The sequence below is a fragment of the Strongylocentrotus purpuratus genome, unplaced genomic scaffold (genome assembly GCF_000002235.5).
Source record: "Strongylocentrotus purpuratus isolate Spur 01 unplaced genomic scaffold, Spur_5.0 spur5_scaffold_11, whole genome shotgun sequence".
Lineage (NCBI taxonomy): Eukaryota > Metazoa > Echinodermata > Echinoidea > Camarodonta > Strongylocentrotidae > Strongylocentrotus > Strongylocentrotus purpuratus.
Window position 1 is genome coordinate 32,167,766 of NW_022145596.1, and position 237,132 is coordinate 32,404,897.

Consider the following 237,132-nt stretch of genomic DNA (forward strand, 5'->3'; position numbering starts at 1 on the left):
TTGACTGATGACGTCATTTTGGAGCCATTTTGTAAAATTTTCGGAAAATCAACTCATGATCATATCTTCATAACCAAAAGCTATTTCTCATTCATATTCATCATGATCAAGGTCAATATCCGTCCGGTCAATTTCAGGTCAAGTAACGCGCGCGCGTGCGTACGTCCGTGCATCAATGCGCGCGCAAAATTTCAAAATGCTCAAAATCGTCACAAAATAATTTTGCATACGTTTAAGCCCATTCTAAGCATTTTATAAAAAATCGCGCACACGCACCTGCGTGCGCGTTTTTGCACATAAAACTATTGCACAACATAGAATCGCCATTTTTTTCCTTTCATAATTTTCCACATATTTTTACAAAAAAATTGATACCATGTTTATCTCTTTATGACTATTACTGACGGAATGATCGACCGTTCAAGATAAATTTCCATGCGCGCGAGCTCTTGTAATACAAAGCATAATATGGGCAAAAACATGCCTATGCAAAATCCATTGTAGCTCTTTAGGATGCAAGGTGACCCCAATTTTGTTTCATATTTTGATGGAGCATGAATCGGAGATATGATTTCATGTCTCATTTGACCTTCAATTAACTCATGACATCATCATATTGGCCTCCAAACTCAAAATTTCAATTTGCATATTATGACGTCAGCATATTTTTGGAAAATTGATTGTATCTTTGTAAAAATTAATCGATTTTTTTCAAAATTTTGATATGATCTAGCTGAGACAATTCTCTACAAATCCAGTTGTTTTTATCCTTCATTTTGACAAAGGCATCATGGCGTATTTCTGCGATTAAAGGAGGCATGTCAATTTTTTACATTTTGCATGTATTCTCTATGGGACATGACTTTTTCTCAAAACTCGATTCTACATTCCCGTTTTCGCGAGCAATATCTACGTCGTTTTGGCTTCGTTTATGCTGAACTTCGAGTATTTTGTAGCTGCAACAATAAGCTATCTCAAATGTGCCCTTTATTTTGTCTCAATTTTTTGTTGGATCAGCCCACCTATACTTGTTCCAAACAAGTATTACAAATCTAGTATCTTTTTCTTATTTCTAACCACTTTTTTGTAAGCACAATTACTTGAAAATGGCTCAATCAAATGCCTCAAATTTGGCACACATATGTATAGGCATATGTACAAAGCACAATAACGTTTTCAACAATGACCTTGACTGATGACGTCATTTTGGAGCCATTTTGTAAAATTTTCGGAAAATCAACTCATGATCATATCTTCATAACCAAAAGCTATTTCTCATTCATATTCATCATGATCAAGGTCAATATCCGTCTGGTCAATTTCAGGTCAAGTAACGCGCGCGCGTGCGTACGTCCGTGCATCAATGCGCGCGCAAAATTTCAAAATGCTCAAAATCGTCTCAAAATAATTTTGCATACGTTTAAGCCCATTCTAAGCATTTTATAAAAATTCGCGCACACGCACCTGCGTGCGCGTTTTTGCACATAAAACTATTGCACAACATAGAATCGCCATTTTTTTTTCTTTCATAATTTTCCACATATTTTTACAAAAAAATTGATACCATGTTTATCTCTTTATGACTATTACTGACGGAATGATCGACCGTTCAAGATAAATTTCCATGCGCGCGAGCTCTTGTAATACAAAGCATAATATGGGCAAAAACATGCCTATGCAAAATCCATTGTAGCTCTTTAGGATGCAAGGTGACCCCAATTTTGTTTCATATTTTGATGGAGCATGAATCGGAGATATGATTTCATGTCTCATTTGACCTTCAATTAACTCATGACATCATCATATTGGCCTCCAAACTCAAAATTTCAATTTGCATATTATGACGTCAGCATATTTTTGGAAAATTGATTGTATCTTTGTAAAAATTAATCGATTTTTTTCAAAATTTTGATATGACCTAGCTGAGACAATTCTCTACAAATCCAGTTGTTTTTATCCTTCATTTTGACAAAGGCATCATGGCGTATTTCTGCGATTAAAGGAGGCATGTCAATTTTTCACATTTTGCGTGTATTCTCTATGGGACATGACTTTTTCTCAAAACTTGATTCTACATTCCCGTCTTTCGCGAGCAATATCTACGTCGTTTTAGCTTCATTTACGCTGAACTTTGAGTATGTTGTAGCTGAGACAAAAAGCTATCTCAAATGTACCCTTCATTTTGTCTCAATTTTTTGTTGGATCAGCCCACCTATACTTGTTCCAAACAAGTATTACAAATCTAGTTATAATTGTGATTAAGTTATGTTAAAAAATCGATATTTCTCGGTTTCTTTTTTTCTAAGACGCACTGTATATATCTGTATATGTAGATTTCATGTCAACAATGTGTCCTATGAAAATTATGTTTTTTTAAATGGGGTTTAACCATACATATCAAAATGTGATAATAAATTTATGAAACTTTAATTTTGGTCAAAGCACAAATACATTTTTGTCAACATTTTCTATTTCTAAATTGTCTCCATGCTATGGGCAGTAACTCCTCCTGAGAATTTCAGTGGTGAAGTTCATATTAAGAATCGATTAATTATCCAGTATACTCTTTCCGGAACAAACACTAATAAATATATTTTAGCCAATTTATTTTAGAAAAAAGGCCTTGTGTCAAAGTATACGCATCTTGATAAGACTGAATTGATAACATGTTGATTGAGCCAACAATACAAAATACTTATCATGCACTAACACAAATAGTGGAAATTAAAGAGCATTAATGCCTAAAATTGAAATTTATCAAATGAAGTTACATTTCAAAATGTATTACCTGGTGGCAGCAAATATCTCATCAAACTTTCCTTTGAGAGTCTTCCCCTCACTGAGAGGCCTGAAGAAGAAGAAGTGAGAAATTTAAAAGAAATAAATCGTCAGAAGTAAGAAATCATGTCTTATTCGTTATTTCAGATAAAATACTTCAAGCTTTTAAATGTAGAAAGTATGGATACCTCCTTGATTTGACATAATTTTATTTTTGCTTTTATTTTGTGTTGGTATTTTTTTTATTTTTTTATTTCTTTATCTTCGTTTGAAACTTTTATTTATCAAGTAATTTGTACAGACATCATGATAACAATAATCATAAAAATCACTGCTCAATAATTACAAAAGGTAAAAACAGAAGAAAAACGTCAAACAATACAGAAATAGCGGGTAACACTTTCTTTTCTACCGTGTATATGATAGGATTATAATCAAAATACTTCTACCACAGGGGATCATTTGTTATAGTGCATTCCTTCAATCTTCTTCTGTTTTGCAATGTTAAGTTCTATGTATTTGGTGTTACTGATAAATGACGATAGCCCACTTAAACATGGTTTTGCGTTCTTGCATTTTTTGGCAAAGCTGTGACGAGTAGTCGGATGCCCGAGTACCCGCACGGTTCACAACTACTCGAGTACGATTTCTCATACTACGAATATTCGGCCGCAAAAAAAAAAAAAAAAAAAAAAATTGTCCAGGCCTACGCTTACCCATGCCAGGGAGAACGGCGACCGCTGACATGGTTCGGTTGGTAAAAATGTTTCCCAACTCAAGCACTTTCAAACTCACCACTCAGAAACTGGATCCAAATGTCTGGATTTCTGTTTGGACTCGGAGGAAAATGGATTATTCTGCCATCTTTGCTTTTTAAAACAGCATTGTTTACTGTTATTATTATTACTAAATTGGCGCCTTTAACTTCAACTCCAAATATAATTGCATGCGTTTTGGGATACTGCATGCTCCTGTGGTATGGTGGTGGCAAAAAAAAATATTTTTTTTTAAATAAATAAATTTAAAATTTTTTTAAAAAATTAAAAAACATGGCGTCCGAATATTTGAGTATTCCCTTGTAAGCCTGGGAGCCTACTCGGGTACCTCATTACACTGTTGTGCACAGCCTAAATTAAATAAATTAAATATATATATCTGAAAGATTAGCAACAAGTGATTTAGTAGCATCATATTGGGCCTTTTCCAATCTTTTATGAATCCAAACATAATTCTTTTCTTACTGAGATCTTCAAATTTAACTTTAAATTTTGGGCCAATATTATCAACAAATTCCTGTCTAAGCTTAGAAGCAACATCACAGTCATAAAATATATGAACAGGGGGGTGTTTCATAAAGAGTTTGTAAAGTTACGCTTGACTTTACGAACGACTTGTATATGAAGTGCCGGATAGGATGCCCAAAGTTTTTTCTGACATTTCCAATGACCTCAATTAAATTATGGCAAAAAGTATACTTTGCATTAAAATGGTTGTTATAATAAGAATTTTAATCTACATCTGCATAGTTCAACTTAATAAATAATAATCAATAATGACTGAGCATCCCATTTGGCTTTTCATATACAAGTCGTTCTTAAAGTCATGCGTAACTTTAAGAACAGCTTTATGAAACGCCCCCAAGGTGTTTCTAAAGTTGAATTACAAAAGGTACAAATCTCTGACTCAGCTAATTTCATCTTATACATGTGACAGTTTGAATTGGAAAACTCTCATTTTTACTTCAATTGTGCACTTGAAACAAAAACATGTTATGTCATCAGCATAAGCTGTGTATTTTATTTCCTTTCCCCCCACTTCAAAACCCACAATATTGCCATTATTTCTTACTCTATTCAAATATACTTCCAATCCCAAAATGAAAAACAGGGGTGCAAGAGGATCACTCTGTCTTACTCCTCTGCTAACTTTGAAATAACCTGTAGTGAAACAGCTACCGATATCTTTATATAGAATTTTAACCCACTGAATATGTGAGGGCCCAAAGTTATAGGCTTCCAAACATTGGAAAATAAATGAATGGCTCAATGAATCAAATGCCTTGGTGGGATCCATTGCCATTATTATACCTTGTAAATCCTCTTTTTCTGCATAGAACATGAGATCTGATATTAATTGAATTCTTTCTCCAATATATCTCTCTTTAACAAAAGCAGTCTGTTGACTGTTGATCAAATTTTCTATCACTTTAGATATCCTTTTTGCCAAACATGTAATTAGAAAGGATTTTTGCGTCAACTTTAATCGGAGTGATTGGTCACCAGTTACCAAGTTTAAGTTTGTCCTTGTTGGGCTTAGGAATTAATTTTATTACCCCTTGCCTTCGTGAAACTGACATACACTTGTCATTGTATGAAGCATTAAAAGAATCAATCATATATTTTGAAACCAAAGGCCAAAAAACCTCATAAAACTCTACTGTGAGGCCATCATTCCTGGTGTTTTATTATCATTCCTGGTGTTTTATTTTTTGCCATTTTGATCAGTTCCTCTTTTGCCTCATTGCATGATATAAAACCTTCACACGAGGCCGTTTCTGATTCTGTTTACTGTTCAAGTTTACTTTGACAAATAAATTCCATACAATCCTCTTGATTTATACAAATACAAATACAACCACCTCCATAGCAGCTGGGATATACAAGAGATTCGCTGGAAAAATAACAATGCTTTAATGACGTCACTATATGGACCAATTCTGCCCAAGCAGACGACATCCCATAAAGAATGAACATAATTGCAACGCTATTATTTATCAAATTATAACGAGTTCAGTGTATATAAATGTAATGGAATGTCAAACCATTCAAAAAGGGATATGACCTGATTCTGATAACTAAAATCTTTTGTTGGTAAATACACAGGATAGGGGTTAATTAACAATCAAAGAAACCCGACTTTCAAATTAAAAAACCCCCGGAATGATATTAAGGACGGCATTTGTTCCCTCTTGAAACGCCGAACATACCCCGGTGTTTGCAGCTGAATATACAATGGAGTCTTATTTTGTTTACAAGCGACAGATTCCTTTATTTTTGTATCGCTGCATTTGTCATCAAAATAAAACCATGTGCGGGGTATAGAGTGAGGCAATAGATTATACATTTGGCCTGACGGTAGTGAAGTAAGAGAAAGAACTCAAGAACGATGAAAACACAGGCACTGAAATGTGTGAGATGCCATGGGACACCTTCTGCTTGTGCAAATCATGTCCATACTGTGATCTCACACATCTCAGCAGCGTACGGAGAGCTCTTCAGGTGCTATGCCGGGCTGTATTTAAGCGATTTTTAATTTATAATAATCATTACTTTGAATGTTTCCAAGCATTGAATTTTGATAACCTTGTCGATTCAAAGTTTCAACTTTGCAATAATGAAAATAACGTTAGTTTTTAAAATCAACAAATATCTACTTCAAAAAACTCTACATGCACCCTGTCATTGTTGGGTGTGAAGAACTCCCCTGACGGGGGTTGTACTTTTTTAACTTCAAGATCTCACGAGAAATAAACTACACTCTTAAACAATCAGGTTATATAATCAATAACAATGATTTATCAAAGATAATCAACACAAATCATCACGGGTCGTATAATCGGTCGTGTACACATAATAATCATATGTTTCCGGAGGGAAAAACGCCCTCAGACGGCAAATAATATACATAAAAATAACAATGATCATAGTAAACGGAATCGTCTCGAGGGAACACCCCGGAAGTATAATCTCTGTCACGTTCAAAATTGAATACAACAACATAATCAAGCATAAAAAACAACAAATGTCAATCATCAAAATCAAATACAAGAAGGATCGTTAATTAGTTCAGCAAAGCATTCAATGAAAACAAACGATCAAACCAAATCAGCATTACCGAGGTCAGGCGATGACGATGCTGATGATGGCGACGAAACGATTACGAAGACGTAGACGGAGATGATGACGAAGACAGCGACGATGATGAAGACGATGACGATGGTCTTGTTAATGAAGGTGATGCGATGATGGTCATGAAGATAATGTCAATGATGTGGTGATGACGAAGACGCATTTAACAGCGCGATCAGTAGCACACCGGATGACGGTGAGGTGATGACGATGGCATTCATCGTGTCAGCACAACACAATGGATGATAGCAGTCAAAAAGATAAGGAGTCGTTGATGATGAGATGAGGTGATGACGATGGTGTTCATCGTGTCAACACAACAAAACAGATGATGACAAGGTGGTGACGATGGCGTTCATCGTGTCACTATGACGAAGCTGATGATGGTGAGGTGGTGACGATGGTGTTCATCGTGTCACTACAACGAAAAGTGTCAGTGGAAAAGACAAATCCTAGTATGTGCTAGTAAAAGCAATACAAGTCTCTCCACAAATGAAATATAAAAAGAGTCAAATGATGAACAAGCCACCCGGAAGAGGTCCGGGGACAAAGTCGTCGAGTCCACGTTGGACGAAAATTCGACCGGCACAGTAAATTAAAACACAGTAACGATCGACCTGTGTGTGCCGATAAAATTAATCCCTCTGATTTCCACATGGAAATGTCAGAAAAAGCCCTAATCGCTGGTGTAGCCAATTGGTTTAAACAAGCGCACATAATTAATATGCACGTATACACACTGTACATTACAATGACAAATTTACATAACGATAGAATATATTAACAAACCAGACAGAACCGGTTGGGACATGTCTGAAAAGCCAGACAGCGGACTACGCAAGGGAAATTAATTCTCCCTAGCCACCATCTTGGGAAAAAAGCAATTTGTATTAAACATGTGCAAATCAAAGCATAAGACGTTAGTCACTATAAGTATTACGCTAAGACTACGCGGGGGCATGACGTATCCGCGAGCCTTTGTATTCTATCGTTTTTTTAATGAGATTGCCGACCGAATTTGCTGCAGCTATCTCCTCCTGAACCCTCCCCTTTGGGTACCGGTGCCCGGTGCCATCGTCCGCGGGAGAGTCTACTCTGTGTTATTGGCTATACTCCGCCCGAGGCCCTCCTCCGTGTCGACGTCCAGGGCAAAAACAGACGGGATATGCATAATGCATGATATGCGTGACAACAGAGATACCTCATGCATATTCAAAATAACATCCGTATGAAAGAGACACACAACAGATGACCATCAACTCGCCTAATAAGGCGTAGCAAATTTATGTTGCAACGGGTCGGCTTACACCCTAGTAAAGCATCTTGCTATAGGATATGCTTTGTAGTAGCTGCACAAGCCAGGGAGATACACAGGGCTTCCCGTCGACGTCCAAACTTAGAGACCTATTTCCATCATTATTGCTGAGATTTTTATATAGTTTTCGTGAATGGAGGTATGAAATCAAAGCTTATTTTGTGATTATTACGGCCATATTTACTGAATTTTTATTATCATTTTCTAAAGGAAAGTTTTCACTAGAAAATAATTGGACTGACAGTTCAGTCGCAAGCTGCCTTCAGTCAAAACACATACAGTACACACAGTGCTGCTGCTGCTGTCGGCAGGAAAAACATGCATCACCATGCACCATTCCTACACGTTACATGCAGGCTCCAAGAAACGTTTTTCAAAGTGGGGGGGGGGGGGGGAGATCAGTTAAATCGCAGCGGGTTGAGTGTATATAGGCAGGGGCGTAAATCCCGGGGGGATGGGGGGGCTGCATCCCCCCCTGGCTTGAAGTAGGGGGGATGGCCTGTACAATCATCCTCCCCTGATATTACCCAAAAAAAAGAGAAAAAAAAGGAAGAAGAAGAAGAAAAAAAATGTGATTGTTTCAATTTCAGCATAATGCATGAGAAATGAGTTATTTTTTATGTATATATAACTGTATAGCCTACACGTATACAGTATGTCACTATCATTAAGAATAGTTGCGCGACGTGCGCGAACAAGCAGTTCATAAACTTCAGAATAATTTTTCGTTATTTTGCAAGGTATTATTATAGCCCAGACGTAAAGTGCGCCAGCGCGCGAGCGCTTAAAAAGTGCAATCATGTAGTAGATGCCCGGCTCCCCCTCCCCCACTTAGTGTTATTTAGGGTACGCGTACGCTCGTTCCCTCCCTTTGAAAGCATCCCCCCCCCCCACCCTATCTCAGGACTGCCAACATTTCTGAATCCCCCTTTCGCCGGCTTTTCGCTGGCTTTTCCTACCTTGGAGACCCCCTCTCCCCCCCCCAAAAAAAAAAAAAAAAAAAAAATCTGGAACACTGCTAAATGTACCACACCCCCCCCCCCCCACACACACAATTTCAGGTGAGCTCTAGTCGATCGAGGGGGACTGGGGGCCAATGCTTTTACTTTTCAAAATGAAATAATCCTGAATGAGCTTTTAAAGCTAGCAGGAATTTTAGGAATTTTATCCTGGGATTTGATCAATTTTTCTATGATATTCAAGATATTTTATGACCTCCTTTTTACATTTCTCAGGAGTCCATAGAGTGAGAGAAAAAAACCCACCCCCTTTTTAAAGAAATTAAGAGTCGAGAATGGTACAACGAATCGTCTTCTTTCTCTAATGATTTAATGAAACGTAAAAGCTTCTGCGCTTCGCGCGGGCGGGGGAAGGGAAAAACTGAATTCAGATGAGGATTAAAAGTCGAGAACGGTACAACGAATCGTCTTCTTTCTCTAATGATTTAATGAAACGTAAAAGCTTCCACGCTTCGCGCGGGAGGGGGGGGGGGGAAGGGAAAAACTAAATTCAAATGAGGATTAAAAGTCGAGAACGGTACAACGAATCGTCTTCTTTCTCTAATTCTTTAATGAAACGTAAAAGCTTAGGCGCTTCGCGTGGGAGAGGAGGGGGAACTGAATTCAGACGAGGATTAAGAGTCGAGAACGGAACAACGAATCGTCTTCTTTCTCTAATTTAATGAAACGTAAAAGCTTCCGCGCTTTGCGCGGGAGTAGAGGGGGGAACTGAATTCAGACGAGGATAAGGAGTCGAGAACGGAACAACAAATCGTCTTCTTTCTCTAATGATTTTATGAAACGTAAAAGCTTCCGCGCTTCGCGCGGGAGGAGGGGGGGACTGAATTCAGACGAGGATTAAGATTTGAGAACGGTACAACGAATCGTCTTCTTTCCCCAATGATTTTATGAAACGTAAAAGCTTCCGCGCTTTGCGCGGGAGTGGAGGGGGGAACTGAATTCAGACGAGGATAAAGAGTCGAGAACGGAACAACGAATCGTCTTCTTTCTCTAAAGATTTTATGAAACGTAAAAGCTTCCGCGTTCGCGCAGGAGGGGGGAAGGGATAGACTGAATTCAGATGAGGATTAAAAGTCGAGAACGGTACAACGAATCGTCTTCTTTCCCTAATGAATTAATGAAACGTAAAAGCTTCCGCGCTTCGCGCAGGAGGGGGGAAGGGATAGACTGAATTCAGATGAGGATTAAAAGTCGAGAACGGTACAACGAATCGTCTTCTTTCCCTAATGAATTAATGAAACGTAAAAGCTTCCGCGCTTCGTGCGGGAGTGGAGGGGGAACTGAATTCAGACGAGGATTAAGAGTCGAGAACGGAACAATGAATCGTCTTCTTTCTCTAAAAATTTAATGAAACGTACAATCTTCCGCACTTCGCGCGGAGGGGGGGGGAACTGAATTCAGACGAGGATTATTTTCGAGAACGGTACAACGAATCGTCTTCTTTCTCTAATATTGTTTGTTGTTTGTTCGTTTGTGTGTGTGTGCGTGTGTGCGTGTGCGTGTGCGTTTGTGTGTGTGTGTGTTGTGTGTGTTTATGCGTGCGCGATCGCGCGCGCTGGCGTAAATTAGTGTGGGCGTGTGCTCGGGCGAGTATGTGATGGCTATCGCCGATCATCCCCCCCACTCCACGGTACGGATTTACGCCCCTGTATATAGGCGTGTGGTCCACGGGTTTCAAGGGGCCATAAACCCCTGAAAGCTCAGGGGTTCTAGGCATTTAATTAGGGTCAGATGAGCATATTTTGATACTTTATTTGTGACACTGGCAGGTCACTAATTGGCTTGGGGTCCATACGTAGATTTGCGTAGTGTTGCGTACCAACTACGCCGGCCTATATGCTGAGGGACGCAAAGGGTTACGCAAGATGGACGCAAACAATTCAACATGTTTAATTTTTTCGCGTACTTTCGGCGTAGAAACTTGACACAGAAAGTATGCCTTTTTACGCAACACTGCGCTACTGTACGCCATGCCTACAGTGCGCTACCATACGCCAGATCGACAAAGCAGTAAAAGCTTTCCACACAGTAAGCAACCATAAGCAAACCTGTACGCCACCCTACGCATAACCTACGCAGGGACTACCAGTAGAGTTGTATTTTTTTTTTCATGAATGGCAAATAAAGTTCTTGGTGGTTTTAATTTAGAGAGTCTCTATACATCTATTTATACCCCTCGCCCCCCTCTAGAATCCCACAGATTTCCGCGGGTCCTGCTAGTATACATATAAAAGTTTAAAATCATGACTTTTGGTCACTACAGGTGCATAAATATTAACTATAACAAAGATTTTCTTGTATATTTCAACTTTGATACATAAAAAGCATCCTACTTTATCTTTGACCGAATCAATAAGTTTAATGTCCGAAGTTCTTCTCAATATTATACACATGCACTCCTATGCTCATGGATGTTCAGAGGCTGAATATTATGTTTGATCTGATTTGATTTCTCCACAAGATTTCGTCCTTTTCGGTGGAATGTGTTTCCTGTAATAGAATTACATCCTTTTTTAACTTTAACAGGAAATTGAAGTATCGCTTCCTGGTCTTGAAGTCCCTAATCCATTTATGTTATGCGTCATTAATTTAAAATCTATTATCCATCATGTAAGCATCAAATGTTGGTCCCACTATTTCAAACAAAAAACATAAACAGTTACAATAGAAAAAAATGCACAAAAAAGGTGTGCATGAGGTTGTTCCATCAGCCTCTTTTATCATACATGTAGCTCAAGCGATGCATCGCGTTGTGAAACTAGATGGAAGTTCGACTGCACGCAGTCGAAAATGATGCCTACGTCATAGAGCAATTTTACAAACCAAAACAGAAGCAATTTTTCAAATTCAAGTTCGATTTTAATCCATTAACAGGTTCTCAGAATATTGTGATTACTAGCTATTTCTCATATACTTGTATGGCCCTTTGACCTTTGACCTCATGACCCCAAAATGTACTCAGTTCATTGGCTCTGCAAGATACATACATTGAGCTAACAAGATCAAGAGCTATTTTTGCATACATAATGAGCCCTGTGACCTTTGACCTTTGATCTCGTAACCCCAAAATCTAATCAATTCATTGGCTCTGCAAGATACATACATAACCTAAGTAGGGCAGGAATCCATCAATCACTTCTTGAGATAACGAGATCACAGGCTATTTTTGCATATATAATGAGCCCTGTGATCTTTGACCTTGTGACCCCAAAATCTAATTAATTCATTGGCTGTGCAAGTTGCATAAATGACCAAAGTTTGGTAGGAATCCACCAGTCGGTTCTTGAGATAACACGATCATGAGAACGGGACGTACGTACGGACAACCCGATAACATAAATGATCCCTCCTTGTTCAACAAACTTAATCAAAAGTGTCTTTTGTTGCTTTATCATCTTGCTCTTTCCTTCATTGTTGCTTTAATTCTGTCTCTTTTTACTGAGGGTGTCTTTAACTTTCAACCTTTCTTATACTCCAATTCCTTCTGTGTTTGCTTGTCGCGGTAGAAGAGCCTTGCTGGATATTTGAAGTAAGCCCTTCCGTGCTCTTCCTTTAGCCTCTGTCTGGCATGTGACATCTTCTTGCGCAGGTCTCTTATCTCCTTAGGTAGCATTTCATCAATGAATATGGGATTCTCCTTATTCTCATAGACAAATGATTTGTTTTTTAGTAGTTTTCGGCACTTGCAAGTACGGCACTTCTTGTGGTATAACAATTGAACGCAACCATTATTGGGCGAGGAGCCCCTCTTTTAGATGACCACCAGTGCGATGTGCCCTCTCTATATGCAGGTCTGCCCCTGCAGATCCAGATGTGACTCTGCAAAAGGACTGGATCAGCCCTTCACAATTTTCTTTCTCACAGCCCTCAGGGAAGCCAAAGTATATACAGCTGAGCATCTCATTTCTCTAGCTGCAAGACTAACAAAACATTCCTTCATTCTTTGATTTTCTTTCTCAAGCACTTGAGCTCTTGTGTTGGTATTAGATTGTTGCTTTGTATTACTCGTTCGTAATCCTTTAATCATTCTGAGATGCATTGAACCACTTGATTGGTTCACCAGAGCTCTCAGTGAGAGATGTTTGGTAATGCTAATGTTCACATTTTGCAACAAATAGATATATACCAAAATAAATCATCACATTGAACCAATCAATTGCAGTTCCTTTGCAGTGATTGTTTTTCTATTTGAGGTGCTATAACACAAGTTCTGACGAGCATTGTATCTTCTATACCTATGTATGTGATTTTCAATGTTTTCAAAACAGATATATGGTGCCTACAAATGCTGTGAATTGTCTTCATCATCACCTTGCATCAGCTGCTGTTAAATTTCACATAAATCTATGCCTGTCTGTTTTAATAATAACATACTGGTAGTTACATTAAAATAGCACTTAATAATGTTTTTATGAGCAACAAAGTTCTTCAAGTCATTAGATTTTGAGCCACAAAACACATGTGAACACTATTTCCCTTTTTTTCCCAATGGGTGATGAGACATTTTTTTCTGCAACAATTGCTACAACCAAAGCTATAGGGGTACGGTTAGGGTTAGGGTTAAAATTGAGTTTACAATAACGTTTAGGGTTAGGGTTAGGATTAGTGTTGGTTTTAGTGTTGGATCCTGGCTTCATTTGAAGTTAGTTAGTGTAGGAAATTGCCATGGAGCAAATGCTGCCGGATCAGGTGACCTATGACCTCTCTATCATCTCTTTTGTACTAATAATAATAATAACAATACTCAGCCTTTATATTGCCCGAATTACAATTATGTCTCTAAGCGCTTCCAAATTTTGAGATTATTGTCACGGCTTTAGCTGTGCTGCCACTACAACGTTCTAGCATTTCAAGGAATTCATTCCTGCTAGGTACCCATTTACGTCACCTGAGTTGAGTGTGGCAAATGTAGATCAATGTCTTGCCAAAGGACAATAGTGCCGCAGCAAGACTCAAACCACGGACCTTGTGATCAACAGTCCGGCGCTGAACCACTTGACCACGACACCTCTACGAAGAGTGGCAAAATAGAGAGATTTGTCCCCTTAAATGGGATTTGAACCATATAATTTGTGACTAATCCAAGGGACCACAATTAGTGGAAGAAAGATAATCTTACCAGTTAGCGTCTTCCTGATGGCAGAAGATGACATTGCTAAGAACTTGTTTGGACACACCAAGACTCTCCACCATCTAGACAAATATCATCAAAATAATGGTGTCATAATGATGTCTTTTACATGAATTAAATCAACCCATGTTATAACAAAACAATCAAATCCTTCACTGCTTTGCAAAAGGAAAACCACCAAAAACAATCCCCCAAACCAAACTGGAATGAAGAAGAAGAAGAGGAAGAGGGAGAAGAAGAAGGAGAACAAGAACAAGAAGAAGAACAAGAAGAAGAACAAGGAAGAAAAAGAAAAAGAAGAAGGAGAAATAAGATGATGAAGAAAAATAGGAAGAAGAAAGAGGAATGAATGGAAGACAAAGAAGAAGACAAAGAAGGAGGAGGCGGCTGAGGAGGAGGAAGTGGACGAAGAAAACCCCCAGTGTGTATCAACTTACATGGAAAGACATACAGACACAAAATTCTGATAGCATCCATCATCACAAACAATTACAGTATCATAAAGATGGATGGAGAAATATGAATATTCTTACCGCTCGATCTATTTCTGCACATTTCAAACCGTTGCTGGGTTTCTGGAAATGTAGAAATGATATACAAGGGGAAACAATTAATGCTGAATTTGTCTATAATATGATCTGATGCAAATGAATAGCTCTAACAATGAGTATATTCCTTGGGTAACAGTAAAAGCAATCAATTAATGGACAGTACCATCTCACTATCTGTACCCTTCCTAAGTTATTTTCATGAAATGACTTGTAATCTTATACATGAACATAAAGAATAGAATGGCATTACAAGAGAAATTACACAAGATATATGTTCATTGCAACATACATACAAACTTTCAATAGAATAAATCTACACAGAAAAGTGATGTATGTATAAGCCTTTGCTTCACGTATTGAAAACAAATCTCAAGAAATCTACTATCATCCAAATAGATGTTGCTTTGCTATGCAATTCTTCAATATGTTTCTATACATATATTATTAAATATCTTACCTCTCCAAAGTTTTCCACTCTCTCAATAGTTCCTTCCAAAGACTTGAATTCAATTCTTTTTTCCTACAATCAAAGAGGGGAAATGGCATACCGGTATGAGGCCTATAAGGCGTTTAAAGGTAAAGATCAGTTTGGGAAACGCCCCCCCCCCCTCTCAAAAAATGAAATGGAAGCTCTGATTACCAATCATGTGAAAGAATATGTTTTGACTAATACGTAATTATACAAATTTTGCCGAGAAACTGCCTACTGATAGATATCGTGCAAGTGTCGCACACCTGTCGCGTAGTCCTATATACATCTTTATGTGTACAGTGCTTGTAACTTTACCAAAACTGGGCCAAATTTCTTATCATTTTGATGATTCCAGAACCTTGCAGTACACACCAATATGCTAGATGATCAACCTTTTCTGATCCATTCCACGTCTCTTTCACAATGCAATCGCATGACCATGACTGGTCTTTATCTTTAAAAAAAAGATGTTGTATTGCCCTATGCGACCGACCCAAAAATCTCGAAATCTAAAAATTTAACCGATTTTTAGGGAAAAAATGTTTAATGAATACAAAATTATGTATTAAAGCATTAAAAACTGAGAAATATCAGCCCAAAGAGGGAGAACGAAAGAAGGGAAAAAAAAAATCTGACCGACTGACCCATGTTTTGGCACCTGAAGGGCAATACATCAATTTTTTTTTAGGCCTAATGAATTACTTTTAGGGCATTAAATAGAACTTCATGATATGTAGATTCCAAATATATTGAGAAGAAACACATAATTTCCAGTGCACTTCATTTATGAAGCAATTACTACTTGATATCAACCTTTAAAACTGTCAGCATAGGCTTAATTAAACAGTTGTTTCAGCAAGACATTAAGTGGGATGCATGAACCCATCAATATATCCTCAGTACAAATGTCATAAGTTTTCAATGCATTTGCCAATTCGTAAATACTGTCTAATACGCATGGAAAGATAAAGATGATTTGTTCAAAAATATAAAACCAATCGAGACAAATGCTGGATACATGGAAGTATTAATTCAAGAAGGCAAACAAAAGGTATTCACGAAGCACCTCTATCACTTTGGCAGTGATTATTCTAAAATGTAAGAAGTGGGAGTTCTAAATGTTTAACAGATCTGTGGATATTTGTGGTCATTTGTATCATTTGAATCTGCAAACTAGTCTTTTACAAAGTGATATGGCTCTGACCTTTTTAGTAGCTAACATACTTCTGGTAACAACGACATCCTTCCCCGCCTTGTCTTTGAAACACAACTTGACCTGTGCTTTGACCTCTGTCTCATGAGCCACCTGATCATGTGATAAAAAATGACAGAGAAATAATAAAAAGCTAGGGTATAGCAACCAGGCATTCTTTAGAATCTTACACCTAATTAAGGAAGAAAAAAAGTTCAAATTTTCAGTTAATCTAAATAATACTAGAAAATAACACATAATAAATTGGCCTACAATACATGCATCTAATATGGCCTCTAAAGTTACAGACAGTTTTAGGTTTTCAACAATATTATCATGCCTGGCTGCAGGAGCTCTTTGTTGAATATGTGCAGCTTGAATACCTGCAGGCTGCATCTATGTGTATCACAATGATATATATGTGCAATCACAGTACATAGACATTTGTTTCAATATCACTTAATCAAAAATCATTATTATCAACAAAGGAAGAACATGTAATAGTATATACAGTTGTATAGATACTACAAAAAAGTATATAACAGTAGAAAAGAGAAAAGGCACAGGTCATGATTTATTAATAATAAATAATGCAGGGCTAATACTTCATATTATCAAATGTTAGACTACTACATGTAGGCTACAAAATTTTAGACTGGTTATCAGCAATACACCAGGCTTTGAATGACTGAAAAGCTGAAAAAACTCTCTAAAGATATCTTTCTCTCTTGAAATTGTTTTTCTATTATAAGCATTGTACATTTTGTAAAAATATATTTGTCTAATATTACGGTAAACACAAATAGGATCCAACTGAGAGAAAATACTTACACACAGCCTATGACAGTCAACACAGCCATTTTTTTTTTTACATCAAAAGAGCAACGATTCATGTAAGTTTAGATCCAATCTTTTTTTCAATTCAAAATATAGTCAAAGCTTAGAATCTAGACATTTAATAACCTATAATATTTTTAAGCAAATCATGAGCTCAGGTACGAGAATGATATTTTTAAAAGAAAATTGCTATGGTTTATTCTGGATTGTTTATCTTGCAGTAGATTGGTTGTTTGAACCAGTAAAATCAAAACAAATGCACAAAAACTTACTGGGCATCATCTTCAATAATAACCACAGCTCCCATTTGCACATCTTGACCTGTGTTAAGCACATGGTGTCGGGCCTACTTACCCTGATTTCCTTATCTGTCTACTCAGCCACTATACATTTTTTTAAACAAAATTGTTTGGCACATGTCATTTATTTGTAATCTTAAACATTCTGTGTACATGTAAGTTTCGTTGGATTATGTGAGAATTTATTTTCTATATTTACCAAAACTCAAGTTTATCTTTGAATAAGTGAACCTTTTTCTAATAGAAGTGTAATACTTTACCTTAGGGTCATGTATGAAAGGTGCTCCCTTTGCGCCTGGAGGGAATTCACCTGAACAGATGTATTTCAGGCATTCAATAATCGTCTGTCAAGATTGATAAGAATAGTTTATTTCATCATTACTTGCAATTACCTCATTAAATAATAATAACAGACCCAAGCTCATTATAATAATCATTATCACCTGTAGTATTAACTACTCTGATGTTGCATTAGTTTTAATAGAAGCAGAGCAAAGAGAGGAACAGGTCAGTGAGAGTTTGAGCAAAATCTGATTAGAAAATAAGAAAGTGTTTGAAGCTGCAATCAATCAAACACAAATTAGCAACTCTTTGAGGTACATGTATCTTGCGAGGCCCCTTCCCATTTGTTTTGTACTAAAAATATTCAGAACTTTCTATTTTCCCTAAATAAAAAATTCTGTACATGCATGCACCCTAAATAGTATTACTGAAAATATTTTTTCATACAACCCCTGTATGAAACAAATCTACTCCTTCATCAACAACTAAAAAAAAAAGATGAAATTTTCTGTACAGAGCAAATCAGAAAGGACCTTGCAAGATACGTCACATTGTTGCCAATTTGTGTTTCATTGATGACAATTAACTTCAAAAATTCATAACTTTCCTATTTTTAATCGGATATGGCTCAAACTTTCACTAATTTCTTTCTCTTGTTTTTCTGCTTTTACCAATAGCAGCTAATTATTAGGTTGGACTTCACCCTAAATGCTAAGTCCACTCCAAAAATAATTTGGTTTTAATAGATGCAGAAAAAAAGAGAAACAGAGCAATTTTGTTTTTAGTCAAATCGGAACTAATAAGGAAGTTATGAATTTTTGAAAAAGTATATAAAACTAAGGAACAATGGAAATCACTAATGCCCGCATCACACTGTCCCGAAGTTGACATAAGATGGACACATGATGAAGGTAACTTGAACTTCGCACAAAGATGGCCCCAAACTTGGTCAACAGCCAACCAACAGCCGAAGCAAGTACGATGCCTACAGCTTCCGATGGCACCCTAACCACACACGAAGGCAACACGATGATGTAAATTTGTAATAAGAAGTGTACCCACAGGCCACACGAAGGCCACACAATGGCTACATGACGTTGTATTATTAAAGAGTATTATGCATCTGAACTAGGTCATGAAGGCGTCACATGATCTCCGATGGTATGAAACCTTCAGCCGACGGTGGGAATTTTAATTGCTGATTGGAGATTAATGATGCTCAGAGCAGGGGCGTCGGAGCGACTTCCAAAGTGGGGGACGAGACCAACAAAAAAAGGGCACCTACAAAGGGAAATATACAATTTGTTAGACATTGGTATATACATGTACATTATGATTACATTTAAAATGGGATGCTTTCCATATTTGTTTCTCTTTATACATAATACAAGATATTGTTTAAGCATCATACTTTGCAGTTGGGTGTGATGGTCTGAATATTTACATGTGAGCGAGGACAATCTTAAAGATTTGTGAGGTCGCAGTGCGACAAATTACATCTTATAAAGAGAACTAAAACCAATCCTGAAGGGGTTTTACTCACATTCTCATAACAGAAGACTGAAAAGACCTTTGATGAGTGACATAGTTATGTCATCTATAAATGCGAGTGGAGTAGCGAGCGAGCTTTGGGGAAAATTGCCCCTAGTTACTTTAAATTAGAGGCACGTTTAAAAGGGAAGAAAAGGGGACACTTATCGAAAGGGATAAGCCACCTATTAGAAAAAGAAAAGAAACACGTTTTAAAGTACAAAGGGTAATTATCAGAGGTGAAAATGGGGCACTTCTTATACCTGAAAAGAGACACTCACCAGGGATTTAAAAAAGCACTTGTGAGAATGGTTGGTGGGCATTTGTCAACAAAAATGGGACACCCATCAAATATTGATAGGGGCATTCATAAGAGTTGAAAAGGGGCATTTGTGAAAAGGGGATATGTCCCTTATTAGAAAGGAAAAGGGGCACGTATCATTGTTAAAAAGGAAATTATCAGAGGTGTAAAGGGGCACTTATCGCACCTGAAAAGAGGCACTGACCAGATATGAAAAGAGACACATTTGATAGGTGAAAAGGGGGCATTTATGAGAAGGGGTAGGAGCTCTCTTTTAATGGGGGCACTTATCACAAAAAAGGGGGCACTTATTAGATTGGAAAAGGAGCACACATGAAAATAAAAGGTGCGCTTATCGGAGTTAAAAATGGGTAGTTATTAAAAGGGGAAGAGGCACTTTCTACAAAGGGCACTTGTCAAAGTTAAAGAGGCACCTCTCAATAGGGTAATTATCAGAGGTGAAGGGGGGCACTTACTAGAGATTAAAAAGGGCACTTCTGAGAATAAAAAATGGACACATAATTATTGCAAAGGAAATGGGGACTTGTCGAAGGAAAAGAGGCATGTGTCAAAATAAAAATGGCACTTATCATATGGAGAAAAGTAATAGGGGCACTTTTTAAGGTAAAATGGGACTTTTTCCCTGGTAAAAAGGGGCACTTCTTACTAAGTTATAGGGGCACTTTTCCTATGTAAGAAGGGGCACTTTGGGGGTACTGGAAAAAGCCTGTGGCTCTGAGGCTGGCTTTTTTTATGGAAAACGCTTGAGCTACTTAAATTTGGCTGTTTCCGCCGACACCGTGATCCCATCGCGATGTCATCGTGCTATAATACGATGGCTACACGATGGCATTGCGAAGGCTTCACGTAGTTGTGTTGCCTTCCGAAGACAATTAGGCAGCTTCTTTTTTCCTTCGTATTGTCTTCGTGAGGCAATGAATGCCCGATGGCAACATAGACACACGAATGCAACATGAAAATGAACGTTCGTAAGGTCTTCGGGCAATTTTTTGGTACGCCAAAGATTTTGCCAACGCTCACGAAGTTGCTGCCGGAGCCTGAAAAATCCATCGGCGGTCATACGATTGCTTCAGATGCCCTCACGAATGGCCTGATATGTTCTCCCGTAGTATGGTGGTGGCAAAAATTAAAAATTTTAAAAATTAAAAAAAATTTCCCCCAAAAACATGGCGTCCGAATATCCGAGTATTCGTCTGTAAGCATGGGAGTGTACTCCAGTATCTCATTACACGGTTATGCACAGCCTTAATTTTTATCCCATTAATTTCCCTTTTTATCCCCCAAAACATGATTTCCCCATGCCTTTGCCCAGGTTACAGGTATATGATTTATATCATATTGCATGCATGACATTTCACAAAATCTTTTATGCATTTTAAAGAATCGATACTATTTTCTGAATATATCATGTAGCCTATATGGGCCCACCAGGGGACACCCTCCAACCTCAAGATTTTGATTCTGAGACAAAATAAATCTTATCAAAAATATATGGAAAGTGACAACCATACAAGTAAAGCCGTGGAGGTTATGTGCAAAAAACTGCTTTCTGTTAAACAAAAATATGAATTTGCGAAGAAGCCTTGAATAGAGACGATTCACATTGTGCAGCTTAATGGCCGCTCGCATGTAACGCTATCATGTCACACACTTGTACTCCCGTACGTATACGTTCGATTTGAGAGCGTGCGTAGGCGCCGGTGTGCATTATCGATATTAGTAGGGGCTTTTCGTTTGTGTGGACGAGGACCGCGTCAGACACCCGTCCTGTTCACTACCTTAGAACCCTTTTTGTTTTTAGTCGACACCCGTTCTCTACACGATGACGTAATGCCCCCCGAACGCGCTTATTCAATTTCTCGTTCTTTCACTTCTTATGTTATTCTTCGTTTATTAATCTATTATTTTCTCTCTCTATTTTCCTTATGTCATTCTTTGTTTTTCCTTCTTTCATCTTCTCTTCTATCTTTCCATTGTCTATTTTCTATCATTTTCTCTTTCTGTCTTTCCTAATGTTATTGTTTGTTGTTATTATTCTATCATATTTTATTTCTATCTTTCCTCATATTATTCTTTGTTTCTTCCTTCTATCACCTTTTCTTATTCTTTGTTTTTTATCGTTTACTTTTCTTCCTACCATTATTTATGTTATTCTTTGTTTTTCTATTATTCATCTTCTCTTCTATCTTTCCATTTTCTTCTATTTTGTATCACTTTCTCTTTCTGTCTTTCCCTATGTTATTCTTTGTTTCTTTCTCCTATCATCTTCTCTTATGTTATTCTTTGTTTTTTAGCATTCTATCACTTTCTCTTTCTGTTTTTCCCTATGTTTTTCTTTGTTTCTTTCTTCTATAACCTTCTCTTTCTGTCTTTTCTTATGTTATTTTTTGTTTCTTCCTTCTTTCATCTTCTCTTATGTTTTTCTTTGTTTTTATCATTCTATCACTATCTCTTTTTGTCTGTCCTAATGTTATTCTATGTTTCTTCCTTCCATCACCTTTTTGAATTCTTTTTTTATCAGACTTTACTTTTCTTCCTTCTATTATTTATGTTATTCTTTGTTTTTCTATCATTCATCTTCTCTTCTATTTTTCATCATTTTCTCTTTTTGTCTTTCCTTATGTTATCCTCTGTTTTTCTATCATTCATCTTTTCTTCTATCTATCAGTTTTCTTCTATTTTGTATCACTTTCTCTTTCTGTCTTTCCTCATGTTATTCTGATTCTTCCTTATAACCTTCTTTTTCTGTCTTTCCTTACGTTATTCTTTTTTTTCTACCTTCTTTCACCTAGCTTCTTTTATGTTATTTTGTTATTTTTTGTTATCATTCTATCAACTTTCTCTTTCTGTCTTTCCTTATGTTTATCCTTTGTTTCTTCCCTCTATCATTTTCTCTTTCTGTCTTTCCTTATGTTTTCCTTTATTTCTTCCTTCTATCATCTTCTCTTATGTTATTCCTTGTTTTTATCATTCTATTACTTTCTCTTTCTATCTTTCCTTATGTAATTCTTTGTTTCTTCCTTCTATCATCTTCTCTTATGTTATTCCTTGTTTTTATCATTCTATTACTTTCTCTTTCTATCTTTCATTATGTAATTCTTTGTTTCTTCCTTCTATCGCCTTCTCTTATGTTATTCTTTGTTTTTATCATTCTGTCACTCCCTCTTTCTGTCATTCCTTATGTTTTTCTTTGTTTTTATCATTCTATCACTTTCTTCTTTCTCTCTTTCTTCATGTTATTCTTTGTTTTGTCATTCTATCACCTTCTCTTATTTTATTCTCTGTTATTGTCATTCTGTCACTTTCTCTCTTTCCTTATGTTATTCTTTGTTTCTTCCTTCTATCACTTTTTCTTATGTTATTCTTTGTTTTTTTGTTATCATTCTATCACTTTCTCTTTCTGTTTTTACTTTCTGATTAACGCTGCGATGTAGCAAGATGACGTCATTTAGACGACGGGGCACTAGTTTTCTGACGAACCTCAAATCATTGATAAACGATTCACAAATTTGGCCCGACGACGCCAGATGACCCGATCGACGCATGCGCAAATCGCCGAAATTACATCACATCTTTGACGTCGACTATGTGGACATGAAAAACAAAAAACCCTAATAAAATGCATTTTTCTAGGGATATCTGTCCAACTGACGTCACTGCCAATTATCCCGTCACACCTGCCCACCCATCATCACCACAGCCACAGGGCCAAGTGACCATACAAATTTTACAAATATAATACCGTTTTTCCTGCTCCATTTTGTCCCATGATGATGGTTAGAGGGTGGAAGAACTGGATGACTTGACGGTCACCATCATCTTGTCCAAAACCTCTGATTCCTTGAATGCTCAATTCCTCAACAGACGCCATAATTCTGACAAATCGACTTCCTTCGTTCGCATGCACCGTGAAGACCAACCCGTGGAGCAAACATCATCCACGTATTTTGCATTGCGCGGGTATACGTTTTTTATGCTTTTAAGCTTAATCTATTTTCAGACTCTGGCGCTCTAATTTTTTACTTAAAATAAAAGAATAATCAATTAAATGTAATATCATTAGACTTTATATTCCTATTCAAATATTTCAATAATTAAATAATTATCTTTAAAAAGATATCACAAAATAAAATTAGATTTTACCATTTCAACATTTCTTGTTGTCATCAATCGCATCTTGATAGAGACTGTACGAGATTGGGGGGAATCCCCACCACTAGCATGATCTCTACGGGAAAAAAAAACCAATACTTCAAGCGGCGTGAAGTTGGTTGGAGGGGGTGGATATTCGATATTCATATTCAAAATTGGTGGGATATAATATGATATTCGTGATTCAATTAGTCTGATGGCATTACCGGGGCAAATGATAAATGTGGATTTGATTATAACAGCTAATTGGGTTCAAGGTTTCAAGATTATTTGTCTTTCTTCCAACATGAATGTAATACAATTTAATAAATGTATAACATGTGACAGATTTCATTAAAGGAACATTTATAAGGAACAAGTTCATATAGTGCAACAATAGTGAAATTAAATAGAAAGATGAGGAGACCTTATAAGAAAAGCTTCACTTGTAAAAGTCAGGTCCCTCAAAGCAATATCATTTTGTTTTAACCAGCCTGGTTATAAAATATACATGTTGTAGAAAATTAATACAAAAAATGTTCGTCAAAAGTGCTTGAGTACAAAAACAAATAACACCGTAAACATGTTTTAACCGAATAATGAAAAAGGGTGGGGAGAAGAGACTATGTACAAAAGGATGATAAGAGTGATAAAAACATGGGATATAGAAATGGAAAGAGGGATGGGAGAGGGAGGGAGAGAGAGAGAGAGAGAGAGAGAGAAAGAGGGGGAAGAGAAGGACTTATTTTCACTGAAAGTATGTCCCTCCTCTCTGAAGATTTCAGACAAAATGTAGCTCAATATTTATTGTTTCTTCTATATTTTAAATGGAACAAGGTAGATGAGAATGGGTTCCTCTGTCAACTCATTTAAGAGATTGTTTAAACAATTCTTTTTTATGTAAATGTGTTCATGTTTATTCAGGACCTCATGGAATACCACTACTTATTGGTGAACGGGCTACCCTGCAGATTAGAAAGAAATAATAACAAATAAATCAAGCATTACCAAAATGCGACATGATTACGTGATTGTTGATGATCCTGGTAATATCTTTGATGTATATTATTCTTTAATCAGTGAAAATCTTGCTCAAAATATTCCTGCCGAGTCTGAAAAGCAATTTGCTAATTTTGTTTTAAGTACTCCGGAACCTGATTCTATCTTTTTTTACCCCACTCATAAAAGTGAGGTTTTAGATAATAGTCTTGATAATAAGAAAAGATAATGTATTCTCGGACTGTTTCTTTTTTAAAGAATAATAATATTTTTTTCATAATTTGGTTTCAGAGAAAAATAAAGCACTACTCATGCTTTATTGTCATTTGTTGATGAGGTGGCACATGCTATTGATACACCTTTACACTACGGTGGGCATATTCCTGAACTTCTCCAAGGCCTTCGACACGATCAACAACAATATGTTACTTCATCAAGGCCTTGGAGTGGATCCGAAGCTACCTTTCCAATATAAAAATATATAATGTTTCCTTGAATAATGTTTAACTCAGAATTTCATAATATTAATTGCGGCGTCCTCTAAGGTAGCATATTGGATCCACTCTCATTTATTCTTTATATAAATGATTTCTGTAAATTGTCTGATTTTATTGTCATTCATACTATTTGTCGATGATACTAAAATAAGCCGCATCACCCCACCCTTGTAATACATGCAGTGGCGGATCCAGGGGGGGGGGGCCCGGGGGGCCCGGGCCCCCCCCCCCCCCTTGAGAAAAAAATCATGTAAAATCACGTGATTTTTACCTTTTTTTGGGGTTGGGCCCCCCCCCTGGCGCTCAAGGGGGGGGTGCAAATTGAAATTTTTTTGAGGATCAAAAAAAAAAAAAAAATGTGCTCACTACCCCCCCCCCCCCCCCCCCCCCCCCCCCCCCCCCCCCCCCCCCCACTGAGCGAATTTTTGGCCGGCGCGTTTTTCAAATTTTCGGAAGCAAAAAAAAAAAAAAAAAAAAAAAAAAAATTGTAATCTGTACCCCCCCCCCCCCCCCCCCCCCCCCACTGAGCGACTATTCGGCCGGCGCGATTTGAAAATTTTCGGGAGCAAAAAAAAAAAAAAAGTTGGGCCCCCTCCCCTAAGAAATCCTGGATCCGCGCCTGAATACATGCAGGCCCCGCTCAATGTTTTTCAAAGTGGGCGGGGGGGGGGGGCTAAAGTGTTAACGATCAGGTAGAGTGTAGCATAAGTTGACGTGGGGTCTAGGGGCAAAGCCCTGGTCGGGGGTTCAAGATGTGGAGCTCCTGGAAGCTCAGGCGGTATGGTCATTTAATTACGGTCAGATAAGCATATTTTGATCCATTATTCGTGACACTGGCAGGTCACTAATTGACGTGGGGTCAAGGGGACTGAGCCCCCTGAAACTCAGGGGTTTTAGGCATTTAATCACGGTCAGGTGAGCATTTTGATACCTTATTTATGACACTAGCAGGACACTAATTGGCGTGGGGTCCAGGGGGCGGAGCCCCCAGAAGCTCAGGGATTTTTATGCATTGCAGTAAATTACCGTCAGATGATCATCTAGGGGCCCGACTTAGGGCCCTTGGTTGGGTCCAGCGGGCAGAGCCCCGGAAGCTCTGGGTTTTTAGGCATTTAATCACGGTCAGATGAGCATATTTTGATACCTCATTATGTTGTGACACTGGCAGGTCACTATTCTTTCTTTCTTCCTCTCTCTTCCTATTTCTCTTTAAGATACTTTTTCAAATGGGAGGGGGAGCTCGAGGCCCCCGAGCCCCGCCGTTCCGTGGCCCCTGACATGTTGGCCTCTCAATAAGCATATGTTTTGCCTGACTGTAAATTTAGGAATTTGTCATTTTCCAACAAAGGCATAAAAATGTTTAATGTACTCAAAAAGTGAGGAAAAATCTCGGAAAATTATGTCATATCAGCATTATTTGTTAACCACCGGTATGGAATTAGAAATAAACCACGTTTAAATTTCATTTCCCCCAATCTCCCTCCCCTATCAGTACACCAGTGCCCCCCCCCCCCCCGATCTACATCTTGTTGGCGGGAAAAATCACAACTGATCTCCCCTACCTTTCTTCTTTCTCTTTTATTTCTTTCCCTTTCTCTCCTCCTTCCCTTTCCCTTCTTTTCCTTCTCTCTCTCTCTCTCTCTCTCTCTCTCTCTCTCTCTCTCTCTCTCTTTTTGCGGGGGGGGGGGGGCAAGGCCCGTTCGCCCCCCCCCCGGATTCGCGCCTGGCCACGATCCAGTGTGCCAGCAGCGCGCATAATTATCGTTGATTGCCCGCAAGAAGGCCAAAAGACTATAATGTAAATGGTAAAAATGGCTTTCTTACATGCATCCGATACAATTACTGTCCACGGTACATCTGCAGACCCCCTACCCCCCCCCCGGCCTCCAGTCTCATGTTAATCCAGGTTTTTTTTAAATTTATTTAAAAAAATGTTAATCCAGGTTGATAAAGGGCTCAATATATTATATACAAGCCCTACATCAAGATTTGATAAGGTTTTGTTTCATGGTATGATAATTGTGACGATAACAATAGTCACATGAATTTGTATTATAAGCAAGAATCTCCAGACCCCAAAACTAACTAAAATGAATGAAAATGTGCTAAAGAGTGATCTTACCCCCCCCCCCCCCCACCTACTGAACGAAATATCGGTCGGCATAATATTCCTATTTCTGGGACAAAAAAAAAAATGTGCTCTTGTATATGTGACTTCCCCGCCCCTACTAAACGAAATGTCGGTCGGCATAATTTTCCAATTTCTGGGACAAAAAAAATAATATGTACTCTTACCCGCCCCCCCCCTCCTTTTGGCTTCAAAAGGGTCCCAATTGGCCAAAATGATGGGGTTCAAATTTTCAGACCCCTCCTTCACTTCCTGGGGGGGGGGTGGTCCAAAATGGCTTATATAAAGCGCAAAAGCGAAATTTGGTGTCTTCGGGAAAATTTGAACCCCATCAATTTTTGATAGCTTGGACCCCAGTGAATCCAAAAATGCAACAAACAAAAAAAAAGTCCTACGAGATCTGTTTCAGTGCCGACATACCGTACCACATATCCCAACAATTTTAAACTGCTGATTTCTTTTGCTGATATTTCCGGAAGGTGAAACTTCGAGAAAATTTGCCAGCCGACCAATTATTGTATACGTAATGGTGACCAGCATTGACGTAGTGGGGGGGGGGGGGGTTGAAGGGAGTGGCGATTTCCCCCTCCCTCCTCCGCAAGAGCCGAAGCTTCGACGTTTTATTAAATTATCAGAGAACGAAGACGATTCGTTGTCAGTGGCGGATGCAGGAATTTCTTACGGGGGGGGGGGGCACAAAATGGCAAGGGGTGAAATCAGTATCGTACGCAGGATTTTTTCATGAGGGGGAGTTAAATTTTTTAAATCGGGCCGAAAATTTCGCAACGACTCAGCCGGCCGCTGAATAAGCGGGGGGGGGGGGGGGGGGGGGGGGGGGGGGGGGGGGGGGGAGGGGGGGGGGGGGGGAGGGAGGGGGGGGGGGTAAGAGCACATTCGTTTTTTGTTTTTTGTTTGCTCCCGAAAATTTGAAAATTGCGCCGGCCGCAAATTCGCTCAGTGGAGGGAGGGGGGAGTGAGCCATTTTTTTTTTGGGGGGGCGGGGACACGTGCCCCCTGTGCCCCCCGCCCCTGGATCCGCCCCTGGTTCTCGAAAATAATCCTCGTCTGAATTCAGTTCCCCCCCCCCCCTCCATGCAGCGCGGAAGATGTTACGTTTCATTAAATCATTAGAGAAATGAAGACGATTCCTTGTACCGTTCTCGAAAATAATCCTCGTCTGAATTCAGTTATCCTGAAAATTCTAAACCGCTGATTTCTTTTGCTGATATTTCAGGAAGGTGAAACTTCGAGAAAATTTGCCAGCCGACCAACTTTAGACATCTCGCCGACTTCAAATTACTGCATTGATATAGTACTAGAGGATCGAGCAAGAATACCGACACAGCTGACCCGACACAGCAACATATATACAGGGGCGGATCCAGCCGGCGGCAGGGGGGGGGGGGGCAATTCGTGAGAAAATATTTAGCGGCGAAACAGCCGGCCGATAATTCGCATAGTGGGAGTGGGAGGGGGGGGGGGTAGTGAGCTCTAATTTATTTATTTTTTGCTCCCGAAAATTTGAAAATCGTGCCAGCCGATAATTCGCTCAGCCCCCCCCCCCCCCCCCCCAGGATCCACCACTGGTGTCCAACAATTTTTCACAAAATAATTAAAATTTCTTTTGTGCAAAATGTATGACTCTGGAGAGTCTTTGCATTTTAGAGTACCTAGATAAGATAATATGATTTCCATAATAGTACTCTTATTATCTTAACCTGTTTATTCACTCTTTCAATTCAATGGACTTGAATATCTCTTATACTATAATTACTTTTACCTCATTTATCTCAAATCTGTTTTTTTTTTAAGAGCACCTAAAAAGATTGTAAAACAAAGATGTTTTATTACTATTATCATGATGAAGTTTTTATCGTTATGCACGTAATCAAGAAACTAAGGAAACCTGTTTACGATTCTATTCCATATGGTGTTTTAATTATTATGATCAGAAAAAATTGATTGCCGTGCACTAATAAAAACCCCAAGGTCACCTGTTTACGATTCAATTCCATATGGCGTTTTAATTATTATGATAATCAGAAAGGTTTGATTGTCATGCACATAATCAAGAACCCAACGTAACCTGTTTACAATTCTACTATTCCAAACGAAACGGTGTTTTTATTTTAGCTTGTTTTATATGCTAAGGAGTATAATCAATCCATCGGAGTGAAAACATGATTGGAATTAGTACATACAATCCATGATTGTGCAAATCGATATCTGGGGCAGGCAACGTGCGGCCAGATTTTAGCTTTATATATTCAAACAACGTTTTGCGTAACTTTTTAAAGTTTTGTTAACAAAAAAAAACCTATAGACGCACTGTATATATTTGAAATGTTGGTTTATTTTGCAGAAAGAATATCAACAAATTGTTGCTGAGACATGTTAGAAAAATAAATGGTCTAGTGGAAAAAGGAATAGATTACACTTTTCTGCTCATTATTGAATACAGGGAGGGAAAGTCCACCCTGATATTAAGTTAGCTTCATTAGAAGCAGAACAATAATTTGGGTTTTCTGTTGTAAGCAGAAAATCTAAATCTTGTATTCTTTCATCAATTTTCGATTTTAAACGCATTTGTTTTGAAAACCCTTGCAGAAATATGTCTTAAATTAAATCCTCTTTCACATTATAATACAATTTGAGTCAAATTTTGCCATCAAACTTTTGGGGCTCCCAACGCTTAAGAGGCTCTACAGTATTTACATATCTTTCTGGCTCCCTCGACGAGACGACACCACCCAACAACCCCCCCCCCCCCCCCTCTCTCTTTTACTCCCACCCCTCCTTTCTCAGGCTCTTTTCTCCTCTCTTTCGTCCCCCGTTACTTTGTTTACTTTTTCTCTTTTTTCTTTCCTTTTTTTCCCTTTCTCCTTGTTTTCTTTTCTCTTTTTTCCCCTTTCTTTTCCTTCCCCCTTTTTCCCTTTCTTTTCCTTTCTTTCCTTTCTTTTCCTTTTCCTTTTTCTTTTCTTTCCCTTTCCCTCTCGTTTGTTCCCTCCCCCTTTTCTCATTTTTCCAACGGCAGCGCAATTTTACCGACAATATCCTGACAGGTGTGGGGGGGGGTGTTGTACCCCTCTTTAGGGACGCCCCTGCCCCCCCCATGATACAAATGTCATTCGATCACTTGCTGTCTTACAATAAATAGTTGGATATAACATCGTTGGAGTAAAGTAAAGTAAGAAAAGTCAACAGATGGCATTGTTATTTGACGTGAAAATAATGAGAAAGGCAGTAAAATCTACAGATTTTATTAAAAAGGGGACCCCTCCCCCCGCCCCCCGCCCCTGCTCGGTAAAATGACCTCAGGTACTCTACAGAGGAGTGTGATCTAGCGCCAGCTACGGCACATGTGAATAATCTGACAAGCTAGCTCCGTGGCAAATCCAGATCGAGACTGCGCGTCAAGGTGACTAATTTACCGTATTTTCTCTTCTTTGGGGTAATTCTAACATATAAGTGCTTACAGAATGTGTTATTGAAGATGCAATGATAATGCTTACGTAAAAATTAAAAAAAATTGTACTGGTTGTCGGTATTTTCGGCATTTCTACGTATCGATTTGGTTCTGCACTGTAGATCTACCAGTACTTTTTTGACGAAGAGTGACAGTCTGCGCTGCCAACCAAATAAAGCAACGTGTATTGTTGATAGCCGCCGGGAGCTCTGGCGATTCGATGAGCGAGTGTGCCGTGGTCCGCCCCCCGTGGAACACCGATGCGATGCGCGATTGCACCTGATCAGTGCTTGGCTGGATTAACCACTTAAACTTCATTATTAGTGGTATTATATGGCAGATGTGCGCTTTAGGGGGATGTATTATGGCTTAACTTTAGAATACCCCACCAAAACGTAGTATCTCCGTTGGTCGCCAACGCGCCAACGTACCAATTTAGTGTAGTCCCTTCCTTTCGTATTCGTGACCAGTTTCTGAATTTGCTAACGCATCAAGTCGAGCATGGAAATATGGTTATTTGTTATGTTTTAACTCCTTCCTATTACCTCTTACACATCAAAGTATTTTATTTATAGATTGTTAAAGATGTTCTCACCTTAGTTGGAATGTTTTACTCTTTATATTGCTTGAAAATCGTCAAAAAGCAATGTAACAACTGTCGGAAAGTATCAGTAAAGAGTGAAAAAAAATCGGAAACTTATGGTGTCCATTAAATGGCAAACAAAGAAAGGAAATAAGGCGCGTTGGCGCGTTGGCACGTTGGCCCGTCCCTCATTGACAAACTGAATTAAAATATGAAATAAGTAGCCTAAAAGTAATGGGGGGAAAAAAATCAGGAACTTGTGGTGTACTTTAAATGGCAAACAAAGAAAGGAAATAAGGCGCGTTGGCACGTTGGCACGTTGGCCCGTCCCTCATTGCCAAACGAAAATAATATAGGAAATAAGGAGCGTTGGCACGTTGCGTTGGTCCGTCCGTCATCTGGCCATTGACCGAATAAGGAATATAACATTCACATTTGTCTTTCTAGGCACGATGGAGATTTACAATTTTATTTATTTAAAAGTACTTGGGGGAGCTGTTTCAAATTAATGCGATATGAAATTAATGATTGAAATGTCACGTTATTAACTTCATGTTTCAGTGTTAGTACGTTGGCATGATGGCGATTTATGATCCATTGTCAGTACGTTGGCACGCCGCTGGTGATTGAAATTTCATTAATAATTAGAAAACAAAGAGGATTTGTTGTACCATTCTCGACTCTTATTTCTTGTCTGAATTCAGTTTTCCCCCGCCCGCGCGAAGCGCGGAAGCTTTTGCCTTTCATCAATTATTGGAGAAAGAAGACGATTTGATGTACCATTCTTGACTCCTTATTCTTGTCTGAATTCAGTTCCCGCCACTCCCCCCCCCCCCCCCCGCTCTCGCGCGAAGCGCGCAAGCTTGGACCTTTCATTAAATTATTAGAGAAAGAAGACGATTCGTTGTACCATTCTCGACTCTTAATCCTTGTCTGAAGTCAGGTTCCCCCCTCCTGCGTGAAGCGTGGAAGCTTTGGTGTTTCATCAATCGGTTCCCCCCCTCCCCCGCGCAAAGCATGGAAGGTTTTAGCTTTCATTAATTATTAGAGAAAGAACACGATTTGTTGTATCATACAGACTCTTATTTTATGTCCTAATTCAGTTTCCTCCCCCCCCCCCCCCCCCCCCCCCCCCCCTCCCCTCCTGCGCTCGGACATCGTAGGATCGTTGGCAGGCAAAACAATCTCGGCAAAGTTTTGTTCAACACATGCATGTTGGTGAGAGACAACGACCAACGATGTGCTACGCACAGGGTTTGGTGACGTCACACAGTGTGGACATCGTTGGCAGACAACCCAATCCTGGCAAAGTCATCAAAGGAGAGAGGAATGAAGTACAGAACAATAGAAAGAGTCTATAGTCCGAAGACAGATGAGAATTAAAGAGAATTATTATTATTAATATTATCATTATTGATAATATTAAAAAGAAGAATAAGAGAAATGGGAGAAGATGAAGATCGGAGAACAAGTAGGGCCTATAGTGGTCGTGGGTATTGAAAACAAAAGAAAGGGGAATAGATCGAGGAATAATACTACAACAATGATAACAATAAGGGTGCGCATGCGCACATGGTAACGTTAGGTGAATGTAAATCGGCAAAGCAGTGAATTGGCTCAATATAGCATTAAGATTTTTTAATGCCTGATTTATGTCTTAGTTTCAGAGAAAAAAACGTTGGGAGAATTTACTGTTAATCACTGTTAGAGAGTGTTGCACAGTGACACCTTCAAAGAAGACCATAAATATCTTTGTGGTTTAATTGAGAAGATGAAGATCAAAGGAGAAGAAGAAGAAGAAGTGGTCGTGGGTAAAACAAATTGAAAACAAGAAAAGAGGAATAGAGGAATAATATACTATAACCATAATATATCAATAAAAATCCATCTACCACAAAAATCTGTACATTTTGATGTACACCCCCTACTAATTTTTTTTCTTCCCTTTTTTCTCCCTCTCTCTCTTTTTTCCATTTTACCAATATTTTTGTCTCCATATTTGTATTATTATGTATCCATTGAGGGTAGTTATACTATCAAGCTTTGCTTACTTTGTCAACCCTCCTGTATGATGTTTTCGATTAGTTACGGCCAACCTTACTTTGTTTAATCATTTGTCATGTATAAATGTTCAATGATTTGTTTGTTATATATTTGTAAAACTGAAAAAGAAAAAGAAAATCAAGCAATAAAAAATAAACCTGATTGATGTTTCTGATTAGTTACAGCCAACCTTACTTTGTTTCACATATTCTCTTTTGTCATGTATAAAAATGTTTTGTTTGTTATATATTTGTAAAACTGCAAAAGAAGAAGAAAATCAAACAGAAATGGGACCCGGTGTCCTAGGGTTAGGGTTAGGGTGAGAGTTAGGGTAACGCGGAACCCGGTGTCCTATGGTTAGGGTTAGAGTTAGTAACGCAAACTCCAGTGTCCTAGGGTGGCGCGGGACCAGATGTCCTAGGGTGACGCGGGACCAGATGTCCTAGGGTTAGGGTTAGGGTGAGAGTTAGGGTAACGCAAACTCCGGTGTCCTAGGGTGACGCGGGACCCGGTGTCCTAGGGTTAGGGTTAGGGTGAGAGTTAGGGTAACGCAAACTTCGGTGTCCTAGGGTGACGCGGGACCCGGTGTCCTAGGGTTAGGGTTAGGGTAAGAGTTAGGGTAACGCAAACTCCAGTGTCCTAGGGTGACGCGGGACCCGGTGTCCTAGGGTGACGCGGGACCCGGTGTCCTAGGGTTAGGGTTAGGGTGAGAGTTAGGGTAACCAAACTCCGGTGTCCTAGGGTGACGCGGGACCCGGTGTCCTAGGGTTAGGGTTAGGGTGAGAGTTAGGGTAACGCGAACTCCGCAAATTCCAGTGTCCTCGGGTGACGCGGGACCCGGTGTCCTAGGGTTAGGGTGAGAGTTAGAGTTAGGGTAACGCAAACTCCGGTGTCCTAGGGTGACGCGGGACCCGGTGTCCTAGGGTTAGGGTTAGGGTGAGAGTTAGGGTAACGCAAACTCCGGTGTCCTAGGGTGACGCGGGACCCGGTGTCCTAGGGTGATGCGGGACCTGGTGTCCTAGGGTGACGCGGGACCCAGTGTCCTAGGGTGACGCGGGACCCAGTGTCCTAGGGTGACGCGGGACCCGGTGTCCTAGGGTTAGGGTTAGGGTGAGAGTTAGGGTAACGCAAACTCCGGTGTCCTAGGGTGACGCGGGACCCGGTGTCCTAGGGTGACGCGGGACCCGGTGTCCTAGGGTTAGGGTTAGGGTGAGAGTTAGAGTTAGGGTAACGCAAACTCCGGTGTCCTAGGGTGACGCAGGACCCGTTGTCCTAGGGTGACGTGGGACCCGGTGTCCTAAGCTGACGCAGGACCCGTGTCCTAGGGTTAGGGTTAGGGTGAGAGTTAGGGTAACGCAAACTCCGGCGTCCTAGGGTGACGCGGGACCCGGTGTCTTAGGGTGACGCGGGACCCGGTGTCCTAGGGTTAGGGTTAGGGTGAGAGTTAGGGTAACGCAAACTCCGGAGGGTGATGCGGGACCTGGTGTCCTAGGGTTAGGGTTAGGGTGAGAGTTAGAGTTAGGGTAACGCAAATTCCGGTGTCCTCGGGTGACGCGGGACCCGGTGTCCTAGGGTTAGGATTAGGGTGAGAGTTACAGGTAACGCAAACTCCAGTGCCTAGGGTGACGGGGACCTGGTGTCCTTGGGTGTTTAAAACAAAGAATAACTTGTGGAAAGATAGAAATGGAAGATTAAACAAAATAATAATATGGAAAGAAAATTTAAAAGAAGGAGGAAATAAAAAATACCATAAGGAAAGACAGGTGCTAATAAGCAAAATGTAAATGGAAAAGAAAGAGAAATAAAGAATAACATGAGGAAATTAGAAAAAGAAGATAAAAGAAGTTTTAAACAAACAAATACATAAGGAGCGGTGGATATGGAAAACCCGCGCGAAGCGCGTAAGCTTTGACCTTTCAAAAATTATTAGAAAAAAAAGACGATTCATTGTACCATTCTTAACTCTTAATCCTTGTCTGAAATCATTCCCACCCCCCACCCCCCTCTCGCGCGAAGCGCGCAAGCTTTGACGTTTCATTAAATTCATAGAGAAAGAAGACGATTCGTTGTACCATTCTCGACTCTTAATCCTTGTCTGAAATCAGTTTTCCCCTCTCGCGCGAAGCGCGCAAGCTTTGAACTTTACTAGTAGTAGTACTACTACTACTAGGTACTACTACAGATTCTGGAAATGCCTTGTTTCACTATCATTATAAGTATAACTTATCACTCGGTATCAGCAGTCAAGCTTGCAGTTGAAGCATAATCAACAGCGTTAATATTTTGTAAACCAAAATAAATAACAGAGAAAATGGCAAACATATTATGTAAATAACCCACTTACCAAATTAGGAGAGCAGTCATGAGATAATTCGTTCATATGATTGTATATGAAATAGGATGAATATCGCCTGACCTTTATAGTTAACAAAACGTTTTACATTTGGTCGAGTATATAACAGTTTCGATTAGTCATTTAGTGCTTAGGATATTTTACTATTAGACGAATATTTAACTGGTACAAGCGAAACTTTCATTTAAAATTATAACGTTTATAAAAGTATATACACATAATTATGTGTGATGTACGTTGTGTGTATGTTTATCAGAGGCGGCGCTCCCGGGAGGGGGCACAGTGCCCCCCCCCCACTTTATCAAGTTCTCCAAAAGTGCCCCTTTTAAAACAGGAAAAGTGCCCTTTTAACTTTGTAAGAAGTGCCCCTTTTACTTTGAAAAGTGCCCCTATTAATATTTAAAAGTGCCCCTTCCCCTTTCCACCTCTGACATAAAAACCCTCTTCTTTACACGAACCCTTTTCGTTCGACAAGTTCCCATTAAGTGTTCATTTTCCATTCTCATAAGTGCCCTTTATAATCTGTAATAATTTAAGTGCCTCTTTTCAGATACGAGAAGTTCCCCTTTTCACCTCTGATAATTGCCCTATTCAAATCTGATAAGCGCACCTTATATCTTCACATGTGCCCCCTTTCCTTTCTAATAAGCGCCCCCATTTAAAAAAGAGCCCCTTCCCTTTCTCATAAATGCCCTTTTTCATCTGTGAAAACAGTCTCCTTTTTATTTATGAAAACAGTCTCTTTTCATTCTCATAAGCCCTTTTCCAAGACGATGGCGATTTAACTTCAAGTCTCTCAACTATGGCTCGTTGGCACGTTGGCAATATAAATTCAAGTCTCTCAACTCATGTTGGCTCGTTGGCACGTAATTGGCACGTTGGCGATATAAATTCAAGTCTCTCAACTTATGTTGATTCGTTGGCACGTTGGCACGTTGGCGATTTAACTTCAAGTCTCTCAACTCATGTTGGCACGTTGGCACGTTGAGGATATAAATTCAAGTCTCTCAACTCATGTTGGCTCGTTGGCACGTTGGCACGTTGGCGATTTATCTTCAAGTCTCTCAACTCATGTTGGCACGTTGGCGATATAAATTCAAGTCTCTCAACCCATGTTGGCTCGTTGGCACGTTGGCACGTTGGCGATATAAATTCAAGACTCTCAACTCATGTTGGCTCGTACGGCACGTTGGCACGTTGGCGATATAAATTCAAGACTCTCAACTCATATTGGCTCGTTGGCACGTTGGCACGTTGGCACGTTGGCGATATAAATTCAAAAACTCTCAACTCATGTTGGCTCGTTGGCACGTTGGCACGTTGGCGATATAAATTCAAGTCTCTCAACTCATGTTGGCTCGATGGCACGTTGGCACGTTGGCGATATAAATTCAAAACTCTCAACTCATGTTGGCTCGTTGGCACGTTGGCACGTTGGCGATATAAATTCAAGTCTCTCAACTCATGTTGGCTCGTTGGCACGTTGGCACGTTGGCTATATAAATTCAAGTCTCTCAACTCATGTTGGCTCGTTGGCACGTTGGCACGTTGGCGATATAAATTCAGTCTCTCATCTCATGTTGGCTCGTTGGCACGTTGGCGATATAAATTCAGTCTCTCAACTCATGTTGGCCCGTTGGCACGTTGGCGGCACGATTGCGATTTCCATTCAAGACTAGTCTATATCTCGGCACCAAGTTGTAGTACTTTAACAAGTTGAAGCGTTGGGTTGGCGGATCAAAAAAAAACCTTTAGTTCGCATGGTGGGGTATTCTAAAGTTGTTCCTGTATTATTTAATGACAGCTAGCGATCTGGACTTGAGACTAAGTATTGTGTCAAACGCCTGTAGAAATACATCGCAAAAAAATGCACAGTCCTCCGTGAGCTTTGCAGCTTGCTCCTCTAATTGCTCGAGTCAAGTAGCACCATCGTGGCAACAGCGTGTCATGAAATCTTGATTCCAGAAAATTTGACTTTACATAAACTAACACGTGTTTCGTTGTGAAAAGCATGTCATGCTTGTGTCATGACATGACATGTGGGTGTGCCAAACAAGTCTGAAACTTCAAAGTTCAATGAACTTGGAAATAGGAAGAGAGAACAAACGTGCATTTATGATTGGTCCACATTATTGGATGAAATAGTGGCTTGGTGTGTGTATGTGTGGAGTGAATGAGTGAATGAGTTTGCTATACTAATTTCACGATAATACTTTAATTCATGAGACTTCCACTGCTGCCAATGCTACCGTCTTTACGTGTTTAAGGTGTCTGTCATGTTTGTGTAATAGATCTATTCAAAGTATAGCTAGAACCATTTCAACAGATAAGGAAGCTGAAATCCTACAGAAAGATCTTGACCAACTCTGCCTTAGGATAAAACCTGGTAGATGAAATTTGTCCTAAGATTTTAAATATTGTTTACACCTGTACTATATATATATATATATATATATATATATATATATATGATATATAATATACAGTTAGGAATACATTTGATGAAAGTGACTCACATACCTAACTAGGAGCAGAGTTGTTTAAAAACCTAAACTAGAATAAACATGTTGATCATACAACAGCTAAAGGCTTTGTTAAACATAACTTGAACAAGTTTGCAGAAGATATTAAATTGGTAGCATATTGTTCCCTTGTCAGACCATTGTTGAAATATTGTTTACCGTAATTAACGGCGTATAAACCGCACCTTTTTGCCGCCGAAATAAAAATTCATAGTCGGGGGGTGCGGTTTATACACGGTACACCAACAAAAAAAAAATTGATACAAGAGGGCGATTTATACACCGTTAATTACTCGTATACCAAGTTAAGGCAGTGCGTAGAAGGCAAAGTAGTGTTACTTCAATGTTAAAAGATCTTTGTTAGAATACATTTGCTAAAAAAAGGAGGATTGCTAGACTAAGCACCTTCTATAAAGCTCATGAGGGTACCTCTCCATTCCAGTGCTAGACCTGCTTCACCCTGTGGCTCATTTAACCAGAAGATCACGCAAGAAGTCATATTGAAACTAGCTCGAACAAAGATTTCTTCAATTATCCATTCCTTTCTGATTTGACAACACGAGTTTGGCCATTTGACTCTTAAGATTCTCCATAAAAAAACATCTACCTCTGTGTCACAAAGTAGGATTTTTCTACAAAAACTTCAAATTAAGATGTTTCAAGAACTTCATGTCAATGTGGAGTATATTGGTTTGCACTGTATTGGAATTCATTTCATAATTTAAATTGATCAATTTTATTGAGATGATTTTGGGGCGATCTATTCTATACATATTTTGATGGTAAATTTATTTGTGTGTTGTTTCTCTATGGTGGTTTCTTTCCATTTTGAGGGCAACTATCATTTCTAATTCATATATTAATTATACTGATATTATTTACTTAAAAGTGCTAAAAAGAAAAAGTACCATAGCGCTTTCAAAATCTCAGAATTCAATGAGAAACATAAATTAAATAGACTCTTTAAAAAAAACATACCGGTACATCACAATTACATTATTGAGGGAAGAAGTATGTTTTAAGGATATCTTGACATTGACAAGGCAAGCTATTTCTCAGATACACATTGGGATGTTGTTCCATGCTTTCTGTGCTGCCATTTTAAAACGCTTAAATGAGTTTTATCATATCTGACCCTTTAACTATTAGCCCTCTTAATGAAAGATTTGCTAATCAAATCACAGTGGTTTAAATTTACAGTCTATTGTTTGCAAATCTAGCATGTATCAAGGGTCAATATATTGAGCACTATTCAGGGTGCAGGTCAGACAAAGTACACGAGCTTGGTCACTGATCACTAGGCTCGTCTTCATCATCTCGAGATTGCCAAATAGCCCGCTGTTTCTAATTTGGGAAATAATCCTGAAGTTAAAAATCGCGTCTTCATCAGCTCAAGATTCAACCTCGAAACTTGAAACTCGACCTTGAGAAATTAGCTCTAAATACTTTGCTCAGCGTTAGCACATAGTGCGAGTCTTCGGTCTGGTGAAGACGCACTGGACAAATAGCTGGATATTTTGCTAAATAGTGGGATATTTTGCAAACTATCCCGAGATATCTTGGGATGACAATCGCGATCAAATATCCCGCTAATTTTGCTACTTCGGTCTAATGAAGATGCAAATTACATGTAGCTGGATAGTTTGCGATCGGGATAGTTCAAATAGCTGGATTTTTGGCAATCTCGAGATAGTGAAGACAGGCCTACTGGAATTGTCTTTTGTCTTATCAAAGAAGCAATGTAATCTGAGAGATTAGTAGTCTTTAAGTGTCCTCTCCAGGGTCTAAAGTGCGACTGCTGATTAATTATATCACTGTCATATGGTGGTACATGTGTATATGATCTGATGTGAAGTAGGACACTTTTAAATGAGAAAGGGTGGGATCATTTAACCACATTCAGAATCCTCCATTTTACTTTTTTTCGTGATTTCTCTTTTGGTAGGGGCAATGACTCAGTGTCCATAATAATGCTAAAATTGGGAGGTCTTGATGCAGAGTGTTTAGGCTTATATGCACCAGGCACTTGTAAGTTTTGAGCACTGTCATTGCTGTACCTATTTCTGATTGTTTTTTATCAGTTTGTTTACTGGATCAAAGATATCAGGGCAAAATCTCATGAAACAGCTGTACATGTAAATACATGTTGGGTGATATCCCATTGAAACATGTATAGCACACAATTGAATGGGATGGAGGTGAAGTTGTACGGTTCAATCAAACAATTCTTGGCGCTTTCCTAAATATGTTTTAAAGAAGGTAATAAATACAAAGTTTGACTTTTAAATCACTACGGAGTATAGTTTACGCTTTCATATGTGGTGGTTTTTCAAGTGATTACTTGATTTTTATCATTAACTTTTTCTTTTCATACTTTCCTTTATATCCGTGTAGGATAAACGCAGATGGATGTACATGTATGTCATGATTAAAAGGAATGGTATTAGATTGATCCGTTAAGTGCCACACACAGCACCCTCACTGGTTATTCAACAGATTGGTCAGGAATTATCAGGAGACACTACTGGCGACACTACCTGAACCACCTGTTCTAGAAGCTCGGTGAAACACCCCATCTCAAGCCAAGCCAGGAATTCCTGTTAAACAAGCCAAGAAGTCTCCTTTTCAAGCTATTTCAAGCTAAGAAGCTTGTTAGACAAGCAAAGAAGCCTGTTGAACAAGCCCAAAAGCCTGTATATCAAGCCCGAACTACAAACACACTGCACAAGATGGGGAGGAGAGTGAGAACTGTACGAAGGTGTGCAGCGTACCTGCACCTGTTGAGCTGTCTCATGTTTGGTCTATGCTCGTTAGGACTAGCCTATGCACATGATGAGTCTCAGAGCAAAGAACAAAGGCCAGTCCAAGGGGACCAGGCCGCTGCAATGGTCGCTGGTGAATTAAAAGTAAGTACATACATGGGCCCCATCACAAAGAGTTGATATCAATCGCAACTATGTGCATAAGAGATAGGAGACTGCAAACTTGCGATTGTTTTGGTCAATGGGAATGGGATGGGAAAGCCTGCTACCTCTTGAATTATTTTGTAACGTTTGAAGAGTTGAGAATGGCAAGCTGCTAGCCAAGAAGGCAACATTTCTTGCCGAGTATTATTGATGATTACTTTCATAGCAGGATGATAAGATGAACCAAAGCACAGCAGGATATTTGATAGAAGCTTGTCCTTTTTTATGCTTTGGACAAAAATAGTATTTTTTGTTGTTGTAAAGTGCTATTTTAAAATCTATATCGTAAATTTGTTTACCACACTGTATTTTCAACTTTTCACAAAAAAGTGATTCTTGTCATATATATGAAGAATGAAGGTTTCATTTTGTGATTTATTTCTCTGCTTATTGGAAGTAGCATTTTTCAGATGTAAACAAAATAATACTTTTAATTCACCAATATCACTATTAAACTACAGTGTATTATGCCATTTGCTCTTCGTATGTGCTTTCCATACCACTACATTTCACTAACTACCTAGTGTACATATAAAAGTTGATCATTTTATCTCACTTTTTTCCCCTGATCTACAGGACAATGACATCATAGTGAATGAAGATAAAGGAGAAGGTGGTTTGGATAGTCCTGGCGAGAAAGGAAGAATGGACATGACCTTCGTCCATGCATTCGTTGCATCACTGTCTGTCATCATTGTCAGTGAGCTAGGAGATAAAACATTCTTTATCGCAGCCATTATGGCTATGAGACATCCTAGGATCACAATCTTTGCTGGTGCCCTGAGCGCCCTTGCTGTCATGACTGTTCTTTCAGGTGGGTTCATATTGATCAATGCTTTACTAGGGATGTAGAAATTTTAAAGGTAATACAAAGTTTTGGTATGGGGTCATGAATTTGGTTCAAATGAACATATTGGAAGCATATGCGATCCTACAATATTCAGTGATTGTTGTCGCGGTTGAAATCGAGTCTAAAGTTATGAAATTGTAAATAATAAACTGTTTATGTTGAATAGCTCTCTCTCAAGGTCAATATATTGATTAAGCTATAAAACAATGTTTCTTGACTAAAATCGACCGATTAGCTATTCTGGTTTGTAAATTATATGTCACGACTACATACTCTGTGATTTTCATGGTCGCAGCTACCATTGTACGGCCGTAGGTGCAATTTGAAATTTATCAAATTTACCGGGAGCACCGGTAAATTTTTGTATTCAATTTTCTCGAAAGCAGAACTGTTTTAGGGGCCAAATTTTTTAGTGCTCATAATACATCCACATGGGCATCCAAATATATCAAAATTGTAAAGAATCACTATCCACCCAATTTTCAAAATTTACCAAAACTTTGTATTACCTTTAAGCATATCCTTGTAGCTAACTATGAAGCAGGGGGACCTCAGTGGGCCACAGTCAGCCCTACATGTATGTTAGATACAGTCAAACCTGCTTCAGCTGCAACTACAGTCAAACCTGTCTATAGCGACCATCCAAAGGAAACACAAAAAGTGGTCTTTGATGACAGGTTCCTTTAGTACATGTTTCAATGAGAAACCATTCAAGGGGAACCAAAAATGTGGTCTTTGTAGACAGGTGGTCTTTGTAGACAGGTGGTCACTGAAGCAGGTTTGACTGTATATGTATAGAAAGACCACCTCTCTTTTATGACTTCACTTTTTGTTTCCCTTAAAAGTGGTTTCTCATTGAAAGATTTACTAAAGGAACCTGTTAATAAAGACCACTTTTCTTGTCTCCTTTTAGGGGCCTTTATATACAGGTTTTACTCTACAACTATAATGGGTGATGATTGTTGTTGATTGATAGCTTAATAGTGAAGGTTCATGTACTAGCACACTGGCTTGGTTTTGAACCCTTGACCTTCCAGTAAGGCATGACATGACAAGATGATATGAACTTCATAGCTTGAAGTATACCAGCTTAAATTATTTTTCTCTATTGCTATCTGAAAAAAAAAATCAATTTATATTCCTTCACAAAATTTTCAAAAGAACAAGTTCGTCAACACATCCCATTGAAAAGCATGTAAACTTTAATACACATGTATCAATGAGATGCTGTTTAGCTTGTACTTCTGACGGTTTTGTAAAATGCTGCCCTGTACTTCAGACTGAATTTATTCAATTACGAGTCTTTCACATTCATGTTCATTCTTTTATGAATCCACAAACTTGGTTTTGAAACTTTAAGTTGTTACTTGTTCATTTTGTTAATTTCCACTAGCTATGCTTGGTTATGCAATCACCATCATTCCCCGTAAGTACACCTACTACGCTTCTACAGTGCTCTTCTTCATCTTTGGTATACGCATGCTACGAGAGGGGTGGAGCATGTCACCGGACGAGGGACAGGAAGAGTTAGAGGAGGTACAGGCTGATTTAAAACGCAGAGATGAAGAGGTAAGATATGTTTGATTGCCCTCTACTAACTAACCACTACAGATAAATGTACCCTAGTTCTAAATCTAGCATTTCCCCCTTCTTAGGTACTAGCCTGCATATTGACTTTTGAACACTCTCTCACACTTTCATAGTCCGAATTATTCTCTTGGTTTGTAGTTTTGTTTGATATTGTTATTTGATGCTCTTGTTTACAATCTATAAATAGTCTCTGTAGTTGATGATCATTTTTTCTTTCTCAAGTAGTAGGCTAATATACATGGAGTGCATGTTTGCTATTAGTAGTTTCATGTTTCAGTTTCACATTAGATATTCATTTCGCAATCTTTACATTGTATGGCAAATGCATGTTACCAAACTTTTTGGTTTTTATTATTTGTTTGTAGCTTCAAGACCTAAATGGTAATTCTGGCTTAAAACTAATTGATTTTATTAAAGACAAATGAAGGAAACTTCTGAAACACTGTTTGCTAATGACACTTGTTTTGAGGGTTGTACAGTATTACCAGTTTGATGGAAAATTGATGACCTGTAGGTCTTACCTACAATTTTTATTCTCATAAAATTACATAATTGAAATATGTTTGTACATGTGCAAGGTATGAAGGAAGCCCTTTTCAAACATTTATAAAAACTGGATTTGCCTCCTTAACTTTACACTCTCATATTGTCAATTAGACTACAAGGGTGTCAAGGTTATCAATGACCATGACAGTATGTGATGACTAATTTGTTCTAGGACCGGAATTGCCCTTTAAATCTTTAAAGGTTATACAAATTTTATCTTTTTTGTATCATTCATATTTTCACTTTTAATTCTCTTGCATGCAGTAATATTTCTTTGTGTAGATAATTTTAGCTTTAGTTTATATTTAGATGCATGCATGTATTTGGTCTAGCATGATGGCATGGTTTAAAGTGGTCTATAATTGTGTTCAGTTATGTTGAGCATTATTTTCTACTCTCGTGCATGCACAGAAAAGTAAAAGTCAACAAAACCACATAGAAAACCATGTAGAGGTCAACGGTGATGAGGTCAGTAAGTTCAAAGTTCAAAGGTCATCCCATCAACATGAGCACATCATGGCAATCATTGCAGGCAATTGGTTATTCACTCTCAGTCATCAACATAATATACACTTATTTATATTAGGGACTTTACCTAAAATACAATCCAGAAAGTGTTATAATGTATTGTACCTACCACTTTGTGTTTGTAACATCGGCTATATATCTACATGTATGTGGATGTGTTGCGTTGGTCCAAATAATTGCTTTCTATGTTTATGGGTCATTCCCTGGGGTGGGGCAATTTTTGTGACATACCAGAAGTGACAAGCTATGTATCCTTATTCCTATGAGGATCTGGAGATAATATGTGGAGTAAATACAATATGCATGAGACAGTCAGACCTATCTTAAACTTTTAAAGGTAATACAAAGTTTTGGGAAATTTTGAAAATTGGATGGACAGTGATTCTTTACGATTTTGATATATATGGATGCCCTTGTGGATGTATTATAAGCACTAGAAAATTTAGCTCCTAAAACACTTCTGCTTTCGAGAAAAATTGAATATAAAAATTTGCCGGTGCTCGGGGTAAATTTTGATAAATTTTAATTTGCGCCCACGGCCGTACAATGGTAGCTGCGACCATGAAAATCTCAGAACATGTAGTTGTTACATATAATTTCCAAACGGGAATAGCTAATCGGTCGATTTTAGTCAAGAAACATTGTTTTATAGCTCAATTAATATCTTGACCTTGAGAGGGAGGTACGCAACATAAAGAGTTTATTATTTACAATTTCATAACTTTAGACTCGATTTCAACCGCGAAAACGATCCCTGAATACTGTAGGATCGCATATGATTCCAATATGTTCATTTGAACCAAATTCATGACCCCATACCAAAACTTTGTATTACCTTTAATATTTAGGGTTTGTGAGTCATGCACGTTACCAGTATACCTGGCAAGTCCTGCATCTCAAGTTAATGTGGTATTTCCTCCTTCTCATTTACTTCAAATGTGTGATATGTTGTAAATGTATTGTCTGGCTTCAATTAAAAAGGGAAAAAGCTTTAGAAATGGGAATTAAAATTCAATGCAGCCACAGAGCCTGATTTTTAGAAGTGTAGTATATCCTGACGTGGTTATAGCTTTGACTGTAATAAGCAGGCACCACAGTACAACACCTATACTCCCAACGAACCTTCCTTGAAATTGCACAATTTGTATAATCAAATTTATCTCAACCCCCCCCCCCTCCCTCCATCCATTATACCCCAAGTCTGCAAACCATCACCCCCCCTCCCCTTGTTATTTGTAATGTAAAATTTTCAGAAAATCATTGTTCTAATTTGTTTTGTTTTTGTATAAACATACATACCTGTACATGTATCATCCACAATATTTTTGTGGATAGAGTGCATATTCTATAGCTCACAAGTTTATGTATATACATAATAATAATAATAATAATATTTAATTTGTGTATAGTGCTTAATACAAATGTCTCTAAGCGCTTTACAAATATACTATTACCCCGGTCATTGGATTCAGTGCTTGCCCGCACACAATGTGTGCACAATCTCCACTCCCTGGGGAGCCTTCCAGCCAGGCGTTACATGACGCTTAAAAACTGTTTGACCAACAATGACGGTCGCATCCTACCGGGTACCCATTTAACACCTGGGTGGAGAGTAGCAAGTGCAGGTTGATTATCAATATCTTGCCAAAGGATATTAGTGCTGTGTCAGGATTCCAACCCTCGACCTTCGCATCTCCAAGTCAAGCGCCTTAGACCACTCGACCACGACACTCCCTTTATACAGGAGTAAATCTTTTGATAATGAAACAGAATTTGTTTGTCTATGAAATCATAAATCATCTGAAGGTTTAATGTTTGTAATAGTTATAGCTTTCAGTTTCATGTACGTGTACTTTATAAACCTCCACTATATATCCCATATGAAACTCACTATTGTACTTGTATTCACTTAAATGATTTAAACACATCACTCCCCATTATCTGTTTTTAGAATCAGATAAAATTTTGTCTAATTTTTCCTCATAATGGTGTTAGAGAAGAAAATGTTTGTTTATGGTCCATCTTCATGCGCTGACAAATAATGTGTTCATGTCTGTGATTGCATTCCATTGCTTACTGTAATGTTGTCTTCACATGTACACATCTCGCAAAGTGCATGTCTTGTTCGATAGCACTGGGTGTCCCCATAGCACAACATGTTTGTACCTCTGTATTAAAGAATTACATGAATTATTGTTATTAATGTACAGATATGTCAGATTGTGACATGACATTCCTGTCTGTCATTACATACATGTGCATGCACCTTGCTCTCATTTTCATAGAGAGAGAGAGAGAGAAAGAAAAAAAACTTCTGTCAAGAAGGCAAGTTCAATATCTTGTAGTGTATGGATGTATTGATGAGTTAGGGTACATTTTTATCCCCATTGATATGTCAGAGTGGTGAAATTTATGATGTATGGTGATGTGGGAGATAATGATTAATATATATTTCCATGACCTGTATATCATTTAAGACTCAACACATGTATATGTGTCATTCTGTGACAGTTGTAACTTTATCAGTTTGACTTTGACCTGTCTGTTGTAAGCGTGTATGCAGAGCTGCCAACCAGTTTCGTACGATTTTTAGAAGTAAATACGACAGTACGATTTTCTTCAATAAAATATGATTTTCCAAAAAAAAGGATGCAAAATGCCCATTCTGTCCTGTAAAGTATCCTACAAGCATCTTACATCAGCAATTTGGGGATGTTCATTGGTTCATCGGACACACCAGTCATGACAAAATCATGCATATTCAACAAACGATATATTCCGGTATGTACTGTAGGAACTGTGAAAGGCATTGATGCGTGGTATCTCTTTTTTTTAAATCCAATTTTGTCAGTAAAATACAACTTTAGGGATTAAAGAATAGAGTTTTTGAACTCCAGAGGTTGGCAGGTCTGTGTATTCTTATTTTCTTGGAAGAAGAAAAAGAAATGTCTATTTAAATTTTAAAATACAAAATGTGGATGAATAATATACAGATGACATAGTGAGGTCTTTCAAGAAAAGTGTAATGATGTGCTTTATGTTGTTGCCTTTTTGCTTTTAAATATTTAATGTTGATGAATCAGTAACCATTCACTTGTATAATTTGTTTACAGAGGGAAAAGGAGATGAAATCTACTTTGACACAAGACCCAGAATCTGGTATAATAAGAGGAGGATACAGACGGAAAGTCTTTGGTATCTTCTCACCTATCTTATTGGAAGCTTTCACACTTACATTCTTAGCTGAATGGGGAGATAGATCACAAGTGACTACCATTGTATTGGCAGCTAGAGAGGTAAGTGTGAACAGGTCCATCATTCTAAAAGGCTCTTTTCTGATTAGTTGACCAAGAATATGTAAATATGAACTCTCCCTTGTCTTTAAGTAGAGGAGTAGATCTTACTGGCAGCTGTCCTGGTTTTGGATCGAGTTAGCAGATACAATGCAAGTGACTGCTATTGCCATATGCATTTCATGAAGATAATTTATAATTGAAGTTTTTAAACAATTAAGACACTTGATAACTTAACATTTGGGTCTTTTGATTGTACGTGTAATAGAATGTTATAACACCCACATTATTTTACAGGTGTGACCAATTTGTTTACTCATACCAGCAATTATGGAATTTTAATTTATCTTTGTTCAGTTCAATGATGATTATTTTGTTTTTTTTCTCCTCTTCATTTCCTCTTTTTTGCTTTTAAATTGTCATATACATGTACATGTAAGTTGTATGTGTAAAAATGTGCTACAATATAGCAAAGCAAAGTCCGTATGAATCCGAGATTTTCTAGTGAGAAAATATTTAGATCAGATTAATCTCGATGATTTCCAAGAAGATAGAAAATTTGTATTTTAAAATGGTTACCAATGACATGCATAAAATGTTAAGCGAGTTGATTTGGAAATTGGTGAACAATGAAGATTTAGATTTGAAAAACTAATGATCACAGAAGCACATGAACACATATTTACACAGTGCCTGTAATTTATGAGTCATTATTTATAATGTACTCTGAGCTTCAGTAATATGAATCTTTGATATCAAATGGACAGAGAAAAATAAAGACAAAAAAATGTGATAACAAGTTTATAAACATGCATTGTGTCTTATCTCAGATTGAATATTTGCATCCACACTTTGTAGATATATATCACTTGACCTTCTAACATTAATAGATGATAACTATTGTTCTGTTATCTGTCATTCAACCCTATTGCAACAGGCAACCTTGACACAATCAAGAAAATAACTTGTCTAAGATGAAGGATATTTCACTAATTGTAATTGACAGTTTTCATGTCAAGTTCAAGTAATCCTGAATGAACTCGTGGATGATTGACAGCCCTAGGAATAACAAAACATTATTCCTCTCACCCCAAAAGTGTGTTGACCTCATGTGTGTATTTAAATACACTGTTTCCCATTAAGTTGAAAATGATATAATATTACTTGTTTTCATTAAGTGATTTTGACAATATTTATTTCTTTATTTATTTATTATTTATTCGGCACTTTCAAGAAACATAATCATGGTGATTACAAAATTAGAATGACAAAAATTATACAAATACACATTTTTGTAGTAATATTCTGAATGCAAAAGATGGCGGCCAGTGAAAAATAAAGCAAACTTAATGACTGTCACCGTAATGGTCCCTCTGCCCAACCAACTGATGCAATCAGAAGACTGGTAAAATTATGTTTTATTCTCTCTACTCTTTCACTCTCTCTGTGTCTCCCTTTAACTCTCTTGCTCTGCCTCTCTCTCCTTTTCTTGTTCTGTCTCTGTATCTCTCTCTCTCTCTCTCTCCCTCTACTCTTTCCCCCTCCCCCTTTTGATATGCTTTGAATTGATCGTTTAGAGATTCAGTTTCTTTAAGTCATTATTCTTCAAGTTTGTTTGTGTATGTGTTGTCTTTTCAGAATGTTCTTGGCGTAACAATAGGTGGTACATTAGGGCATGCATTCTGTACAGGATTAGCAGTCATTGGTGGTCGGATGGTAGCACAGAGGATATCAGCTAGAACAGGTCAGTATCTATCTTTATGCAAACAACAATCAAATCACAAAATATAAAATATGCTTTCACAAAGAGGTAAACTAAGCCCCTAATAAGTGATGCATCTTAGATTTGTATAGGCCATCTGCAGGCCAAGTTTCTGCATCCGGTCTATATTTGTATTAGGTTTTAATACGTCCTTTAAAGTGGAAAAAGTTTTTTTTTTTTTTAATGAAAAATTAAGGAAGGGACATTCCCTCTTAGAGTTAGGGAGAGGGTAAGGGGAGGGGGGGGGGATATTTTTCCTTTCTTCCCCCCTCCTTCAGTTCACGTTTTTTTCTGTCTTTGAAGAAGACCTAAATTTGTTTGACTAGGGAGCAGCACCCCTAAATTGTCATACTGTTCCAATAAATCCAATGGTACCGGTACAAAGGGTTGGGAACTAGGTCCCTTATTGCGAGCATAAGGTCTGCAGACCTCTTGATGTGGTTTTTCTGCCTTTCTAATGTTATGTTTCTATTCTCTTTTGTCTTTTGTTTCCCCCACAGTAACGTTGACTGGAGGAATGGTGTTCTTAGTGTTTGCTCTATCAGCTCTCTTCTTCTCACCTGATGAATCATGAGTTGCTTTCACTCACTACCCTTCTGTAATTAAAATATTATTTTTTAATAGTTGATTAATGCAACCTGCTTCATACCTTATTCACATGTCAAACTGATTCCAATCTGACCGATTCTTTGCCACTTTGGGTGATGGAGGTTTTGTGGAGTGTGGCATTAGTCTCATTGATAAGACTGGGTATAATACCTCCGCCACTACACCAAACTGACTCCAAGCGGATTCAAAACCTTCAAAGACTTGGCCATTTGTTTTGGGGAAATGTGGTGTTTTGTTTTTGTTTTGTTTTGTTTGTCTGTAGTTGGTCTGTTTGGAATCTTGCTGGTATGAATGGATTATCAGCATCTATAGCTGGTTAAGTCCAGACAGGTCTTTGTTTTTGATTTCATGATTTAATTAGATATTGTTTAAATCATTCTTATCATACGGTAATGATTACATATGGTAAAATACATCAGCATGGATGAGATTTTGTGCATTAATTCTTTGTAAACAAAACCTGAATATACTTTTCAGATACTGCCCTCTGTTCAAATTTCATATCACTTATTTCAGCTCCTTTCTGGCCTAGAACATTGCTTGTATCATCTCACTTGCTATAGGCAGCCAAAGTATGGGATCTTGCACAATGATGTTATGTATGTATTATTGCTAAGGATTCTGGAATATGATTCTGTATTGAAAACAGCATGCTTTACCATGGAGAGTTGAAGTGTTCTATCTGGGACCTGTTTCACAAAGCCTTTTTTCAATGACAAATGACTAAACTTAGCGAAAAATCAGCTGGTAACCAATCAGAAGCAAGGATTTCAGTAGCTTATAACAAAAACTGTCATTTGTCACTGATGACAAGTTTTGTGAAACACCCCCCTGAAGCTATGTCAAGTATATATTAGTATGCAATATGTTGTTTCTTCCACTGAATAAACAACTTCTATGCTTTTTTATGCACGAATGGCTTAGACCATACCGTAGCTGATTGAGAGATGAGTTATGTATGTATGCCCATAAGTCATCTCATGTATATGTGACTATTTCCGTCTAGTTTGCTATGCTAAGCATCTCAAGTGTCATATGATACATGTATGTGTAATAATAATAATAATTATAATAATGGTGGCTACTTTTAAGAGGGCACATGATCATGCCACAATGCTCCTGGCGCTCCATCATTATTACTATTATTGTTATTAGCATTATTATTGCCCTGTGGGAATTTTGCCCAAAATACATAATATTATAACAACTTCAAGGTATTTAAATATCCTTAAAAGATAGATCACTAAAATCATGATATCATTTTCATCTACTTGAAAACAAAGCAGAATAGACATAATATGAAGAATAATGTGAAATCACTAAAAACGGTCAAACCTTGAATAGAAATAAATTTGTAGATTAACATTTGTTAAGGACTGCATGTTGACTATATTTTAAAATGCTATTTGTAAGCCAATGTATTCTGTAATCAATAACTAAATCAGAAAAAAAAAGTATGTATTTATGAAATTGAAAAATCATGCATCTTCTTTTTTATAGATACGACTCCCTTCCCTTTTGGCAAAGAATAATGTGTGCACTTTTTGCCCCATGAATGGAAATACGAAATAATGATTTAATAAGCATTCTTCATACTGGCCTATCTTGTCAATAGTTACAAATCCGAACTGCAAACTAGTGGAAGATAAATTAGCTGGCCTTACATATGAAATATTAGTGTCTTCCCCATGTGATAAGATTGTGTATTAATCTTATTTTAGAGATTAAAAATCCATATTAAAAATCCATAGTGGAAAAAATGAATTGTTACGATTCACATTGAATATGTGATTTATTTGCTGTAATTTAATTAAGTGTCTTCTTGAATAAGTATTTTTCTTTCCTGGGATGTTTAACTAGTTGGATGTAATACAGTCAAACCTGTCTACAGCGACCGTTCAAGGGAAACATGAAAAGTGGTCTTTGTAGACAGGTTCCTTTAGTACATGTTTCAATGAGAAACCATTTTCAAGGGAAACAAAAAAATATGGTCTTTGTATACAGGTGGTCACTAAAGCAGGTTTGACTGTACAAGCATAACTGGACAAGTCAAAGGTATTCCCCACACATTACCAAGTATTGTGGAATATGATTGTATTGTGTCCATAACTTGACTTAAATTTTATCTTCAGTAATGTTTTGTCTGATTCATTCTGTACTCTGTAGTAAGGCTATCAGCTTCATACAATCATCAGGTAGGTACATTGGAATAAAAGATGTGGTCGGTAATGTATAGGTCAATATAGCTTGGACTAGACCTTTTTTTTTTGGAGGGGGGGGGGGGGGGGTTCTAGGATTTACAGTTCTTAAATAGAGAGGTATTCATGTATATGTACAGATAGATGCTGCATTATTTTCCAGCTTTAGAGGGATTGGCGGTTGTTGATGGATGTAGAGAACAGGAAGATTTATTTTGATAAATGTAAGACACGAATTGGTTCAGCTTTTTAAAATCGAAGGTTGTAGATATTCTATTTTTACATGAAGTGGTATAGGAACATGTATATGTGGATGTATTTGTAAGTGTGTGGTAAAAAGCCATGAGGATGCAGCAATGTATGCTGGATTTCAAGGTTGTCTGAAAATTAAGAAAAATGTCATTATTTATGGAGTTATGTACATTTAAACTGGTGAAGGCACAAGATGGAACAGGTTCTATAAATTTGTTCTCAACATACCAAGGCATAATATACACTTATATTAGACGTGTGTAAAATACAGTTTGAGTATGCTTTTCTGGAGTGTACTATGAAGCAAGTTCAAGGTAGATGTACTTGGACTCTTGACTCTTACATTGCGTTCAGACTATCAGAATTCATTGTATATCTATACAAGAATCATATAAGATAAGTAATAAACGGTTTCCTAGTGTGAATGTTGTACAGCAAAACATCGTTTTGGGCATTGTGTCAGAACTTGATAAAGAATCAGCAACCCGTTCTGGTCTGAATGTTATATGATACGAAAATTGTATTACTAGGCGGGGCTCCGCACAAGCGCGTATTGAGATTGGCCAGCTGACTTTGTCAAAAGTAGCTTCTTTATACGTCTCTTTATACGATGTTATCTAGTATGTATGATCCTTTCGCTATACAATGATTCTTTATACAGCGTTTTATTATACAAATTTTGTGTATGAAGTTCGTGATCCATAAAACTGATTTTTTTTTTTTTTTTTTTGTCTGGAATGATTACGTAATTTACGTTGAGTCAAGCTTATATGCAATCCAAATAATCCACATAGATAGCTTGAAGCCAAATTCAGCTCTGATGGCTCTTATTTGATAAGTGTTATATTCTTTTAGGGTATTAACCATTTCCATAACTTGATTATGAATACAATTTAATTTTCATGATCCAGTAATAAATTACTCCCTGTATAAGGAGTGCTCTATTCCTTGTTTGATATTGTAGCAAACACCATTCCTAATATACTGTAACAATACAGGAAAAACAGCATGTTTATAATAAAAGTTATAACAATATGATGTATAGCTAGAAATGTTTTATTGACAAGTTTGTCATCCCTCCATTGTTTGTAATGTAATGAAGATTATAATGTTATGTGTGATATGACATTCTTTTTTCTTCTAAAGTAATTTGTAATATTATGCATATTTCCAGTTTCAATCTGGGCCGTCATTTAAACACCAAAGCGCACAAATTAACTGACCTTACGTATAAACTTGTTCATCGTCTAGAAAGAAAGAAGAAAATTATGGTACATTTACCATGATGTACATTTACTTTTTATGCTTATATGTTTATTTCTATTATTTTTTCTATGGAAGTTCATTTACAGCTACAGTATAGGTTATAAGATGGAGTAAGCCAGCTCTGCTAGATAATCTCTTTCTCTCTCTTTTGCAGTAAAGCACAGCTAAAACTGATATTTATCTCAAGATTATTGCCTAGACTACATGTACAGTGTAGTTGTATGATGATGTCAAATATGGCGAACGTGGTATTGTTTAGTTCCAGTGTGTGTGATGTGGTGTGCTATACAGTCATAGCCAGGAGAGTATTTGATAGAATATCCAGACCCTACTCTAAATTGTCCTATCTATACTATATGTAAATGGTCAAGACACTTTAATTGCTCGAGGGCACTAATAATAAAGTAGTCAGAACTTTACATGTACTATTAATTGGATTGTCCTATTGTTTAGGGTGTAAACTAGTCAGAACTCTAAAATGAATATTGTCATACGGTATAGTTTGGGGGATTGAAATGGTAAAAAAAATTGGTCTCTAGTAAGTTATAAATGTACTGTAAGATTACTACATGTGAGTGACCTTTCACTAGCAGACATGGCAGATATAATATCCATGCTTTGCTACCAGATGAATTGTGCCCATGCACTGTGATAGGTAACTAGAATAACATTCAACAGACCATTTTACAGACTAAGTGAGAATCATAAGGACTCTACTCTTTCTGTGGTTGTAAACTTGTACATGTTGTGTTATTGGGGCTAGATCTTGTCTCTCGTTTGTTTTGTGTATCTAATCTTTTTCTTTTTATCCTTCTCTTGTACAACATGCATGTATTAATTTAGCAAAATCAGAGTTTAAACTTAAGTTTTGGTTTAAGCCTTCTAGTTTCATACTTCTGACTTACAATGGCCCGAATTCACAACGGAGGTTTATGTGCGTCATATGATGTGTTAAAGATCAAGGTTTGTCTTAACCTTGGTCTGAAACGCGTCATATGACGCACATAATCTAGGTTTGTTGACGAACCTCCTTTGTGAATTCAGGCCAGAGAGTTTGTGATTTACAATCAGTCTAAAACGGACATCTTTGCTTGCTTCTTGGTATTATTTTAAAATCAATAAATAAAATGCAATTGAGAATTGGACACTTTGCAAACCACCTGTTTTATTCTAATGATCGGAGTCCATTCCTCCACTGAGGAGAAAATAGAAAGCACCGGTAGCAGAGAATCAGTTTAGTGATATACTGAAAATGTTGTTGATATGTCATAAATTTATTTTGCAAGTATTATATTGCAACCTTTCATGTGTAAGCGCAGATGACATATTTCTCTGTGCAATCTTTATCAAATTCTAGAAGTCTATATATTTTCTATGACAATCGATTCACGAAAATCAAGATAAAACCAATATCTGATTATTTACAGAATATTACCCCTGGATGTTTTGTATTTTAAAGCAATCGTCATATTTTGGTAGAAGAACTTCTTTATTTATATAAAGTTGACTTTGTGATTTATGACTAATGTGTATATACATTTGAAGACGGAAAGAATGATGCAGAAAATAAAATAATCTCTCTAGAATTGTGATTGTAGTGATTCTTTACTTTTGTCTTAAAGATATTTTTATTAACTTGAAGGGCGGCTATTGGAAACATGTATGATAGGTTAAATGCGTACCCAGTATAGGATGAGCGAGTGGCGCTTGTAAAATGGCAACTGGCCAGAATGCTCCCCAGGGAGTGGAGAATATGTGCATACATTGTATGTGGGTAACCCTGAATCCTATGACGGGTAATAATATGGACTGCGCTTAGAAGCAAAGTATTAGGCGCATTATAAAAGTGAGCTATTATTATTAAATGATTGTAAAGAAAAATTAGCAAGCAAGTCATTTGAATGATCATTAGAGTTAGAAAAGATCATAATTGTTTTTATTAGACTATTTGTCTATTTTCCCAAAGCTCTCCCCGACTTGTTTCCCATGGTTTTCCGGTATATTGAAATCAACAAGACAGATAACACAAATGCACACAAAATACATCACCATCTCAAAACAAGTATAACAATGTGACGTAGGTTTAAATTTCTTTTGAGTTTTTATACATTTATTTGAGACCCAAAACAAGAAATTTGTAGTGAGACCAAATCTAAATCGAATTTCAATTCAACTTGATGTTCATAACACTTTCTTTACATACAGGCAAAATATATATACACTGTGAACATATACATCATTGAGTGTTAATACAAGGGTAGATTTCTCTCATAATGAGATTTTTCATATAGAAGTTTTTTAATTCCTCGCTCTTTCTGCATCTTATTTACAATCTACTGAAAATTCTCTGAATGTACAGCGTATGAAAAATAGTCCGCTTAAGCATCATTTCATGAAAACTTCAGTATAAAGAATGATTTGAAGCAAAGTAGGGAAAAATATGGTTATTAATCTCTCCATTCTCCATTACATAAACTATGACCCACCTGTCAATCAAACATGATTGATTTACATCAAGACAAATTCAGATTACACCACCTTGACCATGTACACAGACATAGAAATAATGGAACACAAATCATTCACAAATCAACTAAATATGAAATAAATATTAACCTCAACTTTGAACCAATCCAACATGCAAAGAATGATTATAATCTGGAGCACTGCCCCACACCTTGTTATCCATGTAAGTGATTTAATACCTTAATCGTCTCTACACAAAGACTCTTATCAATATTAATCAATGCGAGATATAATCAAGCTTGATTAGGAAATATTATTCTCTTTCTTTGAATGTGCAACTCGAGCTGGAGCGCTAGCCCATAACCATGCTAAGATTAACAAGAATATCTAATTTTCAAATTACACCCAACAAACTTTGACCTTTAGTAATATCTGCCAAGATCAACATTAAAGTGCTAAAAACATCTCTTTATCCACCTTTACTGTCACAATGAACAGGTGTCTCAAGGACTTCTCATAGGGAAATTGGATCGTGTGGGAACTTTATTCCCAATTCTTGGATAAAAAAAAGTGTTTTGCTATGAGTTTGGAATAAGATAACTACTGGTACCAAACTTGTTGAGAACAAACTAAAAAGCTTAAACCTGAATGTGCAGAGATATATAGAGTACCGAAGTGTGACGACATATTGGCCAAGTTGTCAAGATTGCTAGTTCCAAACAATAGCGTGGTGATCACACCAGCGCCAAACACTGAATTTGCCCTGCACCAGCCCATTGCTTGAAAAAATTCATGGTGAACCTCATGCTGTTATTTAGAACCAGTAACCTAGATAAAGAGCAAATGTGATGTTAGCACTTTGGTACTCTATTGTCATAACCATTACATGTAGCCTTGCACAAAGTCCTGGCATTTCAGTGTTGACTTTTATGATAACTTGGCAATAATAATTTCTCATAAAATTCTTGAAGTCGGAATTTGGGATCATGTAGACTTTTTATAAATTCCACATCAAAAACATAAAATCTCCTTGATAATATAAAATATGAATGATTTGAATCAACATTTTATGCCTTTTGACATAACTTTTACAAAATATTTTCAACGATGTTAACAGCTTTCCATAATTTTTATGTCCAACTTAGGATCTTTGAGAAACACCCCCCTGATCATGCAATAAGTGTGTAGTAATCCATGAATAACTATATGACACTGGGGGTGACTGAAAGTACCAAACCCCAGTAAAGAATGAAAACATAAATGAGAAAAAATATATTCATAATATTTCAGAACTTTCACAGAAAATGACTACTCCTCACGTATTGCAGGCCATAAATGGAGCTCATTAGGGAAACCAGTAAATCATCCTCATACAGTATATCTTACTGTGACACATCTCCAATGTAATGCATTTATTTAAGTGCCTTTTATCACGATATAATATGCATTAGTGTAGAAGCACAGATGTAATACAGATTGTAATATTGATTCTAGCTTTTGCATCGTGGAACCACCATTTTAAAGTAATGTGTCAGCATGATGAGCTCATGCTGCAATCATAATAGACCAGTTCGTAGTTAGCACATGGGTCATATGACCCCAAATATCTTCATATCTTTTAAACATAGATAAATCCAACTTTGCGCCTTTTGGAATAATCACAGCTAAAGTCATGGAAGTGATTCTTTGTTTGCCTCTTCAAAAGATTACTTCCACCTGTGTTTAATAGAAATCATCACAGGTGCATACATGAATAATGATGACATAACTTTTGTGAGCATGTATCCAGTATTCGTCTCAGTGGGTTTTACAATTTTGTTCAAGTGACCTTTATCTGCGCATGCGCAGATCAATCCGCGCACGCCCAGATTGTATCTACGAACTGGTATATTATAAACCTTAGGTCAGTCAGGAATCCCATGACTTTTTCAAGCCGATCACGTTTGATTATCAAGATATTTATGATAGGAATTCAAAATTTCTAAAACTTTTTTCCCAACGGTTTTTATAACACTACAGTCTATTGGGGAGAGTGAGTATGGTCAAACTGGTCACTTAAAGATTCTTACTTTTTTGAAGCACTTTGTGATCAATTTTGGTAGGGCTTCATTATTACACCATATCACAGACACTGATAACACGTAGGGCCATGCATTTCAGATCTGTAAAATTGTAACTATTTTTATCCTGTCTTTTTCCTCTCAAAAAATAATCAAATGACAACTGATGATGGACGTGACTGGAACATTTTAAGAATAAGAATTCTGTGAAAATGTTGATACATTTGTAGTAAAATTCAAATGATTAGGTTCCTAAGAAGAAAGGAACAGTAAATTGCAGCACAGGAAACAAAACACCAAGTAGTACTTCTTATACAAACCGTTCTTACAGGAAATCATATTTAAGTGAATGACACCAACACATACATCACATAGACTCTTTTTAGTTATATCAATTCATTGTATCTATTAAAATTTAACAGACTTTGCAGTGGTATTATGTAAAACAATGCAATGCATGGTCTCCTTTATAAGCCAGTTCGTAAATAGTTTGGAACGCATGACCAAAAAATATCCACAGATCTTTTACACGATGGATACGTCCCACTTGTGCATTTTAGAATACTCACTGCCAAAGTGATGGAGGTGCTTCATGAATAATAATAATAATAATAGTCTGTTCTTGTATAGCTCATAATACTTAGTCTCTATGCGCTTCCACAGAGCTTCAGAAATTATTATCCTTTTGTTGGCCTATTGAGAAGAATACTTTCACCTGTGTATCAGATAAATGTACTGACGGTGCATGGGCATGCTACCAGTATTAGTCTCAAGGATTTTACAATTTGGGAACAAATGAGCTTTATCTGCCCATGCCCTGATAGTATTTACGAACTGGCTTTAATATAAGGATGTCTTATGAAGAAGTAAACACAAGTTGCCGACAATCACATACATTGACAAGATCAAAACAGCAGCTCTTATCGGACTTGGAATTCCTCTGATCCCTAATCAGAAAAAATACAAATATTAGAGATATATTTTTAGAAGAATCCTTGTTGTGTTAAATTCCAAATGAAAAAAAAAACCCAAGATAAAATAGCATTAATGAACCTGACCATTGACATACACTGTATCTGTCTTGGATTACATAAATGGGTCTAGGGTTCACCAAAAAATGTTAATTGAATTTCAAACATTACAAGGAAGTAGACTCCCATTACATGTCACTTTTCATTGTATAAAATCACTGTTAATGCCCCTAATTATAAATGACTGTTATGCTCATTCAATTCCATGTAAAATACTTCAAGCGTAGGTACTGTCAAGTTTGGTTTGAGCTTTGATAGAAGGAGATACGAGTTATAATGCTCTTTGTCTTTGTCATTTTATGTTAAGAATATAGCATGCTGCAACAGAAAATGAAAATACTTCTGGTATTCAGGGGACAGTGTGCAAAAAACTGAACCAGTACTGCTGAATTGTATATGATGGCTTCTTGTTATTATTCTAAGATCAGTGGTTCTAAAACCTCTTTGGCCTAATGATGCCATCAAGTGTTCTGAATAATTACCATAACATCATCAGGGCACGCTACACAAAGATAACCTAACATTTGACCATGTTGTTTGTGTTACAGGGCCCAGGCATTCTTTGTTTGGTAATGAGATGCCACAAGACAATGTTTAACTTTTCGGTTGCTTTCTTCTCTTTCTGCCAGCCGCTTGTTTGCCACATGTGCATTTTTGTACAAAACACTAGGCAGCAATTGACAGGATCGCTTTGTGAAACAGAATTTCTTTGCAAAATCACCAATTTCTAGTCTTGATTAGCTCAGTGACCACCCTTTAAAGCCCCACCGCACTAGTTTGACCAGGAGGGATTAGACCTCCCTGCATGGTCACTGACAAGTGGTTATCTCCTCAAACAAGCCCTCAATTAACATAAGAAAAAGAGGATCATGGGGGACCAGTGGTCACCGATAAGGCATCGTTTGCTATATAGAGGGGAAGTAGCTATAAGTGGTGCAGTGGGGCTTTAACATTGGTATAGATTGATCTTTCACTTGAAATAGTTAAATAATCTCAAAGCCTACGGTTTACCTTTTTAATAATTTTTAAAAATTTGGCACAGGGAGATAAATTGTGTGGCATATAAAGAGTTGATGATTACTAATTACTTCATTTTATTCATGACCCCTTTATGACCCTTGGGTAAATCATCAAATGATCCCAATGGGATTTATAATAGGTGAAGAACCACTGACCTAGAGATGGTTGTGTGTAAATGACTGAAGAGTTGAAAGGTCAAATGTTTGCCATGTCAGAGAGCACTTGCTCTTGAAAGACAGTAGGGCGCTTTCGCAAAGACGGTAACACGAGCGAAAAAACAATCTGCGCATGCGCGAACCAGAATTTTCTCTGTCCTGTTGATTTTCATGACCGTATGCGGCCATGATATAGCGTTCGTTCCCTAAACACGACGAAAGAGCTGTATCACCGTAATTCTCCCGTTTGTCTTTGCGAAAGCGCACTAGTATTTGATAAGAGGGGAATGTATGAACAACTCATAACATAAAGGTAACTTGACATACATGATGTGTCTAAAACTCAATCACTAAACAATAATTATTTGCATGTTGAATGTAATTTATACTTCATCTTTGAAATTGTGTTCTACATGTATCCTGCTACTTTCAGTTTCTCTTCTGATTATATCAAGGAAAATAGACAATGAAAATAAGAGAGAGATTTTCAATCTGGTTCAATCTGGTTCCACCAGGATCTGTCCAGTTTGAACAACTACAGGATAAGAGCTTCTCCAGCTACACAGCACTACACATGATACCATAGCTATGCTAAACACCCTGTACTCAAAACCTTGTCCATCTTCAGAAAGTGAGAAGAGAATAAAGAATAAGAGATGCCATTAAACCATGAATATTTGGTCTTTGGGAGAAGCCTGAGCTGTAAGAGTTATCCCTGAATTAGGCTGGTCTTGTAATTGCCAAATGAATGCTAGAGATTGATTGCTGAATTCAGGAAACGTACAGCTGCATCTCGTATCCGGGAGCTTAGGTTTCGCTTCTTCAACCTCTCCTCCCTCGCAAGGTTAGCGTTGGCTGTTTCTCTGGCAAGAGTAGCATTCTCTTCCTCTCCCCCTTTGTAGGGGGATTCCCTTCCTTGGAGACACATGCTTACCTCCTGGTCCACCGGTTCAAATTGTCTATCACTGTAGCTGCTCTCACTGTCCAGCTCATCATCAATCAGTTTTCTCCTGCTTCTCGTCTCTGGTTTATGAACGGGTTCTTCCTGTTCATCAACAAACTCAAATGGATCGATCTCTGGGGGCTCTTTCTTAGCCGGTCCATTAGACAACGTATGTGATATGATCGGCTTCTTCTTAGGGATACGGTAACTTTTCAGACTAGATCTCGGTGAGGCACTGTTTAAGATACGTTGTCTTAGTTTGGTAGCTTCCTCATCTAACTGTAACTTTTTAGGCGAGACCTTTTGTGGACTGTGAATCTTTATTGATATCTTACTTGGTGAATCCCGAGTGGGAGTCCTAACAATACTGTACACTGGTTGATCACTGGTTTCATCGCTACTCCTCCTTTTCCTGTTTTTCGTCTTCCGATGATGCGAGTCTCGCTTTCGCTTTTTGGACATGCCGTTCTTGCGCATCTCTGCCTCGCGGATGGCTTTCAAAGATATTTTTCGCTTGAGGGACGGTCTATTGGGAGGCTCAGCCTCTGCACTGTGTCTGTGTTCCGTGTCATTACTCGTAACTGAATCCTCAACAGATTTCACATAAGGTCCTTCAGTTTCATCCTCTTTTGATACGCTACACGATGTCTCCGACTGAACGTCCTCCCTCACTTCCTCCCTTCTTGATTTAAGGCATGGAGGTGAAGGAGATGGAGGTGAAAGAGAAGAAGATCTGATGAATGAATTTTCTCTATCTGAATCGTCGGCTATATCCGATTCATCCGCGTCTGCACTCCTGGGTGAACTACATCGATCATTGCTCAAAGAAGACTCTCTACTACGATGCGGGCTCACTAGCCTCAGATTACTAATGTAGTCATTGTGCTTTCTCATAACTTCTTTCGTTCTTTCTTCAACCTGATGATGATTCAAATGTGCAACTGCATCCTCCTCCTCCTCTTCATCATACTCCTTGATCTTTTCATTGATTTGTAATAACAAATCATCATCATCTGGCTCTTCTTCTTCCTTCAAATTACTTTCCTCTTTTGCTTCTTCCTCCTCCTCCTCTGTTTCATCCTCTTCCTCCTCCTCCACTCTCTCTTCGTCTTCATCAATCTTTTCCTTTATCTTTTCATTTATTAATTCTTTTCCAGAATCCTCCTTTTCTTCCTTTACTGTAACCGAGACCTCTTTCACAAGATCCCTTTCCTCCTTCTTTTTAACGTTGTCCTCTTTTCTGTCACCTGACCTTGTCCTTAACCTTCTTTTATTCTTCCAATTCTCCTCCTCCTCCTCCTCTGCTTCCTCTTCTTTTTCTTTTTTCACTTCTTTCTCCTCCTCAACCTCATTCTTCAAAGATTCCTTTAATACTTCAAGATCTTCCTCAACATCTGTGATACTCTCCTCTTCCTCTTTCTTCTCCTCTACCTCCTTCTCTTCTTCTTCTTCTTCCTCCTCCTCCTCCTCTTCCTTCTCTTCTTCCGTCTCCTCCTCCTCCTCCTCCACCTTTTCCTCCAACTTTGCAAACTCCACTTCCCGTTCAACCTCCTCATCTTCCCTTGCTTCAACCTCCTCCTCCTCCTCCTCTTCCTCTGCTTTGACAACATCCTTGGCTTCTGTTACTTCCATTTTCTCATCCTCGCTTTCCTTATCATTGCATTCTTTGTCACTATCTTGTCTCGTTTCTGAATCCTCCCCAGCACTTGATATTGCATCTGTGTCAGCACCATTCTGTGTTTCCGCTGTCCTTTCCGAAGCATCACCCCCGTTCTCCCCCTCCTCGCTTCGATCGTCCGTATCACAGTCTTTGGACAGTCTCTCGTCCGTATCACAGTCTTTCGATGTTGCAGTGTCTGTTAGAGTAGCCTCTGAGTCTGAGACAGGCAAGTGAATGGCAAACTTTCCCACCTTGATGGCCCATTCAAGATCCTCTTCCGAGAAGCTCTCCAGACCAGCTGCATGCATGTCACATTGCTTGCGGAATACGCTTTGACTCAGCACACTCAGCTGACGACTTAACTTCTCACGTCGTTGCACCATGTAACAAAGGTTACGCACCTGACAAAAGACAAAACAAATGTGGAGACTGTTACGATTGTGCAGGGTATTTTATGAAGAACTCAAAATGAAATGCACATTTAATTTCATTTTCATCAAATTTATTTAGTTCTTTTAAGCTCTGACGTATAAATAATAATAATTTCCAAGTAATTGAAGTAAATGGTGAAGTTTAGGGGAACTCCTCGTTTGTTTTGAAATAGCTTTTGTATAAATAAATATAACTTTGATACTATATTATCAACAGCCCTGGAATATCATTCCTCCTGATCTTTCATCATGCCATTTGACTTGCTTGTACAAGTACTGATTAGAAAATTTCTCATGAAAGGCAGGGAAACATTGTAGGAAAACAAAATTATACAAACAATAATGTATGAATAATCAGAACACAAAAATAAAGAAGTATTTTGATTTGGTTTAAGGAAGTGTCTTTGCTTGCCCTTTATTTCACTCTAGTTATCCCGTACCACATTAATGAGTACCACTCTGCTTTATTAGGTCATACAACTACAGTGAAACTCGATTTAGCAAAAATCTGTAGAGTAAGACCACCTATCTAAAAACACCACATTTTCTGTTTCACTTGAGTGGTTTTTCTCAATGAAACATATAATAAAAGAACATGTACATAAAGTCCACCTGCTTACAAGGACCACTTTTCTTATCTCCCTTGATTTGAGCGGTCTTTATAGACAGGTTTCGCTGGGCATGATAACTCACCCTTTCTAGATCTTGTCTAAGATGTACAAACATCTTCATTCTGGCAGTGAGGTTGTACTCTTCATTGGATCCCAAGCTCCCAACCTCTTTGGTAGGTGCTACCAGAGGTCTGTTGTGACCAGACTAAAAGAATAAAAACAGATCAGGTTGCCATGGTTATCACTTTATTTAATATCATATTGGAGATTATTTACTACATATGTGAGAAGAAAAATATTCTTGAATTCTCGACAGTTCATGTAATAGTTTTTCAGTAGGTAATATATTAAATGGTGCTTTTACACACTGCAATTAATTCAAAAGTTAAGTGCATCAATCACCTAAATTAAAATTAAAATTTGATTTCAGCTATAATATATCAAATTAAACTCTAAAAATTAACCTGACATGCTGTGGGTTAAAAATTAAGAAATAAAAAGACAACAAAGAACTTAAACCCATGCACGGAACGGAAGTCAAATCTGCGTTCAATACAGACCCTTTTTAATGCAAGTGTGTATGTGTGTCAACTATTCTACACATAAGTCAACTTTCACGCTAATTTTTAGTATATTCAAAATGCCAATATATCTTTATACAGTTAACATTTAGAGCTCATATCGTGAACATTGTATGATGATGTGGAACACCAAACATACATAGCAAACAACATTTTGGTGATTGGTACATTTTAGGACAAACCATAGATTGTGCAAGGTTGAAAAATTGCTAGCTTAACATAAAATTTCATCCTTACATACATGTGAGGAAATAATTCTAATCATAACTTTGTACAACTTTGATATCAGGATCATTATTTTTTCCAAACCAAAGCAAAAGGTTTGTGACAGTGGTTATCATTCATTTGAAAATCTAATCACAGACAATGAAAAATCATGCTTCATACAGACAGACCTGTTTTAACGACCACCTGTATAGAAAGACCACATATTTTGTTTCCCTCGAAAATGGTTTCTCGTGTCTCCCTTGGGTGGTTTTTCTAGACAGGTTGCCCTGTACATAAAACTGTGAAATAAAGTTACCTTTCTTTTGAGTTTCCAGTATTCATAGACCACGTCAACCGTCTCGACATCATTCTTCATATCAAGAGAAGACACGATGTCCTTTAACTTGGTGTAGCGGTAGAACTCTTCAGTCACTAGCTGAATTCTGAGAGCGATAAACAAACAAAAATCACACATAACGTTTAGTGAAATTAAGTCAAAAACCTAAATTATAATTTGTAGCACATGACTGCCATGATCACCAATCATCTGGGCCCTGTTTCACAAAGCTTGATATCAATAACATGTTACAAGCTACTGTTACAAGCTACTGTTATAAACTTCTGAAATCTAGGCATCTGATTGGCTGAGAGCAAATTTGATATCAATAACAAGTTACAAGCTACTGTTATAAGCTACTGAAATCGTGGCATCTGATTGGCTGAGAGCAAATTTGATATCAATAACAAGTTACAAGCTACTGTTATAAGCTACTGAAATCATGGCATCTGATTGGCTGAGAGCAAATTTGATATCAATAACAAGTTACAAGCTACTGTTATAAGCTACTGAAATCGTGGCATCTGATTGGCTGAGAGCAAACTTGATATCAATATCAAGTTACAAGCTACTGTTATAAGCTACTGAAATCATGGCATGTGATTGGCTGAGAGCAAATTTGATATCAATAACAAGTTACAAGCTACTGTTATAAGCTACTGAAATCGTGGCATCTGATTGGCTCAGAGCAAACTTGATATCAATATCAAGTTACAAGCTACTGTTATAAGCTACTGAAATCATGGCATGTGATTGGCTGAGAGCAAATTTGATATCAATAACAAGTTACAAGCTACTGTTATAAGCTACTGAAATCGTGGCATCTGATTGGCTCAGAGCAAATTTGATATCAATAACAAGCTACAAGCTACTGTTATAAGCTACTGAAATCTAGGCATCTGATTGGCTGAGAGCAAATTTGTCATAGAAAGTTGATGTTTGTTATTGATAACAAGTTTTATGCAATGGGGCCATGGTTACCATTTGTAAGCCTACCTGCAACCCTTTAACTATTAACTAATGGCTTAATCTCCTAAAATTGATTTTATGAAGAAAAAAAAGAAAGAAAAAAAAGAAGAAAGATGTAGATCTGGGTTGCAATGAAGTGAAAAATTTAAAAGGAAAGACCAATTTGACCCCATGACCCAGTATAAAGTTCAAAGGACAAAAGCTGATCATTTGCCTATCAAAACAGGAGACTGTTCGGGTAAATTGTGTATGATAATACATTAAAAAACAATTTAGGCTGTGCAAACTGTCACATATCTCCATCAGAGTCTCGCCAAAGGGAAAAGGGAAAGTATCATTTTGATATCGACAAGCAAAGGTCAAAACATGAGAGTAGACCCATCATTTGTGAAGATTCTGTGATCTTAGAAAAAAAGGAAAATTAACAGAAAAATTGTAAAAACACAATCCAGTAATTAGCTTGTTGAGGGATGTTTTTAATACAAAGAAGGCTACCAATATCACATGAAAAAGGTTTACATCGCATGTTTTATGCATTTTACACTAAATTAATGTTAAAACTTAAAATTGACCAAGGGGGGGGGGGGTGTTTCACAAAGCCTTTTTGAAATGGCAAATGACAAAAATCAGTGACAAATCTGCGGATAACCAATCAGAAAAAATCAAACAAAAACTGTCATTTATCACTGATGACAAGTTTTGTGAAACACCCCCAGTTCTCACTACATACCTTATTGCTCTTTCATTGGCCCTCTCCTCCTGAGTCATCTCCTTGATATCTTTCTTGGGTGTTCCATGGGTCTTATCAGGTGTACCCAGCTTACTCTCTAGTATACCCTCCTCCCTTCTAATCTTGGTGTGCTTCGAGCAGTAGGACTGAAACAAGAATAATACTTGGGTCAGTCAAAAGGCATTCTGAATGATAAATCAAAGGTTCTAGGAAACAGATTTCAGATAACTGTAGTGACAATAAATGAAAGGTAGAATATTAAAACTGAAGATTATTTCTTGCATTTGCCAGAAGAGTTACTGTAAAAGTAGAAATATTTGCGGTACATTAATTTTCACGGATTTCGGCCTAAGATCGGCAAGCGTGAATTTAAGAACTCGCAAAAATATAAGCATAACTTCTTACAGAGATGCCAACTAGTACGGATTTCCCGTAATTTCTACGGGAAATCGGCCGATTACGGGCGGTACGATTTTCATACCATAAATCCCGGATTTTGCCGATTTGTTATCTAGCACACCCCTTTCACAGTGCAGGTGCATACATGTGTGTCTTTGTATATTCTGACTGTGTACGTGTGTGCGTGTGTGCCCAGCAGAGAAAGACAGCTTCGCGAGCGGGGGCCGGGTGAAATACCTCTCTTGGCCGCGCCGCTACCGCGCGGCCAGCGCCAGGCCTCGCTACGCTAGCGCCGTGTACACTGTCGGATTTCTCACAGGCTGTCACAGCGTTCGTCGATTTTCGTCGACAATCTGAACTCATGTTGGTTGGATTTAGATATCAATCATCATGTCTTCCACAACTAAGAAGCGTGGCAAGAAGTTACAGACTTTTAAAGATGAATACAGTAAGAAATGGAAATGCATCGTTCCTTCAAAGAAAAGCCTGAATCATGCTAGGTGCACGATATGTGCATCAGATTTCAACATTGGACATGGCGGGGCAAACGACGTGCAGTGGCATATCAAGACTCAAAAACACCAATCAGTCGTTGGAGCCAGTGGTAGCAACACAACAATGGAGAAATTTCTTGTTTCTGGAGATTCATCAGTGATCAGAGCAAAAGCCCTCATGACAAATTTCTTAATAGAACACAACATAGCTTTCTCTGCAGCTGACCACCTCAGTGACATTTTCAAAACAATGTTTCCCGACAGTAACATTGCAAGGAAATTTTCATGTAAGAGAACTAAGACCACATCTATTGGTCGGACATTGGGCCAAGTAGCTATAGGTGAGTCAAAGTTTCATTATTTTTACTTCGCTACCCATGATTTCCGTAGACCAAACTTTTTTCTTCAAACCTGCCGCATTGATCGGTCTAGGACTAGATCTATATTAACTGAGCCTGCGGCATTCGGGCTGTGTAACAATCTATGTTCGGAGCCTATACTATAGTCTCATCAAGTCAATGCCGATTTCCTAAATTCTTGATTATGTGCAAAACTGAAAACTGAAAAGATATTTGGGCATTTCCATGATAAGTGGGTATATTATCTTTAAAGTCTTGCAGATACATACATGTAGATGTATCAAACAAGTTCTTCAATTTTCGATGATCATAAAATGTGGCAGTGGCACACACAAGGGGGCAGGGATATTAATCAAAAATATTTCTAGTTTTTATTTTTTTTCTTTCAATTTCCTCTCTCTTTTTCTCTCTATTGCTAGTTTATGCACAATTGTTTAGAAATAAAACAAATATTTAGTCACAAAAATCGAACTCCATTTTCATCTACAATTCTGGTGGGGAGTTGCTTGTTTTGTTTGTTTTGTTTTGTTTTACTTTTTTTGGGTGGGGGGGGGGGGTGATGATTTCCCAGACAAAGCCAACATATTATACATATTTTCTTGTATTTTTTTTTTCAACAGAGGATGTTGTGAAGAAGCTTAGAACAAGGCCTTTCTCAATTTCCACCGACGGTAGTAGCGACAGAGGAGCACAGGAACAATTATACCCCATCATTGTCCGTTATTACGACGATGAGCATGTTGTCAGCTCTCTTCTTGAGATATCATCAACTAAGGAACGTTCGACTGGAAAAAACATTTTTCTGTTATTGGACAAAGCACTGAAAGAGTACTCCATCCCTTGGAGTAATGTTATTGGCTACTCGGCTGATAATGCTTCCGTAATGATGGGTCAGGTCTCAGGTGTAGCAGCGTTCATTCAGAAATTTAATCCAGATACCTTCATCAACGGGTGCCTCTGCCACCGCTTGCATCTTGCAGGAGAGAAGGGTGCCAAGGAGCTTGCCTTCTGTCCAGGAGATCTGTTGATCAAGATCTACTACTACTTGGAAAAGTCAAGTAAGCGGAACAAGGAATTCAGAGAAACTCAACGAAGCTTGCATGTGGCTGATCATGTCATCTTGAAGTACATCTGCACAAGGTGAATATGATGTATTTTGGTAATTTTAAAGGTAATCTGGAGTACTGTTCAATGTTATGAATATGTGTAGAATCACAAATTAGGCATGTTCAATACTATTTGACTTTGCCCTACGTCAAAAAAGTACATTGTCCCATATATGCCTTTCTGTGTTAGCTCTAGATTTTGTCATAATGTTCTACTGTTTCCAGAGTCTAATGTGCACCATATATTAAATTTGGGTTGACTGAGAACTTAATTTTGGTTATAGCACAGTGCTGTAAAGTTTGTATTATTCAATAGCTTAAACATATATATGCTTTAAATTTTCATTTAAAATAAGATACAGTGCCATGTAGTTTATGTGAGAAGTTGAATAACTTCAACATAAATACATGTATTATAGAATGTACAATTGTACTTATCAGTTTCCTAAATGTACATGTACATTTAAAATTCATTGTGTATTGAATAACACATTTATTTATGTTAAATGATAAATATAATTATTGTATCATGGCTTAACAGTTTCATCCCTCTTTTTTTGTCTCATTTGTATGTAGATGGTTGAGTTTGGAGGCATCACTTGGGAGATTACTTGAACAGTGGGAACCATTGTTGGTGTACTTCAGAGAAGAAGCACAGACAAGGTGTCCTAGCGCTGCACCAGCCAAGAAGTCAGTAACCAGCACTACCAAGCAGCCATCAAGTAGTGTCAAGTCAACCACCAGTACTACCAAGCAAGCATCAAGTAGTGTCAAGTCAACAACCAGCACTACCAAGCAACCATCAAGTAGTGTCAAGTCAACAACCAGCACTACCAAGCAACCATCAAGTAGTGTCAAGTCAACAACCAGCACTACCAAGCAACCATCAAGTAGTGTCAAGTCAACCACCAGTACTACCAAGCAAGCATCAAGTAGTGTTAAGTCAACCACCAGTACTACCAAGCAGCCATCAAGTAGTGTCAAGTCAACAACCAGCACTACCAAGCAACCATCAAGTAGTATCAAGTCAACCTCTAGTACTACCAAGCAGCCATCAAGTAGTGTCAAGCCAACCTCCAGTACTACAAAACAAGCATCAACTAGTGTCAAGGGTGCTCTTGTTAATACACTTATATTCGCAGGTGAGAAACTTCGTCCACATGTCAAAGCTGGTGAAAATGTCTCCAAGCTAAAGAGGAAGACAGATCATGATCCTGCACCTGTGCCTACAAAGAAATCTGTCAGTAGCACTTCTTCCATTGCTGCCATGTCTGCCAAGAACGTTTTCTTTCCTTCATCAGCAAAGAGCATTCAATCTCGTAAGGAACAAACAAATCTACTGAACACACCTCAACGTCCAAGGTATCTAAGAACAGTGGAGCAACTAAAAATAAGGCTGGGGAGATCTATGATCAACTGAAAAATGATAGGAACAAACTTTACTGTCTCTTTCTGCAGCACACCATTCCCCTTCTTAATACTCTTAACCTACAGCTTCAAAGAGATGAGCCCCAAATCCACTTGCTGCATGACCTTCAGCAGGAACTGCTACGCAATATCTTGATAAGGTTTGTGAAGCCAAGTGTGGTTTCTGCTGCCGCTCAACCTGACAAGTGCAGATACCATCTAACTCAAAACCAGCGAGAAGATGACGAAATGATCATTGGCAGTCAGGTTAGGCTACTACTTCGTGAGATGCCTCCTACTACACGTGATGAGTTTTTCACAACGGTGCGCCGATACTTCATTTCAGTCTGCAATTATATCACAAAGACTTTCCCTCTAAATGATGAAGTGCTGATCAATGCACAAGTGGCAGACATTAGCAAGAGGCAGGAGTCAAAGTTTGCCAGTGTGGCATTCTTTGTGTACAAGTTCCATTACATGGAGGAGTCTATCGATGACCTGGAGATCGAATTTGGTAATTTCCAGGTGGATCCCCTGGAGTCTGTGTCTTTACAGCAGAGATCAGATGAAGCATGGGTTGCAATCTCACAGCTGACTGACAAGTCATCAGGAGAGAACCGTCTGAAGTATGGCAACCTTGCCAAAGTGATGTTGGTTATCCTGTCACTGCCCCATTCGAATGCAGAGGACGAGAGACTCTTTAGCTTAGTCCGGAAGAATGCAACTGAATTCAGACCAAACATCTCAACTGCCGTCCTCTCCGATGTCCTCACTCAGAAGGTATACTCGCAGTCCAAGAACTTTGTCTGTCACAAGATGGTCTTTGATGAAAAGACTTTTGAGAAATGCAAGAAGGCTGCAACAGACTACAACAAAAAACAAAGACATTTTTTGAGGGAATCCATTCAACCTTTCAATATAATTAATCATTGGTAGTTATGTTGAAAATATGAACATGTGCAAGAAGGCTGCAAAAGACTACACATGTAGCAACATAAAGACATTTTGTGATTGTGAGGGAGTTCATCCAACCTTTCAACAGAACACTTTCAATGTGGAGTTGACAGCAACTAATGAGCTTACAGGTGCAAGAAGGCTGCAAAAGACTATAGCATCATATCAGAACATGTGATTGTGAGGGAGTTCATCTAACCTTTCAACAGAACACTTTCAATATGGAGTTGACACCAACTTATGAACTTTTACATGTGCAAGGACGCTGCAAAAGACTATAGTAACATATTAAGACATTTTGTCATGAGTTCATCCAGTCTTTCAGTAGAATACTTTCAATATGGAGTTACATGCACATGTAACACCAACTAATGAACAGGTATGTTACTTTTATTTAACTTGTGCTATCGCGCTTGCCTGCGGGAGCTGCGCTTGCCAGCGTGCAGAAAAATTTGCGTCGCGCAGAAAATTACTAATTTTGTCTCCAAATTACTGATTTTTAGCCTTATGATTACTGATTTGTGCTCTGAAAGGTTGGCATCCCTGTTCTTATGCATGTTTTTAACAGGCTGAATTGCATGCAACACGACTTTAGGAACCAGTGAATATGTTTTGGGGTCGCTCACCGCGAAAAATTAAACAAGAAAATAACAGCGTTCACAGAAATTGCTCCATTACGGTAAATGCTTATAGAACAAATCCTCTTTGATACAATAAAGGATAAAACAACAACCAAAGGTTTTTTTTTTAAAAGATTTCCGACCGCCTGACCCATGTTATGGCACCTAAGGTCTAATGTATCTTACATATTTGTAGATCAATTCCAAAGGTTGGTTAGCTGTATTGGGATGAATAGTTGTAACTTACCCTAAACCTGACATCTGCCTCCTCGTCTAAGTATGTCTTCATCTCTAGACCATTCTCAAAGCCACAGGTCACATGATACGCTATCTTACACGTCTTCACCTTCACAGAGACAACAAACAAACATGATAGAGATAAGTCTAGGCTTCTGGCTTGCATCTCATCCCCATATCACACATACAGTCAAACCTGCTTTAGTGACCACCTATCTACAAAAACCACATTTTTGGTTTCCTTGAAAATGGTTTCTCAATGAAACATGTACTAAAGGAACCTGTATACAAAGGTCACTTTATGTGTTTCCCTTCAGTGTCGCTATAGACAGGTTTGACTGTACATGCCTCCCTCCTCCATCACTCTCCTATAGTCTTCTGTTTTCACGTTTTTACAAATAAGGCCCCCACTTTTTGATCATTCTCCTGCTGCCATTACAATTTCAACTATAAAATAGTATCTGTAAATAAACTGTATCTTTTAGCATTTCATGCTAGGTTTACATTATGTTTACCATGGACAAATATGAATTTGCGTAGTTAAACGGGGTGAATGCAACAAAACGTGACAGTACGTAATAAAATAAAATTGGCAAGACCTAACAAAACTTGAATACAGTTCGGGCAAACATAGTGTAAACCTAGCATTAAATATTTTACAGTGAAAAGAAAAAAGAAAAAAAAGTCTAAACAATCCACACCATCATTTAAATTCAGCATCTGAATATATAAAATGATTATAACAGGAATGTTTATTTTGTCATCATTGTCTTATTGGTTTTTGTCAAAATCTCTGATGGTACTGTGTCATATATCAAAATATAAACATGTGAATCTGAGGATGTTCTCAACATTACTTGCATAGGTAAAACTATTGTTGACTCAAACACACTTACCGAACATTGTATACAAGCACCCGTCCTCTCTCTGCATTGGACACATATAAGGGCCCATCGACTTGCCTACAAAGATAAAGAGAGGGTAATCACCAACTTGGCTCTCAAAAATAAAGATATTCATATAAGAAAGTGCTGATAATCATTGAGAGTGAGATTTGTAATTAATCAATGAATTTATTATTACCAATTATTGGAAAAGAGCTTGAGAATCAAAACTATAATTATCAAATTATTTTTTATGCAATCATTTGGAGCAGGAGAAATTGTAAGCCTTCTGAGCTAACACAAGCATTTTCTTTCGCATTATGAAATTACTCATTTTGATTTACATCTACATATTATATATCATTTCAAAACCTTCTTCCTCTAGTTCTTTGTTTTCCCGTTTACTTCACTGCTCAATTACATATCACGGATTGAAGAATAGCTTTGAACAGAGACATATCAACGCTTTCCAAATTACACTGATCAGAGTAAAATGTTTGTCTTTTATTTTGTAGAATTAATCATCTCTTTCTTTATCAGGTCCCCGAAACCCCAAGGTTTGTGATTCATTGCAATTTTAAATGATTCTGATTGGCTAATGGTCAGCCTTTTGAATGATGTGTGCATGCAACAATGATCTTGATTGGCCATTGTCATTTCACAAGTGATTGCAAACCTTTATTTTACAGGGTCCTGGAATTAGTCTGTAAGAGTGCATACTATGTTGAAAAGCGAGACTTACAGGAATTTGAGATATTTTCGTGATAGGTTCCATCCTCTCTACGCATCCGATGCTGACCTCTGGAACCCATAAAGCACAGCTTACATGAGACCACTTGGTACCGCTCCTGATTGGAAAACAATCATATAAATACTTCCATTTAATCCACATGATGGGCAAAACAACATACTACAAATGTTATTCATCTCTTATCTTCTTCTTTATTTCATTTCATTATTTCCACTTCTCATAAAAAAAAATATAACAATTTACATAAAAAATGTGATTAACACAACAAAACAAAAAAGTAGCATAACAATATTAGAAAGCATTTAGAGCACCTAGAATGTATAATTAAGACTGTGGGGGAGCCAGCAGAGGCCATTGACCTATCAAGGGCTGGTTTATGAATGTGAGAAGCCTTTAATTAACATTTTTTTCAAAGCACACCTGCTGCAAATGTGAACAAAATCAATACAAGCACTTTCACATTTCTTAGCATTTAAAAAAAAATCGCTAGAGGCAAGTACAAGCAACTGCGAAAATCATATACGATTTCTCAAATTTTTTCTTTCAAGGAGAAAGTGGTTATTAAATGCACATCCTTAAAACAACTTCTGTCTAACATAGTAAGAAAACTGATTGACCAAACTGACTGACTTACCTTGTACTTTTCATAGCACCTCCCTTGATCCCACACAGTATACATAGAGGCTGTATCCCTAGAGCACATGTTCTACACATCCAGCTTCCTTCAGGTACATTCACTATGCCATAACATGCCTGGAGAAAGAAATCAAAGGTCATACGATTGACTATTGTATAGATGTTCCAAAGTTATATACAAACAAATTATGATCCCACCACATTTAAATTAATTAGTTCTTCTTTGTTTATTTGCTTGTAAAGTCAAACCTGCTTTAGTGACCACCTGTCCACAAAGACCACATTTTTTGTTTCCCCAAAATGGTTTCTCATTGAAACATGTACTAAAGGAACCTGTCTACAAAGACCACTTTTTGTGTTTCCCTTGGGCGGTCGTTATAGACAGGTTTGACTGTACCATGTTATTGTTTTTATGTATTTTGTCATACTTTATACATGTTTTTTAAATTGAATTGAGGATATTCAAATTCAGCATTCTTGATATATCAAAATCACTGTTAGAGAAATATAAAAGAAGCCATTTACATGAGGTTTAATCTGGAAACGCTTTGTTCAATAGAACTGTTAATAATTTAGTTTTCTGGTAAGTCACACATCTCAAAGAGAAATACCTGCATATCTATTGGTTCATCTCAATGGCTGTGGACATCATCAGAGTTTGTACTTTTTATTGCTATTGATCGCTATATCATAGTATACAATGAGGAAAGTAAGAGAACAAATAGACAGATAGAGAGACAACTGACACACGCTACAGAAACACAATTATTAAGTACAAAAATGATCTTGTTTGAGACATTTCAGAGAAATCCAGCTTACCTGATGTACACAAATGTCACACTTGTCACAGAAAACCATTTCATTGCCTTCTTCACTATCAGGCTATTATGAGAAAGGGGAAAGATGAGAAAAGAAATGAGATTACATGTATATACACCAACTTTGTTTAACACATATAATTTTCTTTGTCTTATTTTTTCATTTTAAGGGGGTGGGGAAGTTGCCATGTGGCAATCTTGTAACCAGAAATAAAATTGAAATGTTAAACATCAAATGAGGAAAGAAATGATGATTGCAAGTACATAGAAATTATTTTAAAAATCATAAAATGAGATAAGAACACAACATAAATTTTAAAAGATATCTGTTGTATAACAGCATAAAAAATGCTTATTGAGCCACCCTGACCTTTGTTTGGTTTTTAAAACATATATTTTGAATTCCTCCATGGTAACATAAATAGCTCATTAAATGAACACTAACAGAATTTAAAAAAAAATTATCCTTTATTATACAACCATGAAGCGTACAGATTTGTATTTAGATCTAAACTTGATTTAAAAGCCATTTTGTAAAGACCATCTGCCTGTAAAGACCACTTTTCTTGTACCCCTTTGGTGGTCTTTATATACAGGTTTTGATGTGTACTTACAGCTCTACACACATCACATATGACGTCTTCATCGTATTCTTTATATGGTCTTTATATACAGGTTTAGATGTGTACTTACAGCTCTACAAACATCACATATGACGTCTTCATCGTATTCAATACCAAGACCTTCCTCTGTCTGCATGGCATGTTCCATGTTATTGTTGCACTGTCACCAAAAAACAAAACAAAACAAAAAACACCAATTATTTCAAATAAATCAATGTATATCTAATGTTTATCTTGTACCACATAGAATCCTCTTTGAAATATAATACAATTTCCTGTCACTTGATAAAATACAGATATTGTCTCTGAACATTAATATTAAGACAGAATTTCTAATTCGAAACATAGATGGCCAATAATTTCTAGCTATAAATGTTGATACCATGCAAGAAGATACGAATGCTGATATTTTAAAATCAGACCATACAAGATAATAATAATAATAATAAAGATAGATTTATTGAGCGCATGATAAACAGCAGTTTCTCTATGCGCTTTACAAAGTAAAAAAATGCTTAATTTGATTTATATGAAAGCTTTACAGCATTAAAATGGTTAATAGTGACCTCGTAAATATTTGTGAATCAATCCATCTTATGAACCTACCTGTATGTCACATTCTTCTATTATTCTCTCCATTGTCAATTCATCAACAGCTTCATCACCTGAAATAGAAAATTAAATAAATCATTTTATATCAATTCTAAGAATTTAACAATAAATTCACTTTTGACTTCAATAATCCTTGAAGATACATATTGTCATATCTGTCTGTAGTTGAACAATCTTATAAGTGAAAACAAGATAACATCCACTTCATTTGCAGAATTTCTGTAAAATGAGGGTACGAAAGGAGAGGAGCTTCACTACATAGAAGATTGTAAGGGAAATAATAACTCCCAGGTTCTTCATCAAGCTATATTTTAGCATTCCACCAGACCCCCCCCCCCCCCCCCTCTATTTGAGTTGTCTTCCAGCTTTGCTGTCAAATCTCTTTTCCCTCTAATTCAAACAAATATTAATTTCAAATAAATTACATCAACAACAGAACATGTCAATTTCTGGGCACTTTCTCAGAGAGGGTCTACAAATCATTTAAGATGTACATGTCTTTGCATTTCCAACAATGCTAGATTGGACATTGATAAACATGTGAGATTGTTTACTGACCCATTTCTTCTCTGGTCTGGTTGATTTGACCGAGCCAATGGACATCCGCTTCATCTAAATCATACTGGCACATAGCATCTTTCTTCTCAGGACCATCAGCATCATCTTCCTTCTCATCCTCTGTATCGTATCCTTTAATATACTTCTTAGTCCTGGAGGAAAGAAATAAAAAATATAAAGATATATTATTATGTTAAGTTGTGAAAAGACCTGGAGGTGTTTCACAACTACTAAGAACAACTTAAGTTGGACTTAACTATGGCAGGCCATTTATGCTACTAGTTGCTCTCAACATTATGATCTTTAGATAAGATTTTTTACTTCAATAATGAATTATCAAAAAAATGTAAACACTCAAGAAAGAAAGATTACCGAGTCCTTTTCAGGACTCCCCAATCCTCCCCCTCTCTAACATGGTGCAACCACAAGCCTACTGTATATCTACATCACCATGCAAGCCGATACTTATAAGCAGCATCTACATGTATAATGTACTTATTTATCATGTCCGTAACCTTTTGGTTATTTACCGTAACGCTGTAACAAAAGCATTAAAACCGGAACAAATATTGCAAAACCGTAACGGTTGGCATCTCTGCCATTCAGTTTTTATTTGCTACCAAACAAATGTTATTACAAGGTTCAGATTTTTCTTTAAAGCGAAATACTATGTGAATCTAAAAGTTTTATAAAATCATAAAAGTAGTTGAAATGTTTGTTGACATTGCTAGAAAGAAAACAAATCCTGCAAGCTTTTGGAAAGATGGTTAAGTTCATAAAGGGAGAATTCAATGTTCATTTCAATATAAATCCTAAGAATTGCATTTGTCTATTTGTAAAAGTACATTAAATCACAGCATAATTTGACGGAACGTAGGAGCTTACAATTTAAAGTCGATATCGTCTGGTTTTCTGATCTCTTTGATATCAGCCATGGGAATAGATTGAGGATTGACTGGAACCTGGACTCCTTTCTCCCATTCTGGTTTCCAATTATCCGTCATAATCATGTATTCATCAGGCTGAAGCTGATAAGAGTCGGGCAGCTTCATGGCGCTAATCAGATCCTTACGGAATACCTGCGGAGTACAAATAAGAGAAGGAGCGTGGTGTTTAATCCATAGCAGTTGAGAGTTTATATGGGGGTGTCGTGGGAGTGTCGTGGTCGAGTGGTTTAAGGCGCTTGACTGGAGATGCGAAGGTCGAGGGTTCGAATCCCGACACGGCACTAATATCCTTTGGCAAGATATTAACCTACACTTGCTACTCTCCACTCAGGTGTTATAATGGGTAGCCGGTAGGATGCGACCGTCATTGTTGGTCAAACAGTTTTTGAGCGTCAAGTAACGCCTGGCTGGAATGCTCCCCAGGGAGTGGAGATTGTGCACACATTGTGTGCGGGCAAGGACTGAATCCAATGACCAGGGTAATAGTGTATCTGTAAAGTGCTTAGAAACTTCTGAGATGTATTAAGCGCTATATAAAAGCTGACTATGGCTGAATATTATATACAGGTCTAGATACGTTCTTAAACATGCGTGCTACAGGTGATTCTCTTGCCCTAGGCTCAAGTTTTAACCTTATTACCTTTCATTCAAATGAAAGTATACTCACAGCTAAAATATCTTTTTCAAGGTACATCTACTTTAATATTTTGGTATTGACTTTATCAAATGGAAAACTCCCCAGACATCATGAAAGCACCAATGATAGTATATAATTTGTGTTTCTAATCCGTTCATTTATAAAGTCTTTAATTCAGCTCTATCGCTCGCAGCTGAAGGTAAGTTGGGCTCGTATTCTACTCAAATTCAAACCAGACGCTGAGTTTAGGCTTTTTACGAAAAATTAGGTTTAAAGATAAAGTTGAGAGAATTGTGAAAGAAACGGTGTGGAATCGATCAGAAAAAGTTGATCATGTAGCATACAAGTATTGGTGTGTACTGCGAGGTTATGGAGTCATCAAAATGATCAGAAATTTGGCCCAGTCTTAGTAAAGTAACAAGCACTGTACACAGAAAGATGTGTACATCAGACTACACAAACATGTGGCATAAAAATCAGGCCTCACTTTTAAGCTGTATTTAGAATATGGAGGCATTTGCAGAGCCATGCTTTTCAGGAAACACTTTTTCACACTTGCATAATAACAATGAAGCTCACAAATAATTTGTTACCTCTCCCCAGAACTCAACCTTCTCTTTAACAAAGAAAGTTAGGTAGTGGTCTAATTTTTCCTGTTCTTAATTGTGATTTCAGTCCCAGAGTCAGGTTTAACATGCGTCAGTGAGAGTATACCAAGACTGTAAGAGACTTACCTCCGCAGGCTGATTGGAGCTACCATGGCTGCTGGAGCCAAACATGGTGAAAGCCTGTCGTCTTCCTCCTCAGCAAGCAGTTCTTATATTTTCTGTTTTCTTCTCACCAAGCAACGATTAGGCAGACCCTGTGAGTGGTTCAAAATGAGTGAAAATTTTATAAAATAACAATTAATCTATTCTAAACCATTAATACACAACACTAAATATACAAAATTTACAAGATTTCCGGTATCGTGGTCGAGTGGATACATCACTGGACTGTGGATCACAAGGTTTGCAGTTTGAGTCCCGGCACTAATGGCAAGACATTGATCTACATTTGCCACACTCAACCCAGGTGATGTAAATGGGTACCTGGCAAGAATTAATTCCTTGAAATGCTAGAGCGCCGTAATGGCAGCCATGCTAAAACCAGAGTAAAAATTAGGAGCGCCAGGAGCGTCAAGTCTGACAGACACAAATGCTATACAAGAACACACTATTATTATTATTGTCAACTTTTTGGAGCTGGATAAAGATCTGAATAGCATGTCGACATTCTCCAACAGAAGAAAGGCTGGTCAATCTTCAGCATAATATTTAGACCCAAGGTCATTTCAGATCGTAAACTGGGCTCCAACCTTGACCATCAGAGTCTGAATTCATTTTCTCCCATCCAGTGCACAAATATCTACATGTAAGACAACAGCACAGATTTTGCATTCAATTTGATATAAAACTTGGCTTGTGCAGGTTGCAAATTGGCTTGAATTTGAATTGTTATCCTTCTACTACATGTAAGTGCAAATTTTATGCCACAAATCATTCTCCAATTAAAGATAAAATCTATTTTTTATATAATAAGAAAAAGAAAAAAAAAAGAAGAAAAAAAAATCAAAAAATCAAAATTAGATTGCCAAGACATACATCTGTAGATCTACATGCAACACACACAAATCAGTAAATCACCCCATTGCACACACAAGACATATAGTCGTTGACAACAACAGAACCACTAAAAATCATGCAAAAACTACTTCTGCCGCCAGAAATGCAATATCAGTGCAAAATAATGAAAGCCTGTGGGCGCTTGTGCCTAGTTGTAAGAAAGAGGGTTGGCAGAAATGAGCTAAAAATATGAGAATTTTCATAGAAAGTCTTAGCAAGCATGACAAGTACAAGACAAGGTATGGCTGTTCATGCAGCGCAAGATAGCGATGTACAGAAATCTAAATGCCCCTTCTGCAATGAGTCAGCACTGAAATACCCACAGCAAGGATATGTTAAGGTGGAACAATATGATTTTGTTATACTTATTACTTATAGTGTCATTTGGTCTTGCCGCTAACCTTCCTGTATGTACATGTGTATTCAATGAATCTTAAAATAACATGCACGCCTAAAGATGAGAAACATAAGGCCAATTACCGATTTAGCTTTCCTAGAAATAACCACCAAACAGAATTAATTGTGATTCGATCCTGTAAGGTGATATTTACTGGTAAATACCAGTATTTCCTGCCCTGGTATTTACCAGTAAATATCACCTAACAAATTTTGACAAACACAGGAGATACTCCAAAAACAATATTTTTAACAATGAAAACCCTTAGGATGTTTAGAATATTCAGCAAGAATCATTATTATATACATGTACATACATACAAATCCTCGAAATAAATGGCTTTCTATGACTTTAAGGCTAGCTAGACATGCATGTTGATGCTATGGAAAGTACAGGTACAGTACCACCTTTGAAATGGGCAATTTGCGCCTTTTTACTCTGGCCGCTATTATAGTAAAGTACACTGTAAGTATCAAATTGGCAATGCAAAAACAGTTTTTTTTTTTGGTACTCTTTGTATTAGAATTTCAGATATACCCAACATCGCAAACCATTGTAAGAGCTCAGCAGTTTTGTTATGTTAATTGCACGTTAGCTCATTATCTTCAGAAACAAAGAAGGAATGCAAATTACTACCACTCCGGTACAAGGTGTGGCACAAGGGGCTCTTCCAAAAGCTGAGAGCCACAAACATTCATCCCATACAACTCAACATGGTCGACTCACTTTACCAAGATCTACACAGCCAGGTCCTATAGGATGGGAAAGTGAGTGTGAGCCGTTCCCTATCTTCCAAGGAGTTAGGCAAGGTGGAGTTCTGTCCCCACTTCTTTATACCAGCTTCATTGATCTCATCAAACTCCTGCGAAGCAAGAACTAGGATGCACCCTGCTAGGTCTTCTTGTACTAGCAGACGATGTAGCTCTCATCAGCTCATCTCCTAGCGAACTGCAAAGTATGCTAGATGCAACTGACAGCTATACAAAAGAATGGAGATACAGAATTAATCCATCTAAAAGCTGTATCATAGTATTCAACAAAGGCAAAAATGCTGCCCAACGACCTTCTTGGCATCTTGGAGAGGACCCAGTGCAGACTGCCCCCAATGAATTCACACCTTGGCATCACAAAATCTAGCACAAGGAGAGACCCAACAGTGGACATGATCTCAAAAGGACTGAAAACATTCTATGCACTTACTGGAGCTGGGGCATACACTGGAGGACTATTTCCACAGCATAGTACTGCTGTATGGAGAGTATACTGCGTTCCTCGCATGCTGTATGGAGCAGCTGTCACAAACCTCACCAAGGGGATGTCTAACAGACTCAACCAGGCACAGCAGCAACTTTTCAAACAGATTCTTGGCCTCCCAAAATCAGCGACTGACGAATCTGTATACCTCCTAACCGGACTCATACATCTGAGTGCACAAGTGGACCTTGAGAAGCTCCTTCTGATAGAACAACTGGTTGATCTCCCCCATGATCGCTTTGAGTACAGAACATTTCTCCATGCTCTATTCAAGCAAACCACTTCCATCAAAGCTTGGCAAACCATCCTCAGTAAATACAAACTGGCAGATCTCCACTCACTCACACTGCAACCAATCCCATAAAGATATTGGAAGAAGCTAGTAAAAGCAGCAGCAGAAGAAGTAGTGAATAACAACACACTTGAGGCAATCCAAGTGAAAACAACACTTTCACTTTGGAAAAATATGAAGACCCTGAACCCCACCCGCAAGTATCCTCGCTACAGCAGCTCAAAATTCCTCCGACAAGGTGTGGTCATTAGGTCACAACTCTTGTTCAGAAAAGATTAGTAACCATCAAAAAGGCCACAATACCTGCCAGCTTTACCATAAAGAAGAGGAAAACACAGTTCACTTTGTGGCGTCATGTACACAGCTGGAGACGCACAGACAAGACTTCCAAAACAAGCCGAGGACTATACACCTGCCAGAAGAGATCTTCTCCCTCTACGACACAACCAAGGGCGAAGCATTCACAAAAGCCACACTGTTACCCAGCTCCCTTCTCAAATATGTGATGAACTGAATACTGCAACACTCATTTTTATCTACAAGATTCATGTAAACCGTATCTCATCTCTTTCTCCTCAATAATTATGAATTGGCCTGCTTAGATCTATATTTACAACATCCTGTTGCTGATCTCCGACGAACGCGGAGGGAGAACCAGAAGAAGAAGGTAACAAAATTTCATATTTTTGGTAAATTCTTGACCGATTTCAGTGCTTTGACCCTTTGTACAAGAAAAAAGAAGAGTCCACTAGATTCTAGGCACTAGCGAACTCCAAAGCCAGTGTGCAATGTTCATCTGCTACTCTGGTGCGGGAAGGGGCGATTAAGAACGCATTTTAGTTTTGTTTACCTCACTCTGCGTGAAGAGGGAGGTAAACAAAACCTAAAATGTGTTCTTAATCGCCAACTTACACTAGTTGATATCAATAACATATTTAATATTATCACCTGGTCTGTATGTAGTTAATTAAGGCTAGATAATGGTGAAAATATTTTTGATTTGTTTGTTTGTGAATTTAGTTTTCCTAATTCAATTCACAATTGCTAAAAAATTCACAAAATCAACGACATTATCATGGATTAATGATCAACTAGCAACTCTCAGCCTCACCTCAAGAAGCAGCCTGATTTAAATACAGTTCATTATAGTGCTTGTTGTCTATCAGCTACATCATGAATGTTATTGCACGACTAGGGTTTATGCACAACACACAGCTCAAGCACTCACCTGCATTACAAGTGTACATGAATATCACATTCATTCATACACACACACGTACACACAGCATTCAAGTTTACAGTGCAGTGTCATGACCTCTGGTATTTTTCTCGTCAACGACAACGGTCTTACAACTCCAGCTAATTCATTTTTAAAAGAATTCTAGAAATTAAATTTGTTTCTTTTCGCCAGGGAATAACATACCTAATGTACTATTTTAACGACACTTAAAATAAATGGATATAATAAAGAAATTCAAGCAAATACAGAAAAAACAATATTGTCGATTTATACTTACAACTTCAAGCCATACTGTTCGTAATAGATTACATTGATGCGCTATTGGCGCCATACGTAGCATGCGTATTGACCTTTTCATGTAGGAGTATGAGAACATTTTACGGACTTAAGGTTTATTTTTCTTAGTTATCTTAATATTCAAATAAATTTGAAAATTATAAATAAATATAAAATTATTTATTTGTTTGATTTAAATCTAAATTAAAATTTCAGGGATGCATTAACTTTTGTTTATCATAAACTTGTGTTGTAATCATTTGCTTACTTTCTCTCGAATTTTGAAGATAGTCGATTGTTCATTTTTGCCAATTTGATAAGTGACTTGAAAGAAAGGATTGTTAATTCTGTTATATGTATTGGCACGTTTGTGGATGTTTTTGTGTTGTATCAATAGGTACTTATAATATTTATATCCCTGTATTTAGCTGATTGAATATTCTTATGGAGCTAGCTTGCATGTTTTGTTTGTTTTCGCTTCCTTTGTTTTGAGAATTTACCCGAAGAGCCGCTTTTGATTCACCGCCCTCATCAAGCCACTCCTTATATTATATGAAACAAGCAACTGTGGATGCATGGATCGAGGGGGGGGGGGGGGGGGGGGGGGGAGGTGGGGAGGTGGCAGTGGCGGATCCAGAGGGGGGGGGGGGGCCGGCCCCCCCTAGGAAAAAAAATGTGTATTTTTAGTTTTGTTAACGTCAATTTTCCCTTTTTTTGGATGGGCCCCCCCCCCCGGCGCTCAAGGCAAGGGGGGGGGGTGCAAATTTTCAAATTTTCGAGGGCCAAAAAAAAAATTAAAAATACCTCACTACCCCTCCCTCCCCTCCCCCCCCCCCCCCCCCCCCACCACTGAACGACTTTTCGGCCGGCGCGATTTTCAAATTTTCGGGACAAAAACAAAAAATAGTGCTCACTCCCCCCCCCCCCCCCCCCCCCCCCCCCCCCCCGAGCGACTTTTTTCGGCTTTTAGACTCCTGAATTTCTTGTATAAAAGACCCCTGGCCAATTAAATAGCAAAAAGAAATAAACATGGAAAGAAAAGTAAGGGACTCCCGTTTCATTTTCAGATCTCAGGAGAGGTTCTAAACCAGGCCTTCTCAACTGGCGGCGCTTGCGGTCAGTCGGAGTGGTGCGCGACTGTTGCAAAAAACTAAAGAAGTTGCAGTCGAAGTTGAGCCCAAATTGTCTGCTAAACAAACAGGAAGAAAGGGGAATTTTCTCGTTTTTTTAAACGATTTTATACGACTTTAAACCTGAGGTCTAGTCTAAACAAAAATACGCTTGCGATGTACCAATTTTTGACTCAAACACTACCATAATCATTTTTAGCTCACTCTTGAGCCGGAGGCTCAAAGCATGGACCTCTAAGTGAGCTATTGCCGCCGTCAACATCCGTCATCCGGAAACCTTCTACATTTTCATCTTCTTTCTAAAAATGCAGGGTCAAATTGTTAAACTTTCGTAATGTAGTAATAGTATTAATGATGGGATAAGCATCGTGATTTTTTCTTAATGTTTCTTTGTCATAACAGTCTTTGCTGGGATGTACATGAAAATGGGTCTGATGACTGAATTTGTGGAAGTTTTGTGCGATCTTTATAACTGATTCCCTGTTTTCTCTCATTCAATCTTAATACTATATGAACTTACTTCCTCAAAACATCAACCAATTCAAAATATCGAAAAATGTTAGAAATTCATATACCAAACCCACATTGTATATCCACAGGACACGTACGAAATACAAGACATATTCATTTGTTAAATATACATGATACGAACAAAGGGAATATAATAGGCTAGCCCAGTATCCGTCTCGACATTTTGTGTGATGAGGTGCCGATATATTATGACGGGCACTGATTTTGACCCCGACATTTTTTTTCTCGCCCTGACGTTTTGTTTGTACCTCTGACATTTTAACCTCTTACATTGTTACCTCTTACATTTTTACCTCGGACTTTTTACCTCGGACTTTTTACCTCGGACATTTTTACCTCGGACTTTTTAACTCGGACTTTTTAACTCGGACTTTTTACCTCTGATATTTTTCCTCGGACATTTTTACCTGGCACCAAAGAAAAATCTGTTGAAGGAAAGAGGCACCTATCATTTTCATAGGGGTATTTATCAGATGTTAAAAGGGCATTTTGAAAAGGGGGAGGGGCTCATAAAAAAAAAGGAAAAGGAGCATTTATCCGAAGGAAATATGATAAAAATGCACGTGTCAAAAAAAAGTGACACTTATGAGAGGTGAAAAGTAGCTCTTAAGATAAAGGGAAGGGGGTTCTATTACGAAGGCAAAAGTGCACTTATTGGAAGGGAAAGGGGGCCTGAGTCGAAGTAAAAAGGGGCAAAAATATCAGAGGTATCGGATTAGAAATAAACCACGTTTGATATTTTGGGGTCAAGAGAGAGCTAGAGAGAGAGAGAGAGAGAGTAATGGCTTTATATCCATTGAAAATATTCATATATGAATATTTTCAATGGATATAAGAATGGACAGAATTTGAAAACATTTTCTGTAATTAAAGCTCATACGAGGATAAGAAAAGTAGTTGCTGATAATAATCAAGTTTGAATTATTGCCATATTAACGCTGAATTCAACACCAAAATGGGCCACGCACTGATCGCTCTAGCTCTATACGTTTTTCGTAGGGCCCCACTCACCCACGCACAATTTATATGAGTAAACTAAATAAGGTTGTTAATTTAAATAATCTCATGAAAATTTCACAAAGTATTTATAATTCGTGATTTAGGGTAACGGAAGCTCATAGTTGTACTGTTAATTTTATTCTTGATCTATTTTAGCAACTGATTAGTTACCCTACCCCGTAGTCCACAAAATTGGCAACGAAAGAGAGGCCCTGCTTTTGAACTTTATTTATTTTGTATTTATTTTGGTTGCTTTCTTCTACCTAGTAAGCCGGAAATAGATAAGGAGTCGAGTGTAGTGAAGTGCGAACACAACGAAAGGATTTTCTGCTTCAAAGCCAGGGAAATTTACTTCAGAAGTTCGGATTGAATTCTGTTACAAGCTAATCTATTTTTTCGGAAAAGGTAAGAAGTAACTCATTTTTCACATTTGATTTTGTTAACTTATATTTCGTTACCATCTTTGCATTAAATTTATCGTTACCGGTTGCTCTTGTCCATCTAATTCTTGGGATCGCGATTCCTTGGGCTCCGCCTTCGGGGAGCTGAGAGCGCAAGCACTTGGCCTTGTTTCGCCTTCGACACCGCCGAGTCCGCCGGTCAGTTTCCTCTTACATGTAGAATGTAGACTGTCAGGCCTATAATCTACTGTCATCAGGGTCATCATTAATTATGCCATGTCACTTTTTGAAATGTTGATGTGGTCAAAATTATGACTTGATTGATCCTGTTGATCATGATTGACTCTTCACGCTTGACTTGAGAATTAGAGGTGTGTAAGAATTTGAAGAACAGAAGAATCAAGAATGTTGTCCACTAAGTTAGACCTAATGATGAGTAGACCTTATGAATAAAAATGTGATTGTGAATAAAATTTGTAATTGTATGTGTTGACTGTGTTTGGAATTTTTGGATCATCGACTACTGTGACTAGATCTATGTCTCTACATAATACATAGACTCTAAGGAAAGTAATCAAGAGAAGAAGCAAAAACATGAAATATGGTTAGGCCTAGGCTAGTATATACAGAAGGAATGCAAGATGATGAGTGAAAATAGAGAATAATAATAATAGTCTTATTATAATGATAATGATGATAATGATGATTAATGAAGATTTTAAGATTAATTCATTAAAGAAGACAATGGATTACAGGGAATGCATCTACAGTCTGCTTTCAACTATTTGATCTCATTTAAACATATGAATTATGATGAAATGCTTGTTATAAATATTTATGTATGATGTTATCTGTAATGTGTGAATAAAGATTTATATCAACAACAACAACAACAAAACCCAAAATAATGATAATAATAAATCATGGGAAAGGGTAGACCGAATTTTCCGTCTCTTTCGTTCGTTAGCCTCTTATTGGGGTAGGGTCGGCTCTCTCTTTAGAGACGGAAGCCGTTTATACACATGTCCTTGCTAACGCCACGGCCAGTTCTGGTCGTAGCGTTTTGCCCCCAAAATCCCCCAAAATGTCATTTTACCTCGAGCATGTTATATTGTAAATTAGGCCTAGGCTATAATAAATCAGTTCCACTTACCAACTTGACTGAAATAATCAGTTTAATAGTCCCTTTTTAGGAAATTATGGGTCAAAATCGGAATCCATGTTGAAAAAGATTTTCAAAATGGATTTCGATTTTGACCCATAATTTCCTAAAAAGGGACTATTAAACTGATTATTTCAGTCAAGTTGGTAAGTGGAACTGATTTATTATAGCCTAGGCCTAATTTACAATATAACATGCTCGAGGTAAAATGACATTTTGGGGGATTTTGGGGGCAAAACGCTACGACCAGGACTGGCCGTGGCGTTAGCAAGGACATGTGTATAAACGGCTTCCGTCTCTAAAGAGAGAGCCGACCCTACCCCAATAAGAGGCTAACGAACGAAAGAGACGGAAAATTCGGTCTAGGGAAAGGGGAGATGAAAGAAAAGGGTACAAATGAAAAAGACAGAAATTTGATTACAGGGGGTATACAGTGTATGGGTATATGAAAAAATAGAATGATATGTGGAAAGAGAGAGAATATAAAGTGAAATCAAGAAAAAAATAAAAGAGAAGAAGAATCAGGAAAACATCAAATAAAATTATACAGATAAGGAGAGAAAACTTCAGTCTGACAGAAATTGGGTAATTATAACAAAGTTTAATAGGGAGAATTGATTGATTGATTGATTTTTATTCGACAAGCTACCAACATACAACAATATACAATAACAGATCAGAAATAAGTCAGCTTGAACAGGATAACCCACGAAAGCTCAATAGCTTATTTCCAATGGGGTCCCTTACAGACATGTATAAAATTAATAACTTAAAATAGTAATAATTATTTACAGACAGATAAGAAAAATAAAAGAATTACTTATTAAAGATAATAATAACAGCATTAAACTGATGATAGAAATGATATACATGTAAGTTCAAGAAGAAAAGGAAAAAGAAGAAGAAAAAGATGCAGAGGAAGAAGAGGAAAATAATGATGAATTTGTAGAATTTCTATAACGTACGAAAACATAAGTAAAAATGAAAAAGTATGAACCGGCAGAAGAATACAAATTTCAATCATATAACATGTCATTTACTTCTCTTATCTGACTGTCAAGTATTAGGTATTCCTTTAATTTCCTCTTAAGTATTAGGTATTCCTTTAATTTCCTCTTAAAATGAGCATAGTTTTCTATTTCCTTTACAGCATTGGGAAGGGAATTCCAATGTTTTATGGCATTGTAATAAAACAAATTTCCAATACTCTTTCTGGTAAGTTAAAGTTGAATCGGCTATTTCTTGTATTATAATCATGTACGTCAGTAACAAGATCGAAGTTGGATCGAATATAATGATTCGACCTAGTATGATATATTTTATGCACGTGATGCAATACGAGTTGTTTTGATCTTTGGTCGACTTCAAGAAAACCAGCTTTAGAAAGTTCGCTGTAGCCAACATGAGTTCTTGGACCAGAACAGTTGATAAATCTCACCATTTTGTTCTGTATAATCTTCAACTTCTTTTGATCTGACTTATTTATGTTACTATACCATGCAGGGTTAGCATAGTCAAATAAAAATTGAATAAGAGCAAAACAGAGTGTACGTCTTGCTTTTAAATCCATACAACTGTGATATCTGTACAAAAAATTCAGACGAGAATTTGCTTTTTTACAATTGATTCTACTACAGATGAAAGAATTTTGAATAGAAAAACAAATGTAAACGTCATTGGAAAGCAAACAAAATAACTTAAAGAAGCATGTACATGTACAGTACATGGATGAAGAAAAGACACCAAAGGGCAATTCTCTAAAAAATAATGTTTACCTTATGACGTACATGAACATGTAAAGTCTTTTGTTCCTTTCTTTTTATCCAAAATTTAGAAAAGGAATATTTGGTTAACAGTGAACAGTTGTGATGTCTACAGTCTCTCAGTGGCCTTGCAAAAACACTGTTTATGGGAAAATGTTCATGAGGGAAGAAAGAGGCTCTCTATGAGTACAGATTGAGAAATGTAAAATAAAAGGGGGGAAAACAGGATATATTAAAGAAGAGGAAAGAGTCCAAGACAGGGGGAAGGAGAAGAGAGGGGGGAGGGGAGGGGAGGGGGAGGAGTGTTGTTTGTTTGTTTATAGTATGTTCATTTTGTTGTTGTGGTTGTTTGTTTTTGTTTTATTTTTAATGAGATGGCTTTGCAGGTTAAAATGTGCCACATTGATAATGCAGACTGCAGAGTAGATCACATGTCTTAAAAAACGTTCAGTCTTTTGTTGAGTGAAATCTAAAATGATTAAAAAATCTAGTCAACTTGCTGGACACACACACTTGACATAAATTGAATTCAATGAATCCATGATGGAGGCAGTTCATCAGCCATTCACCTACTAATCCTGTCATGTTTTATGAATACCTTTCTCACTGGCATGCATGGACAGTACATTGTACTTTTTACATTATTTTCAGGGGGACTTCCAAAAAGTGTCATATTACTGTATAAGACAGAAGCTAGTTTTAATCCATTTCCCCAAGAATTTTGGAAATGTGACACAGATTGTCCTCCACTAAAGACAATTTATACAATTTACTTGTGATTCTGTGTATTGCAAAACTGTAAAGAGTTATTGTTTCCCCTTTTTTAAAATCTAAATTGCTTTGTATGCAAAAAATCTAGACAACAACATTTATTGTAATACACAACAATATATATCTTCCATGAACTATCTCTAGATCTGTGAACCATACCATCAAATGGAACTATCAGTTTAAGAATTTAAGTGAATTGAATAGGTGAACTAAAGCTGATCATCTAAACTGTTATTGACCTGTGATTTTGATGCTTCTTGCAACAAGCAGGAAATGACATTCCTCGGATGCATGGATATAAAGCATTTTACTTTGTTTGCCCCATCATCTATTGTCAATTTTTTAACCACCCCCTCGCCCTCCCCTTTTCCTCCTCTCTCTCTCTCTCTCTCTCTCTCTCTCTGATTTAATTGTTTGATTGTTCTCTCAACATAAAAATAATATCAATTGTAAATTAAAGAATGTTGGGAGAGAACAGGGAGCTGAGAAAATGTTATAGATTTAGTCAAACTTTAAAGTCAAGTCACAAGTGATTGTCACTTCTAATGCAGGACTAAATCATCTAGATTACTGTATAAACTACTACAGGGTAGACCACAAGATTTTTTAAATGTAACTGGACTGATTTCAATTTTGACGGCGACAGGTTTTCAAATCAGCAACAGTTTGAATATCACATAAACAGTTTAATGTTCATTCTCAACCAAAATTATTTATGAAATATTAGTCATAAAATCTATTTGGAAATACTTCCAAAGATTGCTTATATTGCACTTTATGTAGAGCCCTTCAGCAAGCCCTTCACACAGGCCACAAGGGACTTTGTGCTCTGCATACATCAGCCCGCCCATGTTCCAATTGTTTACAGGTGTATGTCAACATCTCGGTAGTTGTTTGTGGATCATACGTACAGTTGTATTGTCTAATAGGCCAGTTTTGTAATGTATGATAATCAAATTGAATGCACAAATCTTTGTTACATGTAAGTACCTCGTTACAAATTATTTAATATACCTGTTACAAATAATATCATTTCAATAGTCAGAATGTTAATTACATACAGTACATGTACATCCATGTTAGACGTACATGTACATGTAGGAAAAGCCATAATGTTTGTCTATTCAGGTACACAAATAATATAATTTAAAGTCTGTTTAAAGTGAGATCTTTTGAAGAGTGAGAAAAGAATGATGATGAATAAGATTAGATTGACTGTGATGGTATTTGAATCAATGAAATGTACACACCTATTTTTAAAACATAAATTAACATAAATAATAGCAAAGCAATAACCATGTTTGCAGTTCGAATTGTTTTAATCAAGTGCACCAAACAGCTAGCGTAGATGTATTTGTTTGCATAACCGCATTGTACATGAACATATGTTGTACTGCTGTGCAGCAGGCTTTAAAGGTGCTATGTCCCTTTTGCAGCCAACCTCAAATGCTGTAGAACTTTGCAGGAATTATGAATATGTCATGTATGTCCTATCTGTGAATTTTTAAACGTTAGCAGTGTCCTCATATTCAAATTATGCAAGGAAACCTGTTTACTTGCTAGACTTCACTGTCAGACACTATTGAGTGACTGACTGGCTTTTTTTCTTCTTTGGTAATAACATACATGAAAAGGGTTGTAAAGGGTACATGAGCATTTGTCTACATCAATAACCCACTTCTTGTGATGGCCATGATTAAACTGATTGAATCTTTGCGCAGCATAAAACGTATGACCATTCGGTACAATTGTCTGAAAATCAAGACTATTACTTTTGGGCTCTATAGCCCTAAAGTCGATTTGACAACTAATGGTCGTTATTTTCCCACTTGAAGACATTTTCAAGCCCCACCCTTTTTAGGGAAGTTCTAAATTAGTATTATCTTTCAAATGCAGTTGGAATTTAACTTTTTCATTTTTTGGGCCTGCAAATGGGACATACTGTAGTACCTTTAAGGAAACTCGGCTACAGGAACTGAATAATACATGTACATGTACAAGTACATGTAGAAGTCAGTCTAGCAACCCACTAGCTACATGTACATGTACCATGTCTAGCATAGAAAGCTAGGGATTACTTAGAAGGGTGATGGGGTGTGGAAATGTAAGCCCCTCTTAAAGTGTTGAGAGCCACAAATTCACCAAAAATTTGATGGCAAAATTTCACTTAAATTGTATCATAATGTGAAAGAGGATGTCATTTAAGACACTTCTGCAAAGTGTTTGGAAGACAAAAATATTGATAAAAGAATACATAATTTGGATTTTTTTTTTTTTTGTATGCAGAAAACCTTAATTTTGTATTCTTTCATCAATATTCGACTTAAAACACATTTGTTTCTGAGAATCCCTGCAGAAATGTGTCTTAAATGACATCCTCTTTCACATTATGATAACATTTAAGTGAAATTTTGCCATCAAATTGTCACAGCTCCTGACACTTTAGAGGGGCTTTAATGGGCCATTTATTTACATTGGGAACATTTCGGTATTTATAGACGCTAACGTTTCAACGAAACATGACAAGGCACAAAATGGAGAAGGAAAACAAAATGAGTTTCCACTGTAGGCAAAATACATGTACATATATTTAGTCATTAATTTACCCATCTATCCAAAGGCTAGTATTGATAATAATAATATTGATTATTTAGGAGCGCTAAAAACACAAACAAAATACCACAGCGCTTTAATTACATAATGTAAAGAAAGAGAAACATGAAATACATAGACTCATAAAAATACAACTGTATGTATTGAAATCACATTAAATTACTGATGAAATAGCTTGAAGAAAAAAAAAATTGGTAGATGAGAGTCTGGATTTAGGAATAAAAAATAGTTTATATTTATCAAGGTTACGGGCTGGTCACTGGTGTGTTTATTTGGAGGGTATCATTAAGATATTCAGGTGCCATATGATTTAGAAATTTGAAGACATACATACCTGTACAAGCAGACCTTAGCAAAAGTGTGTCGTTCTTAAATAATTCATTAATATTGTTTTGTATGCATGTACATTGTACATCCATATTTTCCATGCATACATATCTTCCGGTACTTTGGGGGAAAGCTGCATGAATTGTTTTTTCCTGTTACTTGTGGAACTGCTGTTCCTGTTCCTTGTTATGAATCTGACCATGCGTATTTGTTTATTCTTCCCATTCACAGGTAATCAGTCCACTATCACTCACTGTCTGCTATAAGCTGTCTTCGCTGTCTAGTGGCTGGTGAAGACTCCCAAGATTTCATAGAGAGTGACAATGGCTGGTAAGTGTTTCATTGCACACAATATTACAGGTTACAACTTTGCATGATTATTATGTTCTTTATTAGTGTAGTATAAGCAGGTTAGATAAGTTTTTGAATAAGCAAGTCATCTTGAGTTATTGTGTGAGATAATTTACCTCAATGTATAGTTTGATATCAAAGTAGTAACTTACTACTTTGATAGATTGTATGTAGCATGAAGGGAAATGTGAATATTTGACAATTTTAGCTTCTGAGAATATTTATCTTTGTCTGATGTAAGTTTTACACAGCACAAGTTTATTGAATACATATACTATAGTGTCCCAATGATGTTAATTAACATATATTGACTTGTACACTGTAGTTCATAAATGTACATCTGTACTGTAGTGTACATTATCTTTCATTATTGTTGATTTTTAATAAAGCACATTTATGAGTGCAGAATGTTGGATTAAAGGCAGAGTTTGAGTGAAAGACTACTACATATTATTTGATACTGTCCTAAGCTTTAAAGCATACAAACTTGAATTAAAGAATTATTAATGAATGAAATGATCATGACAACTTGTGCCTATTCTTTAACTTTGATGGAAGTTTCCTCATATTCATTAGCCTAACTCTGAGCTTTATATTAAAACTAAAATCTCAGTACTTCAATTAATCAAATGCAATTAGATCAAAGTGGCATAATAATAACTAATTAAGCTACATGTACATGTACATGTACCATAAACACAAAAAGTAGAATTTCTGTTGTGCAGATGTCATTTGCATTAGCTTTCTTTTCTTTCTTCCTTTCTTTCTTTTTCTATATTTTGTAATGTTTTTATTTCAGTGCATGTTTATAATATATTAGCTTGAAATCAACTATCTTCCTCTCTACCTTACCGTCACATTTAAATTTGCCAGCAAAACAGGAAGTCTGAAATTAGCTTGAAATGCCATGGACATCATGGGGGATGTAGACCTCAGTACATGACTACATGTAGTAGTAGTAGTTATCTATGATCTAGATCACATTCACCTAATTTTTAGCATTGGAGAGACTTTTAGATTTTAGAGTAGAATTTTGAGTTTCTTTACTACCGGGTACTTGGATTTGCAAAAATAGAAAGTATTCACCAGTGAATAGCGTTCATTTGATAGGAAAGATCATTTGGTCAGGAGTATGAAAAAAAAGTTAAATATATAACTGGTCAGGATGTAGATGATAAATTGGACCTGATTGCTGTTAGAAGAGATTAAAACTCATTGATAAGCTGCAAATTTTCAGTCACTCCAGCCAAGTCTAAACTGCTCTTATTTTCATACATGTATGTAGTCAATGTGCTGTTAAACTTGATCTTTATTCTTACCATTTTATGAAGAATATCCATTCAGAAAATAAAATTGCTGAGATTAGCTCTCTCACTGTCAAACATTTTGTGGTTAGCTGTTCAAGTTTTGAAATGTTGATTATTCCATCAAAGGACTTTTCAAATGGATATATTTTGGAAAAAAAAGTAAACCAAGATTCCCTTGTATTTCTGGCAATGATTTGGCTTCAAACATTTATTGTTGCCTTTTCAAGCTTCTAAGAGATGTTTCAAATTGTTCATCTTACTTTGAAAAACAACAATTTAAATTATATAACGTGTACATGTAGTTGGTACTAACTACCAATGCCACTCATATACAGTGTACATGTAAATTCAGAAAATAATTATCGTGAAATTTTTATTCTGATCTTGCATGATCTAACAGCATAATCTCTGATTCAAAGAAATAACTTTAATAGCATGCATGTTAAGATAAAAACTAAATCAACACCAATGATTCTAATGATTGGAAAATTGAAAAAGAATGGGTTATTGTGCATGAAATCAAAATGTTTCATTTCCAAACTCTAACCTTTTTTGTTGCCTCTGTAACCCATAGTGATGCCAGTACTACTATGCTTCCAGGTTGCACTGTCATTCTATCTTCCTCACTTTCTCATTTGAGCAATATCTCAAGAATCAATTAAGGAACAAATTTGGTATCTGTTTACATCTTTACAAGGGTTGAACTTGGTAGACTTTGGGAACATGAGGTCAAAGGCCAAATGCAATTGAGGTCAAATTACTAGATTAATGAAAAGAACACTTTTCCCAGATTAATAATTAGGCAAGCTGAGAGTTTTTGGTCCAAAGATTTGAAAAGAATTCCAAAAGAAATTCATTAAATTTTGTACAATATTGGTATCTTTTAATTGTTAATTCAGATTGTGAGGCTGAAGTGGGCTAGAGGTTGTACATGTACCTCTTCTCTTCTCTTTCCACCTGTTACCTTCCTGGGATGCAGCAAGGCTCACTCTTTGCAACTCATTTATTTACTCACTGCAGGTGCACCACCACCACTGCCTTCATCAAGGCCCAAAGGAGCTTATGTACCACCCCCTGTACCGTTCAATCGTCCTAAAGTTGCGTATGTGCACCCTCTCCCTCCCTCCACACCGGTGACAAGCCAAGAAGATGTTCACATGAAACCTGGCCAACAATCTGCTGTGATAAGCATGGATGAGCGAGATGCAGCCCCAAATAGTTTAGGACAGCAGTTGCAGGCAGCGCTTCAAAATAGGATGATGAATAACTTAAATGATATCTCCAGTAAACCTAAACCACCTAATAAGCCGAGTGGGGTGGAAGCGCCAAGACCAGTTCCATCTCAGAGACCAGATCTTTCACACAAAACGGCACCGCAAACAAACCCCATCCCCAGAAATAGACCAATGAGCTATAGTTCCTTTGGGGACCTATTTGGTGGTAGCACTAACAAACAGCAGCAGCAGCAACAGCAATCTGCTTCACTTTCAAACCAAACCTCTCATACATCATCATCATCATCATCTTCATCATTTAATCAGTTAAGTGGCTTGTTTGGTTCCACATCTTCATCCTCATCCTCCACAGGATCAAACGTAACCCTAACAGCCACTTCAGAGCAGAAAAAGGCTGCTGCTAATTTCTCCTGGAATGTTGCTAAAGATACCTCTAAGAATGTGAGTGCTAAAGATGCCTTCAGTGTAGGAAGTCTGTTTGCATCTTCCTACGCCAACAAGGGTAAAGTCAATGCTAGTCAGGATCAGCAAGCAGCTCTGGGACGTATCTCAGGTCAGGTCGGACAGAGCGCTGCCAAGAATGTCACGGCAGAGGAGATAGGCCATGCTACTAATTTTGCAACCACAAATGCTGTGAACAATGCTACCAGAAAAGCAGAACCAGGCAGTCAGCAAAAATCCTCAATAGATCTAATTGCTCAAATGATGGGAAGTAAAGGAGGAGTACCACCCCAATCACAGAATCCTGCCGCTAGAGCCAGACCAAAGCCGTTGCAGCAGAATGCCCCAGCACAACTGAATCTTGCGTCTGGTCTGCCACCCCCTCCCTCTCCTACACCGCGTCAGAAGGTAGCCCCTCAGTCCCAGAGGGTTGCGCCTCAGCCCCAGAGAGTTGCACCCCAGCCCCAATCAAGCCATAGATCAGCACCAAGAGCTCCACCTTCCAAGACCAAGCCTCAAGGAGGAGGAGGCTCTCTGATTGACTTTGATGCATCAGACCACCTCAAGTCTGGACCACCAGGGTTACCCAAGTCCAAGGCTCAGGGTGGTGCAGGAGGTAGGAGTAAGCCCACTATCATCAGACCCAACGCTGGTAACAGTAGATCTTCATCACCTGCAGTGGAACAGCAACAGAAGAAGAGCAAACCTCCACCAAGGGTGAGATTACATTCAATCTTTTTCTACCACCTGGGCCCGTAATCAATTCAATACTTACTGAAAGTACCAAATTTAAGCTTTTTACTTAGTATTTGGCTTGGATAAATACTTAGCCAATTTTGGTATTAATTTCAAACTTTTGGCTAAGTATTTTACCCTAAATTTAAGACAGGTCTCTACCAGACTTAAGCCAATTATTTGGAGGCCTTGATTGGCATGCATATGGTTTTCTTACGTATTATTATAACTTGCCCACAATTATATTAGCCGCATTTATTGCGACGCGTTAATTGCGTATTACTTTTGATTGACCGTGTGATCATGTCACAATGCTCATCAGTAAGTACATGTATTTTACTTAGATTTTGTCTCAGGTAAGTAAAATCTAAAATGCAATTTGAATACGAGATAAGTAAATTTCTAAGCTTAACCCTTTATTTAGTAAATTTCTTACGTATTCTAAGTATTGAATTGAATACCGGCTCTTGCTCTTTAAGTTCCTTTTTCCATGGGTTGTACCATCTGCATATTTTAATGTACCGCCAATTGCAATTGTCTATCTACATGTACACATCTAAGGTGGTACTGGACAGGACCAATTACACGTTCAGACTTCCGTGGCATCTCAAAATGTCATAAAACATCACAACTGAGGGTGCAGAGTTCAAATCTATCTGGTCATGTGTGCTGTTTTCATTTTTGCAGGATTTCAGTATTTTGATTCCATTCATACAAAAGAATAATAAGAGATTCTTTAATACCTAAAACTATTGTGCAAAAACTTTGGTAATTTTTGCAAATGGTCCAGATTGGCAAAATTTTAATTCTGTGAAATCAATCATCCATGTCATAACTTTTTGCAATTCAGCAAGTTTTTTGCCACAGAAACAGCTGTCTTTAAACGGCTCACAAAAATTTCTTGTTTTGTACATGTAAGGCAATCAGGATATTTTTTATGGAAAGCTACATATTCAAAATTGTTTGCCTGTTTCAATAACATCATTGCAGCATTGCGCATTTCTACCGAATCGTGTACATGTAAATGCATGTATATAAGATCCATGAATCTGAACCTTTGTCCAATGGATATTTGCTTTGCTCACATTTTACATTGTACAACTTTTCATAACACAAACATACATACATGTAGACATCATAGCAAATATAGATATCATAGCATAGATATGTAACATTTTAGATATAATTTACGCAATATACAGTCAAACCTGCTTTAGTGACCACCTGTCTACAAAGACCACATTTTTTGTTTCCCTTGAAAATGGTTTCTCATTGTAACATGTACACTGTACTAGGCACCTGTACACAAAGACCACCTGCCTATAAAACCACCATTCTTGTCTACAGATGGGTTTCACTGTATGAAAGAAAAACAGTAATATAATACTTTTTTCATTGACTTGTAGAGGGAAAAAGTAGTTGTTTGACATGACCCTGGAAAAACAATAGCACTTGTTATTATGGAGTGAACTGATCGTTTGTCCAGATAGAGAAGGAACAAAGCAATTTTAATAGGAAACGTTCAGTACGGCACTCCATTGATCAGTAACGTACTGCTCTTCACACTTTTGTATCTCATAACACACAGATAATTGAGTACATACATGTACATGTATATATGGGATCACTGTTTTCACAGGTACTTTTTTCATCCCCACGTGCCATTCTAGTAGATACAAAAACAAACAAACAAAAATAATGTGCAGTTTACTCCAACATATTTATGTGAATGTGCTGTAATGCAGGAAGAATGTATACCGGTACCTAATCAGGAAGCGCTCCAAGTCCAATCTTGTTTCGTATTTCATTTACTGCAGCCTGTTGGTGGTCCACCTACCAAGAAGATGGCTCCAGCCAGACCCAACGCAGTCCATGGTACCCGCTCAGCTGGCAGTACACCACCTAGACCAAGTGGACTACAACCAAAGAGGAAAGCACCTCCTAGACCTGGTAGTCAGAAAGGTAAAAAATCAGATGCATGTTGTAGATGGTGAACTATAATGCAATTTTTTAAGTTTGTTTAAAAAAAAATAGTAACAGATATTATCAAGATGTTGCTGTTGTTGTTGTAGATGTTGATATTATTTGTTATTGATGATAATTGTGGTGGTGTTAGTAGTGGTGTTGGTAGTGATTAAAGGTAAAGACCAGTATTGGAAACGCCCCAATTTCAAAAAATGAAATGGAAGTTCTTATTACCAATCATGTGAAAGAATATGTTTTGACTAATACATGATGATAACAAATTTGCCGGGAAACCACCTACTAATTCATACATTTGGTAAATTTGTTTCTCTCATGGTCTGTGAGAGATATAGGGTAGTTCCATATACATCTTTCTGTGTATAGTGCTTGTAACTTTACAAAGAAAGGGCCAAATTTCTTATCATTTTGATGATTCCAGAACCTTGCAGATGCTAGATGCTAGATGATCAACCTTTTCTGATCGATTCCACAACGTTTCTTTCACAATGCAATCGCATGACCATAACTGGTCTTTACCTTTAAATAAGAATTATTTTCATGTTCCCGTGTATGGTGTTATTTTCTTTTGCCTAAATTGGCAGCACTGTATGTTGTATAATTGTTTAATAATCTTCCAAATCATACTCTACTTTCTATAAAATGTAATGGATGTGTTACCAGTTTGATTTAACCCCCTTCTGGTTTACCCTAAGCATAAGTATATTGTTCATATGGTTATACTCTTCATGATAAAAGTATGGTGGTTTGAATCTGAAATTAAGAATAGTTGTGTAGAATGAATGCTAGGGATATACTGTACATATGCTGGGGATATACATGTATATAATTATGTTAAATGTGCTAGATTCAATGCATATTAATTGAGATTGTGGGAATACGCTTTGCCACATTTTGAATATCGGTATGCATTATGTATTGAAAAAGGAATAGAACACACTCCGGTGTGTTTTCATTATGCAAAGTTGATTTTACAGAGTCATTGTTGTTTGAGTTATGTTAACCTTTGACCTTTCCTGGTTGTTACTGTAGGTAAGAAGATGGCTCCTAAAGGCCCAGGTGGAGGAGGAGGAGCAGCCAAGAAGTTACCCCCAAGACCAGGACCTGGACATGCTCTTTATAATAAATATATGGTGAGATTTACATTATTGGTTTAACAATGTTGATTATGCATACTGTATATCTACATGTTGATAAAGATAACTATTTCCCAGGTGATATTTCTCTCTGTTTCAATATTATATTTATATAATATTTTACGGCTTTGATTGTGATACAAGAATATATTGTCATAGCAAGAGCAATATATTCTAGTATCGAACAGAAACAAAGCCATATAATATTATTATTATTATCTGTCTCAGGCTGACTAGCGAAAAAACAAATTTTGATTTACCTCGGTAGATATGGCTTTGTTTCTGTGTGATATCGATATCGATAGTAGAAGTTCCTGAATGACTGAGCAATATCAAAAACAATATTGATCAGTCATCCGGATACTGCGCTAAAGATATTAAATACACTATTTTATTGCAACACTTGGAAGCCTTATATAGATAATAACATTTCATATTTATTGGGAATTTTTATTGTGATTTTATCTTACATATTCTTGAAAAAGATTATGCCAATTGTATTTGATGATTAAACTTATAATTATTATAAAAACTGATCCTTATCTAAAAAAAAATATTTAAAAAAAAACATTTTTACAAACCACATAAACATATTTCTTCAACTTAGTGCACTTACTCTCCTTTCCAATGTTATTCGATTGCAATGGCATTTCATTCACAAAGAACATGAAAATGGATCAGAAATTTCTTGTAGATCACTTTGTAATTTTAGCCTGACTTTGCCATTTTGCAAGATGTAAATGAAAATGACATGGTTCCCATTAATTTTCTTCTTCAGAATTTGAATAATAAAATGGAATAAAATTATACAAAGGCATTAATGGTCAAATTTCCCCTAAAATATGGATGCTCAACATTTGTCGGTGGTTTGAAGTGCCCGAAATTTGACAAAAGAGAGCTTGTCTTTTTTCTTTATTTTAAAAATGGGTTCATAAATTGAGAAGTATGGAGGAAATTCACATAAAGATGAAATATGAAAAAGGGCACTCTGATTGAAAACTTGTCTCACAAAATATGTTTTTGTACACATTTTTGTAAACTGTAAAGTTATTTGTAGGCATGCATACTGACAACCTTTGTAACTGTGCTCTTTTTTAGGTTATTTTGGTAACTGTCACTTTGATGTTTGTTCAACTTCATACTGATGACACCCCTTTTGAATCAGTGTGTGAAAATACACATGTATATCCAGCCTATGATGATTTCAAATGTCATCTTAGTTTGCTCAGAGGAAACATGATCAAGATTATTGGGAGCAAACTTGACTATGATCCAAAGATCAAATAGTGTAGTCTTCCTAAACAGACCCTGATATCAGTGCAAAGAAGTGTGGAAAGTTCACTATCAGTTTATAAAACTAAGTGCTCTACTTTTTATCCCAATATATAGTCTGTACATGTCTGAAAGGTTAGACTAGATCATGTAAAGGTCAAGTGTACCTGCAAACTAATTCTAGCTGTACGTGCCCCCCTTTGTAGAGAGATTACTCACGAGATCCTTGAACTGCTGTAGTCAACTAGTCATATTCCCAGAATAACTACAAATGATCAGGAAATCATTCAAAGAGAAGGAAATCATTCAATGACAACTAATCATCACTGTATTATATGTGGTTGTCCTTATGTAACTATTTTCCATACTAGGCTTGATTACAGTTATACATGTACTGACTGCATTCACAGATATACATACATCTACATTAAAGGTAAAGACCAGTTTTGGAAATGCCCCGCTCTCAAAAAATTAAATGGAAGCTCCTATTACCCAATCATGTGAAAGAATATGTTTTGACTATTAAATACGTGATGATACAAATTTTGCTGGGAAACCGCCTACTAATTGATATATTTGGTAAATTATTATATCTATCCGGACTGGGTAGATATAGGATATATACATTGTACATCTTTCTGTGTACAGTGCTTGTAACTTTACCAAGACTGGGCCAAATTTCTTATCATTATGATGATTCCAGAACCTTGCTGTACACACCAATACTTATATGCTAGATGATCAACCTTTTCTGATCTATGCCACAACATTTCTTTCACAATGCAATCGCATAACCAGAACTGGTCTATACCTTTAACAAGAGATATCAAAAGTTAATTTCTTTTCTAATCTGTTATTTCTGTTAGCAATTCTAAAGTAACAAAACTTTCTGTATCTGTTGATTTGAATATGATTACTTTGGAAACAGAAATCAACTCGATTCTATAGTGAAGTGAAGTGAAACAGGAAATAGTAGCTTAGCTAGTTTCATCCAATGTTTCATTTTCTTTTCAAAGAAAAGACTTTTATGTTCTTGATAAATGCAGCATCACATCATCATGGAGAAATATTTCCGAATGACTACAGGAAATTGTGCTTTTAGCTTCAATCATCTTACAGATACATCTCTTTAAAGCCCCTCTAAAGTGTTGGGACCCCAAGATTTGATGGCAAAATTTCACTTAAATTGAATCATAATGTGAAAGGATGTCATCTAAGACACATTTCTGCAAGGATTTTCGAAACAAATGTGTTTGAAGTTGAATGTAGATGAAGGAATAAAAAATTTAAGTTTTCTGCGTACAACAGAACACCCAAATTATGTATTTTTTAACCAATATTTGTCTTCAAACACATTTGGGGGATGGATCTTTGCAGATTAATGCAGAAGTGTGCTTTAAATGACATCATCTTTCACATTTTGATAGAATTTAAGTGAAATTTTGCCATCAAATGTTTGGGGCTCCCAACACTTTTGGTGGATTTGGGGCTCCCAACACTTTAGAGGGGCTTTTAAGTCTGTAAGAATCTATAATTAGAATGTGGTTTTGTATGATACTCAGTAGGGTGCATGAGTCACTCACAATCCCTGATCAGTTGACTATCGACACCTGTTCATTGCAGTAAAGTCAACTTGGTTCAGTCATGATCCTTACATGTCACTTCTCCATGAGCATACTAAGTACACTCATATATATATATATATAAATATTTCGATCATAATTTGTTTTTGTAATGTATGTAGCATATTTTGTATTATTACTTGCATATTTGAATTAACTTCACTGCTTTCTGAAATTTACCAATAAAGGAGAAAGAAACAGAAAAGTCATTTTGATAGTGTTACTCATAGTTTCAGAGTGTATACACTATACATGCAGTATATTGCTCTTAAAAGTTTTGCATCCTAAATCAGCCAAATTATTTGTTCATCCCCATTTACCATTCATTTGGTTCAAAATAACACCAGTGCGGTTTACTGCGTTATACTGTAAACAAGCCTTTACATACACACGTTGTCATGGCGAAGTTAGATTGAACTTGTTTCTTTAAAGGTAAAACAAAGTTTTGGTATGGGGTCATGAATTTGGTTCAAATGAACATATTGGAAGCATACGCGACCCTACAATATTCAGTGATAGTTGTCGCGGTTGAAATCGATTCTACAGTTATGAAATTATAAATAATAAACTCTTTATGTTGTATAGCTCCCTCTCAAGGTCAAGATATTAATTAAGCTATAAAATAATGTTTCTTGACTAAAATCGACCGATTAGCTATTCCCGTTTGGAAATTATATATCACAACTACATATTCTGAAATGTTCATGGTTGCAGCTACCACTGTACGGCCGTATGGCGCTATTTGAAATTTATCACAATTTACCGGGAGCACCGGTAAATTTTTATATTAAATTTTTCTCGAAAGCAGAAGTGTTTTAGGGGCTAAATTTTCTGGTGCTTATATTACATCCACATGGGCATCCAAATATATCAAAATTGAAAAGAATCACCACCATCCAATTTTCAAAAATTCCCCAAACTTTGTATTACCTTTAACTGTTCTTGTTTGTATTAAACCAGGGATCTGAACCTCATGCTGTCGCCACGTTTGATTATCAAGGAGTAGAAGCAGATGAACTCTCTTTCAAGGTAACAAACTTGTTTCAATTGTATGACCAATACATTGCAACAGATAATTATGAATCATTCAGAGTCACAGTCAGTCACAGCTCTGGATTAACAGCCCTGTAAAAGTAAACAAACTTTGTTGACAATGATTTGGGACTCTTCATAGTAATTTTTTGCTTGGTCATGGCATGAAAATATGAACAAATAAAAATTATTGTCTGGATTTTAGAATATTTGAATCTTTCTTGAAGTTTGGGATAAAATTAAATGAAAGATATTCATAGACAGACCCAGGAGGTCATCGGGGGAAGGGGAGGGGTAGACCAAGAGAGGGCAGATCAGTAGGTGAGATTAATCAGAATTAAAAGAAGTGGTTTCTCTGTAGGAAGGAATGAAGTGCATATTGCTGTTAAGATACTGTTCTTAAGATAATTGATGTAGACAGTGTGGTTATTATGTGACTTTTGATTATAAGCTGGTGATAATTGATGGATGTTGTTGTTAATCTTTATAGACTGATGGTGTAATGTTGTTGTTTATCTTTACAGACTGATGATGTCATCATCCTTGTGAAGAGGATTGATGCTGATTGGTTGGTTGGAAAATGCAAAAATAAGGAGGGAATGTTTCCGGTTCAGTTCGTCAAAGTTGTGAAAGATCTCAACGAAATTATGGAGGTATGTGCTTATCTCTCATTTTATCACTTTTCAACTGTTTTTACCATTTTCTTTGGTTCCCAGATATCATTACCTCTGATATTGACGTAACCCCAGAAAATTAGTTCCCTTTTTCCAGCCAGGGAACTTTCAGGGAATTAGAAGGACAACAAATAACAAATACCGGTATCAGGAATTCCTTTTGCCCGAAAAGGAAAATCTTGTCTTTTTGAAGAAAAAAAAAAAATTTGTCTTATGTCCAAACAGTGTATCCACTTAATGTTTGGTCATGAAAGGATTGAAGTTAGTAATGAAAGAAACAAACAAATGTAATAAGTCCTCTGTTCAGAGCTAGAAGCGGGGTGACTCTGTGTTAATATCCTTTTTGCTCCAAACTGAAGAGATTGGAATGATATAATCAAATGAGATGGAGATACTGTCAAATTTGTTTTATGACCACCTCTATGTAAAGCTACCTGCGCATAGTGGCCATGTAATCATTTGCATTTTGTCTCCCTTTAAGAAAGAAATATGTATTGTAGAACCTGTTCATAAAGGCCACCCGTCTACAGTGGTCATTTTCTCAGTTTCTCTTGGATATCCTCAGATAGGCTTGAAATAAAGCAATATAAAGGACAGTGAAGAAAAAACATAGAACAGATATCAAGACCCCTAAACCAGGGAAGTGCAATATCTCCTGTTCATCTCATTTTATGATAATAATAACAAGAATAAAAGACAGTGCTTATAAAACCCTTTCCACCAAAGTCTCTTAAGCGCTATAAGAAAACAAAATGCAATGACAAACAAACATATATTAAACGAAAATTACAAATAAACCTACAAATTACAATACATATGAAATATACATCAATGTGTGCAGAGTATGTAAATCATCAAAAGCAATTTTGAATAAATGTGTCTTAAATGTGTCTTTGCTAGGAGGATTACGACGGTCCCCAAGCCGTAGCAATCTATGGTTTCATAGCGTCTGCAGCTGATGAGATTGGCTTTGAAGAAGGTGATACCATCAAGCTATTAGGAACCGTCGGTACTGTATGGTTTAGAGGAGAAGTGAAAGGAAAGTCTGGTATCTTCCCATCAAATCATGTGGAAGTCATTGTAAGTAACTAGTTTCATTCATTTGTTTCTTTATATCTCTTTCTCTTCTTTTCTTTTTCATTGCCTCTTTATCTCTCATCCAAGTTTTAAGTTTCTTTCAAGTCTATTGTTTCCACTGTATCGAAAGTAACATAATTGATCATAATGTACATGGTAATAATCAATAATCATAACTAAAAATACAATATTGGAACATAATGTACATGATAATAGTTATGACAAAACACACAGTAATGGAATACTCATAAGTACGATAAAGACATTGAAAGGCTAAATAAAGTGGGGATCTAATAAAAAGTAAAGAATGTATTATATAGGTCCCAATTAATTATGGTTGTGTATATAAATTAGGATATCTGAATAAACATAAGGTATTCACAAAAGCATATTACGGGTATACAATGGTTATCGTTAAGTGACGTATTTTACTAAATTACTGAAATAAGGGAAAAGTTCTGTGCTTTCCTCAGCACAACCGAATGTATAGAAAATAAACAAAAGGTACGTAAGAAAAGATGATAAACGAGAAAGGAAAGTAAGAAAAATGCAGGAAGACAAATAAAGCTCTCTCTCTGTTTTCCCCCGTCTCTCTTTGTCACTCTCTCACCCCATTAATTTGTAAATAATTTATTAAAAAGTTCAGTCAAACTGGATACCATATGAAAACAATACTTTAAAAATATATTTGTGTTTTACTTCTCACATGTATTTTTGTGCCATGACTTGTAATACTCGTTTGATGCTGATGCACCAGAACTGGAAATTGAAAATAGTACAAAAATAAACAAATTTTGAATTATCTCTAATTGCCCCCCCCCCCCCCCACAAACACATGAACATTAGAAGTATGAGTTGATTAGATAACAGAATATCTGTATGAAATATAATTGTGGCCCATGGATACCATTGTGAAAATTCCCTTTTTGACCCGCTATTTTCACCCAGGTACCTCTACCAGGCGGCTCTCCTTCCATTGATAGTATCAGGTAAGTAACGAGCATAGACATGTCATTATAACAGGTCTTAATAACATACATCTACATAACATTATAACAGGTCTTAATCATATACATGTATATCATTTACATGTTTTTTTAATGTTTAAATGTTTTTTTCAATTTTTCTTCTTTTGGGATACCATGTTACAAGCATTTTGCTTTTCGATGTTCCTATCCATGATTTTATTTACTGTTTTCAATTGATATACTGTTATTGTTTTCATTTGATGTTGTTTTATGGTTGAATCAATAAATATAAAAAGTACAATACATATCATTATTACGGATCTTAATCATAAAAATGTACATGTACATATCATTATAAAAGTTCTTAATCATATACATGTACATATCATTATAAAAGTTCTTAATCATATACATGTACATATCATTATAACAGTTCTTAATCATATACATGTACATATTATTATAACAGTTCTTAATCATATACATGTACATATCATTATAACAGTTCTTAATCATATACATGTACATATCATTATAACAGTTCTTAATCATATACATGTACATATCATTATAACAGTTCTTAATCATATACATGTACATATCATTATAACAGTTCTTAATCATATACATGTACATATTATTATAACAGTTCTAAATCATATACATTTACATATCATTATAAGGAATCTTAATGAGGATAAAAGTTGGTGATAGTGCAATCATGTCATGTGCACTCTATAAAATGGATCATCACTTAAGATGTCAATTTTGGTTGCATTTTCAAAGACATACATTTAAGAACTTTTCCTTTGATGGTCATTATTTTTATCAGGTTTTCATTTTCATTTCATACATCACATTTAAATTGTGACTTTTTTATATATAGTGTATCCATGAGGAACCAGAGTATCAACATATACACAAAACAGTGCATAATGAAAAACCTGCATAAGACATACACCCATATTTCTCTTGTACATGTATATCTCTTTGTAGCAGTGGTCCTCGCTGTAAAGCCAAGTTTGAGTACACCGGCAGCAGCGCGGATGATCTGACGTTCAGCGAGGGCGCTATAATCAAACTAACAGGCCGAGTAGGTGATGAATGGTATAATGGTGAGCTGAATGGACAATCTGGTATCTTTCCTGCTGCATTCATTGATGTGATAGAAGATCTACCAGCTGCAGTTCGGGCATCACCAACTACAGGTATGACTTCAATACACCCTTTCACGGTTACAAGAGTGTGCATGCGCCGATATGGACGCCATTTTAAATTGCGAGTAAACACTGCAAGTAACTTTTATGTAATGCAGCAAGCAAGGCGCATGTGTCGATATGATTTGAGCGCGTCTGAAAAAAATTGATGATGCAATGTTTACTCGCAAATTAAAATGGTGCCCTTAACTGTGAAGGGGTGTACTGTATGTAGTCAATGTTGTAGCTAGAAATTCAGAACAACAACAAAACAATATTAATGGCTTCTTATATTGTGTATGTTGTGACTCTCCTGGTGCTCCAACAATGTTATCCCGCTCACAGCTGGAGCATGTAGTGCTCTGGCATATCGGGCACCCATATACACCTGGGTGTAGAGTGGCAAATGTGGATTAATGTCTGGCTTAAGGATGTAAGTGCATGGCTAGGATTCAAATCCTCAACCCTCGGATTGAGAGTCGAGTGAACGAACCACTATACCACGACACTTCCGCAATGAATCTGTTGAGTGAAACTAATAATAATAATAATGATAATATATGAGTTTTGTAATGCACCGGATCTACTTGAAATCAACGAGTGAAAATGAGAGGAATATTGTTCATCTAACTGTGATATCTTGAGTGAAGGACTACTCATGAAGTCTGAAACTTTCCCATTAAAACACTTTTTTCTGTTATACTTTCTCTCTCTCTCTCTCTCTCTCCCCCTCTTTGCGTGACAATATTGTTTATGCTACGGTGATATCTTGAATTGAGGATTACTCATGAAGTCTGAAACTTTCCCATTAAAGCACTTCATTCTGTTATACTTTCTCTCCCTCTTTCTTTCTCTTTGCATGACAGGAAATGAAGTTCGTGCACTGTTTGACTTTGATGGTGCGGACAATACCGAGCTCACTTTCAAAGTAAGTTTCACTTTCTAAATCTTCAAGTATGAAAAAATATTCAATGTCATCAGCAGTTAAAGTGTAAGTTTTTCATTAAAATCATCAGCAACAGAAGGACAATTCAAACAGAGTTTGAAGACATATCTATTCTGAAACCCTATTCATTTAATGTTGAACTCACACTGTTACTGCTTGGTAATTTGTATATAATTTAACTTTAACAGTGATTCATGGATGGCATCTCAAAACACTTTGTTTCCAGTGAAAAGGGCACTATATAAAGTGCAAATATTACTATTATTATTCTGAAGAGTATAAAATACCAGCATTATTCAAGTATGATGTGTTTCTCTTTCACAATGAAGATATGAAACTTCTTTTTTCAGAAAGAAAGGAATAGAGAAGGTCAAGATATGCTCAGCAAACTACCTTCGGTTATTGTTAACATTGGAAATTGTTTCTAAAAGAGAAATGTTTTAAAGCCCTACTGCACTACTTATAGCTATTTGCGCCCTCTATATAGCACACAATGCCTAATTGGTGACCATTGGTCCCCCCCAGGGTTCCCTTGTTCTTATGTTAAGTGAGAGCTGATTTGATGTGATAACCACTTGTCAGTGACCATACAGGGAGGTCTAATCCCTCCTTGCCAAACTATTGCAGATAGACTTTAAGATGCGTTTTGAAGGTTTCAACAGTATCACAATTTTCAATATATTCTGACAAGTTATTCCAAAGCTCTGTTTTCATTTTATATTTTATTCTTCTCACCCCAAGGATGGAGATAAGATCACAGTGACTGCTCAGGTAGGTACTGATTGGCTGGAAGGAGAACTCAATGGAAAGAAAGGAAGATTCCCTGCTGCCTTTGCAGACAGAATACCCTCTGGGCTCCCACAAGCTACGGATAGAGAGGTGAGTCTGTTATAAGCTATAGATTTAGGGGTATGGTAGTTATAAGCTACAGACATAGGGCAGTTACAAGCTATTGACTCATTGGTAAGTCAGTCATGATCTTCATTGAGGATGGCATAAATTGGTTATTATCTAATGTACTTTGGTCAACATGTGTATTTCTGAAAGTGATGCAGACGTTCTGGAATTTTGTTTTCTTTATTTGTTCTTGTCAAGGGAATTTCGAATTTCACAACATGGTAATTTTCAAGATTTTTTTTTTTTTTTTTGGGGGGGGGGGGAGGGGGTTTTCTTCAATTTAATTTTTAAAAATCTTTATAGGACTCTAATATGTCACTATGAACATGACTGACAAAGAAAGCGGACAAAATATACAGTTCCTCAGGTAGATAAAGGAACATCCCTTCACTGCTATTATGTAAAAATGTGTAGAACAGGTGTCACATGCATATTCACCTTTTTACATAATAGCAGTGAAGGGATGTTCCTTTGTCTACATGAGGAACTGTATATTTTGTCCGCTTTCTTTGTTCGTCATATTCACAGTGTGTACAGGCCATTCTTGTTCACACAACGATTTTAGATTATTTCCAGTTGACTAATGTATGGGACCAATCATGACAATGACTTTGCATGTCCACCACAGACCTCTGGAGTTGATCCACACTGTGTGGTGTCCTTTGACTTTGAGCCTGCTGGTGAGGATGAGATCAAACTCAAAGCAGGCGAGAAGGTCACCCTCCTGGAGAGGATTGGTGAAGATTGGCTCCGGGGTAAGGTCGACTCACGAGAAGGTATCTTCCCTCGGTCGTTCGTTGATGTCATCATTGATCTCCCGTCTGCTGGAGCTACACCCTCTACTGCTAAGGCTTTACACGACTTTGATGCTGAAGATGCAGATGAACTGAACTTCAAAGTGAGTAAATAATCAGTAATTGTAATAAATATAATAATAATGATATTAGATATGTTTTTTTAGAGCACACGTATCCACCATGCAAGATGCTAAAGGCTATCCAATATTACCCAGCTCTGCTTGCAGTATTCAATGAATTCCTTCCTACTGTTACCTATTTAACACCTGGGTGGAGAGTAGCAAATGTAGGTAAACGTCTTACTAAAGGATATTATTTCTGCGACGGGACTTGAACCATGCACCATGTGATCCATAAGAACAAGAATTAACCTTGTAATAATGTGTTTCCAGTTAATGTATCTTTAATAACCATTACAACTTTCATGCAGGTAATAACAAGTTTTTTTTATGATCTGTTTGTTTCATGCAGGCTGATGATGTGATTACAATCACAGAGCGTGTTAACGATGAATGGCTGATGGGTACGGTTAATGGCAAGTCTGGTCGATTCCCTGCGGCATTCGTTGAACTCTCATCATGATCTGCACGTGAAATTCCATCATCTAGAGATAACTTCCCACTGCACCCTGTTACAATGCAATTAAGGAGATTGCCATTAAGATTGCATGGGTTCATATCCCACCGCTGCGACCACCAATCAAGGAGATGAGATGCCAAGCCTAAAGCCTCGGTCACAAATGCCATTACGAACTGCTACGAATGCCGTACGAACGATTTTCAGACAATGGAAAAACAGGGAGATTAATAAAATACATCGTTCGTATGAACCTTTGTGACCGTAGCTTAAGTTGACTTTAAAGCTCTTTGTTTATGACTCATCGAAGAAGCAGAGTGGCTATCGAAAAATGAAGCATGACAAAGCTGCACAACCACAAACAACTATTTACCCTCAGATGCCACAGGTTGGCACAAAAGATGAACAATTACAAATAACATTATGGCGCAAGGAGAAAAAGGATATAATAACATTTCTGTGAGAGCTGAAAAGTTATATATTTGTAGGTAAAAGGATGTATATTACTGTGTAAATATAAAGTCTACTCGTATGCCTCTCTACAGATGTGTTTGCATGATATATTTGTTTGTATTGGACAGATGTAAGCTGCGTTCAGATATGATGTGATAAACAACGTTGTTTTCTATGATGACATAAGTGTGATACACTTCACGTTTCAATATGTTATAACACAGAGCTCAGTGAATGCATGTAGGATCTTTGTTGCACACAGTTGCTATTCATTTATGCGTTTAAAAAAACACTCTAGTTTACCACTTCATATATGAACCAGCCTTTTTAGTTTTCGTTTTTGAGAGAATATGTGATTCTTGTGAAGCATTTCATGAAATGTAAAGAAATAATTTATCATAGGATTAGCTTAAATATTGTCTGTTTGGAACCAGAAGGGCAATAAGTTATATACTCATAATTATACAGTTAGTGCCCTTTTGGCTATGAACAGACAATAATTTACATGTGTAAAGCGGATGTTCACGATTTATAGATCATTTTAATTAGTTTAGATAAATAATTGAACTCTCTGTCTATTTTGTGGTAAGTTGACAGAAGAAGATGTAAATAGTCTCACAAAATAACAGGTCATTTAATTGTATTAATTAATAATAGTTATAATAATGTATTTATGAAAAGCATTTCTCACATACTTGCTCAAATGCGCTTAAAATTCATATCAATCTCATCGATTTTCACACTCCCTTTAAAGACATTCTGTGGAGGTTTTGAAGGATTGCATGAAGTAACAGATAATAGATTATGATTGAATATTCAAGATGGCACCTATATTGTAGTGCTTCATAGAGAAGGACATTGTGTTTAAAAGCTATGCAAGTATTAGACACATTTATAGTACATGCTTTACTTAAATGTACGTGTTGTATTTTGCACATTTATTTTTGTCTTCTCATTTTCTTAACTGCTATATAAGCCATTACACAGAGGCTCTAAGAAGCCTAATATTTTTCAGAGAATCGTCACAAATATCCTTAAATTTGTACAAATTTCCTCATTTGAAACCCCAAAAACAATACTTTCATTGTGGATTATAATCAACTGATGAAAAAATGCCTTTGATTATTTGCAGAGTAACAGAATATACATCTAAAAGAGAAATACACTTCTAGCTGAAAACTGGCAAAAGAAATTGTTTTTTTTAACATCAGTCCAAGTGCTTTTAATATCTCTAGACTCATTCTCTTGCCTTACATTTGTATAGAATTGAAGTATTGTACAAAACATAGATATATTTTATTACAGAGGTATAGTGCTGTCTGAAGAAGAAAAAAAAAGATATATGTTTTGGTATCAACAGTATGAATAGGAAGTTTCAAACAAATTATCTCTTAACTTTTTCATATTTTTAAACAATTTTTGTTCATGAATATTTAAATCTACTCTGATTGAAAGGAAATTGCCGGCATTTTCACTTTTAAAGATGTAAATTAATCTGTTGTGAAATGATAATAAAAATTATTTTCTTGTTTGCTGCACAGTATATTCTGCACTTGAGCTAGGTATATCCTTCGTCAAATTGCCACTTTGTGTCTTCTGTAACTTATGTTGTCAAATTATAGTTGGTTATTGCACATACATAGTAATACAGTCTGCAGAACACTAGGCAATTATTATGTATGAGATATTTAAATGATTTAAGACACACTTTGTTTCTTTTACAGATATATAATATTATATGCCCATCAAGTATTCAAATTCATGAAACAACTTATTGATATGTGATCTGCACGTTGTTGAAAGATATGACATTTCACAATTTATCTTGTGCTCTAGCAATGACAGAAATTAAAAATTGCAAAGAATTCAACAAAGATATACTAACTGTTACAGATTACAAATATGGTGTCTGCCAAATCGTCTGGTTGAAATATATTATTAGGCTTAGCAATGAGGAACTATTGAGATGGAATCAAATTCATCATTCTAATCAAGAACATGTGTCTTGTCCCAGGTAGAAGTGCATTAATGTGTGTTTTTCTTTTTATTAAATATGATTTTATTGATGTTTGATTGATTGTAAACCCTACCACTGTATGATCAAGAATTCAGAATTTAATTTAAAAACAATTCTGTGAAATGTATCTCCATTATCATAACTCAACATTTTCTTTAAAATCTGTTGATATGTATTACGCTTCTTTATAAGATATCCTCTTTGTGATTTTTCAGGTAAATATTTCAGTATTATAAGTTTAGCTTCCTTCCTTTATAACCATGCTGGGCATGATTTTCCTTTTCTATTTACCATGTAATATCTATTGTGTCCTTGATTATTAATGTTAATATTTTCAGTACATTGTTCTTTCTTGATTTTACAGCCTTGAATAGTTTTTTTGATCGTGCATGATTGTATGGAATCTTTGAGAGCAACAGTTGTTGTTTTTCTGTTATTTTAAAGTACCGTTCTGTAGTACAAAGAAAGCAGTATCACTAAAGTATAATTCAACTTTTTTGTTTATCCAAGAAAAGGTGAAACGAGTAAACAAGAAAATACATTATGTGATGCCTCAATGGCAATGTGCAAGGTGTATATTTATCAGTCACTTTCTTTTGTCTTATCTTCATATTCTTTTTGTATTCTTTGTCAAAATAATTTTCCCCTTTTTTTTTCATCCTGCAGTATGACATGCCCTCTTTGCACTTTGATTTTCTGTTCTATGTATTCTTTGTGTTCTTCATTAGAAGATTTATTCTTTTCTTTTCACTGCATTAACACATACTACAACAGGAATCTTTCTGCTTTTTTAAAAAACATGATGTTGCGTTGCTCCCTAATAAAATATCTGTGTTATCTACGTGTAACTGTGGCATGGCGAACAAGACTCCTTGTGTATTATACATGATGTTTGAATATATATATAATGCAGTGCAACATACAATGCAAACTTGTAGATAATATATGTGTATGAAGAGGGGGTACCTGTGTATATATACTATACAGCTTCAAGAAGAGTATTTTTAAACCCATCTCTGTTCCGTAGTGATGTGATGTTTGTATTTGCATTGAACTCATTCACCCACATGAATGAAATAAAAATGATCAGTCTGTAATTTCTGTATGTCATCAGCTAGTCGTGAATGTGTTAGAGAGTGCATGGCTAAACCATGCTCAGAGTTGATGGCTCACATAGAGCCAATTATAAAGATAGCTTGCTGAGAACCAGAGATCTGTTTCACAAAGCTTTTTCTCAATGACAAAAATCAGTGACAAATCTGCTGATAACCAATCGGACGCAAGGATTTTACTAGCTTATAACAAAAAAACTGTAATTTGTCACTGATGACAAGTTTTGTGAAATGGGGCCTTAACATTCAGTTATACCTTTTGGGTTCTCAGCATGCAATTATCTACTAGAAGCTATGGTGTGCATATGCTCCTGGGTAATATACAGTTGCATGAGTAATATGTTTGATAAAATAGATAATATGTGTGGAAATATTAACTATTTGCTTGCTATGGATCCAAGCCCCAGACTGCCAGTGGTCTGCCTTATTGTTTGGAGTACATGATACATATATACACTGTACATGTGACAAAACAGTTGACTTCAGCAGTCCAGTGTTTGTTCCTTTACTCAACTAAAGCATGTTAAGAGTTAAGTATGCTTTATTAACTAATGGCTAAGGCCTGGATAATACTTGTGGAGTGCCTAGAGTGTCAAGTCTGACGGACATAAGCACTATACAAGAACCCATTATTATTATTTTTATTTTTTTGATGTTGAACTATCTTTCTGTTTTGACTTTGTGTATATTGGTTTATTTATTTACATTTTAATGATTATGGTCAAGAAATGTTTGGTTCTGTCATCTGATTGTCAAACAGAATTGCAAAGGGCTATCTTATATTTTTAATAAACTTCCAGCAATCAAAAAATAACTGATGACACCCTTTGCTTCTTTTAGCTTTCCCATTATTTTATAAATGGACCTAGCTCATACATTCATTAGAATACAATGCATTAAATATATACCCTAAACCAAACAACAGCTAGGCCAAAGCACTTCACAAAGAAATATTTCCCAAAGTGTATAACTTGTTGCATGCTTCCACTTGGTCCTGAGGATGTAATATGCATGGAATTAAATCAAAATGCTCTTTTTTCTGGAGCAAAAAAAGATAGAGAAGTTTGTTTGATGTAAGATACAGCCCTGAAGATGTTTCTGAGATTGTACAATTTCAATTATATATAGTATCATTATTAAATACACTTGAAACATCACAATAATATGTCCTGTGCCTTTCTTTGTTGTTTTATTTTGTTTTATTTTCTTATACAATCTCGGTGGTCATGTATTTAAAAGGAGGGAGAGGGTGGAAAAGAGTTAAGAAGGAGAGAGGAAACCCTTGTACCATTTGTAAGGGAAGATAAATAAGTTACAAACGAGAGGGGCAAGAACATGAATGGTCCCAGGCCTGAATGGTCCAACAATAGATTTACTATTATGATGATGATCATCATGATCATTATTATTATTATTATTATAATCTTCATTATCATTATCATTTTTGTCTCGCCTGCGTAGCAAAAAGCGAGACAAAGGCGCCGCTTTTCCGGTGACGGCGGCGGCGACGGCGACGGCGACGGCGACGGCGTCAACATCAAAAACTTAACCTAAGGTTAAGTTTTTGAATTTTTGATATAATTTATAAAGTATAAGTTCTTAGTCAATGAAACTTTGACTATAGGGTAATCAAGTACCCCCAATCATGTGAGTAGAATTTCAGATCACAAAGTCAAGGTCAAAGGTCATTTCGGGTCAACAGACTTGGACTATGTTGTAGCATCATCATCGAAAACTTAACCTAAGGTTAAGTTTTTGAATTTTTGATATAATTTTGAAAGTATAAGTTCTTAGTCAATGAAAATTAGACTATAGGGTTATCAAGTCTCCCCAATCATGTGAGTAGAATTTCAGGTCACTTCGTTAAGGTCAAAGGTCATTTAAGGTCAACAAACTTAGACTTTGTTGTGGCACCACATAAAGATTTTCAAAATGCTTCTTTTTCGTTATTTTTCAACCGATTTTGATTCTGATTGTTTCATATGATAGGGCTAGGAGGGGGATTTAAAATTTCTACACGGAATTGTGAAATTCATTATCTATGCTAATTTATGCAAATTTATTCGAAATCATATAAAAGGCTTCTTCTCCTTCATTTCTCGACCGATTTTGATTTGGTTTGCTTTATATCGTAGAGCTAATTTTGGTACACTAAACTTCTACACAGAATTTTGAAATTGTTTTCCATTAATTAATTATGCTAATTTATGCAAATTTATTCGAAATCACAAAAAAGGCTTCTTCGCCTTCATTTCTCGACCGATTTTGATTTGGTTTGCCCTATCTGGTAGAGCTAAATTTGGAACACTAAACTTCTACACAGAATTGTGAGATTTTGCTCTATTGATTATTTATGGTACTTTATGCAAATGAAATGAAATTATGTCCCTTCCAGGGCATCAAATTTTTATTTTTTGACCAGTTCAAAAGTGTACCACATAATGTTGTTGCGAGATGCGGATGAGCGCTACGTCATTGACGTTCTGGTTTATCATATTGAATTGCGTTATGCAGGCGAGACCGCCGAGAGCGTTTCCCTTGTTTTATTATTATTGTTATCATTATTATTATTATCATTATCATTATTATTAATATTACTATTATTTTTTTTCTTCATTGTTATTTAGCATCATTATTATTATTATTTTTATGATATTCTCATAACCCAACAATTTACCTAATACAAAATTATCTATGATAGTTTTTATTCATTTTCCTAAGTGCAATCTTCCTGACCATTCTAATTTCGAATTTTGACAAATGTCATTTTATTTGTTTTCTACCGCTTCTGCTAGCTTTCTGCGGCAAGAAAAGAGAAGAGAAATTAGTGCAGCGCCCCTTACGGTATATTTACGTCACCCACTAGCGCTGCTTTCAAATTTGTCGAACTTCGTTGCGGTAAGTGTTCGTATTTTGTCGGTTATGTGGAAAATGCAGATGTGATGGTATAAAATATGATTAATTGGGACATTTTTATAGATTTTTTGAGATGTATAGAAAAACCAATAGACTCTAGAAATCGGCGTGAGAATGAAGATTTTATAGGGTGGATAGCGTCGCAGCCCCATATGCTGAAAATGATGTCCTGTAATATGAAGGGCCATACAATACATGTCTGCTAACATAACAATATATTCCACTTGAAAGTAACAAGATTTTTCAATTGTATTGCACATATAAGTGATCTCATATTATTCCTCATATTGTAGAGAGTAATTTTGCTGAATATTTTGTCGAAATTCGCCCAAAAAGAATGTTATTTTCACAATTAGGAAAGTGGTGTCATTTTGAAATTAGAGTTTGACTTTGTTGATATTGCAAAAACAAACGTTCCCATTTATGCTTACGCACTGTCATTCACTGCCAATTTGGGATGTTTGACATGAAAGATAGCATTTAAACTTAAAGGCTTGTAGATAAGGCCATGTAAAATTGATTTCATGTTGATCGTCCCCGCCCGCTTCCTTTTTGGGGGCCGCCTCCTATTTTTTGTTATTTGTTATTTTTGTTATTTTTTTTTTTTGAAATTTTTTTTGGATTTTTTTTGTTATTTTTTTTTTTTTGAAAGAAAAAAAACATGAAAAACACTGCTAAAATGGCTCTATTTCTGATTTAAAAAAAAAAAAATTGTCGGCGGCCATCTTGAAAAAAAATAGCCTCGACTGTCAGGGAAAATGTACCGAGCGGCCATTTTGAGCGGCCATTTTGAAATATCAAATATCAAATAACATGGTACACCCTCCTCCTCTTTTTCAAAAAATCCGGACGATCAACATGTAATCAATTTTACATGGCCTAAGGAGTACCAAATATATATATATTTTTTTATATTTTTTTTTTAGAGAATGTGAATGACTGTAAAATTGTGATAGAGTAAAGGAGCCGGTTTTCGGCCACTTAAGACAAAATCCTATTTTTTGGACCCTTTACTTCCTATTTATTATCATTTTTTGTTCAAATCATGAAGCAAATATTATTATTATTTAAACAAAACAAGAATCCCAGAAAAAAATCACGAATTGCCATGACAATATTCATTTCAATTTTCACTGTTTCGGAGTCAGTTTTCGGCATAGCGTACCAGTTTTCGGCCGCATGTACAAAGTCAATAGGAAGCGCGCGCACGCGCCGTGCGTTTCCGCGCTGATCTATAACACTAGCGGGCGGAGCAGATATCCCACGCCGGAGCTCGCCAGGCCGAAAACTAGTACTGCGGTGATCGGATATTGGAATCTGAATTGGACAGAGATATCGTGTGTGCGTTGCGGTGTGCGGCTGCATTGATTTAATACATGCGATGAGATACTTTTGAGCTTGCGACTAGCACAAAATTGGGGCTCTAAATCTGAAAAATACTTGAAATAAAGCTCATTTTATGGTACCCATATTTCTTAAAGACACGCGTAAGATACTCGATTTTTCAGATTCGGGTAGCGGGACCGCCGATTACATCGCTAAAATGTGACATTTTAGGATATATTTTTCATTGCAAATGTGGTTCTTCAGTGACACTGGCATAGTATGGTATGTGTGGGATATGTGTTATGCTATTATGCGATGTATTTTAGAGGGATTTTACCTTGCATCCAACCAATCGGCCGAAAACTGGAGCTGGCCGATTACCGGCTCCTTTACTCTAGATCTAGATTCTAGATCTAGATCTAGAGGGAGTTTTCGGCCGTTGGCAGTTTTCTGCCGATTCGTTGGATGCATGGTAAAATCCCTCTTACGCGTGTCTGTAAGGAATATGGGTCCCATAAAATGAGCTGTATTTCAAGTATTTTTCAGATTTAGAGTCAGATTTTGTGATTATCTCAAGCTCAAAAGTTTCTCAATGCATGCATATTATCCTATCAGTCGGATACTATAGCGCCGTATCTCTGTATAGTTTAGAATTCAATTTCTGATCACCGTACCCATAAACGGTATGGATTGGATCTCATACCCCCATTTAGTGCTAATAGTACAAATTGTCAGTCACATCCTGCACATGTACAAAACAAAATGGAAGAAAAATAATGATTATTGCTGAAATACATGTACTTAATTTTAGATGTGAAGCTCCAAAATCATAAAGTTAGCGTAAATGGCAGTAATAAATTAGTTCTGTAACTTCCAGCCAATTCCAAGCTCAAAAGAAAAAAAACAAAGAAAAAACCTCTGATTTTCCTCCTCAGCGTCCTGTTTTGCTAGAGTCTTTGAATCGTCTAGTTTGATCATCAGCAAAACAAAACGGATCGCTACGGTCCATTTCGCCCCCGCAAAAATGTATGGGTTTTACAAAAATAGAGCATGATTCCATTGCATGAAAGTGTTCTATGCTAATAGATTACCATCATCCACCAAGTACCTATTCTAGACCACCAATACTAGGTTTGTAGTACTGTTTACAAAAGTAAACTTCTAAGCATGCAGTAAATTTACTTAAATCTAACTTTGCCACCTTAAATCATCCTATCTTCCAGAATATGACACCAAAAATGAATTGTCTGACTGGTACAAGTTCATCAGAGAAGCTGTACTGAAGTGAATACCAGTATGGAAGACAGAATTGAGGTGAGTTATCTATTTGTTAACTTCAATCAAAATTACCAGCATATGAATTACATGTAAGTAATTCCCAAATAACATTCTGGACTAGAGTGCTTTATTCTGAAGATAACAAGATTTTTTTTTAAAGTGAAATATTTCTTGTAAAAGGAACATAGCTATTTATTGGTAGTTCAGTTTGTGCTCTTTTGATCAAAACCAATTTTAGAAACTTCAAATTGTGGAAAAAATAAATGTTTTAATACAGAAATCAATTAATCCATGATAGGTGAAGACTTATGGATTTGCCACTTGCTATGTAACTATTTCTAAAGTACAACTTAATATCCCCATTTCCATCAGAGAATTAACCTGTCTGGCCTCTCTCAAAAGATACCTTTAAATGTATTCTTCCCTCAGTAATATAATATGATTGACCTTTTTCATGAGTTTTATGTTCCTTTTCACATTGATTCTATTATTTTGTAGGTGCTATTTTACTTTTTACTTTTAGTGTTCCTAATTAATCAATAATATTGTTATTATTATTATTATTATTAAACCATGGTTTCAAACATGACATGATGTTTTCTTTATAGAATTACCAGGTTCTGAACCTGTTGGGTAGAGGAGGGTTTGCCTGCGTGTATCGAGCCAAGACAATCAGCACTGGACAGGAGGTTGCTATCAAAATGGTGAGGAAACAAATGTCTGGAAAAAACCAGGGATGCTAGTTTTCAGGCAATTGCCTGAATTCAGGCCCGGGCGAGTTATTTTCAGACCATAGTTTAGGCTTTTTTGTGTACAAAATAGCTAATTTTAGGTGATTTTCAGGCCCTCTAATCAATTCTAACTGGCATCCCTGAATATACAACATGCACAGTATCCAAAGTCTTATTACCCTACCATAAGCACAACCCATATCAGAGAATGTGTACTACTTGTACATTTTGGCTCCAAATGGCTTAATTTTTTCATTTATAGAATGCACACAATCTCATTTAAAATTTGATACCACAGAAGCTACTTGTAGCCAGTGCTATGATGAGAGAAAAAAAAAGACCCTCAAATATATTTCACAGTGACTATATAGAAATGAGTGACAAGGTCAATGTTGATATTTCTATTTTTTGAGTCACTGATAGGAAGCAGTATAATTACGACATTTTACCTAAAACTTCAAAATTTAGACTGTTTTCTATAAGAGAAATTCCTCTCTAGATACCAAACAAAATATCAAACAAAGAAATTACAGGGCACCCATGCAATATGTAACATTTTACAAAGTTGAGCTAATGTTGATTTTTTTTCTTCTGTTTCTGTTTGCTTGTTTTGTTAGATTGATAAAAAGTTGATGCAATCTAGTGGCATGGCAACCAGAGTAAAGAATGAAGTAGAAATACACTGTCAACTGAAACACCCATCCATCCTTGAGGTATTTATTCATGTGTCAATTTGTGTTTTGCGTGAAGGTTCTCTACGCATGTAGTATGTGTCTCTTGCTATTCCTGTTATCTTTGTATATTATAATGTAAAGGGTCAATGGTAGAGCAATGGTCTTATAACTGGAAGGCGTAAGGTCTTGGGTTCAAAACCAAGTCGATGCACTAGTGCCCTTTGGTGTGGCATTCATCCTCATAACCAAGTCCATTTGGGAGGACTTTAAGCCATCGGTCCCCTGTTTGCTTACTTGCAAGCATACACATGCTTTCCTAGCAGTCAGGTGAAACAAACAATATAAGTTGAATCAGCAGACTCTCACTGAAAGCTCTAAGACACTTGGGTACATTACCTTTCTAAATACATTTCCATTCCTAATTATGACAATTCATGATGAACATACATGTACTGTTGGTATCAATCCTCCTCCTCCCCTCCCCCCCCCCCCCCACCCCCTGAAGAATCAATGCAAAAATAAGCATGTCATAAATCAAAAAGGTATTTGACCCTTCAAAGTTTGAAGTCCAACACCACAACAACGTCATTGACCGTGAGGTAGTTCCATGCTTGCTTGAAGATTCTACATCTATTAAAGTGACTCAGTAACATTGTTGAAAGTTGATCAAAAATTGCATAATTTTTGTTTGAAATGTTACTTTTTATATTCCTTTTACTGTACTAACCCTCTAACATGCAAAAATCCTTAAAACATTCTCAAACCACAAAGATATCTATCGTTTTCTTTGAAGGTGTCACTGTGCAACACCCTCTAATAGTGATTAACAGTAAATTATTCCAACCATTTTTTAATTTTCCCAACCGTTTTCCATGGTAACTTTTTATCACCAGCTTTACAGCTACTTTGAAGATAACAACTATGTGTACCTAGTCTTAGAGCTGGCTCAGAATGGAGAACTCTTACGCTATCTCAAGAAAAAGGCAAGAGTGTTCGGTGAAGAGGAAGGTATGTACCAATATTTTATTCAGTTGATGTGCATTGCTTTTTAGTTTTCTACCTAAAACATAAAACAGATTATATTTATGTGGTGAAATTTGATTCCATGAAGTTTTGTCGTTGTTGTTATGATCAGAAAACTAACAAATATTTGCAATATTCAGATAAGCTTGAGTTCTTCTTTTCCATGATCATAAAATGTTTATTTCTCAGTTCTTTCAAGATTCTCTTCATTTTCACTCGAAAGGACCACCTGGAAAAATATATTAATTTTGAAATTCATGAAAATATATTTCTGTTCTCCTATAAACAGTAAAACTTATAGATCCTAATAAGGGCTCTGGTACTACCTTGCAAGTATGACATCTGAAAGAAAAAGTCTCAATTTGTTGACATATTTCACTTTAGTTTTGTATTATATAGATACCCTCAACCTGAGAAAATAGGCTGGTTAAAAAAAGTTTTCATTTTGCCATTGTCTTATATGAAATAATAGGTATTTGTGACATTGTTTATCATTGTGAACAGCTCGTCAGTTCCTGGAGGAGATTGTGATAGGTCTGCTCTACCTACATTCACACGGCATCCTACATAGGGATCTAACGTTAGCAAACATTCTGCTCACCAGAGATATGCACTGTGTAAGTCAAAGCAACCATCATTCCAAAATATTTTCTTAAGCTTTCTTCCAAGTTGTATAATAAAGAAAATTTGCTCTGTAGAAGAAAAAAAAGATAGAGGTTAATTTTAGGGTCATGTTGTATGTTTCAGTAACTTAGGGGGGGGGGGGTCTAAATCTACTTGAGCCCCTGTTATTATGCCTTCCTATTTAGTGTTGAGGTTGATAGCGTATGCCAAGTATACTTTCCTCATCCGTCCAATCTCTTTTTTCTTTTTCTTTTTTGGGGGGGTGGGGGTGGGCTTTCATAGACAAACAATACTAAATGATATCCATTCTGAAGGCAGGCAATGAAATGCTTAATATTGCATTATCCATTATATGTTATGGGCTTTATCACTTGTAATATTTATCTCTTGTATACGGTACTGGTATTCTGTTTTCTTACAAGTGAATTTGAATAGGATTTTAAGATTGTATGATCTGTATCGAGGCCATCTGATCTATCATTATGTGCATGCTCTTTACCTTAAACCAGTACCATGACATTTAGAAACAGGGATACATTACTTATATTCTGTGCATAACATTATGGCAGGTTTGACTAATTGCATTCTGTTTCAAGTTTCAATATCAAGTGATATCTTTGTAATCCTGCAGAAAATAGCAGACTTTGGATTGGCGGCACAGCTCAAGCTTCCAGAGGAACAGCATTACACGATGTGTGGTACTCCCAACTACATCTCACCTGAGATAGCTACCAGGGGACCACATGGACTCCAGTCTGATGTATGGTCTCTAGGGTGTATGCTCTACACCTTCTTGACCGGTACCCCACCTTTTGATACAGAGGCTGTTAAGACAACACTCAATAAGGTAGAGTAGATAGGTGTTAAGTGTTGTATGGTCTCTAGGGTGTATGCCCTACACCTTCTTGACCGGTACCCCATCGTTCGATACAGAGGCTGTTAAGACAACACTCAATAAGGTAGAGTAGATAGGTGTTAAGTGTTGTATGGTCTCTAGGGTGTATGCCCTACACCTTCTTGACCGGTACCCCACCGTTCGATACAGAGGCTGTCAAGACAACGCTTAATAAGGTTGGTGGATGGATGTCATTTGTGAAGTAAATGGGTGTAAAGTGTGTAATAGTCCAGGGAGTGTTTCACAAAGACTAAGATCAACTTTATGTTGGACTTAACTATGGCTGGTTGCCCTCACCCTTGGTCTCAAACTTATGATCTTTAGATAATATTTTTGTTTTAGATTGCTAAATGTTTCCCTGACAGTCTAGGTATCGAAGGAAGGGTTACAAGTCAGGAAGGTGTCTAGCATGCATGTTATGGGGGGGGGGGGGGGGGGGGGGGGTCACAATGACTAAGATTGACTTTAAGGTTTGGTTGTGTTTTTTTTTTCTCTCTCTCTCTCTCTCTCTCTCTCTCTCTGTCCCTCTGTCTATCTATCTATCTTAATTATGTTTCTATCTTTGTTATCATCAATACTAGGTGATGTTAGCAGAGTACGTCATGCCTACCCATATCTCCATGGAAGCCAAGGACTTGATCAATAAGATGTTAAGAAAGGATCCTACAGAGAGGATTGGTCTATCAACGGTCCTGGATCATCCCTTCATGGACAAGACTCGCTTCAATGGAACCAAGAATAGACCTCTCTCTAAGGTATCCTAATCTCTGGCCTGTATAATTCTCTATCATACTCTCAAATTGGAAATTTTAGGTGAAGCTTATTGTAATGAATAATTAGTTACATATTTGCTTGTGTGTGTGTTTCTGTACACATGTGCTTATTTACTTTTTGTTTATTTGAATCTCATATTCTTTTGGCTACTTGTTATTCCCATACTGTAAGTATCAAGAGTTTAAGAACAATGACTAAAAGACTAAAGACTAAAGACTTAATGACAACCTACCAATAAAGTTCAGGTATGGCCTTCAGTCATGTGGACACATAGTACACAATATTACCAAGATTGGCGGAATGTGTGCAACGAAAATCAGTGAATTAAGATACTAGATTAAAGTTATAATCTTTTCTTTCAAATTTAAAAAAAGAAAATGGATTGTCTTTCTTCTTTACTCAGAGGCCAGTAGAATCATCACTGGACAGTGGTCTTGCTACCATGGCAACCATATCCTCCTCCCACACATCAAACCGTACCTCATCCCGTAGCAGACCGATGAGAGCCCTTCCATTGTCAACACTTACACCGGTCATCTCAGAGGGTGAGGGGTCAAGAGGTCAGGTCAAAGGTCATCATCATGGAGACGGGATTGGGTCAAGTTGGAATCAGTATGACAGGCATCCACCCTCACCACCAGTGAGACAACGAGCCAATCACAGTGCAGCCTTACAGTCAAGAAGTGAGCAAGCAGGAGAAACGCTAGAGTCCAGACCATGGTTTTCAGGTGCTGGTAAGTATCTTTTCTCACTTTTATTATGTCTTTCCTTTATCAGAAGAAGGTGCATTTATTTTGTTATACTTTGCCAAATTGAAAATGCATTAGTTCTTAATCGAGCATTTTTTACCATTGCCATCAGTCTCATCATTTCAGATATATCGTTCTTCTTTTTCTAAAGAAATACTAATAACATTATTGATATTGAAAATTATTCCTCATAAAAACAGTGAATTTATTGTTTTGTACGTTTATCTTTGATTGCACTTGGCTTTCATTTTATAGTTGATATTCTAGAATGAATTTAGTAAGGATAGTTTATTGTTTGAGCTCCACCATTGTAGAGTATTAAAGCTTATTACTGAAGTACGTCAGTAAAGTTGGATATTTTTTCTTTGTTCACAGCTCTAAAGCAGAAGGCATCGAGCTCTCAGGACCTAAGGGTGACCAGCAGTGATAGGACGCAACCTCCTGCATCCTCCCATACATCCCATACATCACAGACCAGAGACTACAACCTATCAACTAAACCTTCCATGAGTGATGGAAACATGAAAGGGTTTGATACGAAGCCTAGAGGGATGTATCAATCTCATGAACAAGACATCCACAGAAGCCACGGACATGTGTATTATGATGATGCTCAGGTGAAAAGAAGCGGGTCCTGGAAATCACAAGAGTTCTTTGGACAGCATGGTTCGATCCTGAGAGAAAAGAGCAGAACAGAGACATCGGGACACTATGACAGAGTGGATGATGCAAAACACAGACTTTTCTCTGAAGCAGATATTGATTCTGATAGGAGACGGGATCTCACAGTGAGAACTGACCATGCAATGGATAAGTGTACAGACAAGAAACAAAGTGCCCAATCCTCTGTAAGTGACCATCCTAGCGTGCATGGTATGCATGCTGCATTACCATCACCAGCATCGTGTGCAGGATTATCCAGTAAGCAGGATGGGGCGCTGCATAAGGACAGCAAGGCTGCAGAAAAGAGTAGCCATAGGCGGAGTCAATCCAAGTCACATGACCTAGACAAAGGTAGTGATTGGACGCAGAGACATACCCGCAAGCATGAAAAGAGGGAAGGAGGAGGAGGAGGAGGGGGTAAGGGGGAGGGTGGAGCTGGTGTTCAGAGCTTAGCTCATTTGACCCCTCCTCTCAATGCTACAAGACTAAGACCGATCAGGCAAAGAACAAGAAATGCAGTGGTAAGGCAATCAAACCAATCAAAGATGTCTGTATGATATTGGATTACTATGAAAATAGACCAGTTCATAGTTATCACATGTGACAAGTGGCCCCAAATATCCAGAGATCTTTTATACATGGAGACGTCCCCCTTTGTGCATTAATAATCACTGCCAAAGTGATAAAGGTGCTGCATGAATACCTTTTGTTTGCCCTCTTGAGATGAATACTTCCACCTGTGTATCAGAAAATGTACCGTCTGTGAATAAATGAGTAACGATTACATATCTTTTGTGAGTACCGTACATGTTCAGTAATCATCTTGGTTTTAAAAGTTTGGTACAAATAACCTTTATCAGCCCATGTTCAGATTGTATCTATGGACCGACTTCTTTAAATGACATACTAATAGTCAAGCTTGTTTAATAGTAGATTAATTAAAGACTGATAATATATCATTAAGTGAATACGAGATGGACATTGCTTGATGATAGTTGTATTCAAGTAGGTTTATTCATAAAGATGGTTCATATCCAGGGAGCTACTGTAGTTTCATGATATTTATTTATGTGATTGTATTTTTCACACCTCACTTTGTACAATTTTTAAGTTCTACCTGTGTTTAATTAGATTATTTGCAATGTCCTTGAGAATATCATGGAGAAGGAAAACCAAGATGATAGTGTACACACTATCCAGTATAAATTGTGTTATACAGTAGGCTTGCGGGTGCACCATGTGAGAGAGAGAGAGAGGGAGGATTGAGAAGTCCTGAAAAGGACTCTCGGCTGACGACGGATAGTCAACCTGTTCGAAACGTCGAGTCACTCCTGCCACTCATCCTCTCCAAGCGCTATAGTTCTCCTTAGAACTATATGCTAAGAAAGATAACCGAGAGTCCTTTTCAGGACTTCTCAATCCTTCCTCTCTCTGTCACATGGTGCACCCGCAAGCCTACTGTACATCTACATCACCATGCAAGCCGATACTTACAAGCAGCATAAATTGTGTTGTATTTTCAAACATGTCGCGTCTTTGAGAGCTCATATTTCTTGATGGCTTTGATTGTTAGGTGAGCATCATGCTTGGAGGAGAGGTGTGTCTTGAGTTCTTGAAGACCAAAGATGGACAGGACAGGGTGGTAGAAGTCTTGAGGATATCACAAGATGGAATGCAGGTAGGTTACCATCAACATCAGTTAAAGTCCCACTGCATTACTTATAGCTACTTGCGCCCTCTATATAGCAAACGATGCCTAATCGGTGCCCATTGGTCCCCCATGATCCCCTTTTTCTTATGTTCATTGAGAGCTGATTTGATGAGATAATCACCTGTCAGTGACCTTGCAGGGAGGTCTAATCCCCCTGGCCAAACTAGTACAGACGGGCTTTAAGACTCTCATACTTATCTTGCAATTCGTGTTTTTACTATTTAGATGGTTTATGATTACCATCTCTACCTCAAAATTAATTTATCGAAGGGAGAAATTATTTTAAAGAAAGAGAGAGAGAGAGAGTAAAGATGATTTGATATGGGAGTCTTTTCCAAATTCATAGTATGATTGCTGTAATCAAGGTATAACTGGTTCACATGATATACAAACTAACTAGCTAAGAACTGGACTAAAATGGACTGGACTAAAACGGTGGAAGTGTCGTGGCCGAGTGGTTTAAGGCGCTTGACTGGAGATGCGAAGGTCGAGGGTTCGAATCCCAACACGGCGCTAATATCCTTTGGTAAGATATTAACCTGCACTTGCTACTCTCCACCCAGGTGTTAAATGGGTACCCGGTAGGATGGGATTGTCATTGTTGGTCAAACAGCTTTTGAGCGTCAAGTAATGCCTAGCTGGAATGCTCCCCAGGGAGTGGAGATTGTGCACACAATGTGTGCGTGCAAGTATTGAATCCGATGACCGGGGTAATAGTATATCTGTAAAGAGCTTAGAGACATTTGTATTCAGCGCTATATAAAAGCGAAATATTATTATTATTATTAAAACAAGACAGTGGTATTACCAAGCATAGTTACCATGATTACAATAATGATGTGTTTGTATTCTCAGGTCACCATCTACCAGCCCAATGGGGGTAAAGGTTTCCCCATCATGGATGACCCTCCATCCCCACCCCAAGACAGTGGTATTACCAAACATAGTTACCATGATCTACCGTCCAAGTACTGGAAGAAATACCAGTATGCGTCAAGATTCATCCAACTCGTCCGGTCTAAGACCCCCAAGGTCACCTTCTATACACCACATGCTAAGTGCATGCTGATGGAGAACGGTCCGACAGCGGACTGTGAGGCTTGCTTCTATGATGGTGAGTGTAGCTATGATTTGTGTATATCTTGAAATTCTTGTTGATTGAATTTTTTAAAGAGTGCTAAATAGTTTCTGCTTTTTGCTTCCTTGATGTAAGTTGCAAGAGACCTCGAGCTAGGAATCCCTCGTGTTAGCCATGCAAAAAAAAAAGGAAGAAATAAAAGGAAACATAGAAAAGAAGAGAAAAATTCCAATATAAAATATATACCTGTATTTTTTTGTAGTTAATAAAATTTTGTATCTTTCTGGTATAAGTAGGATCAATAGAACTAATAATTAATTTAATCTAGTATACAAGACAAATTTAAAGAGAGCTTTCAATATCATGGGAACATGTTCCACTATCAAAATGATATCATCTATTTTTTTCATTAGGAACTAAAATTCATGCCACCTCAGCAGAACTGGATGTTACTGAGAGTAACGGTCAAACGGTCAAGCTTCCCGCTGATCAGAACAGTGACCAGATACCTAGCCATCTCAAACCAATCATCAGTAGCTTCTATACAGTGAGTACAGATATTATCGTATCCGGACACCTACCCCCTGGACATCCATCCCCCGAATAACCACCCCCAGTCAACTACCCCCTAGGGGGTAGTTGACTGGGGGTGGTTATCCGGGGGGGGGGGGGGGGGGGGGTGGATGTCCAGGGGGGAAGTATCCTAGGACCCATATATATATATATTTATATATATATATATTACATTGCAGTCATTCACATTTGGATGTAAATACGTTCTAAATGTGAACAGTAGCTTCGCCAGATATTTGCGCCTAGTTTTGAAATTATGCAACAAACCACTGCATTTGATGTTTATGATGACGTAAGTGTTATTTGAACATTTCTGTATCATTTGACACAGAGCACAGTGGAAGAAATGGATACGTGTAAGCAGGGCTCAAATTAATTTTTGTCAAATTTGACGGGGGGTGCTTTTTAATCTTAAAAAAAAAAAAGAGCCCCCGTGAGCCTTTTCACGGGGGCTCTTTTAGTACTGACGGGGGGTGCTTTTTAATACAAATTTCCATTGAATTGGTGGTACCCATGATACTCCTAAATTCTTTGCTATTTCATCGTTATCAACATTATTTCCCTCTTACAATTTTACATGTTATAACATGCAGCTAATGGTCAGATCTCCTCCCTCTGTATACGAAATTTCTGGTCCAAGCCCGTACAGTCGCCTCTTCGCCAACTGGTTTCCTCTTACTAAATTTAGCTTTCGGTTGATTTACTGGTCGAGGTTCATTATTTGCTGGTCTTTTGGAATCACCAGATTTCAGAGGATTCACGGTATTCACAATGAAAAACTTTTCCATGTTTCGGTCCTTGCCCGATGGCCTCTATCTAGGTCCAGCAGATATGGGGCAGCGTGCACACTAGTATACTCCCGGCGAGCGACCTTTTCAAACCTAATCTAGCCACATATTACCCTGGTCGTAGCCGAGCTGCCAAATAGCGCTCAAGCATATCAGGTACCCATTTACACCTGGGTGGAGAGTGGCAAATGTAGATTAACGTCTTGCCAAAGGACATTAGGGCCGTGACGGGACTTGAACCCCGTACCTTGTGATCTGCAGTCGGGTGACTTATTCACTAGTCCACAACACCTCTACCTTACCCACCCTTTGACTAACTATTTCATATTGGAGCAAGAGTATTAATACTAACCACCATATCACGTCATACATGTTTGTGATAAATTGAAGAAAAAATAGGTAACATTATCATATTCCATTTTAATTTAAGGAATTAAAATTGCATTGGATCAAGTGTTCATTGTTTAGTTCTAAGAATATTTTGTGACACTTTTTGTCATTAAATTGCTTTTGAATGGACCTCAAATGGCTGTGAAATAATCCTTAGATATCATTTCTGCATGTATTGTACGATTGTGATGACCCAAGTAATCATGGTTCAACTGGTATTTTTATTTGTTGATTATAGTGGAGACAGCATTGCGTGGATGTTGAATCTGCTATTGCTAGTCTTGAGTCCAGACATGGCTATGGACCTTTCTTCCCTCTGATTCTCTCAAGGTAAGTAGATGTATCATCACTCAGCATGTATGTGTATGCTATCACTTTAGTTTGTATAGCCAAGTAAAAGATATTAAAATCATTGGATGGTGCTTAAGAATAATGTTACATAGATAAATCGTAACTTAATCTTAAGAGAAATCTGATGAAACAGAAAACGATTCATTGTTTGTAATTTTTAACATAGATTTCTTTTACAACTTGAGAGATTCAGGCCATTAGAAGAAGTACCGTAAAGCGTCATTTTGATTCAAGGAATTATTGAACCAGTGTATTAATCATTGTGTATATTTGTTCATGTATTATTATTTTATGCTTTATAGGAAGCCATTGCAAGAATCCTACCAGCAAGGGAACAAAGTGACAGCATCAAAAAACATTAGAACCTCAGCAGCTACATCTCATACAACCCCTGCCACCACCGCCACCTCCACCAACACGGTGCCACCCTCTACCACTCCCCACCCTGGTGGCCCCACCCAGGCGTGTCCCCAGGGGTCTGTTACCTCCCCCAGTGTAATGGCCGCACCCACAGCCTCTGTGTGTTCCTTTGATGGTACTATATGCAGTGTGGCTAGGAGTGTACAGGGCAAGGATAGGACTAGACACAGGAAAACAGACAAAGGTTTGTGAACACTCTAGCTGCCAAATATTCAATTCAGTTCAATCCAACTTCACAGGTTTTCGTAACCTTCATGGAAAGCCCCGCATATAACCTTTGTAATTTAACTACCACATAAGTCTGTGAATATTGATGTGCATCCCCTCTTTCTTTTCTCTTCTTTTTTCTGTCTTTTCCCCCTTTTACCAATATTTTGTTCCTCCATATTTGTATTATTATGTATCCTTTGAGGGTAGTCATACTATCAAGCTTTGCTTATTTTGTCAACCCTCCTGTTTGATGTTCTCGATTAGTTACACCCAGCCTTACTTTATTCTACATATATTCTTTTGTCATGTGTAAATTTGCAATATTTGTAAAAATTCAAAAGAAAAAAGAAAATCAAACAGAAATAAATAAATCAAATCAAATCAAATCCAATCAAAATTTATTGTTACTGTATACTTTGATTTTTATATTGCAAATAAATTGAATCCCATGTTATTGTAATATTTCCATTGGGGCACGTTGCCGAATTGTAAAAATATTTACATATATTTAACAGTTTAAAATATCAGGATATATCAATGATATCAAGATGTGCATAGATGACATGAAAATTTAAATCAAAATTAAAATAGCATCCTGTTATGTGGCTTTATTTTCATCATCTCAAAGCAAACATTTCTTCCTTTTACTTTCAGGTGGTAGTTCCAAAGAGGCTTGTAAAGTGACATCCCAAGCCTCCTCCCATCCTGAGGGTAAGGATGGAGTACTTAAGAGCGTCTTTGTTCCAAACATTGGATGGGCATCACAGGTAATAGACTCAGATAACAATCTATATTTACATCAGTTTTAAAACTAGTTTTCCATCAGTTTTGAAACAGAAGGATATAATGGTAATTTGTGATTCAAACTTACAGTGCTTAGAAGTATATTTACAGGTATTTAAAGTAAAATTTCAAGAGTCAGTTTTCAATCTTTCTCGCTCTCTCTCTCTCACTCTCTCTCTCTCTCTCTCTCTCTCTCTCACTGTCTCTCACTGTCTCTCTCTCTCTTTCTCTCATATTGATTATTTTGGAGCACTAAAAACTAAATAGTACCAGCCTTTACAAAACTACAGAATGAGAAGAGAAAAATGAAATACATAGACTCATAAAAATAGGTAAATTACATTAACCACATGGAAATAATGATATATTAATATATTATTTTATATTTTATTGGAGTGCATAGTTTGATAATGACCGGTGATGTATTCTTATCTTGTAGATGAGTTCTGGTGAGGTGAGGGTACAGTATAACGATGGTTCAATGATCCTAGTCCATGCTACTACATGCTACTACATATTAATAGTCTGATATTAACCTGTGATGTATTCTTATCTTATAGATGAGTTCTGGGGAGGTGAGAGTACAGTATAACGATGGTTCAATGATCCTCGTCCATGCTACTACATATTAATAGTCTGATATTAACCTGTGATGTATTCTTATCTTATAGATGAGTTCTGGTGAGGTTAGAGTACAGTATAACGATGGTTCAATGATCCTAGTCCATGCTACTACATCTACCATCAAATACATGGACTCACAGGGCAAAGGTCAAAGGTCAGTCTAGCATCCTCTACTATATGTCATCTAAAATCAGTGAAGTATGTGATGGGTACCAAGATGTCAAAAGCAAAAGACGGCATGGAAATATATTCCCTAATCATTGAATTTGGAGAGAATTACACCTAGTTTCAAAGCTTGAGTCAGTTCAACAAATACAATTTACATATTGCTTTCAAAAGTGTGCAAAAGCTTTGATATCTATTGTATGATAATATCATTGTTCTTATATTTTTCATTCTGCTAACAATATTTCAGACAATGTCATGTATAATTCAACCATTAGAGAAGACTAACATGTATGGTGTGGGTACTTTTTTAATATGACCCCAAGAAGAGCTTCATAAAAGTTGTTATGGAAATGACTGCATTATTTCTTAATAGTTGATTATTTCAAATCAACTACTCAGCGGTCCTGTTTGAACAAAGTGCATCACCGTATAACTTGATTCCTATTCAACAATATTTATCGTTCTTCTTAATATAATTAGTCATAAGTTTTAATGTTTCTAGTGTGCTTTTCTGTTTTTTTCCTGCAGCTATGGTAGAAATGCAGTGTTACCCAGTCACATCAGAGAGAAGCTTCTTCACATGCCTCATATCATCCAACTCTTTGTCAATCAAAACAAACCAACATGACATCGGTGATTGCAGCTATGTTACCATAGAGTAATGAACTAGGTATCAATAATATCTCCTGCATGTATGCCATTCAGCACTCCCAACACAAAGTCAGTGTGTTTCTACCGGAGACCCGGGAAGTAACAGTCTTGTCTACCAGGAAAGTAACCCCTATGAGAATGTTACCAATCTGTTTCTACAGAAGTGCAGTTAACAGACTTCAGCTGACTTCAGCAGGTATACTGGATGCCTGGAAAGTGGGCAATACATGCAGTAATGCATTGTGTCATGTGACCTATATGCTAATATTCAAATATGGAAAAGTTCTACAGAACTGAGAAGGAGAGCGCACCTGGGAAAGTCCACCTCTGGAGATGGGAACGGCATTCTGTTAGCACTAGCTTTATGATCATATTATGGTGACTTTCTGCAGAATCCCATACCTAGTAAAGTCCGGAAAAATCTGCACAGTAACAGATTGTAGCAATATTTTGACATTTTTTAGAACCCAGCTGATTGTCCCCTGTTTTATTATTTATATTCCTGAACCTCTCCCCAGTGTCTAGAGGGAAAGTGGGATGGTTAGTTGTTAGGTATGATGGTTTGCAGTTGTTGATCACTTTACTCATTCTCTACCATGCTGTAGGATATTTCAGTTGATATTTGTTTTTCATTAAATAGGAGTGGTATTTTTCTGATTAGCCATCATGCTTTTGTTCACTCCTTTTAATATCTATATATAATTGTTCTTTTAGTGTGCATGCTAGTAGCTCACAGCAATACATGTAGGTGGTTTTAAAAATATATCATGTTATTCAAACATGTTGAATACCCTTTCATTATTTTCTCACAAACCATTGCATGTGAAATACTCTTATCTTATCTTTATACTGCCCGATGTACATCTTTAAAGCTATATCATTTCCTCTTACTAAGTACATGTATTAACATAATGGGATGTTTAAAGAAGTAATTTGTTGCAACCATCATCACATTGCTGTACAAGATATAAAATGCATGTAAAACTGTATGTAAGATAAAGATAGCTTTTTGTCCAAATGTTACAATGCTACAATACATTCACAAGTATTTAGGAGTTAGAAAGAATATTCATTATTGGTATCTTGATGCCAAAAGTTACCCCTTTACCTTCATGCTCCAACTCTCCTTCCTGTAATTCCTCTAATATCTTTGTGTTGATTGTTCAACGATGATTTCTTAATCGATTCGTGTAAATACATTTTAATATTTATGAACATGTACTTTATATTGTATGTATATAGGATGAGGAATGTTGAGAAATGGTATATTCATTCTGCTCGAGAAGTAGATATAATTATCTGTTTAAAAAATATATATTTAGAGTAGAAATAAATACAATATTTGAAATGGGATTAATTGCTTAAAGTTTTGTTTGTTCTGTCTCAGTGTTTTAAATTCCTGGGGGGGGGGGTGTTTCACAAAGATCCTAAGTCGAACTTAACTCTAAGCGGAAATTCAAGTATTTTAGACTTTTGATAAATTCCACATCAAGAACATGAAATCTCCTTGATGATAGAAAATATGCTAACAGTTTAAGTCCAACTTAGAGATAAGTTCAATTAGGATCTTTGTGAAACACCCCCCAGGGGTAGTAATGGAAAGCTTCCAGTCAGAATGCTAGATGACAGCAAAGGATATATGATTCTCCAATGTCTAGTACTAGTGTTACCCTTGAACAATGAAATGGATTAAAAAGGATATTACAAATATACCACTTCTGACACAATGAATAAGTCCAACAAAAACTAATGTTATTATTGAGTGTATATTCACAATTGATTATATATCTGTTGATACAAATCATAAGACAATACAAACAGTACTAGTACATGTACAATGCAATTTATCAATAATTTGACAATGTTGTAAGTAAAATACACTTATTTGACACCAAAACTTTCTAAGAGTTAAAATCTCTTTTTGGCATGACAAGTCCAGTTCAATATTTCACAAATTTGTTTATACAAATACATTTATGTGTAAAGAAGGACTGGTTCCAGTGGCTCTTACCATCAGTTCACATTGATTTTAATCCATTTTATCCCAATTAAAAAATCTATATTTGATCTCTATAATAAACAACAATAAAATAAAAAATAAACTATATTAACAGGCACCATCCTGACTTCAAAGTGCAAGGAGACACACTACATACATTTTGTTTCTTTGTAAGAACGTTAGATAGACCAGAGCTTCTTTCTCATAAAACTTTACACGGTGGTGAATCTACCTTAACTGCAAAATGAAACCATTATTATCTTTGGAAAGTATATATGAGTGGTTGTGAACCTGAGATTTGTGACACCTTTAAGGATGTTCTAGTTGATGGTGGCCCAGTGTTGGGAGTGGGACATCAAGGAAACACAATCATTTAATTTACAATTGCAGTAAATGGGGTCACATTACTGACAAGAGATCATGTGATGAAAAATAATTGAGAAAAAGTTCTGGAAAAAAACTCAGATTAGAGTCATGTTACATTCAAAGAGGCTTTGACAAAAATGAAATTCTTCCACCTTAAGAAAGATACATTAAATTACAAATTGTCCACATTTTTAAATATATATTTTCATTAAAAATATAGTGTAATTTGTCTTCGTTCATCTCCCTGGTTCATCTAATGTACCAGTACACAAAGGCTGCAATCTTGTGAACCAACAATATATCAATATATTCTTGAATGTAAAAAATGAAAGCAGCTGTGGAAAAATCCACATTACCAAGGAAACCACATGTACAGGTCTCATTACATGTATTCAAAGTAGTAACCATATTCCCAGTCCTTGTTTCCTGAGGCCATTGCCTCGGTCATCAGTCGATCCTCCTGCTGCTTCAAGGAGAGGAAACAGTTGATGAACTCATCCCCGAGGGCATCACAGAGAACAGTATCAGCTACAAGAGCACTCAGGGCATCATGGATGTTATTAGGAATTTCAGTTGTGAGTTGAGGTAGTGTCTTCTCGTCCATCACATCACCTTTCACTGGAGGCGGCAGCGGGAGTTTGTTGGCGATACCATCTAAGCCTGCTGCTATGGTTGCTGCCATGACAATGTAAGGGTTACAGCCGCTTCCTGGAAGCCGATTCTCGATGAACGTCCCACGGTCCCCCATGATCCTAACCCGTACAGCTGTACTACAGTTATCATAACCCCACGTTGCGTTGACTGGAGCTTTTTGGTTTGGTTCAAAGCGCTTCACGCAGTTGATGGTCGGACACATCAACACGGCTAGACCTGGAACATGAGATAGAATCCCTGCTACCCAATGACGACCATTCTTTGATAACCCTGTAGGATGCTCCTTGTCAAACAGCATTGGATGCTTCCGTTTCGTATCCCAGATGGAATGAATGAAGTGTCCGCATGACCCGCTACCATCTGTGTATGGTTTTGTCATGAAGCTAGCAATATGAGAATTCCTCAAAGCAATTTCCTTAGTAGAGGTTCGAAATTTAGATGCATTATCAGCTGCTTTTAGTCCAAATGCTGGTTGATAGGCCATCCCAATTTGTCCAGGTCCATGTCCTGTATCCATGTTTAAGATATCAAACCCCACTTGAGGTAGATAATCACAGAGTGGCTCCAGGATGCCTTCCGCTTTAGGCAATCGAACAGTGGCCCCAAAGTTCCTCCCAGAAAAGATCGGTTTCCTCTCTGCTGCGTTCTCCACGTAAAACTCGTATCTGTTTGTGGAAAGCAGTGTGTAACCAACAGCATTGAGCTTTGCAATCTGCAGACGTGCCACGTACCTTGGGTAACCTACGACAGGGAGGCCATCGATCGTAGGATTCATCAACACTCGAGCAGTGGCCTTTGCCCAGGGGACAACTTGAAAGGTTTCCAGATCAGGGAATGCCAGACAGTTGCTGAAGCCGATCTCTTCTCCGTACCCAGTGCCTGTAGCTAGGTTTCCTTGAGGATCAGAGGACATTAAGGTGCTGATGCTAAACTTGACACCGTCAGAAGATCTTCTGGAGAAGGATGCAGCCGGGTAGAGACGGCAGTGAGAGATGCCATAGACATCAGGCATCTCATAGCGAATGGTCGAGATACCATTCTTCTTGATGATTGCTTGAATCTTGTCCACGTCCATAGTTAATCCTGCCATAATACACGTGAATAGAATTTGCATATCTGACATAAATATATTTTGATTATTGTACAGTTTAGCACTTTATAAAAAAAAACATACATTTATAAGAGTAATTTATCTCTACAGTCTTTTGAATGAGTGAACAGATAAAGAGTTAGGGTTGATAAAACCACCTGTAGGATGTACGTTGTTGGCTCTATATTATTTGAAGAAAGAAAACATGTAATCAAGAATAATGAGATAATCATCAAAGAAGGTGAAACAATTAATGTCAAATAAAAAAAAACTGCAACATGAAATATACAAAGCATGAACAGACTGCATTCGAACGAAACTCACGTTTGAGTTTGAGTTTTTTTTCAACATTTCTTTCATATTTCTAATCGGGAATTACTTTACCATATTGTATGAGCCTTTGTTCAGAAAAGTCTACCATTGACTTATGACTATTGTATCTGGTATCGGCACTGTTTAAAAAGTATCCTAACCTTGTAATAAAGCTACTTTATTTTGCAGGAATCATCATACTCCAACTGGGACAATCAGTTTCAATCTGAAAATCAATGTCATAAAAAGAAAATCAATAGTAAACAAGTGTGGTGTGGTAGAGAAAAGAGTATAAAGAGGCAAGGGAGTAGAAGGAAGAGAAGTTGGTGGAGAGGGCCGGAGCAGGCAGAAAAGAAGGATAGAAGGCAGATGGGGAGGAAGGAAAAGAGAAGGAAAAGGAGGTGGAGGAGGAGGTTATGATGAGAACGGGATAAAGAGAGCAGGTGGAAATCGAGGAAGATCGAGGCCGAAGAATCGGAAAATCAAGAAGAGGAAAGATGTGGATTTTTTTAAAAAAGGGATTGGAGGTCAAGTTTTAACGCAGTTCGAATTCCTAATTACAACCCTTCACCCAATACTAATACATATTATATTCTATGAAAATTAACCCATGAGCAGATATCATTGGAGGATGGTATCACAAGAGCAAATATAGGATCGATAAAAATTCCTGGGAATTATAGGATATCCACGCAAACTTAGTTATAGTCGGGACATATTAAAGAGAAATGTTTAAGTGATAGTGCATAACATTAGATGGAGATCGAGAGCGCTGGAAATGGTCTGAGATGTTTGATAACACGTTTCTTCCTTTGGTAGGAAAAAAGGAGGGAGAGAGCTAGATAGGGAGGGAGAGAGCTAGATAGGGAGCGAGAGAGAAAGGGGGAGAGAAACGGGGTAGAGCTAGCCCCAGGCAAAGTCAAAGACACGGAAGAAAGAGGAAGAACGGGGAGTAATAGAGCATGCAGTATTACATGTAGGCCTACCTCCGTATAGGCCCATGCATTATAAGAGCAAGAGTGGAAGTGAGAGAGAAGCTAGTATAAGTGGGAAAGGGAGAGAAAGATGAAGAGAGTAAAAAAGAGAGAGAGAGAGGAAATGGGAGGTATACATAAATCATATAGCTGTAGGAAAAGAAGGACTGCATGAAGCGTGCATGAATGATAAGGATCCCACACCGGTGGGACACAGGAGGGCACTACCCCCCCCCCCCCCCCTAATCGAATGGCCAAAAAAAAAGCGGAGAGAGAGGGGATACATGAAGAAAAGGGACAAAGAATGTAACATAATATGGAGATTAATTGCTCAAAAACGCTCTTCAAATATCATAATACATGAACCAGTAACGTGTGGACAAACACAATGAGTATTAAAGTGAAATCTGTTGTAGGAGGTGCGATTATCGGAAAATGCTTTGGGATGATCCGATCTGCATACTTAATGTAGCGTACAGCAGAGAAGAAAAAGAAATGGAGATAGCAGTTGAAGATAGAAGATATTTTTACGGGAAAAGATCGAGACAGAGCTATATAATTATGTGTCCGTTTCACTTTAAAATACATGTACGATATTTTCAAATACTTTCAAACTCTAAAGGAACAACGGATCGATAGTCCCCATATGATGATATTTGACCACCTCGTTGTCTTTTGTTACCCTTGTTTGCTTTACATCTAACAAGCTTGATAACGCAGAATGATTCGTGGCAAAGAGATGACCGAATATATAATCTTTTATTTCATCTAGTGTATACTGATAATTCAATAACATTTTTGCCAATTAAAAAAATGCGCCCAAAAAATTCACTCGCAATATTTCGGATCCGGATAGTATATTTTCAGGCTTCACGAAGTTCACGGCCTTTGATCGAAAATGTGCAGTACGTCTATGTTTATAGACGGGATGGAAAACAAATCCTCAATTTGATGAATTTGGGATGGAGGCGCGAAACTTTTCAACTTCTAAATACTGGTATCCACCCCCATGACTGAACCCACGCTGCACTATCCCGATTCAAAGAAAGGTTTCCAGTCCCTTAATCAATAAAAGGAAAGAGATTTAAAACGGTGTTGTTATTTCACTCTGAAGAAAAGCATCTCTAACAATAACTATTCCCACTAAATCGTCTGTAAATATTTGTTTAGAATGAACCCCCGTCTTACCATGGCTAATTCCCACTCGATCAAAGTCGCTTTATTCCTATTTTTCCCAAGACTTCCTCTAAATGCAAATCTACGACGTCTATAAATAAAGTACCCATACCCCTTTTATCCTGAGACCATGCATAATCCTATCCAAATTTAATTTCTGTCTTGATCGGATGTTTTGAACTTAATTTTAGCAAAATGTTACATTGTGTAGATTAATCGTGCATGAAAACCAGTAATTTTCTAAACATCGATTATTTACCAATCTTTCTATGTTAAGTCGAATCTGCTTTAGTGACCACCTTTATACAAAGATCACATTTTTTTTGTTTCCCTTGAAAAGTTTTGTCATTGAAATATGTACTATAGACACATGTCTACAAAGACCACCTGCCTATGAAGACCACTTTTCTTGTCTCCCTTAATTGGCCAGGTGGTCTTTATAGACAGGTTTCACTGTACATGTCCTTAACATTATGAAAGAGATTGTTAAAGAATTATTATCCACTTTTTACAGGACTGCCAATCCACCTTTTTATCTACCTTTTGATAGCAATAACAATACATGATTATGCAATGATAAAATATGCATACTGTTTAGCTAAATGCACTACAGTATTCTAACTCCAATCAAAAAATATATATGTAGAAAACGAGTACAAACTTAAGGACTGTCTGTAACTACATGTTGGTCCCCTCAACGTAATTCATGTTAATAAGAATTGTGAATTAAACTAACTCAATCCAAGTCAAAATGATATAAACACACAAATATCATTAATTGAGTAAGCAATCATTTCGCCCGTGCATACATTAACGAATTTGCAACAACGTGTTCTTATCTAGTATACTGTTACTTGTGAAAAACAAAATTCATCCTACCTGGTACCGCGGTCTATCAATCTGAGTTTTCCACTGAGACGTTTCCTTTGTGAAAGAATACACACTGCTTCTTTCTATATTGGTTTTCTAAAAGTCGCGACGGAGCAGAGTACCAATAGTTGAAAGACAACCACAATCGAAAGAAACAATGGAGAGAAAACGGTCTCCCGTCAGGTATAGACAAACAAACTGCAATTGTATAGTATATAGTTTGCCAAGACGGAAGGGAATTCAAGTATATTATCACCGTATATTTTACTCTCACTGCATGCAGATGGCAATGAGAGTGAGTCGTCAGTGATTGTCATGCAAATGAGCTTTATTTAGGGATGAAAGCACTTTTTAGGGTGTGCGATTTGAGATGGATGATATGGACTAGTGGGTAATGATAAAGGTACTGGAATGCATGGAATACAGAGGATTGGACATACCAGTCTTAATACTCACTGTCTGGGTAACCCGCGTGTATCTTTACGATTTCGTTTGAAGTACCGATGACGAACCTAGCTAAGACCAGTGATGTATATCGTATCAAGTATTCTTGACTTGGAATTCTTGTATTTCCAGGTAGAAGAATAAGATGATACAAAGGTAATGTGCTTCCTTCTGTTAGCTTCAAAATTGCCCCGCCCACTCTACCTAATAATTATTGTAGGATACGCCCCCTCGCGGCTAGCAGCAATAATTATGTATCTTGACCATATTACGTTGCACTAGACAGTATCTTTACATTCATGTTAACCAATGAACGTGCTTCCTTATATATCAAATTTATCCGGTTCAGGGTCTTGTAAAATAAATTCGAAAGTTATTGAATAAAGATACATATTGCTAGCAGCAATATGTATCTTGACCATATTACGTTGCACTAGACAGTATCTTTACATTCATGTTAACCAATGAACGTGCTTCCTTATAATCAAATTTATCCGGTTCAGGGTCTTGTAAAATAAATTCGAAAGTTATTGAATAAAGCTTGAAAATATATATTTTTTATTTTTCAATCTGCAGCTAACAAAACACATTTAATTGCCGCATGACAGAGATTTTTGATCCAATTCAGAATTACTGTTAATCTCTAGTATAAAGCAACAACTAAAATTCTTCTAAATTTTGCAATTTATTTTTTATTTATTCATTAATCTATCTATTACATCTAAATATGAATAAATATTATTAACGAATTAATTATAAATTACAAAAAATACTCATCCAAGCGTGAAGCATAGGCAATACTTTGATCGAATATTTGTTTATTATAAGTTTACCCATCAACGTCAGAAAAAAAAAATCATCCAAAACTTTCACTAACTTTCATTCTGGAGGATTTCGATATAGCGAGATGGGGGAGAAAGCTAGAAAGTGATAAAGAAAGAGATAGAATGAAGGGAGGGTGATATTTAGAGGGGGTATATCAAATTTTAAATGGAAAGTAAATAGACAAGTGAGTCCCTGTGAGTGTGGGTGGGTATGAGAGTATTTTTGTGTATGTATTTGTTTTGGTTAAAATATTCCAGAAAGAGTTGTCGATGGGAAACTTCCCTTTTATTATCCGAATATTTCCCGGTACTCATTATGCTTCTCGTTTCCTTTCAGCAGTGTCATTCAGATTAGAATCGTTTCCCTCTTTCATATTTTAAGATGGTTCTCATAAACTTTTTCGAAGAAGCAAAATAGATTAAATCAATAGCGTTTCGTTTAGTCACGTCTTGTTTAATTACATTTTATCTCAAGTACAGTACTCAACGTCTTCGATTAAGCATTATTATTTAAACTACATGGCACTAAATTATTGAATTTCCTTTAAATCGCATTGACCGCATTTGTTTCGATGTTGAATTAAAATGCGGCTTACTCGCGACCAGGAGAGCATCATTTAATCCTATAGTTGATCGACTGAATGCTTTCCTGACTAATGAATCTCTGGCAATGCAGAATCTTTTAATAATTAACCCATTAAAAGTCGTTTTGTAGAATACCCTAGATTCCATCGGCTCTGGTTTGGTCTTTCTCATTCCATCTTGGTATTGGTTGTTGGTTCTTCTCGGTGTGGGGAATTCCCTGGAGCGTCGCCAGCTAGCAAACCGATACATCAGATTCTCTGCTCTCTTTTCGATGCGCAGAATACCTTTGATCATGAATCGCTTAGCGCGGCATTCCTCGGGACTCGCACTTGTATGAGCTATCTCATTCATCTCAAGAACTGCCTCACCTTTCATCATCACCCGACGAAGAAGCTCATCTCCATCACTCAATGGTTTGCAATTCTTAATTCGTTTGTCTCTCATCTCCCCGAAGTGTTTGCTCGCTACACATAGCTCTTGTTCTAAAACTTTCAGCCTTCTGAAGATGTAGGCGCAGAAGAGAGCCGTGTTCTTGAAGAAGTTGATGATGTCCTGATATTGCGATATCATCGACGACGGAGATTGTGCGACGTCACACTCTGATGTCACTGTTCTGATTGGACTTTGATCATCCTGCGAAGTCATATTAAAGAAAGTCGATAAGTTGATGCACCTTGATACAATGCTGGGGCTAGGAAGGTGGCACCTATCCAAAACGCTCCAACTATCGTCATTCAAACAGTCTTGCAACCCGATGATCCTAATCTTACTGAATGCATCCTCTAGCAATACCTTCTTTTTAATCTCACTTTGCCTGTCAGGAAACAAACTCGGCTTGATCAGGTAAAGAAACAGGGAGCAGAACCTGTAAATCACATCTCGGTGATGTTGTGGGGTGATCAAACGAACAATCTTGTGTCGCTTGCTTGCAAACCCTGACTCTGATACCACTTTGTCTCTCTTCTTAGATTGTGTTGATATAAGACAAACCTCTTCTTCTTGGTTCATGTCGTCTTGGTTTAGATCTGACTTGCATTTCGACATGTTCATCTTATAGGCTAGAAAGAGTCTTCGAACCATACTGATCTTGGACTGGAGGATGTCCACCGAGTTGATTAGCATCACTTGACCCCATCGGATGTCATCCAGGGATTCGATTCTCTGACCACGAAGATTAATAGCACATGTCATATCTTCCAAGTCAATAGGTCCATATCTTGCACGGTAAATCGTTTCGACATTTTCTTGGATGGTGGAAAGCTTACCGACCACGCGCATAACCCGACATCGGGCGCTGGGGAAGATCACGTCTTCTACATCATCATCATCGAAGTCATCATCGCTGTCGCTGCTATCGCTCAGGGTTGGAAAGGTTATACATGCAGAAGGTGCCTTCTTGGACCACCAGGTGCGTAGTTTCTGGAGTCTTTCATGTTGCCTGGATGAGGTGTCTTCTGGAACATCGTCAAAGTCTGGAGAGAGCTCCGATGGGAGTGTGAGGCCAGTGAGGGAGTCTTGTTCGCTGAAGAGATGAGAAAAGAATTATAGTCAACATAAAATGTACAATAAGTAACTGTAAATCATTGAAGTCCATTGTGGATGATTGAGATCAATGTCATGGCCATAACTTTATAATAGTATTAAAATGTAATTTACCTGTAATACACATCTTTTATTGAATGAAATCCTTCTTAATGGCTCCTCCCCAAAACGCGCTATTCTAATGAAATAAGAGGAATATTATCCACACAGTCCGAAAGGTTCTTACAATTGAATATTATCTTTTCGGCTAGCGATCGAGATTACACATTTACTTTTTAGATCTCGAAAAGGAAAAAAAAAAATTATATATATATTTTTAAAATTTTTAATATCACTATAACACCATCGATTCTGTTAGTTCTTTGAAACTGAATGTATAACAAATTATTTTAAAAAAGGAGTGCGCGGTTTTTGGTTTAGGAAGCGAAGCGAACTAATTTCGAAAATAGTCACATTTTTACGATGGAAAAATGGTATTTCATGGACAATCTCTATTTGTATGTCACTGGGGGAGCGGGATATGTAAAACAACTCAATGTTATACTCCTCAACGTCCCGTTAGGAACCAAACGATAAGGATGAGGGGTGCGCACTGTAGCTTATTTTAGTCCTTGTTGCTTGAGTCTTGATTGCGGAAAAAGCTGGTTGCTTGCAGTTTGAAGGTGTCGATGTTTAGGTCATTTGGATGTCGGGGGGGGGGGGGTAGTGAGTTCCCGTCCTTGATGGTATACGTGGAATGTAAGAGTGTTTAATTAATGGTGCGGGTGGAGTATTGGATGAAGGAGTTTCCTGAAGTATGTCTGGTGGCTCGTGTAGCTGGATGCTATGGTGGCCCTGAAGGGACATCGCGAATAGACTAAATCGTGAAAAATATGCGATAAAATTCACGATATCGTCAATTTTATCGCATATTTTTCACGAAGAAATTCACGAAATTGACGATATCGTGAACTTTATCGTGAACTTTTCACGATGAAATTGACGATATCGTGAATTTTATCGTGAAAAGTTCACGATATAAAGTTCACGATATCGTCAATTTTATCGTGTACTCTATCGTGTACTCTATCGTGTACTCTATCGTGTACTCTCCTGACGGGCGCTTCGAAACAAAACCAGCCCTAGCTGGGGGAGACAGAGAGAAGGAAAAAAGGGAAAGGGAAAGAGAAGATAAAAGGAAAGAAAGAATAATAAGAAGAAAAGAGGGAAACGGGGGGGGGGGGGGCGAAGGGTCTTGCCTCCTCCTCACTCCCCCCCCCCTCCCCGCCAAAAAATAAATCAGAGAGAGAGAGAGAAGGGAAAGGGAAAGGGAAAGAGAAGATAAAAGGAAAGAAAGAAGAGGAAGAAGAAGAAGAAAAGAGGGAAACGGGGGCGAAGGGCTCTTACATCCCCCCGCCCAAAAAATAAATAAGAGAGAGAGAGAGAGAGAAGGGAAAGGGAAAGAGAATAAAAAAGGAAAGGAAGAAGAATAAGAAGAAAAGAGGGGCTCTTGCCTCCTCCCCCCTCCCGCACCAACAAATAAATAGGAGAGAGAGAGATAGAGAGAAGTGAAAGGGAAAGGGAAAGAAAATATAAAAGGAAAGAAAGAAGAAGAAGACGGAAAGAGGGAAACGGGGGAAGGGCGAAAGGCTCTTACCTCCCCCTCCCCCCTCCCGCCATAAAGGGAAAGAGAAGAAGAAAAGAGGGAAACAGGGGCGAAGGGCTCTTGCCTCCTTTCTTTTCTTTCTTTTCCTTTCTTTCCTATTCTCCCTCTTTTTCGTTTTTCTCTTTCTTTCTTCTCTTTCCCTTTCCTTCTCTCTCTCTCTCTCTTATTTATTTTTTGGCGGGGGGCGGGGGGACGAGGCAAAAGCCCTTTGCCCCCGTTTCCCTCTTTTCTTCTTCTTCCTCTTCTTTCTTTCCTTTTATCTTCTCTTTCCCTTTCCCTTTCCCTTCTCTCTCTCTCTGATTTATTTTTTGGCGGGGGGAGGGGGGGGGGCAAGAGTCCTTCGCCCTTCCCCCGTTTTCCTCTTTTCTTCTTCTTCCTCTTCTTTCTTTCCTTTTATCTTCTCTTTCCCTTTCCCTTTCCCTTCTCTCTCTCTCTCTGATTTATTTTTTGGCGGGGAGGGGGGGGGGGAGTGAGGAGGAGGCAAGAGCCCTTCGCCCCCCCCCCGTTTCCCTCTTTTCTTCTTATTATTCTTTCTTTCCTTTTATCTTCTCTTTCCCTTTCCCTTTTTTCCTTCTCTCTGTCTCCCCCAGCTAGGGCTGGTTTTGTTTCGAAGCGCCCGTCAGGAGAGTACACGATAGAGTACACGATAGAGTACACGATAAAATTGACGATATCGTGAACTTTATATCGTGAACTTTTCACGATAAAATTCACGATATCGTCAATTTCATCGTGAAAAGTTCACGATATCGTCAATTTCGTGAATTTCTTCGTGAAAAATATGCGATAAAATTGACGATATCGTGAATTTTATCCCCGGCCCCCCACTCAGTTTTATTTAGGGTACGCATATGCGTGTTCCAACCGACCCCCCCTTTTCAGCAAAAGTCCGGTGTGTAAAGTCAATACGGCTCGACCTTTTTCTTTTGTATACGAGCCTTTTTCAGCATCCCCCCTTTTCAGCAAAAGTCCGGTGTGTAAAGTCAATACGGCTCGACCTTTTTCTTTTGTTACGAAAAGGACATTTTGGCAACACGCATGCGGTCATTTTGAAACCTGAGTGGGGGGGCCGGGATGCGAATTTTTTTTCCGTACTCGAGAGGGCAAATACCCCATGTGCGCATGCGCGTGGACTTGTGATTTCTCTGCTACTTCCCATACGAAATGTACATGTATTCGCATCTACTGTGCACGATTCGCGTTCTACGAGTAAACGATGGCATAGTAGTCTTCAAACACAGACTCTGATTTGCCAGTTTGACAAAACAATTACGCATATATCGTGCGTAGCAATAGTACTAGTATTCAAGTCTGAGTAGTTGTATGATTCAGACATTTTAGTGCTTACAGAAATGCATCCCAAATTGAATAGCATGGTATAGTAGTCTGCAAGCACAGACGCTAATCGGACAGTTTGACAACATAGTGTCTTGAGTAGTGCTTTATATTCAAATATGTGTAGTTTTATGATTCAGACCCTACTGGTGCGTGTATTGGAAAGGCATCTCAACTTGCAGAGTGGCATAGTAGTCTGCAAGCACAGACGCTAATCTGACAGTTTGACAAAATAGTGTTATTCAAGTCTGAGTAGTTTTATGATTCAGACCCTACTGGTGCGTGTATTGGAAATGCACCTCAACTTATAGAGTGGCATAGTAGTATGCAAGCACAGACTCTCCTTTGACAGTTTGACAGAATAATATAGGCCTATTGTGTATTGAGTAGTGCTTTTATTCAAGTTTTCGTAGTTTTCTGTGTTGTGCCACTGCTCTCTCACTCTCTCTCTCTCTCTCTCTCTCTCTATCTCTCTCTCTTTCTCTCTCTCTAGCTCTCCCTCCAGTATGCTCGCACTCTCTGTATTACTTTTATTTATAATCATGGTCTGCTGAGAGCCAGAGAGAGAGAGAGAGAAAGAGAGAGAGATATGGAGAGAGAGAGAGAGAGAGAGAGAAAGAGTGTGAGAGAGCAGTGGCACAATACATAGGCCTACCATGGGGTCTGGAATCATTAAACTACACAAACTTGCATAAAATCACTACTCATCAATACACAATATATTATTATGTCCTTGCAGACTACTATACTACACTCTACACATTGAGATGCATTTCTAACGCACGCACCAGTAGGGTCTGAATCATACATCTACGCAGACTTGAATAAAGTACTTTTCAGCACACTACTAGTATGTTGTCAAACTGTCAGATTAGCGTCTGTGCTTGCAGACTACTATACCATTCTATACAAGTTGGCGACTTGAATAAAGTACTTCTCAGCACACTACTAGTATGTTGTCAAACTGTCAGATTAGCGTCTGTGCTTGCAGACTACTATACCATTCTATACAAGTTGCAATGTATTTCCATATGCACTACTGGGTCTGAATCATACAACTACACAGACTTGAATAAGCACATCGCGACACATACGCATATTGATTTGTCAAACTGGCAAATCAGAGTCTGTGTTTGAAGACTACTATGCCATCGTTTACTCGTAGAACGCGAATCGTGCACAGTAGATGCGAATACATGTACATTTCGTATGGGAAGTAGCAGAGAAATCACAAGTCCACGCGCATGCGCACATGGGGTATTTGCCCTCTCGAGTACGGAAAAAAAAATTCGCGGCCGGGATTTTATCGCATATTTTTCACGATTTAGTCTATTCGCGATGTCCCTTCAGGGCCACCATAGGATGCAGGTAGTCCGACAAGGCCTTGTACAATATACATACCCTACTTCGAGTAGACAGCAGGTCCGTACAAAGTTTGATATTCATATTCTAATATCACTATTTTTAAGGTGTCCGATAGAATTAAGTCATAAGTGGACATTTGAAGAGTAAAATTCACTGCTGGCTCCTGGGCAGGATGATTTTTCTTTGAATTGAATAACTTATGTGAAATACATTATTTTGTCCTAGCACTTGAACTAAATAAAGCTAAATAATTGATACGCTTTGGCAAATATTACTCATCGAAGTGAGCTATATCGCTGATGATCCCCGCTACAATTCTTCTTTTTTCGACGAAATCTAACCATCTTCTCTTATAAGACTAATGAAAGAGAAACACCCCTCCTAGCAACGTACATAGACAATAGGGAAGATGCAAACTTTTTAAATTGTTTATTGGGTTGGGATAAATTTGAAAGCAATAATAAATATCGAATAACTCACATGTCTTGGTTGCTGTCTTGTGATGTATCTGCCATTTATACAATTATACAATTATGTTTTGTAGCCACATAGTGACGGCACTTTTGATACCCCGGTGACTGTTTTTGATATGATTATGGTATTAATATGAGGATCTAGGAATAGAAGCTAGTTATTGTGACGCGGATGTGTTGCGTTGTGACGTATGCGCGTAACGACCTTTTGCGCTAGTCCATTGATGACGTAACAAAGGTGGATTACAAATTAATTTCAATAATTGATCCTCATTTACAGAAGTACACGTATGAAAAATGTATAATTTCTTTGTTCTACTATAGCATATATGTTTTTTACAGTTGTCTTTCGAGCTCTCAAACATGCATTAAACGAACAGATGATTGCTCAAACAGATACACAGGGGCGCCATTAAAACGAGGGCGGGAGGATGAGGGTGTCGGACTATTTTGTTTTTAATAGTTTGCCAAATTTCATCACAAAGATTTTTTTTTAAATAAATGTACAGACAAAATAAAAGAAGGGTCCTAAATATCAACATCGTCGATACTTTTGAATTTAAAAGGGCAATCCTACCGACTTTGCACTAATTTCATTTGTATGAAGAAAAAAAATAAGATAAACACTTGAACAGTAATAATGAAAGTTTGAAATAAATCGGACCAATAATTTTTAAAAAAGTTTTGAATGTTTGAAATATGAGATCACCAAGTATTTGGCAATTTGGTCGGTGGATTGTGACGCACTCGCGGATTACTATGATGTTAAAAATATCATCAATTTCTGTTTTTTATCTTTAGTACCTTTTCCCTTGAGGCACTTCTCAAATTGTATTATGGATAGCATATTATGGGTCCTATAAAGAGAATAGACCCTCCCGAGTTTTCATTTTTTGAAAACTTGAAATGTTATTGATTTTGTGTGATGGAATAAATGAGAAAGTTGTCCGCCACTATTATCACAGAGACTAATTTGGAGAGCCCATGTCTATAGTGATATCAACTTTCAAGAATTCATAACTTTCTCATTTTTGGGCCGATTTCGAGTCATTCAAACTTTCACCATTCTACTTCTCTGATTTTTTCTGCTTTCCTCTAGAGTAGTTTGCTATCAAGTTTGGATTTCCCTTTAATGATGATGACATTGTTGAATAGGATATGTCCGCCTTGCCCCTCCTAGCTGTGATGTGTCTCTTATTACAAACCTGATGAGCGCTATATGCTGAATCAGGGGAACCACGTATGTTTATTTACATACATCATTTTATTCAATGTTTTCCATTTTTTGAAAAAAGTGAATGAATGCTCTCTCCTTTTCATTACACCATTTAATCGGAATCTACAAATAAAGAGTAGGTAACACATAAAAATGCTGGTCACTAGTGATTAATATGTTTATTAATGCTTTGATTTCTTCATTTAAAATTACATCATCATCATTCATGAATAAACGGAATTCCGTCATTTTCATTTATCCGACAATACATTTTTTCTACTATAAACTAAACAGGACTGCATTTAAAAATCGACGATGTTGTTTTTACAATGAATATAAACAAAGTAGGGATTTTTTTAGAATAAAGAATATTTCATTAAGATAAACACAGGGGTGATAGTGAGCACTAAAAAAAAAAGGTTTTTTGTTTTCCCCTCAACCACGCCCCCCTTGAGAAAAAAAAAGAAAGAAGAGGATTCGCGGGGAAAACATGGCATCTAACGACATTCCCCCTTTTCGAGTAAGAAAATTGGGGGAAAAATAGGGCAAAATAGGGAAGAATAGAGAAAATAAGAGGAAAAGAGGAAAAGCGGGAGAATCAGGATAAAATAGGGAAGAAAAAAATTGGTAAAAAAAAAAAAAAATCTGGATTATTTATTTATTTATTTATTTTTTTTTTTTTTTAATCGGGAAGAAAAAAAATCGGGAAAAAAAAAAAATCGTGTTTTTATCAGGCCTGTAAACACTACATCGTACAGAATAAATGGTGGAAATTCATTGAACTGAGGGTACAAAATCACAGATTGTGGGAACTCAAATCGGAAAAATTGAGCAGTGCTTCCTTTTCAACTAATATTCTTTAAATATTACAATTACAATATTCGATAAGGATTATTTTTCTTTGTACGCCGTAGGGCCAGAGGGAAAGAAATATATATTCCTAATAAAACATGCACAATCACAAACTGAATATACAAGATAACTATGACATAAATTTACTAACTGTGACCAATTTTTTAATTTTTTCTCTTCCTTTTAACCCTTTGGGCCTAGTAAAGGAAAGTGCAAGATGTATACACACAAAAAACGGAATTGCTAATGAAATACCAAATGAAAGATTTACTGTAAAAAGATCAGCAAAACAATTATATTTGATTCTAAAACTATACTGTTGGGTATTTATAAAAGAGAAATTTAATATGCTACATTTTTCATCTATTGTATAATAATCAATAGTACATACACCATTCTAATAATGATGTAAAATCAATTACAGTTATGTTTTGTACCACATTATTCAATGTACTGTTTGAACTGTACTGTATGAGCCTTTAGTACTCCACATAGTGGATTTGGCACTATATAAGTTACATTTATTATTTTTATTATTAGTTTAAATCCTTTTTGCTTTTGACCAAAACCTACAAATTCTGATCATAATGTGATCAGAATTTGTAGGTTTTGGTCATAAGCAAATAATTTATTGTCCGTATAACACACAATGTGGTTTGGTTTCGATCTGAATACTTCTGGAATACAATCAACACAGCACTTGAAAGTGAAAATCCCTTCAATTTAAATATTTTTATCAGCACAATTATATGAATGAACTGATCCTCCCTCTGAAAAATTAAAACAACACACAACAAAACATTACCTAGCGCATGTACATTAAATACAACTATGAGCTAAATATTCAGAAATTTGGCAAAAGTATATAGAAGCGAATATATATAGCTTAATTTTCTTTTTCACACTTGTATATACACATTTATATCAAATACAAATGAACTTCAGGGAACCAAATTATCTCCACATACATCTGTCTGTATCTTGTAAATAAGATTACTTTATTTTTGTCTAGAATGGTTTAAAATTCATTCATACATACAAGAGTTTATGAAAAAAAATGAATATTCTCTTACTATTCCAGGGCTTTAAATGCCTCTGATTTTCACAAATGAATTTTGTTTAACTACAAAATGGGATATTTATTGTAGTTAAAATAAACAAAAAACTTTAAAATCTATGCTCTCAAAAAAGTTCATCAATATAAAGTTGGAGTTTAAGTAAAAAAAATATATTGGTATATAATAATTCAATACTATGTGCTATAAATAAAGGTAATTCTTACGACAAGATTTAATTGGCATTACATTATAAATTATTCTCATCGGACATAAAAATCACAGTGTACAAAATAAAACTGAGATAATTTCAGTACTGTGTAGAATATTCTGCATTTAATACTAATACTACTACTACTAATAATAATAATGGGTTCTTGTATAGCGCTTATATCTGTCAGACTTGACACTCCTGGCGCTCCCGATTATTACCCTGGCTTTAGTATGGCTGCCATTAAGGCGCTCTAGCATTTCAAGGTATTAAATCCTGCCAGGTACCCATTTAAATCACCTGGGTCGAGTGTGACAAATGTAGATCAATGTCTTGCCAAAGGACATTAGTGCCGCGACACTTCTACTATTCGACTCAAATCACCAAAGAGGAAATTGTATCACGTAATACTTCCCTTATCCTCGAACTTGTTGGTTGGTTTGTTTTACCTGACTGCTATTACAGAAAGCACGCATCTGCTTGTAAGTAAGCAACCAGGGGACCGACGGCTTTAAGTCCTCTCCGAGGGACTTGGAAAAAAGGATTAATGCCTTACCAAAGGGCACTAGCGCATCGACTTAGTTTCGAACCAGGACCTCCCGGTTACGAGATCACTACTATACCACTAAGCCATCACGCCTCCATGTATGAGAACTCTGCTTTTCTCTAGACATAATTGCATTTTTTAAATATAAATCAAACAGAATACTGGCACACATCTAAATATAAATCTAAAGGTGGTTTATTTTTAACCCGATACCAGTGATTTACAAATGTTCCCGAAATGACATGATTTCCGCGGTATTTTTCTCACTTTTTTGTAAGTTATACCTTTTTTTTCTTTCTTCTGCCCGAAAAAGTTTTTGCTTGTTAGGCCACTGGCACACACTATAATTAGTTTATTACAATCATCTGGCTTACACAACCTTGTATAGACTAGGAATACATTATCAGCTGATTACATTTAAATATCCACATTCCCAGTATAAAGCATATCTTTGGAATTCATCATTGGCACTTATTTGTAGCTTGAAAATAAATTTGTGACTCAAAAATATTATCAATAGGTTCTATCACACACCCGCTAAATAGATATATTCCTTTCCTACAAATCACATAAAAATACATATATTTTTTAATTTATATAATTCGCTCTATAGCAAAATAACATCTCATACATCTCTAGAACATATGTATCATCTCACATGAGAGAAGATTGAGCAGGAATGCATAGTTTTTGCATACAAGCAAATACATTTGAATGATTTATCATTGCTAATCGTTATAACAAGGTATGTAAAGATCACACACTTAATTGTGCCATGTAGATGCACCATTGCAACTCGCTTAGGATAGCATGCATGTACCTCTTAATAGTACTTGTACAAATGACATTTCTAAAGAGAAAATCAAAGTTATGAACTTGCATTAATTTAATTTTCTTTTAAAAGCTACTAGGGGAAAAATGGGAAAACAAGGAAAACTTTCAGGCTGAACTTTTCCCCCAAAAGAAATTCATATCTTTTAAGATTGCATGAAGCCTCACACCAATATCTTTTGTCTTTCATTGTTTTCTTCATTCCTTTGGCAAATACAGCAAAAGAAAATAAATTGACAGCAGTTATCTACAACTTTCTCTTTGGGGTAATAATTTTTTCAATCTAAATCAATGTGAATCTACTTCATATCAACCAAAGGCCAAGTAAATGCAATGAAGAAGTACTTTGAATGTCACATCTGAACTATTAACTTTGGACTTTTTTAAGCTTTCTAAGTTCAAGTACAACATACAAAAATACCTTTTTAATGATCTACAAATCCCCTTTGATATTAGAAATAAAAAAGTTTCAGAATACTAGTACCACCCCTAGGACCATTTTTTTTTGGCTACATGAAGCTAGTTAGACAAGATCAAGTGACTTAGACTTGAGAGACTTAGGACGGGACATACTACCATCTTCATCATCATCAGAGGTGTCCTTGTCCTCAGGTGACCTAGGGCCATGATTTGCATGGTACCATGCACCATCACCTGCGCCTTCATTACTGGACAATTCTCCTGGTAATGACAGATCAATGTTAAGGACTTCAGTTGATAGGGATGCAGATGATTGATTGACAGGATTACTAGTCCCTTGGAGTTGCTCATCATCTAAGGGTGTATTTGCACTGGTTGGGGCGGTTGTCTCTGCTTCAGGTGCAGGTGCTGCAGATTCCTCAGCTATTTCGCTGAGAACACAAAAATTGACCAAAAAATATTTATAAGTATCAGATATTATGGAACAATGATGCATGAAAGTGAGTCATCTCAATTCATGTGGGTCTATTTGGTCTATTTATTTCAGATGAATATAAAACTGACTTTTTAAAATAATTTTTCTTCTTCAAATTACACACATGCTTATGTGATTTTACACAAAAACAAAAACAGGCTTCATAAAAAAAATAAAAACATGATAACCCTGGTAGATTTTCATATGCAAAAAGTATATTTTTTTGCTATTTTCTATCGTAATTCCCAAAAGACGAGACTATTTTACTTTCTTAGAAATCAAAAATGGACCCCAGAAAAAATATTTTCAGACTAAGGATTTGAAACAAAAGGAAGATGGAAAATTTATTCAGAGTTAAAGATAGAAATAAAAAATCAAACAAAATCTGTGCTTTAAAAAAAAAAAAACTTTATTTGACTAGGGAATAAATATATACCCTACTACCTGGATGTCATATACTGTAATTCATGCACAAGTAGCACAGGCAAAAAGTCTGAAAATAGGTTTAATGGAGGTGTATGTCTCTAACATGAATCTCTCATGCTGGTTTTCACAATGTCACCTCTTGATATTACCCACACATACCAGGGGGACACATGCATGATGTCTTCCATATGAAGACAAATATATGTGTGGGGGAAGATATGTGAGATGACTGACTTTATATGTTTGATAAACATCAAGTACATTTAAATCAACTACAAGGAAAATAACCTACCCTTGTATCTCACTTTGTGACGATCGCACAGAACTTTCTTCATCTGTAAAAGACACAAACAAAAATTGAAATAGAAAACATTCTTTGTCTCAATAAATATGACTATTGTGTAAATATTTTATTTAAAAAAATGAAACTTAAATACATTGCATGTGAAAGTGACTTTCCTTTTTATGTCAGTAGAGCAACAATTTTTTAACATCAGCAACTCCAGCAAAAATAATCACACTTCTGAAACAATTACAAATTGATGTGAATTTTTGTACATCAGGATTTAGGCATCTGTAGATTTTGCAACTGATCTGCGTGTCATCTTTGACAATAAACAAAGTTTTTCACTTCACCTGTCATAAAGACTGGGACAAAGTCTGATTGGATATATAATAAAGTTAATTTAATATTAGACTCCATCAAAGATTTTAAAATATGGTCTTAAACTCTTTAAGATTAAAAAGAATTCAGTAATTACTTTTCTATTTTGCCGCTTGCTTTCTTTCTTTTATCTACAGCTCAAAAATAATTCACTTCATGTAAAAGAACAACTTCCACATCTGGGCTGATGAAAAATATGGTTAATGATGTAAGATAGAGGCCCACTTATGCAGAGCTAGGGTAGCAATGATTTCAGGCAGGCAGGAACACAGCTATGAATTTAATCCTAGCCGTTTTAATAGTAAGACGGTGAGTTACTTGCCATTGGTAGGTGTCATACTGTCGTTTTGGGGCAAATCTTCATATGCTGCATTTGGGAAAGTGGCAGTTTTACTGGGCAATTCATTTTCAGAAGCTGAATCTATGAAAAAAGAATGGAGAAAAATGAAACAAATGTCAATAAGTTCCAAAAATAATAATTCTTAAAACACATCAATTAGCAAGTTTATGGATTAAAGTCCTACACTTTCTGAATACCTATTTAGAAATCTGGAATATTAAAATACATTTGGCATTAATTAAGTTGCATTATTAAAAGAATTATATTTGGTTTCCCAGTGTAAAGAGTGTTCACATAAATGTTACAATTTATAAAAAAGCTTTAATAAAACTTACTATCTGTTGCTTTCCATTTCTTGTATGCCAGACAGGCCAGTGATATGACGCATATTACTATCACAGTAACAATAGCTATTATTCCAAACACTGAGAACTTTTTGATAGGTGAACCTTCTTCTGAAATTAAAATATAGATGTGAAAACAGCATGAATATAGATGGTCTAATAGATATGAGAGAGAAATGTTACATATTCATCAACAAAAACAAAATCATGCTCCTGACTGCACCATTCTGTACATTCTATGAAATCTATCCTTCCTATCTACTGAAGATCAATGAATTCTGGCATTAAAAAGAATACAATTTAAAAACTGACTATATCTTCTTGACTTGCTTTCATAAATTTGATACAACCAATTCAACCTACCGGTATATCATATTTTTTCTCTTCGATATTATCATCCTGCAAACAATAACAATTAAGTATAATTAGTTAATGATTAATTTCTTTGATAATATATTTTTCTTCTAAAATTTCAGATCTTCTTGGATCTTATCAGTTCAGTGTGCACTGAATAGAAAATGATTTTTTAAGTGCATACATGCATGTATAGATATCTATATATGGTACATCAAATGTGAAACTGGTTTAAGTATGTAAAAGATTTTTCAAGAGGCATATAGTGAAAGAAAACGAAAAGAAAGAACTAGCTCGTTGGATAGACCTACTATCATAGTCATTAGTAGTGTTGTGTGCCGGTGATGACAAAGGTGATGTGGTTGTGGGTGCTGACTGATTGGGTGATGAGGCAGTGCTGGGCTTTATGGTGGTAAGTTGCTGGCAGTCATTGTGGGATGGGTCATTCTTACATCCAACACATATGTTCGGATATAAATAATAGTTTCTGAAAGATTCATTAAGGGAAATGATTAACGCTAAAGTGCGACAATTAATCTACAATTTTAGAAATGGTCTACAAATGAGTCTGTCCTATTAAATTATGCACTTGTCATTTGTAAGACGCACCTCTTGACCCCCGGGAATGGTGCGTCATTGTACCGATGTGAGTCGTACATTTTGATACCATGACGCACCTTCCGTCACAGAAAGTGACACACCATTACATTCCATCGACGCACATTTGAGTCAAACATATGACACACCATTTCATGAAAATGACTAGCCAATGACGCACATTTGAGAAACACTTCTGCTTGGAGAAAGTGACGGTCCCATTGACACACCAAATGACGCAACGTGGTAAAGTGACTTACTATGACGCACATATGGGTCAGTATTGTGACGGACATTTTGCGGCCATGACGGTACTGTGCGTCGCGATTTTGGGGAACATGACGCAACCATGACGCACCATTCCCGGGGGTCAAGAGGTGCGTCTTACAAATGACAAGTGCATTAATCTGTGACGTGTTTTATATTTTATAATGAAATTAGAGCACAGGAGTAATGTAGCAACTTTATGTATTTTTTACAGACACTTTTTTTCTCCAGCCTCCCTTGGAACTGGGTAGTATTCTTCCTCCAGTGTCATCCATATACACGGACAACATAATCTTCTGTGACTCACATCCATACCCTAGCTGTTGCCACCCACAGGTCTCGTACAGAGCTTCATCAATGTGCTTACATACCAAAGTGCATCCGATCATGGAACTCTGATCATGGGCCTGAAATTTGAAAATCCTGTGTTTTTTTTGCCCCCGGAATTGTGAAAATTGCACTGACTGATATTTTGTTTATTAAGGGGGGGGGGGGGGGGAGGGGAAGCACATATTTTATTTTATTTTGGGGTCAACATGGGTGGGGGAATGAACGCACCATTTTTGTTTCAACACCCACCCCTCTCCCCCCCAACCCACTTGAGCAAAAGTTGTATAAAAAATTTACTTTTTTTTTTGCCAGGGGGGGGGGGGGGGGGGGGGCGGCCAGTTTTTAAATGTTTTGTTTAAAAATGGTAATATTAATGTTATCTTTTTTGGGGGCCAATATTTTGCTCAATGGGGGGGGGGGTAGAAAGCCCATTGGCACCCCCATGGATCCGCGCCTGCTCTCTCTTAGCATCTTTCCCTCTGCTGCACCAAACATAGACATGCAGATTCAAAAATGTAATCTGAACATTGTATAAAGAAATGTTATATAAATAATGCAATGCTTGTTTGGGCATTATTTTAAATGAAAAAGCGATAAAGAATCAGCAACCTAGTTCATAAATTGTATAACTGGGCACTTACATGTAGCATGACCGTGCACTCATGGTTGGCTGCCATGTCAACTAATGTATCTTTATATGATTTTGTTATCTAGTCTGTACGCTCCTTAATTATGCCATAAAGATCCTTATACAACATTAGGTTAAAGTGTTAGGTTCAGGGGTTAATAAAGAAATATGTGTAGTATTCAATTTTGACCCTCCTTAGGCTAAATGATGATTCTTTACACAACAGTTCTTTTCATGAGTTTTGTATAAATTTCCTATCGTTCTCAACAGGCTATTACTTACCCATTTGGACATGGACCGCATCTTGCATTCTGTGTAGTTGTACAGTTCTGAAGGTACTCGACAGTCGGATCACACGTCACACAGCGGCTGCATACAAGCTAGTATAGCCTTCCCCCATCTGAAAGAAGCCTTCTTCACATGTTGTACAGGGAGTTTTGTATAAATTTCCTATCATTCTCAACAGGCTATTACTTACCCAGTTGGACATGGACCGCATCTTGCATTCTGTGTAGTTGTACAGTTCTGAAGGTACTTGACAGTCGGATCACACGTCACACAGCGGCTGCACACAAGGCCTGTATAGGCTTCCCCCATCTGAAAGTAGCCTTCTGCACATGGTGTACAGGTTGTTTCAACTCCCCATCCGTTGCCACAATGCTGTGGAAAAAAAATGCATTCAGAATACAATTTACGTCATAATAACATTTTTTTTAAACGCTGTTTGCCTCATTATATCTGAATGAGCCTTAAAAATCATCATAAAGTGACACACATATATAACTGTCTCTAATGATATTGGTTGCAATTAAACAATTGCAGTTTTTACTACAAATTATACTCACATCTGCCTCTAATAAGCCTAAAATTTATGTAATGATATGAATGTTAACCATGATTGAATTCACCAATCATCATCCATCTGAAAGAATAATGGAAGATACACTATGTCCAAGCTACCAGTACTCCCAAATGACATGTTTGTTTCTACATGTACCTCCACTACAACCACTATAACAATGAATAAAAGGATTAATGATTATACAAACAAAACCGTCAATGATATGATGGAATAAAATAGGAATTACCATAACAAGTAAAAGTGCTTGTACTTACTTTGTTGGGGGAATGTTCTGTACCCTGGGGACAGAACGTACAGTTCTCGCAAGTAAAAGTAATTAGGCTGAGAAACTGATTCGGTAGACAATCTCCAGGGTCCATAGTCTCTGCAGTCTGCTCAGCCTGTCAAAACACAACATTCAAATTATTCAAAAGATAGGATTTATGTCTGGTCATAAACAAGTACTCTGAGCGCAAAGTTGTCTTTGCAGTTTGCACACAATGGTAATACCAGAAAGGTTATGGGGGACAATATCTCATATTCTCATATTTTCAGAATTCTCAGCTTTAAGTTAGCCCCTTTCTGTTAATCCATTACATTCATAGATAATTATGAGAACTGAATTTAAAAAAAAGTCAAATTTGGGGTTTTAATCATGTCATTGTTAATTTGTTTAAACTATGGAAACAAAGTTCATAATGTATGTACACATTTCTATTTTAGAAAGATATGTATGACATAATTATTTTTAGGCTGACCAAACATACGTTTGCTACATAGTTCAGAATATGACCAGAAGTCATGTTTTATGTTCATTGAACTTGAAAATTTAACAAAACGAATTAATTCAAAGAAAAGCAAACTTTGAAAAAGTTGACTGAACATATTAAAAGAAAAGTTAGAAGAGGACATCTTGAGAAGAAAAAAAACTTTATTATCCTAAATTACTAAAAATTTTCTGAACAAAGCAAGTTGGAGAGGAGCTTGCAAGATTTATCACAGCGTTGCCAATTAGTGTTTTCATGATGACAACTTCAAGAATTTATAACTTTTCTATTTTTAATCAGATATTAATCAAACTTTCTCTAATTTGTTCCTATTTTCACGAAGTGACGGTATATGAGGAAAATCCGCACGCAAATTGTATGCAATTTTCATTCACTACCATCACTTCGTGAAAATAGGGTTGAATTGTTTCTTTTGTTTATCTGCTTTTATCAAAATTGACTTAATATCACGGTGGACTTCCCCTGCAATAATCCTCTCTTTTGCTCCTATACAACATGAGCTTACTTGATTTCTTAGGAGTATACATTCACACATTAATGAATAAATACCTGTGAAATATTTCTAGGTGAAACAGGAGAGCTACAGGTGGCGGGCACCATGAATATAATACTGGCAGCGGTGACAATAAATGTCATCCAACTTCTAATATAGTTAGCCATATTATAAGGTTCTGAAAGTGAAAAAGAGAAATTCATAGAAAAGAAAATATTAACACCTGCAATTCAACTCATCTGGTTCCTAAAATCATTTAGGCAGACTTAAAGGTAGAAGCGAATATCATATAAGGTCAGGTAATTTGCCTTTGAAGCTTTGATTAAAAAAATGATCAGTGCATTCTGGGATGTTTTTAAATTTCATTTCAGTGCGATAAAATATCCTTTAATTTTTTTTGTTTTAAATTTTGTAGGCTGAGAATCATTTTAGCCAGATTTTTATCTCATCTAAGACACACCTTTTTATGTAGAACAGAATCTGGCCGGTTCTTCATGTTATATTCACTAAAATTGATTCAAGCCACCAAAGATGGCGTTATCAACAAACTCATTATACAAATGCACCAGCCCAGTTTTTTGCCGGGCATCCTAATTTAATGATCACGTCATCTTTGACTGGTAGAAAGTAAGTAGGGGGATGGTATGGTTGAGATCAAAATTAAATAGGCCAGATTCTGGACTACTATTTATGATGTGATAAGCAAAAAGAAATGTTAGCTAGATTTCTCTTCATGTTCAGGCACTAGAATCACTCTCTACCGGCCTCTTGCCGTCTTGGGGAAGAGAGTGTAAATGCATAGATTAAATTTTCACCCCTCATGCCTCAAATTGCAAACCTTCTTTTGCTGGGATTTCCATGAAACATGACCAAGGTAGTTTCCAAGGCTTTCAAACACTATAACATAATAAGTTTCATTGCAAGTATACTTAGCAAAACTCTTGAAATGCAATAGTGCTGTAGTCCAACGTTTAACCGTCCGGTATCCGACCGTCCATGGCTCATCCGTTTTCAATTGGACGGTTTTGTTTTCTTGTTTTTTTAATTTTTAATTTTTTAAATCGTTTAACAGAAAACCGTCTGGTTTTGACTGGCGTTTAAACGGAATTGGAGATATCTGTGATGTTACAACACTAAAATTAATGCAATGTTGCTTGAGAAATATCACTGACACTTTTTTGTATTGTTTGTTTATTTTGATCAGTGATCACAGGGCAGCCTAGCAGCATAATTGTCCAAAAAAGTTACACATAGTCTACTATCATGGTACTATTTTGTCCAAGAGGAAAATAGCCCCTTCCCTAGCTACTTAAAGTTTCATTTTAATTTTCTTGTAAGAAAATTAAATATGAATGGTCCCCCACAATTACTATTAGTAAGATAAATAAGGGCATATTTAGGGTAAAAGCGACGGTATCATGTGTGTAATTTTCATGGAAATGCGAGAAATAAGAGATCGAGATGAAAAGCAATCTTGATCAGAATACCAATTCTATTTTAACAATAAAATAAAATAAAATCATACTCAGAATATCATTCCCAGCTTGGCAATCAAATCTACAAGTACATAATAGCCTGGTAAGATTCATCGGGGTCGATCTGCTCGCTTTTTATAAGGACCGCTATTCATTAAGACAAGCGTTATGGATAGCAATCCTTACGAGTAGTGGTCCTTATGTTGTTAATGGTTTGCTCGTTATTTATAAGGACTGTTATTCATAAAGGATCGCTATTCATTTTGTCACGCGTTATATGCCGGATAGCGGTCCTTAATTATGATGATGGTCCTGTAGCGATTCTTATGAATACGGTAGCGAGCTTGACCCGTCCAGGTTCACTGGCTTCAGCAGATGCAGGATCGAACCAGGGATATGTGAGTTTAACTCACATGCCCTGATCGAACGATGTGTATATTTACAACGGCATAAGCTCTTATGAATGGGGTAATCCCAGTATTAGACACAGACAGTCAATGAGATGAAAAACAAAACAATAGTATAGAAAGAAAAAGTTGCGCAACATATCCTCTAGACAAGGATCAAGATCGACCCAGGGTTGCACCATGCAACAAAAACAAATACATTTACTAGATATATAATTGAATTACGATATTATTACTGATGTCAGTCAGCTGAGCTGAGCTGTGAGTCACTTGAGTCTGAGTCTGACGTATCATGACTGACATGATGACATGACACTAATTGAACGATCAAATTAGTCATTGAATTATTGTTAATTGTTGTTCGATTACGTAGCTTACCTTGGCATACATCAAATGTACTTTGCAGAGAAAAGACACTGGATATATATTCAAGGACTGCGTAGATGATTGATATATATTTTCTTGATTTTAAAGGCAGTTCTATAGCTGCTTCTATAAGTTCTAGCTTGCTACACGTTCGCCGGTTATAATCTCGAATGTTCGCGAATCAGGATTGCGAAATACTGGTAAGCGCGTGATCATGACAAGGGGAAAGTCCCTAAATTTAGTCTAAATTTCAGACGTATAGCATATATGTCAGCTCAACCTATCACGAAGAGAGCTACTCTACAACTACGATGCTGATGATGGGGATAATGATAATGATTATGAAGATATCAGTGGCGGATCCAGGGGGGCACAGGGGGCACGTGCCCCCCCCCCCCGGCCCAAAAAAAAAGAAAGGAGAAAAAGGAGGGGGAAAGAAAAAGGAGAGGAAAAAGAAAAAAAGGGAAGAGAGAAAGAAGAAGAAAAGAGGGAGGAAAGAAAGGGGGAGAGGAGAAAAAGGAGGGGAAAGGGAAAGAGAGAGGAGAGAAAAGGCGGAAAAAGAAGAAAGGCGGAAAGACGGAGGAGAGAAAAGGGGGAAAAGGAGAATAATGAGAAGGGAAAAGAAAGAAATGGGGATGATATTATAAGAAGTTTTTTTTTTTTTTTACCGGGTAAGGGACGGGGGGGGGGGGGGGGGGCGGGCATGCAATTTTAAGTCGAACATGACTAATACCAAAGATTTTATCTCCTTTATAACTTCTAACTTCTAACTTCTAACTTAGTCTTGAATTAATTTTCCGATATACCTATTCTAAGTGCTCTTTCAGCATGCAGATTGTCCCTGCCATTAATCCTGCCACAGTTGCTGGTTTCATTATTGTCATATTATTTTCTGTCATCCCTGTGGCCGCGAAGTTTCTATCCGTTTCGCAAGCACCTTTTTTCTATCGCCTACATGCAATGCTTATTGCTTCCAGTTTGCAAAAGATCCCAGTGGCGGATCTGTGGGGGAATGGGGGAGGGGTTAGGGCAGTGGCGGATCCAGGGGGCCCGGGGGGCCCGGCCCCCCCCCCCCTTGAGAAAAAAAATCATGTAAAATCACGTGATTTTTACCTTTTTTGGGGGTTGGGCCCCCCCCCCCCCTGGCGCTCAAGAGGGGGGGGGGGTGCAAATTGAAAAAATTTTGAGGATCAAAAAAAAAAAAATTGTGCTCCAATTAGTTAAAATGTGATGTGAATAGAAAAACGCCATCATGTGTCCAGACCCACACAGTATCCGCATCGTCATGGGTCAAACCCCCCCTTAAACTGTTACTTGATTTAAAAAGACGTTATCGTGCACTGCTTTTTATGGTCTCCATTGTGTTAGTAGATGCCACGAAAACATCAATTACGAAGGTTCAAAATAGCAACAACAAAAATCGCATCGCCGCTATCCGGCTCGGACTTCGCGGCTCGTGGACGATGTTCCGCATCGTCATTGGGTAGAACCCCCCCCCCCCCCTTAAACTAGCTTATGAGATTTAAAAAGACGTTATCATGCACTGCTTTTTATGGTCTCCATTGTTTTAGTATAAAGTTGCCAGGAAAACATCACTTACGGCCCCCCCCCCCCACTCAGTGTTATTTAGGGTACGCATATGCTTGTTTCCTCTTTTTGAAAGCACCCCCTATCTGCCAACAGTGGCGTACCTGGGGTACTCCGTCAGGGGGGGCAAGCGACCGAAACAAACAAAAAAGGCGATGCTAATTTTCACTTCTGGCGAGCGAGCGAGCGAGCAAAAAAAATCTTTAAGTAACGTTTGGTATATAAACTGGTATTGTTGCAAGTTGGGGGTGGGAACATTTACTTGTTAGCGACGTTAATTTCATTTTTTTGCAAACTAGTGTAGCGAGCAAGAAAAAAATCACTTCTTTTTTAATAATTGCCACTTAAACTTGGTTCAATTGTCCCATGCAGGGCGCGGGAACAATATTGTGTTTAGGGTGATTTTATACCCATTTTAGCTAGCGAGCGAAAATACATCTTTCTCTCAATGAATTGCTATATAAAATTTGTTTCATTGTTGCAGGTAGGGGGCGGGCACAATCGTGTTTAAGGCAATGTCAATCCCATTTTGGCGGGCAGGCAACCCCCTACATTTCTCTTTTTAATGATATTGTAGCAGGTTAGTGGTGGGCACATAATTCCACGAGCTAGCGAGCGTAGCGAGCGAAAAAAAAAATCACTTTTCTTTTATAGGGAAAATATGGTACATAAAACTTGGGTTCATTGTTCCATGTCAGGGACGTGATTATTAAAAGCGGTGTTAATTCTATTTTGGCGAGCGAGCGTAGCGAGCGAGCAAAAAAAAATCACTTCTCTTTATAGGGAAAATATGGTATATAAACTTGGTTTAATTGTTCCATGTCAGGGACGTGATTATTAAAAGCGGTGTTATTTCTATTTTGGCGAGCGAGCGTAGCGAGCGAACAAACTTTTTGTAATGATAATTGGTTCATAAATTTCAGATTTTTTTGTTGCAGGGAAGGGCTTACACAATCATGTCTAAGGTGATGTTAATTCCGTTTTGGCGAGCACGAGCACACCAAAACTTCTTTGAATAACATTTCGTTCATAATTATTAACTGGTTGTTGCAGGTTGGGGCGGGCACGTTAGCGGTGTCAATTACATTTTGGCGAGCGAGCATAGCGAGCAAGCAAAAAAAAATAAATTCTCTTTTAATAGAAATTAATAAATAACCTTGTTTTTATTGGTGCAGGTCAGGATGGACGCAATCGCGTTTAATGCGATTCAATTCCTTTTTGGCGAGAGGGCGAAAAAACTCTTCCATTTTTAATGATATTGTTGCAGGTCAAGGGCGGGCACAATTGTTTCCAAAGCAATGTCTATTCATTTTATTCGCGAGCGAGTGTAGCGAGCAAGAAAAATGAATTAGTCTCTTTTAGTAACATTTGGTACATATATTGTGTGTTATTGTTGCCATGGTTGCAGGTCGGGGCCCGTCGGGGCAGGCACAATTGTATTCTAGGTAATACTAATCCTTTTCTTTTTTCAGGGGGACGAGGAAGTGAAAACATTTAATACAAAATAGGCTAGCAAGCAGTTCGCGCCAGCGAAGAGTTTCAAATTTGTTATATCACTTATATTTTCCTATTTTCATTTGTTTTAATTTTTCAGGGCCGTATGCGGAATATTTTTCTGATGGGGGAAGGGGGAAAGATGCGTTAAAAGTTTTCGAAGAATCTCAAAAGCAAAAGGAGTGAAGGGAGTTCGAGCGACCGAACTGGTCATGAGGGTACTTTTGCATTTTCAAAAGTAGAATTGAAGGATTTGGTATAGGCCTACACTACATTTTCAGGAAAAAAACTGTACGATTTCAAAATATCTGGGGTCAACTGCCCCCCCCCCCTGGTGCTTACGGCCATGTTCTTTATTTTTTTTCCCCATTTTCATTCCTTTCCTTTTCTTTTCCCCTTTTCTTCCTTTTCTCTTCTTCTTTCTTTTTTCTTTCCTTTTTTTCCTTTTTTCTCTTTCTTTCCTTTTTTTCTTTCCTTTTCCTTTTTTCTTTTTCTTTCCTTTCCCTTTCTTTTCTTTTCTTTCCCCTTTTTCTTTTTTTCCCCTGGAGCCCGTCAGGGGGGGCACTCTGCCCCCCCTGCCCCCCCATAGGTACGCCAGTGACTGCCAACATTTCCGAACCCCCTTTCGCGGGCTTTTCCTGCCTTGGAGCTAGACCCCCCTAAATCAGGAAAAATGCTCAATGTTCCCCCCTAAATTTGGAATAATTTCTCAGGAGTCCAAAGAAATGAGAGTAAAAACGAAAAAACACACCCTTTTTAAAGAAATCTCCGGGTGAAAAGTCAAATTCTCGGGCCGGACTTTGTCGCACGAAAAGTACCCCTTTACCGGACATTTTGGCAACACGCATGCGGTCATTTCGACCTCAAACCTCTACGCGGCTCGGACTTTGAGACTCGTGGACGATGCTCCTCGTCGTCATTGGGTCGAACCCCCCTCAAACTGTTACTTGATTTAAAAAGACGTTATCATGAACTGCTGTTTATATGGTCTCCATTGTGTTAGTAGATACCAGGAAAATATCATTTACGGGGGTTCAAAATAGCCCCCCCCAAAAAAAAAAAAAAAAAAAAAAAAATCGCCTCGCCGCTACGCGGCTCGGACTTCGCGGCTCGTGGACGATGCTCCGCATCGTCATGGGTCGAACCCCCTAAACTGTTACTTGATTAAAAAAGACGTTATCATGCACTGCTTTTTATGGTCTCCATTAGATGCCAGGAAAACTTCACTTACGGGGGTTAAAATAGCAACAACTACAAAAAAAAATCGCCTCGCCGCTTCGCGGCTCGTGGACGATGTTCCGTGTCGTCATTGGGTCAACCCCCCCCCCCTTAGCAAAAAGCCAGATCCCATCATCCGCCCCTGGATCCCTACTCTTTGAGGGGGTAGGAGAAAGCAAGAAGTGCCTGAAAATGCACCTAATGTGGTTCTAAAATTGCAAATGCTTCCTACTCAGGGAGGGGGTTCTGACCCCCTCCCAGACCCACCCCGCTTGGTCGCTCCGCTCCCTCGCCGCTGGCGCCTTGCTCCATCGTTTTTCATATATTTCACCCCATGCGATTTTGTGCCCCCCGGTAAGAAATTCCTGGATCCGCCACTGGATATGATGATCGGGATACAATGATGATGATGATGATGATTATGATGATGATGATGGTAATTATACTAATATTAATAATAGTAATAATAATAATAATGGCAATAACTATAATATATAATAACAATACTATTAATAATAACTAACAAAAACAAAAACAATGATAATAATGACAATAAAATTATGAATATAACAATATATCAATGATGAAGGTAGTATGTGATTTTTGCACTAGTGATGTATATCTATAGGTAAACATGGTAGGCTCATGATACATGACGGCACATGCTTGTACAGTTTTGTAGCAATATTCGGATCATTTTTCATAGAGGAAAAGAGGTAAATCACATGTACAGACTGATGTACTAAGCCCAAATAACAACAAATACGTGTTTCTCGTCCCCGCCCGCGCTGATTCTTGATGCCGCTTCAAAATCTTTATTATTTTTTTTTTTTTTTAAATAGATAGAAATCAGACTTATAATTGAAGTCAGCGTTACATCTGGGCATTCGATCGGATTCTAATGTGAATGAAATCAGTTAAATTATAAAACAAATCATAATTCCCTACAGTACTACCAAACCCCAAATAAAAACTACTATCTGCAACCAGAGGCAGCGCTCTGGGGAAAGTGCATCCTTTACTTCAAATAAGTGCCCCTTATTCTTGCCGATGGGTGCCCGTTATATATATTCTTATAATTAAGTGCCCCAAATAGTATCACTGATAAGTGCCATCTTTATATCTGATAATTGCCCCTATTCAAATATGAGAGGTGCCCCTTTTTCTTTGACAAATGCTCCTTTTTCTTTGACAAATGCTCCTTTTTCTTTGCATTAAGTGTCCCTTTTCCGTTCTCATAAGTGCACCTTTTCATTTATGGTAAGCGCCCCTTTTAAGGTACGATAAGGGCCCTTTTTCACTTCTGATATATGCCCCCTTCATCTCTGATAATTGCCTCGATTCAAAACTGGGAGGTGCCCCTTTTCAGGCCGGGTGCGAGAACTGCCCCTTTTCACCTCTTATAATTGCTCTATTTACTTCTTTTAATTGCCTTTAAAAAAAAACACTTTGGCACCCTTTTTCTTTCTCCATAGCATGTGCCCCAAATTTAAAGCGATTATAGGAGCAATTGTTTCCTTACTTTTCCCCAAAGCTTGCTTGCTACACCGGCTCGCATTTATAGTTGGTGTAATTGTGTTACTTATTAAAGGTATTCTTATTCAATCATGGTTAGATTGTGATTAACCCCCCATCAGGATTTTGCATCTCTTTATAAGATGTAATGTTTCGCACTATGCGACATCTCAAATCTTACATTATTTGCTCGATCGCTTCGCCCGCTCGAAACTGAATATTTAGACCATCACTTTCAACTGCAAAGTATGATGAATAAGCAATATCTTGGGCATGTAAAGAGAGAATCAAATATAGAAACTATCCCAATATACCTATGTCTAAAAAATGATATACTTTCGCTTTGACATTTCCCTTTGTAGGTTCCCCCTTTTCCAGAAATGCCACATTTTGTTAGTGCCCCCCCCCCCTCCCCCACTTTGGAAGATGCTCCGCCGCACCTGATTTTAAGACCACTGACTTCCCAAATTCATCAAAAAAGTATTATAGCCAATTAATACTTAATAGAATTTTTTTTTTCACAAAAGAGAAATATTGTCGCCACACAATATTTGTTTATTTTTAAATAAATGTAATGCTTCCTGGGAGAAATTTAAATAGTTTAAACATATTTGTGGCTTACAACTAGTAAATAAAATCGATTGATCGATCTGTAATTGAAAAACAAGTCAGAAAAAATCTTGGAACCAGCGGAATTTGAACCTGCCATCTACTGCTTGCCGGGCATCGACTCTACCACCAGGCCATCACTAGTCCATGGCACAGTCACGATGAACTAAAACAAATACCCAAGCTCTCCTGATTCATTCTGACTTATTAATATTCATTAGTCCGCCATAGGACAATAACTTTTTTTTTAAATAAATGTAATGCTTCTTGGGAGAAATGTTAATAGCTTAAACATATTTGTGGCTTACACCCAGTTAATAAGATCGATCTTAATGAAGAGCTATGGCTGCACCTGCAATACGAAAATAGTAAATCTATTTTAAAAAAATGTCAATCGGGGAGGGTACACAATCGATGAGAGTCCACAAATAGAAGAGAAGGTCCCTTTAATGGAACAAGAACCAGTGCCACTTCTTTCAGAAGTTGAACATGCGGTGAAGAAGCTCAGAGCAGGGAAGGCACCAGGAATTGATTGCAAAAACGTTTGGGGGGGGGGCTGACAAAAAAAAAATCCGCAGCACCCCACTCTAACATGCATGCATGGGCATCAGTGGCAGATCCAGGAATTTCTTACCGGGGGGGGGGGCACAAAATGGCATGGGGTTAAATATATGTAAAACGATGAAGCGACAGAACGAGGCTTTAGCGGCGAGGGAGCGAAGCGACCAAGCGGGGGTGGGTCTGGGAGGGGGTTCTGGCCCCCTCCCAAGATAAGAAGCATTTGCAATTTTAGAACCAAATTAGACGCATTTTCAGGCACTTCCTGGAGTAATATGACGTAAAATTGCTTTCTCCTCCCCCTTCCAAGATCTTTTGCAATTTGAGAACCACATTTGGCGCATTAATGTCCACCGGCACTTCCTGGAAAAAAAATGAGGCCTTCTGTTGGTTAGAAGTTAGAAAAAAGTGATCTGTCACGTCTTGAGACGGTGATCCGATACTTCATCAGTACTAGGGAGAATGTGATGTGGTAGCATTTCTCGGTGTTAAATTTCACATGGCAGATGAAATTCAACGTCGGAAAGCCATCACCACGACATACACGCTAGGATACACTCCTCTTGCGTTGGTAACAGATCTCCGGTATCTAGGTCTTTCTCATCCAACTTGTCCAGGCAAGGCCACATGAAAAACATCACATCCCGAGCCAATTGGATGCTGGGACTAGTCAGCAGAAATCTCCGCAAAACCTCACAAAAGATCCGCCAACAAGCCTACTTCTCTCTTGTTAGACCTCATCTGGAATACTGTTGCTCGGTCTGGAACCCTCACACAAACAAGCTATATCCAAAATCGAGGCAGTACAAAGGCGAGCAGCAAGATTCACCCTCCAGAGATATCGTCATATGGCTCTCTCGGCCATGATTCAACATCTGAAATGGGAGAGCCTGGAGAGGAGAAGAAATGCTGCAAGCCTCCACCTCATGTACAAGATCCAAAACAACACAGTAGCCATCAATGCACACCATTACACAGCACCCATGACTGCCAGCAACACACGACAGTATCACTCAAAGAAGTTGCTGGCTATCCCATCCCGCACCCAGCTCTACCAGAACTCATTTCCCCCTCGGACAGTAACTGCGTGGAATGCACTTTCAAAGATCACCCTTGACGCTACTTCACTGGAGGGCTTCAAGGGAGCGCTTCTACCCAGCATCTAGATCAAGAACTAGATAGTTTATTCCTCAGCACTATACATCCTGACGTATGGATCCTGCTGACTATCGTCGTAGAAGTAGAAGAAGTAGTACTTGCAAACATTTTCTAGTGTGTATAAACTGTGTCGTATCAGGGGCGTTGCTAGATCTTTGTCAGTGGGGGTGGGGAGGGTGTAGAGGCCACCGATCACCGACAAAACGAGCAACCAATTACCGACAAATATATAAATGCCAATGCTCAAAATAATGTCTACAAATTTAACCCTATAAACCCGGGGCCAGGAACTAAGTCTCCCCCCTCCCGCGGAAACTTTGACACTTCATTAAATTATTAGAGGAAGAAGACAATCCATTATACCGTTCTCGACTCTTAATTCTTGTTTGGATCCAGTGATCCCCCCCCCCCCTCCCGCGCGAAGCGCGCCAGCTTTGACTTTACAATAAATTATTATACTCTTAATCCTTGTCTGAATTCATTTTCGCCCATTTCGCGCAAAGCGCGGAAGTCTTGACGATTCATTAAATTATTACTCTTAATCTTTGTCTGAATTCATTTTCGCCCATCTCGCGCGCAGCGCAGAAGCTTTGACGTTTCAATAAATCAGAGAAAGAAGACGATTCGTTGTATCGTGTTCTTGTCTGAATTCAATCCCCCTCCCCCCTCCCGCGCGAAGCGCGGAAGCTTTAACACTTCATTAAATTATTAGAGAAAGAAGACGATTCATTGTATTTGTAGCGGTTCCCTCTCTTAAACCTTGTCTGAATTCATATTCGCCCATCCCGCGCGAAGCGCTTAAGCGTTCACGTTTCATTAAATTATCGGAGAAAGAAGACGATTCGTTGTATCGTGTTCTTGTCTGAATTCAGTTTCCCCCTCCTTTTGACTGGTGGTCAAATTCACCAACACGGTTAACCTTATCAAATTTCATATTAAATTACTCGTCTGGTCATAAGGATTCCAAAAATGTATAGTTTGTTATACCTCTGACCTTAAATGAGGGCGCTATGGTCAAAAAGGTCAATGCACTTTAGACTGGTGGTCAAATTCACCAACACAGTTAACATCGTCCGATTCTAATGATTTTAGTGTCTAATAATATGTTTTCTGACATAACAAATTCAACTAAGCAACTTTTAAAACCAAAAGGGGTTGCCATAACCTTTAAATTTCCTTCAAACCCATGTATAAGAAGTTATATATATGTTTGTCACCGAAACGGCAGCCATTTTGAATGTACATGGTCAAGGTAAACACTTTTACTTTTGAAAGTTGGATTGTGACATACATGTGCGAATAACTACATGTATCATGTTTGTCGCGTACAACGATATCGTTAATTTCTATTTTTCTCTTAAGTGCCTTTTCCCTTGGGGTACAAAATATAATATGGATAGCATTATTATGGGTTCTCTAAAGAGAATAGACCCTCCCGAGTAATACATTTTTTTTGAAATAATAGTCATTTTGTATATTGGAACTAATGAGAAAGTTGTCCGCCTACACATCACACAGACCTTACAGATTCAACCAATTTGAAGAGCCCACGCCTGAAGTGATATCAATTTTTTTTCAGGAATTCATAACTTTCTCACTTTTTGTCCGATTTCATTTAAACTTTCACCATTCTACTTCTCTGATTTTCCTGCTTTCCTCGATAGTAGTTTTATTTTTATATTTGTGTTTCCTCGATAGTAGTTTGCTCTAGTATCAAGGTCGGATTTCCCTTTAATAATGACGACATGACGACATTGTTTAATGGGATGTTCGCCTCCCTCCTCCCAGATAACTGATAAAGGCTTACATACATATCTTTATTCAATGTTTTCCGTTTAAAAAGAAAAGAATAAAAAATCTGTAAATTTAAATCACATGAATTGACACTACTTATAATTATTACAATGATTAATGCTCTCTCCATCTCATTACACCATTTAATCCAAATCTACAAATAAAGAGTATGTAACACATAAAAATGCTGGTCAAACAGTGATTATTATGTTTATTAACGCTTTGATTTTTTCACTAAAAATTACATCATCATCATTCATGAATTAAACAGAATTCTGTCATTATCATTTATCCGACAATATATTTTTCTACAATGAACTAAATGGAATGCCTTAAAATATTGATGATAATTATTTTTACAGTCGATGTTATAAAGTAGGGATTTTTTTTAATAGAGAATGTTTGATTAAGACAAACACTACATCGTACAGAATAAAAGCTGGAAATTCATAGAAGAAAATCTTTTGTCATGAAATATTAGAGGGGACTAAATCACAGACCAGCTATGGGGACTCAAATAAAAAAAAAAATGTAATAATTCTTCCTTTTCAACTAACATTCTTTCAATATTACAATTTTTTTATGAGGATTATTTTTCTTTTGTGTTTTCTTTGCATACTGAAGGGCCAAAAAGAGAAAGGATTGTTTCTAATAAAACGATACACAAGATAACTACTGGTATGACATAAGATGACTAACTGTGACCAATTTTTTAATTTTTTCTCTTCCTTTTAACCCTTTGGGCCTATAGTAAAGGAAAGTGCAAGATATATACACACAAAAAAAGGAATTGCTAATGAAATACCAAATGAAAGATTTACTGTAAAAAGATCAGCAAAAACATTACATTTGATTCTAAAACTATACTGTTACGTATTGGCAAAAGAGAAATTTAATATACTACATTTTTTATCTATTGTATAATATTCAATAGCACATACACAATGGATAATAATTTAAGATCAATTACAGTTATGTTTTGTATCATATTATTCAGTGTACTGTTTGATCTGTACTGTATGAAAAGCACTCCACAGAGTGGATTTGGCACTATATAAGTTACAGTTACTATTATTATTATTATTAGTGTATATTCTATTTGCTTTTGACCAAAACCTACAACTTCTAATCATAATTTGATAAGAATTTGTAGGCTTTGGTCAAAAGCAAATACTTAATTGTCTGTATGACACCCAAAGTACTTTGGTTTCAATCTGAATACTTCAGGAATACAATCAACACATCACTTGAAAGTGAAAATCCCCTCAATTTAAAATATTTTTATCAGCACAATGATATGAATGAACTGATCTTCCCTTTGAAAAATTAAAACAACACACGACAAAACATTACCTAGCGCATGTACATTAAATACAACTATGAGCTAAATATTCAGAAATTTAGCAAAGGTAGAAGCAAATATATAAACATAGCTTAATTTTCTTTTTCACACTTGTATATACACATTTATATCAGATACAAATGAACTTCAGGGAACCAAATTATCTCCACATACATCTGTCTGAATTTGTAAATAAGATTACATATTTTTATTTAAATTGATTTTAAATTTATTCATACATACAGGAGTTTATGAAAAAATGGACATTCTACTAACTTTACCATGGCTTTAAAAATCTGATTCCACAAATGACTTTTGTTTGACTACAAAATGGGATATTTATTGCAGTAAAAATAAACAACAAAAATCTTTAAAATCAATGCCGTCAAATAAGTTAATCAAAATAAAGTTGGAGTTTAAGTAAAAAACATTCATAAATGTTTATCTAAAATCAGGCAATAGAGTATGATAAAATAAAGTAGTTTTATTGGAATACATGTTACATGCTTTAAAAAAAAAAGTAACTGGAGATTGAATTGGTATTATTTTTAAACTTATTATAATTGGAGATAAAAATCACAATATACAAAATTAAACTGAGATTATTTCAGTACTGTGTATTGTAGAATCTTCTGTATTTACTAATTTGCCTTAATTCACCAAAGAGTGAAATTGAATAGGCTTAATACTTCACTTATCATTGAACCTGTTTAATTGTAGTGTATAAGAACTTTTCTTTGGACATAATTGCAGTCTTTTCTAAAATATCAAATAGAATACTGCCTGTGATATCTCCTTGTCATAGCCAAAATACACGAAATACTGATTTTGTTTTCTTCTATTTTTTCCCCAAGATTTACATGCATTTGAATGGGTTTTTTAAAGGACATTTATACAGTTATATTCTGTTGAAGAAAATAGATAAAAAATGTATTAAAAACTAATCTTTAAAATTTATCAAAAATCCCTGACTTCATGATTTCAAAAACTTTAAAAATGTTGTGCATATCTTTTGAGTCACTCATGAAAGTTAAAAATACATATGGTTGTGTGGTGATACACATACTAATATCGTCGCTGTTTTCACGAAGTGACGCTAGTGAAAAAAAATTGCATTCACTTTACGTTACGATTTTCCTCACTACCGTCACTTCGTGAAAACAAGGACGATATGTTATGATAAACGGGTCAGCCTTACATCATTATGTATCATGCATTGCATTAATTGAAGTGCACATGAAACAAAGGGCTCTTCTGAAGTAGTTTGTGCATTTTGCGTATTACGTGTCTGCACTTTGAGACTAGGCTGATGGCATACTGCATACATTCTGTACTTCACCTGCTACAGAGACAGCTAGGCTCTGCTCAAGGCTTTAGGAATTTTGGTATAGTGTCAAATTAGAGTCTGTGCCTGCAGACTACTTCTACATATGCATTGGTTAAGGGTAAGCATGCATATCCCTTCCTTTGGCAAACATATTCTTCTTCTTCTTCTTTTTAATACAAATGTCATAGTCCAATCACAAGTTTAGAAAGTAGCCAATAACTGTGAATGGACCTCAATTTGTGGTACCTTTCTGACCAAGATTATCAATGATGGCCAGGTAAAAAACACAAGCCAACATGTCATGACAATCACCTGGCTTACTTACCACAACCTTGTACAGACTAGGAACACATTATCAGCTGCTTACAAATAGAACTACATGTACAAGGACTTTTGATCAATTAAGAAGAGTTTGGAAAATGGAAGATATCAAACGGAAACCTAAACTTTAACAGAAAAACAAATATATTCTTGTTTTACTTTCCACTAAAATACATTTGTAAAGTTTCTTGTACATTCTAATCTGATTTCATAAACAGCAAAGTGACAGTAAGTAGACAAAACGAGTTGAAATGCATCTCATTCTTGTATGGTAGGTAGATTCATTTTAGTTTTTTTTTTTAAATATAAATCATCAGTCGAACCCTGACAGGAGAATACATATGTGGTATACACACTTGTAATAGGAGGTACCTGCTTCAAGGTATCATGTCTAAATCTAATTAAAGTGTAATAAATTAATTGTAATAGTATAATAAGGGCTCCTCATTCTCTATTTAGAGCTGTCTACTAGTTTTCAATCTAAAGAATATATAGAAGAACAAAGTTCCAGTGCATATATATATATATATCAAAGTAGTCTCCCACAAAAGTTACCAAGGAAAACGAGCATAGGTGTAATTAGAGTATAACTCTTTAAATTTCAGTTGCCAGTTTAGATTGTCATTTCCAAGACATAATTTACATTTAAACAGCCAATTGTATGAACAAACATACACTCCCAGTATAAAGCATCTTATAGAATATACCATGGATACATATTTGTAGCATGAAAATAAATTTATGATCCAAAAATAGATTACTATACTACCCTGGTAATAAATCTATATCCTCACATAGATATATTCTTCTTCTGCAATCATATAAATATAAAAGTAAAATCTTAATTTGTATTCATTTATATATTTTCTCTTTGTCAAAATAGCAACCCATATACATTCTAATCACAGTACAGTGAACCAGCAACCCGGCATTCTAGCATTAAGCATTAAGCATTAAGCATTAAGCATTAAGCATTAAGCATTAAGCGCTATATAAATGTAATTTATTATTATTATTATTATTCTAATCACAGTGCAGTGAACCAGTATTTAGTGCCTTGCATGTCACTCATAGGTATACTAGAACATATGTATCCTCTCTGGCACCTGAGATAACATTCCTTTAAATACTATTTAACAGGAATATATGTCATACAACAGGAATGAGTGCAATGAATTATATCAAGGTATGGACTATCACACACTTGTGCCATGTAGATGCACCATTTCAACTCAATGGCATTCTATATATCATGTGCCACAATAGAAATACAATCTCATTACATCTCATTTTGAAAGCGGCAGGTAAAAAACAAAATGCATATGTCATGTGCAAGCTGCACTTGCAATTAAGGGATATCATCCATGAACTAGCTATCCTATCGCAGGAATAGCAGTCAGTCTATACCATACCATGAGGGATTTTCATTGACACCCAATGAAAAAGAGTCAATGGAAAATATATGCATTTTCAACTTATGTGCACCATCTCCACTCCATTGGGAGATCACTCTTCTACTGCCCCAAAACTGGAATGGCAGTCAGCACATATATTTGCTATAAAATTTTCCATTGAAACCTCATTTCCATTGTGGCATATGCATTCATAATATAAGAGCATGATCTTCTTTTTGTGAACTGAAATAGGTATCGAGTATATACATTTTCAACGTATGTGCACCATCTCCACTCCATCGGGAGGTCACTCTACCACTGCCCCCAATACTGGGATGGCAGTCAGCACATAATATAAGACCTCTATTCATGAGAGCATTCTTTTTGTGAATTGAAATAGGTATCGAGTATATACATTTTCAACGTATGTGCACCATCTCCACTCCATCGGGAGGTCACTCTACCACTGCCCCCAATACTGGGATGGCAGTCAGCACATAATATAAGACCTCTATTCATGAGAGCAATCTTTTTGTGAACTGAAATAGGTATCGAGTATATACATTTTCAACGTATGTGCACCATCTCCACTCCGTCGGGAGATCACTCTACCACTGCCCCCAATACTGGGATGGCAGTCAGCACATAATATAAAACCTCTATTCATGAGAGCATTCTTTTTGTGAACTGAAATAGGTATCGAGTATATACATTTTCAACGTATGTGCACCATCTCCACTCCATCGGGAGGTCACTCTACCACTGCCCCCAATACTGGGATGGCAGTCAGCACATAATATAAAACCTCTATTCATGAGAGCATTCTTTTTGTGAACTGAAATAGGTATCGAGTATATACATTTTCAACGTATGTGCACCATCTCCACTCCGTCGGGAGGTCACTCTACCACTGCCCCCAATACTGGGATGGCAGTCAGCACATAATATAAGACCACTATTTATTGAGAGCATTCTTTTTGTGAACTGAAATAGGTATCGAGTATATACATTTTCAACGTATGTGCACCATCTCCACTCCGTCGGGAGATCACTCTACCACTGCCCCCAATACTGGGATGGCAGTCAGCACATAATATAAAACCTCTATTCATGAGAGCATTCTTTTTGTGAACTGAAATAGGTATCGAGTATATACATTTTCAACGTATGTGCACCATCTCCACTCCATCGGGAGGTCACTCTACCACTGCCCCCAATACTGGGATGGCAGTCAGCACATAATATAAAACCTCTATTCATGAGAGCATTCTTTTTGTGAACTGAAATAGGTATCGAGTATATACATTTTCAACGTATGTGCACCATCTCCACTCCATCGGGAGGTCACTCTACCACTGCCCCCAATACTGGGATGGCAGTCAGCACATAATATAAAACCTCTATTCATGAGAGCATTCTTTTTGTGAACTGAAATAGGTATCGAGTATATACATTTTCAACGTATGTGCACCATCTCCACTCCATCGGGAGGTCACTCTACCACTGCCCCCAATACTGGGATGGCAGTCAGCACATAATATAAAACCTCTATTCATGAGAGCATTCTTTTTGTGAACTGAAATAGGTATCGAGTATATACATTTTCAACGTATGTGCACCATCTCCACTCCATCGGGAGGTCACTCTACCACTGCCCCCAACACTGGGATGGCAGTCAGCACATAATATAAAACCTCTATTCATGAGAGCATTCTTTTTGTGAACTGAAATAGGTATCGAGTATATACATTTTCAACGTATGTGCACCATCTCCACTCCGTCGGGAGATCACTCTACCACTGCCCCCAATACTGGGATGGCAGTCAGCACATAATATAAAACCTCTATTCATGAGAGCATTCTTTTTGTGAACTGAAATAGGTATCGAGTATATACATTTTCAACGTATGTGCACCATCTCCACTCCATCGGGAGGTCACTCTACCACTGCCCCCAATACTGGGATGGCAGTCAGCACATAATATAAGACCTCTATTCATGAGAGCATTCTTTTTGTGAACTGAAATAGGTATCGAGTATATACATTTTCAACGTATGTGCACCATCTCCATTCCATCGGGAGGTCACTCTACCACTGCCCCCACATCTGGGATGGCAGCTAGTCAGCACTGAAATAGGTATAAATAAAAGCATATATTCTACAAATACAGGATTGCAACTCCTTTCTATGAAAGCTCAATATCCTAAGGTGTGCCATTCATATGCTCCACTTGCTCTATGGAATCATATGAAATCATAAGTGGCCTATATACATACAGGAATAGCAGCCAGCATGCATCATGCAGGCTCATTCAATTCTATTTGAAGGAGAAGCAGTGGCTCAACTAGTGGTCTCATAGCCGGGAAGGTCCTGTGTTCAAAACCAAGGGAAATTTGGTAAGGCATTAGTTAATACTCACTACCACAAGAGGACTTAAAGCCGTTAGTCTCCTGAGAACTTAAATTGAAGGACACACATGCTTTCTCAGCAGTAAGGTACAATTAAACAAACCATCTTAATTCAACAGAGAATGTCTGCCACTCACTTACAGGACCATTACTTTACTATCCTTATTTTTTAGGAATAGCAGTGAGATATTGCAATGAGGCTTTAATGGCAACATGTGAGAACATGCAGGTACATGTTTAACCACTGTAGGCAAACATATTTCCAACTCTCTGTGGCTGCTCATCTCTTCTTCAAAGAATACATGCATTTGCAATAAGCATGCACCATTTAACTCTTTTAGATTGGCATTTCTGAGCTGCCCTATAACAGGCATAGCAACAAATAAGTAACGTTCCTCTCACCAGGGTTTTTACTTAGTTATCTAAAAAACTGCAACATGCTAATCTAAATTAGCTTCACATCTACAAGAATACATTTATAATACAAATTATATATCAAATTAGAAGCTTTAGCAATTAAACAATGCAGTTGTAGTTTTGCCAAAACTCTACCATAATATTGAAAGAGTGGAAATCATTTGATTAATAAGTTTTCTCTATCACACTCTTATAAACAATTAAAATACATAAACCACCTTTTTACCAATATCAGATATCATTTACATAGAAATCACATACGCACAGTCTAAGTGAATCATCTTCTACTACCATCAAGTTTCCACCAGATTCATTCACCGGTCATTCTTTAAATTATAAAAAATTGAGGGAATCAGGAGACCCAGATATTTATGATGAGACTCCAATGTGTCTCCATCTCTAAACAAAGAACTGACAGGGACATGAAGTACATATACACATGTCCATTTGTCTTAATAGTACAAATGAACATTGTGATGAATTTGCATTAATTTGATTATCTCTTATAAGTACTTGGGGGAAAAATGTGAAAACAAGGAAGAGTTTCAGACTGAACTTTTCCAAAAGAGAAAATTCATATCTTTTGTCTTTCTTTGTTTTCTACATTCCTTTGTCAACTGCAGCAAAAGAAAACAAAAATGACAGCAGTTATATATATCAACAACTTTCTCTTTGGGGTAACAATTTTTTCAATCCAATTATACATTATGTTAATCCACTTCATATCAACCAAAAACCCAAGTACCGGTATCTAAATGCAATGAAGTTTGCTTTTCTCCTCCCATGCAGGCACAGGTGAGGCCAAAATCCTAATAATATTAATAACATTATATTATGTAAGCTATGACTGCATGAATATCTGGGACCATGTTTCTTCGGGTACATGACAAGACCGCATGCTAGCCATTTTTAATCATGGTATTCTGAACATGGAGTCAAAGCTTCTTCATTAGACACGAGAGGCTTAGGAAGGGACATACTACCATCATCATACTCAAATACAAAATTGTCCTTTGCTGAATCTGGTGACCCTGGGACATGATTTGGATGGTACCATGCATCGTGACCACCACCTTGGGCTTCATCACTACACAAAGCCCCTGGTAATGATGTTTCGGTGTTGGAGACATCGGTTGGTAGGGATGCAGCAGGTTGATCGCCAGGATTACTAGCCCCTTGGAGAAGATCACTGACAGGTGCTGGTGTAGCAATGGCAGGGGCTGGTGTAGCAATGGCACAGGCTGGTGTAGCACCGGCAGGGGCTGGTGTAGCATTTGCAGGAGCTGGCGTAGCACCGGCAGGGACTGGCGTAGCACCGGCTGGAGCTGACGTAGCACCGGCAGGGGCTGGCGTTGCACCGGCAGGGGCTGGCGTAGCACCGGCAGGGGCTGGCGTAGCACCGGCAGGGGCTGGCGTAGCACCGGCAGGGGCTGGCGTTGCATTTGCAGGGGCTGGTGTAGGGATAAGTGGTCCAGATTCCTCAGGTGATTTACTGGGTAATACATGTCCATTAGCTAAATTTATGAAGAATGAATGAAGAAAATGAAACAAATGTCAGTAAGTTAAAAAAATATTAATTCATAAGCAGGTTTATGGATTATAGTAAGTACACTTTCTGAATACACCCATTTAGATATCTGGAATCTTACACTACATGTGGCATATCGGGTAACTTTAAAGAATTGTCTTTGGTTTCCCAGTGTAAGTGTGCATGAACATGAATGGGTGCACTAGCTAGACCATGGCTCTAGAACCAATGAAAACAACAAACAATCTTTGGTAATCGAGTCATATTCAATTCATTGGACAACAATATAATAAAAAATTCTATCCAAATACCAAATTCTCCTGATTCTGCATGAATTACAACCATGTAATCTTGTTATTTATAATCTATGTCAGGGGACTATATTGCCTACAAGTTTTCAAACTTCCTTTTAAGACTCCTGAATTTCTTCATGATTTCCAGAAATGTAAGATTATGATTGTTTCATGTTACTTTTGTTTATATATTATGTTCAGGTTTTATGATTGAAATAAATGATGATGAATTGAATTGAATTCATTACCGTAATTGAAAGAAAAAAAAATATTTTGGGCCCTTTTGGGGCATTTACCTTTGATTATTTCATCCTAAAATATGATCAATTTATTTTGTGACAGCTACACCTGTTCCCAATTTGTAGAGCAAATAGACCCCTTATTATATAGCCACACATTACAGTAGATATTGCCTACTAGGCAACCATTTATAATAGGATTAACTGAATCAGAAACATCTAAAGACCAACTGGTGTTCCGACTCATTCTCATAGGATATTTAGGTTTAGGTATAAGGATGTTTTAGATTAGGTTAAAGGTTTTGAAGTGGTTGGTTCAGGGTTAAATTTAGAAATATTTTTTAGTGTATGATTTTGATCGCAGAGCATTCGTTGCCTTAGTATATCTGTCTGACAACCAACATATTGGTGGTTTTATGCAGAAATTGCTGTAAGATCACTTCTTTTGCAATATCAGTTAGAAGGAAATCTCAAAATATGTTAAAATTATCTGTTGAAACCAATGTTTAAGAAAGATAATGTGGTATGTAACTCTGAAAATAAACAAGACCTGTATATATGAAGTGCTAGATACATGTAGGATGCCCAAAGTTTTTTCTGATATTTCCAATAACCTCAATTAAATTATGGCAAAAAATATATTTTGCATTAAAAATGGTTGTTTTAATAAGAATGTTAATCTACATCTGCACAGTTCAACTTAATAAATAATAATCAATAATGATTGAGCATCCCATTTGGCTTTTCATATACAAGTCGTTCGTAAAGTCATGCATAACTTTACGAACAGCTTTATGAAACACCCCCCTGCAGTTTATTTGATGACTATGACAAAAAGATCTCTCTGTAACAATCTATAGAAAGCTTAAATAAAACTTACGTCTTCGTGCTTTCCATTTCTTGTAAGCGATAAAGGCCAGTAATATGACGCATATTACTATCACAGTAACAATAGCTATTATTCCGGGCACTGAGAACTTTTTGATAGGTGTACCTTCTTCTGAAATTAAAATAAAGATATGAAATCAGCATGAATATAGATAGTCTTATAAATATGAGATAAATGTTACATATTCATCAACAAAAACAAAATCATGCTCCTGACTGCACCATTCTGATCATTTCTATGAAATATATCCTTCCTATCTACTGAAGATCAATGAATTCTGGCATTAAAAAGAATACAATTAAAAACTGATTATATGTTTTTTTGACTTGCTCACACATTTGATATAAGCAATTCAACCTATTGTATTTTTTCTCTCTAACATATCCATCCTGCAAACAATAAAAAGTAGTGATTAATTTCTTTGATAATATATTTTTCTTTTACAATTTCAGATCTTATTGGATCTTAACAGTTCATTGTGCACAGAATAGAAAATGATTTGTTTAAAGTGCATAAATGCATGTATAGTTATATATATATATATGGTACATCAAATGTGAAACCGCACGGTTCAAGTATGGAAAAGATTTTTTCAGGAGGCATATAGTGAAAGAAAACAAAAAGAAAGAGCTTAATTGCTAGTTGGATAGACCTACCATCAAAGTTATTAGAAGTGTTGTGTGCCTGTGATGACAAAGGTGGTGGAGTTGTATAAATTACAGGTGCGGTTGACTCAGGCAATGGAACCGATGAAGGTAGTGTGGGTGCTGATTGATTGGGTGAGGCAGTGCTGGGCTTTATAATGGGAGGTTGCGGACAGTCAGCGTGGGATGGGTCATGCTTACATTCAAAGCATATGTTCGGAGATAAGTAATACTCTCTGAAAGATTCATAAAGGAAAATGATTAACACTAAAGTGTGAAAATCTAAAATCTTAGAAATGTTCTATGGAATGGTGGTGGTTATTTTACTTGACTGCTAAGAAAGCATAAATGCTTGTAAGTAAGCAACCAGGCGGCAGACGGCTTTAGGTCCTCTCAGAGGGACCTGGTAATGAGGATTAATGCCCTACCAAAGGGCACTAGCAGATCGCCTTGGTTTCGAACCCGGGTCACCGGATTACGAGACCACTGCTCTACCGACTGAGCTATCGTGCATCCGATAAATTGAGTCCGTCTTATCAAATTAATCTGAAATAAGATAATGATTCTTTACTCATTCTATGCTAACATTTAAAAGAATGGAATAAACTCAACTAATGATGGGAGTAGACTATAGGCTGGCCGGGTAGCAGTTATCTTGGTGGTCTCATGGTCTGGTCAACTTTACTTTTTCTTTTCTGCTGCATGGTTTCTGGAACAATAGAGCCTTGTTCAGATATAAACTGCTACGTTTCTTTTTTTAATAATATTGACGTTGGAGCACAGGAGTATTGTAGCAACTCTACATATTTTTTTTACAGACACATTTTTTCTCAAGCCTCTCCTGGAACTGGGTAGTATTCTTCCCAAATGTCATCCATTACACGGACAACAAGATCTTCTGTGACTGCACATCTATATCGTGTTGCCACCCACAGGTCTCGTACAGAGCTTCATCAATGTGCTTATATACCAAGTGCATCCGGTCATGGAACTCTGATCATGGGCCTGAAATTTGAAAATCACCCTGACCAATATTTTGCTCATGGGGAGGGGGGGGGGGGGGGAGGTAGGGTAGGGAGCATTAAAATATTTTTTTTCTTTTTTACCCTCAGAATTTTGAAAATTGCGCCGACTGATATTTCGTTTATTGGGGGGGTGGGAAGCATATATTTTATTTTGGGGTCAACATGGGTGAGGGAGTGAATGCTCCATTTTTTTGTCAACCCCCAGTCTCACCCCCCCCCCCCCCCTTGAGCAAAAAATGTATAATTATTTTTTTTTGCCAGGGGGGGGGGAGGGAGGGCTTATTTACATTTTTTGTTTAAAAAAGGTAATATTAATGTTATCTTTTTGGGGCGCTGGGTCTGAAAGTTGAAAATCACACCAACCAATATTTCGCTCAGTGGGGCGAGGGGGGGGGGGGTAGGGAGCACTAAAATATTTTTTTCCTTTTTGCCCCACCCCCCATTTTTGTTTCAACACCCAGTCCCCCCCCCCTTTGAGCAAAAATGTATAAAACAGTTATTTTTAATTTTTTTTTGCCGGGGGGGGGGGGGGGGGGGGGGGGGGGGGGGGGGGGGGGGGGGTTTATTTACATTTTTTGTTTATAAAAGGTAATATTAATGTTATCTTTTGTGGCCGTCGGCCTGAAATTTCGCGCAGTGGGGTGAGGGGGTAGGGAGCACTAAAATTTTTTTTTTTTTTTGCTCCCGGAATTGTGAAAATCACGACGACCGATGATGTGTTTAGTGTTGGGGGGGGGGGGGAATGAACGCTCCTCTTTTTTTTTTAACACCCACTTGAGCAAAAATTATATTTAAAAAATTCCCCCTTTTTTTTTTGCCAGGGGGCGGGCGGCCATTTTCATTTTTTGTTTAAAAATGGTTATATTAATGTTATCTTTTTGGGGGACCGATATTTCGCTCAATGCAGGGGGGGGGGGGGGGGAGTAACAGGGCACTTAGCATGACCGTGCACTCATGGTTGGCTGCCATGTTTCTTTATATGATGTTGTTATCTAGTATGTACGCTCCTTAATTATGCCATAAAGATCTTTATACAACATTAGTGTTTGGTTCAGGGGTTAATAAAGAAATATGTGTAGTATTCAATTTTGACCCTCCTTAGGCTAAATGATGATTCTTTACACAACATTTCTTTCATGAGTTTTGTATAAATTTTCTATTGTTTTGAACAGGCTATTAATTACCCAGGTGGACATGGACCGCATTCTGCATCCTGTGTAGTTGTACAGTTCTGAAGGTACTCGACACCCGGATAACATGTCACACAGCGGCGGCATACAAGGCCTGTATAGCCTTCCCCCATCTGAAAAAAACGTTCTGCACATGGTGTACAGGTTGTTTTAGTTCCTGAACCATAGCCGCATTGCTGTGGGAAAAAAAATGCATTCAGAAAGTATGATTAAATCTTTAATACACTAAAACTCTCTCTAGAAAATAGATGCAGTAGAAAGTACCGATAGGATCAAAGGCTTGCCCAGATATGCTACGGTGAACAGCCGCAAAAAAGCCACCGCTTTTTAAAAATGTGTAAATGAATGGCAACTGAATGCAACAAAGGACTATATAATATAAGATAGAAAAATGTAAAAGGTATTACAATTCATGTCATAATACAAAAATTAAAACGCTGCGGTTTTGCCTCATTATATCTGAATGAGCCTTAAAAATCATCAACTATACTGCCTCTAATATATGTTTGCATATTTGCACATATGTTTGTAATATTGGTTGCAATTAAACAATTGCTGTTTTTATACAACACATCTGCCTCTAATAAGCCAAATTCTGAATGATATGAATGCTAACCATAATTCACAAATCATCATCCCTCTGAAATAATAATGACATGTTTGTTTCTACTTGACCACAACCAATACTAACAATGAATAAAAGGATTAATGATTATACAAACAAAACCGTTAATGATATGATGGAATAAAATAGGAATTACCATAACAAGTAAAAGTGCTTGAACTTACTTCGTTGGGGGAATGTTCTGTGCCCTGGGGACAGAACGTACAGTTCTCACAAGTAAGATTTGGGTTTACGAACTGATTCCATAAACATGAATCTCCAGGGTCCTTGGTCTCTGCAGTCTGCTCAACCTGTCAAAACACAACATTCAAATTATTCAAAAGATAGGATTCATGTCTGGTCATAAACAAGTACTCTGAGCACAAAGTTGTCTTTGCAGTTTGCACACAATGGTAATACCAGGGGCAGGGGGGCAATATCTTATACTCTCATATTTTCAGAATTCTCAGCACCGATCTAAGTTAACCCCTTTCTGTTCCATTACATTCATAGATAATTATGAGTTTGGGGTTTTAATCATGTCATTGTAAATTTGTTTAAACTATGGAAACAAAGTTTTTAATGTATGTACACATTTCTATTTTAGAAAGATATATGAAATAACTATTTTTAGGCTGACCAAACATACATTTGCTACATCGTTCAGAATATGACCAGAAGTCATGTATTATGTTCATTGAATTTGAACATTTAACAAAACAAGTTAGTTCAAAGAAAAACAAATTCTATAAATGTTGACTGAACATATTAAAAGAAAAGTCAACAAGTCATCTACAGAAAATACAGAAGAGGACATCTTGAGAAGAAAAAAAAACTATATTATCCTAAATTACTAAATTGTAATCACTGTAATTGTAATCACTTAAAGGGGAAGTCCACCCTGATATCAAGTTGGTTTTAATAGAAGCAGAAAAATGAGAGAAACAGGTCAGTGAAAGTTTGAGAAAACACCTATTAAAAATAAGAAAGTTAAGAATTTTTGATAAATCAAACATGCAACGCTGTGACATATCTTGTGAGCTTCCTTCCCATTTGCCCTCAAGGTACTAAAATACTTCGAAAATTGATATTCAATCAGCTTTAAAGCTTTACAGCTTTACAAGCTTGCTTTCATGTAGGTCCCATCATATTTCTCTCAGTTAAATCAGTACTCCATATTGATCACTTATCTTTGTTATTTATTATGTATTATTGAGAAAAAAAACAATTTGTACTTTATTCAAAATGTATATGTAACATGAGAAATATGAAAATAAATGAAATGAAATACCGGTAAATGAAATGAAATCATACATTCACCCTAAATTCATTATACAACCCTGTATGAAACAAATCTATACCGTCATCAATAACTAAGAAAATGAAAGTTTATGAAATTTTCTGAACAGAGCAAGTTGGAGAGGAGCTCACAAGATTTATCACAAAGTTGCCAACTAGTGTTTCCATGATGACAACTTTTAAAATTCATAACTTTCCTATTTTCGATCGGATATTACTCAAACTTTCTCTAATTGTTTCTTTTGTTAATCTGCTTTTTATTAAAACCAACTTAATATTCTGGTGGACTTATAATCCTCTCTTTTGCTCCTATACAACATGAGCTTACTTGCATTCTAAGGAGTATACATTCGCAAATTAATGAAGAAATACCTGTGAAATATTTCTAGGTGGAACAGGAGAGCTACAGGCGGCGGGCACCATGAATACAAGACTGGCAGCGGTGACAATAAATGTCACCGAAATTCTAATATATTTAAGCATATTACGTTCTGAAAGTGAAAAAGAGAAATTTATAGAAAAGAAAATATTAACACCTGCAATTTAACTTATCTGGTTTCTAAAATTACTTAGGCAGACTTTCTCTCACACCATATTCATGGCTTGAATGTAGAAGCAAAATATCAAATTAGGTCCCTGTTGAACAAAACTTACCATTGATGGTAGCTTTGCCATCAATGTTAACTATTACCTTGGAAACCTTGATTTTGATTGGTTGTTGAGCCCTGTTACCATGGTTATTGCCATTGATAAAGGGCAAGTTTCATGCAATATGGGCCCAGGTCAGATGATAAATTTGCCTTTGAAGCTTTGATTGAAAAAAGGATCAGAGATGGTATTTTGAATTTTATCTCAGTGGCAGTCAGTGCGATAAAACATCCTTAAGATTTTTTGATTTAAATTTGGTATGCTGCGAATCATTTTAGCAAGATTTTATCTCATCTAAGACACGCCTTTTTTATGTAGTCCAGAATCTATCAGAATACTAATTTTGAGATTTATTTAAATTTCATTTCAGCGTTGCCATTGATGGCAAAGGGCAAGTTCCATACAATATGGCCCATGCAGGGTCAGATGATAAATTTGCCTTTGAAGCTTTGATTGAAAAAAGGATCAGAGATGGTATTTTGAATTTTATCTCAGTGCAATAAAATATCCTTAGGATTTTTTTATTTAATTTGGTATGCTGCGAATCATTGTAGCGAGATTTTATCTCATCTAATTAGACACGCCTTTTTATGTTGTCCAGAATCTATCAGAATACTAATTTTGAGATTTATTTAAATTTCATTTCAGTGTTGCCATTGATGGCAAAGGGCAAGTTCCATACAATATGGGCCCATGCAGGGTCAGATGATAAATTTGCCTTTGAAGCTTTGATTGAAAAAAGGATCAGAGATGGTATTTTGAATTTTATCTCAGTGCAATAAAATATCCTTAGGATTTTTTTATTTAAATTTGGTATGCTGCGAATCATTGTAGCGAGATTTTATCTCATCTAATTAGACACGCCTTTTTATGTTGTCCAGAATCTATCAGAATACTAATTTTGGGATTTATTTAAATTTCATTTCAGTGTTGCCATTGATGGCAAAGGGCAAGTTCCATACAATATGGGCCCATGCAGGGTCAGATGATAAATTTGCCTTTGAAGCTTTGATTGAAAAAAGGATCAGAGATGGTATTTTGAATTTTATCTCAGTGGCAGTCAGTGCGATATTAGACACACCTTTTTATTTAGTCCAGAATCTATCAGAATAGATCTAGACCCCCTCTACTGATTTTTATTTTATTGATAAAATAAAATAAAAAGATAAAATATGACTAAAATCTCAGAATACCATCCCGGCTTGGCAATCAAATCTACATACATTAGCCTGGTAAGATTCACCTGCTTCAGCAGATGCAGAATCAAGTGATATTTACAACATTTAATTGTCATATAACCCTGGGTAATCCCAGACTCCAGAGGCCAGAAGATCACTGACAAGTGACAGCCAATGAGATGAAAACAAAACAATCATTAGAAAGAAAAAAAGTTGCGCAAGATCCTCAAGACAAGGATCAAGACCCATGGCCCACACGTAAAGATCAACAAAAACAAATTATAACTGAATTAGGATGTTAAAAATGTCAGTCTAACTGTGTGAGTGACTTGTGAGCCCGGCCCTAAAAAAATTGTTTTGATGAGACGTCACTCTGAATGAGTCTGACATCACTGAAATCGAACTGTCAAACTCAAACTCAAAGTCATAGAATTATTTATTAATTAATTATTGTTGTTACGTACGTACGTAGCTTACCTTGGTATACATCAAAGAGGAAATACTGGACCCTGCTTGTATATTCAAGAATTGCCCAGCTATCGTCAATTATTGTTGAACTTGGAGGCAGCTACGGTAGGTCTGCCAGTTTGATCTGCTTTGATTTGTATATTCAAGAATTGCCCAGCTATCGTCAATTATTGTTGAACTTGGAGGCAGCTACGGTAGGTCTGACGTCTGCTAGTTTGATCTGCTTTGATCTGCTTTGATCTTACGGGGATACCCCATTACACCTTCCGGTACACAGGTCATGTCATCGAATGGATCGAATGTTCAAGAAGATTGCACATAATTGCACAATCCGGGAACGTTTTACTTGCACCATGTTAATAGCATTGCACCCTGCACCTGGCTCTCGTAAGCACACACACACTCAACAGTCTGAAAGAATCTTCAACTGTGAAGGAGGTAGACTTAACCCAAAGAAGAAGAAGAAGAAGAAGAAGAAGAGAATTGAACGTAAACGCGCGCGTGATGATCCTACATACGTCATCCAGCCATGCTTAGGGAAGTCCCCAAATTTAGTCTAAATTTCAGACTTAGCACAACATTTGTGAGCTCAACGAAAAGTACTCTTTCCTATTGTATGATGATATTGGGGATATAACGATGATAATAATTTATAAAAATCAATGATATAATCGTAATAACAATAATAATAATTACAATAGTTATAAAAATAAGATATTTATTGGAATATGTCTTTCATTGATGTAGATATTATTTTTGTCATACGTGTTTCATCAATATTACTGTAGATATGGCTTATGATACATGTTCATACAGTTTTGTAGCAATATTCGGATCATTTCAAAAGAAAAAGAGGTAAATACGTAAAAGTAACTAATAATATTCGGAAACAAACCTTTCCAAGAAAACTTTTGATTTTTCTTAAATAATCATATAACTAGATCCTTGCATTTTGTGTATTTGGAGGACCTTTATCATACCAGGGATATCCCTGATCATACTTAGAATAAAGATCTATCATAGTACCATTTCTATAATGCAAGGTAATGAGGAGTGTGTGGAAAGAGCAAACGCCCGGGGGTCTTAATTTCATCAACTAAAATCGACTTCGATTTTAAAAATCAATTTCAAAGCCGAATCAATTTTATTTATTACATGAAACAGCTCCTAAAATCTATTTTAGGGTTTTTTACTGAATGAAACACCCCCAGAAATCCGCTTTGTGAGCTATATGGATTAGGCAGATGAGATTCTGTAGTCTGGAAGCCTGTCCCGAAATAGTCATCCACCCTATTTATAAGATTTGACCCCTCAAAGGTACGTAGACATTGACAAAAAGGTTGTCAACCTGACTGTAGCTGTCAGATTTAATAGCCCCTGGAGCCCCCTCCCCCCAAAACAGCCCCCAAATCGCATCGCTTTCAACAGATTTAGCCCATGCACCTAACCATTGTTAGCATAGGAACTTGTATGATTGGACATTACACACACTTTTTGTTTTTCCGTAATTGTTATTTTTATTTTCATTCAGTATCAAAACAGTATACAAATCTTTAAAATGTAATTATCGTCATCATAAAAACATGATCCAATCAACTTACTACATGTACGATTCATAAATTATGATCGATTAAAAAAAATGAAATCAGTTACATTATGAAACAAATCATAACCCCCTACATTACTACCCAACCCCAAATAAAAACTACACTGTCGCTGATATAGTTGGAATATTTTTTTTTTACCCCAATTTGATGGAATACTTTTGACAATGATTTATTCCTAATAGAGCTAAATAATAGTATACATTCTCAGATTTTATTGAATAATAATTTGCCAGTGTTTGTTTTGCGTGACTGCTAAAGCATGTGTATGCTATGCTTATCAACTAGGGGACATACGCCCTTAAAGGTACTATGTCCCATTTGCAGGTCAAAAAAATGAAAAGGTTAAATTCCAACGACATTTGAAAGATAATACAAATTTAGAACTTTCCTAAAAAAAAGGGGGGGGGGCTTGAAAATGTCTTTAAGTGGGAAACTAACGACTATTAGTTGTCGAATCGACTTAAGAGCTATAGAGCCAGAAAGTAATAGTCTGATTTTTCAGACCATTGTACCGAATGGTCGTACGTTTAATGCTGCGCAAAGATTCAATCAGTTTAATTTTTGCCATTACATGAAGTGGGTTATTGATATAGACAAATGCTCATGTATTGATGTATGTTATTACCAAAGAAGAAAGAAAAAGCCAGTCAGTACGTCACTCAATAGTGTCTCACAGTGAAATCTAGCAAGTAAACCTTTCATTACATAATTTGAATTTGAATAATGACACTGCTAACGTTTGAATTTCACAGAAAGGACATAAATATGACATATTCATGATTCCTGCAAAGTTCTACAGAATTTGATGTTGGTTGCAAAAGGGACATAGTATATTTAAGTCATATATGACAGTAATGAGGATTAATGCCCCACAAAAGGGCACTAATATGGCACATCGACACGGTTTTGATGATGGGGCCTCACAGTTACGAGGCCATTGCCTTGCCACTGAACCATGACTGTACGCAGCGGGGGCTAGGGTAGGGGGCAGTTTCCACAAATAGAAAAATAAAATAGAATAAAGAATCAATAATTCTTTGAATCCCCCCGGTCCCCAACAGAAAAAAAAATCCTCTGTACGGCCGTGCATTATGGCTCAAGGCAAGGGCACACAGAAGATTTTTTCTGTTGGGGACCGGGGGAAATTCAATGGATTATTGATAATTTATTGCAAATCTAAAAATTTCGTGACCCCTCCCCCCCCCCCAAAAGTGTCCTTTTACCCCCCGCCCCTCCCACCCCCGCTTATTCAGCCGTTGGCTGAGTCGTTGCAATTTGTTTGGGACCTAAAAAAAAAGGGGGGGGGGGGGTAGAGCACTTTTTTTTAGGTCCCCACCCCCCCCCCAAAAAAAAATGTGCTCTTACACCCCCCCCCCCCCCCCCCCCCCCCCCCCCGCTGAGTCGTTTCGATTTTTTTTTTAGACTAAAAAAATATATATATATATATATATGTTCTCTTTCCCGGAAGAAATTCCTGGATCTGCCCCTGAATGTATACCACCTTTAACCAAAAATGAAACGTAAACATCTCAACGATTACTTGATGAATAAGTGATTGAATTATGCAAGTACACATGTATATATTGTAAATAATCTCCATATTACATTTTTGTTGTTTTTTTTTGTCAAAAAAATGCAATTTTTTTTGTATAAATAATCTGTAGATACATGTATCTATGACTTTTTAACCTGGTATATCCTCTTCATAATTATATTTGGAGTGTAGAAATTGTGCTACGGTATTACTCAACATGTATACTTCTACTGTCAAGTTTTATTTTTTGATAATGATATATTTATTTTTGCCAAGTGTGTGCTAAGAACAGGGGCCAGACTCGACTAGCACATGTGCTATTATTTGGCTCCTTTTCATCACCTTCTATATTCTATGAGAAAAGACATATGTCTAGCATATCAATACTTTGTTAGGTTTTTCTTTAATATGATCTATAATATTCATTTATGAACATGTACCATTCACGATGTATTCAAATGTTTAATCACTGATGTTATTGATGATGAATAAATAAAATCAAATCAAATCAATCAAATCAAAAGAATTCTTGGACATTTAATAATAAATCAATAAAAACCGAGTCAGATGCCTTTCCGAAGTCCATTGTGACCAAATGTCCAATATTGTGATCAAACGAATGAAATAAAATATTATCTATTAATCTCGCAGCTTTCTCCTATCTTTGATATAACCTACTTAGCTCACTTTATACCGCTTTTCCCTTTTTGCTAATTCTATACCTTCGACATTAATCAACTTTCAAAAGCGTTAACGGTCTATAATTTAGGACGCACATTGTATTTGTCCCTCTAACAACGTACGTAGGCCTAATTACGATGTTGCGATGCTAATTCTATCGTATGCTTCATTCCAACTCCCTGCCTCTAGTATGTTTCCCCGATACTGGCTAAAATGTATGATAAAATTCGATCATGAAACCGTCATACCCTAGAGGCAAGCCTGAGAGTGCGCGCCCCCAAACACAGCCCCCCCCCCCAACAACAAAACTGACAACAATTTCCGTCAAGATGGGGTGCCAAAAGGCCCTTAACATTTCGGTACAATTTCCCTTTAAACCTCATGGACTAAATGTTGTCAGAAGGAAGAGCTATGGCTGCACCTGCAATACGAAAATAGTAAATCTATATATTAAAAAAAATGTCCATCGGGGAGGGTATAACAATCCCCTGGGGGGGGGGGGGTACCAAAGTACACTAAAACCAAGTTTTTCTTTTGCTCACCTGTTTCACGAGAGATAATAAAGGATTTATGCTGGTTATTGTGTAATTAACACGCATGAATGGTAAATTTCAGCATGGAAGTCACATTTATACCTAAGAAGCTCGCGTTATATCTTCTAAAAACAGATGGAGATGTTCAAAAGGAGTGTTTACATCATCTGATCATGTAAATATTCTGGCTGCTTTTAAGAAAGCGAGACAATTTTGGGTACATTTTAATAACTTGTTAAGGAAATTATCATTTGACACCAAATTATACCTCAATATAAAACTAAAAATTGGACTTTATATAATTTGAAGTGAATTCACTCATACATTTTTGAGTAATTATTAGGGTTAGAATGTAAAACCCAATAATTTTTTTCACATCCAGATCATTTGGGGGCAGTAAATCTTGGTTTAATTAAGGACACTTTGGTGGGTTTTTTCTCAATGTAAGTTTCTATACTTTGTAATGGACTAAATTAGTCCATGGTCCATGAGGTAAAAATTAACCAAAATTTCAAGGAGTTAAGCATGTCACCCAATCATTCTCTCTCTCTCTCTCTCGCTCTCTCTCTCTCTCTCTCTCTCTCTCTCTCTTTATCTATCTATCTATCTATCTATATCAATTAACCCCCCCCCTCCACTGACTCTCTCTCTCTCTCTCTATCTCTCTTTATCTATCTATCTATATCAATTAACCCCCCCCCCCCCTCCACTGACTCTCTCTCTCTCTCTCTCTCTCTATCTCTCTTTATCTATCTATCTATATCAATTAACCCCCCCCCCCCTCCACTGACTCTCTCTCTCTCTCTCTCTATCTCTCTTTATCTATCTATCTATATCAATTAACCCCCCCCCCCCCCCCTCCACTGACTCTCTCTCTCTCTCTCTATCTCTCTTTATCTATCTATCTATATCAATTAACCCCCCCTCCACTGACTCTCTCTTTCTCTCTCTCTCTCTCTCTCTCTCTCTCTATCTTTTCTTCAATTTTGTATCGCCTTTCTACGGGGCCCACCTTCTGTTGACCCTTGACGCCAAAATAAATCAGAACATGTTGACGGTCCCATACAATCCCGGCCACCTACATGCCAAAGAAAACTGTTTACAAACCATGACTTAAAATGTTATACATTGCTGAGTAATGATACATTAGGCCTATAGATGTGACCCCTCTATCAGCGATATGGGTGATAAATAGAACATGGTCTCAAATTAATACTTTGTATTCGTAAAAAGTAGGAAGAAATTGGCAGAATGTCTACATGTTCAAGACAAACCCTGCATTTTGTATAAAACTACCGTACTTTCCTGCTATGACATATTCTTCTTACAGGATTTAAAAATTTGATATATAATTCTTTTTATTTCAACAATTCATTTGTAACCTACTTAAATATTTTTTAAATATATGCCATGTATATTAGGCCTTCGTTTGATGATAATCAAAACTGTGGATTTGATTCTCATCTCATTCTTATTTTTATTTTTCACATGTGTCCTATATGTAAGCCCTACAGCTACAAGTACTTTTTGATGCATTTTGACTATTCATTTGTAATGTTCTCATTCTTTTTTTGTTATTTGTAGATCGATCTACTATAAAAAAAGCTATATTGATGATAAACCGAATTTCGGATTCTATTTCAATAAATTGATGTAGGCCTAATGAGTTTCCAGTTTAATGTCAATATCGCCAGCGCGGCCTGAAGGCCTCTGCCCTGTAGCCTCTGCCCTGTAACCCGCCCGGCTTACCGCCCCCCCCCCCCCCCCCACCTCATAAATTCAGGTATTCATCTCGGAGTCGGGCTAACTCGGCCCACGGGACTACTCGGCCCAGCTGGAAAAACTGGGCCGAGATGTCCCGACCTGATTCGATCGAGAGATACCAATGTGTATATGTTTGTGCTCTTTGTGACTTAATAATGCCCTTTCCAACCAAAATCTTTAATGGAATTGTGTTAAATGATACCAATGAAGACAATTTATAACTTATCTTTAGGTAAAATGACAAAAAAATGACATTTCGGACAATTTACTCACAGCTCGCAATCCGCATTGCCGCACGTACATTAAATGTGCGTTGTATCTACTCGGACCACTGAAATTCGAGCAGTGTTTTCGTCGGTAAATCACTGCAAAAATATCATTTTTATCTCGTATGAAGGTCTATTTTTTATTCCTGACACAGATTTCATTATTGAGAAGTCGAATATAGTACATTTTAGACGAGATGGTTGATGTTTGTTCACATTCTTTCGTCCTGGCCGTAAATTAGCAGACTACTGCCTAGTGCTACCGCAGCAGCTCAGCTCAGTGTGCAGCTAGCCGTACAGCGCCGCCGGCCGGGTCGGCGGGGGAATTCACTGACTCGGCGCCCGTACCGGGCCGCTGCACTGCATTGCATGATTGTACTGCCCAATTTGATCGAGTGATGTGAGTATAACTAATCAACTAGATCTATATCTACTGTATTATCATTATTCATTCCGAGTAGAATATCCAATTTGATTTAGTGAGTAAACTAGACCTAGATCTATATCTACTGTAGCTACATCATTATCATATACTAGATTAGTCATTCAGAGTAGAATATTTGATTAATGAAGGAATGGAATTTTTCTTTTTCATAATCAGATAATCATATTTTACTCCTAAAAGTTAAAGACTTGATAAATAGCTAGATCTAACGTAAGGGCCTAGCCTAGTACTGTAAGAGAAGTGAGCTGAAGAATCGCCTTCTTCTTTTATTTTGGAGGGGCAGGCGCGTAGCCAGGGGGGGGGGGGGCAGTGGGGGCGGTCGCGCCCCCCCCCCCCCCCCAAAAAAAAAAAAAAAAAAAAAAGAAAAAAGGAAGAGGACGTAGGAATAAAAAGGATTAAGAGTCGAGAACGGTACAACGAATCGTCTTCTTTCTCTAATTATTTAATGAAACATCAAAGCTTCCGCGCTTCGCACGAGAAGGGGGGGACAAAACTGAATTCAGGTATAGGATAAAGAGTCGAGATCGGTACAACGAATTGTCTTCTTTAGTAATTTATAAAACGTAAATGCTTCCACGCTTCGCGTGGAAACTGAATTCAGACAAGGATCTAGAGTCGAGAACGGTAAAACGAATCGTCTTCTTTCCCTAATTATTTAATGAAACATTAAAGCTTCCGCGCTTTGCGCGGGAAGGGGGGATGGAACTGAATTCAGATAAGGATTAAGAGTCGAAAACGGTACAACGAATCGTCTTCTTTCTCTAATTAATTATGAAGTGTCAACGCTTCCACGCTTTGCGCTGGAGCGGGGAAACTGAATTCAGACAAGGATCTAGAGTCGAGAACGGTAAAAGGAATCGTCTTGTTTCTCTAATTATTTAATGAAACATCAAAGCTTCCGCGCTTCGCACGAGAAGGGGGGACAGAACTGAATTCAGGTAAGGATAAAGAGTCGAGATCGGTACAAGGAATTGTCTTCTATCTCTAATAATTTATAAAACGTCAATGCTTCCACGCTTCATCCATCCCTCTAATCATCAATATCGTCTTCATCCCTTACATCATCAAAATTGTCTCCATCCCTCTCATCATCTCTAATTCTCCATCCCTCACATTGTCTCCATCCCTCTCATCATCTCCATCCCTCACATTGTCTCCATCCCTTTCATTATCAATATCGTCTCCATTCCTCTCATCATCTCCATCCCTCACCAATCCCTCTCATCATCTCCATCCCTTACATCATCAACATTGTCTCCATTATGTATTATGCCACATTGTGGAAATGCAATTTTATTTTTTTAATTCATTATTTATTTATAGTATGTACATATTTACAGGTACACAAGATCAGATATAAATCTGTTAACCCCCAGCCCCCCCCCCCCAAAAAAAAAATTGTAACATGCAGATGACACGCCACACCATTCCTTGTGTTGTGGTATTGGTACGTATTATTTCATATGCAATTTACAAGGCAAAAAAAAATCTAAATAAATAAAGTTAAAACAATTAAATAAAATGAGGACATGTTTGAAAAACACACATAATAGCAATAAACATTATTTGTTTACGACTCCAAGATACAAATTCCAACAATATGACGTCAAGCTGACTCAAAATAACAAATGATAAGCAGGTGTAATCGTGTATTAATTTTATGCCACGTTGTAATGCAAATTTGTTTTTTTTATTTATTATTTATTTATAGTATACATATTTATACAGGTACACAATATATCAGATATAAATCTGTTAACCCCCAGCCCCCCCCCCAAAAAAAAATATAAAAATTGATTTTGCTCATAGATCTTTGCCTCTGTTGCTGATTACATACCCGGCCGAGATGGATGGGAGGGGGGGAGGGGGCAGCTGCCTTTTAGAAATTTGAGGAACGGTTAAATTAATGACCAGTTGACCAAAGGTCCAGGAGAAGGCTTACAAGAATTAAGATCCCCCTGCCCAGGGGCGGCCGAGCGACTTCCAAAGTGGGGGGGGGGGGGGGGGGGCACCAACAAAAAAGGGCACTTTCTGGAGAAAAAAAGGCACCTACAGTGGGAAATCTCAAAGCGAAAATATACAATTTTTTAGACATTGGTATATACCCCTACATTGTGATTACATTATCAGGGATGATTTCAATATTTGTTTTTCTTCATACATCATACAAGATATCGCTTAAGCATCATACTTTACAGTTGGGTGTGATGTCTGAATATGCATTTACGAGCGAGCGAAGCGAGCGTGAAAAATTTCAAAGATCTACATTGTATGAGGTCGCAGTGCGAAAAATTACATCTTATAAAGAGGAAAAAAGCCAATCGTGATGGGGTTATAAGCACATTCTCATAACGGAAGACTGAAAAGACCTTTGATAAGTAACATAATTATATCATCTTTAAATGCGAGCGAGCGCAGCGAGCGAACTTTGGGGGAAATTGCTCTCAGTCGCCTTAAATAAGGGGCACGTTTAATGATTACAAGAAAAGGGGACAATTATCGAAAGGGATAAGACACTTATACGAAAAGAAAAGGAGCACGTGTCAAAGTACAAAGGATTATTATAAGAGGTGAAAATGAGACAAAGAGGCGTTTACGAAAATGGGAAATAGGCATTTGTTGACGGAAAAGGGGCACCCATCAGATTTTGATAGGGGCATTTATAAGAGGTGAAAAGGGATAGTTCCCTTATTAGAAAGGAAAAGGGGCACGTATCATTATTAAAAGGGGAATTATCAGAGTTGAAAAGGGGCATTGACCAGATATGAAAAGGGGCACTTATAATAAAGGAAAATGTGCATTTGTTGAATGAAAAGGGGGCACCGTTCAGATTTTTAAAAGGGGCAGTTATGAGAAGGGGAAGGAACTATTTCTTTTTAACGGGGGCACTTATCATAAGGAAAAGGGGCACTTATTAGAAAATAAGAGGGGCACATGTTAAAATGAAAGGTGTGCTCATCCGAGTTTAAAAAAAGGGGATAGTTATTAAAAGGAGAAGGGGCACTTCTTACAAAGGAAAAAAGGGAAGTTGTCAAAGTAAAAGGAGCACCTCTCAGTTTTGAATAGGGCAATTATCAGAGGTAAAGGGGGCACTTATTAAAAGTGAAAAGGGGCACTTCTCGTACCTGAAAAGAGGCACTTACTAGAGATTAAAAAGGGCACTTATTCAAGATTATTTCAAGATTTATGAGAATGGAAAATGGACACTTATTGCAAAGGAAAAAAAGGGCACTCGTCAGAGGTGAAAAGGGGGAAGGGGCACTTTTACTAATAGGGGCACTTGTCAAATGAAAAGGGGCACCTTTCCTATGTAAAAGGGGCACTTCTTACAAAATAAAAGGGGCACTTTTCCTATGTAAAAAGGGGCACTTTTGGGGTATCTGAAAAAGTGGGAGGCACTTTGCCCCCCCCCCCCCCCATCCCCGGGAGGGCCGCCTCTGCCCCTGCCCCTCCATGCACCGGCACGTCATTGCAATATCATGTCTTAATTGCTTTGCTTTGTATATATCTCTTTGATTCCCAGAAAAAGGGAACAAAAAGGAGATTTTTTGGTTTGTTTGGGGGGGGGGGTGGTGGGGGCTGCATTATTTATACAAAAAACTTGAAGCCAATACCTTCTTTTCGTAGAATTTTTTGGAAGCAGCCCCCTCCAAAAAAATAAGGCGATTCTTCAGCTCACTTCTCTGCTTAGAGTACTAGGCTAGGCCCTTACGTTAGATCTAGCTATTTTATCAAGTCTTTAACTTTTAGGAGTAAAATATGATTATCTGATTATGAAAAAAGAAAAATTCCATTCCTTCATTAATCGGATATTCTACTCTGAATGACTAATCTAGTATATGATAATGATGTAGCTACAGTAGATATAGATCTAGGTCTAGTTTACTCACTAAATCAAATTGGATATTCTACTCGGAATGAATAATGATAATACAGTAGATATAGATCTAGTTTCAATTTTGATGATGTAAGGGATGAAGACGATATTGATGATTAGAGGGATGGATGAAGCGTGGAAGCATTGACGTTTTATAACTTATTAGAGATAGAAGACAATTCCTTGTACCGATCTCGACTCTTTATCCTTACCTGAATTCAGTTCTGTCCCCCCTTCTCGTGCGAAGCGCGGAAGCTTTGATGTTTCATTAAATAATTAGAGAAACAAGACGATTCCTTTTACCGTTCTCGACTCTAGATCCTTGTCTGAATTCAGTTTCCACGCTCCCGCGCGAAGCGTGGAAGCGTTGACACTTCATAATTAATTAGAGAAAGAAGACGATTCGTTGTACCGTTTTCGACTCTTAATCCTTATCTGAATTCAGTTCTATCCCCCCTTCCCGCGCAAAGCGCGGAAGCTTTAATGTTTCATTAAATAATTAGGGAAAGAAGACGATTCGTTTTACCGTTCTCGACTCTAGATCCTTGTCTGAATTCAGTTTCCGCGCGAAGCGTGGAAGCATTTACGTTTTATAAATTACTAAAGAAGACAATTCGTTGTACCGATCTCGACTCTTTATCCTTACCTGAATTCAGTTTTGTCCCCCCCTTCTCGTGCGAAGCGCGGAAGCTTTGATGTTTCATTAAATAATTAGAGAAAGAAGACGATTCGTTGTACCGTTCTCGACTCTTAATCCTTTTTATTCCTACGTCCTCTTCCTTTTTTCTTTTTTCTCTTTTTTTTTTTTTGGGGGGGGGGCGACCGCCCCCACTGCCCCCCCCCCCCCCTGGCTACGCGCCTGCCCCTCCAAAATAAAAGAAGAAGGCGATTCTTCAGCTCACTTCTCTTACAGTACTAGGCTAGGCCCTTACGTTAGATCTAGCTATTTATCAAGTCTTTAACTTTTAGGAGTAAAATATGATTATCTGATTATGAAAAAGAAAAATTCCATTCCTTCATTAATCAAATATTCTACTCTGAATGACTAATCTAGTATATGATAATGATGTAGCTACAGTAGATATAGACTCTAGATCTAGGTCTAGTTTACTCACTAAATCAAATTGGATATTCTACTCGGAATGAATAATGATAATACAGTAGATATAGATCTAGTTTGATTAGTTATACTCACATCACTCGATCAAATTGGGCAGTACAATCATGCAATGCAGTGCAGCGGCCCGGTACGGGCGCCGAGTCAGTGAATTCCCCCGCCGACCCGGCCGGCGGCGCTGTACGGCTAGCTGCACACTGAGCTGAGCTGCTGCGGTAGCACTAGGCAGTAGTCTGCTAATTTACGGCCAGGACGAAAGAATGTGAACAAACATCAACCATCTCGTCTAAAATGTACTATATTCGACTTCTCAATAATGAAATCTGTGTCAGGAATAAAAAATAGACCTTCATACGAGATAAAAATGATATTTTTGCAGTGATTTACCGACGAAAACACTGCTCGAATTTCAGTGGTCCGAGTAGAAACAACGCACATTTAATGTACGTGCGGCAATGCGGATTGCGAGCTGTGAGTAAATTGTCCGAAATGTCATTTTTTTTGGTCATTTTACCGAAAGATAAGTCATAGATTGTCTTCATTAGTATCATTTAACACAATTCCATTAAAGATTTAGGTTGGAAAGGGCATTATTAAGTCACAAAGAGCACAAACATATACACATTGGTATCTCTCGATCGATTAATCAGGTCGGGACATCTCGGCCCAGTTTTTCAGCTGGGCCGAGTAGTCCCGTGGGCCGAGTTAGCCCGGATTCGCTATGACAGCACATCTGCACTACCGATTCAAGCAAGAGAATATATGTATTTCACTACACTTGTATTGTTTTGAATACATTAATTGCATCTATACTTGCATCAATTAAGTTAGTGCATTTCTAAATTTGTATTGTACTGTTGTGACTTCATACTTGCATCAATATATGTTATTGCATCTAACCTGTTCCAAACTGCATTTTGCGTGTCCCAAATTTATATCTTTGTCATGGGTGCATTGTTTGCATCAATCAAGTTATTGCATTGTACATGTTCCAAGCTGCATTCTACGTGTTCCAAATTTTCTATCTTTGAGTAATTGTATTGTTTTGCCTACACACTCCCATCATTCAAATTATTACATTGTTCATGTTCCAAGCTGCATTCTACGTGTTCCAAATATATCTTTGGCTAATTGTATTGTTTTGCCTACACACTCCCATCATTCAAATTATTGCATTGTATATGTTCCAAGCTGCATTCTACGTGTTCCAAATTTTCTATCTTTTGGTAATTGTGTTGTTTTGCCTACACACTCCAATCATATCCAAATTATTGCATTGTACATGTTCCAAGCTGCATTCAACGTGTTCCAAATTTTCTATCTTTGAGTAATTGTATTGTTTGACTACACACTCCCATTATTTAAATTATTGCATTGTATATGTTCCAAGCTGCATTCTACGTGTTCCAAAATGTCTATCTTTTGGTAATTGTATTGTTTTGACTACACACTCCCATTATTCAAGTTATTGCATTGTATATGTTCCAAGCTGAATTCTACGTGTTCCAAAATTTCTATCTTTCGGTAATTGTATTGTTTTGACTACACACTCCCATTATTTAAGTTATTGCATTGTATAATGTTCCAAGCTGCATTCTACGTGTACCAAAATGTCTATCTTTGGGTAATTGTATTGTTTTGCCTACACACTCCCATCATTCAAATTATTGCATTGTACATGTTCCAAGCTGCATTCTACGTGTTCCAAAATTTCTATCATTGGGTAATTGTATTTTTTTGTCTACATACCACTCAGGCGCGGATCCAGGATTTTCCAATAGGGGGGGGGGGGGCGGAAATTTAAAAATTGCGCAGACCGTTTTTGTCCAACTCAATATACCAATACTGACAAGGTCATAATAGAAGCACCATACCGGTACATGGAGGCAAAACAATATTATCCCCTAAAGATAGAAATTTTGGAATACCTAGAATGCAGCTTGGAACATGTACAATGCAATAATTTGGATGATGGGGGTGTGTAGGCAAAACAATATTTTCCCCTAAATATATACATTTTGGAACACGTAGAATGCAGCTTGGAACATGTACAATGCAATAATTTGAATGATGGGAGTGTGTAGGCAAAACAATACAATTACCCAAAGATAGAATTTTTGGAACACATAGAATGCAGCTTGGAACATGTACAATGCAATAATTTGATTGAGGCAAGTGTGTAGTCAAAACAATACAATTACCCAAAGATAGAAATTTTGGAACACGTAGAATGCAGCTTGGAACATGTACAATGCAATAATTTGGATGATGGGAGTGTGTAGGCAAAACAATATTATCCCCTAAATATATACATTTTGGAACACGTAGAATGCAGCTTGAAACATGTACAATGCAATAATTTGAATGATGGGAGTGTGTAGGCAAAACAATACAATTACCCAAAGATAGAAATTTTGGAACACATAGAATGCAGCTTGGAACATGTACAATGCAATAATTTGAATGATGGGAGTGTGTAGGCAAAACAATACAATTACCCAAAGATAGAATTTTTTGGAACACATAGAATGCAGCTTGGAACATGTACAATGCAATAATTTGGATGATGGGAGTGTGTAGGCAAAATAATAAAGATATACATTTTGGAACACGTAGAATGCAGCTTGAAACATGTACAATGCAATAATTTGAATGATGGGAGTGTGTAGGCAAAACAATACAATTACCCAAAGATAGAAATTTTGGAACACGTAGAATGCAGCTTGGAACATGTACAATGCAATAATTTGGATGATGGGAGTGTGTAGGCAAAACAATATTATCCCCTAAATATATACATTTTGGAACACGTAGAATGCAGCTTGAAACATGTACAATGCAATAATTTGGATATGATCGGAGTGTATATAGGCAAAACAACACAATTACCAAAAGATAGAAATTTTGGTACACGTAGAATGCAGCTTGGAACATAAACAATGCAATAACTTAAATAATTGGAGTGTGTAGTCAAAACAATACAATTACCGAAAGATAGAAATTTTGAAACACGTAGAATGCAGCTTGAAACATGTACAATGCAATAACCTGATTGATGCAAACAATGCACCCATGACAAAGATATAAATTTGGGACATGCAAAATGCAGTTTTGAACAGGTTAGATGCAATAACTTATATTGATGCAAGTATGAAGTCACAACAGTACAATACAAATTTAGAAATGCACTAACATAATTTATGCAAGTATAGATGCAATTAATGTATTGAAAACAATACAAGTGTAGTGAAATACATATATTCTCTTGCTTGAATCAGTAGTGCAGATGTGCTGTCATAGCCTATATAGATGCACAGCGTGTACGGACAGTACACACGCCGTGTCGGCACAAGCATAATGCATATTCATTAGGGGGCGTCAACATTTCCTTTACGTAGTGACGTGCGCAAACCTCTACAGGTTCCAAAAGATTGCCTACCGCAATTTGTTGGTTTTCCGTCTGGGCAGCCATTTTGGATTCGGGATCGAGATGAAGAATCCGGGCTAACTCGGCCCACGGGACTACTCGGCCCAGCTGGAAAAACTGGGCCGAGATGTCCCTTGTGCCGACACGGCGTGTGTACTGTCCGTACACGCTGTGCATGCATATCTATCTAGGCTATGACGAATCCGGGCTAACTCGGCCCACGGGACTACTCGGCCCAGCTGGAAAAACTGGGCCGAGATGTCCCGACCTGATTAATCGATCGAGAGATACCAATGTGTATATGTTTGTGCTCTTTGTGACTTAATAATGCCCTTTCCAACCTAAATCTTTAATGGAATTGTGTTAAATGATTCTAATGAAGACAATCTATGACTTATCTTTAGGTAAAATGACAAAAAAAATGACATTTCGGACAATTTACTCACAGCTCGCAATCTGCATTGCCGCACGTACATTAAATGTGCGTTGTATCTACTCGGACCACTGAAATTCGAGCAGTGTTTTTGTCGGTAAATCACTGCAAAAATATCATTTTTATCTCATATGAAGGTCTATTTTTTATTCCTGACACAGATTTCATTATTGAGAAGTCGAATATAGTACATTTTAGACGAGATGGTTGATGTTTGTTCACATTCTTTCGTCCTGGCCGTAAATTAGCAGACTACTGCCTAGTGCTACCGCAGCAGCTCAGCTCAGTGTGCAGCTAGCCGTACAGCGCCGCCGGCCGGGTCGGCGGGGGAATTCACTGACTCGTGCCGGGCCGCTGCACTGCATTGCATGATTGTACTGCCCAATTTGATCGAGTGATGTGTGAGTATAACTAATCAAACCAGATCTATATCTACTGTATTATCATTATTCATTCCGAGTAGAATATCCAATTTGATTTAGTGAGTAAACTAGACCTAGATCTATATCTACTGTAGCTATACATCATTATCATATTCTAGATTAGTCATTCAGAGTAGAATATCCGATTAATGAAGGAATGGAATTTTTCTTTTTTCATAATCAGATAATCATATTTTACTCCTAAAAGTTAGAGACTTGATAAATAGCTAGATCTAACGTAAGGGCCTAGCCTAGTACTCTAAGCAGATTCTTCAGTGAGCTGAAGAATCGCCTTCTTATTTTTTTGGAGGGGGCTGCTTCAAAAAAATTCTACGAAAAGAAGGTATTGGCTTCAAGTTTTTAGTATAACTAATGCAGCCCCCACCACCCCCCCCCCCCAAACAAACCAAAAAATCTCCTTTTTGTTCCCTTTTTCTGGGAATCAAAGAGATATATACAAAGCAAAGCAATTAAGACATGATATTGCAATGACGTGCCGGTGCATGGAGGGGCAGAGGCGGCCCTGCCGGGGGGGGGGGGGGGGGCAGTGCCCCCCCCCCCCACTTTTTCAGATACCCCAAAAGTGCCCCTTTTTACATAGGACAAGTGCCCCTTTTCCTTGACAAGTGCCCCTTTTCCTTTTACAAGTGCCCCTATTACTTAGTAAAAGTGCCCCTTCCCCCATTTCACCTCTGACGAGTGCCCTTTTTTATTTTTGACACGTGCCCCTTTTCCTTCGGCATGTTCCCATTTTCCTTTGCAATAAGTTTCCATTTTCCATTCTCATAAAGCTTGAAATAATCTTGAATAAGTGCCCTTTTTAATCTTTTTTTCAAACATGTCCTCATTTTTATTTAATTGTTTTAACTTTGTTTATTTATTTAGGTTTTTTTTTTGCCTTGTAACTTCAATATATGAAATAATATGTACCAATACCACAACACAAGGAATGGTGTGGCATGTCATCTGTATTGGTCTCTGCATGTTACAATTTTTTTTGGGGGGGGGGGCTGGGGGTTAACAGATTTATAACTGATATCTGTGTACCTGTATAAATATGTATACTATAAATAAATAAAAAAAATAAAAACAAAATTGCATTACCACAACGTGGCATAAAATTAATACACGATTACACCTGCTTATCATTTGTTATTATAAGTCTGCTTGACGTCATATTGTTGGAATTTGTATCTTGGAATCGTAAACAAATAATGTTTATTGTTATTATGTGTGTTTTTCAAACATGTCCTCAATTTTATTTAATTGTTTTAACTTTGTTTATTTATTTAGGTTTTTTTTGCCTTGTAACTTCAATATATGAAATAATATGTACCAATACCACAACACAAGGAATGGTGTGGCGTGTCATCTGTACTGGTCTCTGCATGTTACAATTTTTTTTTTTGGGGGGGGGGGCTGGGGGTTAACAGATTTATAACTGATATCTGTGTACCTGTATAAATATGTATACTTTAAATAAATAAAAATATAAAAACAAAATTGCATTACCACAACGTGGCATAAAATTAATACACGATTACACCTGCTTATCATTTGTTATTATAAGTCTGCTTGACGTCATATTGTTGGAATTTGTATCTTGGAATCGTAAACAAATAATGTTTATTGTTATTATGTGTGTTTTTCAAACATGTCCTCAATTTTATTTAATTGTTTTAACTTTGTTTATTTATTTAGGTTTTTTTTGCCTTGTAACTTCAATATATGAAATAATATGTACCAATACCACAACACAAGGAATGGTGTGGCGTGTCATCTGTACTGGTCTCTGCATGTTACAATTTTTTTTTTTGGGGGGGGGGGGGGCTGGGGGTTAACAGATTTATAACTGATATCTGTGTACCTGTATAAATATGTATACTTTAAATAAATAAAAAATATAAAAACAAAATTGCATTACCACAACGTGGCATAAAATTAATACACGATTACACCTGCTTATCATTTGTTATTATAAGTCTGCTTGACGTCATATTGTTGGAATTTGTATCTTGGAATCGTAAACAAATAATGTTTATTGTTATTATGTGTGTTTTTCAAACATGTCCTCAATTTTATTTAATTGTTTTAACTTTGTTTATTTATTTAGGTTTTTTTTGCCTTGTAACTTCAATATATGAAATAATATGTACCAATACCACAACACAAGGAATGGTGTGGCGTGTCATCTGTACTGGTCTCTGCATGTTACAATTTTTTTTTTGGGGGGGGGGCTGGGGGTTAACAGATTTATAACTGATATCTGTGTACCTGTATAAATATGTATACTTTAAATAAATAAAAAATATAAAAACAAAATTGCATTACCACAACGTGGCATAAAATTAATACACGATTACACCTGCTTATCATTTGTTATTATAAGTCTGCTTGACGTCATATTGTTGGAATTTGTATCTTGGAATCGTAAACAAATAATGTTTATTGTTATTATGTGTGTTTTTCAAACATGTCCTCAATTTTATTTAATTGTTTTAACTTTGTTTATTTATTTAGGTTTTTTTTGCCTTGTAACTTCAATATATGAAATAATATGTACCAATACCACAACACAAGGAATGGTGTGGCGTGTCATCTGTACTGGTCTCTGCATGTTACAATTTTTTTTTGGGGGGGGCTGGGGGTTAACAGATTTATAACTGATATCTGTGTACCTGTATAAATATGTATACTATAAATAAATAAAAAATATAAAAACAAAATTGCATTACCACAACGTGGCATAAAATTAATACACGATTACACCTGCTTATCATTTGTTATTATAAGTCTGCTTGACGTCATATTGTTGGAATTTGTATCTTGGAATCGTAAACAAATAATGTTTATTGTTATTATGTGTGTTTTTCAAACATGTCCTCAATTTTATTTAATTGTTTTAACTTTGTTTATTTATTTAGGTTTTTTTTTGCCTTGTAACTTCAATATATGAAATAATATGTACCAATACCACAACACAAGGAATGGTGTGGCGTGTCATCTGTACTGGTCTCTGCATGTTACAATTTTTTTTTTTTGGGGGGGGGGGAGGGGGGGCTGGGTGTTAACAGATTTATATCTGATCTTGTGTACCTGTAAATATGTACATACTATAAATAAATAATAAATAAAAAAACAAAATTTGGAGGGGGGGCTGGGTGTTAACAGATTTATATCTGATCTTGTGTACCTGTAAATATGTACATACTATAAATAAATAATAAATAAAAAAACAAAATTGCATTACCACAACGTGGCATAAAATTAATACACGATTACACCTGCTTATCATTTGTTATTTTGAGTCAGCTTGACGTCATATTGTTGGAATTTGTATCTTGGAGTCGTAAACAAATAATGTTTATTGCTATTATGTGTGTTTTTCAAACATGTCCTCATTTTTATTTAATTGTTTTAACTTTATTTATTTAGATTTTGTTTTGCCTTGTAAATTGCATATGAAATAATATGTACCAATACCACAACACAAGGCATGTTACAATTTTTTTTTTGGGGGGGGGGGGCTGGGGGTTAACAAATTTATATCTGATCTTGTGTACCTGTAAATATGTACATACTATAAATAAATAATGAATACAAAAATAAAATTGCATTTCCACAACGTGGCATAATACATAATGGAAACAATGTTGATGATGTAAGGGATGGAGATGATGAGAGGGATTGGTGAGGGATGGAGATGATGAGAGGAATGGAGAGGATATTGATAATGAAAGGGATGGAGACAATGTGAGGGATGGAGATGATGAGAGGGATGGAGACAATGTGAGGGTTGGAGATGATGAGAGGGATGGAGACAATGTGAGGGATGGAGGTGATGAGAGGGATGGAGACAATGTGAGGGATGGAGATGATGAGAGGGATGGAGACGATGTGAGGGATGGAGAATTGGAGATGATGAGTGGGATGGAGACAATTTTGATGATGTAAGGGATGAAGACGATATTGATGATTAGAGGGATGGAGACGTCTCCATCCCTCCCGTCTCCATCCCTCTCATCGTCTCCATCCCTCTCACCATCTTGTCACCATCTCCATCCCTTCCATCATCTTCATCCCTCACACTGTCTCCATCCCTCACAACGTCTCCATCCCTCACACCGTCTCCATCCCTCTCATCATCTCCATCCCTCTCATCATCTTCATTCCTCACACCGTCTCAATTCCTCACCAATCCCTCTCATCAACAGCGTCTTCATCCCTTACATCATAAACATTGTCTCCTTCCCTCTCATCACCTCCATCCCTCACCAATCCCTCTCATCATCTCCATCCCTCCCATTGTCTCCATCCCTCTGATCGTCTCCATCCCTCTCATCATGTCCATCCCTCTCATCATGTCCATCTCTCTCACCATCTCCATCCCTCTCATCATCTTCATCCCTCTCATCATCTCCATCCCTCTCATCATCTCCATCCCTCACCAATCCCTCTCATCTCCATCCCTCTCATTGTCTCCATCCCTCTCATCATCTCCATCCCTCACCAATCCCTCTCATCATCTCCATCTCTCACATTGTCTCCATCCCTCTCATCATCTCCATCCCTCTCATCATCTCCACCCCATGTCATGTAAATTGAAATTTAATTATGAAATTTAATTCTTTGAATGGAATATCATTTTAAATTGATTCAATTTAAGTTTTATTATTTTTGTATGTTCTTTTTGGTTACTAAATAGTAATAAATTATACTGCTTTATCTGTTTTTGTTTTTGTTTTGGTTTTTTTTTTGGTTTTTTTTTGGGGGGAGTGGAAATTCGTTTTGACCCCCCACCCCCCCCCCACACACACACACACACACTTTTTCGTTGGGAGGAGGGCGAGTCCCCTGCCCCTACTTCTGGCGCCTATGATCGCAAGAATGGCTGGATTTCTGAAAAAGGGGCACCTACAAAGGGACACATCAACAATAATAAAAACCATTTTTAGATATTTGTATAAAGGCCTACGCCTTCGTCAAGATTGTGAATACATTACCACGAATGACATCAATATTTGTTTATTTCTTTACGTGGAACAACATTATTGTTTAAGCAACGTACTTCGCAATTTGGTGTGATGGACTGAATATCGATTTTCGAGCAAGCGAGCTAAAAGTAGAAGGTCCCATTTGAAAAATTACATGACGAATATTAAAGACAATTTAATGAAGAAAGACTGAAAAGTTCTTTTATGTAATTATGAGTAACATTATAATTAAAACATCTGAGATGTATATTCAATATTCAATATATATTATTGTTACAAGGGAAATCAACTTTATTCTTTGTAATGACTGTGTTTATAAAAGCACGAAAATCATGAAAAATGACAATTTCATTTCATTTTAGATCTAGAAATCATGGGAAAAAGTGTGGCGAGTTGTCCGAAAAGGCTGTGGCGAGTTGTCCAGGGTATTGTGGCGGGTTGTCCAGGGTATTGTGGCGGGATGTCCAGGGTATGGTGGCGGGTTGTCTTGGGGCGGGTTGTCTTGGGGCGAGTTGTCTGGACCCCGATTCGTTGTACCGTTCTCGACTATTTATCCTTATCTGAATTCAGTTCCATCCCCCCTTTCCGCGCAAAGCGCGAAAGCTTTGATGTTTCATTAAATAATTAGAGAAAGAAGACGACTCATTGTACCGTTCTCGACTCTTAATCCTTTTTCTTCCTACGTCCTCTTCCTTTTTTTTGGGGGGGGGGGGCGACCGCCCCCACTGCCCCCCCCCTCCCTGGCTACGCGCCTGCCCCTCCAAAATAAAAAAAGAAGGCGATTCTTCAGCTCACTTCTCTTACAGTACTAGGCTAGGCCCTTACGAGAGATCTAGCTATTTATCAAGTCTTTAACTTTTAGGAGTATAATATGATTATCTGATTATGAAGAAGAAAAATTCCATTCCTTCATTAATCGAATATTCTACTCTGAATGACTAATCTAGTAATATGATAATGGTGTATAGATAAAGACTAGATCTAGGTCTAGTTTACTCACTAAATCAAATTGGATATTCTACTCGGAATGAATAATGATAATACAGTAGATATAGATCTGGTTTGATTAGTTATACTCACACATCACTCGATCAAATTGGGCAGTACAATCATGCAATGCAGTGCAGCGGCCCGGCACGAGTCAGTGAATTCCCCCGCCGACCCGGCCGGCGGCGCTGTACGGCTAGCTGCACACTGAGCTGAGCTGCTGCGGTAGCACTAGGCAGTAGTCTGCTAATTTACGGCCAGGACGAAAGAATGTGAACAAACATCAACCATCTCGTCTAAAATGTACTATATTCGACTTCTCAATAATGAAATCTGTGTCAGGAATAAAAAATAGACCTTCATACGAGATAAAACATGATATTTTTGCAGTGATTTACCGACAAAAACACTGCTCGAATTTCAGTGGTCCGAGTAGATACAACGCACATTTAATGTACGTGCGGCAATGCAGATTGCGAGCTGTGAGTAAATTGTCCGAAATGTCATTTTTTTTGTCATTTTACCTAAAGATAAGTTATAAATTGTCATCATTGGTATCATTAAACACAATTCCATTAAATATTTTGGTTGGAAAGGGCATTATTAAGTCACAAAGAGCACAAACATATACACATTGATATCTCTCGATCGATTAATCAGGTCGGGACATCTCGGCCCAGTTTTTCCAGCTGGGCCGAGTAGTCCCGTGGGCCGAGTTAGCCCGACTCCGGCACGAGCATAATGCATATTCATTAGGGGGCGTCAACATTTCCTTTACGTAGTGACGTGCGCAAACCTCTACAGGTTCCAAAAGATTGCCTACCACAAATTGCAGGGAGGTCAAAATTTTGAATAAATACACATGGATGTGCGCTGGGTATGGACTAGCATCTTCCTTTGTCAACAATGGTTTGCTCAGGAGACCGTTTCTTTCAGGTAAAATACTATTTAATGGTCTAAACCTAAATGTAATTGATAACAAAATGTCATTGCATCTGTTGCCTGAATTTTAAACTCGGTCCCATCTGTTTGTATTAATGTGTGTAGACTTCATGATCCGCTGCGGCTAGATAACGACATCGGTCTCGACGAATTGCAGGCTAAATTTACTAAATTGGCGCCGACAAGGGCACTTCTTATTGGCTTTCGCTGGCTGCCATTAACTCAATGTTATAACATATTGGTGCGAGGAGAAAGCTTGCGATTTTCTGTTTGATCCGATACCAAAATAATGATATTTCACTTTTCAGTCAAACCCTTTGGCTTGCCTTTATTTTTTACGATTGTCAATAAGATGGGCCCTTGGCCTTGTAGGCGCCAATTTAGGAAAGTGAGGCTGAGATCGGATGAACGTAATGTGCATGCGTCAAATGTAAGCTAAAGTTCTAAATGCATGGCCTAATATTAATAGTACGCTCCAGTGTAGACCGAAAACTTCAGTCTCTCTAATCGTCGGTTGTTCCACTGAGACTACGTCTGGCTCCACTAGACCTCCGATTATAGAGACTGAAGTATGGCCTATTGGGACTGTACGGGACTGTACGGAACAAATGGTTCGGTTCGACCGGACCGCGATGAATGAGATATGCAACGAGATTTTCACTCTTTACATCCTCATAACTGCTGCAATTATAATAAAAATTAAAAATATAGCTTATTTGACTTAGATCTACGATAGCTTGCTCATTTAGATCCTAAATTAATGATTAATCTGAGAAAGTCTTGTCGTCAACATTATCCGTCTTGGTTTTAGTTGATGAATATTCATTTTTTCTTTTCGAACGTCCAATAGCTGCCGTAGCTACGTACGAGTCAGCCCGGCTTGACCAACAAACTCGCACGAAACGAGTGCTCTGATTGGCCATTGGCTATGTTTTGGTAGGTTTAACCGGAAATATATCAGCCGCCGGGTAATAGTTTGCATGCATGAACGTACTGTTTAGCGGTTCTGAGATAAAATTGGATAACTCATAATAAGTAAGTCCGTAAATTTCACATTCTATAATAGGTTAGCAAATTTTGAAAACTGTAATTAGGAGGTATATACCGACCTAATTTACATCTGATTTAGAAATCAGAAAATAAGATCTAAATAAAGAAAATCGGGGAGAAAATGTTTTAAACGAAAAGATGTACATCGGTGGCTCTAGCCACCCCCACGGTATGAGATCCCTGGGTTGCCGTCTGTATTTGGGAATGTCAACAAATGTCAGTTTTATAAAAGAAATGACCAAATCAGACGGTTATTTCTGTCTAGCTCCACTGGTGCTCCAGAGCCTGCATAGGAAAACGACTCAAACAGCAGATTGGGTCACATTTTTTCGACTCCTCTGGCATTGGCATCCGTTCAACCACTTGACATTATCATTTAAAAAAAATTTGATGGGGAAAATCTGAAAAAGGGCGATTCGATCGTCCTAACCCAGTTCATCCCATGTTGTATATCGTTGATTCAACATGGCAAATAGAAAGTACGCATGCGGGGTAGCGGCTTCCATGTATACAGAAAGTTTACAAGGAGATTCAATGCGCGTGGTGACCAAGAAATGCACACAATGAATACGAAATGGCTCTTCGTCTAAATTGACGATAGAATTCTGATTCAATTTTCAAATTGTTTTTTCCAACATTGGTGAATTGAATTGATCATATTCTATTGTTATTAAGGGTGTCTTCAATTGTCACTAAAGTGCCGATTGTTTGTGAGTTCTGGTGAGTTTTGTATAACAGTGGTGTTTCAAAATTTTGAGAATCAATGGAGAGTGTCTTAACATTTCTTATTGCAAACAAAGCACCGGTATTATTGTAATGCTGCTTTGACTGATTTTGACCATGGAATAGGATCTATAACAGGAAATATTAGAAGTTGTGCCCAAGTCCCAAGGCCCAAGGCACTCGTAGTCAACAATAGCATACTGCTTGTTATTGGTGAATAATGTGTCATGTGCTACGTCCGAGTCATGTGCAACTCTGACAAAGTTTAGGACTTGAAATCCGCTTCCCAGTTGACATTTTAAGGAGACAAATAATGCAAGAGGTATACTCACTGGATACTTTTTCTTTTTCATTTCTTCTTTACCAAATGATTCCGTTCCCATGCATTGTATGTTAATATGTACCATTCACTAATTACTCTCTGTCTCTCTCTTTCTTTTCTCCTTCTCTCCTTCTCTCTCCTCCCCCCCCCCCCCCCCCCCCCCTCTCTCTCTCTCTCTCTCTCTCTCCACCTTCCGCTCTTTCTTTCTTTGTTTCTCTCTCTTTGTACAGGTGGACATAGGCACATTATTGCTTCTATTATCGGTGGATCGATAGGCTACTTCATTGGTCGATTTGAAAGCAGAGCCTTGGCAGAGAGAGAGTTTTACATCGAGGAATATGTGAACAGACATCCAGAAGACTTTTCAAAGGGTAAGAAAAACTCTGTTGTGCTATTTGATCTATTTATAGGTACCGGTAATACATTAATTCACCAAAACACATTTTACTCTGGACGTTATCGGTTCATTGTCAGTGTACTATATTTAATATATGTGGTTAAAATATTTGTTCTATAGTAAGAGTGTAAATACACTCTCAGTTGACATAAAAGCAAACTGTAAGCACTGAGTTAACGTTTTGATGCTCCTGTATGTTCTTGCATAATATGTGGCTCGCGCAGAAGCCAAGTCCCACTGTGGTTCTTTGGGCAAGGCTTTATGTTGTTCTATATTTCCTGCATAGTGCATACTCCATAATCATTGGCCCAAAGAATGCTAAATGAAGTTGTTTTAAGATCGAGTTTTTACATTAATTCTAACTGTAGACACAATATTTTGTGTACATGTATAGTGCATTACTATTTTATGAAATAGGGATAATGAAAATAAAGTACCGGTAGAATGAATGATTGCCACATCGTGTTGAAAAGGGAACTTGCCTATGAAGCCTTTTCTTTTTGCCAGTATAAAAAGACATAGAAAATGTGATGCAAACATAATATTATTGTCTTGGTGTAATGTAATCACAATTTTGTAAAAAGAAATTGAAGACAAGAATGCGCTGTACTGTAGGTATGTGTGTTGGTTTGTAGGAATTTCCCTTGTATTCCATTTTATTAGACTAATGTAGGTTTAAAGATCTACTTCGTTGATACCGGTACTTGCTCCATTGACAATTTCCTACACTAGCAAAATACCTAACTTCAACCTTAGACCAAACGCTAGACCTGATCCTAATCCTAACTCTAAGCCTAACCTGATATCCAATTACAACCCTAAAAATATATCAATGATGAAATGAATAAAGAAGTGAAAGTTAATTTGTCCTCTATTTGGTCTCTGATTTTCTCCCATGTAGAGACGCCCAAGAAGTTAGGAGAGGTCACACAAAGATGGTTGCCTGTTCGTTGAATCACTTCTTCATCCCTAGAGAGATCTATTGTGTGGACATCATTGTTTTGTAAATAACTGTTGATATATGCCAGATGTAGCATCTAATGTGTCTGTGATGACAAGTTCTTGAGAAAGGAATAAAAAGATCAGGCTTTCCTGTCTGTGTGGATATGAATATCAACAACACCGTGAATCGTCCTTGGATTTGGGATGTTATACCTTACAGTGTTAAATGCTCAAAATGATGGGCTTTTTGTTGTTATAAACACAGGTTTTCACATATTAATTCATTTAATCATGATTGAATGAACAATACTATTATTGCTTCCTTCTCCATAGTAGTGAATCAAATTTCTTCAACAATATTTTGCCCTTTTCTCTCCCTTTATGGAGTTTGAAAACAATTCTGTTTCAAACTACTGATCATACCAGGAGAAGGCTTAAAGCTACTTCCATGCGTTGGGAGGTACATCTTGCCCAAGGGTTTTGAGAAATTACCAAACATTTTAACTGAGGATATTTATGTTCTTCTTTTAGAAACATTGTGAAATTAATTCCTTGGAAAGATATGAAGAGCTTAATCTAACTAGAAAATGAGGCATTCAAATCAAAAGTAAACACTATAAAGTACATTTTCTAGAGTTGCTCAGAAACTATGTTGCACAGAAGGGATTAAGGAGATAAATACATGTATATGTATCTGCTATGGTTGGTCAGGGAAGATAATGTAATGTCAGAAGAAAAACATTCATATTCTCAAAAAAGACAGCACTGATAATTAAATTTATTTACTTGAAAAAATAAGAATTTGTTTGCTTTGTAACATGGATTGGTGTTTGAAATTTCAGTGGTGAAAAGAAAGTGTGATCAAGAGGGAAATTAGAAACTGTGCTGAAAAAATGAATAAACCAGTTTACTAACATTTCCAAATTTATGGATGTTTCTTTCCTGGGGACCTAGTGATAATGTATTCCCTTATCCCGTTATGAAAAAATAAACTACAAGTCATTACTTGTTGCTATGTTGGGCAAGGCGTGTTCAAGCTTTCAGGTTGTCAAGAGCAACCTTTGTTAAAAAAATTTGCATCAAATTTGAATATGTTAGTAAACAGGTCTATTGGAGAAAAGGACAGACAGATAAAAAGAGAGAGAGAGAGAGAGAGAGAGAGAGAGAGAGAGAGAGAGAGAGAGAGAGAGAGAGAGAGAGAGAGAGAGAACCATGTTTGGTCTCTGTTAAATAATGTAAGTTGTGCCAGTGTGTAGTTAAGGCCATATTGGAGTCAATAGAAGAGGCGGAAGTTGGGTAGAGAGGGAAAGATTAATTGTAAATTGAGGGGAAGGGAAATGAAGAAGAGAGAAAGAAAACTTTATAATCTGCAAAAAATTAATAGAATGACATTTATGAGATGTGAATTTAAGGAGCTGTGCTTCTTCATGAAAACGGTACTGTGATTGCAAAGATGGTATTTTATTCCAGCTATAGAAATACACACAAACATTGAGATAAGAGTATATAAGATTCCAAATATGTTGCTATTGCACTTCACTTTATTGTAATAAATTTACTGCTCACAGTATTTTATATCTTCAAATATACAGTTCAATTTTCTACAAGCATTACTCATTACAGGACTACACAGTCTTGGGTAGTCCAGAATCCGGCCAGATTTATTATTTTGAGATTGCGGTCAATCTGTCCCATCCCCTACCTGCTGAATGCTGAAGATGACATGATCCATCAATCTGTATGTCTAGCCTTATTTTTTCCTCCTGGGGGGTTTTTCACAAAGATTCAAAGTCAAACTTAACTCTAAGTTGGACTTAAATATTATGGAGAGCCATTTGTAGCCTTATTTTGAAATATATTAAAACGCAAAAATTAAAGTATTTTAGACTTTCATAAATTCCACATCAAGAACATGAAATCTCCCATGATAATAGAAAATATGAATTATTTGAATCAACATTTTATGCCTTTTAAAATATCTTTCACAAAATATTTTCAAGGATGCTAATGGTTTTCCATAACTGTTAGTCCAACTTAGAGATAAGTTCAACTTAGGATCTTTGTGAAACACCCCCCTGGCATACTAAATCAGGGATCACGCTATCTTTGGTATGCAGCAAGTTAGGGGTGATCTCATTGATGGAGATTGTTGGAATTAAATCGGCCAGATTCTAAACCATGTCTTGGGTCATTTAAGAACTCACAATTTGTTTTATTTAATTGTTCTTATTAAGCTTACACTGAATACAATATAAATATTATCAATGAATTTTACCAGGTAATAATGATACTACTTGGTTAAGTTATTCAACTTGCCAAAATATTTAATTTTAAGAGTGAACCGGTATGATTTGTTCTTATTTTTAAACTTCAGACTCTATTCAACAACCATTTTTTTAAACAGAAAATCCATAGGACCACAAAAATCACCTAGCTAGAGAGGAATATGAAACAAAGAAGTACTTCAGGATTGGATAGGAAAGTATTTTGTCACAAGTGGCTTCATTACAACAGGATATGCATGTAAACTTAAGCTCAAATGTCCAATGAGTTGTAATTAATATAATGATAATAAAACACTGATTATAAAGCGCTTTCCACCGAAGTCTCTATTGAAGCGCTATAACATAAAAAATACAATGACAAACAATTGTATATTAAACAAAAAATTACAAATATATATATATATATAAGGAGGGGGAGAATAAACGGGAAAATTGCAATAATTACATAAATAAATTGTTCATGAATTTAATTTTGAAAACACGTCTTGTCAAGTTTTGAAAGTACATGTACTATATACATGCTACATGACTTCTAAAGCAACTACACCTTCCTTTAAGTGTGAACCATATTTCAAGTGCCCAATAATAATATGAAACTTATTGTGCACTATAGTTTGAGTTGTATTGTCTTCTCAAGAATAACAATTCAGTAAACGAGGGAAAACATGACATCATAATCTCAGAGAGAGTAGCCAGAAGGGTAATTGCTTTTTGTTAAAGGTAAGACCAGTTATGGTCATGCGATTGCATTGTGAAAGAAACGTTGTGGAATCGATCAGAAAAGGTTGATCATCTAGCATCTAGCATCTGCAAGGTTCTGGAATCATCAAAATGATAAGAAATTTGGCCCATTCTTTGTAAAGTTACAAGCACTATACAGAAAGATGTATATGGGACTACCCTATATCTCTCACAGACCATGAGAGAAACAAATTTACCAAATATATGAGTTAGTAGGCGGTTTCCCGGCAACTTTTTTATCATCATGTATTAGTCAAAACATATTCTTTCACATGATTGGTAATGAGAGCTTCCATTTCATTTTTTGAAATTGGGGCGTTTCCAATAGTGGTCTTTACCTTTAAAGAATGTGTCTGCGCAGCCCATCTATCTCTCATCAGACAATACAGTAGCACTTCTATTTCTAACAAAGTTAATGTTCCTTTGACCCTCCACATACATGTACCGGTACATGTTTATTTGGGACTTGAGCAATTATTCTGAAATCTAATAGCTTTTACAAAAGTTTTCACTGAACAAGCTTAACATGCTCACAGTTTGAAGGAAGGCTGTCTAATCATTCAAGCAAGATATCTACATTTAATGTTATAATTGAAAAAGAAATTAAAATAGATATTTCAGATATGTACAGTACACACTATGAACATGACAGACAAAGAAAGCGGACAAAATATACAGTTCCTCAGGTAGACAAAGGAACATCCCTTCACTGCTATTATGTAAAAAGGTGAATATGCATGTGACACCTGTTCTACAAATTTTTACATAATAGCAGTGAAGGGATGTTCCTTTGTCTACCTGAGGAACTGTATATTTTGTCCGCTTTCTTTGTCAGTCATATTCATAGTGACAGTAGGTTACATATACAAGCAATTAGGTACATGGAATCAAACAATAGATATACATGCAGAGTCATGAGATGTAAGCTTAAATAAAATTGATTATATACACAGATTGGAATGTCGCATACATTAACCAATATGATAATAGCATAATAATTAGTAAAAAAGTTTTCCAACAGCAACTAATTTTATGTATTAAGGTACTGCTTTACTCTCTTTGATTGAATTCAAAGCATTTTCTTCAAGATTCTGTCATTTCAAATAATTAGTGTAAAACTATGCCCTGAATTTCCAAACATTCTTGTTTGGAATATGTCATAAAAGCTAAAAAAATAATTGGACCTATTTATTTTGAATCATATCCATGTCCATGATTTTCATGATTTTACAAGCCACAATCATGTATATATATAGGGAACCATGTAGCTCGTGAATCAATATTTACAACATTTTCTAAAATGCAAATGTTTCAAAAACATTTTCCCCAGGGGTAACATTCCTCTTTCTAAGGTTGTTAAATTGAAACAAAATGTATCATTTTAATTTTACCCCATATGGCTTTAACCAACACTCTGGACCGTACATTAAGCCTGCCGTATACATGTACTATAATGTACGACTATGAAATATTTGGGGGGTAATTGAAATGAGCTATCTAAGATTTAGAAGGTCAACAGTTAAAAAAAAAAAGTTGTATTCCTTTCACTTTTAATAAGAAGTTCATTCAGGAAAATTAACTTGTTATTCTATCTAACCCCCATACAACTCCCCCCCCCCCCCCCCCCCCCACACACACAATTTGGTCATAGTAAAGTTCCATATTTTGAAACAATAATTTATGTTAGGTAAAATGATGTTCATTGTCACAATAAACAACATTGGAGCTTGTAAAGATTTTCTTTTAAATTGTCAACTTTGTGCAGACATTAACCAATGGCTTGTCCTAATATCATTTGTTATGACAATCAATTGTTTTAAAAAACCACCCCAATAGTATACCGGTATTGAGTTTTGTAGGCTGATTTAATTTCCTGGGCATATTGGGAGAGTTAACCCCTTTCTCAGTCCATGTCAGTATACCTCTGGTTCTGCTTCAATCTCACGTGTTATACTGACTGCTGATGTGTCAATGGTTGGTTAGGTCTTCAATTCAGCTTCACAGCAGCGTTTTTCCTGATTGGACCTCTTCGTGGATCAATGATTCTCTGATTGTCAGGTACACTGGTGGGGAAAGATTAGGAGAAAAAAAGAAAATGAGCTCTAATTCATTGATTTAGCTGCTTTGCAGGAATGTTAGTGTTATTGAGAGGAGAGCAATCACCCAAATATAATTAGTTAAAATTATCTATAAATAATAAAATATTCAGAGATTATTATTCAAAGACATAAAATAATCTGAGGGTATGAGGCAATCATATAGTGACAAGTTAGAGAACATGAATAGGAAAGGTCACATCTCAAGGCCTGCACCAAAATTAATTGGGGTAACTTCTCTAAGCAGCATTTCTGAGGTATCTATTCATAAAAGTAATTTTCAATTCCAAGTATTTTATAATTATAGGATACAGGCATAGAACGCCAAATACAAATCAATGTTTTTTGTGTGAATGGCTCTGTTTAAAACATTGAGGTACATATCAAACATGTTTCATTTTGGACTCACAAAAAGGATTAATCTCACTTTCGTAACTAAATTAGTGTCAATATTGTATTGTATATTGCACTTCTTTTCTGTCCGAACGTACCACCCTTCCCCTCTCAATGCTAGATTTGTATGATTATTTTCAAAAACCTGACCGCCCATTTAATCTCTTTTATCTCCTCTCTTTACTTTTACCTCTAACCCCCCACCCCCACTTTTTTTTAACCTTCTGTAGGAATTTTATTTTTAAAGGTAGATAAATAGCTTTGCGCACACAGCTCACCTTCTTATATCCTTCACTTCACTTTACTATCAGTGTTAATTTTGCTTCTTGAAGTTTTCTATTTCTTTACCACTGCCTAACATGAATGATGTAAAGTATATGAGAAGATACCAACTTTCTTCCAGGAGGTCTGCTGGCTGGAGTACTGTTATAGCTATCTCTCGGTGTACCCATATGACTGCCTTTCTTCTGACTTTGCTTGAACTTATCTTCTTCTAATCGAGCCTGGTGAAAGAGGATGAAATAAGGTAATGAAGAGAACAGCAAGAAAGGGGTGATTAGAATGAAAGACAGAAAAGCAAATTGCTATTTTTCATAACAAAGTATGCCTATATTTAAATGTCTTTTCATGTGGTATATGGTGTCTGAATGACTTTTAGAATTGGAATAATATCCAATTAAATAATTTCAGGCAAATGTTTAAAGGTATTTTTCTCCTATTGTTATGTAACTCATTTCAACATCTCTTTGGAAATCTTAAAAAGTAACCCATTTTCACTCGGCATTTGTTTTCTTTGTATCTAGCAAATTATCATTTCAATTTTATTAACATTTTCTTCAAAAAGCTGAAATGAATCAGCTAGGCATACTTCAAAAACATACTTTCTCACAAACTGAAAATGCTTTTAAAAATATTTTTAATGGAGCATGGTAGAAAAGTTGTAATTCTTCGCTTGGAAATTCTATTTATTTAATTCTCAAATGAGCATACATCATCCTAGCGATGGTAAATCAAATGAAAATTAAATTAAACTTGAAATATCTCAATAAATAAAAATAAAAAATAAAAATAATAATAATAACAAATAAATACGGTAATGAAAAATGTTACTTATAAAGCGCTTATCACCGAAGTCTCTAAACGCTATAATGAGCCATGCCATGCCATGGGTGGTCAATGTCACATACAAATGTTGAAATTGAAAGCAGCTTATAAATACTTACATTTCTGAGTTCAGTTAAAAAGTTCTTCCTTGCTTCATGAGCTTTATGGAAAGCCTGCATTGAAACAAACATTGAAATACACATTCTGATGTTGAACTGTAATGAACACTGCTCATATCTACAGTACATGTATTTTTATATGAACCAATATATGTTTGATTTTTGCAAGGAATACATGATCTTTATTTCAAGAAATGTGTTTCAAACTCTTCTTTTTGTTCATATTAGCTTTATTGATAAATTTTGCTGCATCTTGCGAAAGAAGAGTCTAATCACCTCTTCAAATTAAATATTGAAAACTGTAGTGTATTTAACATAATCAAACCATAGATCAAAACAGAGCTACATGTAGGAAATGCTCATAATAATGCAATAATAGAAAATAAAAAGAAAGTTTTAGAAAGAATAACAACATAAAGCTAGGAAAATATATACATTTTCACAAAGAAAAAATAAGAATGCTATCTGTAACACCACCTACCTAACTCTTAAATCATAGATATCATCATAACTAGAGGAGTAATTTAAAGGGACTTAATACCAATGACATAACACATATAATCTTGCTTCCAATATTCTTTAGGAATGAAGTTGAAGTACTGCGGAATATATTCATAAATAAAGGAATGAATTTCAATGCTGTGTCAATCTGGATGCAGCAAACAAAGACAAACAACAACAGTAACGAGAAAAACAATTTAAACAAAGTATTAATGACAGTACCTTTGATTCTTGATCTAGCCTCCAGTCATAGTCCCTCAGTTGGCTATTGAAACTGTTTTTCTCACGTTCTAGTTCTTTAACCAGTTTCCTTAAGCTTGGCTGATAATGAAACAAGTCAAACATCACATTCATTTATTTATATGTCATTACACAATGTAAAATTCCTCATAATCAAATCATTCATACAGTTTGTGATCAGTAACATGCAGGAAAAATCATATACCGGTAAAAGAAATTATAAAAACAAGCATACACCTGTACATGTACAGACTGGTTTATTTTAGAGTGGTTCTTATCACACAGCACTAAATAACACTAAATCTAAATCTGAACCAGTCATTTAGTCAATGCACAAATAACTAGTGAGATCACTATAGCTTGACCACTACAAAGCAATCAATTTTCATGAACTTTGTTTTAATCACTAATTGTCATACATTCTAGTAAGTAAATGTTAAAAAATACAGTACACACCTAGAACACAATGATTCCAAGAAGAGGCTTAGACTGCCTTGGTAACCATCTGCCAGAAAAATTGCAAAATCAAATTTCAAGGAGGTAGAATCAATGATGTAGCCAAATGGCTTAGTTTGTCCAACTTTCATTAGGCCAATGTGACTTTCTGAGGGCCAGCTTATACATGTAGCCACACATTTGGTTTGCATGGGACATCAATAGCATCTGTACCATTGAGATCAACCAGAGCTTCCAAATATGGCCTCCCTTGAAGGGTTCTTTTTTTTAAAAACCTCAACCCAAATTTGTTTTCCTTGAAGAAAAAAGTTCAAGGGCCTGTCTGGACTCTGGAGGGTACGTGGGCTATTTTATTTCAGTATATGATCATTATATGATACATACTGGGGGAGGGGGGATGCCCTTTGATTTGGTATATTGTTTCATATATACATGTACTTGAATAACTGACCTCTGAGAGGTCATCAAAAGCCTTGAGTTCTTCACTGAATCCATCTTTAGAGCTCTCTTTAGCCTTTTCCAATTTGTCTCTGAGAAAAAGAAGCTGCTTTTCAAGTAGAGCATTGAGTTCCTCCTGAGTCTCGAACCGTGTTTTCCATTCATTGCCTGTAAATAGAGATGAAATATTCCATTGATACAGGTATACATGTAGGTACAAATTTGAACCAAGAAGCTTCAAAGACAAACATAATACAATTACAATTGAATTAGTTTAAATCATCTATCAAATTAGGAATATATTTATTTTGCTCTGGTTTACTTTCATTTCATAACAAAACTTTCAAAAGATTTATAAGAAGACTTATTTTTCATGGATCCACATGCTATCTTTTACTCCTTCCAGCGGTAAAAGTATTGATAGTAGAACAGATTGTTAGGCTTTTTAACTACCAGTTACAGACATTGCAATAATGGCTGCAATCTAGGGGGTAATGATAAAAGCTCCTATTAATAATAATGGGGGGAAATTAATCTTATTTTATTTACTATTTTATAGTCATTATTTTTTCCCTTCCCCCCCCCCCTTTGTGGGGGGGGGGGGGCACTTTATCAAGAATCTGAGCATTTCTTCACTTGAACACTACAATATGCTAGTATCCAGATGGTGATACATTCCTTTTTTAAATTTTGAACCAGAATTCATATACTGTATGTAATGTATATCAGCTTTTAGAAATTAGATTAGAATTATGTGGTTACTCTTTGTTTCATGTTAATGAAACTGTAAGCTTTTTTTTTTTTTGGTGTGTGTGTGACAATCACTGACCTTCATCCAAAATGCAATCATATCTCTTTTCCAATTCCTCCATGGTTGTTTCTAGCTCTATCATTGAGCTCTCAAGCATGGTACTGCAAGAAAAACAAAACATACAAGTTAAAAGTTAAACATTGTTTTGAGAGAAACTGGTACAGTGGTAGTCTTCTACTGTACTTGATTCTAACATTTCAATAATTGGAAAGGTTGTATAATTGGTTCAGCAAGATATCAACAAACTAAAAGTGCAAAAAATCACATTCATTATAAATATTAAACACAATAGGCCTAGGTCTATTTGAATATTTCTGACTTACTCACCGTTAATGTTATGCACATGGTTGCTACTATCTGACTATCAGCAGAATGTTGAGAAAAGTTGTTATATTATTAAGAAGCCTCAAAATGCTATCTTTTCTTACATAAAAAAATCTTGAAGATTTTACTTTCGGTTAAACTCCATGTAACATGAATGATTGCACAGATATCGGAACCTTTGACTTTACATGGTGCTAGTGGCAGGCAGTGCATTTTCGCTCAGCTACCAGGCGTGCTTCAAGTTCACCATTTTGTCACAAGCATTGTTTTCCCTCATTCCCACTCCACAGATTCTACATATAGAGTCTATAATAAGTGTGTAAACTATTGTGTGCGACGAAATGAAGCACAGTTTAGCACACCCATGCAAAACGCTCTAGAAATCAAGGTCTAGGTCTACCGTCTAGATAGACCGAAAGCTTCAGTCTCTATACCGTCGGTTGTTCCACTGAGACTACGTCTGGCTCCACTAGACCTCCGGTTATAGAGACAGAACGACTGCCTATGCCAGCCTGTGTTGAACTTATTCCGCTAGATTTTAGCCGCTAGGCCCCTCCCACAAACTTGCCACGGCCGTATTGTTATGCCCCCAAAATCCCCCAAAATGTCATTTTACCTCGTCCATATCCAATTTTAAATTAGGCCTAGGCTATAATACATCGGTTCCACTTACTAATTTGATGGAAATAATCCGTTTAATGGTCCCTTTTAAGGAAATTATGGGTCAAAATCGACATCCATGTTGAAAATCTTGCAAGCCGTGTTAAACTCTCGTTGCCGTCAATCTCATCCCTTCTAGTCTACGCCGAAGGCAAAATGATTATGAAGGAAAAAACTGTGATAACGCCATTACGAGCGTGTAGATGCGCACAGTTTTTTTCCTTCATTATCATTTTGCCTTCGGCGTAGACTAGAAGGGATGAGATTGACGGCAGCGAGAGTTTAACGGACGGCTTGCAAGATTTTCAACATGGATGTCGATTTTGACCCATAATTTCCTTAAAAGGGACCATTAAACGGATTATTTACATCAAATTAGTAAGTGGAACCGATGTATTATAGCCTAGGCCTAATTTAAAATTGGATATGGACGAGGTAAAATGACATTTGGGGGATTTTGGGGGCATAACAATACGGCCGTGGCAAGTTTGTGGGAGGGGCCTAGCGGCTAAAATCTAGCGGAATAAGTTCAACACAGGCTGGCATAGGCAGTCGTTCAGTCTCTATAACCGGAGGTCTAGTGGAGCCAGACGTAGTCTCAGTGGAACAACCGACGATTATAGAGACTGAAGCTTTCGGTCTACCGTCTAGAGTGCCGATCTCATTAGCATACACACACTCATCAGTCTGCAAGAATCTTCAACTCTGAAGGAGGCAGACTCAAACCGAAGAAGACAGAGAAAAAGAAGAAGATCTTTGTACCTGAAATGTCAAAATGACAAGACTCGCCACAGCTCGCACAGCTGCGTTTTCTTCTTGTGAAATTGAAAATGACAAAATTGATTGAATGATTGGCAAACCAATGATCTTGCTCAATTTCGACCCACCTACTCTAAAGAAAATAAGAAATAATATCAGAGGAAGCATTAGAGGTATACAAATGAAAATAATTTACAATTTCAAGTCAAATCTTAGGTGTGCAGACATGAGACTTCCCATCACACCCTTCCCATCATTCGCAGCATAAATTTACACATGTGGGACTGGCCTTGATAATTGCATTAGTAATTTCGTACCTCATCTGCTTCTCTTGTTCGATTTCCGCACGAATTTTGTCGACATCCCCACCATCTGCAGATGGTTCCCTTCCTCTCTTATTTGCCATGACGACTCAATTATAAAACAGACATCAGAGTAAATAAAACACCATCAAATTCTGGGCACGAAAAAATTCGTGTTGCCAGGAGAAAGCTTCCCTTGACAATGATGACGTCACGATACGAATGTGATAAATTATAAGTGATGGGCGCGGCCGGTGGTCTCCGGCGGGCGCGGCTAGGACTGGTGTGGCCCGTGGTGTGGATCGAGATAGTTGTATTAAATTGTATTTGTCATTGGCAATCATTACTAAACAAAGAAGCGATCAAAACTAATATAGTGAGGAGCAGAAATACAATTAATATGCAAAATTATTTTTTTCTTCTCACCGATGCAATATAGGCCTATCTAGATCTGGAAGTGATGACAGCTGTCGTGACGAAAGAAAACGCATTTATATAGAGCTACGATGATTGTTTTGCCTCCAAGCTATTTCAATAATGACGTATTCCTATCTCTTATTTTTTTTACAATGATATGACAAACAATAGAAAAGATAGATTTAGCACAAACTCCCCCCCCCCCCCCCACCCCCCTCTAAAAAAAAAAATCATCATAAAAAATGATGTATAAAGCTTTAAAGGTAGGCGCTACTACTGCAGCTAGAAGGGATTAGACCACACAGCGAGCCAACGAGGTCACTGTGACAGGTGGCTATCTCATTTAACATAAGAAAAAGAGGATCATGGGGGACCAACAGGCACCAATTTGGGAAGTTTTCTATATAGAGGGAGCAAGTAGCTACAAGTAGGACAGTGTGCCTTTAAATAAGTTATTTATACTGAGATTTTTCCCGATCTTTTCATAACGTATTAATGCATATGAAAACAGTTATGCTACTAAAGTTCTGCAGTCTCTACAAGACAAAACAGATTGTAGTTGGGCCAATAAAAATGTGTAGTTTTTGTGTGATAAAAAAATCAATAGGCCCCCCCCGCCCCTACACAATTTTGATTAGTTAAACAATATAATGAGGGGATCAAATTTCTGAAAATTTACTCTTTGTGGGAAAAAAACATCGGATAAAATATCAAAATGACATAATAATATTCGGGCACGCCTTGCTGACCGCAAATGGAGGGAAGATTGCTCGACTATTGATGTTTTCAAAATTCTCGGGGTGGGGGGGGGGGGGGGCTAGGTTGGTGGGCTGAGCTGAGGACCCCAGCCCCCACTGTGTACTTATAATGCCAGGACATGGACATATGAATTAAAATCGAAAAGCAACCGATTGAGGATGGATCTGTATAAAGAGTAAATATTGGGCTTTATTAATTACATTAAATTTCAAGGGTGTTTCATTGAAAAAAGGAACTAACTACCTCTCATTACTGATGCATGGGCACCGGAACGGCTGTGGCCCCTAAAAGGAACATGAAACTGTCCAAGCCTTCTTAGGAGTATAACCCCCCCCCCCCCCAACCCCTCCGTCGGCAAAACCTTCGGAAGAACAGCGGTATTCGCCAGGAAAATAGAAAGTGAATATGCCTGTACAGCGGCTAGGCCCGACGACGAGGTATTTATTTATTTGTTTCTATATATATTGCTATTTTTATTCATTTATTTATTTATCAATTAATTGGTTGATTTATTGTATTTATTATTTTGTTTATTTATTTAATTAAGCATTTATCTCTATGTTATTATATGTGCATCTATTTATATATTTATTCTTGGTTGATTTGTTTGTGCTTATATTCGTGTATTTGGTTATCAATATCTGTCTTTCTGTATATGTCTATCTATCTATCTATCTAGCTACTTTATGTTTTGTTTCATGCAATGCTTCATCACTACTAATAGGGGGTCTGAACTGAGGCTTTCATCGAAAGGGTGCGGTGCGGTGCGGCGCGGTGTGGTGTGCTCAACGCACCCATTCGATAAAAGAGGGGGCCTTTTCTCGAAAGGGTGCGTTGAGAGCGGAGTACCGTTTTAACACACCCTTTCGATGAAAGCGGGGGGGGGGGGGGGGGGGGGCTTTTCTCGAAAGGGTGCGTCGACTAGTCTTTCGCATCAGTCGTTTAAAATGAGGATCTCGGACAGAAGGTAATAGTTGCCAATTTAAGTATATCGAAAATGTATTAAATAAAATGGAATGGTCTTGATTACAGAGTGGTCTCTTTGATGGGGGAGACAGAGAGAAGGAAAAAAGGGAAAGGGAAGATAAAAAAGGAAAGAAAGAAGAATAAGAAGAGAAGAGGGAAAGGTGGGGGGCGAAGGACTCTTGCCCCCCCCCCCGCCAAAAATAAATCAGAAAGAGAGAGAAGGGAAAGGGAAAGAGAAGATAAAAGGAAAGAAAGAGAGGAAGAAGAAGAAAAGAGGGAAACGTGGGCAAAGGGCTTTTGCCTCCTCCTCCCCCCCCCCCCCCGCCAACAAATAAATAGTAGAGAGAGAGAGAGAGAGATAGAGAGAAGGGAAAGGGAAAGGGAAAGAAAATATAAAAGGAAAGAAAGAAGAAGAAGAAGGAAAGATGGATACAGAGGAAGGGCGAAAGGTTCTTACCTCCCCCCCCCCCCACCCCCTCCCGCCAAAAAAAGTAAATAAGAGAGAGAGAGAGAGAGAGAGGAGAGAAGAGAAAGAGAAGGGAGAGGGAAGAAATCTAAAAGGAAAGAAAGAAGAGGAAAAAGAATAAGAAAAAGAGGGAAAGGGGGCGAAGGGCTCTTGCCTCCCCCCTGCCAACAAATAAATAAGAGAGAGAGAGAGAGAGAAGGGAAAGGGAAAGAAATATAAAAGGAAAGAAAGAAGAAGAAAAAGGAAAGATGGATAGGGGGAAGGTGAAAGATTCTTATTTCTTACCTCCCCACCCCCCCCCCCACTCCCGCCAAAAAAATAAATAAGAGAGAGAGAGAGAGAGAGAGAGAGAAGGGAGAGGGAAAGAAAATCTAAAAGGAAAGGAAGAAGAGGAAAAAGAATAAGAAAAGAGGGAAAGGGGGCAAAGGGCTCTTGCCAACAAAATAAATAAGAGAGAGAGAGAGAGAAGGGAAAGGGAAAGAAAAGATTAAAGGAAGAAAGAAGAGGAAGAAGAAGAAGAAAAGAGGGAAACGGGGGCGAAAGGCTCTTGCCTCCCCCCCCCCGCCAAAAAATAAATAAGAGAGAGAGAGAGAGAGAGAGAGAAGGGAAAGGGAAAGGAAAGAGAATAAAAAAGAAAGGAAGAAGAATAAGAAGAAAAGAGGGGCTCTTGCCTCCCCCCCCCCCCCCGCCAAAAATAAATAAGAGAGAGAGAGAGAGAGAGAGAAGGGAAAGGAAAAGAAAATATAAAAGGAAAGAAAGAAGAGAAGAAGGAGGAAGATGGATACGGGGGAAGGGCGAAAGGTTCTTACCTCCCCCCCCCCCCTTCCCGCCAAAAAATTAATAAGAGAGAGAGAGAGAAGGGAGAGGGAAAGAAAATCTAAAAGGAAAGAAAGAAGAGGAAAAAGAATAAGAAAAGAGGGAAAGGGGGCGAAGGGCTCTTGCCAACAAATAAATAAGAGAGAGAGAAAAGGAAAGGGAAAGAGAAGATAAAGGAAAGAAAGAAGAGGAAGAAGAAGAAGAAAAGAAGGAAACGGGGCGAAGGGCTCTTGCCTCCTCCCCCCCCCCCCCGCCAACAAATAATAGGAGAGAGAGAGAGAGAGAGAGAAGAGAGAGAGAGAGAGAGAGAGAGAGAAGGGAAAGGAAAAGAAAATATAAAAGGAAAGAAAGAAGAAGAAGAAGGAGGAAAGATGGATACGGGGGAAGGGCGAAAGGTTCTTACCTCCCCCCCCCCCCCTTCCCGCCAAAAAATTAATAAGAGAAAGAGAGAGAAGGAGAGGGAAGAAAATCTAAAGGAAAGAAAGAAGAGGAAAATAATAAGAAAAGAGGGAAAGGGGGCGAAGGGCTCTTGCCAACAAAATAAATAAGAGAGAGAGAGAGAGAGAAGGGAAAGGGAAAGAAAAGATTAAAGGAAAGAAAGAAGAGGAAGAAAAGAAGAAAAGAGGGAAACGGGGGCGAAAGGCTCTTGCCTCCCCCCCCCCCCCCCCCCGCCGCCAAAAATAAATAAGAGAGAGAGAGAGAGAGAGAGAGAGAGAGAGAGAAGGGAAAGGGAAAGGGAAAGAGAATAAAAAAGGAAAGGAAGAAGAATAAGAAGAAAAGAGGGGCTCTTGCCTCCCCCCCCCGCCCAAAAAATAAATAAGAGAGAGAGAGAGAGAGAGAGAAAGGGAAAGGGAAAGAAAATATAAAAGGAAAGAAAGAAAAGAAGAAGAGAGGAGAAAGATGGATACGGGGGAAGGGCGAAAGGTTTTTACCTCCCCCCCCCCCCCCCTTCCCCGCCAAAAAATTAATAAGAGAGAGAGAGAGAAGGGAGAGGGAAAGAAAATCTAAAATCTAAAAGGAAAGAAGAAGAGAAAAAGAATAAGAAAAGAGGGAAAGGGGGCGAAGGGCTCTTGCCAACAAAATAAATAAGAGAGAGAGAAAAGGGAAGGGAAAGAGAAGATAAAAGGAAAGAAAGAAGAGGAAGAAGAAGAAGAAAAGAAGGAAACGGGGGCGAAGGGCTCTTGCCTCCTCCCCCCCCCCCCCCCCCCGCCAACAATAAATAGAGAGAGAGAGAGAGAGAGAGAGAGAAGGGAAAGGAAAAGAAAATATAAAAGGAAGAAAGAAGAAGAAGAAGGAGGAACAGATGGATACGGGGGAAGGGCGAAAGGTTCTTACCTCCCCCCCCCCCCTTCCCCGCCAAAAATTAATAAGAGAAAGAGAGAGAAGGGAGAGGGAAAGAAAATCTAAAAGGAAAGAAAGAAGAGGAAGAAGAATAAGAAAAGAGGGAAAGGGGGCGAAGGGCTCTTGCCAACAAAATAAATAAGAGGAGAGAAGGGAAAGGGAAAGAGAAGATAAAAAGGAAAGAAAGAAGAGGAAGAATAAGAAGAAAAGAGGGAAACGGGGGCGAAGGGCTCTTCTTGCCTCCCCCCCCCCCCCCGCCAACAAATAAATAGGAGAGAGAGAGAGAGAGAGAGAGAGAGAGAAGGGAAAGGAAAAGAAAATATAAAAGGAAAGAAAGAAGAAGAAGAAGGAGGAAAGATGGATACGGGGGAAGGGCGAATGGTTCTTATCCCCCCCCCCTTCCCGCCAAAAAATTAATAAGAGAGAGAGAGAGAAGGGAGAGGGAAAGAAAATCTAAAAGGAAAGAAAAAAGAGGAAAAAGAATAAGAAAAGAGGGAAAGGGGCGAAGGGCTCTTGCCAACAAAATAAATAAGAGAGAGAGAAGGGAAAGGGAAAGAGAAGATAAAAGGAAAGAAAGAAGAGGAAGAAGAAAAAGAAAAGAGGGAAACGGGGGCGAAGGGCTCTTGCCTCCTCCCCCCCCCCCCCCCCGCCAACAAATAAATAGGAGAGAGAGAGAGAGAGAGAGAGAGAGAGAGAGAGAGAGAAGGGAAAGGAAAAGAAAATATAAAAGGAAAGAAAGAAGAAGAAGAAGGAGGAAAGATGGATACGGGGGAAGGGCGAAAGGTTCTTACCTCCCCCCCCCCTTCCCGCCAAAAAATAATAAGAGAGAGAGAGAGAGAAGGGAGAGGGAGAGAAAATCTAAAAGGAAAGAAAGAAGAGGAAAAAGAATAAGAAAAGAGGGAAAGGGGGCGAAGGGCTCTTGCCAACAAAATAAATAAGAGAGAGAGAGAAGGGAAAGGGAAAGAGAAGATAAAAGGAAAGAAAGAAAGAAGGGAAGAAGAAGAAAAAGAGGGAAACGGGGGCGAAGGGCTCTTGCCTCCCCCCCCCCCCCCCCCGCCAAAAATAAATAAGAGAGAGAGAAGGGAGAGGGAAAGAAAATATAAAAGGAAAGAAAGAAGAGGAAAAAGAATAAGAAAAGAGGGAAACAGGGGCGAAGTGCTCTTGCCTCCTCCCTCCCCCCCCCCGCCAAAAAAATAAATAAGAGAGAGAGAGAGAATCTGTCCTGATCCTGGTCCTGATCCTCAAGAGGGATATGAAGATGACCAATAAGAACGTTATCGTTCGAGAGAGAGTGCTTGTTGCTTCTAGAACATTTTAGAATTAAGTCCCATCACATTGCAGTTGTGGGGAGGGACTATGATTATATTACCCCCTTGGATGGCTTCCCATAAGAGTCCGGCTTTGAAGGTTTCGACTGCGTCGCAGGCAAAGATGCTGGGGGGGGGGGGGGGGGGGAAAGTAAATTCCAGGCCCGTATGGTTCTTGGAAAGAAGGTAAGTCGATATATATCCGTCTTGCATCTTATGTTGGAGAAGGAGAGGGAAAGAGAAGATAAAAGGAAAGAAAGAAAAGGAAGAGGGAGAAGAATTTGTGTTCTGCCAGTGTCACAAATAGATATATAAATATGCTCATCTGACGATAATTTGATGTATAAAACCCCTCACCTTCTTGGGGCTCCGCCCCTTGGATCCAACACCAATTTGTGTCCTTCCAGTGTCACAAATAGATATAAAAATTTGCTCATCTGACCGTTATTTATTGCCCAAAACCCCTGAGCTTCCGGGTGCTCCACCCCCTGGACCCCACGCCAATTCGTGACCCCTGTGTCACAAATAAGGTATAAAATAATAATTATTTAATGGACAAAACTCCTGAGCTTCTGGGGGCTCCGCCCCCTGGACCCAACACCAAATTGTGTCCTGCCACTGTCACAAATAAGGTATAAAATTATGCTCATCCGACGTTAATTTTGATGTTTAATACCCCTGAGCTTCTGAGGGCTCCCCCCTGTGAAAAAAACGTGTAAAAAAAACAAGTTAATTTTTACCGTTTTGGGGAGATACCCCCCCCCTGGGGTTCAAGGGGGGGGGTACGATTTTTCAAATTTTGAGGTTCCCAAAAAAGATTAGTGCTCTCTAGTAATTCTTTTGAGTCTTACGCATCTTTTGAAACATTTTTTGTTGAAAATCGGACGTATAATTGCGGAGTCACGTGACCTTTTGTTTTGCATGTCAGCCCTAAAATCGCTCGTTTTTGTGATTTATGTACCAAACATATGGAAATACCATTTATTCTTTTAAAAAAAAGAGAAAACATTGATTATTTGGTCTTGTTTCAAGTAAATGTGTTTGATTTTGGTTAAAAATAGTTGAATTGTGGTTAGAAATGAAATAAAATAACAAAATAATATAATACATAAATACAAATTATCAAAACAA

General features: G+C 37.2%; 11 protein-coding genes and 1 long non-coding RNA gene across 14 annotated transcripts; 6 read left to right on the forward strand and 6 right to left on the reverse strand.

Moving 5' to 3' along the window:
- Window positions 1-2,784: 2,784 nt before the first annotated feature.
- On the reverse strand, window positions 2,785-23,596 carry LOC115922134 (DNA repair protein RAD50-like). The gene is made up of 7 exons (XM_030980234.1): window positions 23,379-23,596; window positions 17,763-17,846; window positions 16,379-16,480; window positions 15,160-15,222; window positions 14,685-14,726; window positions 14,140-14,213; window positions 2,785-2,848 (listed from the first exon to the last, which is right to left on the reverse strand). The coding sequence occupies exons 1-7, from the start codon at window positions 23,505-23,507 to the stop codon at window positions 2,785-2,787; spliced, it is 558 nt and encodes a 185-aa protein (XP_030836094.1). The 5' UTR covers window positions 23,508-23,596.
- Window positions 23,597-30,732: 7,136 nt separating this feature from the next.
- LOC594177 (transmembrane protein 165) lies at window positions 30,733-51,807 on the forward strand. Its single transcript, XM_793625.5, has 7 exons — window positions 30,733-30,809; window positions 40,753-41,264; window positions 41,901-42,138; window positions 43,568-43,743; window positions 47,952-48,134; window positions 49,770-49,875; window positions 50,394-51,807. Exons 2-7 carry the CDS (start codon window positions 41,088-41,090, stop codon window positions 50,465-50,467), a joined length of 954 nt encoding a protein of 317 aa, XP_798718.2. The 5' UTR covers window positions 30,733-30,809; window positions 40,753-41,087; the 3' UTR covers window positions 50,468-51,807.
- Window positions 51,808-61,701: 9,894 nt separating this feature from the next.
- LOC594182 (protein Jade-1) lies at window positions 61,702-84,662 on the reverse strand. Its single transcript, XM_030980235.1, has 16 exons — window positions 84,586-84,662; window positions 80,196-80,323; window positions 78,763-78,956; window positions 77,878-78,029; window positions 77,314-77,372; window positions 76,778-76,867; window positions 76,086-76,148; window positions 75,265-75,383; window positions 74,622-74,727; window positions 73,892-73,957; window positions 73,006-73,104; window positions 67,420-67,565; window positions 65,700-65,826; window positions 64,678-64,800; window positions 62,934-63,954; window positions 61,702-62,474 (listed from the first exon to the last, which is right to left on the reverse strand). The coding sequence occupies exons 2-16, from the start codon at window positions 80,238-80,240 to the stop codon at window positions 61,702-61,704; spliced, it is 3,183 nt and encodes a 1,060-aa protein (XP_030836095.1). The 5' UTR covers window positions 80,241-80,323; window positions 84,586-84,662.
- Window positions 69,211-71,217, forward strand: LOC105445706 (putative GPI-anchored protein pfl2). The gene is made up of 2 exons (XM_030981191.1): window positions 69,211-69,811; window positions 70,354-71,217. The coding sequence occupies exons 1-2, from the start codon at window positions 69,231-69,233 to the stop codon at window positions 71,195-71,197; spliced, it is 1,425 nt and encodes a 474-aa protein (XP_030837051.1). The 5' UTR covers window positions 69,211-69,230; the 3' UTR covers window positions 71,198-71,217.
- Window positions 84,663-87,505: 2,843 nt separating the features above from the next.
- On the forward strand, window positions 87,506-112,596 carry LOC589053 (SH3 domain-containing protein 19). Of its 2 annotated transcripts, none has more exons than XM_788710.4 (14): window positions 87,506-87,649; window positions 94,513-94,611; window positions 96,960-98,332; window positions 100,168-100,312; window positions 101,366-101,466; window positions 105,324-105,392; window positions 105,920-106,048; window positions 106,970-107,149; window positions 108,095-108,135; window positions 109,111-109,322; window positions 110,177-110,238; window positions 110,998-111,135; window positions 111,782-112,051; window positions 112,422-112,596. In XM_788710.4, exons 2-14 carry the CDS (start codon window positions 94,605-94,607, stop codon window positions 112,530-112,532), a joined length of 2,838 nt encoding a protein of 945 aa, XP_793803.2. In that variant the 5' UTR covers window positions 87,506-87,649; window positions 94,513-94,604; the 3' UTR covers window positions 112,533-112,596. The 2 variants fall into 2 exon arrangements, with proteins under 2 accessions (XP_793803.2, XP_011679825.2); XM_011681523.2 differs by having other exon boundaries at window positions 109,114-109,322.
- A 6,360-nt stretch (window positions 112,597-118,956) lies between these two features.
- On the forward strand, window positions 118,957-135,863 carry LOC589028 (serine/threonine-protein kinase PLK4). The gene is made up of 18 exons (XM_030980237.1): window positions 118,957-119,006; window positions 121,574-121,664; window positions 122,237-122,332; window positions 122,977-123,072; window positions 123,927-124,041; window positions 124,561-124,673; window positions 125,312-125,527; window positions 126,157-126,330; window positions 126,753-127,083; window positions 127,474-128,282; window positions 129,335-129,439; window positions 130,328-130,586; window positions 130,964-131,097; window positions 132,540-132,631; window positions 132,880-133,256; window positions 133,937-134,049; window positions 134,737-134,843; window positions 135,386-135,863. The coding sequence occupies exons 2-18, from the start codon at window positions 121,647-121,649 to the stop codon at window positions 135,483-135,485; spliced, it is 3,255 nt and encodes a 1,084-aa protein (XP_030836097.1). The 5' UTR covers window positions 118,957-119,006; window positions 121,574-121,646; the 3' UTR covers window positions 135,486-135,863.
- A 1,376-nt stretch (window positions 135,864-137,239) lies between these two features.
- Window positions 137,240-143,271, reverse strand: LOC589008 (lengsin). Of its 2 annotated transcripts, XM_788666.4 has the most exons (3): window positions 142,959-143,271; window positions 140,091-140,155; window positions 137,240-139,610 (listed from the first exon to the last, which is right to left on the reverse strand). In XM_788666.4, exon 3 carries the CDS (start codon window positions 139,600-139,602, stop codon window positions 138,256-138,258), a length of 1,347 nt encoding a protein of 448 aa, XP_793759.1. In that variant the 5' UTR covers window positions 139,603-139,610; window positions 140,091-140,155; window positions 142,959-143,271; the 3' UTR covers window positions 137,240-138,255. The 2 variants fall into 2 exon arrangements, with proteins under 2 accessions (XP_793759.1, XP_030837053.1); XM_030981193.1 differs by lacking the exon at window positions 140,091-140,155.
- Window positions 143,272-155,298: 12,027 nt separating this feature from the next.
- Window positions 155,299-165,319, reverse strand: LOC752882. The gene is made up of 8 exons (XM_030981194.1): window positions 165,102-165,319; window positions 162,898-163,019; window positions 161,836-161,961; window positions 161,198-161,379; window positions 158,535-158,654; window positions 158,182-158,280; window positions 157,488-157,530; window positions 155,299-156,725 (listed from the first exon to the last, which is right to left on the reverse strand). The coding sequence occupies exons 4-8, from the start codon at window positions 161,223-161,225 to the stop codon at window positions 156,398-156,400; spliced, it is 618 nt and encodes a 205-aa protein (XP_030837054.1). The 5' UTR covers window positions 161,226-161,379; window positions 161,836-161,961; window positions 162,898-163,019; window positions 165,102-165,319; the 3' UTR covers window positions 155,299-156,397.
- Window positions 165,320-179,534: 14,215 nt separating this feature from the next.
- Window positions 179,535-179,924, forward strand: LOC115922339. Its single transcript, XR_004063436.1, has 2 exons — window positions 179,535-179,658; window positions 179,807-179,924. It is a non-coding gene; the product is annotated as an uncharacterized LOC115922339 (long non-coding RNA).
- Window positions 179,925-183,141: 3,217 nt separating this feature from the next.
- Window positions 183,142-192,506, reverse strand: LOC100892493 (nascent polypeptide-associated complex subunit alpha, muscle-specific form). Its single transcript, XM_030980238.1, has 6 exons — window positions 192,249-192,506; window positions 190,316-190,439; window positions 188,830-188,955; window positions 188,035-188,216; window positions 185,838-186,061; window positions 183,142-183,746 (listed from the first exon to the last, which is right to left on the reverse strand). Exons 2-6 carry the CDS (start codon window positions 190,424-190,426, stop codon window positions 183,142-183,144), a joined length of 1,248 nt encoding a protein of 415 aa, XP_030836098.1. The 5' UTR covers window positions 190,427-190,439; window positions 192,249-192,506.
- Window positions 192,507-215,148: 22,642 nt separating this feature from the next.
- LOC593840 (NADH dehydrogenase [ubiquinone] 1 subunit C2) lies at window positions 215,149-219,498 on the forward strand. The gene is made up of 3 exons (XM_793298.5): window positions 215,149-215,260; window positions 217,592-217,732; window positions 218,660-219,498. Exons 1-3 carry the CDS (start codon window positions 215,191-215,193, stop codon window positions 218,710-218,712), a joined length of 264 nt encoding a protein of 87 aa, XP_798391.2. The 5' UTR covers window positions 215,149-215,190; the 3' UTR covers window positions 218,713-219,498.
- Window positions 219,499-223,713: 4,215 nt separating this feature from the next.
- On the reverse strand, window positions 223,714-230,150 carry LOC100892720 (coiled-coil domain-containing protein 169). The gene is made up of 7 exons (XM_030980239.1): window positions 229,945-230,150; window positions 227,903-227,985; window positions 227,087-227,241; window positions 226,162-226,260; window positions 225,439-225,492; window positions 224,609-224,718; window positions 223,714-223,789 (listed from the first exon to the last, which is right to left on the reverse strand). The coding sequence occupies exons 1-7, from the start codon at window positions 230,031-230,033 to the stop codon at window positions 223,714-223,716; spliced, it is 666 nt and encodes a 221-aa protein (XP_030836099.1). The 5' UTR covers window positions 230,034-230,150.
- Between the last annotated feature and the right edge of the window lie 6,982 nt (window positions 230,151-237,132).

What these genes read in the sequence shown, in the direction of transcription:
- LOC589028 (XM_030980237.1), top strand. An exon ending in TATCACAAGATGGAATGCAG is followed by an intron (nt 129,440 to 130,327) that starts GTAGGTTACCAT and finishes TTGTATTCTCAG; the next exon opens with GTCACCATCTACCAGCCCAA. An exon ending in ACACAGGAAAACAGACAAAG is followed by an intron (nt 133,257 to 133,936) that starts GTTTGTGAACAC and finishes TTTTACTTTCAG; the next exon opens with GTGGTAGTTCCAAAGAGGCT.
- LOC752882 (XM_030981194.1), bottom strand. Translation starts at nt 161,225, where the DNA reads ATGCAAGATGCGGTCCATGTCCAACTGG. An exon ending in TGCGGTCCATGTCCAACTGG is followed by an intron (nt 158,655 to 161,197) that starts GTAAGTAATAGC and finishes TTTTAATTTCAG; the next exon opens with AAGAAGGTTCACCTATCAAA. An exon ending in TCACAAAGTGAGATACAAGG is followed by an intron (nt 156,726 to 157,487) that starts GTAGGTTATTTT and finishes TTGTGTTCTCAG; the next exon opens with CGAAATAGCTGAGGAATCTG.
- LOC594177 (XM_793625.5), top strand. Translation starts at nt 41,088, where the DNA reads ATGGGGAGGAGAGTGAGAACTGTACGAAGGTGTGCAGCGTACCTGCAC. An exon ending in TGGTCGCTGGTGAATTAAAA is followed by an intron (nt 41,265 to 41,900) that starts GTAAGTACATAC and finishes CCTGATCTACAG; the next exon opens with GACAATGACATCATAGTGAA. An exon ending in TGTCATGACTGTTCTTTCAG is followed by an intron (nt 42,139 to 43,567) that starts GTGGGTTCATAT and finishes AATTTCCACTAG; the next exon opens with CTATGCTTGGTTATGCAATC.
- LOC115922134 (XM_030980234.1), bottom strand. Translation starts at nt 23,507, where the DNA reads ATGGCGTCTGTTGAGGAATTGAGCATTCAAGGAATCAGAGGTTTTGGA. An exon ending in GAGTGGAAAACTTTGGAGAG is followed by an intron (nt 14,727 to 15,159) that starts GTAAGATATTTA and finishes CTACATTTCCAG; the next exon opens with AAACCCAGCAACGGTTTGAA. An exon ending in CATCAGGAAGACGCTAACTG is followed by an intron (nt 2,849 to 14,139) that starts GTAAGATTATCT and finishes CTTCTTCTTCAG; the next exon opens with GCCTCTCAGTGAGGGGAAGA.
- LOC593840 (XM_793298.5), top strand. Translation starts at nt 215,191, where the DNA reads ATGTGCGCTGGGTATGGACTAGCATCTTCCTTTGTCAACAATGGTTTG. An exon ending in CAGGAGACCGTTTCTTTCAG is followed by an intron (nt 215,261 to 217,591) that starts GTAAAATACTAT and finishes CTCTTTGTACAG; the next exon opens with GTGGACATAGGCACATTATT. An exon ending in TCCAGAAGACTTTTCAAAGG is followed by an intron (nt 217,733 to 218,659) that starts GTAAGAAAAACT and finishes TCTCCCATGTAG; the next exon opens with AGACGCCCAAGAAGTTAGGA.
- LOC100892493 (XM_030980238.1), bottom strand. Translation starts at nt 190,426, where the DNA reads ATGCTTAAATATATTAGAATTTCGGTGACATTTATTGTCACCGCTGCC. An exon ending in CACCTAGAAATATTTCACAG is followed by an intron (nt 188,956 to 190,315) that starts GTATTTCTTCAT and finishes GTGTTTTGACAG; the next exon opens with GTTGAGCAGACTGCAGAGAC. An exon ending in CAGAACATTCCCCCAACGAA is followed by an intron (nt 188,217 to 188,829) that starts GTAAGTTCAAGC and finishes TTTTTCCCACAG; the next exon opens with CAATGCGGCTATGGTTCAGG.
- LOC594182 (XM_030980235.1), bottom strand. Translation starts at nt 80,240, where the DNA reads ATGTTTGGCTCCAGCAGCCATGGTAGCTCCAATCAGCCTGCGGAG. An exon ending in GACGATATCGACTTTAAATT is followed by an intron (nt 78,030 to 78,762) that starts GTAAGCTCCTAC and finishes TCTTTCCTCCAG; the next exon opens with GACTAAGAAGTATATTAAAG. An exon ending in CGAAAATATCTCAAATTCCT is followed by an intron (nt 73,958 to 74,621) that starts GTAAGTCTCGCT and finishes TTATCTTTGTAG; the next exon opens with GCAAGTCGATGGGCCCTTAT.
- LOC100892720 (XM_030980239.1), bottom strand. Translation starts at nt 230,033, where the DNA reads ATGGCAAATAAGAGAGGAAGGGAACCATCTGCAGATGGTGGGGATGTC. An exon ending in CTTTTGATGACCTCTCAGAG is followed by an intron (nt 226,261 to 227,086) that starts GTCAGTTATTCA and finishes TTTCATTATCAG; the next exon opens with CCAAGCTTAAGGAAACTGGT. An exon ending in TTTTAACTGAACTCAGAAAT is followed by an intron (nt 224,719 to 225,438) that starts GTAAGTATTTAT and finishes CTCTTTCACCAG; the next exon opens with GCTCGATTAGAAGAAGATAA.
- LOC105445706 (XM_030981191.1), top strand. Translation starts at nt 69,231, where the DNA reads ATGATTTCCCAGACAAAGCCAACATATTATACATATTTTCTTGTATTT. An exon ending in TTGAAGTACATCTGCACAAG is followed by an intron (nt 69,812 to 70,353) that starts GTGAATATGATG and finishes ATTTGTATGTAG; the next exon opens with ATGGTTGAGTTTGGAGGCAT.
- LOC589053 (XM_788710.4), top strand. An exon ending in TAGACCTGGTAGTCAGAAAG is followed by an intron (nt 100,313 to 101,365) that starts GTAAAAAATCAG and finishes TTGTTACTGTAG; the next exon opens with GTAAGAAGATGGCTCCTAAA. An exon ending in ATACCGAGCTCACTTTCAAA is followed by an intron (nt 110,239 to 110,997) that starts GTAAGTTTCACT and finishes TCTCACCCCAAG; the next exon opens with GATGGAGATAAGATCACAGT.
- LOC589008 (XM_030981193.1), bottom strand. Translation starts at nt 139,602, where the DNA reads ATGGACGTGGACAAGATTCAAGCAATCATCAAGAAGAATGGTATCTCG.